General features: G+C 52.5%; 8 protein-coding genes and 2 long non-coding RNA genes across 21 annotated transcripts; 6 read left to right on the plus strand and 4 right to left on the minus strand.

Moving 5' to 3' along the window:
• The first annotated feature begins 2,405 nt into the window (after positions 1–2,405).
• On the plus strand, positions 2,406–10,402 carry AMN (amnion associated transmembrane protein). Its single transcript, NM_001002960.1, is given in 12 exon segments — positions 2,406–2,463; positions 3,024–3,142; positions 3,235–3,279; positions 8,218–8,305; positions 8,467–8,684; positions 8,794–8,931; positions 9,028–9,136; positions 9,242–9,318; positions 9,491–9,644; positions 9,717–9,906; positions 9,981–10,074; positions 10,152–10,402. Coding segments are annotated over 12 exon segments (1,377 nt in total). The 5' UTR covers positions 2,406–2,420; the 3' UTR covers positions 10,254–10,402.
• A 2,115-nt stretch (positions 10,403–12,517) lies between these two features.
• CDC42BPB (CDC42 binding protein kinase beta) lies at positions 12,518–117,873 on the minus strand. 3 transcript variants are annotated; one of them, XM_038545798.1, is made up of 38 exons: positions 117,626–117,869; positions 75,744–75,835; positions 69,437–69,520; positions 65,746–65,841; positions 61,042–61,190; positions 56,624–56,717; positions 54,505–54,705; positions 52,492–52,740; positions 50,614–50,693; positions 48,669–48,835; positions 48,464–48,583; positions 47,899–47,943; positions 47,502–47,635; positions 45,757–45,999; positions 43,831–43,941; positions 42,291–42,535; positions 42,091–42,196; positions 41,112–41,236; positions 40,624–40,729; positions 38,760–38,908; positions 37,294–37,388; positions 35,610–35,689; positions 31,821–31,910; positions 31,397–31,474; positions 29,843–29,948; positions 28,774–28,910; positions 28,416–28,555; positions 27,163–27,244; positions 25,894–26,110; positions 25,648–25,710; positions 24,020–24,616; positions 21,278–21,375; positions 21,103–21,187; positions 20,874–20,991; positions 20,647–20,764; positions 20,047–20,152; positions 19,871–19,941; positions 12,518–13,936 (listed from the first exon to the last, which is right to left on the minus strand). In XM_038545798.1, exons 1-38 carry the CDS (start codon positions 117,798–117,800, stop codon positions 13,805–13,807), a joined length of 5,184 nt encoding a protein of 1,727 aa, XP_038401726.1. In that variant the 5' UTR covers positions 117,801–117,869; the 3' UTR covers positions 12,518–13,804. The 3 variants fall into 3 exon arrangements, 2 of the variants coding, with proteins under 2 accessions (XP_038401726.1, XP_038401727.1); XM_038545799.1 differs by lacking the exon at positions 47,899–47,943; XR_005363808.1 differs by lacking the exons at positions 12,518–13,936; positions 19,871–19,941; positions 20,047–20,152; positions 20,647–20,764 and having other exon boundaries at positions 20,934–20,991; positions 24,204–24,616; positions 117,626–117,873.
• A 12,645-nt stretch (positions 117,874–130,518) lies between these two features.
• LOC100686502 (creatine kinase B-type-like) lies at positions 130,519–131,770 on the plus strand. The gene is made up of 4 exons (XM_038544062.1): positions 130,519–130,707; positions 130,902–130,905; positions 131,114–131,299; positions 131,378–131,770. Exons 1-4 carry the CDS (start codon positions 130,534–130,536, stop codon positions 131,554–131,556), a joined length of 543 nt encoding a protein of 180 aa, XP_038399990.1. The 5' UTR covers positions 130,519–130,533; the 3' UTR covers positions 131,557–131,770.
• Positions 131,771–137,413: 5,643 nt separating this feature from the next.
• Positions 137,414–141,128, plus strand: LBHD2 (LBH domain containing 2). The gene is made up of 3 exons (XM_038544063.1): positions 137,414–138,107; positions 139,653–139,806; positions 140,795–141,128. Exons 1-3 carry the CDS (start codon positions 137,907–137,909, stop codon positions 140,893–140,895), a joined length of 456 nt encoding a protein of 151 aa, XP_038399991.1. The 5' UTR covers positions 137,414–137,906; the 3' UTR covers positions 140,896–141,128.
• Positions 141,129–145,452: 4,324 nt separating this feature from the next.
• On the plus strand, positions 145,453–158,209 carry EXOC3L4 (exocyst complex component 3 like 4). 3 transcript variants are annotated; one of them, XM_038545802.1, is made up of 13 exons: positions 145,453–145,615; positions 146,092–146,215; positions 149,088–149,521; positions 150,404–151,052; positions 151,744–151,855; positions 152,125–152,247; positions 152,608–152,708; positions 152,969–153,049; positions 154,742–154,856; positions 155,404–155,523; positions 155,618–155,770; positions 156,340–156,461; positions 157,664–158,209. In XM_038545802.1, exons 3-13 carry the CDS (start codon positions 149,104–149,106, stop codon positions 157,863–157,865), a joined length of 2,196 nt encoding a protein of 731 aa, XP_038401730.1. In that variant the 5' UTR covers positions 145,453–145,615; positions 146,092–146,215; positions 149,088–149,103; the 3' UTR covers positions 157,866–158,209. The 3 variants fall into 3 exon arrangements, with proteins under 3 accessions (XP_038401730.1, XP_038401729.1, XP_038401728.1); XM_038545801.1 differs by lacking the exon at positions 146,092–146,215 and having other exon boundaries at positions 149,036–149,521; XM_038545800.1 differs by lacking the exon at positions 146,092–146,215.
• On the minus strand, positions 158,157–166,329 carry LOC102154321. Its single transcript, XR_005363809.1, has 7 exons — positions 166,159–166,329; positions 164,030–164,170; positions 163,508–163,698; positions 163,196–163,294; positions 162,810–162,934; positions 160,682–160,731; positions 158,157–158,375 (listed from the first exon to the last, which is right to left on the minus strand). It is a non-coding gene; the product is annotated as an uncharacterized LOC102154321 (long non-coding RNA).
• A 497-nt stretch (positions 166,330–166,826) lies between these two features.
• Positions 166,827–180,008, plus strand: TNFAIP2 (TNF alpha induced protein 2). Of its 5 annotated transcripts, none has more exons than XM_038545806.1 (13): positions 166,856–166,926; positions 167,973–168,032; positions 169,971–170,336; positions 170,506–171,142; positions 173,115–173,229; positions 173,388–173,510; positions 173,716–173,816; positions 174,452–174,550; positions 175,065–175,188; positions 176,043–176,165; positions 176,410–176,565; positions 176,709–176,830; positions 178,399–180,008. In XM_038545806.1, the coding sequence occupies exons 3-13, from the start codon at positions 169,985–169,987 to the stop codon at positions 178,538–178,540; spliced, it is 2,094 nt and encodes a 697-aa protein (XP_038401734.1). In that variant the 5' UTR covers positions 166,856–166,926; positions 167,973–168,032; positions 169,971–169,984; the 3' UTR covers positions 178,541–180,008. The 5 variants fall into 5 exon arrangements, with proteins under 5 accessions (XP_038401731.1, XP_038401734.1, XP_038401735.1 ...); XM_038545805.1 differs by lacking the exon at positions 166,856–166,926 and adding an exon at positions 167,050–167,128; XM_038545804.1 differs by lacking the exon at positions 166,856–166,926 and adding an exon at positions 169,435–169,478 and having other exon boundaries at positions 167,988–168,032.
• A 54,331-nt stretch (positions 180,009–234,339) lies between these two features.
• On the minus strand, positions 234,340–235,631 carry LOC480441 (ras-related protein Rap-2a-like). The gene has a single exon (XM_038545809.1). The coding sequence runs from the start codon at positions 235,575–235,577 to the stop codon at positions 234,975–234,977; it is 603 nt and encodes a 200-aa protein (XP_038401737.1). The 5' UTR covers positions 235,578–235,631; the 3' UTR covers positions 234,340–234,974.
• A 139-nt stretch (positions 235,632–235,770) lies between these two features.
• LOC102154532 lies at positions 235,771–239,227 on the plus strand. Its single transcript, XR_005363810.1, has 2 exons — positions 235,771–235,911; positions 238,792–239,227. It is a non-coding gene; the product is annotated as an uncharacterized LOC102154532 (long non-coding RNA).
• A 17,190-nt stretch (positions 239,228–256,417) lies between these two features.
• On the minus strand, positions 256,418–275,799 carry LOC102154610. Of its 4 annotated transcripts, none has more exons than XM_038545812.1 (14): positions 274,842–275,632; positions 270,927–271,518; positions 270,315–270,435; positions 268,549–268,641; positions 267,544–267,644; positions 266,087–266,179; positions 264,888–265,020; positions 263,282–263,395; positions 262,893–263,048; positions 262,453–262,577; positions 261,778–261,864; positions 258,535–259,307; positions 257,721–257,801; positions 256,418–257,353 (listed from the first exon to the last, which is right to left on the minus strand). In XM_038545812.1, the coding sequence occupies exons 1-11, from the start codon at positions 275,068–275,070 to the stop codon at positions 261,789–261,791; spliced, it is 1,833 nt and encodes a 610-aa protein (XP_038401740.1). In that variant the 5' UTR covers positions 275,071–275,632; the 3' UTR covers positions 256,418–257,353; positions 257,721–257,801; positions 258,535–259,307; positions 261,778–261,788. The 4 variants fall into 4 exon arrangements, with proteins under 4 accessions (XP_038401740.1, XP_038401739.1, XP_038401738.1 ...); XM_038545811.1 differs by having other exon boundaries at positions 261,734–261,864; XM_038545810.1 differs by having other exon boundaries at positions 261,772–261,864; positions 274,842–275,630.
• Between the last annotated feature and the right edge of the window lie 5,329 nt (positions 275,800–281,128).

The following is a 281,128-nucleotide window of genomic DNA, read 5'->3' on the forward strand; positions in this document are numbered from 1 at the left end:
TGATCTGTGCAGAGTTGGAAACAGAAAGGAAGCCTAGTCAGGCGTGGGGTCCGGGTCCCCCCAGACCATCGTTCCCGGCCCCTGGAGAAGGTTGTGCACAGAGGGACGCCCACACAGCGAGGGCAGCCAAGGAGGAGTGAGACAGGCACACAGGAGTCCAAGAGCTTGGCTGGCGCCTGGATCCAACCTCGCCTGAAGCAGCTGTGTCGTGGAAGAAACTCACTGTGGGACTCTGCGTTTCTCCTACCTCCAGTGGAGTCCTGGCCACTTCCAAAATGCGTGCCCACGTGAGTACCTGGGCTCCCCGGGCTCTGTGTGTGCAGCCTGGGGCCTTCTGGGAACACAGGGCACCTGTCTGCGGTCTAGCCGTGCCCTGCACCATGTCTGTGCTCCCGGTGTCCCAGGGGCTCTCGGCAGCTGTGGGCCAGAGCCAGGGCCTGTCTCCTGCCTCAGCCTAGGCTCCAGCCGGGTCCCCCTCGGATAGCTGGACACGTGGGGGCCGCGTCCGGCCGCTGCTCAGGACTACCCCCTTCGGGGTGGGGGGACGGATGCCGATAGCAGCCCCCTCTCCTCCTGTTGTGCCCCCTTCGTTCTACCCTCCACGCTGCGGCTGCAGCTCTGACTCCTCCTGTGTGTCCGCTGTAAGGCCACCTCCTCCAGGAAGATTTCTCGGACTGCCCTCTTCAGACAGTACAGTCCCCCCGGGAGCCGCCTGCCAGGTAGGGGCGCAGTGGCCAGAAAGGCGTCTCCCCGAGGCCCGACCCCCACCCTCCGGAGCCTCTCCCGGCCTCGTCCCAGGGCACCACCTGCCCACTCGGAGGAAGGAGCCGCCAGCCTTGGGAAGACCTGCCGGGCCTTTCAGGCTTGGCGACCGGGCTCTGGGCCCGGGGGGTGAAGGTCACTGAGCCTGGAGAAGGTATCCGCCTGGAGAGCCGCAGCGGGGGGTGGAGGAGGGGAGGGGAGCAGAGCCAGAGCCCCTGGTGGGGTCCCGAGAGGCCCGGGCCCCAGAACTGCCTACTTCCCAGCAAGAAGCAAGACAAGGGGGCAAAACAGATGTGACCCCCATGTCGCCCCTGTTCCTGGTCCAGGGAGCTTTTCTCAGCCCAGCAGGCCGGCAAGGCTGAGCTCCAGGGCCAGGGAGACCCCCTCCCCATCGCAGGCTGGGCGGGGCGGCACCACTGCACCCCGGAGAGCGGGTGCCTGGATCCCACCGGGACGACGGTGGCACAAGCCGGGTGAAGAGGCCAGAGGGCCCCCAGGGGCGGGTGCCATCCCCCTCGGATGAAATACCGGGTCACCGAGACCAGTAGGGTGGCGGGCGGAGTTCCGGGGCCTGCAGGGGCAGGAGGGAGCTGCAGGCGGTCATGCCCTGGGGGGGCGACCCCAGTCCTCATCTCCACCCCCATGTCCATCCCCTGCTCCCCACCCCCCCACCCCGTTTCCCCCCCTTGTCACGCTCCCCTCAGCAGCTGTCCTGGACCCAGTGGCCCGCCCACCACTCCTCCCGTGCCATCAGCCATAACCAGGAAGGTGCCATCTGCCCACTCCTGTCATGCTCGGGCCCCCTGTCCCCTGGTAATCGGTTCCCACCTGTCCCTCCTGTAAGGCGCTGTCCATCATCGGTTACTTAGTGACCAGTGTGTCCACCAGGCCCACCCCTCCGCCGTCCCCTCCCCCCAGCCCATCCCCGCGACACCCGCCGCAGCCACCCCCTCCCCTCCTGCGGCTCAGCCCGGCCTGTTGGCCCTCGGCCACCCTCAGTCCCACCCTCAGTCCCACGCCAGCCGCCGTCAGCCACCATCGTCCCGACAAACTCCGGCGGCTACAGTCTCTCACCCACCAACCACCCGTTTTTCCAAGCACCGGGTTATTCCCCCCCCCCCCCCCCCCCCCCCCCGCTTTCCATCATTCTTCCCCACCCAAGCACCAGCCACCCGGCCTCTTGCACCGCGGGGTCTCCTCGACCCGCCCCCGCCCCCGTGGCCGCCCCCATCACTTCGCGGGGCCCCCCAACACCCACTCGTGCTCCGCCACCAGCTCCGTGTGCAGCCCGGGGGGCCTCGCCCCCTCCGCCCCCCACCGCCACAGGCCCACTGCCGGCGCCCGCAGGGCATCCAGGCGGGGGGGGGTGAGGGGGGCTTGGAAGGAAGGCCCCCAACCCAGGGGGGGCAGAGCAGGTGCAGCCCCCGGGCACAGGGCACGGGAGCAGGGAGCCCAGGGGGTCCCTCCCGCCCCCAGCTCGCCCCGCCTTGGAGCGGGTGGGCGGGCCCCAGGGCTGAGTGTGGGGGCAGGAGCCGCCGCGGCGCCCCGGGGCCGGGGGAGGTGGTAACGCCCCGCCCCGCCCCGCCCCGCCCCGCCCCGCCCGGTCAGGTGGGCCCCGCGGGGCAAAGTCCCGGTGGCGGCGACGGGCGCGCGGCGGGATGGGCGCGCTGGGCCGGGCCCTGCTGTGGCTGCAGCTGTGCGGTAAGGGGGCCCCGGGGCGCGGCGGGGGCTTCGGAGGCTCCCCGCCTTGGGGCCCGGACCCCTCGGGCGCCGGGGGGGCCTGCGAGCCGCGCACCGCCCCCAGTTCCCGCTCCCTGCGGGGCGCGGCCGCAGCCTGACTCAGTTTCCCCTCCGCCTTGGCGCCCGGCCGGCGCGGTCCCCCGGGCCCGGGAGCTTGGAAACTGCAGCCCCGCCCCCGCCCCGCCCCCGAGCCCCCGCGGTCCCGCGGACACGAGTCCCCAGGGGCCGCCCTCCCGCGCCCCCGCCCCGCGACCCCCTTGTGCCGTCGGTCCCTCGGTTGTCGCGGCCTTGCCCCGCCGGGCCCTCTGCTCCCTCTGCTCCAGCGGCCCGCAAGCCCGGGGCGAGGCGACGAGCGATCTTGGCGGGCGGCCTGGAGGGGGCACGGGGGGGCGGGCTCCGCAGACCTCGTAGGAGTTCGCGGCCCCGCGGCGGGGCTCCCGCGGGCTCTGGGCCCCCGGCTGCGGCCGCCTTCCTTCCGGGGGGGGGGGGCGGCGGGGAGCACTCAGTCGTGCCCTCCCCAGCGCTGGCCCGGGCCGCCTACAAGCTCTGGGTCCCCACCACGGACTTCGAGGCCGCCGCCAACTGGAGCCAGAACCGGACGCCGTGCGCGGGCGCCGTGGTCCAGTTCCCCGCGGACAAGGTGCCCCCCGCGGGCTCGGGAGGCGGACTGGGGGGGCTCCGGGGGAGGCTGGGGGGCTCGGGGGGGCCCGGCCAACCCGCTCCTTCCTGCAGGCGGTGTCGGTGGTGGTGCGGGCCAGCCACGGCTTCTCGGACATGGTGAGGCGGGGCTGCGGGGGGTGGCCCCCCGGAACCCCCTCTGGGCCTGGGGCGGGCTCCTGGGAGGCTGGGGAAAGGGTATGGGGGCGGGGGGGGGGGCTGGAAAGGGCTCGCAGGGCGCACGGCCCTGCCCTCCGCCTGCGGCCTCCACCCCCCACCCCGTGTCCTCTCTTCGCTTCGCTCCAGCAAACACCCCCCGGTCCCCAAAGCCTCTCCCTGTCCCCTTACCTAAAACCCCCATCAGAAATTCGGGGGTCTTTCTCCCAAACTGCGGCCCAGGACATAGTGTTGCAGAGAGTGGGGGCCTTGGGAGGGTGAAAGGGTTCCGTGGCGGTAAATTCGGGAGGTGGCGCGTCCTGCACTTGCCTGGAGTTTTCGGGGTGTGTTTAGGGCCAGACCCTGGCTGGTAAAGGCGGGGTCAGCAGCCCCCCTATTACTGGCCAAATGCGGCTGCGAGGCTGGAGCTAAGAGTGGTTTTGAAATTTTTAAATGGTGGGGGGAAAAGCCAAAAAATGAACACTTTTGTGGCTCGTGAAACAGAACCCCAGCTTCAGGCCCCTGAATAAAGCCTCATCGGGGCGTCCCCCGCCGCAGTCATTTACTGGGCAGAGGCAGGGGCCATGCGGGAGCCCCGGGGCCCTCAACACTCAACGTATCTACTGTCCAGCCCTTTACAGAAAAGGGTCACTGTTCCCTGATTTGAAGTGTCATTTCCCAGGCCCCAGGTCACTCCTGGTTAAGCGCCTCCACACATCCGCTGCTCTCTGGGTTGGGTCACTGTCCTATCAACTGGGGACCTGCCAGCAAGGTGACTGATGTGAGGGTTGCTGGCTCCGAGCAAAGGTGGAGTTGGGGGGGCACCTCTGGGTGTGGGTGCCAGGGTTGGGGTCCTCATGTAGAGGCCACCGGGTGGGTGGGCGAGTTGGAGGGGGACATCTGGTGGCCACGGCCCCACCCAATCTCTTGCCCAGATCTGGGGACGTCAGGCCTTATTTCCTCTCCCTGAAGGTCTTGCTTAATTGATGGTTTCCACAAGAAACATTAACTGTGGGACCCAGCCACTTGTGGGGGAGGGCACATCAGGGCAAGGGGACACCTACTCCTACCTGTGAGCCAGAGCCGTCCCTCCCTGCCTGGGGCGGCGGGCATCGGGCAGAGGCTGGGGGTTCCTGGTCCCGGCACATCCAGAGTCTGGATGCCCTTTCACATCTGTCCCACCCGAAGACTAGGGTACGGAAGGGGTCAGCAGTGGGGTGAAGGAGGAAGCAGGGGCATGGGTGGGGGCAGCTGGACCCCGCGCCCGTTCCCCAGCTGGTGCAACTGTGCCAACCAGGCAGGCAGCAGCCTAGAGCAAGTAGAGGGGGGCATCCGGAATAAGGGGGACCCTCGGTGGGGGAAGTTAGTCGGGGGTGGGGGCCTGGGGCCCTTCTCTGCCAACTGACTTTAATGAGGACCTTTGATAGAGCTTGAGGATCTCAGACATTCATCCATTCATCGCCTGACAGGTCCCCCCATCTGGCCCCTCTTTCCATCCCCAGCTGCCCAAATGGGAATTCCTCCGCCTCTCCTGGGGGCCCGAGAGGTACCCCCTCACCTCCCCAGCCTCTCCTCCTGCACCAGGGAGGGGGGCTCCCCCCCCCCCCCGCCTCCGTGGGAAGACCCAGGTGGGAACTGTCCAGGGCCCAGGCACAGGTTCAACGCACGGAGAGCTGCCCCGACAGCCTCCCACCCCCGGTGCACAGGGGTCCCCTGCCCCCCAGCCCCCTCCCCGCTCCCCCCAGTGCTCAGCAGGACCTGGCTGCCAGGGTGCAGGTGCAGCCCTAGGAACAGGTGCAGCCACAGCAGCATTTCAGTCTGTGCACCCCAGGCTTGGAGCTTCCCTCCCCGGGATATTCCCCTTCCGGAGCCCCCTCCCCGCTTCCCATTTCTAGTCACCCCATTTTCTGGGCCGGAGGAATCTCACGTCTTCTGTCCATCAAGCCCTCGTTGCTTGGGGACCCTGCACGTGTCTCGCCTGTGGTGCCCTTTGCAGAACGGAGGCCCCGTGGTGCCAACTCTGCGGCCTTATCCTGGTGCTGGCGGTGCCGAGGACCTTCCCCGCTGCTGAGCCACAGCCCTAGTGACACTTTGGCCACCAGGGGCACTAGCTAGGTTCGGGACCAGCTTTACTTTCCCCCCCTGAAGAGCAAGTCCAATTTCTGACGTCTTGCTCCAAGCCACCAGCCTTGCCCCCCGCCCCCCGCCCCGGCTTTGTGGCGCTGCTGCCACCGTTCCCCAGGTGACCTGCATACAGGGGCCTCCCCCAGAGCTCCCGCTCTGCTCCCCTCTGCTCTGTGTGCCGCTCCTGCTTGGCTCCTGGGTTGTCTTGATTCGCACCTGGGGCAGCTGTCCCCTCCCTCCCCTCTTCGGCTCCAAGGCCAGTTGCTTCTCTGTGGGTCCGATGGTTACAGAGAACCTGTAGGGGCAGGTTTACCAGGTGACAACATCCATGACAAAACCCTGGAAGTTTTCTTACACCATCAGGCATGAGCTGCTCCTGAGTGTTACGATGTTCCCTCTCATCCACCCTAAAACTCACTAGTTTTCGCGTGGTCCCCACAGGGTCTTGTATAGCATCGGTTCACTCAGAAACGCTTTGTAGTGTGGTTTCTATTGTGGACAGGACTCTATTTTAAAAATTTTACATAGTCTAGTTGATTATTCTTTTAAATAAATGGCAATAGTTGTTCCTCTTTCCTTCCAGTCCTAACTCCTTTTATTTCTTTTTGTTTCCAAATGACATTGTGCAAGGGGCGCCTGGGTGGCTCAGCTGGTGAAGTGTGGATTCTTGGGTTCGGCTCAGGTCATGATCTCAGGGTCCTGGGATCGAGCCCCTTGTCGGGCTCCATGCTCAGTGGGGAGTTGGCTTGAGATTCTCTCTCCTTCTCCCTCTGCCCCTCCCACCTCACTGTCTATAATATAAGTAAATAAATTTCCCTAAAAAAAAAAAAAAGACAAAACATTGTCCAGGACCCCCTACCCCTAGTTAGTGTCTTGTTCCAATGTGAAAGACAAGGCATGTCGTGTTTGTCCATCGAGTGTAATGCTTGCTGTAGGGTTTGGTACAGAACCTTTATTAAATTGTGGAAATTCTCTTACTAGCTTGCTAGCAGCTTCTTAAAAAAATCATAAATAGGTTTGTTGGACTTCTCTGGTATTTTGTTGTTGTTGTTTTACATCGGGTGAGATACTATTGCCCCCTCCCTCCTTTTAGCCAGTTAATGAGGTTGTCTGAGGTTGAACTGTCATTACAAGACTGATGTGCATCTGGCACCTTCCTGTGAGTGCAGGTCAGAGCTTGACCCTTCTGCAAGACACCTGACTTCCTCTGTCCTAATACCCTGATTTTGTTGGGCCAAGACTCCTCGATGCCATCTGCTGGGCTACCATTGCACACACCGCGGGGAAGGGGGGACGGGGGCAGTCCTGGGAAGGAGCCCCATGATCACCATGTATTTTTAAAAGAAACTACTGAGGGAGTCTGGGTGGCGCAGTCAGTTAAACCACTGTTGGCTTTGGCTCAGGCCTGATCTCAGGGTCACGAGTTTAAGCCCCAGGTCAGGCTCTGCACTCAGTGCAATCTGCTTGAGAGTCTCTCTCTCTCCTAAATAAATAAATAATAAATAAATAAACACTACCGGCTCTAGTCAACTAATATGTATTTTTTAAGGACTGACTTATTTATTTTACAGAGTGCATGAGTGATCTGTTCTTTTTCTCCGAAGCTTTTATTTTTTGTTTATTTTTAAAAGTATTTTATTTATTTATTTTTGAGAGAGAGAACAAGCCGGGGGGAAATGCTAGCAGGGAGTCCAATGCAGGGCTGGATCCCAGGACCCTGAGATCCTGACCTGATCCGAAGACTAATGCTTAACCAGCTGAGCCAGCCAGGCGCCGCTCTCTGAAGCTTTCAGAATGTTCTCTGTGTCGATGACATTCCTAAACACACTGACCTGTGTCTGGGTAGGACTTTGCTTGTTCCCATTCCTCACTCCGTGATGCCTTTCCATCTTGTACGAATCTGGAAAATTCATCCTTGGTTCTTCAAACATCACCCCGCCCCCACCGCCTTTGTATCTGTATTTTGTTGCTGTGGGGTCAGTCCTCCCTGTCCTCCTGGAGGCTCCACCGTTCCCGGCTCCGCCCGCTGGGTCCCTCGGCAGGACAGCCCCTTCGCGGGGTCTTCTCCAGCGGGCCCAGCCCCTCTGCTTATCTCACCTAGTGTGCTCTTCCTTTCCATTATTCTGTGTTCTGTAATTTATTAATATTTCCCCTTTGGTTCTTTTCTTAAAAATTAGTTTTAATTTTAATCTCAGCATAGTTAACACAGGGTACAGTATGGTGCTTCAACCCCTTCTGGTTCTTTCCAAAAACACGTTCTTGTTCAGACTGTGCACTGCGACCTCCTCCCCTGTTCCGAGGCCGCGGGTCTCCGGGGCTCACTCCCGCACCTGTCAGTGCCGCACCCTCAGGTGTGGAGGTGGTTGGCCTGTGACCTCGTGTCCCCCCGTAGGCCCCGTGGTCAGGGCCGGTGCTCAGGTGCGGGACCAGCACGATGGGCCTCGAGGCTGGGGCCTGGGTGGACTGCCCGTGACGACCCGAGCCCCTCAGGGTCCCCGCACTGCACAGCCCCCCTCCACCCCCGCCCAGCCCTCCTCTCCAAACCCAGCTCTGAGGGTCATAAGGAGGAGGTCGGTCCGGGGGCTCGGCGGGGACGGCAGGCAGAGGGCAGCGCGCGCTCGGCGCTCAGGTCCTGCTCCCGGGCCTGCAGTCCTGCTCCCTCGGCTTCTCTGACCCTCGGCCAGGGCCCCTGACCTCACCTGCCCGGTCCGCGGGAACGCGGCGGCGGGGGCGGGACCGTGGGGCACCCGGGCCACCGTGTGCCTGTGCTGCCCGCAGCTCCTGCCGCGGGACGGGGAGTTCGTCCTGGCCTCGGGAGCCGGCTTCGGGGCCGCGGACGCCGGCAGGGACCCGGACTGCGGCGCAGGTGAGGGGCGGGGCGGGGCGGGGCGGGAGGCGGGGCCCGGGCCGGAGGGGGCGGGGCCTGGGCGGGCGGGGGCGGGGCCTGAGCGGGGGGCGGGGCCTGAGCGGGGGCGGGGGGCGGGGCCCGGGCCCGGGGGCGGAGCTCAGGGACGCGCGCCCCCGCAGGCGCCCCCGCGCTCTTCCTCGACCCCGACCGCTTCTCGTGGCACGACCCGCGCCTGTGGCGCTCCGGGGACGCGGCGCGCGGCCTCTTCTCCGTGGACGCCGAGCGCGTGCCCTGCCGCCACGACGACGTCGTCTTCCCGCCCGACGCCTCCTTCCGAGTGGGGCTCGGGCCCGGCGCCCGCCCCGCGCGCGTCCGCAGCGTCCAGGTTCTGGGCCAGGTGAGCGGCGCTCGGGCCCCCTCCCCGACCTGCCCACGCGCGGCTGCCGGGCGCTCAGGGGCTGTCCCCTCCTCGGGCGGCGCCGCTCGTGCCGCCCCTCCCCCCGCAGACGTTCACGCGCGACGAGGACCTGGCTGCCTTCCTGGCGTCCCGCGCCGGCCGCCTGCGCTTCCACGGGCCGGGCGCTCTGCGCGTGGGCCCCGGGGCCTGCGCCGACCCGTCGGGCTGCGTCTGCGGCGACGCGGAGGTGAGGGCGGCCGGCGGGGGGGCGGGGGGGGCGGGGGGGGCGGGGGGGGCGGGGCGCCTGCCCCCACTGTCCGCGCTCACCCCGCTTCCTCCGCAGGTGCAGCCCTGGATCTGCGCGGCCCTGCTCCAGCCCCTGGGCGGTCGCTGCCCGCCGGCCGCCTGCCCCGACGCCCTCCGGCCCGAGGGGCAGTGCTGCGACCTCTGCGGTGAGCGCCCCCTCCCGGCCCGGAGAGCTGCCCTGGCTCGCCCCCAGCCTCAGTTTCCCTGACGGCCCTGGGCTCGCGGCGCCGACCCCTTCCCGTCTGTCGCAGGAGCCATCGTGTCGCTGACCCACGGCCCCACCTTTGACATCGAGCGGTACCGGGCGCGGCTGCTGCGAGCCTTCCTGGTAACGGGGCCGCGTCCCCGCCCCCGCCCTGCCCCCCCCCGCGGGGCCCGCCTCTTCCGCGGCGGCGCCCGGGACCCCACTGCCCCCCCACGCAGTCACTGACCGCGCACCTCCCGTCACCCGCCCGCCGGCCGAGGGCCAGGTCCCGGGACGACCCCGTCTCCCTCCCCAGCCCCAGTACCCGGGGCTGCAGGCGGCCGTGTCCAAGGTGCGGCGGCGGCCGGGGCCGCACACGGAGGTTCAGGTGGTGCTGGCGGAGACCGGGCCCCAGCCGGGCGGCGCGGGGCGGCTGGCCCGGGCCCTCCTGGCGGACGTCGCGGAGCACGGTAACCGCGGGTGCCCCTCCCCGGCCGGCCCGGCCCCGCGTGCGGGAGCCTGAGCCCGCCCCTCCGTTGCAGGCGAAGCCCTCGGGGTCCTGTCGGCGACAGCCCGGGAGTCGGGCGCGCCCGTCGGGGACGGCTCGGCGGCGGGGCCGCTCGGCTCGGGTTCGCGCGCGGGGCTGGCGGGCGGCGTGGCGGCCGGGCTGCTGCTGCTGCTGCTGGCGCTGGCGGCGGGCCTGCTGCTGCTGCGCCGCGCTCCGAGGCTCAGGTCCGCGGGGCGGGGGCGGGGGCGGGGGCGGGGGCGGGGCCGCGTGGGGGCTCACGGGCGTCCTTGTTCCCCAGGTGGACTAAGCGCGAGCGATTGGTCGCCACGCCCGTCGAGGCGCCCCTGGGCTTCTCCAACCCGGTGTTCGACGTGGCGGGCTCCGTGGGGCCGGTGAGGGGGCGCGCGGGGGACCTGCCCTCCCGGCCTGCGGCCGCCGACGCCCCTTGACTCCGCGCCCCCGCCCCTAGGTTCCACGCACCCCGCAGGCTCCCCCAGCGCAGCAGGCGGGAAGCAGCAGCACCAGCCGCAGCTACTTCGTTAACCCGCTGTTCGCCGAGGCCGAGGCCTGAGCAACCGCGGGGCTGGCCAGCCCCTACCTGCGCCCGCCGCCGCCCCCGCGAGATGGCCCCGGCCTTGCGAGGTCCCCGCCCCCTGCCACGCACGCCTTGTCCCCCCAGCCCAAGGATAGGGTGGCTTTGCCCAATAAAGCGTTTCCTGCACCCGGAGTCCGTTGCCCCCAGTGGCCCTCCTGTGCCTGGGCTTGAGCGTGGGGAGCCGGCCAGTGTGCCCGTCAGGCTGCCCACTGGTGAGCGTGCTCCTCAGAATCCTGCCCTCTGGCCACCAGCAAAGGGCAGCTCCAGGCACTACCCGAAAATTGCAGTCTGCAGAGCTGCACCCAGAATGTGGGGAAGGCTGCCCCTGGAGCAGGGGAGCGAGGCGGCGGGTGAGGCTGGCTGTCCAGCACCCCCAGCAGCCAGTAGAACAGCCAGTCCCTTCCCCAGAGGAACAGGATTATTCTGGAATGCAGAGGAATGACACTGCTGCAGGATATGCGGGCTGCGGCGGAACCACAGGCAGGGCAGCCTGGAGACCCAGGGAGAGGAAGAGGAGGACAAGGGGAAGGGGGGAGCTGGGAGGGGCGGTTGTGGATAAAAGTCCTTGCTGGGAAAGGGAGAATTCGGGGCGGGGCTGGCTTCTCTCGGCTGCTTCCAGACCAGACAGAAGAAACTCCTCGTGGACCTGCTGCTGGTCTAGCACAGGCTTCTCCCCCTTCCCCCTGGGCTGGGAGGCGGGGTGGGGGGTGGGGGCTCCTGCTGGTGGGCCCGGCTGCTGTGCTGAGGGCCAGGGTGGGGCCCACGCCCGGGGGTGGAGCTCCGTGCCCACGGGTGTCAGGCGGGAGGGTGTCTGCTGTCCACCACGGCGGGCCCGGGCCCCTTCTGCGGGGGCTCTGGTTGGGGAGCGGGCAGCAGCGAGGAGGCTCACACGGCTGCGTGACGCGAACGGGCGGGTGCTCTGCTGAACCGTCGGAGCGATCCTGCTGCGTCAGGTGCACCCGGGCCTGGAGGCGTCGCCGGCGCCCCGGGGTCAGTCCTCCGGGGGCTCCTGCCGGGTGGATGTGTTTGGTGGCTTTCCAGTTCCCGGCACCAGGAGCTGGGCTCCTGCCGGCTGGCGTCCCGTCGGCGATGCCCACCGTGGTGTGTGGCGGGGTCACGCTGGTGGTGCCGTGCAGCGTCCCGCTGTGAACGCCACGCTTCTGCTACGACAGCTCTTCCACTTTAGGACAGCCGACACCCGCGCGTCTGTCGTTCAGCCTAGCGACAGGCACCGACAGGCACCGGGTTCGACAGCCCGGCCCAGATCCCAGCTCCGCGCCCCAGCCAGCCGCTCACTGGGCACGGGCCGTGCTCCTTTATGGGTTTTCCCAGCTGATGCGACTGAACTTGGGTTCTGAAGGGCTCCAGCCGTGCCCTGCGTGGTCACTGCTGCCGACACCCCGGTCCCCTTTCAGCAGGTGGGAGGAGTGCCATCTGTCCCCCATGCCGGGGGTGGTGTGACTTGTCAAGGCAAGGGGAGCAGATGGGGTGTGGGATGTGCACCAGGAGCGGGGCCGCGGGGCATCCCTGCCCAGTGCTGGGCTGGCTGCTCTCCAGGCCCTACCGCATCTTCACACCATTGCCCTTGTTCCACCAGGAACTTGCCTGAGGGAGGGAGGGTCATCGCAGGGTGAATACAGCTGCCCCCAGGGCCCCCAGCGCAGTGTCGTCCCCCCCCACCCCTGCTCCTGGAGACTCTGGCCCGCCCCACCGTGGCCTCCCCTGCTGCTCCAGGCGGTCCTCTGGCTGGGAGCCTCTCCGGTCACAGCTTCTCTGGGGGGGTGGGGGTGGGGCTCTTGCTCCGCCCTGCGGGGGGGGGGGTCTCCTGGGTGCCCACTGCCCGGCCCTGCCCGTGGCCCCAGAGGCTCCTACTCCTCTCAGGTTGGAACCCTAAGCCTCCTGCTGTGGCTGGCTGGCGGAGGCCTGGCAGGAGCCCGTGGCCGGCCGGCCCCTCTCTCCACCCAATGGCCCAAGCCCACCTCTGCCTACCATGTCAGGGTGAACCCCCAGGCGGATCCCCATTGTAGCCTGGGGGGGGGGGGCAGAATCCTACTCTGGGAACCAGCTCCTGCCATGTGAAGGAACCCCCTCCCCATCCGTGAGCAAATGACAAAGAGCAGCTGCAGCCGGTACAGCATCTTCCTCATTGCCTTTTGGGGAGGGGTTTCCAGCACCAGTGCTACCGGGAGACCCAGACACATGTAGGGTGACAAGTCATCACATTCAGACGAACCACTGAGAACTTTAAAACTGCTGTCTTCTGCTTTATTGGCAGGTAAATTGTTCAAAAATGTTCTCACGATTCAATAATTACAAAGACTCAGACTTACATTAAAAAAGTAAAAACCAGAACCCCCAGCAGGTGCCGGCCCCAGCAGAAGGCCCGGGGGGGCGGGAGGGCAGCAGGTGCCGGGTGTGTGACACGCACAGGCAGACCGCGGTGCCCACGTCACTCAGTGCCGACTCAAGGTAAGTGCACGTCTTCTACAGCGTCGCCAACGACGTTGACCAGCGGGAGGGCAGGGAAGAGCCTGTCCGGGGCCGAAGACAAGTGGTGTTTGCCGGCCAGTTAATCCTAAGCCTTTCCCGGGACAGGCCCCAAACCTGATTACTCACACAGCAGCAAGGAGAGGAGAGTAAATCCACGGGCAGAGCCAATGTGCAGGAGTGTGTCGGGCGAGTCTATATGATGCATTCGGGCACTAATCACAGGGCTCCATGCAGGGGCGGGGCGGCGGGGGCGGCGCTCGCAGCGGGGCTCCAGGGGCGCTGGCCGCCTCCGCCCGGCAGGCCTCGGGACCCGGCTGCAGCTCGACACGTCCCGCCTTCACGGTGAGGCAGAAGCTGTGGGAGCGCGTGGACTTCACAGTAGTAGATACAGGTGACACTTGATGGCTGTGACCGGGAACGGCCTAACGCACACACGGGACCAGGGCAGGTGTCGCTCACCGGGGGCCTCCGTCCATGGCTACGCGGTCGGCAGAGGGTCTTCCGCAGCTGACTGTAATGGCTACGTGAATAAAAGGCCACCAACTAACCTCCGCTTTCCTGTCTTGAAAATTCTAGTGACACTGGGACTGAAACACAACTTCCTACTATTCTAAGGTCCTAGGAAACAGTTTCAGGAAACAGGGAACAGGCTTGTCCGTGAGGCTGCGTCCGAGCTGTCTGCTTCTGTAGCGGCACCGGGCCTCCTGGGTTTCCGCGGGGCAGACCGGCCTCCGCAGGGCCCCACGCGCCCCAGCAGCTCGTTTCGGGAGGGGGGGTGGTATGTGCTGGTCCTTCATGTGCAAACGGAACAGTGCTGTCCCACAGCTGTGCAGATGAGTGGGTCTGGCCTACCACCACAGACCATGCGGCAGAAAACTGATCATTATTATAATAAAGATTTGCTTTATCTCCATATCTACAAATTGAGTCTACATTTGCTTGGACAACACTGGCGGGTCAGCTCGGTCTTGGCACTGACAATCGAGGCCACCCCCGGCTCCCTGGCCCCACAGCGGTGAGGCGGGAGGCTGGCGGCTTCAGGCGTCGTAGGCTGGCTGTTCCAGGCCTTCAAGGGGGAGCTGGCTCCTATGCGGCGAGTTGGGGCTTGGGGGGCCACTGGGGTTGGAGCTGTTCGACGGAGTCGAGTGTTTGGTCGAATCCGAGTCCGGCTGTTAACACAGAGGAGGGGGACAGCGTAAGAACCCGTCGCCCCGGGCCGGGGGGAGGCCGTGAGACGTGGGCATTTGCGGGGGAAAGCCTGGGCAGCTGCTGTCTCCTTTCCTGTCACGACAGCACTCCCTACAAGCATTCCACAGGCTCCTGAAGCTCGCCGGTGAAGAGCTCATAAACTGAAGCCCAACCCCGAACCCACAAATAACTCAGTAATTATAGTTACAAAGAGGAACGAGCGAGTCTGCAGTGAAGAGACCAGACCGTCTGAGGTCCCTCATGGCCCCCTTTCATGAGCTCTCTTAACGTGATGAAGTGTGTCTGCGGAAAACCCAGAACTCACTTCAGCCTCAACGGTGCAGTCACAACCTTCCCCCTAGGATGGGGCCCAAACAAGGGTGCCCGCTTTCACCCCTGCTGGAGCTCAACACAGGAATAAACGTCACCAAGGAGCTGAAGCATGTGTCCACTGAACTACAGAGCACTGCTGACAGAAATTAAAGATGGCCTAAGTAAGCGGACCGACACCTCAGCTTCCCGGATCAGGACGGCAACGCTCCCCCTGAAGCAATCCACAGACTCCATGCCATCACTGCCGAAATTCCCCTGGAGCTCTCTTCTTCCAGAAATGGAAAAAGCAGTCCTTGAATTCATATAAAATTGTAAAGGGCCCAGAGTAGTCAGTACAATACTACGGAAAAAACTGGAAGGAATCACACTTCCCAAACATACTCCTTCAAAATGTACGCAACAGTACTCCAAACAGGGAGGCTGGTATTAGCATAGACCAGTGGAACAGAGCTGAGAGTCTAGAAATAAATCTACACAACCATGGTCACTGGTCTTTGACACGGCTGCCAAGACTACCCAACGAGGGAAAGGAGTGCTAGACATCCACCCTTACAACATGTGAAAAGTAACTCAAGGTGGATCAATGACCTAAATATAAGGCTAAAACCATAAAATTCATAGAAGAAAACGATAAATTTTCATGAGTTTGGGTTCAGCAATGAATTCTTAGATATGACCTCAAAAGCACAGGCAGGAGGGTGTGAAATAAAATTGGGTATCACCCAAATTAGAGGCATCAAAGGACATGAAGAAGAATGTGAAAACACAACCCATAGCACGGGAGAAAGTATCTGCACATCACATAAGGGTCAAGTATCCAGATGACATAACACTCTTCAACCCAGTAACAGACAACTCAATTTAAAATAACGGGCAGGGGATCCCTGGGTGGCGCAGCGGTTTGGCGCCTGTCTTTGGTTTTTTTTTTTTTTTTTTTTTTTTTTATGTATTTATGATAGTCACAGAGAGAGAGAGAGAGAGGCAGAGACACAGGCAGAGGGAGAAGCAGGCTCCATGCACCGGGAGCCTGACGTGGGATTCGATCCCGGGTCTCCAGGATCTTGCCCTGGGCCAAAGGCAGGCACTAAACCGCTGCGCCACCCAGGGATCCCTGGCGCCTGTCTTTGGCCCAGGGCGCGATCCTGGAGACCCGGCATCGAATCCCACATCGGGCTCCCGGTGCATGGAGCCTGCTTCTCCCTCTGACTGTGTCTCTGCCTCTCTCTCTCTCTCTCTCTCTCTGTGACTATCATAAATAAATAAAAATTTTAAAAAATAAAATAAAATAAAATAACGGGCAAAAGACTAGACATTTCTCCAAAGGTACAGACGTAGCCAACAAGTACATGAAAACGATACTTGGCATCAGCGGTCATTAGAGAAATGTACATCGAAACCACAGTGACATATGGTAATGTCACCCACTAGGATGGGTCAAAACAAAACAAAACAACAGGGGAAAGTAAGAGTAAGTGTTGACAAGGATGTGGAGAGAAGCTTCACCTTCACACCTTGCTGGCGGGAGTGGGAAACGGTACAGATGTCGTGGAAAACAACTTGATGGTTTCTCAAAAAGTTAAACATATTCCACCGCGAGGCACACAGGAAGTGAAGACGGGTGATTGCTCGAATGCCCGAACACACATGTTCACATCAGCACGACCCCTGGCAGCCAGAGGTAGAGACAGCTCCTTGTCCACCAGGGTGCTAATGCGCACACAAAATGCGGTACGTCTACACAGGGGAACGTGTGGCAACAAACAGGAAGCACCGATGACACCTGAAGACCTTACGCTAAGTGAACAGAACAGGCCAGACACAAAAGTCCGTGTAGTATACGCTTCTGTCCACACGGACATCCACGGCGGATAAGTCCACAGAGACAGCGCAAAGATCTGTGGTTGCCATGGGCTGGGGAAAGGGGAGTGGGAGATGCTTGGGGAGGGCGGTGTGGTGGTGGAGGCTGGGGGGTGATGGATTTACTTTCATCTTTAGCTCGTGGTTGCACTACTCTGAATTGTTCACTTTAGAATGGCTGCTTTATGTGATGTGAACCCCAGTTACGTAAATCCAGAGCGAGCACACACAAGATCAGTGCAAGACAAACAGGCACTCTGTGGAATCCCCCGAGGACACCGTGTCCTCTGCTCAGTATTCCAGGCTGAGACGAGGGAATGTTGGATGAAGATGGAGGACGTGCTCCAGGGTCAGGGGGACTAAAGAGATGCGGTGAGTGGAGACACAGAGAGAAGTAGCCCACGCACACCGTGGACCACGGCCGGGTCCCTGCTCTCAGGAAAAGGGGCCTGGTCTGTCCTACCTACTGCACATGCACATGCTCACACGCACTCATTTGCTGGCCCTGGGGAGAAGTGGGTGGCAGGGAGGGCGCTATGGGGACCTTTCAGTGTTTTCCAATTCAAAATATCAGATAAGCCTTGACCGAGGGACATTCTGAAAGAGAACGGTACTTTTCCTAAACAAACTCAATGTCATGAAAGATAAAAGTCTAGAGACAGCACTATGGAACGCAATGCATGATCCCTAGCTGGCTTCTGGGTTTAAGAACAGCCGGGACCTGAGAGCCAGCAGTCCCTGGGGCGGACATCAAAGTGCGACAGGAGCCCCGCGATCAGGGAAGAGGTGCCTGTGCCCTCAGGAGATGCACACAGAACTGGATTAGGGTGCTGTGATGTTGCAAATTCCTTTCTGCTGGGTCTTCCCCCAAAACCAGGGAGAAGTAGGTTAGGTAAAGCTCACATGGGATGTTCATGCAGTGTTCTTGCAACTTTTCTGGAGGTTTGAGATTTTCAAAATGTGTGGTTGAAGAGAAAAAAGTAAAATAAGAGAAAAAACCAAGACCTGCCTCTGGAGCCATCAATCTTAGACAGTTCTAAGGGCATTCTATGAATCCTTCCAGGAAAGAAAATCGATATATCACGGCTACTACAAGATGCAGACCTCCTCAGAGTTGAGGCTAGCCCAGCTCTGAGGACAAAGGTGGCCGCGCAGAGCACAGAGCACACGATCACCACCACCATCCCAAGCCGAATCTATCAGTGTGCTCAAGTGGTGAAATAGCACATCACAACCGAGGGAGATTTACTCTCAGGAGGTTGAGGACGTCCACTCCAACATGAAGAGGCTGGGGAGAAAACCCACGAAGGTGGTCACTGTGGAAACCGTAGATGGAAGCATCTGATTAACATAACATCCATCACTCCGTTACTTGAAAAAGCTCTTCCTGAACAAGGAGGGGAAAACCACTTCCCAGCCAGGGGAGAGGTGCTCGCCAGGAAGCACAGGTGGCGTGAGTCTTAGTGGAGCTGGGTGGACACAGAGCCCATGCCGTTGGTGACCGAAACCTCCGCTCTCAGGAGCCCCAGCCAGTGTGCTGAGCGAGGCAACACCCACCTCTGCACCCGTACCCCCACCCCTTCCCAGGCTCAGAGACACAGAACTCTAAGGCCATCAACCAAATATGAGTGTCAATCAGAATTCAGCAAGGTAGGGGATCCCTCGGTGGCTCAGCGGTTTGGCGCCTGCCTTTGGCCCAGGGCACAATCCTGGAGTCCTGGGATCGAGTCCTGCGTCAGGCTTCTGGCATGGAGCCTGCTTCTCCCTCCTCCTGTGTCTCTGCCTCTATCATAAATAAATAAATAAATCTTAAAAAAAAAAAAAAAAAAGAATTCAGCAAGGTAGCTAGACACCGAACAGTCCAAAGTCACCCACTTGTAGAGACACCAGCAATGACCCCCAGGGATGTAATGAAAGATCACAGTCTAGTCACAACGGCAACAAAACCCTTCAAATTCTTAAGAATAACTTACCACAAACATGCACTCCCTGTAGGAGGGAAACCATCAACTGGAGAGACACCCAATGTTCCCATAAAGGAAAAGTCAAGATGATATCCCTGAAATTAATCTGTGAACTTAATGTAATCCCAATGAGAGGCTCAACACAATTTCTACTTTTTTACTGTGAAGCCAACAAGCCAGTTTAAAAATTTATTTGTAGAGGGGCACCTGGCTAGCTTAGTTGCATGAGCATGTGACTCTTGATCCCAGGGTCATGGGTTTGAGTCCCACACTGGATGCAGCTGTTATTTAATAAATATACTTAAAAGAAACAAAGTTCATTACAGAAAATAAAAACAGCTAAGAAACCGTTATTAAAGAGAGAACAAAGAGATATGCTTTGCCCAATCTGCCCCAGGCGGCACGGATGCTGACGAAGGAAAAGAATCCATCCACTGGTGGATGGGCTGTCTAGAAGTAGAAACAGGTGAACAAAGGAGTTGAACATATATAATAAAGACAACATTTCAAGTTGGAGAGACATAAATGGCACAGGGCCAGGGCGCCATCCACTTCCAAAAGAAATAAACTCAGGTGCTTGCCTACAAACATACACTTGGTCAGGACACTCTCTCACTGACCAACGTCATGATGGCACAACGACACACCAATGAACCCTGCCAAACTCCCAAGGAGACCATAAGAGAACGTTTACTCAGCTGAGAAAGACCGGACTGCGTGAGAATTAGCACCTGCAACGGATTGTGTTCACAGTGAGAAGAGAGCTCCTATGCACCACGGAGCAGGGTGAGGGTGTGCAGCGGGCCCTGGAGGAAGAAATGGCCGGCCCCATGCTGGGAATGAGCATGGATCTCTGAGAGCCAGGAACACGTGAGGGAAGACCTTCTGTGTTTCCCATTCATTCAGCCCCACACATGTGCATGCAGGCCTAGCCCCGGGCGGGGTCCCAGGGACAACAGGGCAGGCGAGCAAGCCCCCGAGGGCACGAAGACTGGTGAGCACGGGCTCCTGCACTGCCCTCACTACCGTCTCGCAGAGGCGTGCTTCAGTGTGCACAAAGATGCTGCCCGCCACGGCAGAGCCCGGAACACCCTAAGAACCCCCCGAGCCACACTGGCCCCACACACTGATCCTGAACGGCCATCAGAGCAACAGGGGAGAGAGACTGACGTGGAAGGCTCTTCAAGATGCACAAGGCCATCTGAACATATAGAACTACACGGAGAAGTCTAGAAGAGAGAAGCTTGCTGGGCTTTTGTTGGAAAGGCTTTCATTTCTCAGTCACACAGCAGGGGGGCCCCCACCCGTCAACACCCAGGGGTCTTGTGCCCGCCATCCCTGCTCAGGGCAGCCACCTGTGCCTGGAGGGGCCCAGGAATCGGGAGCAAAGCCCAGAAAGAGGCCTGGCTGCAGAGGCCTAGGTCTGATGGAAGAGCCTGCTGCTCAGGCCATTACCCAGAAATGGGAATCCACACCTTTCTCCCAGCAGACTCATGGTCACAGAGCCCATGCTATCCTACTGCTCCTTCAGCACAGCCCGCAAAGTCACGAGTCGGGAACCCCAGAAGCGGTGGTGATAAGCACTCAGGCCCGCCCATCACCAGGCTGCTCTTCTTTTTGCAGTGGTGGCGAAATTGCACCCCAGTTCCCCCTTTCCCGAGCCTGCTGTGCCCCATGTGGCTGTTTCATCACCACTGATTCTCCTCCACGTGAAGAGCTGCAGACACTCAGGTGGCGTCCCTGTAAGGAGGCAAGTCTTACCTCTTTGTCAAAGTCCTGGTCGGGGTCGGACATACTCCTCAGAGGCACAGCCACCCCAGGCTCTGGCCCACCTATGGAATGAGAACAGCCATAATCTTAGGGAAAAGAGTCCAGAGCTGAACTGGAATCCCAGAGTCCCAGCAGGCCAGGTCCCCACCCCTGGACATCCTTGGTACCTGATGAGGGCCACGAGATGTAGGGCTTGTTCCTGGGCACAGGCTGCCGGGACAGACTGGGGGGAGCAGGGCCAGGCCTTTCCTCCTGAGAGGGGGGCACGGCGCTCTGGGTGGAGAGAAGGGTGGTGAGCACACTCGGGGTGCCCGGGCTGGGAATACAGGCTGACCCGGGGCAGAACCACGTTGAGTCCCAGCCCAGCAGGTAGGCCAACTGCAAAGTGGGCGCCACAGAACAGAGCCAAGGGCCTGGAACCTTGCTCCCTGGACAGTGAGCCAGGCCAATTTTGAGCTAAGAATTGGGAATTAACAATTTTAGGCCAAATAAAATTCTATTTCGTATTTTGACAGCTAGTTTCCTTACAAAATACTAAGAGCCTGAAATGGTGACATACACCAAAGAAGTATAAATGCACAAATGTATTTGTGTTTACAAATACACAAATAAATACCGAGCCCCTGGGAGTGGCTGTGGGGCCCGCTAAGGCAGTAAGGAGCCGCGGGTGAAGGAGGTGCCACGGAGACAGGCTCATGCAGCAGGTGCTGCGGGTCTGCTCAGCTCTGCCCCCACCCGCCCTCCCCTGTCTTGTCCCAGGAGCTCACCAGAGGCAAGTCCATGAGCACCTGCATCCCATCACCTGGGCCCATGTGGGCCACGTGGTTGAAGTTGGTTGGGTTGGATATCATTTTGGATCTCAGTTCCGGGTCTCTAAGCATCTCTCTGAGGGAAAGAAAAGTATTTTTGAGATTCACAAATATGTCAAAATTTTTCCAGCTCTCACACATCCCTCCTGAGCGAGGCCAAGCCGGGCCAGGGATTTCACTCTTACCGCCGCTGCTGCAGCCTCTCCTCCTCTGGCACCTTGAAGACAAAGCGCCTCTTGCTTCTGGTCCTAAGCATCTGCTTCTTGCTGTTATCAGACGTGTCGGGCACATTGAGGACCGTTCCTGTAGGCGTGCAGAATGGTGCCAGTGGTTTCACGTGGCCCTCGTGTTGGGTGACACCCAGGCCCTGCCTCCCCTCCCCCCCTTCACTGCCACCTGCTGAGAAAGTCTTACCGGAGAACTTGCTCTTGAAGTAGATGAGGCGGGGAGGCTCGCAGTTGAGGAGGTTGAGGGTGCCCTCAGAGTTCAGCGGTCTTATCTGTGTAGGACAGCAGAGAGGGAAGGAGGGTAGCCACATGGCTGGTGGCAGGGTGGGAGGGGGCCAGCCACATCACCCTGGGGGCCTTACCCTCCGCAGGCCGATGGTCTGGACCCACTCCATGGTGCGCACGTCAAAAACGTCCACGCCATACTCGCTGTACACAGTGACGTGAGAGGGGCTGCAACCTAGTGCAGACGGAGCGAAGCCAGGTGAGAGACTGATGCCCCCCGTCCCAGACCACCCTGGAGGGTGGTGGTGAGGCCCCAATACCTGGGAATGTGAGAAAGTGCAAGGGGGACCACGCACCCTCAGCTTAGGGGTTACAACCATTCAAGGGGGGGAGATACTCTCACACTGGTGCTCTAGGAAAGAAATCTTTGCTTTAAATTTCATTCAAACCTACCACGTTTAAATGCTTTACTGTCCCCTCTAACTCAACAGCATTTTAAACACCACGCTACAGATGCCAAGGAGGGTCTGTTTAAAAAGTTAGCTTTTTCATTTAGTTTTCTTATATAATTGCTGCAAAAACAACTGCCTCAGGCTCAATGCATCCGAAATTTAGGTAAGGGCCGGGCGTTGTTTTGAGGCAAATTCCTTTAAAACCTGACCAGAAAGTCAGGTTCCTGAGTCAGTATTTTAAATCTCCAAACAGAATTGCCGTGTAGCTCTGGGACAACAATCTTGCCTGTCTACACCCCCACCTACTAGGTGAACCCACCAGCTTTCTATGAAATCGGTCCTTCGGGGTGTTTGCAGGCAGCCCTTCGGTGGTCTGAACACACCTGGGATGGTAACCAGCTTCCTGCGATGAGCCCCGCAGCGGGGCCATTCCTCCTGGTCCTGAGTGATGGGACACACCCAGGACTGCCGGCCCAGCTGGCATTTGAAGTTTCAGGGTACAGTCCCCACCTTTAGAACTGCAGTAAAACTATCTGAACTGTGGGAAAGAAAGCAGGCCACAGAAGAGGGTCTGCTGGGGATGGCGAGGCAGGCTCGAGGTGCACTGTGGCATCCCCAGTGCCATCCTGCAGCCGTGCAGAGCCACGCAGATGGCACGGCTCAGTCTCTGCTCCGGGTCCTTCTGCCATCCAGGGTTCACTTAAAACTTCGTGTCACGCGTCACTAACCGAAGATGAACTTTTGACGTGTTGCTGTCAAATTCCCAATGGGCTGTGTGGCCAGCCCTTCTCTTTTAAATCCAAAAAGAAAATAAAACAGGGTTTAGGAAGTGGCCGAGATGCTGCAACTAGCCAGCAGGCCATCACAGAAGTGACACACCAGAAAAACTTTCTCAAGTGACATTCAGAGGCTCCTGGGGCAGCTCCTCTTACTTGGGAATATGTGGGGCTTCCTTTGCAAGGAGCCAAGGAGAGAGCTGGGTGTGTGGCTTGCTAATAAAGTGATAAACTGAAGTGTCCAGTCTAAAGAAAAATGTGAACTAAAACATCAGTGCCAGTGGCGAGAGGATGGGCTGGCGAGCCTGGCAGATCCGTGGTTGAGCCCGGCTCTGCCGTGTCCTCTGCACAGCCCTCTGTCCCTGGCACAGCAGCCTCCCTCCGTGACCAGGGACAGGTAACACACACAAATGCTCAGCACGGGCATGGGACAAGGAGGCAACAGTTTTAGTTCTGCAGCCTGAACGTTAGTTACTTATTTTTCGCCAGCTCTAAAGCTGATTTGGTGTCTGTACTGTGCACAAGGGAGCAAAACGGCCACGAAGGTGGAGCGAGAACTGGAAAGGGCACACACGGGAGCATCAGGTATCCATGCCAGTCACACAGCCAGGATGCTGAAATATCACGCTCAGTGACCTTTCCACAATCAACTTTTCAAAAACCTAGGTTTCAGGAGGAAAAGAGCCCGACAGACAGGCATCTGCCCGTGCGGAGGATAGGGCGCGCAGAGGCACGTCAGGGAGCGTCCCGGCAGTAGGCCCTGGCCCGCCGCCACCGCCTGCCTCTGCTGCAGGCTGACCCAGCCAGGCAATGTGCAGTGAGGCCCTGCGTCCTGGACCCAACACACTCTGCCAACTCGGCGTGGCCAGCAACGAGGCACCCACAACATGGTCCTTTAAGGTAATTAAGGAAAATATGACCCCCACCTGCCACCCCGTCCCCATCCCCCATCAGCTCAAAATCAGCATGTCCCTATGACCCTTCTAATTCCTCTCTGCTCTGTCTGCCCTGCCACCTCACCGGCTCGAGATACATCAAGCAGGTGGACTCTGAGGTGTAGAGTCTGCTCAGAGCGACCAGACAGCAGGCTGGGTGGGAAGCGCCCCCACAGAGCCGAGTCCGGGCCCTGACGCTCCAGGCTCAGGTCTTAACGACTCCTGTCCGGGGACCCCCGTGCCACAGAAAGCCACTGAAACTAGGTGAACAAAAGGACACACCTCCTGGCACTTCCAGGGACAAGGTTGGTCCCAGCAGGAACTTTACCCTGCACACTGGAGCATAATTTTCTGGCTACCAAAACCTACTTTAGTTTGTTTGGGTTACCGTATGAGCTTATAAATTATGCCCACTGGGGTTCTTCAGGTGAGGGGCCCCTGCAAAGCCCTTGTGCTCTGGGAGAGAAAGGCACCGCGGGCAGGAGGCTGGCGCGAGAGGGAAGCCCACCTTAGCTCCCCTTCTTGTGGTTGGACCGAGATGTGGTGTTGGGACCACATCTCCTCTTCAAGAAATGCTCGAAGCCCAACTCTCTGGTGCCTCTCTAACTGCTCTGCTATGGGAACTGAGAGACAAACCAAAGCAAACTAGAACGCATGCTGACTGTCGAGGTGAAGAGCAGCAACAGGGATATGGCAACAGAAAAACATATACATACTACAGGCAACAGGCGCCGCAGGCCACATGAGCTCCTGCATGCGTGACCTCCGACCTTGTGGGTCCACGTACAGTCCCATGTGGCTGAAGCAAAGCAGGTACTCCTCGCTTTTGAGCTCCACAGCACAAAGGGCATCAAAAGACTGCTGTGAGAGGAACGTAAGCGAGGGGTCATTGGGATTTACCAGGGTTAGAGCCTGCCCGTCCCCCTGGGGGCTCAGCAGAGAGAACCCAGAAGGGTAGCCAACACAGAGCTTGTCCTTGAGTGCGGCCATCCACTGCACAGTGCCAGGGGCCACGATTTCATTGACCTTCCTGTGGAAAGGCCTAGTTCTCTGGACCTCATAGCAGAGGACCAGCCGTTTCACAGCCGCAAACAGGCAGGTGGAAGAGCTCTTCCTCAGTGTCGCAGTCGCTATGAGCTGGCAGCCTTTTGTTTCTGGAAGCTTGATGTCAACGTTGCTTTCCGCCCCATCGAAGGCAGACCACGGACAGAGATGGACATGGTGGTTCCGGCCGCAGAGGAGGACGGCGACTTTCTCTTTGGGAGCAAGCTCAATCTGGTAGACTTTCTTGTAGTCAGCAACACGGACAATCACTGCAGAAATGGAACACCAGGATCTCACAGCGGCTCACAAGCATCTGCCCAAGTGTCCCAGGAATCTCCCCCAACGGCTCCCTTCCCACGAACAGGCTCTAGAACGCTCCTCCACCCCTGCCAACATGTCCTGCAGACACCAGGGCAGTGCCCTCCTTCAGAAGCCCCCATTCTCACATTCCTGCCCCCGCCTCCGCGGTACCAGGGCCACCCGGCTGGGAGAAGCCAAGCACATTGTGGCCCAGGGGGTGGATCTGGACCTCATTCCAGCTCATCCCTGAAAACAAGAACCCTAGGCTGCATTTGGGGAACAAAGGCCTGGCTCCAACCTCACTGGACCCTCAGATAAACTCTCTGAAAGCATGTGACCACCTCACTGAGCCCCCAAATTAACCCAATTATCCCCAATACCCTAACTGCATTAAGGACTCTCTGAGCAAAGCCCTTGGTCTGGAACCTGTGGGACCAATGGCCCCGAGTGGGCTGGCAGTGGCCACCCCTGGAAGGGACACGCATGCACACCGGGCTCAGAGAGGGAAAGCTGCCCAGCATGGAGCAGCTCCTTCTTTGCATTTTCTTGCTGGGGAGAATGAAATGTCAAACTTGGAAGCAAAGGAAGAGAAGTTTCAGGAAGACCCCAGGACATTGAGGAATGTAAACAATCCTCCTTTTAGGAAGCTCTTCCGGCCCCTGACTCCCTAACTCAACCCTCCTGGAGACGGGATCAGCAAGCGCAGTAGGCAGCGTGGCATCCCCACCCGCAGTACGGGTCTCTGTGCTCTGTTGAGCCCGTGAGTAAGGCCCTGCCCCAGTGTGGAGGCACCGTGGCCACCCCACACACATATGCTGAACGTTTGCCCCTTATCTGGGGCAAATCATGTTCCTCAGCTGTTTGCCTTTCCCCTTACTGACATACTTTACACATCACCGACTGTGTCCTAGCCCTTGCAGGCTGGCAGGCTCCTACTATGCATCCTGCACCCATCTGGGTGAACAGGGAGGTTCATGAACCCGCACCCCTGTGCACTCACCATCCCGGGTCAACTCTATGACATAAAGCCCTTCTTCTAGGCCGACTGCAATCCTGTCCCCATCTGTCAAGGCAGAGGAGTAAGAACAACATGACGTCAGTACCGGCGGCACACACCGTTTGCTTCTCATGGCAGATGCAGGAACTAAAGTCAAGGGACACCACCACCGCGGCCTTGGTCTGCGTTCAGTTCAGCCACCACAGGCACACGGCACCCTCTGACACCCTCTGCGTTGAGAGCACGCACCCACGACGGCGGCGCTCAGGACGGCCTTGATGAGAGGCAGCGTGCTGTCGTAAGCTTCTTGTGGAATGTGCACCACCTGGTTCCTCAAGCGGTTCTTGTGAAGGATCGACTGCAGTCCTTCTAGAATCCCAACCCACTTCCTCTTTTCGTTCTCATTTTCTGTCAGAATGAGCAGTGAGCTGGTCTTAGAAGGTGTCCCTAAGAGAGAGGCTGTCACCTTCATGACAGACAAAGAGAAGAACCATAAGACAACCAAACCACAGCAAACAGGCCCACAGCCCAGCCCTGGAGGTGGAGGACAGGAGGACATGCCTCCTGCACTGTGGTGATTCTGGGGTGCCCGCAGAGGCTGTGAGGGGCTCTGCTGCCATAAACAGGTGGGGGCACAGTTATAAAGAGATACCCTGCACCCCCTGTCAGATTTTAGTCAATTCTGTTCTTGGCAACCCTGTGATGTGGTTATCCCATTTTAATCCTGATTTCTTGAATGTTTTTACTAGAATTAAAAACAGATTTTCAGAATATGTGTAGTAAAAATTGGATCTCCCACAAAAACGCTCTGCCCAAACATGCTTCCCTGTGAGTGTCACGTGAGCAGGGAAGCAGGAAGCCTGGATGGCGTTAGCTGCTACGGAACGCTCATCTTTTAGGCACACAATGTTGGCAACTTTCTGTATCGTACATAAGAGGCACTTTCTGTACAGATAGGTCAGTTAAGGAAAGAGCATTCCTGGATTTCACTTTGTGGTCAGTGAAAATTCTACTGTGTTTATAAAAATTCCCAATGGAGGGGTAGGGGGTGATCCTTTCCCTAATCCATGATTGCTCAGAGGATTCCTAATGCCATACCATCTAATATGAACTTGGGGACACAATTCCCTATCTTGGCAACAAAACTGCTGCTGGGAAACATCTACTGGTTCCTTCCTGTTTTGCTCCAGTTGAGGACCAGAAGTCCTAGGGAAGGCACATTCCATCTGTAAATGACGACGAGGCACTTGCAACATCAGGTGCGCTGCGACTGGACATACGGAGCAGGTGGGACACAGGATGGAAGGCAGTGCCGGTAAGGCGGGGGAGACAAGGTCCTGGGGAGGAGGGACCTCAACATGAGGGAAGGCAACTGGAGCAAGACAGGAGGTGTGGGGACAGGAGGTCCACTCTGGGTCTGCTAGCACACTGAAATGCTCCAAAGAACTGCTCTATTCTAACCATGAGATTTCTTTTTTAGGATTAACAAAACCTCTCTAAGAAACAAAAAAAGCATACCCTGAATATACACGGGATATCTCGGCGTGAAGCATGTATGACGTCTGAGGCCAGGACCGAGCTCACCGAGAACTCCTCGTCTCTGGTAAGAAACAGAACACCTGGAACATCAGAAAGGAATGTGCACACAGGCCTGTCCCCCACCCCTCTGTGTTATGGATCTCATGAGAAAGGACACTTTCACGGCTCTACGTTCCAGAATATAAGATAGGCCCCTAGCCTCCCCCTGGATAAGAGTGCCTTATGCTGACAAAGCCAACAGACTCGACCCTGCAGGTGTAGTGATGAGGGATGTGAGAGCAAAAGCCTCTTCCCTGAGCCACACTATTCTGGCCCGTGCCAGACGCTTCCAGCTACGAACATATTGCTGATTAGGCCCATATTTGGCTACGATCAAGTGGCTGCTTGTTAATGGCTTCTAAAGAAGGGGACACAACCTGGGCAAACAGCTGTGCAAGGCCCATATCTGACACCCTGAATCCTGAGCTCCACCTGACACCACACCCCAGGGCAGCCTGCTGGGGGGCTCTTTGCTACCAGGCCAGGGCCCACCTGTGCCCAGTGACCAATAAGAGGGATCACCTGAGGGATCTGGAAGTGCAGGTGACTCAGCTACATGTCTGTCCCTGACACCATCATCAGGAGCACCCGCTGCAGCCTGCTGTCCTTAGCCCGGGGCAGGTGCCAATGGGCAGACAGGACATCAGGCCCTGTGCTCAGCGTGTGCCTTCTATTAACTGCTTTGATCTTCACAACTAACCTCCGACCTAATGACGAAATCATGCCCATTTTACCAACGGGAAAACACAGAGCTGGACGCTAACCATAGGGTAGCCAGGAGGGAGGGAAGACACTGTGCCATCTCCATATGTCGGATACTGCGAAGGCACGTGATGACAGGTGAAGTGGTGAGGGAGGGCATCATGCGGCAAAGCCCAGGGCTCTAGATTTCTGTTTCACACAGGACGTTCAGGTGCTGACTCCTTGGGCTTGGCAGTGTGTTTCTGGGATATCTCCTACCTGTTCTTGGGGCAGGCAATCATCTTAAAATGCCTGTGCCAAATTGCTGAGTGCAAAAATACCCACGCAGGGAAGTTTCTAGTGCACACATCAAGCATCTGTTTTTAAAACTCTGTTGACTAAGGAAGTGAAGGTATAAATGAGGTTAAGGATTACCCAGCAACAAACTCACATTTTGGCTAAAGAGAAGTCACTCAGAACTCACAGAACAGGACAGAACACACAGGACAGACCTGAGGTCCAGGACCTGGCTGGCGACGACACCAGGCTGGGTGGATTTTCCTTCAGGCAGGTCGTACAGAAAGAGCTTGCAGTCACAGACCACCGCGTAAGCCCGCTGCCATCCTTTCTTCACCCCAGTAGGCTTTGGGACCTACAGTTAACAGTGACCACGTTCCACTGGGCCAGAAAGGCCAGCCGCGGCCTTACTGCCCAGGAGGGGAGGCTCCTGGGACCAGCACAAACTTCACAAAGCCACAAAGGTCACTGTCAAGAACAGTGTGGAGTGACTGTAGGTTATCAGTCCCGAGACAGGGAGAGCAGAACTGAGGCAAAAGTGTCTGTCCCCACCCAGATCTTTACACATCCTACCTTGACATAGCCCTTGTAGGCTGTTCCTATGCCTCTCTGCACGTCGACACCGAGCGGCCGCTTGGACTGCTCAGGAGGGATGGGGCACACCTGGGGAGCACTCTCTTTGCAGGACACATGGCAAGCAAATGAGCACACTGGGAAAGTGAAGAAGCACCATAATCAGAACCTGCTTCCTCCAGAGCAGAAGCCGCCAGAGAGCGTTTACCACAGAGGAGGCCTCTCGGTCATGCCCACGTGTCATGGGAATGGTCCCAACATCCTGTTTCTGGAACAGTTCCCACAAAGCCCTGGGACTCTGGCACCGAGTTGCTCTGGAGCCTGTCTGTGGGGGCCTTACTGGGGGTGTGGCCTCAGAGCTGCTGCTCCCCCAGGAGCCGTGCCTCACTCCCCATAGCTAAGTCCCCAAATTGCCTGCAGAGCAAACCACCTGCAGGCGTGTAACAGGGCAGACATACAGGGGGTCCTAGCAGACGCTTGGAAGGCCTGCCAGCAAACAAGGAAAAAGGGTTCTACCAGATAGAAACACGCAAAGCTGCTTTTGCAGAGCAATTTCCCGTGACTAGTGGCTGTCACTTGTCATTGTGTGTGAATTCAGCTGGCTGCTCACTGGTGAGGTGGATAATCACATCACACCGAGGTGGTCACGGTGGCCCATGTGAGTGCAGCACCCAGCACAGGGCAGCAGCACAGCATAGAGGTGGTTACGAGGCCAACAATGACATGAGGAGACAAAATTCTGGTGCTCACCCTCAAATAATGTAACAGTGGAAGAGCATAAAGTTCTATTTACTCTCTGCTCTTCCCGATTTTACAGAAGAACTGGGGGTGTTTCATTCTATAGTAACAACAACCCACAGATAGCCTGGGCCGCCCCCCCGCACTGGGCTCTCCCGCTGCGGCAAGGATTCTGGACCGTGTCTCCCTAACCTCTAAACCTCTACGGAGCGTTTATAAAACTAAAGACAGAGAACCTGCCCTCGGCTAGCTCACCATTAGGCTTCCTGCTTCAGCCTCATCTGACTTTGGAATAATGCTCCCCTTGAGATGGCATGCGGCTAACACTCACCCTCGCAGGCGTAGCCCTGCCGGATCAGCCCCACCATCAGGGACGTGCAGTGGCTACACTGTGTGGGGCTGGAGAAGGATTTGATGCTGAACTGGTGAGCTTTCGGCTGGAGGAGGAAAACCAAGAAGGTGAGATCCAGGCTCTGGGCAGAGACGATCAATCTGCTCGTGATCAAGTTTATAAACTTGGGCATGACCTTGAGAAGCTGCAAATGCGCAATTTCACTCTAAGGTGTATATGCTCCTTCCTGGTGTTAACCAAAGAGTAGAGCTTAACACCCACCTATCGAGCTTGAGCCAGAAAATCAATCAACATGTTTTCTCTGGTGAGTGGTCATGCTACCAAAAACAGCAAGGAGGGCTGGGCAGGGGAACTGTGCCTCCTGGAGGCTCCTGGGCACTGGCCTGGGCCCTCATTTTGGGGTAGGCTGGCACCCAGAGCCGCACTTGCATGTGAGACCAAGAGACACACAAGAAATGAACTGCAGCCCTGTTCCTAAGTGGAAGGGCCTCTCTGCCCCTTGTTGGAAGGGCAGAAGTATCACAACACGATCAACAAGGAAACGAAACGTGAGGCTGAAGAGAGGAGCAGGCTGGAGATGCAGGACACGGAGTGTATAAAGCTCTGACATAGCAAAAGGAAGGATTATTACTCAGGGATACAGATACTACAGGACTATTTGTAAAAAGCAACACAAAATCCAGAGGGCCGTCTACTCTGCAAGAATCCAAGCCCAAAGCCTAACAACGTCAAGTGTCTTGTCTCTAGCTAGGCCACTGTCTATGGCTGAGGCCATGCCTTGTTAAAGGAAAATGAAGCATCTAAGTGCATCAAGCCAAATGCCTTCTAAGCTTGAAACTTTGGGCCTCCTCATCACTAGAACTGTGGGGCTAGCACTCGGCTCTCCAGACACACTCGTGGGAAAGATGAGTTACACAACTGCACGCTGCTGGGTGCAGTTCCACTTACTCTGGGGAATAACACCCTCCCATGAACCATATGCTTCTCTACCATTCTAAGTGCAGACAGACAAGTGGAAGTCAGCTGGAAGGAGGAGCATGGTGGACATGTGACACAGAGTGGTCACTGCGTGAGAAGGGATCAGGGTCTGGGAGATGAAGAAGAGGAGACCACAGTCAGAAATTTCCCAATTAACATGTGACCATGTGTCATTCACGGACTTCATTAAGGAGACACAGGGTCAGGGGTGCCTGGGTGGCTCAGCCGGTTAAGTGTCTTCCTTTGGCTCGGGTCATGATCTCTGGGTCCTGGGACTGAGCCCTGCATCGGGCTCCCTGTTTAGTGGGGAGTCTGCTTCTCCCTCTTCCTCTGCTCCTCCCCCTGCTCGTGCTCTCTTCTCAAATAAATTCTTAAAAAAAAAAAAAAAGAAGAGAAGAAGCAGTGTCCTGACACTTCACAGACCACACTGCTCACAGCAAACCATTACTAGGACACCAGGATCTTACTGTGTATACAAAAATACTTCTATCTTATTTATACAAAGTTACCTCCTAAAACTGAGAAGGTAGCACAAGTGCAAAGCCAGGCTCCTACCTTTGGTCCAGCCAGAGTGAGGGGCTGCGTGGTAGGCAACGGCACGGTGGGTGGCCTCTGCGGGGCCCGAGCCATGTCCTGGGGACAAGCAGGGACAGGTGAGCATCCTCTGAGCTCGGTACTGCTCTTATGCGTCAGACCCTGCCTGGGGTTCATTTCTCTCTAGAACCAATTAATAATGAATGGCATTTTAAATTCCCTACATTGTTGAGACATCTGTCAGGGCAGCCATCGACCAGCTGATGCATTGACAATAACTCGAAGACATAAGTTGTGCCCACCAGTGGGCAGAGGATCTTGCTACAGGGTGCGAGGCAGGACCAGGGGGGCTACATTGGCATGAACGTAGCCTCTGCCCATTAAGGACATGGATGGGGAGGGGACCCAAGTGCTCGTAGGGGAGCAACACGGCAACATTGCTTACTTCCTGCTGTTCTGTGCTGGCAGCCACAGAAACCGATGGGGATGCTTCTGGCTTCGGAGCCTGTGTTTCCTGCTCCGCAGCTGAGCCACTCTGTGAAAACAAAGGCAGAGACGCAGTGGGAAGGAGAGAACTGCTGCAGAAGTCAGATTCTGATTCCACGGGTCCTCCCCCCGGGGACCCCCCAGCCCTGCCCAGCCCCTCACTCCCGTCATGTCCCCTCATGGCCCACTTCACTCACAGCTGTGGTGCCTCCCCTGAGGACCACCGTCTCTGGCATTCTGAGACCACAGTGGTGACTGCATGGTCTGACCAGTCATGGTCATTGCCAAAGGCCAGAGGCCACCTGCCTCATCCTCCCCGCACAGCCCTTACCACCCATTCTCCTGACCACCCGACCCACTGGTCTCATTCAGAAGTGGTTTTACCTGTACTTGGTATCATTAAAATAACGGAGTTAAATGATTTTTAACTTCATTTCAGGGGTCAAGAAGAAATTCTGACATCAACAGGGGTCTGAGGACCCATGCCCAGAACTAAGAATTTCCCTGAAAGTTTTAGGACACAGGGAAGCAATGTTTTGTTCTCAGAACTCAAGATTCTCAAATTAATTTCACAATCTGAAACGGAAGCTAAAGCCTTGAATCTAATTTGAAGCTCATTCTAAAACCACTTAAAAAGGACCTCATTTTGAGTGTTCCTGAAATTATTTCCTCACGAAAGGCTCTATTTGCAGACACACACAGACTACATCCGTATGCTCAGTAAGTGCTATCACCGGGACACAGAGGTGGCTGGGAGGTTCCTACGGGAGTTTACAGCTTTATCTGGTGTTCCACATTGAAATCCCAATGAAGCAAATCAGAGAAACACTTTCTAAAAGTTGTAATTAATGAGGTTCCTGTCCAAGGAGCCAAATTCAGATGGGAAGGTAGCGCGCTTGCACATGAACTACACATGCCACATACAACTGTGTACTGCAGTCTCTGAATTCGTTAACAAATGCACAAGGGAGCTGCTACATCAATTAGCTAATCATCAAAGCTACAAACTAAGCAAATTTCTCCCATGAATAAAGTATGTTACACGTGTTAGAGTTCCATCTCCAGATAAATGAAGAGTAAAGGAATACTAAGTAACTTTGTTTCAGCCACGTAATAGCCTGGCTGGTTTCTATCACTTGGTGGGTTCAAGGATGGGAATTAAAGACGAGAAGCTGTCCACACCTGAGGGCTGCTAGGGACACAGGGAGGGCAGTGGAGGGCCAGCATGGGCAGCACTTAATGCATTTACAGAGATGTGGGGACAAGGGGGAGTCCTCAACTGCAACCTCCCACCCAATGAAACTCTGCACAAAAATACACTGATTCCACCCCTGTGGCCAAGCACTCTAGTATTTATACCATGAAAGCAGGGCGGCAGCTTCTAAAAGACAATCCTCAGGTCTGGAAAGACCTCTTGACAAACCTAGACTCTGACCAAGGATTTTTTTCTTCGTGAACGAATGTCCTTCCTATTCAAACCACAGAGGTCAGGAAGGACTGAGACTGACGAGAGGCTGCAGGAGTGCTGGCTGCCCTGGACATGGTGGCACAGAGATCACGGCCTAGCCTAGCCCTGGGGGGAAGCTGCTTGCTGGCCACCAACTGCGGTGGAACAATTGAGTGAGACCCCACCCCAGGGGCTGCTACTCTTGTACTAATTCTGTAGAAATGATGCTGCTGTCCTGGCCACCTCCATCCTGTTTGCGATGGCAGCCCTGGGTCCACAGTGACCCACCTAGTGTTCCCGCCTTGGGAGAGGCTTGGGACCTATGAGACAACAGGTTTATCTTTCTTTTTTTTTTTTTTTTTAAGATTTTATTTATTTATTCATAGAGACAGAGAGAGAGAGGCAGAGGGAGAAGCAGGCATCATACAGAGAGCCTGATGTGGGACTCGATCCAGGGTCTCCAGGATCACGCCCCGGGCTGCAGGCGGCACTAAACCGCTGCGCCACCGGGGCTGCCCGACAACAGGTTTCTGAAGGAACTGGCTTCTGGGGACCAAGGAAAAATTTTTGCTTCTTAAAACTGAGGACTTCAAGGAAAAGACAAGGATCAGTAATTTGGTAAGAAACCATTTTGACAGGTGAACACAAGCCAGTACGAGCCAGAGTGGTGGGGGCTAGAGCCGGCTTGATTTTATAGTAACTGATCCCAGGCAGGGACTGCCAACAGACAGCAGCCCGCTGCCGTAAGGCTGCTGCCAGACAGATACCCAGCAGCCATCCCAAAGACCCAGCACTTACAGAGGAGTGGGGTAGGGCCTGGCAGATACCACCTCACCCTAATGATGAAACCTAGCACTCCAAACTACACACGTGGGAAGTATACATCACCCCCCGTGCAGCATCCATACCAGCATTCAACCTGCTTCTAATCACGAGGAGCTCTCATGCAAATCCAGAGCACAGGGCACCCTACAAGACGGTCGGGCTGGCCACTACAGAAATGCCAACATCAGAAAAAGTGGGGGTCGGGAGAAGTGGAGGCGCTGTTCCAGATGGAAGACTGAACACGACCTATGAGCTCTGGTTGGATCCTGACAAGGGGAAGCCAACCAGCAGTAAAGGACGTTGGGCAGCCTGGGTGGCTCAACAGTTTAGCGCTGCCATCAGCCCAGGGCCTGATCCTGGGGACCCAGGATCAAGTCCCATGTCGGGCTCCCTGCATGGAGCCTGCTTCTCCCTCTGCCTGTGTCTCTGCCTCTCTCTCTCTCTCTCTCTCTGTCTTTCATGAACAAATAAAATCTTAAAAAAAAAAAAAAGGACTTTGTTGGGATGACAAGGAAAATGCAAAGGTGTGCTTTGCTACAGCATCGGTGTGAAACATCCTCTGCCTGGTGACAACAGCATGGTGACGTGAGGAGAATACCCCTGCTCTCAAGACGATGGACCCTGGAGTGTTAGGGGACACGTCTGTGCACTAATGGGGAGAGACAAAGCAAATGCAGCAAAATGCCAGTAAGACACCTGTATGTTTACTGTATTAGTCTTTCAACCTTCCTGCAGGTTTAAAGTTTTCTAAATAAAAAGTTGAAAATCAATAAAAACAATGACACTTTGCCAGAATTCCCATTAATGAAATTTGCTTTCATTATTTTTACTTTCTGGCTTGTTTTAAGGATCACCAGTGAAGGTCCGTCCCTATCATTTTAGAAAAAGAGGGACAGACTGCCCTGGGTCCATGTGCAGCACATGAAGGATGAAGTGGGGCTCTTGCAGCACCAACAGCCCCCCTTCCTCAAGTGGCTCTGACCTACACCCACGCAGGCCACCCTCAGAGTGGAGGCGTACCCCAGACCTATGACACCAGGAGGGCCACAGGGCACTCATCACTGTACTATTCTTAATAAGTCACCTTTTCCAACCATCCTTAAGGCCAAACCGTAGAGCCATACAGAAGTCACTGAAAGGGTAGTGAGACTCGTTTATTCTTCATTTGCTGCAATGTAAGAATTTGTATTTTCAAAATTGCCTGTAATACATAGCACATGGCCCGAGGCCAGGGTGGATTTCTCCCTGGAAGATGCTGAACACTTTAATTAATAAACTTCCACTTGGTCTGAGGAGACCTCTCTGGGAGCATTTCGAATACCTTACATGTGTCTAACCTCATACACTGAATACCCTGGTCCACATGAGAGAGAAAGCCATTAGATGTTGCTGGCAGCTCCGCACGGGGTCAGAGCAGGTCATACTAGTTCTAACTTAACAATAATTGATTTGTCTCTTTTTAAAATAACTACTTACTCTAAATGTTAGATCATGTGCAAGAGGTGCAGTGTTGAAATACTCAAATATTGAATCCTGAAAATCTGGAAGTTTGAGTCCTGTAAGAAAGAAACAAAAATCAGTCAAAGCAGGTTTAAAAGATGGAGTCTTGTGCTTAGATGGGAAGATGCAACATCATCAAGATGTCAATCCTCCATAAGCTAACTGGTGAATGTGATGTGATTCCAGTTACAATCATGTGGGAGAGTCACCAAGAAGAAGGTATCAGAAATCTTTATAAAAGAGGGGTGGGGGAGGAACTCTACCAGATATTAAAATAGATTCCCCAAAGCCTCTTTAATCACAATCAAGTGAACAATGAACAGGATGGAAAATCCAGAGACAGACTCAGGTACTCAGGGGAATCTCATGTGTTAAGAGTCACATATAAAATCAGTACGAGAGGAATTTTTCAATAACTGGTATTAGATAAATAGCCACAGGAAAAAGATAAAACTAGATCCATTCCACAAAATTTACATCAGAGTAAATTCTAATTCAATCAGTAATCCAAATTTAACAAATGAAACCATACCAGTATTGGAAAACATGAATTAATTACTTGAATACCTGGGGATTGGGAATATTTTCCTATGACTTAAGAAAAGGAAGACTGATAAATTTGATGCACAAAAATTAAAACAAAAAAAGCACTAAAACACATTATACTTGGTAAAAACCAAAACCAACCCCCTAAAAATAAAACAAAAACAAAAAAACCACCTGAATATGTATGTATGTATGTATATATACATATATACATATATATATAAATACATATATATATATAAAAAGACAAACCGGGAAAACTACAACTTCTATCACAAACAAAAGGTTCTAATCCTCAATATACAAAAAAGCTTCTAGAAGAAAAAGCTTAACTTTAATTTTTAAAAATGGGCAAAAGATACAAATATATAAAAATCACAGAATCAGAAATACGAATAGCCCTTAAACACATAAAAAGGCACTCAATCTTGCTCACGAAAAGAGGAATCCAAGTGAACTCGGTGTTCCAATGCTACTTCTTACCTATTCAGCATGCAGACCCGCTCTGGGCGTGAGGCTGTGGGGTGGGAGCCCCAGCCTGCCATGCCTGCAGGGAGGCATAGACACAAGCCTCCGGGGCAGAGTCTGGCAATGTCTAGTGTAAGTGGATGCATGCTTACTCTTTAACTAGCAATCCCACTTTCAAAAATACCCCCAGAGGAATAGGAAGTGTTGTACACATATGGCTACTGCTTGCGGCACTTTCTGTGACAGCAAGAGAATAGTCCAGCAGCCGTCCACAGCCCCCGGTGCAGCAAGCTGTGAGGGGACAGGGACCTGGGACCATCTCACACACTGTGGCCCTCCCCACACACAGAATGGAGCCCAGAGTAGGCTGCCTTGTGTAACCAGGGGGGTACGGATGCATACCTTTACACACACACATTTGCTGTGTATTTCAAGATGCAAGGGGAAGGATAAACCAAAGCCCATGCTTAACCTTTGGGGAAGGTATCTTTGGACACACCTTATTTCAGAATTTTGGTTTTAAAGTTGTGTTAAGTGCTTTCTTTATGTAAGTAAAAACTATTAAATCTAAACCAAAATCACATTGCTAAAAAATAAAAAAAAAGCTTGCGTTTAAATAATTCAGAAGCTTATAATTTTAATTTACCAGTATCTGCTCTGAATTTTTCTTCCATTTTTTTCTTCAAAATTTCCATTTCTTCTAATAACTCTCTATTTTTGGCTTCGGAATCCTTCAGTTTACTAAGATAAAAAATAAAGAAAAATGGCTTTAAGCACCCTGAGAATAGGTCATCCACACACACTGACTCAGTAAGTGTCAGAATGTGAGGGCAAGGGCTACTCTCCAGTGTCTAGGAAAGTGCTGGAACATGGCAGGCTCTCCACCGTTGAACAGAAACACAGATCTACTGTTTGCCTGAGTGAGCCTACTGAGCGTGTTATGGAGAATATGGATACTACTGCTGAATTATAAACAGGTGTAGATCTTAAAAATCATGGTCAAAACAAGTGTATCTCTTAAAGCCTTCATGGAGTTTGACATTCCTAGTCTCTTTCCAGAGGAGTCCTTTGTCCTCTGGGGACACATGACTCAGCCACCAGACCTCTAAACCTTCTTTCCTTAGCTGGCAAGAGGGTGGGCCGCACCTGAGACCATGAGCACTGCCTGAATACCAGGGGTCTTGGGGTTCCTACAGATTATTGCAGGAACAATCAGGCTGAGGTGCCTAACGTTTGGCCAGGAGGCGCATGGTACAGTCCAGCAGCTGAGCGGGTGACGCTGGCCGACCCACTGCACCTCTGCCATCTCTGTCTCATCAGCTGTAAAATGAAGTTATAAGACTGCTGGCCTCCTGGGAACCCTGTAGGGGTCATATCATTAGCAGAATAAAGTTTTTACAGGGAGCATATTTAAACGGAAGCTATTATTACTCTTTTAGCCCCCCAAACTAACAAAATGTGTGACTCTATAATCCTATCAGTGACATCCCTGGTGATATACAGGTCCCCAGCCCCTTCATGGAGGAGCTTGCCCCACCTTCCATATCAGCAGCAACTACTGCAAGTAGGAAGGCCTGGCCTTTATGAAACAGCGAGTCACTGCTGTATCTGGGCACATAACAGTGTCTGCTGGTGGTGGCCTCTCATCAAACATTTGCTGAATTTACTATTATGGATAAATGGTGTTCCTATGACTGTCTGAGGCTGGAAAAGTTTTCAAATAGGCATACCCCCTCCAAGCTGTATTTTAAAGTAAGTTTCAGGTTAAAAGGAAAAATTTGAACTTGATGAACTGAACAGCACTCAGGTGAACAAGAAGCCCAGAGAGGGGCCATCAGACATCCCATTGCCCAGCATGGGGAGGACAAGCATCCACCTTTCAGAGACAGGGACACCAGCCTTTCAGAGCTAAGGACCCATACCAGTCTCATTATTTCTTGGAAACACTAAGCATAACCCACCAGTAGATGAAGGGCATCTGCACATTCATCCAACCGATTCTTACTGAGCATCTAGTAGGTGCCCGAAACGTCCCACTGCTCAAAGTTCCTTCTGATCAACGGAGGAAACTGCACAGGTGTGTGCCCAAGGTCAGACCATGGTACCAGGTACCTTTCAAAGGAGAGATTCGTGTCTTTGACTTTCCTCAGCTCCTCTTGAACAAGCTGTTTGGCCCGGATCTCTGCCTCAAGAGCAGATTGCAATTCTAGCCGTGCAGACATGTCGAGCTTCTGACTACGGCGAACTTTCCAAAGGGGATCCTGCAGACATTGGTTCAAATATTACAGACATGTATTTAAGCTCTTTAACAAAATGCTGGCAAATAATTCATCTTTTTTCTAAAATTAAACTTGTATTATCACATTTAAAGATCAATTCAAATATTAGTTTGATACCATTAGATATGATATCAAAGTCTGTCAGACCCAATGTTAGTTTGGGCATTTTATGACTTTTATTCTTAGAGATCTTCTAATGAATGAAATGTACCTTTCTTTATTTTTTAAAAGAATACAACTGAAGTTTAACTTTAATTTCAATTTGAGCCCACTGGACTCTTACAAACCTAAGCTACACTGAAGGGTCTCAGTTGTCTTACTTTTCCTTTATCTTGAGACATTCTGCTGTTTCAACATCTTAGAAATTATCTCAGTGCTCATCGTTATGCCTACCTAGGACGAGAAGACTGAAATAGCAAAGGGAAGGAGAAAGGATGGAGTGACTGTGATTGAAATCAGCCTGACAACAGCGTCCTCCCCTATTCCTGCCAAGCCCTGTGCAGTCCTATCCACTTTCAGGAGGGACAGAAGAAGTCTGCAGATACCACTCTGGTAGATCTTTTTAAAGCTTTCACTAAAACAGGATTTTTCACTTCCCGTCTACAGAGTTACGAGAAGGAAGGTAACCCACTGCAGGTGCGCAGGGACAGAGAGAGGGGTACATCATCCAGATGCTGACGACTGTATGAAATCCAGCAAATGAGAGAAAACTCCCTTTAGATTACTGTGTCCTACATGAACTTCCTCAGTCAACAGGTGGACGATACACTTCTAAGGACAGAAAGGAAATACACTTTCATCCAGGAAGCCTTTCAATGGGAATACTCTGCAATAAGAATCTCAACCCATTTTGCTAAAAGGACCTAAGACTATATATTCATCTTTTATAAGTTTTGTGCACTAAATTTATTCAATGTGATTCATAAGTACGAGATTACACGTAAACATGATTGGAAAAAAAGAAAATGTAGAAATGAAAAAATATTTATTGATCATTTGAATTGGTATTTGTAAATCTAAAATCTAAAAATGACAAAGTCTTTCAATTATAGAGCAAAGAACACGGCTGTGTTCTTTGACAAGACGAATGTGCTGGGTGCCTGGGTGACTGGATGAGTGGTTAATGACACTCAAAGGTGCTGCCCCTTTTCAGTAAACACACTTTCACATCAGCAAAACATGCGATAAAAATTAGGGTTTATAGTTGTAGATAAAATTCTAATAAAGTAGTTTCACTGTACCTTAATGTTACTCGTATATGTTATCAACAGAATAACTTCTACACACCGACTGTAAAAATGGCTGTGCCCAGAAGTGAGCCTGGGTGGACACGCAGCTCTGCTGCATTCAGAGCTCCACCCACCCACCCACCCACCCACCGTGGGCATTCAAAACGCATGGACCCTGACCAGGTGGGTGACAGAATGAACAAGACCAATCTCCCTGAGGGCAGAAACCCATCCTGCTAACTGAGGATCCCTCCACAGAGCCCGGCCCTCAGTGATCGCTTGCTGTTGTGAGTTTGTGGATCGCCCAATAACTCACAGAGCTCCTCAAACTGGGCAGCTTTCACTAGTCACATGCGAGTCTCACATCACCAGTGTTACCTGTTTGGCACTCAGCTGCACTCATGCTCAAGAGAAAGCCAGTAATGAATTCCATTGCCATAGAAATGCAGAGTTCAGAACAAAGCCTACCAGCGCTCTTGAGCCCAGACTGGAGCTCCTCAGGGTCTCGAGCTCTTCTGTCATCTTGGAAGCAAGAGCCTGAAGATAACCTCGTGCATCTTTCTCATCACTGACCCTAGAGGAGGACCATACCCCGTGAGTGAGAGGAGCTAAAAATGAGAATAGGTTCCTGCCTCCCATGGGACAGAATGACACTGTGTCCTATCAACGAGAATAATCGCCCACCACCAATGACTGCCTCTGCTAGCAAGGGCTGCCCCCCTGCTCACCGGAACATGGGGGCATGCCAGCCTGACTGACACCTTCAGTGACTCGGTGGGGTTTCTCCACCTCTACTGCAATGTGATGACCTGGGCAGAGCTGCTGCCCCTGCACATTAGCGATTAGGGGAAAGAGCAGCAAGGTCTGCGCTGAGGCCTCAGAGGAACCGTGTGGTGAATAGTGTGACAGGCTGGGCTGGGCTGGGCTGGGGACACTGCGGGTGGGCACGCACATACCACTGAATGATCTCTGCAATCTGAGCTTCCCAGTGTGCAACTGATTCCTTCTTGGCTGCCAGATCTTGCAGCTCATCCTCCAGTTGTCTGTTTTGAGCTGTGAGTTTATCCACAAAGGAACAAAGCTGAAATTAAACAATTGTACCACACAACTCGTTATTTGGTGCCCTTTAGAGTTTTCATTTTAATTTTTTTAGATTTTAAACTCTTGTATGCTCTAGGAAGCTCTGTGGGAAGCTAGAAGCTCATATGGTGCCCTTTAAATTACGACATTAGCAGGATTATAGCACAAGTTCTTCTGAAGAGCCTGAAAGCTTTAATCATTAGGAGATATTGTTCTATTTATTTTTTATTTTTTTAAATTTTTATTTATGAGAGAGAGAGAGAGGGCGGGGGGGCAGAGACATAGGCAGAGGGAGAAGCAGGCTCCATGCACTGGGAGCCCGACGCGGGATTCGATCCCGGGTCTCCAGGATCACGCCCTGGGCCAAAGGCAGGCGTTAAACCGCTGCGCCACCCAGGGATCCCCGGAGATACTGTTCTAAACCTAGTTTTCAATGTAGACTTTTTGACTGTACCTAACTTCCCTCATGTTTCAATATAAATTTGAACACATAGATGCCTGAGTGGCACAATGGTTGAGCATCTGCCTTTGGCTCAGGTAGTGATCCTGGGGTCCTAGGATCAAGTGCCACATCGGCCTCCCCGCAGGAAGCCTTCTTCTCTCTCTGCATATGCCTCTGCCTCTGTGTATCTCTCGTAAATAAAAAAATAAAATCTTAAAAATAAAAGATAAATCTGAACACATAAGAGGTAAGAGCTGTGGTTTTGGCTAATTAGCAGCTTTGAACCTGATGGGAAACAGCCCATTCAGAAGATCAAACCAGTGACTTTACATAAGCAATAAACTGTGCAAACAACCACTAGGCAGAGTGGACTCGTGAGCATGGACATTAGGGCTGTGAGCGGGGGCGATTACCCTCTCGTTCTCGGCCGTGAGCTTCTTGTTTTCTTCCAGCAGCATGCCTCTCTCCCGCTCATACTTCTCCCTTACTGTGCCCACTGCCTCCTCCATTTCAGTGTGCCTGGGAAGGTACGAGAGAGAGGGGAGTCAGAAGCCTGCAGGGGGCAGGGACACAAGTCTACACTCACAACACAGAGGAGAGTGTGGACACTTACCGCTCTCGCTTTGACTTTTCCAATTTGTCTTTTAACATGAGAACTTCCTTCTGCAGGGCCAGCTGGTGGCTCTCTGAATCGTGCACCTCCTTTTTCACATTTTTTACTTCCAGCACATGGGAGGCCTCCCGCCTGACCAATTCTTCTTCATAAAATAGGACTTTCTTCTCAAGCTCAGATTTGATTTTGGAAATCTCCTGCTGATGTTCTAAGGTGGCACCTGGTCCTCGGCCTCCTTGCTTCATCTGAAGATAAAGGGTAAGTAAAGTCAACCACAGAGCTCTGTGTCCTCCCTCAAGAGCCACGCGGCCTGTCATCCCTACCACATGCAGGCACCCCTTCCCTGCCAGTGACAGGCACTGCAAAGGATTTATCTGGCCTCAGTCATGAAGTCCTTCTCACAACAGTCAGGCTGGTTCTAGGGGTAGACAGTATCTGCCTTGCTGAAGGGATGTGCCCAGATCTGCCCAGCACTGCAGAAGCTCTGTGTCTACACCCTCACACAAATGGTCTCCAAACCTCCTCACAGTTTGTTCATCATGCAACAATATTCTTTTGAAGGCTATGTGTCGAGCACCTCTGTGGTAACAGGGTAACACTGAGGTCGCTGCTTCTGTGGGGCAGAAGGGAGAGCCTGATAACAACCCAGCAACGAAGCAACAAGATGCTAACACAAAGCAATGCAACAAAGACTGGGGGATGGCACAAAGTTGACAGTTAGAGAAGGCAACGTTGAGGTGGTAACACATGAAGCGCTGTGTCAGGCAATGAGCAGCAAGGCAAAGGCACCGAACTGGAGCTGTGGACACAGCAAGAGGGCATCGGGGTGGTTGGGGCAGGCAGAAAAGGGAAGTGCGGAGAGGGAGCTGTCAGGGGGAGGAGTCATTCCAGAGCTGCAGGAAGCTACTGGGGACACCAAAGGTGGGATGTGTCCCAACTGTGATAAGCTCGCTGTAGCAACCGCACGGGGAGCAGCATGGCAACAAGCACTCGGGCACTAGGGAGAAGTCCAAGCCCATGGGGGGCTGCCACCAGCTGGACCAGAGGGCAGCAAGGACGATGGAGAGAAACTGGCACCTCCAAGATAAGTACTGAGGGAGAGGTGACAGATTCAGCTGGTGAAGCGTCTGCCTTTGGCTCAGGTCATCCCAGGGTTCTGGGATCAAGTCCTATGTCGGGCTCCCCGCTCAGTGGGGAGTCTGCTTCTCCCTCTCCCTCTGCCCCTCCTACCCCGCCACTGCATGTGCTCTCTCTCTCTCAAATAATAAAATCTTAAAAAAAAAAAAAAGAAAGAAACCCAAGACAAATGGCAGGTACTGGGTATTAGTTTACAAGGGCTTCCTATAAATTGCCTGAGGCTTTTTATATATAAGAAAAAAAAATGAAGCAACTTGGGCTTTTAAAGCGAAAAGCTGTCCTAAAGGCATGGTCGTGAGCTGCCACCTCTCCACATCCCACGTCTCATCTGCAGCCACCGGTCTCTGATGAGCCCACCACGACAGTTAGCAAGGGTGACCGTCTAGCCTCTGGCAGACACTACCTTGAGAGCCTCAAGCTCACTTTCCACTTGCTTGGAGAAGTTCTCACTGTGCTCACGAAGCTTGCGCTCCCTGGAGGCCTCGGCAACGGCGTCCTCCAGTCGAGCTTCCAGCTGCAAGAAGAACGCCACTGCTTACTGGCCTGATGCCGGCCCTCCCAAGGCCCTGGGCCAGCGCAGTCCTGAGGCCCTTCATAATTCTTCCCTCCTCACAGATTTCAGCCCCCATCATATAATGGCTGAGAAACACACTTCAAGGCTTATCTCGAAAGGCTAGTTAGTAATAAAACAAGTTTAAATTCTAATTTAAATCAATAATTTGGCATTAAATTTCTAGGAAGGATGCAGATTGGTGAAACAAATACTTTGGACATCTGGAGAACACAAATTCTTCTATGAAACGACAAACGTCACATGAGAGTGGGGGGACAGCGGAAGAATCGCATGTTCCCATTACTTTAAAGCAGATCCCAGGCCCCACAGCGACTCATCCAGAGTGCGAATGGTAATGCTTAGTTACGGGTTCCGCTGACCAGAGTTACTGCTGGCTACAACTACAAATATATCTGGGTTTTAAGACAAATGGAGAGGAAAACAAATAGGCATTTTGAGACCAAGTGACAATGAGCACATAAGTTTCAGGCCTTCTGATTCAATGTGCCGAGCAATTTCTAACAGAATCCAAACTAAGGGCTGCTTAAAATCTGCCCCTCATTAATGGAAGAGCATCTAGAGTATCTTGACAGCCAGTTCTCAAAGTAGTGTCTTGAGACCCTTTCGGGGGGTATCAAAGGGTCTTCTTTTTCTAATTACCTGGGTTTTCTTTAAATACTTTATGCAAAACATGGCAGACTGAATGCAGAAATAGGCATACCAACCTACGTGTTTATTAAGCCAGTTATTAAAGAAAAGAACAAAAACACAAAAATGCCACTCCCCTCACTACATAGGGGAGGCAGTCACTTTTCATAGAAAATGCTACTTACGTTAACATGTAACGTAATGCTATTATTCAGGTTATTGCTAAACTGAAGAGAGTATCTTAATATCTAACATGGTAAACATGAGAAGCCGTAACCTACACAAACAAAAGCTCTTTCAGGGTCTCGGGTCTTTAAGAGCATAAAGCCATCCTGAAAGCAGGTCCAGAGCCTCTGGGCTGACCTGAAGGCACACCTGGCTGAGCCTGGTCTTCCCACTGCTCCCACCTGCTATGGACCTGGGGCTCACCTCACTTACGCTGTGCTGTATCGATCGCATCATGACACGTTTACATTACATTTGTTAGGCATGAATACCTTCTCTTTGCTTTAAAAGGTTATTTTTAAAAATCAGGACCCTAGAACATCTCTTAATAATTTCACAAATAGATACTGAGGGCTGAGAAATACAAAATAAATACTTGGCAGGTCAACTTACTTGGTTTCTCATAAAATTTAAGATTTTAAAGTAATTTATAGTATTCAAGCTAAATTCTCCAAGATGTTTTATTAAGATCATACAAAGGTCCAGGGCACCTGGGTGGCTCAGGCGGTTAAGTGCCTACCTTCAGCTCAGGTAGGTCATGACCTGAGAGTGCTGGGATGGAGCCCCATATCAGGCTCCCCGCTCAATGGGGAGTCTACTTCTCCTTCTCCCTCTGCCTCCTCCCCCAGCTCATGCATTCTCTCAAATAAATAAACTATTAGGGATCCCTGGGTGGCGCAGCGGTTTGGTGCCTGCCTTTGGCCCAGGGCGCGATCCTGGAGACCCGGGATCGAATCCCCCATCAGGCTCCCGGTGCATGGAGCCTGCTTCTCCCTCTGCCTGTGTCTCTGCCTCTCTCTCTCTCTGTGACTATCATAAATAAATAAAAATTAAAAAAAAAAAAAAAAAAAAGATCTTATAAAAGTCCAAATAGCACAATCCCTGAAACAGCTAAAAAGCTACCTCCTTCCTGAACTTCTCAGACTTGCGGATTTCCTGGCGCATGGAGTCAATCTTCTGCATGGCCACCTCCACTTCCTCCTCTTTGTCCCGGAGCTGCCGAGACACCTTCTGCTTCTGGGAGCGGAGCTCTGCCATGCGCTCATTGAGCTCTGAGAACTCCTGTAGGGCCAACTTTCGTTGCTGGTGGGCATCTTTGAGTTCTCTGGCCTGGGATTTCAATCGCTCTGAAGCTTCAACCAATTGCTGAATAGAAAGAATGACAGATGTTTTATATTTGCTTAACAAAGACATGGGAGGCTGGAAGCTCACTCTTCCCCAGCAAACGCTGGTTACGGACCATGGCCAAGATCCAAAACCTCTCCTCTTTGGAAAAAGCCCTTTGCTCAGCCCCAGCACAGCTATGAGCAGCCTGGAAAAAGCACACCTGAGCTGAGGTACTAAGCATCAACCTCACTCCAGGGAAGACTCAGCAACCACATGGCAACCGGAAGCTCAAGCTCCCCCAGCCAGCTTGGAGGCTTGCTCACAGTGGCAAGTCTGGCTCACCAGTTTCAACACCCCCTTCCCTAATCCATCCATACAATCACAAAGGTGGATGAAGCATGAATGTGGTCATCAATCCAGTTATTTAAATAGCAGTATCAGGAAAGTACATGTTACGTATGAAAAGCCTAAGATTTCCACCAAAATAAGGAATCACACAAAAACGATCATTGAACACCTAACCCCTCACCAGAGAGAGATTTGGAAGTGGTTGTCTCTCTGGCTGCATGGGTGACATGGCCTCACCACCGGCTGTCCTAGGAGCCTCACCTCCCTGCAGCTGATTCCTCAACAACTGGGTGGCACAGTCACTGTGGCACCTGTTGGTCTGGTACTGGAAGTAGCGGATCTGAACAGATTAGCATGGTGGTTCCCACCACGAGGAGGGGATTGCCTCCACCACGCTGTTCTGGGCCAGGCTAGCTAGAGTAATGCGGGGCCTCCTGTCCCACGCTGCGCTTCCAGACAAGGCGCCGTGGTAGGATACCGTGGTGAACTGAACAATCTGGGTTTGAAACCCTGCACATTTTAGAAAACAGATCATAAACTATAGATTTAACGACTTAAGTGTATAAGTGAATATATTTTAGAAAATAGGATCGTGTTGTATGAACACACTGGTATCTAAACATACGGTTTGATGTATTTTACTGAAAATCAAATTTATAAAAGACATTTAAAGGGAACTGCACAAATTTCAACAAATGATCTGTCTTGCAATGCCCTGTCATAAGGAACAGCTCACTTCTGAAAGAAGAGGGGGTTGGGGAGAGGCCACTGCAGGTGGCCTGATGGAGTGGGAAGGGTGAGGACTCTGGCACCAGAGTCAAGCAGGTGACCTTAGCTGGGTTGGTTGCTGTGGACCCTGAGAGAGACCCTCCATGGGGAGCCTCAAGGCCTCCACACCATCATGTCCTTACTTTCACATAGGGGGTATAGCACCCAGGGCAGGGTGGTCAGGAGCTAGGACGAGCACTGCAAAGTGTGTGCTGGCTGTAGCAGGGTACCTCACAGCCAGCCAGGAGGCGGAGTGGCCAGCAGGATCCTTGGGCAATCTTGCCTCTCAGGGGCTGCAGGCAGCACAGGCCAGGACACACACAAACAAGGGTCCTGGAAGAGGCCCTCAGACCTCTGCACAACTTCAACCTCACAACCTCGAAATCATTTAAATCTTTCTCACGTTAAACCACATCCTGAACTACCTTGTGAAAATCCTCCTTCTCCTGTCGCACCACGCGGTACTGCTTTTCCAGGCCTTTCAGCCGATGTGTGGAGTCCTCGTGTTCTTGGCGAAGGGTCACCGTGTCCTCAAGCTGCCGCTCAAGCCTGTTTGAATCTGAGCGATAGGGAAAATAGACCATGTGACTTCCTGAGAGTGAATTATTTAATCATTCCTCATGCTCTCTATCATTTAGCAGCTTTCTCACTTCCTCACACAGGTAACCTGCTGTGTCAAGTGTCATGTGCTCAGCCACCCACATGAGCTGACCATAGGTAGGTGACGGCTCTGCCCCAAGGGCTGGGGGTCCTCCTGTCTCAGTGCAAGCAAGCACGGGGCAGCTGAGGGGCGCAGGAAGCCTCAGTGTGTAACTGACTCACCTGGGCCCTTTTCAGCATCAGGACGGGGTGGGAGGGGGGCGGTTTCTAAGGCAGGAAAAGGAGAGAAAGAATAGGGTGAGACAAGAGTCAACTGCCAGGCTGACACATGTGTCAGGCTAAGACTAAAGAGTGATCGGAGTAGGAAGCTTTGATAATCTAGGAACCACAGAAGATGGATGGAAGGACAGATCCACACCTACAACACTGAGGAAAGTGGGCCAGGTCACCAAGGAAAGCCTTGGGAAGAAGTAAGCTGTGGCAATTCTGTCTCAGGGCTACAAGGAGAGGAATCAAGACAGAGAAATGTAAAATGTTGTGAAGGTTTGTGGATGAGATACTAGAAACAGATTCTAGCTGCAACTATAAAATCCTATTATGTGGGCTAAGCAAGGTGCAGAAATCACCTCAAGTGAACGGACAAAACAGGAGACCTCTAAGTAGGTGCACTGAAGCCAAAGCTTTTTTTTTTTCCCCCTTTTTCACCTTACGAAAAGGACTGAAAATTTTCCCCAAAGGGATGAATGCCCAAGAACAGAGACCAGGCAGTTATCATTAAAACACCTACCTGCTATTTTATTCTTTAGACGCTCGATCTCTTCGTTTAGCTTTTTGATTTCCTTATCCCGGGCCGAGCTGCCCAGGGCGCGGGTGGAGCCGTGCAGGGACTGCACGGTCTGGGTGGACTCTAGGGGAGGGAGACAGGGCGTGAGGGCAGGCCAGCGCCGAGGGCAAGTGGGCCGAGGTCGCGGGAGGCTGGGCGCTGCCCTCACCTTGCAGCTTCCTGCTCAGCTCCAGCTTCTCCTGCTCCAGCCTCCGGATCCGCCTTTCATAAGCTTCCACCTGTAGGCTGTTCTCCAGGTCCCGCTGCACACCCTCGTCTTTGGTTAATGTGCTGGACTGCATTATGCTCTTCAGAGAGCCTCGGTCAGAAAAACAGCTGCAATAAAGCAATAGGGTTTTCTGATCTACTGAGAATTCAGTGAGTTCATCAGCATTTTAAAACTTCCTGGGGCAAAAGACAAGTCTTCCAAACAGGCAAACAAAATACCTGTGAAAAAGACTATTATTTATCGAGCCAGAATTCAGAGTCTCCCTTATGGCTAATTAGTGGATGACAGGGTGATTAACAAGAACGTGCCCTCTAAGGTGGTCAAAGAAAACCCCTCTGCAAAGGAGGGAATGTAATCTCTACGTCACCACTTATGCTCAACCAGAAATGTAACAGGAGATGGTATCCTGTGGGTAGCTGGGTGCGGGGGCCCGGCAGAGGGCCCAGGGGATGGCCCTGGACACTGAGGCCACCAAGGGCTTCCTGCTTCTGCCACTGACTGGCTGAGAATTTCAGGGAATGGGCCCCTCAATCCTCTGGGGCTCATCCTCCCCTGCAGACTGAACAACCTGTCTGGTTCTCTCAACTCCAGCACTGTGCGTGGCACAGCTACTGACCAGTGACCACCAAGTGCATACCACACACACAGTTATGAAAGCCCAAGGTGATTCTCTCACTCAGAGCTTAGTTCTTGAGCAGGTCCACAAATTATTTAGTTCTTGTTTTTAATGTGACAGTGATGCCAGGGAGACTCCTGAGTACTGCTACACTCAGAAGTCCAGCAAAGGCACCCAGCACACACACGTTTATGGAAGGGCCTGGCCACTGATTCTCAAAAGTGGCTCAAGAATGCTGTGCTACGCCAGCACCATGGGTTCTGTTCCAGAAGGAGAGACCTGGGCTTGACCTGTCATACTAGAGCCTTGGTAGGTGGGCCTGGAACCTGAAGGTTTAACAAGTACCTACTGAGCTAGAATGGCCCAGAAAAATCAAGAACCTCTGTAAGCAAGATTAATAGGTCATTATGCCTACTGCATTTTGGACCGCTTCCTGTGGACTACAAAGCATCAACTATCACTTTGGCTCTAGTGCTGCTTAACCCTGGCACCTCACACCAAGGGAGCTCCTATGAGCTCAAGCAGAAACAACCTCCTCCTGAAGGAACTCTCATCAATGCACGTAGGAGCTGCTAGAAGGTACCTGGAGTCAAGTGTGTGGCCCTCCTTCAGGCACTGAGTGATTCCATCTGTTTCATTTTGTCTGCCTTTCCTCCTGGCTCAGGTTCTTTAAAAGCCAGCGACAGCTCGGCAAAGAGGCCCATTCAAGAGAGAGGCTGACAGGTACAAATAGTCACCATGGTCCTCAGGTGCTGGAGCTACACCTGGGGCTTCTGCTCTCGCCTCTTCCATTAAGCCTGGGACTGTGCTCCAGCTCCATGGTGGAAGCTACAGAGCTGTGGCTAAAATCCTTATGAAAGTAGGGCATGAGCAGGGAACAGGGCTGCTAGCTTCGGCCACTGACATTCTCTCAGAATAAATCTTGCCAACACTCATGGTCTGTAAGTCAGAAGTCAGCAAACTACCTCCCATGAGCCAAGGATGGGTTTCATATTTTCACAGCGTTGTTAAAAAAGCAGTAGACTATATAACAGAGATAGGAGAAGAGTCTCCTGTTTGTAGAAGTCGTCGCCTGACCCTGCTACATGTCACTGTGTAGTCATCAGGTGTCCCATTTAAAGGACAAATCTGTCCACAGCTCCCTTGATCATGACCCCCCAACACCGATGCAGGCACACACCCGCACAGGAACATCCCCCCTCCCCAACTCAGACTGCCCATCTAGCCCAAGGGAAGGCTCTGCCTGGGGAATGATAAATCCAGACCTACCTTTCTGTTGTAAATGTAAAACCGATGAACGGCAAATGTAACCCGGAGAAGCCCGTATGAGAACCAGGAGGTAATATATCCTGCATAAGAACACATACAACAAAATGAAATCCGTGTTCAAACAAAAGGAAAGAATGTTACAAATCAGTGAAGTCAGGGGTCAGAGCAGAGAATCCTGGAGTACACAGTGTTCCCGCCAGGGAGCGAGCGCAGCACTGGCAGGTTTACAGTTCTTGGGCCTGGCAGTGCCTGCTGCATGCACAATGCAGTTAAGAGAACACACACACTGCTTCAGATGATGATACTGTCACAGGCCCAACTTGCATCACACCTGTGACGCCAAACCTGCTGAAGCCACAGGAGCCACTGCTTGACACGGCCCTGCACAGAGGCGAGCAGACGGGGCAGGAGCACAACCACCTGGAGGCATGGGGGCAGAGGCTGAGGGTTCCCAGGCTCTCGACAGAGACAGAGGCCAAAGGCAGAAGGTAGAATATCTTAGGTAAATGTATTGTGAACTCTTCTCTTTCAGTTTTAGGATCCTTCATCAAACACGAAGCCAAAGTTATAATTCATCTGGGAAATGTCAGCATGTAAATAGTTTCTTTAGAGTCTAGGAAAACCCCTTCCACAGCGACACTACTTTGTGCGGTCTATGGCTTGGCTCTTATTTGACTAATTCTCTAGGGAGCAATCAAGACCTTTCTTCTACTTGGATGAACCTCAGGTCCTCTACCCGCAAACCAGGTCACAACAACCTTACAGCCTCTGAGCAAAACTCTCTGGAGCTAAAAGTACCAACTGGTACAGCAGAGGCCCCGTTGGACCAGCCAAACACTGGGCAGCCCCAGAACCAGGACCCCACCTGGAGGACCCAAGACATCAGTGGGAGGACTCGGAACCCACACATGGTCACTGCTGCTCCTAAACCCCTGCTGTACAAAGAAACACACATGAGAACAGAACAGAGAGAACACATGACAGCAGGAAGCCTGTGCACTCATGCCTGGGGACTGGGGCCCCAGGGGCTTGCAAGTCCACTATGGGGGCACAGGCCAGGCCCCTCGCAGTCTGGAAGTGGTGACAGGGCTGAGGTGAAGCTTTAAGTGGAGCATTGGTGACACTGCCAAATGCCATGAAACTACAGCACAAGTATGTCTGATGAGGTCTGGAAAGGAGCTGTTCAACTCAGTTTTACTTCAGCTGAGGTCATGTGTACCTCGGAGACATTTCGGGTCCGGTTCCCGACCACCATGATAAAGTGACTATCTCAACAAAGCAAGTCAAGTGCATTGTTTACTTTCCCAGCCCACGTAAAAATCGAGTTCACACTACACTACAATCTATTACGTGTGCAACAGCACCGTCAGAACAAATAAAGTATGTACCTTAATTTAAAAATATTTTACTGCTAAAAACTGCTAACCATCACCTGAGCTTTCAGTAAGTCCTAAGCACCGATCATGGATCACTGTAACAAACACATTAATACTGAAAAAATCTGAAACACGGTGAGAATCACCAACATGGGATGCAGAAGTGAGCAGATGTGGTTAGAAAAACTGCCCACAGATATGCTGGAGGCAAGGTTGCCACAAACCTTCAGTCTGTAAAAAAAAAAAAAACAAAAAAAAAACAGTATCTGCAAAGCACATTAAAATGAGGTGTGCCTGTAACCCTTATTCTTTAGAAGGGACATTAAGGACCAAGCTGAAGGCTGGAATAAAAGGTGTATTTTCTTGAAAACAATTGCCAGATCTTTTAAAGTTGGAACCAACACAGTCCTAAGACCGATCACACTGGGAACAACACCGTCCACAGAACACTCTCCATATTCAGACCTACGAGGATACAGCACGAGAGACGGTTTACACTTACAATATTTCTCAGCACGTCGTCATCCACATCAAAGTTAGAGGTGTCAGAAGGGCTGCTCACATCAGGAATGTAAGGTGCCTCCAGGTTCCGTATGTTCTCCCAGTTCAGACCTTCAAAGAACGCATGCTTTTTGAAGTCCTCTATGCCATTCTGGCCCAGCCGCCGCTCTCTGCTGCAGATGAGTCTCTGAATGAGGTCTTTGGCTTCTTCAGACACGTCGGTGACGTGGGATGGAAACTGAAATCGCTCCTGGGGGGTGGGAGGTCGGTGGACACGGGATGAAAACTTACTCAGAAAGATGGAAGATTTATAGATGTTACAGGAAACAAGACAGAGGCAACCACTCCAAAGCAACAGTCATTCCTAATTTCACAGTAACTAAATGCAAGCCATAGCCAGTGAACTGAATTCCAGAAAGGCAAATGAGAAAATCCTTAGTTTTGCTGGTTTCATTCATGGCAGACTTGTTGCCACCTTACACATAAATTAGAACGATAGACTGTCACCCATCGAAGTGGCAAAGGACGCAGACTACACACTGCAGTGGAACAGGCTGGCTCAGCTCCTTGAGAGTGCGTATGCCAGTACCCACAGCAATTCCACTCTGAAAATTTTATTCTACAGAAACCGTCACAAAAAGAACACCTGACATGTTCACAACAGCATTATATTCTGACCAAGTAAACCGCAAATTGCCTAAATGCTCATCAAAAAGAAATCTGTTAAAAAGAGACACGGTGCGTGCACGCATATACACTCCACACACACCACACCCACACCCACACACACCCAACACACACACAAACACCCCACACCCAAACACCCGCCCCCCACACGCACACCCAAGAGAATGGTGTGTTTTTGTGTACTGGGTAGACAGAGCACAAAAAGCCAGACAAAACCCCCTAGTTATATGTGATGTGATGCCATCCAACCAAACATTCCCCCCCACACACCATCCTGCCCCACAAACGCCCAGCACAGCAGCAAGCTTGGGTGCCAAGGCCCAGCTCCACCTCTGTGATCTAGAAACAAGGACGGCAGGAGCACCATGTCACAGGGCTGCATGACAATCAAGTAAGTAGGCACAAAGAAAGCACCAGACCAGGCCCCACAGGGAGCTCAAGCTCAGCACCCACAGCAATTTATAGTTCACTGAGGCCCGTTCTGTACTTTGATAGGGTTTATCACTAAGAAGTGGAGGCAGTGATTTCCACCACCTACCCTCTGCACCTTTGTGTTGTCTGACCATTTTATGGGAAGTGTATATTCATTTACAAGTGAAAACATTTATTTCTACTTTGGGAAAAGTATTTTTTACAAACATGGCCTGCTCTGATTTGAGTTAAATGGAAAATCCCCCCACCATTTCAGGGTTAATCTGCTCCCCACTCAAATAGTTAGTGGGGGACAGGGCTGAGGACAGGTCAGTGGAGAGGGCCATCCTTGGGAGGTGTGGAAGGATGCTGAGAGCATGCTGGCAGAGGGAGGAGGCGGTGTGAGGAAGAAACACGTGACCAAGAGAAACAGATGAGAGAAACATGAGGTGGAAGAGCAAATGGTATGAGGAATAGAGGGGAGGCGGTGGGAGCGGGGGGAAGGTCAGAGTGAAAACCGCACAGCTGGAAAGGGAAATGGAACAGGATCTGGGAGGCGGAGGGACGCTGCCACAGAGGGGCGTGTGGCCCAGTCCTGACAACTGAGGAATCCAGAGCCATAGGTGGAACTGCCCAACTGCTCCTCACCCCCTGTTGCCCCAAGGCCATGCAGTCAGCACGGATGCCTGCTTCTCCTGGGCCCTGACCCCACCATGCAGCTCTCCTCCCCTTACACCTGCACCTCCTATGTCGGCAGCCTGTGTGGACTCCACCCCCTAACTCCCTCTGCTCCTGTCTGGTGGTCAGCAGCCCCCTCCAGCCCTATCATCTCTTCCCCGAAGATGCTAACAGCTTCCTAGAGGCCCTCCCACCTCCAGGCCTCGAACCAACAGGACATGGAAATGCGGCGTCTTACTTCATGGTTCATGATCTTTCCATAGGTCTCCACAAGCGACTCTGCGTAGAACGGCGTTTCTCCGTACAGCATCTCATACATGCAGACGCCCAGAGACCACCAGTCACACTCGGGGCCATACTTGCCCATGCCGTCCTCCATCGCCTGTAGAATCTCTGGCGAGATGTAGTCAGGAGTGCCCACGGCCACGGAGGATTGAACCTTAGGGGAGAGGGCAGTGTTGGAGGGAAACCCTGGGGGTAGCGCTAATGCCAAATTCCTAACTACTTTCTCTAAAATCAGAACAAATAAGGAAATAATCACGAAATAAAACTGATACATGATCACAATTAAAAAACCTAGTCAAAATTTAATGCAAATAATTGTTCTCCTGTAGCACCAAACATTGGGCAGTTTCCAGAACACATGAGAATTGTCTCGCATGCCTGGTCTCTCCACGCCCAAATGCCCACCTCAGCCCCCTAATGGCACTGCAATCCCCAAAGGGTGGCATTTCCCACATGCTCTGTCATTATTGCCCAAAGTGTGGTCCAGGGGCCACGTGGTGTTCAGACCGGTCCTTCTCAACCTACGTGTGCACATAGGCCACTGGGGCTCTCATTAAACAAATTCTAGCTCCCAGGGATGCTAATAAGGCTGCTCACTCAGAGCCTACCCTTAATCTCCCAGATGGGAACATTTGGAAGTAGGTCCAGGCACTAGCTGGGTGCTGAGGAATTCCCCAGATGGGGAACCAGAAGGCTAAGACTCCCCCCAAAGGGAAAGAATAGTCCCTCAGCTACTGATGTTAGCAGGAACAGGCCTCAACACAGTGACATGTCTACAGAAAGCTATGGCCAGAGAGGGCAGCGATCACCACAGAGAAACCAAGAGGGAGTAGGTCATCTGAAAAATCAGACTGGTCTTGAAGCACATGGAGAACAGAGTCCAAAAGACTGAGGGTCTGTCCCATGAAGGCCAGACTCTCCCTTGGGTCGTGACAGAGGACAGGGCCATGCGGCATAAGCAGCACCCCAAGTCAGGCTGAGTCACATGACCAAAGTCACTTCTCTGCAGCTCGGCTGTAGGATTTTGTAGTGGGCAGTGGGCAGATTGGAACATGAGGTGGTAACACAGGAGGAGTTTCCTCACGTGCAAGTGAGAAAGGTAACCAACATTCTAGAGCTCAGTCCAAGGCCACTGGTCTTGTCATCAAAGACTGGATTTGAGGATAGCACCAATATATCAACTCATCAATAGGTGGATAAATAGGGCAGCCCGGGTGGCTCAGCAGTTTAGCTCTACCTTCAGCCTAGGGTGTGATCCTGGAGACCCAGGATCAAGTCCCACATTGGGCTCCACATCGGGCTCCCTGCATGGAGCCTGCTTCTCTCTCTGCCTGTGTCTCTGTCTCTGTCTCTCTCCCTCTCCCTCTCTCTCTCTCTCTCTCATGAATAAATAAAATCTTAAAAAAAAAAATAGATGGAGAAATAAGAGACCAGCTTGGTGGAAAGAGAGTAAAGCCTTGCATCAAGGACCTCTGCTTCTAGATCTAACACACCCACGGAGAGAAAACCCTGACAAGAAGTTACTTGCCTGCAGACAGAAATGGGGGGGTGAGGGGGCAGTCACAGTGAACCTGACCAGCCTGCACCGGAGTTTTGAGCAGTGATGTGATTTTAGCTGCCTAGCCATGCAAGGAACCCTGACAGCCCCCTAGCTGAAAAGGTATATACATTACTTTTATAAACACAGAAAGCAAAAAAGATGTTTTAGACTTAAGTAGAACATTTCAACTCTCTCTTAAATCGATTTATCTTTTTTTTTTTTTTTAAAGATTTATTTATTTATTTATGATAGAGAGAGAAAGAGAGAGAGAGAGGCAGAGACACAGGAGGAGGGAGAAGCAGGCTCCATGCCGGGAGCCCGACGTGGGATTCGATCCCGGGTCTCCAGGATCGTGCCCTGGGCCAAAGGCAGGCGCTAAACCGCTGAGCCACCCAGGGATCCCTCGATTTATCTTTTTAAATTCACATTCAAACCTTGGTTTCTTAACTGGATCTCAAGGTGAAATTTTAAGTCCTTTCTAATTACAAGCAATACCCCAAATCAAACAGAAAATCTCCAACAAAATACCTACAGTTCCATCGTCATTCATCTTCAAACATGATCCAAAGTCAGCCAGACGGATATGACCATTCACGTCCAAAAGGACATTGTCAGGCTTGATGTCTCTGTTAGTAAAATAAAAAAATCAATTAACCATTTCCACGCTACACATTAGGGAGGTCAAAGCCCTTAACTAGCAGTATACCAGCTGAGCAAATGCAATGTCATTTCAGGATAGCCATGACAATCTCAGGAAAATGTCTCCCCGTAATGCTTTGCTTGGGTATGAATGGTGGTCAGCACCACTACCACTCACTCCTAGCATGAGCTAATTCCCAATCGGGTGACACGCCACTCTTGTTCCCACCACATTGCTGACAAGGTTTCCTGAGTGTCTCCTTTGTGCCAGGGGCTACACTCGACCCCAGGCCTACGACAGTAACCAGCACGCCAAACTGAAATAAACAGAAACAGGAGAGAAAAAAAAAAACAAAACAAACCCTCAATGAGTCAGGAAAATACAAACTAACAACAGAACCAGACAAAAACAGGAAGAAACAAAGAGTTGACTTAACTCTGGAAGAAACAGAAAAAAAAATCAAAATCTTACCAGATATCATGACTAAATTATAAGGTGCCCAAAGGAAAACAAGTTCAAATAAAGATGTGATGAAAGGCATTAAAGAAAGAGAGGGAAAGATCTAGAAGAATAAAAGGGAGACAAAGCAGTGTAAAGAGTCAGATGGAGGGCAGTTGGAGTGAAGTGGAAGACAGGCTAAGAAGACCCAAAATATAATTAACCGGAGTTCCCAAAGAAATTGAAACAATAAAACATAACTAATACTTGGAACTACAATCTGAGAGAACTTCACAGAAGTAAAAAAAAGGGCCTGTATTTACAGACTGATGGGCCCATCACATGAAAAATTTCCCAATGTCCTATTTTTTTTTGGAACCAGACAGGTTGATACAGAAGGCCACATGGATCAGTTACTGCATAAGGACAACCAGGAAAACCCTAAGCAGAAAGCAGGGGTCTGATGGGGCAACTAGGCCTCCACGGGCTCAGCATCCATGATTAAAGCAGCATGGCTCTGGTGCAGACAGACAACAGGACAGAACAGAATGTCCAAAACCAGACCAACTGTACAAGGAGTGAGTACACGATGAGGATGTTCTCAATCCACTGGGGCAGAGAGACACATGAATAAGTAAGCAGCTCTTGGGAGCACAGGAAGGCCTCTTCAGGACCGAATCAGAGCCCTTCCTCAGGAGGTGCTGCAGAACTGCCCCAACCACCTGCTCCCCACCCTGGCTCTCCATCTTGGTCAGGTTTCCTCTGCGCTATCCTGCATCTCTTCCACGCAGCTCCTTGTTCTAGTTTTTCCTCTGCCAAGACCGTTTTTGTTCTCTGAATATTCCTTTTCATAAAACCACAGCACTCTTCTTTCATTCGGAAGCCATGCTGTCTGTTCTCTCCAACGACCTGCCTTTCTACATCTGTGACTCTTCGTTCCTGCCTTTGCTGGGATCCAGGGCTGACCTCTCAGGAAGCCTGGGTGCCAAGCTCCCTGCTCCTGGTTGCCCACTGCTTCCCCTGCCACAAAGCTGGGCCGCAGCTGTTCTGCTGCAGCAGAAGCCCAGCCAGGGGGGTGGGGGGTGGGGTGCACAGCCTGAGGTCACCACAGCCCATGTGCAAGCACAGAAGAGGGCCCAGGGCTATGGCACAGGGCCCGGATCATGTCTGTTAAATGCAGCAGAGCTGGGACGCCTGGGTGGCTCAGTGGTTGAGTGTCTGCCTTCGGCTCAGGGCGTGATCCCGGAGTCCCAGGATCGAGTCCCACATCGGGTTCCCTGCAGGGAGCCTGCTTCTCCCTCTGCCTATGTCTCTGCCTTTCTGTGTCTCTCATGAATAAAAAAATAAATAAAATTCTTTAAAAATATAAATAAATGCAGCCGTGCTATCACTCGTGTGGACAGAGCCCACTTATTTCTGGCCCTACCAAAAGCAGTTCCAACCCCCTTACACCATGTCCACGCCTGGGGTGGGGTGGGACTGACTTTCTACACAACCTGACTTTGAACTTTCTACCAAAAATGCAAAGCCTTCTGGTTTCAGCCTGGGTCATTCAAGCGCTAAGTCTGAATTCTGAGTATTGGATGGGGGTGGTGCTAGCTACGTATTTAATTCTCCTACTATGCCTGGAGGCCAAACAACAGAGTGAAGCTTCTACATAGCCAATTAAGAAAATAAAGAGAAAGCTTTCTAATTAGGGAAAACAGGGAAAGAATAAACTGTTAATAAGTTGGTCAGATTAATTTCCCTGGAGATCAGTGACAAATGCAAAGACATTTATCTCTGGTAGGAGTTGGGCACAGTCTGTCAGAAAGGTAGAACATAAAATCACAGGTTGAAAACAACTACAATGATCGGTTTAGCAGGCACAACGATACTCAGGGATCCATGGAAAAAAAGAGAAAATCCCTTGTCCCAAACCCCATCGCCCTAAAAAAAGCAACAGTGATTTGGGGGCAGCTCCCTCTGCTTACTCTGTGACACATGGGACCTGCAGCTTGATGCCTGGGGAGGACTTGTGGCTGAAGGCAAGCTGTCCCACACCCCTGCACCTTGGCTTCCCTGCCGAACAGTGAGGTAACACTCATGGCAAGACTGGAAGGGCTGTTCTCCTCAAACTGGGTCCATGGCTACTACTCCTGGAGCAGGAGCTGCGTCTGCTGAGGAAAATCTCCTGACAGGGGCAGAGGCCGGGCCCCAGGCAGGACAGCAGCCGAGCATGCTGCAACGCCACAGGAGTATGGTGGCCTGAGCCTCCCAAAGAGGGAGAGTCACACCCTCCCAGTCCTGAGAGAAGGTGATTTCCAATCTAAAATTCCATACCAGCGCATCCATCAGTCACACATGTGGATGGGATTAAGACACCAATCTCAAAAAAATGATCTCAGGAGCCTCCTTTTCCAGAAACTACAGAGAATATCTGCTACTGAATCGAAAGAATGAACCAAGAAAGGAAGATGTGTGACTCAAAACAAGGGATCTGACCCCAGGGAGATGGGAAGGGAACCTGCCCAGGGGCAAGAGCTCTCAGAATGAGGGCAGAGCACTAGACTCAGGAGCACCCAGGGCCGAAGGGAACAGGAAAAAAGGCAGAGGCAGCTCCAAGAAAAATAGGACTGGGGCTACCTGCTATGTCTGTGTATGCACAGCTTTATAATTTGGTCACGGTGTTTGGAGATCATTAGCTGGCTGCCACTGAAAAGTATGCTTATGAAAAACCAGGTCTGGGGATCCCTAGGTGGCTCAGCGGTTTGGCACCTGCCTTTGGCCTAGGGCGTGATCCTGGAGTCCCAGGATGGAGTCCCACGTCGGGCTCCCTGCATGGAGCCTGCTTCAACCTCTGCCTATGTCTCTGTCTCTCTCTCTGTCTCTCATGAATAAATAAATAAAATCTTAAAGAAAAAACAAACAAACTGGGCTGCTATTAACGCTGGAAGAGATAGTTTATGCAGGTGTAAATACTGTAACTGCAAGGCTCATCTGTAATATTTACACAGGCACTGTAACATGAACAGCAAACGCCAATTTAACCAAAAGTTACCGATTATGGACTGGGATGACATGGGAGGAGAGGAAGGAGAGCGTGTGTGGGAGAGAGGGCTGGGAGAGAGACTGCTGTAAAGAGGAAATCCCCATTTTAATAGATGTGATCTAATCTCCCTCCTCTGCAAAAAAGAACAGCAAGAGAGACCTGTTATTTAGAAATATAAGGTCAATACCAGAAGGAACAGTTTAAAAAGTTGACAAGCTACTGGTGGCCAGTGGAATCCGGGCAAAAGGCAGGAGACTTGTGTACAACTATCTGACTTTGCTAAAAATGAAACAAAACAACAACCCCCTGCCAGACTGATTTCGTGGCCTTAAACAACAGGAAGAGGCAGACGCAGCACCCTCACAGGGGAGCAAGAGACCCAGACCACAGGAGGCACCCAGCCACACTGACCCCTCCCTGAGAGCCAGTCACATTCGTGTGCAGGCTCCCGTGGTGTGAGCCCACCTCCTCTGCTTCATTTTCCTCTGTGTTTTGTTGGGGGGCCATGGAATAGGGAAGGCGTTCTGAGAAAGCAGAAATAGGGAATCATGAGCTAGAGGGTGGGTGGGCATCCCAGGGAGAAGGAACAGCAAGGGAGAGGGTCAGCCAATGTCAGGTAAATAGCAAAGGTGGCTTCAGGTGGCTGACACTCGAGCATCATAATTGTCACAGTAAGGCCAAGATCTCCTGGTGCCAGGCACTGGGGCAGCTCAAAGTGAGGACCTGCTAACTGCACAATCTCTCTGGGTGGCCTGCAACCTGGGGTCTGTGACACAGAAAACTCTGAAAGGGTGTTTTAACACATTAAATGCAGTTTCTGTAAAATGTTAGAGGTGATTACCTGTGTACGTAGTGAAGCTGATGGATGGAATCAATGGCCAACACCATTTCACCAATGTAGAATCTTGCCATATCTTCTGGAAGCTTGTCTTCAAATTTACTGAGCAGGGTCAGTAAATCACCACCCACGTAGTAATCCATGACTAAGTACTACAAATTGGGAAGAGATGGGAGAAAACAGAGTATTTAGTCAGCACTAAGCCTGAAAACTAAAGGCCAAACTTCCACCATGGAAGTTTCTGGCTCTTTACGTCTAATCCATGGCTTGCTCCTATGTCATCCAAGATTTCCCTTTGATGTATCATAATACTGCTGTACTTTCAAGTTAGGCATTTGGCAGAGAACAAATTTCAATAGATGGTATGTTTAATCAACGGAAAAAGTGACCAAACGGTCTGGTGCTGGAGAAGGCACAATAAAAACTAGAGACTGAGGGATGCCTGGGTAACTCAGTGGTTAAGCCATCTGCCTTTGGCTCAGGGCGTGATCCTGGGGTCCTGGGATGGAGTCCTGCATCGGGCCCCCACTGGGGGCCTGCTTCTCCCTCTGCTTATGTCTCTGTCTCTCTCTGTGTGTCTCTCATGAAGAAATAAATAAAATCTTTAAAAAAAAAAAAAAGCTAGAGACCCAAAGAAGAGACACGTTTAGTGATCTATCAAGTTCTACTGGGTTTAAAATAATTCTCCAGGCCCTTACATCACAGGAAGAAGACACCAGACCAGAGGAGGAAGGTGAGTTATCTAAAACCACATGAAACTAGCAGCTCTTATTAGAAAGGCAATCCCATGAACAAGCTGAAAGGGTGCTATTTTTGAGTACATTCCCACGAAAAATCAGAACATCTACTGCTTATGTAGCAATTAAAGTACAAAAGAAAAAGGCCCAGGTGCCAGGTGTCCCTCCGTTGGGAGCCAGCTCGTCCCAGGGCTGGAGGTACAGGGTGGCCTTCTGTCAGAGGACAGCCTCTTGGTGTAGCACCCTGAATGCTCTGATGCCTGATGGGAGTGTCTAGGTCAGGGAGGTCCAGGATGGGTAAGGCCATCACAGCTAGAGTCAGGGTGGCAGCTGCCCCACACACTGCTGGGGCTACCAAGTCCCTGGGACTGCTGGAGAAGCAGGCAGGCCTAACCTCAGAGGAATCATTTCCCTGAAGCCACTTTCCTTCGAGGAGAGAGATGCTCTGGTCTGAGTAGTTAACTAACCAACAGAGGGGAAATACTACTTCCTTGTTTATTGACCCAGAGAAACAATCACTTCATATTTACTAAGAACCTACCAAAAATACAAGCTTCCACTCAGTGAGCAACTACTATGTTCTGTGCTTTCAGGCTCTGATTTACGCCTGTAATCTCTGTGAATGTCCACTGCAGTCCTGCACAATCCCATTTTACAGGTGAAGTGAGGCCTGAGGATACACCCAAAGTCACCCAGCCAGCAAGTGACACAGCTAGGATCTGAACACAGGCAAGTGGATCTTTAGACCCACAATGCTAAAGACAGCCCTCAGTGCCTCATAAGAGAGGAGAGTAGGCACCATGCTGTTGGGCTCATCTGACAGAGGAGCCTTCACTCTAGGCCCTGCTCTCAAAAGCACTTGTACTGACAACCCTCCCATCCCGCCTCACAAACAGCTCTCAGGACTCACCCCCCGCCCGATCTCACAGCACTGTAGCACTGTTGCCTACCTGTCCAAGGGTAGGAGTTCTGTGTAATTACATCCCCCCTCACTCACACCTGCAACAGCTCCTGTTTCACGGAAGACCCTGGATAGCACTCACAGAGCTAGTGCTTTCCCCTGTTCACTCACTCATTTGCTCATTCACTCTCAGCCATGAGCCCTCTAAGGCAAGGGGTGCTCCTCCACAGAGCTGACATCAAGGGGATAAACAGAGACTATAAGTAAGCATGCGTATAGTCACAATAATTTCAGAGACCACTAACCACAGAAGAAGCAAGGAGTGGGGGTGAGGCCAGGCCCCACTCTAAGGGCTAGGAAGCTGCAATCTGATTTACTTTACAAGTCTTCACTGATTGCCCAGGAAGAGGAGACTAGAGAATGAAGGCCAAGAGCAGAAGAGGGGCTGGGAGGCCTGGGGGTCCAGGCAGGAGGTGAGGCTGACAGGCACTGTGGAGGGCAGAGAGGATGGAGTAGATATCATAGATACATGGAGGCAAAGACCAGAGCACCTGCTGACAGACACGCACGGGGTGAGGGGAGACTAGGTGAATGAACAGCCAAACTCTGCAGCCTCTAAAGAAAGCAGGAGGAATAAGTCAAGCACCACCTCTAGCTGAATCTCAACGGTTTCCAGGTCTACCTAGAAATCTAAAAAGAAAAAGAAAAATATAGTACAGTAGCCTATGTGATTGATAGGCTCCTGGAAAACGAATCTGTAAGAAAAGTAAACTGTAAGAGCTTCTAAAGCAGACACGTAGACATTTGTTTTTGGAATAAGAACTAAACCAATTCTTTCCTCTGCCATGTAACACAGGATTCTAAGTAAGCCAATGCCCTTCTAGTTACGGGTGAAACAGGTTTAATGTTTATGACAGGCCAAGTTTGGATACCTACTATAGAAATTATAACACGACCTGGCACTGCAAGGGAGCCCAACGAATCCACATGACGAGGGACACCTAGCACAGCTTGCCTGGCCTGCTTCACAAGCCCCACAAAAGTGCTAACTGCCACCATCCCAGAGAGGAGGAACTTGCTCAAACGCACCATTTGGGGGCAGCAGAGACAGCAGCCAGATCCTGGTTGACCAACCTCAGTATGAGGACCCAAAAAGCCCCAAAACCCTGCCCTCCTTTCTCCTTAGTTTCTACTGCACATCCATTTGTGCAACTCCACACACTCCAGAAGATGGCTTCTCAGCTGGAATTCCTAACTGACTGTCTTCGGTCAGAATAAGCCTGGCAATATCTAACATTTCAGACTGCAACATGCTATGCTGATCTCAGGAAGGCATGTTGCTTTCCTTCTGTACAGACCCACATAGCCTAGACTGCTCGGAAGCTTCATTCAAATCGGAAATGAGCTGGAGCCAGTCCCCTCTGGGGGGGGGGGGGGGGGGCTATGTGGAGAGGGCCCCAGGGCATCAGGACTCTGCGGTCTGTGGGGAAGGACACCGAGCACCACTTCCTGCCACAGCCCCAGGCTGCGGTCCTTGCTCAGCCCCTGCATCTGTGTGACAACCCTGGGCAAATGACTTCATCCCTTCTGCTCCAGATGTCTCATTTAAAAGGTAGTGACAACCATGAAGGTCTAAGCTAGGGGGCCCTGGGAGGACGTACTGAGGTGACCCACGTGCCTTTGCTCAGTAAACATGACGGCACCCTCTCTAGAAACAAGTATATATATTAAAAAAAATTTTTTTTTAATTTTAGAGAGAGAGACAGTGAAGACACACACATGCCTGGGGGATGGGAGGGGTGGAGAGCAGAGGAAGAGGGAGAACATCCCAAGCAGACTCTACACCGAGCGCAGAGGCTGACCCGGAGATCAGGACTGAGTGAAAGCAAGAGTCAGCCGTTCAACCAAATGAGCCACTCAGATGTCCCTATTTTAAATTCTAAATAAAGAGTATAACAAATCTAAAGGACTTTTCTGATGTTTGAAATAGATTGTTCTTAAGATGACTAAGAGAGACCCTTCGTTGCTTGTAAGGTTTGCTGTAGGAAATGGATCACTTTAGTGAAGATAAGCTCAGGGAGACAGGGGTCCCTGCCCTGAGGCTGTGCTGACCCTTGAAGCCCCTGTGGCCACTGCTGGAGCCGAGCGGGTGTGGGCCGGAGGAGTGAGGCAGAGACCAACTTCTCAGAGGTCTGGGCTTGCCCTGACACCCAGAGATCCATGTAAGGATATTTTTAGTTTTAGGCAAAACTAGAGCCACTCTTGGAATTCAAAGTGCCCGAGACCAAATGTTTAGTTTCCCTTCACTTGTGAGCTCTTGTCTCATGTCTGCTTTAACAGGTCTCTACACTCATATCCAGTATACCTGTGAATCACACGATGGGCTGGGTCAAGAGTAAAAGTAAGGCCAGCTCAAGTCAGAAGAAATGGATGACAAGAGTCCCCCAAACACCCACACCAGCAGGCCCCAGGAAGCCCAGCTCATTCACCCGGGCAGACTGCAAACCAGTGCAGTATACTAGGCCTGCTGTCAAGCAGCAGAGGTGGACCACTTGCTTGGCATTAAAAGCTGAGCCACTGTAATAAGCCCCACAGCACCCTCTTGTTCCTATATATAACTCAAGGTGGAAAATGTTTTACAGCTCCAGCTTTTTTTTTTTTTTTAAGATTTTTTTTTTATTTATCTATTCATGAGAAACAGAGAGGCAGAGACACAGGCAGAGGGAGAAGCAGGCTCCCTGCGGGGAGCCCAATGTGGGACTCCATCCCAGGACCCTGGGATCACACCCTGAGCCAAAGGGAGACGCTCAACCACTGAGCCACCCAGGCGTCCCTACTCCCAGCTTATTTAAGTGTAATGAATCCAGTGACCAAAATAATCAGGTTATCTAGTGATTAGAAAAAAAAAGTATACAATCTCACTAGTCTTTTTTTTTTTTTTTTTTTTCACTAGTCTTTTTTTTTTAATTCCAAATGTCTTACTCATTTTTTAGGAAGAGCACAAGGGAATCAACAACTTCAGCCACCCGCCATCGGATAGAGCCTCAGTTCCTGGAGACCCAAACATACCAGGTAATTTTCATCTTGAAAGGCGTAGTGCAGTGTAGTGATCCACTGGCAGTCACCATTCACCAGCACATCACGTTCTTCTCGGAAACAGGCGGTCTGTAAAGAATGAGGGGGAGGGTCAGTCTGTGTCCATCTAAGGAGTACAGTCCTGAATAGCGGGGACCCTGTTGTGTGACAGAGGCTCTGGAGACAGTGTCCCCTGCCTTCCAGGCCATAGGAAATCCGGCCTCCCTCCCCCTTCATCTCCCCTAAGGCGGCTCTCACCTGTTCCTCAGTCTTCATCTACACCAGCTGAGTGGCCACGCGCTTCCCTGTTCTTTCCCAGTCCTGCCCACATGGGTGCCAAACTCCAGAAAACTCCTGCCTAGTGATGGGCCTCACCCCCCTGCCCTCCTGCACAAGTCCGCTGCTGCAGCCAGCATGGGACATTCCTCCCGGCTCAAGGGGGCCTCCAATCCCTCCCAACCAGCACTGTCTGACCTCTCTTGATGGCCTGTGGCATGGCCACCCTGTGTCTGCCCCTCTCTGCCACAGACCTACGGTTTAGCAACCATGTGGCTGGCAGGAAAGGGCACATGTGTGCTTACTGAATATCTGAGCAGTGAGATGGGATTACTTGAAGCATACGGATGCCAAGAAGACCTACCGCCAGTCTCACGTGAGGAAAAAGGCTATCTTTTAGGCTGTCATGGTTGATTTAAGAGCTGTATGACACAAGTGGCCCTGTATTTAAAATGCCTGGGTGCTCTGGCATAATTTATAATAAAACATTCTCCTTATTGAGCACCTAATATTTTAACTCCTTATATTTGAAACTTGCAAAACTTAACAAAAATAAGAGTGGCGCTGCTCTGCAGGGCACTGGAGAATCCTACCTGTTCTTTCAGGAAACTCACAGTGACCTTTAGAATTTTTTTTCCTGTAAGTTTTCTGTTCTAGACCTGTTTTTTAAAGTTTTTCTTTCAAAAAGAAATGACTGAAGTAGATGTGCCCTGATTCTACTAATTAAAAGCAGATAAAATAACTTGAACGGCCAGCAATCAGCCTACGATGTCCAGATGTGCAGAGACCAGTGGTTCTGAAGCCCCTGTGGCCCCTCAGCCAGCAGCCACCCAGACCACAGGGCCTGGAGCAGGGATGCTCCATCTTCTCAAGCATCTATCTATCCACATTTAGAATGAAAGCCATTCTTAAACAGGATCACCAGCATAGTGACCCACAGACAGGAAATATATGTATCATTCAGCAGTTTTGTTTTGTTTTGAGAGCAAACTTTCAGTACTTTATTTATGAGCAAAACAGATGAGCTTTAAAAAGCTCAGCATGATCCACAAGTTACGAATTCACATGGCTTTGCCAACTTCTTTACTGCCTCCTTTTGACTTCATGCTTTTTAAAGATTTTTAGAAATTAATATAAAATTTAACGTTCAAAATAACCTTACTCAGGGGGATCCCTGGGTGGCTCAGTGGTTTAGCACCAGCCTTTGGCCCAGGGCGTGATCCTGGGGTCCCGGGATCAAGTCCCACATCGGGCTCCCTGCATGGAGCCTGCTTCTCCCTCTGCCTATGTCTCTGCCTCTCTCTCTCTCTCTCTGTCTTTCATGAATAAATAAATAAATAAAATCTTTTAAAAAAATAACCTTACTCAATAATAAAAAGATAAATTACTTTAACCAGCTTTTTATATCAATATTGTTTTTATACATATCACATACACATCTATCCTATTACATATATTCTGAGATAATCATAGTAATTAGAAGATATTCTTGGGCTTTTCTGAGTCTGTCGATTAGGATGTCTGTAACCAGATTTAAATTTCATAATTCTATAATTTTTAAATGTACATAGCATGACATCTGGGCAAATACTAACTTTTTTTTTTTTTAAGATTTTATGTATTTATTCATGAGAGACACAGAGAGAAAGAGAGGCAGAGAGGCAGAAATACAAGCATAGGGAGAAGCAGGCCCCATGCAGGGAGCCTGACGTGGGACTCGATCCCAGGGCTCCAGGATCAGGCCCTGGGCTGAAGGCGGCGCTAAACCGCTGAGCCTCCCGGGCTGCCCACTAATTTGTATGATAAGGTGAGAGTCTCCTCTCTTCTTAATCTTGGGACTTTTATAAATTAAAAAATTTAAACAGACACACACATCCCCACCCCAGCTCCGGAGGTTAACATTATAACAAGTCATATTAAATATGCTCAGCTATCTTCTTTCATAAATCAATCACTCCTATAAAAATATAAACTTGAATGAATTTGCATATATTCCCCCAAACACTTTTTCTTTCCCCAAACTTTTATGTAACACCAGCTACTTTGTTCCCCACAAAGAGTCACTTGGACAACGTTCCTGTGATGACCAGAGCACCACTGGTGCCACGAAGAAGGGCTGCGGGGATGGAGGCAGGTTGAAGCGCCAGATGAGGAAGACAAGGTGAGGGACGGGACAGAGACCAGCGGGGCCAAGGCACGACCACTGTGCTGTCACCTGAGGCAGAATCATGGGCCACCAGCATCTGGAGCCCAGGTGACTGCAAAAATGGTGATGGCAACCCACCAATGTGCATTCCCAGAGCAATACAGATGTGAGGCCTTGTGCTGGGTGCATGGCAGGCAGGAGGAGGGGAGGAGGTTACATACAGGGAAGCAGAACAAGCTGCAAATGACAGACATTATGAACTTGGGATGCTGAGTGAGAATGCCCACCCACCAAGTTAATGACAACCTGAGCTCAGGAGAATAATCTGACCAGAAGAAACATCAGTAGCGTTATCTGCCTAAGGTGGCGGCATCAGCCCAGGGAAGAATCACAGAACACAGGAGGAAGGGCCACCTAAACTTACAAGGAGGGTTCAGAGCAACAGGATAAGAGAGGCCAGAAGCCAGGGAAGGAGTTTCCAGAGGTGGCCAATCCTAGGGGCGTGCAATCCCAGGGTCAGCTTGCTTCACAGCTGGGGCGCAGCAGAGGTGATGCCAAGGAGGGGGGACAGGTGAGGGTGAACCCCTGCCAGACACACCAAGGGCACTCGGCCTAGGGCAGTCCAGCAAGGGGACACAGGGTGAGTGATGGAGCCCGGGAAAGGAAGAATGCTTATCTCCCTGACCTGAGGTAGAGGAACACAGGATGGCTAGTGAAGGCAAGCTGGAGGGCGAGTCTGGGCAGCAACGGAGGAAAAGCCTGGGCTTGCTCCACAGCCCCACCTGTCTCAGCCAGGGGCCGGGAGCGTGAAAGAGGCACCACAGACAAGGACACAGAACTAAGGAAAAACGCATCTGAAACTGCCAAGCGGTCACCATCTACTTTCACTTATGATCTTCGTCCTCCCTCTAGGAGGGAGCATAAAGACATTTCTGTACTTAAGTCAGCTCCAAATTCAATAATGCCTTTTGTGCAGGAAGCAGAACTGAGATAAATGCCTAAAATTTCCGTGAGGGCTTTAATTTGCCCTGACAGTAAACAGCCCTCAAGGGGGAGGAGCCTGCTAGCACAGTGGGCAGCAGTGCAAAACGGAGCACGCCAGGACAGGGCTGAGGTCATGGTGACACAAAGCAGCCCACTCTTATCAGGGAAGGAGCCCCAGATCTGCGGGGGGCTGTGGTCCGGACCCAGCGGGAATTTGTGGCCACGCTCCTTGCACACAAAGCCCCATTCACCTGTTTGTCAGTCACACTCCAGGCTTACCTCTGCTCTTTTAAGCATTTCCCACTTGTTGAGGATTTTCATTGCGTAAATTCGTTCAGTGTTCTTCATTTTAACAACGGCAACCTGGAATATGAATAGGAGATTAACAAAAATGTAGTTACTGGAACAAAAAGCCAGCACATTTTCATCTAACTACAGTGAGATCTTTACTGCCTGGGGAAATGAAACTGGAAAATGAGCTGCTGAGGAAAGAAGAGTTTTTTACATAAATAAAGATTTGCACTGTTAAGCATCAAAACCGGATGTCAATCATGCTGCAACTTTCACCTCACTTGCTTTTAGTTCAAGAACCTTCCACAGTGAGGGATGGGTGCACGGTGGAGGGTTCACCTTCCTCTTCCTTGGCACATGCCCAGGATTTCCATCAGAAAAGCTTTCCCAAGCCTTCCTTCCTGTGTGCTAGGGCTCCATCCCCACACTCTTCCCTACCCACCCCACTGGTGCTCACATCTATCTCTCACTCCCACGGCCAGCCTTAGCATGTGCCGGCTTTTACCCCTGAGATCTTCAAGACATGGTGAGTACCCGCATGGGCTCTGGAGTGTGACTTGGGCAAATTCTTCTCTTTGGGTTTCTACAACTAGGAAAGTACTGGCCTAAAATTGCTATGAGGATAAAATGAGCCAATGCAATACTTATATGTGCCTAGAATGGTGTTAGGCACATAGCTGGCACACAGCATGTCAGCTCAGCCACATTTTTCAAGGTACAACTCAAATGCCACCTCTTTCAAGAAGTCCTATTGGATTTCCTGATCCCCACCAAATCTCAGATGAGCTCTTGCATCACTACCAATACCAGATGTGATGTTTGTGCCATTGTATGGTACATGCTATCCTGTAAAAATCATTCACTGGCCTAAGTCCCCATCACAAATCCATAAGTTACTTACCTAATGGCTGTACCTTTTTGCTGCCGATGGTAGGCAGCCACATAGTTTATATCAACTGAATTATTTACTTCCTGGCTTTCTAAACTACATACATCACACAATATCATCATCAAAGTAATCACACAAGCTAACATGCCCTGGGCAATAGTTCACCTGCACCCTGCCAGGTAACCCTCACCACAATCCTCCATGGTGGCTGTGTTTATTGCCGTATTTCCAGATATGGAATTTGAGGCTGGGAGGTTTAAACAACATGCTAAGAAGTGACAGAAGCTCACCCTCAAGTGCGTGCATGTGACGGTCACAATTACCTGTTGTCTCCCACGGGTCTGATGGCTGGGGGCACGGGGGATCCACAACACACAATCCCTGATGGATCCCCAGAGCCTGCTGAGGGTCGCAGGTACCTCCTACACAATGTGGCTTGTAGCCAGTCTCCGGCTGCCCACTATGTGGACTGTGTGGGACGAAATCGCCCTCTGGTCACCTCCCTTGGTCATCCCTCTCAATGCCAGCCTGGTGCTCACTGTGGTGGCCCTGCTCAGCACACCACACCTGTTCAAACTGCTGTGTATTAGCTACAGTCTTTGAACCACTGACCAAGCTTGCTAAAATTCTGAATGTCGGACTGAGAGTGCCTAAATAAATGGTCTGAGAATTCCTCAAATGTCTAAGAACAACACTGGGCACACGTTTTGTCATCACGTCACAAGTATGTCAATTTCTTCAATAGGTGAAATATTAGTGTAAAAACAAAAGCTACTATAATGCAATCCCCATCAAAATACCAGTGGCATTTTTCACATAATTAGAACAAATAATCCTAAAATTTGTATGGAACTCCAAAGATCCCTAAGAGCCAAAGCCATCTTGAGAAAGAGCAAAGCTGGAGGCATCACATGCCCTGATCTCACACTACCCTACAAAGTTGTAGTGGTCAAAACACTCCGGTACTGGCACAAAAACAGATGGACCAATGGAGCAAAACAGTCCAGAAATAAACTCAGCTTATATAGTTAATTAGCTTTTGACAAAGGAGGGAAGAATAAGCAATGGGGAAAAGACAGTTTCTTCAACAAGTGGTGCTGGGAAAACTGGAGAGCTACACGCAAAACAATGAAACTGGACCATTTTCTTACACCACACACAACACAAAAATAAATTCAAAATGGATTAAAGACTTAAATACAACATCTGAAACCATAAAAATCCTAGAAGAAAACATAGGCAGTAATCTCTTGGACATCAGTCTTAGCACTATTTTTCTGGCTCTCTCTCCCAAGGCAAGGGAAACAAAAGCAAAAATAAACAAAAAATTAAGACTATGTCAAACCAAAAAGCTTCTGCACAGTGAAGGAGACCATCAATAAAACAAAAAGGCAGCCTATTGAGTGGGAGAAGATATTTGCAAACGACATATCCCATAAGGGATTAATGTCTAAAATATATAATGAACACACAATTAAAAAAAAAAAACAACTTAAAAAATAGGCAGAAAACTTAAGCAGCCATTTCTACAAGGAAGACATCCAGATGGCCAACAGACACATGAAAAGATGCTCAACATCAGTCGTCATCAGGGAAATGCAAATCAAAACCACAATGAGCTATCACCTCATGCCTATTATCAAAAGACAGAGAAAAAGAAGTATTAGCAAGGATGTGGAGAAAGGGGAACCCTCGTGCACTGCTAGTGGGAATGCAAACTGATGCAGCCACTCTGGAAGAGTACGAGATTCCTCAAAAAAAAAAAAAAAAAAAAAAGAGAGAACTATAACTACCATTTGATCCAGCAATTCCACTTCTGGGTATTTATCTAAAGAAAATAAAAACACTAATTCTAAGAGACAGATGCACTCCTATAACACTGGTTACAATAGCCAAGATATGGAAATAACCAAAGTGTCCATCAACAGATGAGCAGATGAAGAGGGGATGGTCTATATACAAAATGGAGTATTATTCAGCCATAAGTAAAACTTAAAAAAAAAAAAAAAAGAAAGAAAAACTTATCATTTGCAAAAACATGGATGGAGCTAGGGAGCACTATGCTAAGTGAAATAAGTCAATCAGAGACAAATACCATACAATTTCACTCTTATGTAGAATCTAAAAAACAGAACAGGGATCCCTGAGTGGTTCAGCAGTTTAGCACCTGCCTTTGGCCCAGGGTGTGATCCTGGAGTCCCGGGATCGAGTGCCACGTTGGGCTCCCTGCATGGAGCCTGCTTCTCCCTCTGCCTGTGTCTCTGCCTCTGTCTCTCTCATTAATAAATAAAATCTTAAAAAATAACAATAATAATAACAGAACAAAACAGAAACAGACTCACAGATGCAGAGAACAATCTGGTGGTTGCCAGATGAATGAAACAGGGAGAAAAAAATGCTGCACAGTATTTACTATAGAAGTGGTCTAACTGGGAAGAAATGTTAAGAGTTGATAACTTTATATATATATATATATATTTATTCATTCATTCATTCATGAGAGAGAGAGGCAGAGACACAGGCAGAGGGAGAAGCAGGCTCCATGCAGGGGGCCCGATGTGGGACTCGATCCCGGGACCCCAGGATCACACCCTGGGCTGCATGCGGCGCTAAACTGCTGCGCCACCGGGGCTGCCCAGAGTTGATAACTTTTGAGGAAAGTAATGAAATTCTGAAGATTACAAGCTCCACGAACAATACAGATCTTGCTGAAAATGAGATGTAGAACACTTTAAACTCTTACTAGAATCTTACTTCCTTAGATCATTAGGACACAGACTATGTCCAGGAAAGACACCAATGCCTCTGATAAAAACCCAAAAGATAAAAGAATGTATCTGTCCACAGAAAACACCTGTCAAATCAAGAACATGTAGAAGTGAAATGTAGGAGTAAAATTTAATGTAAAAACAAACAAAAAGTCCCGTATATTAAACAAGCTTCCTCTATCACATAACTTATAAAATAAACAATTTATGAAAATCTTGTTTAGTTTACTGGAAATTTCTTCTTGGCCCAAAACTCAGTCTTAACTGCATCAATGAGATGATGATGATACTGTAAGAATCTCCAAGATTAGATGTTTCCATGAGAAAATGCAAACTGAAATAATTTTATAAAACATTAAAAAATGATTGGGGGACATGACAACCAAGTATAATACCGGATGCCAGCCCAGCCCTAGTGCTGGAGGGACCCAAAAGAAAGCCATGAAGAACATCACTGGGTCAACCGACAGAACTGCAATAAGACAGTCGATTAGACAAAATGTATTCTAACTTAAAACTCAAATTCATGAACTGTGATGATCTAATAGATTGTCTCCATGAGGAAATATACTCTGAGGTATTTGGGCGGGGGTGGGGGTGGGGAAGAGTCCCTTCCCTGACACAGGCAACTTACCCTCAGTCGTTCAGAAAAAATCAAACACTGACATACATGTTGGGGGGGCGGGGGGGGGGAAGGGGACACTTCCTAGACCATCTGTCCCCAAGATACTGGAAGTGTTTTCAAAGCCACTGTACTCGAGGTAAAGGGCAGTACCCCAAATATTCCCAATCTTGTTTCTATAATCATCTAGATGTGTTTCTCTAAACTCCACCTGAGTGGTGGTGGGGGTTGGGGGAGACTGCACTTCTGAGCTAAGAGTTTCACATTCTTGCCACAGGATTGTATGAAGTGCTGCCCATCAAGTTCTGGACTGTCCACACTCTCTCTGGGATGGGGCTCCTGAGCAGCACATCCCCTGCTCTCAGGCCACAGGTTCCCATACCCACGTTCGCTGCAGACACTCACAATGCTTACCCTCCCCTGGCATGTCATGAGGAAAAAATAATTCAGTTAGAACCACACATGTTCTTCATATAGACGGTCCCAACCCTGACAGCCCTAATCTCTGCAATCCACTCAGTGTCATCACTGAAACTGGGCACCCTTCAGGTACACGACTGCTGGAATATCTCAGGGAGACAATGGCAGTAAAGCCACTCTTACTATATGGTGCCATGTAATGGTAGTACTATTAAGAATCCAAAATTCTAGTTCTGACAAGGGAGGGTCGGCAAGCATGTGATGGAAGCCCAGGTGGGATGCAGAATGGCTGGCTGGCTAGAGGAGCTGGGTGAGGGGGCCGGCATTGGGAGCCCAGGCCACGGAGCCTGGGAAGGGTTAGGGGACGCAGGGGTAGGGGGTGGGACTCACACAGGCTGCTACAGCTGGAGACGGAACAGAGGGAAGGCAAAGAATCCAAGGGCTTTTGCAAAGGCCTGGGCAAGGACGGATTTTGCTTAGTTTAGGAGGAACTTGAAAGGTGATACAGGTCATCTTCTCTGAAACTCAGAAAACTGAGTTTTGCATTAAGTTCTCTGGCAGAGAAAAGCACTAAAAAATAACTACAACCTATTTGGGCACAGCACTGTTGTCTCTGGTTCTTTTAGTTTTCCTCTCCTGCCCCTTTGGAACCCTCCTCTATGGCTGTGGCCCATACCTTAGATCTCTCTGAGGGCCTGGGCCTTGCTGGTGTCTGCGCCCAGAGCAGCCCAGGTCCTGCTACAAGGCAGATGGTCAGCAAACATCTATGCTGCCCTGAATCAGGTTTCAATTTCCAAAGGCCTTCTCTTTCTCCTCACATAACAAAATCAGACCTTACACCATCACATAACCTACTGAAGCTCAGAGATGGGTTATTTCTGAGCAGAACTCACTTTTTTCTTTGTGATGCTGCTGCCCCTCCACCCTCCCCTTAACGAGACACACTCCTAGGGATAGGCCAGGAAGGAGCCCCATACTTCCCCAGCCCAGGAAAACTAGAGGGAAAGCCTAAACAGAGGGGTCAATGCATTACCAAGTTTAAGCCTAAACAGAGGGGTCAATGTGCAGTACTAACTGTAAAAGCACCTGGTCGAGAGCTGCTGTGAGCCTCAGCCTCCGGGGGGCGGGGGGGGGGGGGGGGGGGCACGTCTGTCCAGCCCACAGCAGCAAGTCCAGTGCACCGACCCCCTCCCTAGTGCAGGCAGCTGGACTCATAACTGGCCCCAGCACCGGCAGCAGGCGAGCTGCCCATGATGAGAACAGCTACTGTCTTGCCCTCCTTGCACTCTGTGGAAAAGGACCACCAAGATGATTTTTTTTTTTTTTCCAAGATGTTTTTCAATTAACACATGGATTTTTAATAGACTTCTTTGCCTCTAAGAAACAATATTCAGGGCAACTCATCTGTCACAAGCTTCTGCTTTTCTTTTTCTCTTAATTGTATCTTTCAAACTCTGCCCACCAAGAACTACTCTCCCAATGATCCCAGTAACGACCCCCTCCACAGATCAGTACAAGGGGTCCTAAAAATGCTGGGTGGGAGCTATTGCTGTTTGGGCCACCGAGGCAAAGTCAGTATAAGGGAGTTTATCTTACCTCTCCAAAAGCCCCTCTTCCGATCACTTTAATTATTTCGAAGTCTTCTCGATGAAGCTGCATCTCCTTCACCAGTTGTGTAAATGGTTTAGCTACAAATTTAAAAAAGTGAAATCAATAATTTACTCTCATGAGTTGATACTACATAAAAAATTAATCAATTGGGGCATTCTATTAAATTACATAGCTTTTTTAGGAAAAAAAGTTTACTTTTCAAATGTTTACTATCTGGCAAGTTTTGGAAAGTCTGTGTTTAGGCCGAATTCACATAGATGTTTATCATCAGCACCTACACCTCACAGTCTGCTGTAAGAAATAGCACCACTACAAAGATCCCCTGGTGAAAATCACTAAAGCCAGGATCTACCTGACCAGGCAAGCACCTGGTGGGCACATCTCCACCCACCCCACAGGGACAGCGCACTACAGCAGCGTGTGATGCACATAAGCACTAGCTATCCTCAAGGTGAGAGGGTGCCAGGCCCCTGTGGGCTCAGTGGAGCCACAGGGCAGCCTGAGGAACACAAAACATTCTCTAAGAATGGTGCTGACCTTTCAAGCACAGGGCATGTTCCTGGACATCGTAACCATCCCTGCTAATCTCATGGAACCTCTAACAGCCACGATTTAGGGAGGAGGAAACCAAGCCAGGTCTCTGTAGATGGTGTCCTGGGTTGAACAGGGTCATGTCTCCCCCTGCCCCCCAACCCCCTCCCATAGTGTCCACAGAACCTGGGAATGGGGCCTTATCTGGAAGTGGGGTCTTTGCAAATCAAGGTGAAGTTATAAACAGGAATGAGATGGGCCCTAAATCCGACAAATTAAATGAGGGAATCTGGACACAGAGGGGGAAAAAGCCATGTGAAAATGGAGGTACAGAAGGAGAGATTCAGTAACAAGCCAAGGAAGGCCGCCTCCGCCAGGAGCTAGAAGAGACTGGGAGTCTTCCCTCCCTGGAGCCTCCTGCAGGAGCACAGCCCTGCTCACACCTTGATGCTGGGCCTGGGCCTCCAGAACTGTGTGAGGAAAATGTCTCAGTTGTGTTAAGCCCCCCAGTTCATGGCAATGTGTTACAGTAGCCCAGGAAGCCACTACAGAGACCATGGGTAATTTCTTTCCAGGAACAGAGCAAGTGGCAGCGCCAGGATAGAAGGCATGCAGTTCAACTCCAGAGGCAGCATGCTCCTCACCACCATCCATCCTGCCCCTGGTCTGACCTCCATTTAATCACATCTCTTTCAGCTGTTCTTATTTTCACCTCCAGACCTAAATCCACATTTTATGCTAACCTGTATTCTACATAGTTCTTTTTCAAATTCTCCCCTACTAGTTTTGCAAAAACATTTCTACTAGGGGAAAGCAGGCAAAGTGTACAAGGGCTCTTTCTGTATTATTTCTTGCATCTACCATTATCTTCAAAAGAAGCGAAAACAAAATCTACAATCTGACATTTTCTGACCTTCTAACTGAGATCCATATTATTAATCTTAATTCTATAGCTTTGCTCTCTAAAAAGATGCTCAAGAAATACCACTAAGGTTTGATCACCATGGTTCACTGATCACGGTAACAAGAGCCAGAGCACCAAAAGGTTCTTGGTGCCTACGGAGAGTGAACTGTTACAACTATCAGTGTAAATGTCCATCAGCACAGAGATTAGGGAACACAACACAGGGCTTGATTTAAAAAATAAATAAGGGCAGCCCCGATGGCCCAGCGGTTCGGTACCACCTTCAGCCCGGGGTATGATCCTGGAGACCCGGGATCAAGTCCCATGTCGGGCTCCCTGCATGGAGCCTGCTTCTCCCTCTGCCTGTGTCTCTGCCTCTCTCTGTCATGAATAAATAATAAAATCTTAAAAAATAAAACAAAATAAAAAATAAATAAATAAGGGCACCTGGGTGTCTTAGTGGTTGAGTGTCTGCCTTCTGTTCAGGTTGTGATTCCAAGGTCTGGGGATCAAGTCCCACATCAGGCTCCCTCCCTGTGGGGAGCCTGCTTCTCTTCTGCCTATGTCTCTGCCTCTCTTGAATAAATAAAAAATATATTTTTAAAAATAATAAAAAATAAATAAGTAAAGGCCAGGCTAATGAAAACCCTGAGCTACAACTTGAAAGGTCATTTATGGCTTATCTTCTTTCAAGTATCACTCAAAATAACCATTCCCAGAACTCCTAATGGAAAGATGCACTCCAAACAGTCACTGAAAACCTCAACCTCTCTTGTTATCTTCCAGGGGAACCACACGGTACTGTTCCTTCTATAATGTAGAAAAATAATCCCAACAAACCTGATGTGTTCTATTTTACCACCAGAAGAGACAGCTTAAGAAAGGAGAGCATGCTGACCAGCTGCAAACAAACTATGAGGCTAGGAGTACATGCTGTAGAAATGCAACATTTTGGATTCTTCCAGGAATACTGAGGACTCACAGAAGGTTGCAAATGTACAAACCAAACAAGTATTCATGAATATCAAAGAAAATTCCACTCAGAATTGTGCCATGAGTCACTTTAACTTGTCCATGTTCCCATTCCATCTTGCTTGTAAGACACGGTGTTTCATATCTTCTGTATTCTTTTATTTTCTTAGACATTTCATGTCTCTATACTCAATTATCCTTTTAACAGATGCATACTATTTCACTAGGTTGACACACCAACAACTGTAAATGATGTGTCTATTGAACAGATAGGTTAAACTTTTTTTTAAGATTTCTTTATTTGAGAGTGAGCAAGCAAGCACACGAGCTGGATGGGCAGAGGGAGAGGGAGAAAGAATCTGAAGCCAACTCTACACTGAGCATGGAGCCCAATGTGCTCGATCCCACAATCCTGAGATCACGACCTGAGATGAAACCAAGAGCTTGACACTTAACTGAATGTGTCACTCAGGCACCCCTCATTTTTTTTTTTAAGATTTTATTTATTTATTCATGAGAGATACAGAGAGAAAGAGAGAAGCAGAGACACAGGCAGAGGGAGAAGCAGGCTCCATGCAGGGAGCCCGACGTGGGACTCAATCCTGGGTCTCCAGGATCATGCCCTGGGCCGAAGGCAGGCGCTAAACTGCTGGGCCACCCAGGGATCCCCCGGGTGCCCCTCATTTCAAAAAAAAAGATTTTATTTATTTGAGAGAGGGAGCAACCGTGTGCATGAGCAGGGGGCAGGGAAGAAGGAGAGGGAGAAGCAGACTGCCCGGGATAGAGCTTAATCCCAGAATCCTGAGATCATGACCTGAGCCAAAGTTAGACATTTAACTAACTGTGCTGCCACCCAGGCGCTCCTAAACATTTTTTAAAACTTTTATCTTCTTGCAATGTAACTTTACAGTAAACATTTTCATGCATGCAAGCTTTCTATTTTAAAATAATTTTTAAGATGAAATTCCAGGACTCTCCAAAGGGCACTATCGTTTCCTGCAGTTCCTAAGCTGCTCTCCAAACTATCTCCTGAGTCACCACTCCCTGCCCCAATACTGTACATGGATGGTTCACCAGCCTTTGAAACTGGCAGTTCTGAGGCCCCGTGAACCCGGCTGTATGCCCTATTACATGGATTATCCACTCACCCCAGTGGTGATTGCTCACCAATCAGGTCTTAATCTTGTTTAACCCACTGCATAAGTACCCTGTTCTAACTTTGTCAGACACCATACCTGTAAACACCATGCCTCCATTATGCTCCTGCTTTTCATCTTCCTTGTGATTTTTACAGAAATAATTACTTTTAATAAAAGTATTTTTAATAAAATTGAATTCATTCTTCATCATTTCACTAATAAAGCTCAGAAAGTTATCAACTCTTTCAAGATCTGATATTCAATCCTATTTTTTTGCTAAATGGCTTTTAAAAATAGTTAACCCATCATTCATCTGTTGTTGACAGCATGTATTTGGAGCATGAAGTGTTTATCTTAATCTCCAGTTGTAAAAGAACAGTGGTCTAGTTTTGCTGGGGGTGTGGAGAGACCCCCAGCTTCCAATTAGGAGACCTGGGTCCAAAGTGTACCCTACCTGGTAGCTGGCCATCTTAGGGAAGTCATTTTACCCTCTGCGGCTAACTTTCCTCACCCATAAGATGGGCAAAACATCTTCCCTGCCCACCTCAGGAGCCCACTAACCATGACACCAAGGCAGGTAAAAGTGCCTTGTGGCAAAGCTGCCAGGTACCCAAAAGCTGTAATCACTCCATCTCTGCTCTTTCCATGCTAATCATCTTACTTACCTTCCTCATCATTTCCTTTAAAAAGAATTTTTTTTTTTTAATTTATTTGAGAGAGAGCAAGCAAGGATTAGAGAGCACAAATAGGGGAAAAGGCAGAGGGAGAAGCAGGCTCCTGCTGAGCAGGGAGCCCAATGAAGGGCTCGATCCCAGGACCCAGAGATCAAGTGAGCAAAAGGCAGACACTTCACCGACTGAGCCACCCAGGCGCCCCTCTCCTAGTTTTTGACAGAAGCAATTTTGTTATTTCTGCCTTCTACACAGTTCTGCACAAACTTTCCTGAAACCGATGGATATGGGTTCATCAGGACCAGTCAGATAAACGGGGAAAAAACCATGGGAACAGAGATGAACACTTGAAACGATGTCCAACAGTTCTGAGGACAGAAAATATGACACTGGTGTGTAAACATTCTTAGGATCACATTAGCTAAAACCAGAACAGAGAACCACACCCTGCTAACCACGCAGGTGGTAAGGGGCCATGAAATCATGCTGATTGGACAGGACTTAACAGGTGAAAAGCAGAAAGAGTGACATTTCAAATGGGCTGTCAATCAGTATCAATATAAAATTAGGGAGACCCTGCCATCCAGATTGGGTACAGTCAAGGGACAGAAACACACCAGTTATATGAATAAGAAAATCTAACATCAAGAAGTGTTAACAAGGTTAACTAAAAAGCAGGAAGGGAACACTAACTTATCATGGAGACAGCAGACACAGGAAGCAGCTCTACTACCTGTACGATCAGGGGAACCAAAGGAAGACGCTGGAGTTTCTGAAACCGAGGCAAAGGGCTCCCTATGGCCAGCGGGGTAAAGGATGGGGGCTGCTGCTGCTGGTACTGGGGTCTTCAAGCTCAAAGGTAGATCCCACAGGCTGGGGACCTAGGGAGCTGTGCTGGGGTCTCTGCACATGTGGGACAACACCCACCTGGGACCAGCTACCTGCTGCGGGCAGGCGGCCAGGAGGAGGAAGGGTTACCAGGGCATCACTCAAGGGAAGAGGAGCAGGCAGGAAGTCCCCAGTCTCTTCTCCCTTCTCCGCCTCTCCAGTCTCCTACACCTTTAGGCAGAGCCCACACAGGGAGAAGCTGGGGGCAGAGGATGTCACTGCAGGGAAACGGAACAGGGATGGGAGAGCTGTTATATCCGGGAGGATGGGTCAAATGAGTAAACAGTTTCAGGGTAAGGGGAGCCAGGTTCCTCACCGTCAGAGAAGGGAGTTATGAATAAGGGAGAATAAACCCTCCAGGACTGGATTTAGAGTCTGAGGCTCTAAATGTGACGTCACAATTTTCGATGTAGAGATATCAAAAAACACAGACATGAATGGCTGTGTCCACAAACACAGTCCTCACTCTGCCCACGGAGAAGGCCTGGGGGCAGCAACATCCCAACAACAAGCACATCTAGTGCCTGGTCTCCGGTTCTCAATATCGTCCTCCAGCAGAGGAAGCAGGGCTCCTCAGGCCATTCCAGAGCCTGGGCTGGGCTATTTTGTGCAAGAAAGGAAAGAAGTGCTCACAGAATAATTAATGGTCAATCAAAATAAATACTGATAGTTACAGATTACATGAATTAAATATAATAGGAAACCAGGAATCCATACTGATACTTATCAATTTAAGAAATCTGATGAGAAATGAGCTATTTTATATAGTTTGAAAGCACATCCAAAAGAAATAGTTCTCAAGGACAAGGGGAAGCAAGTGCCTGTATAGTGATGGCCGGCAGACACTTCTACCTAAATCAAGTGATCAGAGTGAACACGATCACCAGTTATGTGGCAAAATGAAATTGTGCTGTCACCCAGCCGGACACAATGAGGAAGTACAGTGTCGCTTCTGGGATCTTTCTGCCAAAGTTCTATAACCTGAATTTAATCAGGAGGAAACAGGAGGCAAATCTAAATGGAAGGAACGTTCTGCAAAGTAACTAGCCTGCTATGTTAAAAAATTTCAAGGTCATGAAGGCCAGGATGAGACTGAGGAACCGCTGACACAGAAGAGAACTGGACAGCCAGGACAGAGAAGTGCAGCGTGTGGTTCCGCGCAGGCCCTGGTGCCACAGCGTGGAATGTTAGTGTGCTGGTGGCCCTTCCATGCACTGAAAGAGCAACTCCCTCTCAAATAGTTGGGGGCAGTTCTATGTACTGTTTGTTATTTGCAACTTTTCTCTGAGTTTGAATCTGTTTCCAAAAAAATTTTTTTTATTTATTTTAGGTTTTATTTACTCATGAGAGAGAGAGGGGAAGGGGGGGAAAAACACAGGCAGAGGGAGAAGCAGGCTCCATGCAGGGAGCCCAAAGTGGGAATCGATCCTGGGACTCCAGGACCACGCCCTGGGCCAAAAGGCAGGCACTAAACCGCTGAGCCACCCAAGGATCCCTCAAAAAAAATTTTAAACATCTTTTTAAAGATTCTTTGTCACTGGGACACCTGGGTAGCTCAGTGTCTGCCTTCGGTTCAGGGCGTGATCCTGGGGTCCTGGAATGAGTCCCACATTGGGCTCCTTGCAGGGAGCTTCTCCCTCTACCTATGTCTCTGCCTCTCTCTCGGTGTCTCTCATGAATAAAAAAAAAAAATCTTAAAAAAAAGAAAAGATTCTATTTGGAAAACAGGCTGTAGGTGGCAAAAGCAGAAGTAGAGAGCACAGAGGGTGCTGCCTCCCAAGAGACAGCAGCAGCGGCTTCGAGGCCCACCGTGACTGTGACAATGATGCGGGTCCTGGAGATGAGGAAGAGGCCACACCCCAGTTAGGCTTTGGAAGTGCAGTGGCCTGCGATGTGGGGTGACGCAAAGGAGATGGGTGTCACCCACTCACGTGGGCCAGACCCATGGATGAGTGGGTTTGAGTGGGGGAGGGAGCAACGGGAGTGGTGAGTCCAAGTATTCAGCGGTCTCTGCTGCAGAGCGTAAGATAGTGAAGAGACCAATCCTGTAAAATCCTACTGCTGTTTCATACTTTCAAAAAAGCATCACTTCAGAAGCACCAGCTGCCATGGGGGTGGAGGGCACTGAGGCTGGGAGGAGAGAGTCTACTAAGAGGAAACTGAAGACGGAGCTCCCTGGGAGGAAGGGGGCACCAGCATCTCTTTAAACCTTTCTCAGTCTGCCAGTGTTACTTACTGACTTAACCTCGAGCTTGCAATGCTCTTCAGAATACAGACTGGTACAAGCAGGATTTCATGAATTATATCCACTGGGGTGTGACACAACTCGTCACGCGCTCTCAAAATATACAGAATGCAAAGCAAAACCACAGCAATGAAAACACCATGAGGGACTCATTTTAAATATCATTTATATTAAGGTTCTTCTAGAAGACAGACATCTTACATAACTTGAAGGAAGCAGATCAGCTGTTAATACTTAAAATGTTTGGTTTTCATGGTGATAATGAACTTGTAGATTTTGAAGACAAACATAACTGTTATAAATTTGGAAAGGGTGCAGTTACCTCTCCCTCGCATTCCACGAACAAACACTAGGAGGTGCCAGCTCAGGAAACACTCACTGGGCGCCTCCAACGTGCCAGCACCAGGACCCTGCGCTGAGGACAAATAGGCGCCACTACCCGTGCGGCAGAGAAGGGGGCCCCGGCTGCTGGCTGGCCGCTGTGGGAGTCGTGTACCACACACACCTTTCCCTGCAGCCGTGCCTGCACACCGTCTCAGGCCACTGCCCGCTACCCCTGACCCTTCCGTCAGTCACCAAGTCGCCTTTTCCTGTCCCTCCTGTCCCTGTGCACTTGCCTGCCAGCCTCTCCGGTGCTTCGGTCCCATGTGGCCACGACACATCTCTGTCAAAGCCAACACAATCCCATCGCTTCCCAGCTTAAAATTCCTCAGAAGTTTTCCGTGGCTCTTGGCTAGAACGAGGGTGCTCACAGCCTGGTGCACGTGCAGCCCTCCGCTTGCCCCCCTCCAGCCTCGCCCCGCTTCACCTACGTCCCCCCTCAACCCTCAGCCCAGGACATCCCTCTCACTCCCACCGGCTCCTGCTGACCGACCAGGTCTGGAGCCCGTTAGTCCCCTAAGAAGCAGGCCTCAGAGCTATACCTGCTCACTATGACCTTCCCCACTGGACTAGAAGGCCCAGGAAGGCAGGGCAGCCTCCGCCCTGTTACCTCCCGCTCCCCAGGCCCCTAGCGCCACGACGGGAACACACCGGACGCGGCTGAGTGAGTGACCACCTTCCGACGCGCGATCAGGAAAGGTTACTTCCTCTATGGGGTGGGCTGGCACAGGTCCTGAGGTAAAAATATTTTATAACCTGGGATATTTCCCCCCAAAAAAGACTGAATAAAGCTTTAGCCCTTAGAGAGCTAAATGTTCATTAGGAGATTCCGCACCCCCTCCCCATGTCTTCATTCATCCACAACCCAAGGTTGTCCTGCAATTAGGCAATGAATTCATCAATCAATCGAGGGCAACCACTGGCTAACAGGAGATGCCAACCGTAAGGAAAAACTGGAGTCCACTGTTCCCTTTAAGCAGGAAAACCCTTGGCGGGAGGAACTGGGGGCAGAGGGAGGGTCCTTGGCTGAAACTGACAGAAAGTCGCTGTGAACGGAGACAGTGACACCCCCTCCCTCCTCTCTGGTGTGTTTACCCAGAGAGGAAATAGGATCGCACTGGCTGGAAGGAGTGCCCCGGGAGGGACAGGCAGAGGAAAGAGGACTGTGTCACAGGGCAGCAGCCTGCAGGAAGGCAGACGGGAAGTCCCACTCTGTCCCCGTCTAGCACGCGCCGTGGCCTCCCTCTGGACTTGCCCTGCACTGCACCCCCGTCACCCGCTCTGCTCTTTCAGCCTCAGCCACTCGCTGGCCGTATATATGGAACTGGAAACGCTCTTAAAGCTTATCCAGCCCAAATAATATTTGCTACTGAAGAAACCAGGCAGCCCCGCTCCGTGGTGCATGCGGTGCCCCGCTCCTAGGAGTCCTCCCCGGGCAACTGCCAGCTGCTGCTGTGCTGCCACCCGCGGGCCACAGGACAGAGCAGCAGCCCCCACGGCCCTGGAAGTCCCGAGGCTGAAGGCTAGGAACACGCTGGCGTACTAGGGACCTGACCTCCCAGAACCAGCCAGGACAATAACGCGGGCAGGCCGCGACTTTGACCCCGACCAGCACACCGAGAACCGGAGACGAGGCAGGTTGTCATCTGCGAACGGCGGGAAAAGCAGACACTTGCCCACAGATACCACCTTAGCGTTACAAGTTATTCTCACACTTCAGATGACTGATACACCTACTGAAGATTAACACCTATCATCAAGTTTTGGAGAAATGTGTTTCACTTACATCAAATGGGACTTAATAACTAACTTTATTAAATGACAGAACACTTTTCCTTTATAGGGAGTCAGTCACAAATCCGTCTTGTTATAAAATCACCAGTTCTGAATCTTCCAAGAAGCCCTCTTAACTCCCAAATAAAGTCCTCTAAATTTGGACTCTCCCACATTGGCGGATCATCAGGAACTATGATGTAAAGTGAACAAACATTAAATTTTAACGCAATTGCAGACTTTAGGGAACTAAAAGGGAAGCCCTTTCACATCGCTCTGACTCAGAAGGCAAGTAAGGTACAGACTGAGTCAGGGAAAATCAAAGAAGCTGGGGTGGGGGAAAGGGTGGGGAGGCTGCACTGAGTCAATAATAAACCAGGAAGGATCTCATTCCGAGGCCTGCTGTCACACGAAGACTGGCTTGCCCCACCTTGGCTAACCTTGCTCACACCTGGTTTCAGGATGCACTCCGGGGGTCAGCACGCATTACTTCCTCTTTGCATCCACTCAATTATTGACTGATTGCTTTTCTCAAGTCATTGTCATTTGGTCTATCTTTCTCGGCAAATTACTGAAATAAAATCCTATTGCCTCACTGCAGTGTATCACTGAGAAGTGTCTGTCTTTTCTACCTGAAAGCCATACATCCTACTTGAAGCACCAGTGACGGAGGCCACGACCCCGAGAAAGCAGGTCTCCCCCACAAACTGCTGGGAGCACTGTCCTTGGGATTCCTTTGTCAAAGCAAAGAGCCTGTGCAAAGTGATCTTCACAACACACATCTGTCTTCTAAAGCCAACTTCCCTGCTGAGGTGAATACAAATATACGTTCAAAGTGGAAAAAAAAATCCATGTACAATGGAACGATATGAAACACAGAGCCAACTGAGACATATACACAAGTCACACAAATGCACCAAAGGTGCAAAGAGAAGACTATATGACATTCTGCTGCTTACGCCAGTGAGAAAGCCAGCTTCAGGCCACTTCTCCCATGAGTCACTGGAAGCATGTTGTATGTATACATTCTAAATTTAAGAACAGGAAAATCTGAAGTACAGAATGTGTGCTAGTTATCAGGTGGCAGAGGACAGGGGTGGGAGAGACTCTCCCCTCAGATCACCATTCCATTACTAAACAGAAGGCACATCCTCACGGCTGGCCCGGCGTTAAACCCAAACACCACTGGGCCACTGCGTGAACCTAGCAAATTTCTTGGCTTTTCTAAGGTTATCTCCTCACCTGCTGAGAATAACAGCGCTCACCCAAAAAGTAACTGGGAGTGTTGCATTCTATCCACCCCACCCTCCACAGGCACTGAGCTCACTGTAGAGCACACAGTACATCCTCATTCAACAGCAGCTCCAGCTACTGGGTGGCAGTGTTCTCCAACATTAGTGTTACTTAGATGTCAATTTTAACAATAAGAGCAAACTCTATCCCCAATATTATCCTAAAATCCAGCTGAACGACTAGCTGGGAGGGTGTACCTGTTATGAACACGTTTTACCAGGCAGATCACACACCAGTAACACCTGGGTGGCACTCAGTAATCACCACTAAGTAGCCCTTGTAAACCAAGTGCCAAAAAAGAGTCTACACAGCCCTGGAGGGTCTTCCGTTTTGGGGAGGGCATAAGGAAGCCCACACTCATACCTTAGACGCCAGGGCTGCCACCTGGCAGAGGCTCCTGGACCTGCTCATTAGGGAGACAAGGAGAATTTCACCTGCAAAGTCCAAACCAGCCTGCTGGTCTCCCTTCTCTCCCCTGCCCCAGGGAACAAGCCATCTCTGATCCCAAACTTAAGCAAGCATTTCTACAGACTCCTCGTCACGCCTCAGGACTTGTGGGAGCAGTTGGAACAGTACTTTGATCATTTCAGTGACCTTCACATTTCAACCTGACCTCGTGGCTACTTTTCTTCAGTGACATCCAGTTTAAGAATTTCTTTATAAATGTTAAACATGAAGGGATAACCAAAGTGAAGTCTGTGCCTCAGGCAGAGACCGGGACAGACACCCACCAGGTGGGACTAAGCTGCTCGCAAACTGGTTCCAAGGCTCTTCATGACCTTCAGAGCAGTGGCAGGCAAAGCACAGGAGCCGAAGACGTGCCTGAAAGGGCACCTCAGGTGTGCTGTAACCCTACTGCTGTGGGGAAAAAAACGGGACAAAAACCTTTTTGAAAGATCTGTATTTTTTTCTGTAGTAACTAGAATGTTTAAATGAACTCTAGTTCTCTATTTTGTTTAGCTTCATTTTAATAAAACAGGTACAGAGCACAGTCTATGCACGTGAAATAGTCACCTATTAGTTTAGAACATTTCCTGGTTCGTCTGCTACGAATCCACCTATAGCTTCCGAGTGGCCACAAAATGGCAGGCTATGAGCTCGTATTATTGCTGCAAACGCGTTATTGCTGCCCAGCTACCCCTAGCAATCCTGCAAGCTCAGTAGCATCCTCCCCATTCAACAAGTAAAGAAACTCTGGATCTGTGCTCCTGACTGTAGAGCTTCTTGAACCCAAGGCTAAGTCATGTCCACAGTCTGTCCTCCCAGGGCACTGGGGTCAGGTTTCTGAGTCCTGGTGGGGTGGCTGTCTCGCCTTTCTTGGCAGTCTAAGATGACTGAGCCGAGCCCCTCCCCGAGAGGCTAAGTGACCTCCTCCTCACTGTGTTTCAGGTTTCTGTTACCCTCTGACATATCCCACCCTAAAATTTAAGTCAGAAAAATCATAATTTAATGCAGCAACTTGTCTGTTTCTTTCACTGAAGTGTCTGCTGATAAAGACGAACCCAATCATGGAGTGAAAAAATTTGGTGTAAACTGCTTCTCCTCGCCAGGAACAAGCACAGCTCCTCACTCTCTGGCACTGTTCAACCCCCTAGAACCTTTCAACCATCTCTATAGTTCTTCTTCAAACTGGAAGTCCGCCACACCCTTCCTTTACCTGCATCACTCTTCCAATGCCACAGATATAAAGATATTTTGTTTCAATATCTGGAATTATTCACCAGGAGGGTGAATTCAAAAAGGCCCAACTATGTGAGGAGACAGAAGTTGAGACTGGCTGCCAGTCCTCCACTATACCCATCTGGACTGCTCACAGGCACCTGCCAGCTGGCCATGCACCTTTGTTGCAAACAGCATCATCTCATGGTGACCCTCTGGTTTCGTCCTGGAGTGCTCCATCCCAGGGAAGGGTCTGCTTCTTATCCATCTTGGACATGTCCTGCCAGATGTGAGGAACACATGTCCCCAGGCCAAATTCCATTCAGACCCGATTTACTAAGGGAAGCCTGGCTGGGAAGCCCTACGGGAGACCACCCTGACATTCAGAGTCCTCTTGGCTTAGCAGAGAGCAGGGTCAGGAACACCGAACATAACACATGGGCAAGCAAGGTGAGTGCTACAAAGGATTTTCAGGAATAAGCTGTATGGCTGAAAGGAAAGAAACCAGCTGTGAGGGTACAAGGGAGGAAACATTACAATATATTTTTTTAAGATTTTATTTATTTATTCATGAGAGGAACAGAGAGAGGCAGAGACACAGGCAGAGGAAAAAGCAGGCTCCCTACAGGAAGCCTGATGTAGGACTCGATCCCAGGACTCCAGGATCATGCCCTGAGCCAAAGGAAGACGTGCTTAACCGCTGAGCCACCCAGGCATCCCTACAATATTGTTTTTGAAGGGGGATTCAGAGGAGAAAGGTAGAAGGGAAAACGAGTTAAGAGCTAAATCAGCCTTGGAGTCCCGCTTCTGTGTCAGACGCAAGACCGTCTGTGCATGTGCGCACACACCTGTAAGCAGGAGCAGCATGAGCAAAGAGGAGGGGACAATCTCTCTCCATCTGAAAGGGCAGATGCAGGGCACTGGGCCGACATGAACACAGACCTACCTAGCACTTTGTCTCACCTGCAAGGCCACAAGGACCCCAAGATTCTGTATGGGGTAGGATATGCAGACTAAAGTTTGTGTTGACTGAGAAAATGATTACATGAGCAATACACGAAGAAAGCATTTCAAGGGGTACCGGGGGGGGGGGGGGGGGGGGCTCAGTCGCTTAAGCATCCACCTTTAACTCAGGTCATGATCCTGGGATTCTGGGATCAAGCCCCGTATCAGGCTCCCTGCTCAGCAGGGAGTCTGCTTCTCCCTCTCCTTCCTCACTCATGCTGTCTCTCTCTCTAATAAATAAATAAAATCTTAAAAGAAAAAAAGAGCATTTCATAAACTACAACACGTACAAAAATGCTTGCTGTCCCTGAGAGTGACTACTATCTCACTAATAAATACCCAAAAGGTTTTATGTACAGGTTCTAAAATCTATCAGAATCAATTAAACAAATACTTATTAAGCATCTGCTGTTTGCCAGGAACTATCCTAGGCAGAACAAAAATCCCTACCTTCCTCATACATGTGAGGAACAAGTAGGTTATACAGAAGATAGTCAATCCTTCGAATAAAAGGAAAAAAAGCAGGGAAACTGGGAACGTTGTAGAGTCCGGGAGGAGAGTTGTTTATTCAGTGCCAGTGGTCTGGACAGAAGCTGTGAAAGTGGTGGAGTCAGATTCTGACTATATTTTGAAGGTGGAGCCCACAGGATTTCCTGTAGGACTGGACGTGCTATGTGAGAATTATCCAAGGTGTTGGCCTAAGCAGCTGGGAGGACGGAGCTGTCAGTGCCTGCCTGAGCGCAAGCGCTGAACGTGGGTACTCAGTATACAGCTGGCATCAGAGTCACAGGCGTGGATGACATCCCCAGGGGCCAGCAGAGAGAGCAGGGGACCCAGGACTGACCCTTTCCATATCAGGAGGCTGAGGGGAAGAGGAAGAGGGCCCAGCCAGGAACCTGGAGGTGCACCCAGAAGGATGCGCGAGAACCAAGAGACTCTGTCCTGAAAGCAGCTGGGTGCTTTGCCATGTGGAGACCACAGGCAGCCCTGACAGAGCAGCAGCTTTCAGGGAGTAGTGAGGAGCTGAAGTCTGAGACTGAGAACACAGGGAGAACATATCGCTCGGAAGAGTTTTGCTGCTAAACAAAAAAATGCACAGATTAGATGCTTAAAGTCATTTTCACCAAATATTTTGTAAACAAACAAACAAAAAAAAACAAAAAATAAAACCATTCATCTTGGAATAGAGGTTAAAGGTGATCCACTCCAAAACCATGCTCACATCACACTCGATAACTAACCTAATCCAGCTCAGAGATGGGGATGGGAAGGAGTCTGTATAACTGACATCACAGATGTTATAAACAAAAAGTTCACTTTCGCTGCTTTAGAGGCTAACAGTAAACCATAATTCTAGGGTTACAAATTAAATGTCCCAAGCCTCAATAAGCAATCCACAGAACACAGCCATTTCCTTACAATGAATATGAGGACACTCGTGTATTCCTATGGTTATGCCCCGTAACTCAGTGGTGTTCCCTGGATGGGCCTGCTCCCCGCACCAGGCTGTCACATGTATCTGCATCAGCTCTTTGCATTTTCTTTTGGGTTTTTTGGAGGAAGTTAATGATTTTACTCATTGGTTTTTATTCCAATTTTTATCTTACTCTACTGAATTTTGAGTAAAGAACTTTAATTTTGAAAAAATGTATTGAAAACACATACTGCTTTATGGAATCAACTGCTGGGACTATATTTATATATATATATGTGTGTGTGTGTGTATACACACACACACACACATATATATATTTTTTAATAATACAGATTCCACAGTGTGCCAAACCGAGGTATCTAAGAGCAACTGCAATCACAGAGTGTGGCCTTTTCATTTAGTAATACAGCATCCCAGCCACCCTAGAGATGATTTTGTAATTCCAAGTCTTCCTGTGTTAACTAGATATCCATGAATCTTAGTGACAAAGTTTACCTTTAGCATTCTATGGCTACAGACGGTGCCCCCAGGTCAGCTGGGTAAGAGTCTGCGCACCCAGCACCAAGACAGGGCCACCCCAGGAGTGCTCGGCCCTCTCTAGGAGGAGGACTTCGGGAAATGATCTCTTGCAGCAGGATGGAAAATCGAGAATGGCCTCCTCCCCCCTGCCCAGCACAAAGCCAGAGCCATCCTGAACAGACACGAAACACTTCCTGTGACCAGTGGGGCAGGAAGCAGGGCATGACAACGGCAAGGCCGGGAACTGTCTGCCTCTCTTCCTCCCAGAACGGGGCGTGTTTACAACGCCTGTGTGTGACTGAGGCTGAGCTCCAGCCACTGGAGTCCTGGGGCAGAGTGAGTCCTAACCTGCTCCGCTGGTTCAGACTCTGTGTCCAGACTCTGTGTTCGAGCCTGGCTAACACACATCTCCAAGACAGGAGTCACACGCCTTGTAACCAAGGACACTGCTAACGTGGTATCTAGGGAGGACTGCACCTGGGGAGGGCAGAGGGAGAGTAAAATCGGAAGGTGGGGAAGTCTGCAAAGCATCTATCAACAAATCAACACATTGGGGAAAAAAGATGACTGGATTTTAGTAATTAGTCATTTGGGGGAACTTTTAGCAACCAAGTAAGACCCACCAACCTTCAGTTACAATTCAAACATATCACGGTCCCATTTAAGAGGCATGAGAAGGTAGGAACCTGGCTGAATACTTTGTCTTTTTTCTCTCTTCCACTCAGAATATTTGACAAAATATTAAATCCATCCCACCGCTAACGGCAGCCAGACTTTCCAAACATCTACACATGGGGTCAAGGATATCACAAAACAATCTCTAAAACATCCAAGACAGAGATTATGACCTGCTTTTGACAGATAAGTAAACTATGAAAACATAAAGCCCACGTTCATATAAATGGTTAGTATTTTATCATCTTTTTATGTTTATTTCTCACATATAATTATTCATATTTCTTATACTAAAATTTTCCAATTTTAAAAGGGGAGGAAAAAATTAACCACACCTATTTTTCTTATTGTTCAATCATCCAGTGGCTGTGTGTGATCAGATTTTCTGTGGGTGCCCTTGCTGCAAATTCAGAGCAGTCTGGCTTTCGTTCTGCTCAATGAAATAATAGCTGCTTTCGTGATTAGTACACCTTCTATTGGGGCTAATAGTCAATGGGAGCCAGTATCATTTGGGTTAAAGGAAGTGTATCACTCAAATTCTTTAAATCTGGAACTAGAGCAAACAATTCCTTCATGCTCCTCTAAACAGGTTATCACCCTTCCAGTCCCCCATTGGTGTTCCTACCTCCTAAACTGACATGTATGTACCCTATGACCCAGCTCTATCAAAAAGATACAAGAGTGTTCCAGCAGCTTTATGCAAACCATCATAAACCAGAAACAAACCAAATGCACAGCACACTAATAGGAGAATGGATAATCTGCAGCATTTGTGCAATGGAATACCACACAACAACAACAAAAAAGAATGAACTGTGGCTACACACAACACTGATTAATCTCAAGGATACAGTGAACCTAAAGAGAACAGATGCATAAACCTACATGAGTCCACTGTGAAGCTCAGAATCAGACAGGACTCCACAATAAGCAATTAGGAAGAAACAAATAGTGCTGTGCTAAGTGGATAAAAGAATAAATATGAGCCTCTACCTCACAGCAAACACAAACTCATATGGATACATGCTGCAGCATGAAGCTAACACACATTGTGCTCAATAAAAGGAGTCAGTCACAGAGGACCACATATTGTACAATACCATTTATGTGAAATATCCAGAACAGGCAAATCCTCAGAGACAGAGCAGGATGCCAGGGGTTGAGGGAGGGGGAATGGTGACTAATGGGCATGGGGTTTCTGTCAGGGGTGGTGAAAATGTCCTAGACCTAGACAGTGGTAATGGTTGTACATGCCTGTGATGTTAAAAATCACTTCATTGTACACTTGAAAAATAATAAACTTGAAAAACAGACATAACTAATCTGTGATATGGGTCACAGCAATGCTTACTGGAGGAAGGAGTTACATACTGGGCAGGGGCAGGGGATGTCACAATGGAGCCTGCAAGGTTACGTGATTCATTCTCATTTATTCAAAAGGTATTAATATTTAAAGAAATCACTGAAAGAAAGCAGCAGACACAGGGGCAGCCCCTGAGTTGGACTCAGCCACCCCACTGGTATTACAAGCTACTTCCTCTGAGCTCGTCTCCTCTTCAGTAAGTTAGGGATAACTCGGATTGAGGGTTACTGGGAGGGTTAAGTGAGACTGTGGACATAAACCATGAGCAAGCACAATGCTCACTGTTACCAATACATGGAGCCATGAGAATCGAGTTGTGATCACCTGCTTGGCACAGGAAGACTCACCACTCCCCTCTTCACCCTGATTTTTCTTCTCACAGAAATAGAGTCACAGGGGCATACACCTGTCTGCAGGGCCAGCAGGCTCTGGTGTTGGCCTGTGCTCAGCTGGTGCACAGAGCACCTGGTCCCTCACCCCACATCTCTGGCCCTTCCCTGGGACACAAGCCTTCCCACAAGACTTCCTTGTCGCTGTGAGCCAGAAATCACCACTACCGCACTGTCTGCTCCAGTCCTCTCGCCATTTGTGTCATTCCCTTCTTTCCCCAGCACCTAGCAAAGGGCCACTTCCTGCCTGGTCCCAAGGATACTCATTAAGTAAAAGCTCCCCTACACTCCCCTCCCAACCTCATGGCTCTTTCAAAGTCATCCAAACCCTTCATTATATTGCATGCTCATGACCTTTACATAAGGAGCATCCTCTTTACTCGGAATAGAAGTACATGGAATTCTTGTTTAAAAGCAGTGTTATTTAAATTTACTCAACTGGAAAATAATACAAAAACAAATTAATGCTGGGGATATGAAAAAATTCTAGCACACATCCTGAGATCCACAGAGTCCTACTTAAACCTTCCATATAAAAACCATTTTCACCAATGTTTAGAATAATAATTACCCAGAGCAAAATATTCAAGGATCTGAGTCCAATCTAGCAACTTCTCTGAACTGGATAGTCAATACACTAGGAATACTATGGTGTGAAAGAAAACAAAGGTTAAAAGTAAACCTTTTTAGGGGTAATGCTTCTTTTATCTAAAATCCATTCCAGCTTTTACTTTATTTAGTGACTAGTTCTATGCTTCTGCATGAGGAATACACATCTCTAGAAGGAACAAAACAGCTTCTACAAAAACTGTATGAATCTTCTAGAACCTAGTTTTATGCCAGACACCTGAGGCTACAAAGGAATGCTAGACTGCAGGCTCCAGTGGCCAGAAGTGAAAACAAGCAGGAAAGGAAGATTTAACTGGGCAGCCCTTGCAGTAGGTGGTAGACTTTAAGGCTACTGCTCCTGAACCACAGGAAAGAACCCACCAAACAGGCTGCCCTCAGACTGATACACTCACTTTCTGCCCAAAAAGGAGAAAGTAGCCACAGCCAGCTTCTCTGCCTGGCCTCACCCCCTAATAGGAGGGCCAGCTGCCACCTCCACCAGCTGTCTCCCACTTTACTCTCAAAGAGGCTCCTTTTTCTGGATGTGCTGGGCCAACAGGGCTAAGGTGGAGGCAGTGCCTTATCAAGAGGCTTCTAAATGTGTAAGAATCTAGTTTTCTTTTTCCTAAAAGGAGGTTTATAAAAATTGTTTAAGGAGCAATAATATTTTAGATGTGATAAAAACAGGGGCACTTGGGTGGCTCAGTGGTTGAGCGTCTGCCTTTGGCTCAGGTCTGGATTCTGGATCCTGGGATCAAGTCCCACCTACATCAGGCTCCCTGCAGGGAACCTACTTCTCCCTCTACCTGTGTCTCTGTGTGTCTCTCATGAATAAACAAACAAAATCTTAAAAAAAAAAAAAAAAAGGTGTGATAAAACAGCTTCACTCATTTGAAATGCTAATCTATTCAACATCAACAATTTGTCCACCATCCACATTAAATGGTACGTCATATTATCCAACTGAACCTATGCATTTCTGAGGTCCATTTTTAAATAAGAAAATAAACCACTGTGCTTGGTAATATAAAAATGACAGCATTAAAGAAAAAAAAAAAACAGGAAAATAATCAAGACACTTAGGAGAGAAAAGGGTAGATGCGCCCAAAACATCTTTATCTTACTATCTTTAACTCACTGTTTCCAAAATAAATTAACAAATAGGGATTAAGGAAGCCACTTTTATCTAATAAGACTTTTTAAAGTATTACTCTGGTTTCATCTAGCTATTGGCAAGCTGGTCCTCTTCTCCCTAGCTGGCTAGAAATGAGACACACTAAAGATAGCTAGTAACAAGAGCTTTTTGTAAATCAATAAAATTTTATTGGAAGGTTGGCAAATGTTTAACACTTCAAAAAAGGACATCTACTTTGTGCAGTCTGCATTTGCATGCTAAAAGATCTGTCAAAACTGCATTTTCCTTAAAACCAGTCCTTCAGTAAAAATGAATTATTTTACAACATTTGATCTCTCTCTCTCTCTCTGTCTCTCTCTCTCTCACACACACACACACAAAATCACACTTTTCCAGAATCTCTGGTGCTTCTGAGTGAACTAAATATTTACACACAGCCATCCTCAGCTCTCTGACCTATTGCTCACAGCGGCCCCTACCTTCTTTCCCTAAGCCTTCAAAAGCACAGCCTTGCCCTGGCCTCCCTGGCAGGACTGTCCACCCTGCCCCAAGCATTCAGAGCTGGGTTAAAGAAACAAAGGAAGAGCTGGAAGTACGAGAGCACAGCATCACTCACAGACATGGACAAGGATGACCTAACTGTTCTTAAGTTCGATTCCAGAACCAAAAGGCTTAATTAAAATGATGGTTCAGACTCCTCACTCTCTCCAGCCACACACCCCCACCATATCTACAGAGGCCTCCTCACACGTGTCCTGCACGATTCCCATGCACTGCCCTCAGTCACCCAGGCTGAACCTCTGGCTTCTCCCTACACCCTTGGACCTCACTCCCCCACCCCGCCCCCTCAACGACACCTGCCAACCTAGTGATGGAGGGAGGCCTCATACTCCTGTGACTTCTCATACAGCCAGACACAACAAAAGCCAAAGGCCCTGCTTCGCAATCCCAGGCCACATAACATTTTCTGTCTCTGTGGCTGTCGGTTGCTGGTGATAGAGACTACTCCATCCACCATCCAAGATGGAGGGAGTGGGGGGAACATGCAGCACAGGAAAGGGGAGGGAGAGACATCTAGCACAAGAAGGGGGGAGGACATCCAGCACAGGAAGTGAGGGGATACTCAGCACAGGAAGAGGGAGGACATCCAGCTAGAAAGGAGGACAACACTTGAGAGCTCAGGCCTCAGCACCCTACACTTCAACTTGTAGTCATAAACTTAGAACAAAATACCAGCAAGTGCTGACAAAAGGCAAAGAAAAATATATGAAAAAGGGGTTAACTTCCCTAATATAAAGAGTTCTAAGAAACTGATAGGAAAAAGTTGAACAAGCCAATGTAAAGTATGGGGAAAGAAAAGGGTTTTTAGCTAAACATTAATCAACTCTTTGAATGTTCACAGTGTTCATTAAGATGTCCTCAGGGAAACCATGGGGGCGGTGAATCAGACGTGTGGGCTGCGGGGGGGGGGGGGTCCCCACAGCCACGCTCAGGAGAAGGGAGGTAAGAAATGATGCGCCCCCCGCATCCCTACTCAGAACATTAACCACCAACCCAACAACACCCAGCCCACACTTGGGATCTTAAACCAAGTTAGCCTCTAATGAAAAACATACCTCACAACAGTAAACACACACACACACACACACACCCTAAAACATTTCAAATAAAGAAACATCTCATTTTTTACAACTGATAACCCCCAAATAACTCTATTTCCCACAAAATATACTAGACACACAGTATAATAATGATTTGTCACCAGCCGTATTTGTCCAGTCTGGAAAACACTAAAAAGAAGTTAAAATGGTGTGAACAGGATGGGGCAAAGGGCCTGGGTCCTTCAAAGAAAGAACTGAAGGCTGGGGAGGGGGGTGGGGCAGGCAGGGGGTGAGCCTGGAGGTTAAGAGATTTAGGAGGTGCACCATCCAAATGCCACATGCAGACTTTGTTTGGATTCCTAGAAAACTGACTGAAAATACCAACAAAAAGAGGAAATTTAAACCCTGACTGAATATTTGACAACACTGAGAAACTTGCTATATTGGCTTTTCAATGTCCTAATGTCACAATGGTTATGTTTTTAAAGAAAGCCCTTGTCTTCTTAAAGTATATACTGAAATATTTCAAATGAGACCACGAATGTCTTGGATTTGCCTCAAAAGAATCCTTTTTGCAGGAAGGGGTGGATAAAAATGTAGCAGACTGAGCACGATCTGACAACAGTTGAAGCTGGGTGATAGAAATAGGGGTTCATCATTCCACTCCCTACTTTTTAATGTTTGACATTTCCTATAATAAAAGAGATCTAAATTTGTAGTAGGAAATACTTCCAACTGCTACCACTTTTATTAACAGTATTTATGAAAATGAAGATTATCCAAACATGAAAAATTCAAGCCACTCCAAAAAAGGAATGACATCTTTTGAGGGGGTGGGAGGGGTCACCTGCTGTCTCATGACATCTAAATAGAGGACACTTGAAGGCTTACCATGGGATGCTAGGCTAGACAGTTCTGAAAAATTAGTCTCCGCGTACACACACTCAAACCAGAATAATTGATTCCTAATCACTACCAGCTCTTACTGCAAACAACACAGGAGTTTTCCTCACTGGAAGCATATCCGGACATGAAAACCAGCTACATGCCCAGTTTATTTGTTATGACTTCGTTTGTTTTATTGCTGGCATTCCTTGTGGTCATAAAACAGTTTTATGAGCTGGTAAAAATTCTGTACAAACTCTGCAGAGCTGATGTGACTAATGGTTTCAGTATTCAGTATAATAGATATATATCCTGAACCTGATTAATACTCGTACAGCAGTACTTTGGACTCTGCTTTCAAAAGGCCTATTGAGATACTCCTATTGCTCAATATTTACCCAAAGACTCCCTTTCAACTGTGGTGCTGGGGAACACTTTGTGAAAAATTTAAAAAGTTGTATGTCTCTAAACTAATCTTTTAAAAATATTTAAAGTTCATTACTGGAAAATATTTTTCTCAGATAATAAATGTAGTATTTTAAGCAACATTAAATTTGCAATACAATCAACAAGAATTACTATGGCAGGGAAAAAATAAACCATAAGAAAACAGATATGAGTGGTGGTATGAAATGATATTTACTGAGAACGGCAGATATTTTAAAGTTTTTAGTCTTAGTAGTAAATGGAGTTTTATTTATATTACAAACCAATTGTGATGAAAATGCTACTGAAGAAGAAAAAATATAAAATCTGGCAGTACTTAAAAAAAATCACCATTCAATATGAACTAGTAATTCTATATTATTTTTAGGGAAATTTCCTAAATAATCCAGGACAAGCAGCTATCCAAGGACTACCTGCATTTGAATCCAGAATCACTGGAAAAAAAGTTCCAAGGTGAACAAAGAACTGATCCCAAAAGAAACAGATAAATTGGAAAAGAAAACGTAAAAACATTCTAATTAATATCCTCAAAAAGAGAGGAAATTGTGGCCAACCACCACCTCATCATGATCACAAAGCAGAATCTTCTTCAAGAGGGAGACACTGTGAACCTTGAAGTCCATACTTAGTCAAGCAAACTATTAATAAAATGAGGGGACAATGAGGCATCTTAAGACATTCAACACCCTGGAAAGATTACCACTCTTGATCTCTGTATGGGGGAAAATGTTATAGACACATACACATATATATGTATTTATGTAACATATTTATCCTCTCCTCCCCAGAAAAGACTCTAGCAAATCACCAAAAAAAGAGAATCCAATGAAGAGTGCTGTGAAGATAAGAAACAGTGGCAGCTGAGTATGACCCAGAAACAGCAAAGGAAGTTAGAAAGAAAGTACAGGGAACTCTTCAGTGCTGAAATCTGGGTGATTCTCCTGATCAAGGTGCAAGATAGGCACATTCTCTCTGGGTCCAGTCATGCAGCCCGGTTTCAGAGTGAATAAAAGTTACATAACCATAATTACAGGTGTACCTTGGAGACATTGCAAGTTTGGTTCCAGATCACCAAAATAAATTGAGTATCACAAAAAAGCGAGTCAAATGAACTTTCTGGTTTCCCAGTGCATGCAAAAGTTATGTTTATACTATACTGTTGTCTATTGCATGTACAATAGCATTGTATCTAAAAAGTCAATTTCATACTTTAATTAAAAAATACTTCATTGTGGGGTACCTGGGTGGCTCAGTCAGCTAAAGCATCTGCCTTTGGCTCAGGTCATGATTCCAGGGTCCTGGAATCAGAGGCCCACATCTGGCTCCCTGCTTAGCACAGAGTGTGCCTCCCTCCCTGAATCCTCTCCCTCTGCCCCTCCACTTGCTTGTGTTCTCTCTCACTTTCTCTCAAATAAATAAAATCTTAAAAAAAAAAAAAAAAAAAAAAAAACTCTCATTGCTAAAAATGCTCACCATCATCTGAGCTCTCAGCCAGTCATATCTCTTTGCTGGAGGAGGGTGGGGTCTCCGCGGTGCTGGCTGCCCACTGGTTGGTGATGCTGGAGGCGGGGGTGCCCGGACAATTTCTTAAAACAAGACAAGTATGTTTGCCGCACTGATGGGCTCTTTCCTTCATGAACAATTTCTCTGCAGCAGGTGATGCTGCTTGATAGCATTTTTTACCCACAGGAGAACGTCTTTCAAAATGAGGGTCAGTCCTCTCAAACCCTGCTGCTGCTGCTTCATCAACTCAGTTCACATGACAATCTAGGTCTTTTGTTATTTCCCAACAATCTTCACAGCATCTGGACCAGAAGTAGTTTCCATCTCAAGAATGTATGTTTTTTGCTCACCCCTAAGAAGCTCCTCATTCTTTCAAGTTTTATCATGAGATTGCAGTAACTCAAATATAATAATAATGAAAAAGTTTGAAATACTGCAAGAATTAGCAAAATGTGACAAAGACACAAAGTGAGCAAATGCTGTAAGAAAAATGGTGCTGTAAGAAAAATCCATGCGTGGTGCAGGACTGCAACAGACCTTCGATTTGTAAAAAATGCACTATCTGTGGAGCACAATAAAGTACAATAAAACAAGGTCTGCCTATATTATAAATGCTATGTATTGGGATCCCTGGGTGGCGCAGCGGTTTAGCGCCTGCCTTTGGCCCAGGGTGCGATCCTGGAGACCCAGGATCGAGTCCCACATCGGGCTCCTTGCATGGAGCCTGCTTCTCCCTCTGCCTGTGTCTCTGCCTCTCTCTCTCTCTCTGTGACTATCATAAATAAATAAATTTAAAAAATAAAAAAATAAAAATAAATGCTATGTATTAGTTTCCAATTCTTACAATCAACTTAGACAAAACAACGAAGACTTAATTATAATCACAGAAAACAACATAAATGCTCTAAGTTTTGACAACATAACCCTGACCATTCTAACTTTTCTTAATTTAAAAGATTTTATTTAGAGAGAGATAGTGCACAGTCGCAAGAGAGTTGGAGGAAGAGACAGAGACAGAATCTCAAGCTGACTCCATGCTAATCACGGAGCCTGAAGCAGGGGTCAGTCTCAGAACCCTAAGATCATGATCTGAGCTGAAACCAAGAATTGGACACTTAACCGACTGAGCCACCCAGGTGCCTCTTAATTACCTCTTCAGTGAAAATGATGTCAGATAAAAGGGAATTAAAGTAATTATTTTTAAAGTAATTATTTTATATATAAGTCCACTAACTACAAAATCCCCCCCAGAATATAAATTAAAAAGTAATAAACAAAACATGAACACAAAAGGCTCAACTGTGCAGAGAAAAAACTCAATGGCTAAGTGTGCTTCATCCTATTATATACATAATTAATATACATACAAAAAGTTAATAGTCTATCAAAGGCAAAAATCACAGCCCTATTGATACACGAAATAATATTTCAACATTAACTCAGGAAAATTTTAAAATTATGAACAGAAATATATTTCAATATTAAAAAGCTTTTCAAATCAATACTCAATTTTAATGGGGAGTCTAGAATATGCTCTAAAAATTAAAGAAATAAAAAGTTATATACAATTAGGGGGAAAAAGACTTTTACTTTCTATGGCATACCCTTCTGCACGGTTTCAATTTATTCAATCATAAACACATGTTATTTTTATAACTTTAAAACTAAAATAAAAATAACAAAGGCCTAATGTAAGTTTTGTGATTTATGTTCTTATATTTTTAATACTTGGTACAAGGGGCAATCCTAAATCACAGAGAACTGTAACTTGGACCATCCATAACCATCCTCCACAAACTATTACAGAATCCTAAGTTATGGGAGAGTAACTCAAGAAATGTTTGGAAAGGGACACCTGGGTGGCTCAGCGGTTGAGTGTCTCTACCTTTGGCTCAGGGCATGATCTGAGTCCCGGGATCAAGTCCCACACATCGGGCTCCCTGCACGGAGCCTGCTTCTCCCTCTGCCTGTGTCTCTGCCTCTCTGTGTGTGTCTCTCATGAATAAATAAGATAAGAAAGAAAAGAAAGAAAAGAAAGGTCTGGAAAGAAGTTTTTAAAGAAAAACTGACCAATGACATGGTAGATGAACTGCAGTCAAAGAAACTTTCTCTGGAGAATTTAAAAACCAAAGCAATTTACAGTAGAACTCTTCATTAACAGCCCAAAAAGTGGCCACCCCAGAAGTCCATCCAGCATAAATACACAAATGGTGATAAATGAATACAGTACAATACTGTACAGTAAGCAGAAAAAATGAACAGCAGTTACAGTCAACAGAATAGATGGATCTCAATTACTTTTACTTGTAGTTACTTTTTCACTGTGGCAAAACGTAAACCTGGACATTGTAACCATTTTTAAGGTTGGCTGGAAGAAAAAAAGAGGAGACTCAAATTGCTAAAAGTGAAGTGAAAGAGGAGAGACATCCCCCTACAGATCTTACAGATTAAGAAATACTATGAACAGACTCTATGCCAACAAATTAATCTAGAGGAAATGTGCAAATTCCTAAAAAGATAAAAACGAACAAACTGACTAAAGAAGAAAGAGAAAATGTGAATAGATGTACAATAAGCACAGAGGTTGAATTAGTAATCAAAAAACTAACCACAAAGAAAAACCCAAAGAAGGGGACGCCTGGGTGGCTCAGCGGATAAATGTCCGCCTTTGGCTCAAGGTGTGATCCCAGAGTCCGGGGTCTGGGAATCGAGTCCCATATCGGGCTCCCTGCCTGTGTCTCTGCCTCTCTCTGTGTCTCTCATGAATAAATAAATAAAATATTTTTTAAAAAGAAAGAAAAAGAAAAACCCAGAGAGCTTCCCAGGTGAACTGGGAATCTGGCAGTTCCTCAAAATCAAACATTTTAATTTTATTCGATTTTTTTTAAAGATTTTATTTATTTGAGAGAGACAGTACGTGAGCAAGGAAAGAGGGAGGAGGAGAGGGGCAAGAGGGCAAAGAGAAGCAGACTTCCCACTGGGCAGGGAGCCTGTTACAGAGCTCAATCCTAGGACCCTGGGATCATGACCTGAGCCAAAGGCAGACACTTAACCAACTGAGCCACAAGGGGCCCCAAAATCAAACATTAAAAGAACACAAAATTTTCACAAACTCTCAAAAAAAAAAAAAAAAAAAATGGAAGAGAGAAAGAACACCTCCTAACTCATTCTGTAAGGCCAGTATCACCCTGATGCCAAAACCAAGACACTCCAGGAAAGAAAAAACTACAAACCAGTATCTCTTATGAATATCAATGTAAAAATCCACAACAAAGTACTAGCAAACCAAATCCAAACCATAGAAAAAGAACTGTACACATGACAAAGTGGGGTTTATCCCAGGATATAAGGCTGGTTCAACATATAATAATCAATTAATGTATGGGCAGCCCCGGTGGCGCAGCGGGTTTAGTGCCGCCTGTGGCCCGGGGTGTGATCCTGGAGACCCGGGATCAAATCTCATGTTGGACTTCCTGCATGGAGCCTGCTTCTCCCTCTGCCTGTGTCTCTGCCTCTCTCTCGCTCTCTCTGAATGAATGAATGAATGAATGATAAATAAATAAATAAATATTTGAAAAAATATAATTGATTAATGTAATGCATATTTTCAACAGAATTAAAAACAAAAACGTGATTATCTCAATGGATCCAGAAAAAGTTAACAAAACTCAACATCCTTTTATGATAAAACACTCAACAAACTAGGAATAGAAGTAAACTTCCTCAACCTCATAAAGAGCATCAATGAAAACTCACAACTAAAAGTACACTTAATAGTGAAAGACTTAGATGCTTTGTACCTAAGATCAGGAATAAGACAAGGATGTGTACTCCTGCTGCTTCTATCCTACACTGTGCTGGAGGTTCTAGCCAGGGTAATTAGGTTACAAAGAAAGAACATCCGGCCTGGAAAGGAAAAAGCAAACTACCTCTATTCACAGGTGACATGATCTTATATATAAAAATCCTAAAGAAGCCACTAAAAACTATGAGAACTAATAAATGAGTTCAGTAATTTTGCAGAATACAAGATCAATATTAAAAAACAATTATTTCCGGGGATCCCTGGGTGGCTCAGCGGTATGGCGCCTGCCTTTGGCCCAGGGAGCGATCCTGGAGTCTCAGGATCGAGTCCCGTGTTGGGCTCCTGGCATGGAGCCTGCTTCTCCCTCTGCCTGTGTCTCTGCCTCTCTCTCTCTCTCTATCATAAATAAATAAATAAATAAACCTTAAAAAAAAAAAAAAAACAATTATTTCCTTAAAAAAATTAAAAAAATAAATAAAAAACAATTATTTGTATACATTTGCAATGAACAACCTAAAACTAAAATTAAGAAAACTCCATTTACTATAGAAATTTTAAAACCTTAGGAATAATTTAACAAAATAATTGAAAATTTTATACTGTTTTGTAAATGTAATATAACCGAATAAACACTTATAAAGTTAAAATGGCAAGTTTTATATGTATTTTATCACAATAAAAAGAGACACGTTAAACTCTGAAAACTACAAAATATTTTTGAAAAAACTTAAAAGATCTAAATAAATGGAAAGATATTATATTCATAGACAGAAGACTTAATGTTGTTAAAACACCAATACTCCCCAAGTTCATCTACAGATTTGATGCAATCCCTATCAGAATCCCAGATGGCTTCTTTAAAGAAATTGGCAAGCTGATCCTAAAATTCATATGGAAATTCAAGGAACTCAAAATAGCCAAAACAATCTTGAAAAAGAACAAAGTTGGACAACTCACACTTCTTGAATTCAAAACTTATTACAAAGCAACAGTAACCAAGATAGTGTTGGTACTGACATAAGGATAGGCATAAATACCAATAGAACACAACTGAGAGCCCAGAAATTAAACCCATACATTAATCAACTGATTTTGACAAGGATGCAAGACTATTTAATGGGGGAAAGAACAGTCTCTTCAACTAATGGTACTGGGACAACAGGATATCCACATGCAAGAGAAAGAAAAAAGAGGATGTGGTTCCCCATCTCCTACTATACACAAAAACTGACTCAAGTGGATCAAAGTCCTACATGTAAGATCTGAAACTATAAAACCCTTAGAAGAAAACACCGATATAAATCTTTGTGACCTTGGACTTGGCAACAGATTCTTAAATATGACACCAAAATCAACAAAAGTTAAATTAAACTTCATCAAAATTAAAAACTTTTGTGCTTTGAAGTATCAAGAATATGAAATAAAAATCCACAGTATAGAAGAAAATATGCAAATATACTGTATAGTATATTTGATCTTGGGATCATAAGTTCAAGCCCCACATTGGGTGTGGAGTCTATTTAAAAAAAAATTAAACTAAAAAATAAATTTGCATATCATACATTTGGTAAAGGTTTAATATCCAGGATATATAAAGAACTCTTACAACTCAACAACAGAAAGACAACACAAATTTAAAATGGGCAAAAGAACAGACATTTCTCCAAAGAAGATATTCAAATGGTCAATAAACACAAGAAAGGATGCTTAACACTGTTAACTTTTAGAGAAAAGTAAATCAAAACTAAAATGAGACACCCACTAAGACTAGAATATGAGACAATAACAAGTGTTGGTGAGGATATGGAGAAATTGGAAGTCTTATATGCTGCTGGTGGAAATGTATACTGATACACCTGCTATGGAAAACCACCTAGCAGTTTCCCAAAATGCTAAGCATAAAGTTACTGAATGACCCAGCATTCTACTCCCGGGTATACAGCCAAGAGAAATGAAAACATATGTCCACTCAAAAACTGGTACATTAATGTTCACAGAAGCATTCTTCATAATAGCCGAAAGGTAGAAACAACCCAAATGTTCATCAACTGATGAACAATGTGGACTATGTAATGGAATGTTATTTGGAACTGAAAGGGATGAAATACAAGATATCCTTGAAAACATTATGCTAAATGAAAAAGACCCAGTCACAAAAGACCACATATTATAAGACTCCATGAAAGGTCCAAAATAGGCAAATACAAAATGAGGTGAGATCAGTGGTTGCTTAGAGGGAAAGCAGGGAGCTGGGGGGTGACAGCTAAAGGGTACAGGGTTTCTTTCAGAGGTGATGAAAATGTTTGTGATTCAATGGTACAGATGGTTGCATAACTCTATGAACATAGTAAAGCTACTGAATTGTAATTTGAACAGGTAAATTGTATGTGAATTATATCTCAATAACTGCGTTATCAAAAAAAGAAAAAAAAAGTAAATAAACCAGCTAGTAACTGCAAATGCCAGAGAAAGCTTTCTTTCCCACTAAAATGAACTTAAATCAGCTGTGCAATTTAAGTTTCTCTCACGTTGCTGATAGACATCAGCTTTTGTTCCAGTAATCCTCTTCACATATTATTTCACAAGGATTATCAAACTTCATAAACGCTTACCTTGCTTTTTAAAAAAATAATTATATATTTGTAGAAAGAAATATATCCAGGCTTATCACTTTGCTTACATAAAACCATAATACTGATGTTTTCATAAACATTTCTTGTCCTGATACAGTCTAATATAAACGCCATCCCTGACACCTTAATTAACTGGTGAAATTGGGAATAAAACACTCACAGTAACTTCCCAATTTGCTGCAAAACAATATATTCCACATATCCAAAAACCGGGTTTTATTGACATTTTCCCAGATTAATTTTAAAGGTACATCAGAAGGGTGACTTGTTAATCCACTTAAAAGACTTTTTGACAATCTGATCTCAAATACTTGCAGTTAAAAAACAAGCAAGTCCATCTGTGGCAGAGCTGCACAATCATTTTTAAAGGATTGCTGAATACCCATTTATTATGAAATCAACATCTTCTCAATAGTGAAGAATAAAAATGCTATTTCCGGGGTGTGTGTGGCTGGCTCAATGCACAGAGCATGTGACTCTTGATCTTGGGATCATGAGTTCAAGCCCCACACTGGGTGTGGAGTCTACTTTAAAAAAAAAAAAAAAAAATTAAACTAAAAAATAAATTTAAAATACTATTTCCAATTAGAAATAGTATATAAGTTAAAAAAATAAATTTAGGGATCCCTGGGTGGCGCAGCGGTTTGGCGCCTGCCTTTGGCCCAGGGCGCGATCCTGGAGACCTGGGATCGAATCCCACGTCGGGCTTCCGGTGCATGGAGCCTGCTTCTCCCTCTGCCTATGTCTCTGCCTCTCTCTCTCTCTCTCTCTCTGTGACTATCATAAATAAATAAAAATTAGAAAAAAATAAAATAAATTTAGCTCCTTGATTTTAATTTTTTTAAACAAAATGAGAGAAATTCTATGATTTCAGTTCAGTTCTGTCACATGAAAAAGGTAAAGTACAACAGAGCAACAGCCTTAAAATGCAATTTGGGTGTCATGGTAAGGGAGGTCTATTTACCTTTGGATTTAATTTATTTATTTGGTACCTGGGTGGCTCAGTTGGTTGAGCATCTCCCTTTGGCTCAGGTCATGATCTCAGGGTCCTGGGATCGAGCCCCCCCATCGGACTCCGTGGTGGTCTGTTTCTCCCTCTCCCTCTATACTCACTCATGCTCTCTCTCAAGAAAATAAATAATCTTTTTAAAAAAGTAATTGTTTTTTGTTTTTGGAAAATTATAAGTGGCAAGAACATTTCTTCTGCTGCTCTCAATTCTAAATTGGTGATACCTGGGGCTCCTGGGTGGCTCAGTGGTTGAGCGTCTGCCTTCGGCTCAAGGTGTGGTCCCACAGTTCCGGATCTGATAGAGTCTTGCATCGGGACTCTATCATGGAGGGAGGTTGCTTTCCCTGTGCCTATGTCTCTCTCTCTCTCTCTCTCTCTCTCTCTGTGTCTCTCAAGAATAAATAAAATCTTAAAAAAGAGAAAAGAGAAAAGAGAAAAGAGAAAAGAGGAAAGGAAAGGAAAGGAAAGGAAAGGAAAGGAAAGGAAAGGAAAGGAAAGGAAAGGAAAGGAAAGGAAAGGAAAGGAAAGGAAAGGAAAGGAAAGGAAAGAAAAAAAGAATCTGCCTTCAGCTCAGGCTATGATCTCGGGGGTCCTACTCAGCGGGGAGTCTGTTTCTCCCTCCACCCCTCTGCCCATCTTGTGACTCACAGGCACAAGTACGCTCCTCTCTCTGCCTCAAATAAATAGTTGGTGATACCTTCCTACATACTAAGAGCTTAAACAGAATCAGCTCCACATCAGTTCAAGAAAGATCAAAGCTTATGCACATGGTCCCTAGGTCACCAACACCCGACTGCAAACATGTCCACACTGTGGGTCTCCAGAGGTCCCTCCCTGCTTCATCCCTGTATCCACCCTAGAGTAGCCACTCCCCAGCCATCTGAAGAAGTACTTTCCAGGAACCCCTTGTCCTGTTTTCAGTGCACCCATCCTGTAATTCCCCTTTCTTCACATCCTTTGCCCCTCTTTCTCTCCTCCCTCCCACTGGGATGCAGTTTCTAGAGAAAAACTTGCCCTCCCTTATTCCCACATCTTCCTTCTACTTATGGGGGAAGCTTTCTAATAAATGAGTAAGCATAGGAATAGAAATGCCAATACATCCAAGTCAAAGAAAATAGAAACTATTCCCTCTGACTTCACATAGCGATGAAAACTAGGGTACCTTTCAGAACACCTGCCTTAGCTTTACACCATCTGGAAACCCTACTAAAATATGATAGCTTATGATTACCAAGGGACACAGCCTCAAGGATAACATGAATCCCAGGAGAACAGGGATTTTGTTCACCACTGCAGTGCCTAGTACTTTTCAAGTCCTTAAAAAATACTTGTTGAATGAGTATTCAACAGGAGATGACAGCAGCCTAGAAATGTTAGCATAATTGTGCACAGTGGGAAAAGACAATCGACAAGTGATGACTAATTTAGCAAAGCTAGAAAACCAAAAGTTAATGTGTGTGAGGTAGGGGTAAGGCGGCTTGGGAATGATCAGAAGTACAGAGATCTCAGAATCTCGGAGGGTCTAAATGGGGCTTCAAATCTATAAAAGCAGCAGCTACACCCTAGAAATTCTTCTGTCCCCACCCACCACCAACTTTCTACCTTATCCGACCTTCCTAAAAAGCCAGCATATCCCATGCTACTCCCCATTGCCCAGGCAGGACACCAGAAACCCCTCTCTGGGGAAACTGATAGCCCCAAAGAAAGAATTACTTTGCTCCTCAAATTGGCAAGTCCCCATCCTATTTCCTAATGGTGAGACTCAACACTCAAAAGTTTGTCCATGCACATGGGGAGTGTCCAATCAGCCCACTCACAATTATGGAGAGACAGCCAATAATCAGCAGGTACTTGGAGAAAAGCTTCTGATAACAAAGACCCAAGCAAGAAAGAGGAGAACAAGGACTCAGAAGAGCGATGACACAGGAAATAAAAGAAAATGTCTACATAACATAAATGTGTACACATAAATCAATTAAAAATAATCTCTTATAAAGTGCATTGCTGGTTTAAAAAAAAGGGGGGGGGGGGGAATCCCTGGGTGGCTCAGCAGTTTGGCGCCTGCCTTTGGCCCAGGGCACAATCCTGGAGTCCTGGGATCAAGTCCCACGTCAGGCTCCTGGCATGGAGCCTGCTTCTCCCTCCTCCTGTGTCTCTGCCTCTTTCTCTCTATGTCTATCATAAGTAAATAAACCTTAAAAAAAAAAGAAAAAGTGCATTGCCAGGGTGCTTGGGTGGTTCAGTCGGCGGTGATCTTGGGGTCCTGAGATCGAGCCCCACATGGGGCTCCCTGCTCAGCAGAGAGTTTGCTTCTCCCTCTGCCCCTCCCCTCAGCTTGTGTGCACGTTCATTCTCTTTCAAATAAAATCTTTTTTTAAAAAAGTATATTGTCGGGATCCCTGGGTGGCGCAGCGGTTTGGCGCCTGCCTTTGGCCCAGGGCGCGATCCTGGAGACCCGGGATCGAGTCCCACGTCGGGCTCCCTGCGTGGAGCCTGCTTCTCCCTCTGCCTGTGTCTCTGCCTCTCTCTCTCTCTCTCTCTCTCTCTGTGTGACTATCATGAATAAATAAATAAAATCTTTAAAAAAAAAGTATATTGTCTTCATGAAACCAATATGTTATAAAAATGAATGCTGAGAATAAAAACACCTAGTAATGAAAGATGTAACAGCAGAAATAATAATGCAATGTAAGGACCAGAAGACACAGTTGAGGACTTCTTCCAGAAAAGTCAGAAGAAGCAGATAAAGAATAAGAAAAAGTAGGAAAAGGAAATTAGCAGAACACTCCAGAAGGTCCAACATCTGAAGAATAGGAGATCAATAAGGCTACAATGGAGAAACCAGGGAAGAGATAAGAGACAATATGGAAAGGTTCCAGAGGGATGCCTGGGTGGCTCAGCGGTTGGGTGTCTGCCTTTTCTCAGGGCATGATCCCAGGGTCCTAGGATCGAGTCCCACATCGGGCTCCCTGCATGGAGCCTGCTTCTCCGTCTGCCTGTGTCTCTGCCTCTCTGTCTCTGTCTCTCATGAATAAATAAAAATCTTAAAAAAAAAAAAAGTTCCAGAACTGAAGGACCCAGTGTCCCCAACAGAAAAACCTGCCAAAGAATGCTGGAGGTAGACAGAAGACCCTGAGAGTTCCCAGGGAAGACAAGTCACACAAAGTCTTGTCCGACTGCTCATTACCAACAATGGAAAGTGGACAGTAATGGAATAATGCTGTCAAACTTCTGAGGAAAAATTACTTCTAACCTATAATTCAGGACCCAGGCAGACTGTCACTCAAGATTTATCTCCAATGAACCCTTTTTCAGGAAGCCACTAGAAGATACACTACCAAAAGGAGAAAGACATGAAATCCAGAAAGGGGAATTCAACAGAGAAACACTAAAAAAATTCCCACAAGGAATGGAGAGATATTCTAGGAATACTGCTAAGCACTAGATCTAGAGCACAAATAGCTTCAATGGAAATAGGAAAACAAAAGGCTTCAAGGCGTGGAAGCTGACAAGCTGGGCAGTGTGTGTGGCAAGGCACATTACAGTGCTGACCTGTTCTAGCTACAACCCTGGAACTGTACTTAGCACTGTACGCTGGCATCCAAGCTAGAGGGAAGAAACATAACTCATTCTAATAAACACAGAAATAATTCCCTATCTCAATAAAGACAAGAACTAACTGCATCCTATGTGGCTTAAGATATTTACCTACTGATAACAGAAACACTACCAATATAAACAAAACTTATTATATAACCATATTTGGAAAAAGGGAGAGAGCGTACAGGTGCGCAGAGAAGATTCTATAACTTTCTATAACCTTCTCTTCCACAGGACGAAGTCAACAGATAAAGTCTAAAGCAGAAAAATCAGAAATCAGCAGTACTACATACTGCTTTATAGAAACATGGAATTCGAGTCAAGAAGTGCTAAAATAACCACAACATCCCAGATTCTTCCCTTCTTCCACGGTAATACAACACCTTCACCCTGCTGCCTGGAATGCAGCGGGGACAGCCACCATCAAGATGCTGGACTGAGCAGGAAAGGGCCCAGGTCCCTGAAGACTTCTTGGAATGAGCTGTTTACGAGCCCTGCCCTGCCCACATCCCAATTCCACGTGACAGAAATCACCCTGATTTTGGGTAAGTTGCTATTAGTTGGTTCTGTTACTGGCAGCTGAATGCGATCCTGAGACAGATGATTATCAAAAGAAACAGAGGGGTTAGATGTGGCTGCTTATGAAAGTTAAAACTCAGAGTTATCGGGATGCCTGTGTGGCTCAGCAGTTTAGCGCCTGCCTTCAGCTCCTGGAGTCCCGGGACTGAGTCCCTCGTCGGGCTCCCTGCATGGAGCCTGCTTCTCCCTCTGTCTCTCTCTCTCTCATTATGTGTCTCTCATGAATAAATAAATAAAATCTTTAAAAAAAGAAACTCAGTTATCAAGTAGATGCATTATTTTAATAAAGGTAAGATATTACTTGAGAAAAATCACAGGATATGGGAAGAAGTGTGGTTAATTTCAACTCCTAAAACTAAGATGACATGGGTCTTTTAGGTCAGTTTGACCTGATTTATTAAAGGCAATAGAATATAAAGTATTTGAAAGAGAGAGAGATAAAAAGAACAGCAGTGTTTAAGGGTGACTGGCAGAGGCATTTAAATCTTAAAGTGAGAAAAGCATTCATTCAGGTCTGCCAGCTTGAGAGCTTCAGCTAGGCCAGCGATGATGGGAATGGAAGGAAAAGGCTACAGTGAAACAGATATTTCAAAGCTAGCACCTGCCAGGTAGTCCCAGGCTGACTCCCTAAAAGGCTGCTGATTCCAAAATGATCAGGAAAATGTCCCGAGCCCAGTTTCCCCAAGGGAGAGCAGGGATGGGGTAGGAGGGCAGAGCACGTGGCCGCTCCAATTCCTAACAGTGGTCCAACCTATGCCTCTGTGATTGTGGAGGCTAGAGAAATCAATGCCACCCCAGTAACATTAGGAGGCACCTTCAAATTCCATTATGTCTCCAAAGTAGCTCTAATAAAAGGACAGAACAGGACTGACATACGATCCAATTCAAATTTCTCTCTAAATTTCTAATTCTTTCCCAAAGACAGCAAAACCCAAGGTTCTATTATATAACTGACCCTTTTTGCAAAGTTTTAATCTAAAACCAATTTTGTTGCCAGTTACCTACCAATGAAAATGACCAAAAACCTAATGTACAACACAGATAGTGTAAAGTATGACCTTTATTTCATAGTTAGTATCTATTTGTCTTTAAAAAATAGTTGCCTCTGGAGGCACCTGGGTTGGTTGAGCATCTGCCTTTGGCTCACTCAGGTCATGTTCCCAGGGTCCTGGGATCGAGCCCTGCGTCAGGCTCCCTGCTCAGCGGGGAGTCTGCTTCTCCCTCTCCCTTTGCTGCTCCCCCTGCTTGTGCTCTCTCACTCTCTCAAATAATAAAATCTTAAAATATATATATATAGTTGCCTCTGGTATATTTTTAAGTCCATATGCATGCAGGTAGTTCAGATTGTCAAAACACTTCTGATTTTAAATCTAAGGAAAGTGTTCTTTTCCTCTCATCTGTTTTCCTTAGTAAAAGAACATTTGTGTGAGCTTTTCACACAAATTTAAGGTAACCCTAATACACTGTCATTCTGGATCATTCTAAGAAGCTAAGAACCAAACTTAAACTTGGGACAGGGACTAAAAGGTGTTATCTTAATGGGGACCAGTTAGGGTGATGTGATTACAGGGTTTTCATGGGTTTTCTCAAGAACTCCTTTAAAATCTCCCTTAATTTTATCTCCTTTTTGATTAAAGAAAAATGGTAAAAAAAAAAAAAAAAAAAAATCTCTTATTTGGTTCCTTCCAGAAAGATCCTCCTACTTTATTAGTCTCAAAAAAATACTTTTTGTCTCTTTACCAAGAAAAGCACTCAATAGTTTCACCGTACTTAATATAGTTTGGAATTAACAGTCCTGTTTGCTCATGTGTTTATCCAGCATCACAGACGTCAGCACAGACAGGAGATTTCTAAGGGCACAAGGCTCTGCAACAAGAGGCAGGGCAAAGGCAAGAGGAGGCACCTCTATCAATCCTGTCATATTTTGATTATTTTACCTCAGGCGCACATGAGTAGCGTGCCTGGAGAGTAATCTGCTGCACATCATAAACCTTCTCAAGTGGCTCACACAGTGGTATCTCATCTGAGGACAATTCACTCCAATTCCAACTCTAGTTATTTAAAATCGAGATTTAACACACTAAGTGTGTCACACACGAAGTGACTCTGATGTTCACTTCAAAACCCAATTGTCAATAGACGAGGTTTTAGGAGAGAAAAGGTAAGGCTGGCTTGTTAAGGTTTAGTGGTTTCAACCGTCCCATCACATGCCATGTAGTCATTATCACCATGCATTCTGAAGAGCTACTTACAAGTCTAAATTACATTAACTTAACTTTTATTATTCATTCCCCATATTACTCTCAAATTTAGGTGTTATTCAAAATACCTGTTGAAGGCATTCCCGTGTTACATAAACATTCTATCTGGAGGACCCATTAAGGACAAAATGTATCTTGAGATGTTAAACACCACCAGTTAAGCCCCAACATATTACATTGGGTAGATTCATCCCACTCATGCCTTGGGGCTGAGGATCTCCCTGCTAACCGCTACAGGAATTCACATGGATGAATGTGGTACTGCTGCATTCACAAGAAAAATCACAAAGGAGAAGAGTAAAGAGGGCTAGAGAGAATTAATTCCGTTCCTTATAGAAGTAGTACAGTGGCAAGGTAAAGGAAGGTGCCCTTGTCTGCAAATTGGGAAACCCACACTGGGGTCCACATCCCACAAGGCGAGCCTACACCAGCTGCAAGCTCTAAGCTTCCCACCTGGTCTGCAGGCCATGCAGGGGCCAGAGCACAGAGCCACTGTGGTCTACCCAATGCCAATAGGCTAGGACTTCAAACAACAGCTACATCCAACTTTAATACAAGCCATTATATTTAAGCCATGAAAAAAGATATTTAACACATGAGAAGTATTTTTATGTAACACAGAGATAGCAAATTCATCTCATTTACTTGTATTTGTTTCTATTGTAGAAATTTCAAAGTGCTTCATATGTTCTACTTCAAATAGGATCAAATTCGCATTAAAATACAGCTTAAGGAAACAGATGCAAAACAGGGTATTTTCAACTTTTAATTAAAGTCCAAGATCTCACAGAGGAAACTAATGAAACTATAAACATAACCAAGGGAAAATTAAAGACCTACAGTGAAGGCTATGATGACTCTTGTCCCATGAAACCACTGTGGCAATAAGGAATTAAGAGCCAGAAAGTCTTCTTTTAAAACTTAAAAATTTGGGGAGCTTGGGGAGCCTGGGAGGTCCAGTCAGTTAAGCATCTGACTCTTGATTTCAGCTCATGTCATGATCTCAGGGTCGTGAGATCGAGCCCCTGTTGGGGTCCACACTGGATGTGGAGCTTTGCTTGAGGTTCTCTCTCCCTCTCCACCCACACCCACCCTGCATACTCTCTCTAAAAAACTGAAGTTAAAATAAAACTTCAGAGAAAGACAAATACCATATGATTTAACTCATATGTGGAATTTAAGAACCAAAGTAGATGAACACAGGGGAAGGGAGGGACAAATAAGATGAAGGCAACAAAGAAGGAGGCAAACCATGAGAGTCTCAATCATAGGAAACAAACTGAGGGTTGCTGGAAGGGTAGGGAGTAGAGGGAAGGGGTAAGAGGGTGATGGGCATGAAGGTCATATGATGTGATGAGTACTGGGTATTATATGCAACTGCTGAATCACGAAATTCTACCTCTGAAAATAATTTTAAAATTAATTATCATGTTGTTATAATAAATTTTAAAAAGTAAAAAAAAAACTTAAAAACTTTATTACCTATACTTTCCAAATTGTCTCAAAGATTCCTCAGTAAGTCTCAAAATCTGAACCGAATAGGTTATATTTCTCCATCAAGCTTCAAGATTTCTACCTAATTGTCATTAGACACCTAGTGTCTAATGGAAAGTGGGGAGAAGTTGGCCCTCTGTAAGACAGAACTCCACATTTTGGAGGTTTCAAACACCATGCAGAGTGTGAATCCAAAATTCAGCAACCCCTAGGCTGATAGCTTGTATCTTCTTTTCCAGAGCAGAAGTAATTCCACATGGAAGTCAGGGCACCTGACAATGCTCCACAATTCCACTTGACAGACCACTCTTCACCTTCTGGTTGTAACATGTAGCCATTCTAAGTAATAATAAATAATGACTGTACACATATCTTCATTAGTAACACACCCCTTGCAGAGTTATAATGGTATACATTAAATACTACTTCATATTTTATTAGTAGTATTTAGAAGTAGCATTAATATTTCATTAAAATGCCACTTTAAATCTTGATCCATTTTTCTTCCCTGCAATTTAAGGTTTACATGTCTATGCATATTGAATTGTTAGGCCAATGTAATTCATCTGTGATAATTTTCAAAAAAACAGAATACAATTTCAAAAGTATTTCTAAATTATAGCACACAGCTTCTGTTTCAATTTGGAAAGGTCAAATCTCATACAATAAGAACTCCGCACATGCTGAGAAGAGCTGGCTCCAGTGAAGCCAGCCAGTTCACAGCGTGGCTGGTCCGGTCGGGTGGTTAAGGGGCTACATAAGAACCACCCATGTACAAGGTGTCCAGCTCTGACTTCACCCCAGAGGCCAGCCAGTTGGAGCACACCTCGCCACTCCAACAACCCTCCCTCCACTTCACCTTTCCATCACACTGCTATGCACGCACATAGCGTGCACCAAGTTGAACCTGATTGTGGAACTGTCTGGATTTCGACAGCAACTGCTAAGAAGAGGCAAATACAATATTCAGAAGGTTCAGATGCAACAAGCACCAAAGACCTCATTTTCAAAGCAACTATGAAAATGAGTTATTTGGCTGAAAATCACATCACTGATAAAAGATCCCAGAAAGTGAACACTCGTTTTACTGATATTGTTTATATATAGCCAAGAGCAGTGGTCTCCATTGAAATAAAGCATGATGGGGCTGTCCTGGGGCTCTGGGACTCCTTTCTACTGCGGTTCTCACAAAACATCATTTCGCTAAAAAGCAAAAACAAACCCTGTAAAGAATACCTCAACTTAAATTTTAATTAGTAAACAAATCCTCAAATTCCAGTTACCATTTTGGCAGAGTAAGAGGCCTCACTTCAGAATACATTTGTTTCTTCATTGTAAATATCACCTTTATCAGCCCCAAAGAGCAGAAATTACTGGTTCAAACTGCACAGTCCCAGCCCAATGACGCAAGTGACTCAAGGATAGGTTTGGCCTGAACAGAAGACTCCATGTGCCTACTAGGTCCTTACAGGTGAGCCTGAGGATCTTGACAGGATGCCCATGTTAGTTAGAGATGAAGCGAAAGGCTTTCACTTTGCACCTGTAGCGTCTTCGAGACTCTAAGGATCATAAAATGGCTTAATCAAACTTTTGTCCTAATAAAGCAAAATAGGTTGGCTGATCAATGATTACAGCGCTACGGATCCTTGGACAAACTAGGGAAGGCATGCAAAGATCAGATGAACGAAGTTTTTCAACGATTCCTGTATACTGTCAGTTCCAGCTGCCCCCAAACGTATTCCAAGTCTAGTGCGATTACAATGAAAAGAATCGATCTGCTCTTGCAAAATAAGGCTGTTAACCTGAAAACTCCCTTGGAGCTGCTACGGTAAAGGGTGTTCAAGCCCTGGACATTAACGGGATGGAGCAGGCTGTCACCTAGGAAGGGCCGATAGAACTGGGCTCCCCGGAAACGCACACGCAGATGGGGGGGCCCCACGGGGAGGTGGACACGCGGATGTAAAAATCGCACGCGGCTGCCTCCACCCGCCAGCAAGGCGTGTGCGGGGGCGTGGGGGGGGGGGCTCGACGCTGACTCTGGACCCCAGAGCCGGGGCGGGGGTGGGGGCGGATTTCCCGGGGAGTGCTGCAGGAAATGATATCCAGACTCGGAGGGTGGATCTAGGAAGCGGCCCGGGCGCTGGCCGGCGGCGGGGAGCGAGTGGGGGTGGGAACGGAGGATGTGGCTCCCAGGGGCAGGATGAGGGGGCGGGCCGGCCGAGCGCGGATGCGCCAGGGCCAAGGAGGAGGGCAGGGAGGGACCCCGAGCCTCCAAGGGACGAGGGCGCGAGGAGCGGCCCGGCGGGGCGCGGAGGGGCGGGGAGGGGCGGGGAGGGGAGGGGGCGGCGGTGTGGGGTGCCGGCGAGGCAGGAGGCGCGGAAGGCGGAGAGCGGGCCGGGGAGAGGGCCGAGGGCCGAGGGCGGAGGGCCGGGGGCCGGGGGGCAGGCGGGCCGCGCGCACTTACCCCACTCGAGGAACTCGGCCACATACTTGTCGCGCCGCAGGGCCGAGTGGCTGCACTCGGTGTACAGGCAGACGAGCACGTCGAGCAGCGTCTCCACGCTCAGGGCGCTCTCGTTGCGCCAGGGCCCGTCCAGGAGCAGCTGCTCCAGCTTCTTGAGCCGCACCTTGGCCGACATGGTGCCGCGCGGCCCGCTCCCAACGCGCCGGACTCTCGCCGCCCGCTCGGCCAGGCCGTCAGGGCGAGCCCTCGGGGGCCCGGCGGCCGCGAGCCCCAGCAGCTGCGGCGCCTCGTCGCCGCCCCGTCCGCGTCGTCGCGCCCCGGCCTAGGCCGACATCTTGGGCTCGGTCCCGGCGGCGCAGCGTCTGGGGCGCCGGGCCCCGCGGGTCCATGGGCCGGTCTCCTCCCCTCGGCGCCGCCGCCCGCCCCGCCCGGCGCAGCCCGCCCTCGCCTCGCCTCGCCTCGCCTCGCCTCGCGCCGCCGCCCGCCGCGCGCCCTTCAGCCCCGCCCGCGGCCGCGCCCTCCCCGCCTTCACCGCCCGCCGCGGACCTGGAGCGGCGCGGAGCCGAGCGCAGCGCAAGCCCGGCCGGCGCCCGAGCCCCGACCCCAGCCCCGACCCGGCGGCCCAGCCCCGCGGCCCGCAGCCAACCAGGGCGCGGCCAGCGCGGGCGCAGCCAACCACGGCGGGGCCGGCCGCCGTCGCGCTGACCTCAGCGCGGCGCCCCGCCCCCTGCGCTCCCGGCTCCCGGCTCCCGGCGGGACGGGACCTCGCCGCTTGCCGTAGGGCGTCCGGGATGCTGGGAAGGCCAGGAGAAGGGGGCGGGGCGAGCGCGCGGCCAGTGCGCCGCCGAGATTGCGCGCCCGCGCCTGCGCAAAGGACGCCCGGGCGGCGTGCGCCCGCGCTGCGCGGACAAGCCCCGGGGGTGCGGGCCCCGCGTGGGCGCACGCGCACCCGCGGGGGAGCCCGAGGGACCCGCGGCGGCTCGCGGTGGGGGGCTTCGGCGGCGTGACCCGCTGGCCTAAACGCAGGGCGCGTCCGAGCTCGTAGCAGCCTTGGGAAGCGGAGGCCGACTGGGCGCAGCCCGCTGCAGAGCGGCGACCCACGGGCCGCCCGGCCCCTCGTGAATTCGAGGTGCCCCCCCACCCCCGCGGCTTCTTCAGGTTCCGCTGTGGGTGGGCCTTTGGTAGGCTGTGTCCAGGCCGGGTCTGCCTGGAGATCCCACTGCTTCAGGGAGATTGTTGGTTTATGGGGGGCGGGGGGAGGATGGAGAGCACCCTCACCCAAACAGACCCTCGGAGAGCAGGGCCCGCCCGCACCTCGTGGGTGTCACTGAGCCCACGGGGGTGGCTGGGAGCTGGGAGGGAGGGTGCAGGGCCGTGGGAAGCCTGACCCCGGGGAGGGGCGGGGGCAGAGCAGGTAGACGGTGGAAGACGGGCTCCCTGGCTGCTGCAAGTGTTGTATCATTTTATCAGGTGGTAGCTTTGCAGGAGTGCGTGTAAGCAGCGTTCTTCAAACTACTCCCCTAGGAACATTGTGTATGTTGACCAGACCCGTCTGCAACACGGATCTCTACATCTGTATTTTAATCAAGCTGAACTCTGAATGTTTGTGCACTTTGTATGTAGGATGCCTCAGCTTTAAAAGAGAAGAGGTGGCACTGAGCAGCCCACCTGGCTCAAAACCTGAGATTTCTCACTTGTTTTAGGATAAAGGCCTAGTTCTTTTATCTTGGCTTTTGAGTAGGGTGAGGAGGTGCCGGAATTTGCCTGGGATGGTCCTCGTTCTTCGTCCCAGTTGGAATTTTGCAATGCCCACTTCCCGCAGTGCCCCCACTTGGACCAGACCCAGCAGGCCCCGCAGGCCCCACTCCACCCTGCAGCCCTGATCTTACTCAAGTCTCAGTGATGTTCTTGCTGCCCCTCAACTGTTTCTGCTCCCTCCTGCCTCTGCCTTAGCACTTGCCAAGACCACCTTGGCTGCCCCTCCCTGACCACCTTCATTTTGTCTGTTCAACCCAGAGTTGTTAGAGCGTTGCCCTTCGGGGCAGCCTTACCTAACTCCCTGTGCTGAGTCAGGTCCCAGTTTACCCTATAGTCTTCCCTCAGTACTTGGCACCATAGGTACTGACGGGTCTTGCCCACTACTCTTTTAATCTTTCTGTGTCTCAGCCTTAGGGGTAAAGAGAGAATAACTGTAAGCCCTACTCTGTATTTCAGTGAGTTTCTGAAAGGACTAGATGAGGGAGCACCCACTGATCAATTTAAACAGTGCCTGGCTCCTAGTAAATGTTTACACGTTGGTAGCTGGTGTGCATTACTATTTCAGAAATTAGGGACTCTGAATAGCAGATAGATTGAGTGGTCTTGGGTCCCCCAGACCAGGAAATCCCAGTCTCTTCAGGCACCCATGATGTTCCTCTGTATATGTCTTTTTTTTAAGATTTTATTTATTTATTCATTCATGACAGAGAGAGAGGCAGAGACACAGGCAGAGGGAGAAGGAGGCTCCGTGCAGGGAGCCCAATGTGGGACTCGATCCTGGGACTCCAGGATCATGCCCTGGGCCGAAGGAAGGTGCTAAACCACTGAGCCACCCAGGGATCCCCTCCTCTGTTATGTCTTAATCACTCAGGCTGCTATAACAAAACTCTATAGACAGAGTGGCTTATAAACAAATTTATTTCTCATTGTTCTGGAGGCTAGAAGTCCAAGATCAGGGTGCCAGCACAGTCATGCTCTGAATGGAGTGCCCTAATCCTGTTTATAGAGGGCTGTCTTGCTGCATTCTCATGTGGTGGAAAGAGGTCGTTCTTTGCCATTCTACAGGTAATGCTGCTCAACCCTCAGGACCTAATCGCCTCCCTAAGGCCCCACCTCCTAATATATCACATTGGGAGTTAGAATGTCAGCATATGAGTTTTGGAGACACAAACGTTCAATCCATAGTGATATCCTTACAATAAACTCCTACTTGGGCTCCAGTGGGCTTCTGGTCTGGGCAGCAGAGCATTATGCCCAATGCTCTAGAATGCACAGCTTACAGTAATTCAAGCTGAAGTGTCTTGGTTCAGAAATCAGAATGCCCAGGCCTGCAGAGTGACACCTTGGAACTTGATTTAACACCTCCCCCTAGCACCCAGCTCGGGGGGCATGAGATAAGCACCGGGGACAGGCTGTACTTGGCTCCTTCATTGCTCCTTCCTGAGCCTCTGCTAGTCTGGCCCTGCTTCCACCCCACCTGGGGCTACTACCAGGTAGGAAGGAGGCTACAGTCTCCCCTCTGGTCTGGCAGAGTGTGAGCTGACCCCCTTACACCCCAAGGATATTCACAGGCTCCTGCTGCTCCCTCTCCTGAGCAATATGTCACTTTTCTGGGTGCGTGTTTACCTGTTGGCTGCAGGGGACCCTCTGCCCCTCTATGGAGACCACTATACAGGACCTGAGATGACCCATCCCTGTTTCATCTGTCCAGAGGAAACACTCTTGTATCTCTTGCTCTGACAGATGCTCAGGAACAGGCAGGTCCCAACATGGCAGCACACTCCCCGCTCTACCTCCAAAGCAGCTTATGAGCCCTCCTTTCCCAGCTGGGAGTCCAGCCCCAGTCCATGCCCCCAAATGGATGCCACCTCTTTTTTTTTTTTTTTTTTTGAGAGAGAGAGAGAGAAAGAGCCCAAGCATGCTGGGTGGCAGGTGAGTAGGGATGGAGGGGAGGACAGAGGGGCAGAGAGAGAGGAAGAGAATCCCAAGCAAGCTCCATGCCCAGTGCAGAGCCCAACGTGAGGCTCAATCTCAGGACCCTGAGATCATGATCTGAGCCAAAATCAAGAGTTGGATGCTTAACTGACAACCACCCAGGCGCCCCTGGAGAGCCACATCTAAAGTTCTCTGAGGAATTTCTGGGAAGCCACCCCGTCTAGGTTTCAGGTAAAGGAAGGTGTGCGCCATGCTCCATGCCCCAGTGGGACCACATTTCTCAAATACTCCCACCTTTTATACCAGGGTGTAGGACAGGTTTCCATGCATTTCCGCTGACCTCATATGGTCATCTTACACCTCACTTGGGAATTCTACATTTGCTGTCTCTTGATGCCCCTCAAAATTTCAGTTTACTGTTCTGATAAGTTTATTACATAAACATATTGCACCAGACAGGTCATTGTTCCTTTGGTGGACAGCTTTTGTGTTTCTCTGCCTGTCACCCCATCTAAACCTGAACCTTTCACAGAGAAAGAACCCTGAAGATTGCAGAGGGCCCCCCTTTGAGTGAGTATCCAGCAGCGTAGCAACAACACTTGTGTGGGGGGAGAATTTCCTAAGGCTAAGGAAAGAACCATTCAAGATTAGAGAAAACCGTGCCTAGTACTCACACAGGTTGAGAATAATGTTTTCCACCAGCCAGACTAGAAAACCTCATAATTCACCAGCATTGGGTAAAATTCTTGAGAAGATTGTACCTTGGAAATGGAAATTAGTTCTAGATTGAGTGCTGCTCCAGATCTGCCTAACATCATAAAAACAAAACCCCAAAATGTCAAAGTGCTTTGATGTGGTTTTAACCACATCCCAGAACAAAGCTCAAGAAATTCTGTGGAAACACAAAAATATCCAGCACCCAAATAGATAAAATCACACTGTCTGGCATCTAATCAAAGATGACCAGGCATTCAAACAGTCAGGAAAATACATCCCATAGTGAGGAGAATAATCAGTTAAAGAAACGAACCCAGAACTTACACAGATGTTAGGATTAGCAGAGGAGGATATTAAAATGTAACCATATTCCATATATTTAAAAAGTTAGTAGAATTTTTAAGATTTTTTTAAAACCTTAATGGAACTTCTAGGAATGAAAGCTACAATTTCTTGAAAACATACATTATGGGATTAATGGCAGACTAGACATTACATAGGAAAAGATTTTGGAGTTTGAAGGTATAGCAATAGAACTTATTTAAAATAAAACAGAAAAAAAGAACCCAGAAAAACAAACAGCATGAGTGAAACTGTGAGACAGTATCAAGTGGCCCAATATATGGATAATTGGAGTCCTGAAGGGGAAGAACAAGTAGGAGGAGGGACAGAAAAAATATTTCAAAAAAATAACAGCTTAAAATAACAACTTGAAAACTATAAACCCACAAATCCAAGAATTTCAGTGAACTCCAAGCACAAGGAACAGGAGGAAAAAACTAAGGCTACATCATAATTGAATTCCTCAAAACCAGTTATTTTCAAAAAGGGAGGGAAGGCACATCAGAGCAGAACAAAATAAAGATGACATCATATATCCTTTTTTATTTTTTAGATTTATTTATTTATGAGAGAGACATTGAGAGAGGAGAGGGAGAGAGAAAGTCAAGCAGACTCCATGCTTAGGGCAGAGCCTGAATCCGGACTTGATCTCTGGACCCTGAGATCACAACCCAAGCTGAAACCAAGACTTAGATGCCCAATCAACTGCACGACCCTGGTGCTCCAGATACATCAAGTTTCTTATAGGAAATTATGTAAATGAGAACACCTTGGAACAACATCTTTAAAAGTGCTGAAAGAAAAAATAACTGCCAGCCTAGAATTCTATACCCAGCAGAGATAACTGGGTCTAGCCAGAGAAGGATGGCTGCTGCTTTACAGACACACTCAGGAGAAGCCCTGAAAGGCAGTGGTGAAGACATGCTCCCAGAAGGCAAAACTTCTATGCTGACCCACAGGCAGTGGCTAATGGGTTGGCCTGCCAATCAGACTTGGAAAATATATACTTTTTCTAGGAGATATAGGGGAAATGCAAGTGGATGGATCTCTCAGGATGGGCACAGAATGCTCACCAAAGAGCATCGACTGTGGAGGAGGCTCTCGTGGGTCAAGTGGACAAGGTAACCTGAGGATATCAGCCTCTTTCCTCCCCCATCCCAGGGCTTTCTCCACCAACTCATGTACAACTGACCACGGAGGCAAGGATGGAGGCTATGCAGGGGCTCAGCCACACGGACTCCCCTCACCAAGGCTGACTTGGCTTCCATCATAGCTGAGTGATGTCAACATTAGGGCCTTGTCAACATTAGGGCCCCACAGTCAGTGAGCTCCTAATATGGTGCCACTCCACAGGGGGACTGGGCAGTTGCCTAGAAGACAGGTTGATGACATTGGACCCCTTCCATCAAGAAAAGGGCAGTGGTTTGCCCTTGAATATTTCAGGTCAAGACTTGCCTTTCCAGCCACATAACTTCTTCTGGAGCCACCATTTGTAGACTTGGAGAATATTTTATTTATCTATCACCATGACAACTCAAGCAACATCACCTTAGACTGAAGGCTTCATTTTATGGTGAAGGAAGTAGGGCAGACAGACCGCCCATGTCCATGAAATTCCCTGGACTTACCATGTGCCCCCAACACCCCAAAGGAGCTGGCTTTGGAGAACGATAGAATGGTCTGCAGAAGACTAGCCATGGTGCTGGATGACAGCCAACACCCTGCAAGGTTAAACTGCTGTCCAGACTGTGGTGTGTGCTTCGCCCCACAAGGCAATATATAGTGCCATCCCTCCCCAGCCCAAATGCATGGGTCCAGGAACCACGCAGTGGAGGTGGAAGTGTCCCTCTCACTCTAACACCAAATAACACACTGGAGGAATTTTTGCTTTCCTTCCTGTGACCTTGGGCTGGTGTCCAAGAGAGGAATGCCCTCATCAGGAAAGTCATGCTTCCAGTGAATTAAGGCTGGGCTGCCCCCTCCCCCCACCGGCTGTGTCTGGTTCCTAACACCACAGAACCAGCAGGCAGGGGAGCGGTCACTGTCAGCCTGGGATAGTGAACCCAAGCCGGGTTCATGTGGGGATGTGAATTGGTTCTATGCACTGTACCAGGGTCCGGAGCGCAGAGGTTTCACTGAACTGATGCAGGGCTCTTACTGGGATAGGGAAGGGGGGTCATTCATGACAGGCCCATAAAGGACTTGGGTCCTGAAGGAACAAAAGTTTGGGGCACCCCACCAGTACTAAAAAACAGTGCTGCTGAGGAGCGCTCAGAGAGGGCAGGACATGGGTGGATGGTTGGAGAGCGTGCTTGGAAGCAGGTGCTGCTGCAAGCCGGCCTCATGCTTGCCCATCTTCACCCTCACCCCTTCTAGGAAAGCATCTCAGGCTCAGGATGGCACATCACCCAGGATGATCAATGGAGGACACATTTCCCCCATAGGATCAGGGTGGATGCTGAAGGGCATGGGTATGGGTGGTGTGACTCTGCTTCTCCGGAGGTGCTCTGCCCTGCTCTGCCTGCTTTTGTGCCCCAAAGGGGCTGCACCTGTAGGATGGGGACTCAGGACAGAGTCAGAGGGTGATCTGTTCCCCTTCCCCCTTCCCTGTTGCCACAGTCACAGCCTGCCTGGGGCCCCCCTCCTGTCCCCAAGTTCCAGCCAGCCCTCCTTCATGCTGCCTCTAGAGAACCCAGAGGTACTATCAGCTCCCTACCACTGCCAGCCCTGGGAGCTTGCCCACACTTCCCGAGTGGCCCCAGCCCCTGCCCACACCTTGACAAATAGGCCACTTTTTATGCTCCTTTATTTCCCTGCTTTCATGTGCCCCTGCTGGGACTCTGACAGATGCAGTCACAGGTACAGTAATAGTCATTATCACTTTCCTGCAATTAAATAATGAAAACTTGAACTTCCCACCCTAGAAAAATCCATAAATAATGTCTGTGTGATCAGTTAAAAAAATTATGGAGATCCATTCATTCAACCAACCCAAAGCTGCTGAATGCCTGCTATGTACCAGCAGTGCTCTGGGTACCGAGGGTACAGCAGTGAGCCCGAGATGGACACCTGAGCACCCACTCTAGTCCGGGGACAGACCACAGACCAGGGCACAGAGGAGTAGAGAGAATTTTGAAGAGTGGGAAGGGCTTTGAGGAAAGCAGACCCAGCAATGTGATGGGCGGGATGGGGGGAGGCTGCGGCCGAGACATGAGCGGGAAGGAAGCAGCTATGGGACCCCCTCCAGGCAGAGAAAACCCCGGGCACAGGATGGGAATAGAAGGTGGCCAGCGCGGGGTGGCAGGGTGGGGGGCAGGCCCCAACATGCATGGGTGGGCCTCGACCGACTTTCTGCAGCCAGTCCACTTTCCCTGCCTGCTGCTGCCTGGGTCCTGTGGTCGCTGTAACCCTGGTGGTGGTTCCTGAGGTTTCCTGCCACCCAAGTCGCTAGGCCACGGCTCTTCCTGAAGGGTGTTTGTCTTCCTCCTTCTCAACCTCTCAGCTGACAACGTGGAGGACTCTGAAGGTCGGCGGTATGAGCCAGCACCCTGCCAGGATCGGACACATAGAAAGTGCCCGCAGAGACGTGCATGCACGACGGAAGGAGGCTGGGAGCCCAGGGAGGGTGGCGGGCAGGAGGGAGGGGAGGCCAGATGGTCCTCTAGCGAGGGGGCTGCTTCTTGCCTCCTTGGCCTCCTGACACAGGCCTAACTGCAAGTTTGCAAGCCCGGCCCTTCTGACCGCCCCATGCATGTCCTTGCCAGAGACGCCCCATTGCCTCCAGGAATGTTCCCGGCCTCCCAAAGCTCTGAACCGGCAGTGCCCAGCAGCTGCCCATGCGGGATGTTCTGCAGGCTGGGTGAGAGGACCAGACTAGAGGCAGCAGACCGACTGTGACCCCCCAGGTCCTCTAGGGCTGAAAGCGACACAGAGACTCTGCATTGCAGAGGCCGCGAGACATCAGTGAGGTCAGGGGCGTAGCCTGCAGGCGCACTGGGCACGTTCTGCAAGTGGTACTTAGAGATAGTAGCCGCGGACAGTGACGCTGGTGGGAGGTGAGACAAGGGGGCGACCCACACAGCCCGCACCGCCTCCTCCCTGCCCTGCTGGCTCCCTACTGGCAGTCCCACAGGCCCTCAACCATGGCCAGAGGCATCTTCCCAAAGGCTGGCTCTGACCACATCTCTCCCGCTCCAGAGCCTTCCATGGCTCCCCACTGCCTCAGGCATAAATGGGGCCCTCTGGAGCCTCTGGTCTAGGATTTCTGCTCCAGAGCCTACAGCAATACTGAGGGAACTCCTCACTGCCTGGAAGGAGCAGGTGTGCAGGCTGGGCCAAGCAGTCAGGGAGGAGGCGTCCAGAGTCCATGGCGGGGGCAGGGGGGCACCTTGAGGGAGGAGACCAAGGCTTCACAGCAAACACTGGAAACACTCTAAGGGCCCTGTGCATGGCGTTTTGCAGACCGACCCGCTGAGACCTCGGTGAGGCAGGGCCGGGGTGGCCCCCTGTTTCAGGAGAGCCAACTGAGGCTCGGGGAAGTGACGCAGCTGCTGGTAAAAGGCAGAGCCTGCTTCTGGTCGCAGTCACCCTGGCCCACCACGCTGCGTTGCCTTTCCTCCTTCTAAACCAGGCTGGGGTCCCCTCCTGGGAAAAAAGAATAACCCCGGACACTTCTATCCGTCGAGCACTTTCCACGTAGCCTCTTGCTTGTCTGCGCTCAGTCTTGTTCTCCCTACTGAGTGTGTAAGGACACAGAGGCTCCAAGCCACCAAGAGACCCAGCCAGGGTCACCCAGCAAGTCAGTGGCTTTGTCTAAGTCTGTGTGGCCAGTGGAGGCCTGTGGCCAGTGGAGGCCTGAGCAGAGACATCCCCAGGCTGCCAGGCTGACATGTCCTGCCTGGAGTGTGGACCATGAAGAGGCCTAGAAGGGTCAGACTGAGGACACTCCTGTCCCTCTGGCCCCCCCTTCCGCCTTGTGGTTCTCAAAGTGTGGTGCCCCGACCCCACTAGCAGCATCAGTCCCTGGGAACTTGTTCGAAAAGCACGTCAGACTCACTGACCCAGAACCAGTGGAGCAGGGGCCTCCCTATAATTCTGCAGACTCTAGACTGACTCCCAGTTTGCGACCAGGGCCTCTGTTCTGGGCCATCTTGCCCACTAACTGACCCCCACCCCGAAACAGAGGGAGGGAATCCAGGGTGTGGTCATCTTTAGGATGACACCTACTTTGGACACGGCCACAGCTTCACCTGATTGAGTCCAGGGGAAGACCGAACTCATTATCAAATTACCCCTTACCTGCCGAGTGGGTGAAATGCCCCCCACCTCGAGCAGATTAAGGGGTGATTCGCAGAGGGGGCGGACACCGCACTTTACCCCTTTACCATCAGTAGGATCCCTGGTAGCCCAGATCCCGCCCGCTGATTTCAGAGGGTCACCTCCCTAAATCGGATTTGGAGACCCTGAGCGGGTCAGGAAGCCAGATGTCAGGCCCCTCCCTGCAAAGCCGCAACCTGGTCCTTGCTGCCTGTACCCCGCTCCCACGCCATCCTGGCGCCCGCAGAGCGCACCCTCGGGGCACAGGGTTTGGGGGCCTCTGCTCCCACTCAGAGGCGCGCCCCGTGTGGCTGCTGTCGCAGAACACGTTTGGTGAATGTCAAGGGAGAAAACGGTGGCCCAGCCACTAGAGGACCCACGGGGGGTGGGGTGCAGGGGGCAGGACGGACTGGGCGCGGGCCGGATTCGGGGAGTGCCCAGGTCCTACCCGCCCCCCCCCCCCGCCCTCCGCCGATCCCCATGCAGTCCGGGAGCGGGATCCGGGCTGCCAGGCGCCCCCACCTCTCAGCCTGCTCAGCCTCCAGTCTGTTCTCTCCCCCGCACCCCCCGCGCGGAGAGAAGGACTCCAGGGCGGCCTGGGGGCCTGGAAGGCAGGAGGGCGGGAACCCCGAGTCCCCCGCTCAGTTGGGCGCTGTGAGCCCTGGCGCCAGCCGCTTCCCTCTCTGAGCCGGTGCCCGAGCCGGTGCCCATGCCCAGGGCTGCGGTGAGGGCTGGAGGACCCAGTGGCCTGTGGCCGCGGACCCCGGGGTGTGGCCCCTGTGAAGTGGAGGTGCCCCAGAGGGGTGCTCCCCACCTGCTCAGCGCGTACCCAAGTGGCCGCCCGGCCCAGTGAGCAGCAGGTGCGCCCCCTCCGAACCCCAGTGTCACCTCTCGCTCAGCTCTGTGGCCCTGAGCAGGTTCCTGAGCCCTTCTGTGCCTCTGTGTCCTCCACAGGGTGGGATAATAAAGGACCATCCTTCCAGGGTCTCCAGATTAGAGAGCTCGGTGAAGCCCCCAGACAGTGCCTCGTACGCAGGAATGACGGTCCTGCGCTCCAGAACATTGCTGTGTGCGGTTAAGGGGCATCTATTTTAAACCTCACATGTGTTACACAAAGGGGGTCACGGCAGGCACCGCTCATTCACCAGCACTTCCCGGAGAAGGATCTGTCACCACCTCTGTGAACAGGCGCTGTGGCTTAGTGGGGTGGGGATGCGTGGCCATGTGTGGTGAGACCTGGGATCTCCGAGGACAGCCAGCTGGGTCCTGCCCTTTGCTCCCAGCAGTGGGTAGTCCTCTGACGGCTCTAGATGTTAAAACTCTGACACCCAAAAAAATAATAATAAAATAAAATAAAATACTCTGACACCCCACCCTCACCCCACCGCCAGGTGTCCTGCCTACCCTCAGCTTCAGGGAATGGGCTGGGGTGAAGAAGCAGGAAGGGGTGGTGACCACAGTGTCCCCAGGGGTGGGCAGGCGCCGGGTGGGGTGGGCCCAGGCTCTGCTAGCACGAAGCAGGCGGGGTGACGTCTGCGCAGTGACCTCTGCGGGCAGCGTGCCCTGGGACGGCTCTCTTCCTCCCCTGCTGCCCAGGTCAGTTCTGCAGTGGGACCAGCCTCAGGTCCCAGAGCAGCGCCCCCGTCGTCTGCCCCAGCCATGGTCCCCACACTTGGGCTGCCTCTCTCTTCCATCCCCACCTGTCCACCAAAGTCACCTGTCCTTCAGGCCTGAAATCAGGCACCATCACCTCTCAGATCACCCAGCTACAGACCTCAGATGGGCGCGCAGAGTCCCCCAGAACCTGGCGGGCTGAACCCGAGCCCCCGTGCTCCCCTCGCCTGCCCAGTGGAGCTCCTTGAGCGGGGGACCAGTGAGCGCCCCCGGCCTGTGAATTGGGGAGCAAGCCCCTCCCTCTGCCAGTGCACGGAGTGTGGGGCGTGGCCCAGAGCCCAGAGGGCTCCACCTCCTCTTCTCCCTCTCACCCACTCTCTTGAGCCCGGGTAGAGGCTGCAGGTGGCGGCGCTGCGCAGAGAAGGACCGTCACCCATCCCCTCGGCTCCCGGGGGACTGGGAGTCTGCGCCTCCCCCACAGATTCCAGCTGGAGAAACTGACACCAGGAGACAGACTCCAAGCCACCCGAGCGGGCATCGGGCAGTGCCAGCCGAGGGGAGCGAGGCCCCCAGGCGGGTGGTCTGTAGCCTGCCTTTCCCTCATCCATGGGGAGCGGGACGTGGGGAATGGGCGTAGGGATGGATGGGTGTCCCTAGGTCCTTGGGTCGTGTGTGGCCGCCACCTTGCCCGCCATCACGGAGTCCCTGGACCCTAGTGGCCTTAGTCTGTGGGGCTGGGAGGGGTGCTCGAACACCTCTGTGAACACCAAACTCTGACCCCTGCAGCCCAGAAGCGGTGGGCCTGACATCCCTAGTGACACCCTGCCTCTGGTCCCCATTCACGTTGACTCCCTCACACGCTCCCCACCCCTACCCCCCCAGTTCTGCACAGCACAAGTAACCCCCCCCATAATCCCCCCCACACCGCCTTGTCCCAGGGCACACTGCAGGCCACAGGCATGCTGTGGTGGTGGCTGATGGTAATGCTGGTGGCTCATACTACAGACTCTGGGAAGGGTGCTTTGCACTGTGCCTGGCTCCCAGGGACAGCCTCTGTTGGTGTGATTCTCTCATTACAGCATTTTAAAAACTGAAATCGGACTATTTGCTTTAGAGAGAAACATCCTGAAACTTTATGCAGTCAACCAATTTTGAGGGGCCGGAGATTTAGCATTGATGCAAGACAGGTGTAAATCTTATCGAGATGAGACAGTCAGTAGAAGGGGATGGAGGTTTTCTCTAGCAGACTTTTCATCTTAACCATCTCGAGCATCTGGCACAATGACAATAAGACCTTCCTGGTGTGGATCAACGAGGAAGACCACCTGCGGGTCATCTCCATGCAGAAAGGGGGCAACATGAAGGAGGTGTTCACTCGGTTCTGCAACGGCCTCACCCAGGTCAGGCCTGACTGCCCCAAGCTGGGCTGGCACAAGTGGGCTTTGGTGCCAGGGAGGGGGCAGGGCAAGCTCCAGCGCTCCAGAGCTCAGGCAGGGATGTGGGTGTCCCCACCAATTTCCCTCGCTCCAAGGGTCCCAGCTGGTCCCCCCAGCGGGCCTCTCAACCAGGTCTCTCCTCTCTTGTCAACCTCCAGATTGAAACACTTTTCTAATTTTTTTTTAATTTTTTTTTTTTATGATAGTCACAGAGAGAGACAGAGAGAGAGAGAGAGAGGCAGAGACATAGGCAGAGGGAGAAGCAGGCTCCATGCACCGGGAGCCCGACGTGGGATTCGATCCCGGGTATCCAGGATCGCACCCTGGGCCAAAGGCAGCCGCCAAACCGCTGCGCCACCCAGGGATCCCCAAACACTTTTCAAGTCAAAGAATTACGAATTCATGTGGAACCCTCACCTGGGCTACATCCTCACCTGCCCATCCAACCTGGGCACAGGCCTGCGGGCAGGTGTGCACATCAAGCTGCCCCACCTGGGCAAGCACGAGAAGTTCCCGGAGGTGCTCAAGCGGCTGCGGCTTCAGAAACGAGGCACAGGTGAGTGGGACGGGCTGTAGGCAGTCTTCTGTCCGGAGCAGGCCCCCACCCGCCTTGCTGACCTGGTTGTCTCCCCAGGTGGTGTGGACACAGCTGCGGTGGGTGGCGTCTTTGATGTCTCCAACGCAGACCGCCTGGGCTTCTCAGAGGTGGAGCTGGTACAGATGGTGGTGGATGGCGTGAAGCTGCTCATCGAGATGGAGCAGCGGCTGGAGCAGGGCCAGGCCATCGATGACCTTGTGCCTGCCCAGAAGTGAGGCCCCAGCCCGCACCTGCCACCACCACCAGCCCCGCTGCTTCCTAACTTATTGCCCGGGCAGTGCCCGCCATGCACCCCTCTGATGTTCGCCACTTGGCGGCTGAGCCCTTAGCCTCGCTGTAGAGACTTCTGTCGCCCTTGGTAGAGTTTATTTTTGTGATGGCTAAGATGTTGCTGATGCTGAAATAAACTAGGGGTTCGGCCTGCTACCAGTCTCCGAAGAAAAACAAAACAAAACAAAGCATCTGGAGCATTTCAGCCCTTCGCCGGTCCTCTTCTCACCCAGGGAGATCTAGTTAGGCTCCCTAGGACCCAGCGCACAGGGGCTCAGTCCTGGACCTGCCTCTCACAGAGGATCAGCACGTGAGGACAGAGCGCAGGCCGATGGTGCTCTTGTCGCACTTCAGAATATTACATGTTTCAAACTAACACCCAAATGCTGCTGTGTCGCTGCCCTGTCCCGGCGTCCGGGGGTCTGCGGTGTTTTGCCCGAGAAAGGCCGCAAGAGGGCGCGCAGAGCAAACCTTCCTGGACCAGACCCGGGGTTCCATCCCCACTGAGTACCCCCAACCCAGGCAGGCTGTCCTCACCCCGGGAAGCTTTGGAGAGTGTGTGCGCTAAGGAGGTGGTTAAGGGGATAATTCTTGTGTCGCCGCGGCCATCACCGTGGGAGCGTCAGAGACGGTTGGTCCTGACTGCACCGAGTCCGCTCTGTCCTACTACATGGGTCAGGTCCAGGGCCAGAAGGGGGCAAGGCCTCCCAAGGATACCCAGCAAAGGCTGAGCCAGGCCACGTAGCTCCTGCCTCCAGCTCTGTGTGTCTCCTGTGGGGTAGGGCCTGGGGTGGAGGCTGGGGAGGAGGAGGAAAGCAGAGGCTGAAGGTGAAGGCGGGCCCCAAGGCTGACTCTGCAGGCTCACATGTGGGCCTCCAGGCCTGTCTTTAAAGACACTCCCTTGGGGATCCCTGGGTGGCTCAGCTCCAGCGTGATTCTGGAGTCCCCAGATCGCTCCCTGCAGGGAGCCTGGTTCTCCCTCTGCCTGTGTCTCTGCGTCCCACCCCCCCACCATGAATAAATAAAATCCTTAAAAATAAATACATTTACTAAGTTGAATTTTGTTTAAAGAAATAAAAATAGAGGGCAGCCCCGGTGGCGCAGCAGTTTGGTGCCACCTGCAGCCCAGGGCGTGATCCTGGAGACCCTGGATCGAGTCCCGTGTCGGGCTCCCTGCATGGAGCCTGCTTCTCCCTCTGCCTCTCTCTCTCTCTCTCTCTCTCTCTCTATGAATAAATAAAATCTTTAAAAAATAAAAATAAAAATAGAGACACCCCCTGTCCCCAGCCTGCTGCTCCACCACCACCAGAGCTTTTGCCTCAAGGGCCTTCAGCACTTCCTGAGAACCCTGTTAGCAGCAATCCCCAGGAGCTGTGAGGCCCTTGTCAGCTAACACCTTGGATGACAGCTTGCACCCTCATTAACAAGTAGGAAGAGCGATCCCTATCCAAGTGGAAAGTGGCCTTTTGGGAGTTGGGGTGGCATCCCGGGAGCATGCCAGTGCACATTTTCCTGACACAAGGGTGTCTGGGTGGAAGGGTGGTGCAGTTGAAGCCACAGGCGCCACTGTGGCATTGCTGTGTGACTCTAAGGCAAACTCTTGTCCTTCTGGTTCAGGGAGTCTTCAGTGGAGAAGAGTATGAATGAGGGTGTCCTTTCACAGAACTTAGCTGACTGGAATACTTACTTGCCTAAAACCCTCCCAGACCTCCTTCCTGTTATCATCAGGGACTCCTCATCAGGGACCCATCCCTTAGCCAGTATCCCTAATCTTGCATGACCTCTGCCAACCCTCTTTACACCCACATCATCAGGTCTCCCAAACTGCAGCCTCTAAGGCCAGATCAGGCCCCTGTCAATCCTGCTGTGATGTCCCCTCCTGGGCCTTCTCCTGGGAAATTTATGCACAGAGCTCTGCACAGAGCTTATGCACATGGCCAACAGAGGCACCAAGATTTAGACACAACAAACATTTTTTTCAGTGACACTTCACTGTGTAACTTGTTTCTTCTTTTTGGATCATCAGACTGTGAATTCATCAGACTATGAAATTGGATGAGATCTTATTCATCTGGATGATCCTAGAAGCTAGCACTAACGCTGAGTAATACATGTTCAATATTAATATTTATTTAAGATTTTATTTATTCATTCATGAGAGACAGAGAGAGAGGCAGAAACGCGGGCAGAGGGAGAAGCAGGCTTCATGCAGGGAACCCAGTGCGGGACTCGATCCCAGAACTCTGATATCGCGACCCAAGGTAAAGGCAGATGCTCAATTACTGAGCCACCTAGGTGCCCTAATATTAGTATTTATAACAAATGTTTAATTTATGAGTGAGTGGGTGAAAGAATGGTGAGAAGATGAGTGGGTGAGTGAATGATGGAAATGGGTGGTAGAGAGAAGTAAGAAAGGTTAACTATGTGTATGGATAACATAAGGATATAAGGATAATGGATGAATGCATAGCAGAATGATGGATGGATGGAATACTAGATGAATGTGTGGTAGGGGACGAATGACTGGATGGAGAGGTGAATCATGGATGAAAGATGGATGCAATGTGTGTGTGTGTGACATGGATGAATGTATAAATAATGGTTGGATAAGCATGGTAGGCGCTAGATGGTGGATGGATGGAAGATGGTGAATGGTGGATGCCTTTACATAATAGTAATTGGTTAAGGAATGAGCAGATTAGACTATAGGTTGTTGTTGAATGGATGGATGTGGATGCTAAACTGATAGAGTATTGGATCCTGAGAGAATCAATAGATAGAGGATGAATTGCAGGTGGTAGACAATGGATGTTTGGTGGGTGGATGAATCATGGAAGCAAAGAAGGATGGTGGATAAATAAAGTGGATGACTGTGACGGATCTATCCATAGAGAATGGATGGATCAATGGCAGATAAACACGAATGGATATATGATTGATGGATAGATCATGATGGTGTAGAGGGGGCTGAATGGTGTGTGAATGGAAGGAGAGATGACAAATAAATGAATAGTTGCTGGGTCAATGGATAGTGGTTTGTGTACTGTGAAAGTGTAGATGGGAGGTGAGTGGTGAATAAATAATGAATGGGTGGATCCTGGAGAGCTAGATGATGATTAGGGGATGGATGGATGATAATTAAATGACAGATGGCTATATCTTGGGAAATGGATGCATGAAAGGTGATTGGTGAAGCGGAAGATGGTGGAGAGATAGTGGATGAATGGTATATGGTGAGTGGTGTATGGTAAATGCATGGTTTAATGTGTAGGTGGAGGAAGATCGACACATGGCAAGGGGATGGTGAATGGATAATGAATGAATATGGATATTAAACAGGTAGTGAGTAATGGGTGGGAGTTGATGCAGAGATGATAAACGGATGGATCATGGATGTATTGTAATGGTGGATATTTATCGTGGATGAATGCTTGTTGCTATCTCTCTACTCTATCTCCAGCATCCAGCTCCTAGAACAATAGTTGGCTCATAGAAGGCGCTCAATAAATTTTCTAGAATGGATAAATACGGATGGGTGGTAGATGATAACTGAATGGGTTTTGGATGAGTAGCAAATTATGGCTGGATGATGGATAGGTGGATAGAGGATATTGTGAGATAGACGATGAAGATATGTGATGGGTAGGGATAAGAGTAGGGTGGATGGTAGATGGTTAGTGAGTGGATGGGTGGCAGGTTGTAGTTCATAGAAGTATGAATGGAGGAGTGATGGTGAGTGATTGATACTGAATTGTAGATGGAAGAATTGTGGCTGATTGGAGAGATGGAGGCTAGTGGATAAGTCCACATAAGTGGGCAGTAGATAAATGATAGATTGGTTAATGACAACCAGACATATGATGGATGGATAAATGAATGATGGATGGTTGTTAAATATTGATGGAAAATGGTTAGATAGTGAACGGGGGGTGGATAGGTGGTAGATGGATGAATGGTGAATTAATGTTGGACTGATGGGTATTTTCGTAGTGTACAGTTGCCTGGTAAACGGTGTGGGTGGTGAATGGATGGATGCATGACTGATGGATGGAGGTTGGATCGTGGGTAATGGCTGGGGTTGGATGGTAAATGACTGTGGGGTGGTGGTTGGATAGTGACTGGTTGGTAGAAGATACATGAATAGGGGGTGCATGGTAGGTGACGGTTGGATGAGTGGATGCTGAATGGTGGACCGTGGATGTTGGCTGGAAGCTGGTTGTTAGATAACCGATGGTGGGTGTTAGATGCTGGATGGTGGAAGGGTGGGGAATTACGTGGATCAGAGGCTATGCAACCCGGCCTCAGGTGCCAGGTTTGGACACTAGACTGAAAGAAACTGCCCCAGGACTCTTTTGTTCCTTTTTGGGAATGGGATTGGGGATGAAGATGGGAGGAAGTGGTGCAGTCACACACACACACACACACACACACACACACACACACACACACACACATGCCCTCACCACATTGGCCATCCCACTTGGGTCTTTTCCTTCTCTTCACTCCTTCAAATTGGAGGGTGTCCTTTTTCCACGTATCTGGCCACACCGAATTCTGACACTTCCCCCCAATTCCTGAACCTCCAACCTGAGGCCTGGAGTCTCTAGGGACCGAGATCATGAGGTTTGGTCACAGGGAGGCTACTGGTGGCAGGGAAGTGCGCGCGCGGGTGGAGGGGGGGGAGCGGGGCGGGGGCAGGGGGCGGGGGGAACCCAGGCTGGCAGCTCCCAGCAGCTCGGTGACCCAGCGAGCAGCCAGCACGGGAGGGTGAGTGTGAGCGAGGCGCCCCCTCCCCACCCTGGTCCCAGCCGCGGCCCCCACCCCGTGCGCCCTGGCAGCCGGTGCCCCGTGGCTGGAGCGCAGGAAGGCGGAGGTTTGGGGGGCTTGACCCCAGCTCTCAGGGGAAAGAGGAGTGCGTGGGCGCCGCGCTTTGGGCGAGAACTGGGGGGGGGGCTGTACGCCGCGCACCTGGCCTGCACACCTGGGCGCCTTTGAAGGTGTGGGTGGTGGGAGCCCCTGATGGGCGAATGGACTCGGGCGGGCGCCGGGCAGCGGGAGGCAGCCCTTAGAGACCTGCTGCTGCCTGCCTGGCTCTGTCTCTCTCTTCTCTTTCTCTATCCCTCTGCCCCTCGTCTCCCTCCCTCCATCTGATCCCTCTGGGTCTGTTTCCCCCTTCTCTCTCCAGTCCTGTCACCTCTGGTTTGTCTCTGTGGCTGGTTTTTCTGCCTTCCCTCTGGGCTCTTTCTGGAATCTGTGTGGGTCTCTGGGTCCGGTCTCCTGGTCTCTGTCCTGGCCGCTCCGGCTCTGGCTGAGGTTCTGTGTCCTGGGAGGAGATTGGGGCGGGGGTGGGGGAATGGGGGGCTCCTATGGAAGGTCTGAGGAGGGAGCATCCAATCCGAGAGGGAGGGTAGGGCTGGCTTTCTCCAGCTCTGGGATTGGGTGGAGGCATCTGGCCCCCTCCCGGCCTTCCCTGGGTCTCAGCAGGACCTGAACCAAACTGAGCTGGGTTTGGGTGAAAGAAAGCTGGGATCCCAGAATAGCAACCCTCCCCCTTTGCTGGGTGCCCACAGGACCCCCACCCCCACTACCCACAAGGCCTCCCAGGCATCCTGTCCTCCAGGTTGGTGCTGTCCCTCTGCCTGGCTCCTTCCCAGCGCTCCCTGCGGCCTCCCAGCCAGCGCCAAAGTTAGACATCGGCCTCCAGACCCCACCCCCACTCCTGCCTCTGGCCAAGTGCAGGTGGAGAGTTCAAGGCCGGGGCTTCCGAGACCCGCCAGGGCCTCTCTTCCCAGAGCTCTTGCCCGGCTGTCCGGCTGGCTCCCTTGCCCTTGCGCTGGCCTGGGCGGACATGGCCAAGTGCAGGCGGGATGCTGGTTTCCACTTGGCTGTGGGTAGAGAGGGCCCCGTCTCGAGTGTGTGGGGGGTGTCTGCTCTCGGAGACGACCTGGCCATCTTTGCCTCTGGCTGACTTGAACCTGACTCACGCTGCCCCCAGCCTCCTGGCTCAGAAACCTTTTCCCTGATCCCGGTCCCTGATCTCTGTGCCCTCCCGTAGCCGTTCCCTGTCCCAGAAGATCCTCTCCTCCCCCCTGGCCTGGCTGCCTCCTGCTCAGCCCTGGGCCTCAGATCAGCAGGAAGCCTTCACAGGTCTTAAGGCTGAGTGGGCTTCTCCGATCCGCCTCTGCCCTTCTGCAACCCTGGGCATGTTGTGCGGTGCCCATCTAGTGCCCCCCGCCCCGATGGTGGGTTTGGGCAGGGAGCCGTGGTGAGAGAAGTCCAGCTGAAGCAGTGGGCAATGGGCCCAGGGTCGGGTTGGTACAGGCTGGAGCAGTCTGAAGCTTCCAGAAGGAGAGTGGACTCTAACATCTGTCCCACGGCAGACACCTTGTTTCTCCCCGTCTTCATGCACCCCAACAGCGGCAACAGCATGACTACCCCCCAGCCTGCCATGCCAGAGATAAGCCCAGCTGAGGAGGCTGGAGGCCCAGCAGGAAAGGTATGTAGTTGGGGCCCTGGGGTCTGCCAGCCATGGGGACAGGGGAAAGACAGCCTCAAGCCGTGGCCCATGAGTTGAGGCATGCCTCAGTTTACCCATCTGTGTGAGAGAGGTGGTCGCTCCTCTATAGAAGTCTGGTGCATAAAGCAATTGAAGGCCGAGCCTCCCTGGCTTTCTCAGCACCCCTTCTGGACCTCCAGGACTCCAGGGTTCACGCCCCAAAGCAGTTGGCTCTCTGCTGGCTGAGGCAGTGCCACAGCCCCCTGGCCTAGGCCCCTAGTTTTTTGGGGGCGGTGTTGATACTGCCAAAAATAAGGCCTCTACACGAGGGGTGCAGTCTTGATGCTGTGAGTTCTAGAGCTGGGACATTGTCATTGTTGGCCGTGCTGGAGGGCAGTGGGGCTGGAGGGGGGAAGCAGCCCAGAGTCACAGAGAGGGGTCAGCCTCCCTGGCAAGACAGATGGATGGCAAGCCCTGCTGGCCTGGACCTCCCCCAACCCAACCCCGTGGCACACTCTGGGCAGAGGAGCATCTCTGGCTGGGGGTCAGCAGGCCTTCGAGGAGGAGGACAGGAAGGAGAGTGGCCGGGGGGTGGAGTTCCAGGAGAAAGGAGCCCCTGGGCTGGCAGTGTGCGCAGGAGGAGCCAGGATGGTCCAGGGGTTGGGAGCATGGCGAGGTCCCTGCTCTGCTGTTCCTCTGATTCCACAGGAGTCACAGCCCCATGAGGTCAACTGCTGTACTTGGTCAAAATGCTGATTCCTGGGCCCCCCATCCAGGAATGTGCATTTAAACACATGTCCAGATGTTTCTGCGGCCGCGTTCAGGGCCGTGTAGCACAATCCCGCAGCTGAGTGCCTCCTCAGGGAGCCAGGCAGCAGGCAACTCTCCTACATCAAGGAGTTGCGAGGCGGGGGGCAAAGTCAGGGACCTGGGGCAGGGCAGGCGTCAGTGCTGCCGTGACATTAGGGCCAGCAGGCTGTGTGGCGACAGTGGCAGCTTGGGCCTCTACCTCGGAAGGCCTTGAATGGGAGGTGGAGACACTGAGGGCACCCGGCTGGCTTGGGGAGGCAGCCCCCGCACACTCCTGTGGGCACCGAACAATGAGCCCAGAGCAAGCCCAGAGAGCCTGGGGTTGCCATGGTAACAGCTTCCCAGCTCTTTGGAGCTGGGGAGGAGACCAAGGGCCCAGCAAAGGCGACCCCAGGAAGGGGCTGCGCAGGATCTGGGGGACAGTGGTGGTGCACAGGAGCGCGGGGCTCACTCACAGTGTCGCCTCTTGGGCCTCAGGCTCCTGTCTGTGAAATGGGCCTAAGGGCTGAGCCCAGATGGGTCCTTTGGTGCTCCAGGTGCTGAGTGCTCCAGCCCCAGTGGTGGGATGGGGAGGGGGCACCTGCACCCCTTTACCCCCTCCACATGTTCTCTCCTGCCCTGAAGCTTGGGCAGGGAGGGCCCCAATCCTCCCAGTGAACAGAGTGCAGGACGGGTGTGGGGGGAGCAGGGAGCCCAGGGCTTGGCGCCGCCCTGACCCCTGCCCACCCCCTGCAGGCTGCGGTAGGTGCCCGGGAGAAGGGCCCTCGGCTGGGCCAGCGGCTGCCCTCCATTGTGGTGGAGTCCAGCGAGGTGGGCTCTGTGGAGAGTGGGGAGCTGCGTTGGCCCCCTGAGGGCGCCCTGAGGGGGCCAGCCCAGAGCCAGGCTGCTGGTGAGTGAGGGGCTGCCTATGGGGGTGCAGAAGCAGGGGCTCCTCCCGCCCACTCCTGCAAGCAGGGCCCTCCACCCCTGCAGCCCGGGCACACATCACCCCCATTTGCTCACCCTCTGAGCCTCTGCTTGGGCACTGGGAGCCTCTTGGCCTCCACCCTCCTCTGTCCCATGCCCCCTCCCCTCGGCACGTGAGGACCCCATCCACCGAGGGGCCTGCGAGGTGCCCACTAAGGGTGCTGGACACAGGATTACCCGCTCCCGCTCAGTTCCTCATCCTCTTCTTTCCCTCCCCATTCATTGCCTTGGGAGCAAGTGTATGTTCAAAGGGCCTAAGAAAGTTGAGGGGGGCTGGCGAGCAGGCCCGGCCCAGGTGCCCATGAGATGAGGAGATGGGCCAGCCTGGTGGCAGGCTCCTGTGCTGCCCAAGGAAGCTTCTGGGAGCAGGAGGATGTGTGGGCAGGAGAGGGGTCTCCCAGAGGCCAGGCGTGGGGCATGGGACAGGCAGCAGGCTGGGCAACAGGGACCTCCGTGGGGGGCACATGAGGAGTGAGCTGTGCCCTGGGAAGCTTCGTCCCCTGGGAAGTGTGTCTCCTGAAGAGGCAATGAACTTGGCCTCCACTGGGGCCCCTAGCACCCTGCCTGCCCTCTGCCCCTCCTCAGATGTCAGCCCCCCGGCAGCTTGGGCACAGAAGCGGCCTGTCCGGGCCATAGCCCTTACCTTTTCCCAAAGCCTCCTCAACACCTCCCTTCCATCCGGGCACCGGCCCTTGGGCAGCACTGGAACTCAGGCTCTGGGGAGGGTCTCTGGGTCTGCCCTGGTCTTCTCGCCAACCTGCCACCTCCTTGCTCTAATAGACATGCCAGGGGAGGGGGTACTCCCACCCCTGGACCCCACATGCCTGGCTGAAGCACCCCCCCACCCCATTTCCTTGCAAGCCTGTCAGAAATGCAGCCCCACTGACATGGAGGTCTTTGTGTCTCTGCAGCCTCCTCACCGAGTGGGCCGGGGGTACCAGGGAAGGCTCCGGATGATGCTGGCAGTCAGCATGCCAGCAGCAAGGCGCAGGCCCGCCAGACCCCCCAGTGAGAGGACAGAGCCGTGGTCGGATTCTGCTGGGGGTGGGGAAGGTCCTGCCAACCCTGCCCCTGCTCGCTGACAGCTGAGAGGGCCTCAGCCCCAGGGAGCAAGGAGAGCCGGGCTACTGCCTCCTGCTCACGGGGCCTGGCAGGGACCACAGGCCTGCCCTCTCCCACCTGCAGCCCAGGGTCTGGATCACACCTCCCTTGTCCTGTGATTTGAAGCAGAAATAAAGGCTCTTCCTGGTGGTTGGTGGGTTGCTAGGGACTCAAGGGGCTGGGGGTAATTTCGGTTTGGCCATGGCTTTCCAGACAAGGCCCTTGACTTGGAGCCCAGGCTGAGCAGGCCAGAGTGCCAAGTGAGCGCCCACTCAGGTGTTGTACACTGGGGGCAGGGGCGGGGGTAGCTGGTGGGGCTGCTCAGGGGCCAGCAGCTCTGTCTGGGGCCTTCTGCTCTGCTCTGCTTGCCTCAACCAGGACCGCCCAAGGCAGGAGCAGCTTCCTCCGGGTGGCCTCCTACCTCTCCTTGGGGCCTCCAGCTCTGGCTCTGTCACGCCCCTCCTCCCTGGGTGCATAGGGCCCAGGAATGGCCCATGGGATGGGGAGTCCCCACTTCACAGATGAGCACACTGAAGTGTGAAGAGGTGCTCAAGGCTAGTTCTGGCCCCAGCTGGGACGGGCTCCCTGGGGCTGGGTGGGGAGGCGCCTCTTCCTGTCCACTTGAGGATCCTGTCCCTCCATGGGGGCCCAGCGACATTGTCTCTTGGTTCTGTCTCACTGCACAAGGGGAGCCCTACTGGCTGTTTGGGGCTAGCACGGGGCTGGGGGTGTGGTCGGAGGGGGGCAGAAACCTGTTCACTGCCTGGGCCCAGGTGCACAGCCCTCCCTCCCGTCCTCCCTCTCTGGTTCCTGCCCTTGGCTAGCCTGACCCAGGCCAGGGCAAGCTCGGGACCTGGCAGGAGGCTGCCCTGCACAAATGTTAGCTCAACAAAGTCCTCGGGTCCAGGCAGGGTGGGACAGAGCCCTGGTGAGCTTGGAAGGACAGGCAGGAGACACAGGCCCCTCTGTTCTTTCCCGGAGGCCTTGCTAACCTCAAGGATGAATAAGGCGCTTTCTCCAGCACGCCTTCCTTCTAAAAATAACCCACCCCCCAAACGCAGGAGAAGTGGGAGGCAGGGGTGCTGCAGCTTGCCTGGCAGCCTGTTTAATTTTAACGCTGTGGCCCCATGGGCCACGTCCACAGTCCCAGGTGCCTCCCCTGGTCTCTAGCTTAGAGATTTCTGTGTTTCCCCCCGGGCATGGGAAGGGGGCAGACATTTCACAGGAAGCCCTGCCAGGACCCACTGACACACGGGACGTGGTGCAAGGGACGTGGCACAGGGGATGTGGGCAAACAGGAGTGATTTCTGTATTCCTGGTGCAGACTGTGGTGGGGGGTAGGGTGTCATTTACTGAGTGTCATCGGAGCCCCTCCCAGTGTGACACCCATTTATACACCACTTTCCCAAGGTCCCACAGCTGACGAATAGCTGAGCTGGGACAGAATCCAGGGTCCCCTGAGACCCGGTCCAGAGCGGTCCCCACATGGAGCCCACCACCTACAAGGGCAAGTCTTGCATGGAGATGACCCATAACTGGAGGTCCCAGGACCTGGCTGTGCCCAGTGAGCCTGGGGGCGGGGGAACCACATCCACGGAGGCAGCTCAGTGGGGCAGGGCAGAGAATGCGGGGCCCCAACCTGCAGGACCCAGTCCCTTGAAGACAGGCCCCCAGCCCACTCACCCTTACTCGCAAAGGCTGATGTCTGAGGGAACTGTGATAACGGCAGGAGACAGGGTGGCAGTGCCAGAACTGGGTGCCCTGCCGTGTCCCCTGAGGCCCCGCCCCCAGCAGGTGGGTTGACCTGGGGAAGGGCCCTGGGAATCATCCTGCAGCTCCCATCTCTGTGGCAGGGGTTGGGGTCACTGCCTACCGCAGGTCGGAGATGGGCCCCCTAAACGGCAGTGTTCCCTCGGAGAGAGGCGCTGTCCCCCGGCCCGACCCAAAGCCAGTTAGGGGCAGAGGATGGAGCCAGGCTTCCTCTCCGACTGTCTGTGCCTTGGTCCCGGCCGCGTGTGGGTGAAATTTCCAGCTCTGGCATCTGCATTCGGGGTGTGACAGCCTGGCTCCCCAGGAGCCCCTGGGACAGGCAAGCATGTGAGAGTCCCCCGCCCCGGCTCTTCCCCACCTGGGAGCCAGGTCCTCTGCTGCGGGCCCCGTTCGACGCCAACAACAGCTCCACTCTATGGAGGAGTAAACTGAGGCTCCGAGTCACGCACGGGCCTCTCCGAGGTTGTGCGGCCCCGGGGGCGGGGGCACCTGGACTGTGCTCTGCCTGGGATCCCCAGCGGGGCCTCCCCCTCCCAGCTGCCCCCTGCTCTGCCTCTCCTGACCCCGACCCCACCAGCCCTGTGGACTTTTCCAACGGGGTTTTACTGAGACAGTCGGGGAATAGCAATGTGCAGACAGGATGAAGGAAACAGCACAGTCTTGTGCCGAAAAGTGGGCACAGGGCAGGGTGGGTGTGGAGGAGAGGCCCGGGAGCAACCCCCAGGCCCTGGGCACCACCAGCGTCTCAGCGTCCCATCTCTGGAGAGGAGGCGACCCATAATCAGGGCACCCTGATATGCCCAGTGACCTGGAGACCAGGAAGGTCAGACTGAGGAACCCCGGTGTCCAGCAGGGCCTGACCCGGTGGAAAGATCCAATCCTCAGAGGCAGAAACTGGAGCTGGAGGCCTGGCGTCTGGCTCGCCAGCTGCCGGCCAGGAGCAGGTTTCCGTGCCTCTGGGTCGGTGTTCCAGTGCAGTGAGGGGGGATGCTTACTCCCACTGAGGAGCCCCGGGCAGTCATCCGGGGGTATCCCCTCCCCTCCCTCAGTTCTGACTGCTGGAGACACGTGGGACAGCAGGCCAGGGGGCAGACCAGCCCGAGCTGGGGGAAAGGCCCATCCAGCCCGCTGGGCTTGAGCTGGGACTCTTAACGACCGTATTTCACGGAGGGGTACCCAGGGATCAGGGGACTAATCACTCGAGTGGTAAGTCAGAGGACTTCCTGGAGGAGGTGTTGGCCTCTCTGGGTCCAATCTGACCTGTCTGCAGCATCTCTGGTGCCTTCCAGTCTGTTCTGGGCTGAGTTTTATTCTCAAAAACTTCTTACATTGAAGTCAAAACCCCCAGTAGTACCTCAGAAGGTGACTATATTTGGAGACAGTTTCATTATAGGGTGATTAAGGTACAAGGAGGCCATTGGGATGAGTCCTAATCCTATATGACTGGTGTCCTTATAAGAATAGGAGACAGGGACTCTTGGGTGGCTCTGCGGTTGAGCATCTGCCTTTGGCTCAGGACATGATCCCAGAGTCCCAGGATCAAGTCCCCCATCGGGCTCCCTGCGTGGAGCCTGCGTCTCCCTCTGCCTGTGTCTCTGCCTCTCTGTCTCTCTGTGTCTCTCATGAATAAATAAATAGAATCTTAAAAAAAAAAAAAAAAAAAAAGAACAGGAGACACACACACACATGCACAGGATGACCGTGTGAGGACACGGGAAGAAGACAGCGTCTACACGCCCAGGAGAGCGGCCTCGGGAGACACCAGCCCTCCTGACACCAGGATCTCGGATTTCCAGCCTCCCGAACTTTGCAGCCAGTGGTACCGTGTCCTGGCAGCCGTCGAACACTAACGCACAAGCCTGTCTCCACCTGCCCCGCTCGGCCCCATGCCCCGCTCGGCCCCATGCCCGGTGGGACAGGCCTGGATCAGCCCTCCTTGGATTTTCCCTAAGTTTTTTCCAAGGATGCTAGCAACGGAATCCCCCCTCATGAAGACGGGTGGCCTGCCTCTTCTGGGAAGTCTTGGTGACCCTCTCCACAAAACATCTCCAACCTGATCCACTTGGAGGAGCAGGGCCTGTGCTGTTGATTCATGAGGCATGGGTCCCGACACCTTTGCTGACCCCTGCCCAGGACGCCATCCCTCCTCACCCCTGAGGCTAATCCTCCTCTCCTGTAGCCTCCTCCTCCAGCTCCTGAAGCCCTCTGGAGTGACCTGTGGCTTGTGACATTCCCTTTGCCGTCACTGTGACATCCTCCTCAGGCCCCGCATCCCCACTGCACCCCTTGGCCCACATTTCTGTGCTTCTGGCTGTCGGTGGCAGGCGACACGTCTCAGGATGAGCTTGGCACCCAGGCCTGGTGCCAGCGTCTCTGCCCTGGAGAAGGTTGGTTCTTCTGGGCTTGGGTGCTGTGGGCCGTGTGTCCCCCTCCCGTGCTCAGTGCACCCCGGCAGGCCAGCCCCTCTGGCATCTGGGCTCCGGCCTTGGCGTGACCACAGAGGTGGCGGTTACAACAGTCTCCGCAGTGTCCCCTCCCCACTGCCCGGCGCTGTTAAGTGCTGCCCCTCCCTTCCCACACCGTGGACTGCCCCAATCAAAGGTTGGAGTTGTAGTCGCTGGAATGGGAAGGGGGTGGGAGCACTTGTGAAAGTGAAACTGGGGCCTGGGGTGGAGGGTGGGGCCGGGGGTGGGGCTGGTGGGCCCTGCAGCGGGGCTGGGAAGTCCCAGCTGTGGTCACTCACTCTGGCTGCTCCGGGGGCCTCACCACCTCGGCCGGCTCGGCTCCGGCTCCGAGGGCCCGGCTCGGCTGGCTTCCCCGGCCCTGCCCCGCCTGGGCTCCGGAGTGCACTCACGCTGCAGGTACGTGCGGCACAGGTAGGGCAGGAGGGCCGTAGGGATGCTGTGAGCGGTGAGTGGGGACCCAAGAGGCTGAGGACTTAGCTCTGCTCGTGGCTTCCGGGGCCAAGGCCTGAGCTCGGAGCCCAGGCCGCCGTGCCAGCCCACGTCACCGCAGACATACACAGACACGCAGGACGCAGATACGCGGACAGAAAGACATGCATGTGGGCACAGCCAGACCCACACAGACTCACGGGGAAAGCCGCTCACAGGCTCTGAGGCCCACAGACGGGGAGACACACTCGGGTCCACACACAAAGCCCATCCACAAAAGTGGTGACACACCCCAGGCTTACACTCACGTGAGATTGCTTATCTCTTTTCCTTGGGTCCGTGCCCTGTGCTGGCTCTGGCCGGGAACTGAGTCAAGCCCGCTCCCTGCCCTGGGGGGGCTCGTGGCCAAGGTGCAGATGCCCGGACCACGCAACTGTCCCTAGGTCACAGGAGAAAGTGTGCCCAGGGCTTGACCAGGCCCAGAGTGGGAGGCGCTGACTGTGGTCACGAGAGGCTGCTTGGTGCCCACTCGCAGGAGCTGGCTGCTGGCGAACGGCCTGAGTGCAGGTGTGGCAGAGAGGGGAGCTGGGGAGCGGGTGGGGGGGGAGCGGGAGCCGAGGGGCAGGCTAGAACACACACCCATCCTGAGCCCCAGGCGCGGCAGCCAGAGCTTCTGAACATTCAGGGTAATGGGGTCAGAGGTCCAGAGTGATAAAGAGCCAGAGAGTCTTCACAGGTATGAGGAGGCAGGTACGGGGCAGGGGCCAAGGTAGAGTCAGCAGGGCATCCAGTCCAGCAGATACTAGTGTGATACCTGGCCAAGACAACCTGGGCAAGGGCCAGCCCTGACCCTGAAGGTTCACTCCTCCTCCAGGCTGGCTCTGGGCTGATGGGGAGGGAGCAGATGGCTAGAGGATCTTGGGCCAGTAAGGAAGGCCCCATTGCCGCAGGGACAGTGGTGCAGCACAGCCCAAGGACACCTTGGAGGTGAGGGCACCCATAGCCCTGCGCCCTGAAATCCAGGTCAGATCTGGAGAGCAAAGATGGGGAGCTGGGAGAGGGAGCAGCCTGCAAGGAAGCTGGGAGGCTGGACATTTGGGGGACAGAGAGGCACCTGGGAGGCTGGATGGGTGCAGGTCAAGGAGGCCCAGAGGCTTGAGGTTGGAGGAAGTTCTGTCTGGGATTGGGAGGCTTAGAGCGCCAGGCCAAGGGAAGCCATGGATGACTTTAAAGTAAGGGAGTGACCTGGTTGACTTGTGCTGTAAGAAGGTCAATAATGGCTTGGGAATTGCAGGAGCAAGGTCAAAGGGGACAGGGAAACCAGCGAGGGCCTCGATGGGCCCTCAGGACAGGCCCAGCTCTGGGTGCAGGTGCTTGAGCAGGTTGGGGGCACGTATCTGCTCATGCAGTCTCACATAAGACCCAAACTGCCAGCCACCCCTCCTTCCCCCAGAATCAGCCTCTAGGGCCTACTCTTGGCATCTGGGAGCTGCCCCCACCATGGCCCCTTGGCCCTGGCTCACTGGAGCTGGGAGATGCAGGATCCCAGCCTCTACTCCCGGGTCCACATGGGCTGGGATGGTCGAGGCTCCCTGACCCCGACCTGTGTGGCTGGAGGCAAGACCTGCCTCTTTTCTGAGCCTGTTTCCTCATCTATGAGATGAAGTGACACCCTACAACTTTGATGTTATGGGGATCTGATGGGTGCCAGGTGTTAGGCTGGGCACACAGTAGGTGCTTACTAAGTATGAGCTCTCCCCAACCAAGACAGGGCCCACTTGACCTTCCCCACATGCCTGGTGACAGAGCTTGAAGCACATCCAGGTGGGCCCAGGCCACTCAGGCTCAGACCCTGCCAGATGCTGAGGGGCAACAGGGAGAGGGGAGTTTGGGGGCGGGGAGGGCAGACAGCCCTTGGGACAATGTTCCCTACATGTGTGGGTCAGTCTGATCCGGGGCAGGGTCCCTGAGTCCTGGCGCCAGGAGAGGACAACGACCAGTGACCTGGGCAGGGCTGATAAGGACCATCAATCACCAGGGCCTGCCCTCCCACAGGGGGCCTCTCTCCAGCTGTTAGGGCGTTGGAAGGATGAAGGGAGGCCTTGGCTGACCACCTGCATGTCTGACCCCAGAGGGCATGGGGGGTAGATGAGGGTCTGGCCCTGCCCATCCACTGTCATTCCACCCAAGGTAAATGGGGGGCCTGGGGAGAGGTGTTCCTGCCCTGTGTCACCTGAGGGTCAGGTGACAGCCTGACCTTTGTCCGAGGGGTGGGGCGAGGGGAGCCTGGGGATGGGCTGGGGGCTCTGGCCTCTGGTTGGACAGTGACTTCAGTAGGTCCAGCCCTCCTTCTGGCCGGTTTCCCCCAGGCTAAATGAAGTAAGACCTTGCTGGTCTAAGACGACCCCCGACCCCGACCCCCCACCCCGACACAACACCCTCACAGAGGGGTGGGCCGGAGGCCCCACAGCCTGAGGAGTCTCTCTCCCCTCTCCCACCTCAGCTTCACGTAAAGCCAGGAAATCAAACACAGGCCAGACTGAGCTGGAAGGGAGTGTGTGTGCAGCCTGGGGAGGGCCTGGAGCCCAGGCGGGGCAGGGGCAGGGGCAGCCCCTGCTTTGTACCTCCATGCCCTAAGGACCCCCTGGGCCCCTTCTAGGGGAGCACAGCAGGGGTGGGTGGGGAGGAGATGCAATGGATGAGTCCTGCCTTGGGGACCTTCCCCCCAGTTAAATATAGACCTGTGGCCCCTCCCACCACTCCCCCTACAGTGCTGCAAGGGCGGATAAGCAGATAAGCCTTGGGGGCAGCCGGGGGTGGCCAGAGACCTCAAGCCTGACCCAGAGGGGAAGGGCATAGCCTTTTACGGGGCCCACTTTGAGCAGAGGCAGTTAGGCCTGATGGGCAGAATGGGGGTGAGCTGAGGGCTTTGTGGGGGCTGGGGGGGAGTGCAGTGAATGCCAGGGGAGGGGAGAATAGGCATTGTAGGCCACAGGACCCAACGTCCAGGAAGTCCTGGATGTGGTTGCTGGGCCCGCCCCCCGGGGCCTGTGGGCTGCGGCTTGGGCTGTGCCCCAGAATCTGCATGTTCAACTCTCCTCCCCAGCTCGGGGAGGGTCTGGCCTGGCAGAGCCAGTGAGGGTGGGCGCCTGGAGGACACCCTTTAGACGGCGGTGTCACGGAAGCTTTCCAGAAGGAAGTAGCTGCCTGCATCTCACTGCCAGCTGCAGCCTGGCACAAACACAGCTCTGGCCATGAGAGCGGCCTGGTGCCAGCCTGGGGGTCATCTCCCGGGAGAAGCTTCCCTCACCAAGTGCAGCCACTGGGCTCCATCAGGCCTCACAGGGTCTCTCAGGGTTTCTGTGCCCATTTGCTATTCTGCGCCAGGAGCCAACCCCCGCGCCCCGCTCCAGGCCTCCTGAACCTCCTTTCTGTCTAGCTTTCCTGCTACCAGGATGTTGTCGCCGCGGACAGCGACCTCTGGGCTGGAGCTGCAGAGCCCCGAGGAGCCCGCGAAACTGCAGACCCCAGCGCGGGGCACTCGGAAGGCAAGCAGCGGGGACGCACCCGGCTCGCACCCGAGTGAGGACGCTCGGCCCGGCCTGGGCAGCCTTCGGCGGGTCTTCTCCCGCACAAGCCAGCAGGCTTCAGGCCAGGGCCCCGAGGAGGACAGGGGCCTGTTTCAGCGCAGTTCCCGCTTCCTGTTCCGGTCCCTGCGACGTTCCCGAGATGATGGCGCCACTACTGACCAGTCCCAGGCTGCTGCTGTGCCAGGGGTGGCCCGTGGCCCAGAGGTGCCCTCTAGGATCGTAGATGGTGGCAGCCGGCGGTCCTCCACTGGGGTGGGGTCTGAGAAACTGGAATCTGAGACAGGTGAGAGCATCACAAGCAATACTGAGCATGGAGGGGTAAACTGAGGCCAGAGGGTGAGCAAGCAGGGTCAGGCTTCCTGACAGGCTGTCCTCCCCAGCTCTCCCAGATACTGCTTGCACGATTGCATTTTCAGCATTTCAGCCAGGGGAGCATCCACTGGGCAGCTCAGAGAGGTGAGAGTGAGCAAAGTGCGACTCAGAGAGGTTCAGTGACTGGCCTCAAGTCTCATAGCCAGGAAGTGGAGAAATGGGATTTGAACCCAGATCTGCACGACTCCGAAACCCTCACCTCTCCACGGCCTGGCTCCTGGCCAAACTCCAGGGATGGACAAGGCCCTGCCCCCTCAGGTCCCAGGGTCTCTGAGGGTGCCTGGCAGCCAAGGGCCAGGAGGGGAGGCCATGAGGGCTGCCAGGGCAGGACAGGCTGGAGCTGGGCCCCAAAGCAGGGAGGTGGTGCAGAGGGAGGAGGGGGCTCCCAGGCCTGGGGGCTGGCCCAGAGCAGGAACAGCAAGAACTGCTGGAGCTGGTGCAGCCCAGCCCAGCCTGAGCTCTGACCCCAGCAGACCCACAGTGAAGACAGCACCTGAGGCGGCAAGTGCAGCTCAGCAGGGCCCTGGGTGGGGTCAGAGCAGGAGAGGAGGGCCGGACTGAACGTGGGGAAGGCAGGGGCTCCTCCCATCTGCTGTTTTCAGCCAGGTTTGGGGCTGGGGGTTTTGCCTCTTGGAAGGGGATTCCGAGGGATTTGGGGCGGTGGGTCCGGAGCAGGCCTTCAGCGGGCTCTGGGGCCGAGCAGCAGCTCCGAGGGGCGAGGACCGGGTGGGGGCACGCCAAGGCTCTGACGGGGCACCCCCTCCCGCCCCTCTGCTGGGGGGGGTCCTTGCAGAAGGCAAATCCGTGGCCGACCTCATCACCGAGCGGCAGCTGCTGGCGGCCTTCGAACAGCTGCGGCAGCTGGAGACGCGGCTGGTGGCCGAGAAGGCCTCGCACACCTTCGAGCAGGACCCCACGGGCTTCGCGCGGCGCGCCATGGACGTGTGTCTGCACTACGACGGGCTGGCGGCCGAGATCCGCGCCATCGTGCGCGAGACGCTGGGCCCGGCCCGCGTGGACGCGGCGGCGCTCGGGGAGCTGGCCCGGGTGGTGCGCGCCGAGGAGGCTGCGCACCCCGCGCCCCCCGCCGACGGCGACTTCCTGCTCACCCCGCGCCGCTGGCGCCAGCACTGGGAGGACGCGGTGCGGACCAGCGCGCAGGAGCGCGTGCGGGCGGCCGCTGCGGAGGCCCCGGGGCCCGAGGGCGCGGCCGGCCTGGCCCGGCTCCTGGCCCAGCTCGGCGGCGCGGTGCGCAGCGACCTGCACAAGGTGCGGCGGGAGGTGCAGCCCGCCTACTCGGCCGCCGGCTTCCCGGCCTGGGAGGCCTACCTGCGCGCCTTCCACGGCGCCGTGGCCCAGCGCCTCCAGGAGCTCGCGCAGGACGCCCGCGGCTGCGAGCAGCTCTACGTCCTGCTGGACTGGGCCGCCAATGTGTACGGCAGGTGAGGCTCCCACCCGGCGCCGCCCGCCCGGAGGAGCACGGCCCCTTTCTGCTTTCCTCCCTGGGAGAGGGCGGGAGGCCCCGCAGCCGAGATCCCGGGGACTTGGACATTCTTTTCCCTCTGCTCTGGGCCACCTACTGTCCTGTCCCAGGGTTCCCTAAGGGGCCAGCCATGCACCTGTTGGGCAAGGCAGGAAAGCGTCTCAGGGGAGGTTGTTCTCCCAGCGCAGAGTCCGGGTAGAGGGTCCACGCTGGTCCACAGGGTGCCCTTGAGCACTTACAAACGGGCACCCCTCCAGGCAGGACACAACTGCGGCTCACAGACACTGGGCACGGGTTGGATCTCACCCTCACTCTTCCCTGAGGACGGGCACCTAGGTACAGGGCACAGCGTGTTGACAGCTCCCACCTCCAGCTCTGCGCTGTGCCGGGGTGGGTTACCTTTGCCTGTGAGCACTCCTCAGTTCTGAGGGCCAGAGAGCAGGTGGGAAGAGGGTGTCTAAACTCCTGGGCTCATTAATTTGCCGTGTGGCCTCGAGCAGGGACCCATCACTCTCTGGACCTCCCTGGTGTGGGCTGGATAGTGTCAGATCCCTGAGCTGCGGGGGGCTAGGTGATGGTGTTAGGCTTTGGCCAGGGGGGAGTTGGGGCAGCCCCTAGCCCAGGCCCTCAGCTTCCACCCTGCCTTCCAGCCCTGACTTCCTGGGTACCCCGGACCTGACTCTGTCCACAGAGCCACTACCCCCACTCCTGGCACCCGCCGTGTGGGCCCGCCTGGAGAGCGACTACATCAGCTTCCTAGAGGTGAGGTGGAGGCAGGGCCGGGCCGGAGGGGCACGATCAAGGCTGACTGTGCTTGCCTCACCGTGGGGAGGTGTGGTGCCCAGAATCACCCTGGGCATCGGGCCTGGTTCTGGCCAGAGCCCCTTCTCACCCTGTGGCCTCCAGCATGGACCTATGCCCCAGCAGGGTGGTTCTTTCCTCCGAGGGTACAAGACAGAGCCAGGAGATAGGGGAACTCAGACCTCCTTCTTGGGAGGGTCTCACTGTACCCCTCTCCCCACCTTGCACAGACCAAGATCACGAGCTGCTTCGATAGCATCCTGCAGCTAGAGCAGAGTCGGTGGGCGGGCGCCGAGGCCCCTGACGTGCTACAGGGCCTCTACCACACGCCGCTGTCCATCGATGTCCACATGGTGAGCCTTGGGAGGAGGGATATATGTCTGGGCCTCCGGCAGTGTCTGGTCCCCCTCGAGGTAGGGACACCCAGAACTATACAGTCCAGTCCCAACCTCCTTTCCCCATTAGATGAGAGCCTGAGACCCACCTGGGGTGGAATCAGGCACTGTGGGTCACGTGGCCAGCCTGGGAGCACCAGGGCACAGCTTAGTAGGTGGCCTGTGGATGTGGGGAGCTGGGGGGAGCTGCTGGAAGCTGGAGCCGAGATGATGAGACAGCACAGGGCAGGCTGAAGATGTTGCTGGGCCACAGGTGCGGGACGGGGGGCATCGGGATCTGGCCTCTGATGTGGGTTCAGCAGGTGGGATGTCTTGCAGCTCGTGGCAGAGCACGTGAAGGCGGCCGGTGCCATCTCTGCGGAACTGGAGGCCACCACCCTGCGCATCTGCACACGAGCCCTTGGCCTCTTTCTGCCCAGGTGCAGGCACATCCTCTGCCCAGGGTAGGGTGGGTGGAGAGGCCAGGGCACGGACGGCCATCGTCCCTGGGGGAGGACCCAACCTGTTTGCTCAGACTCTGAGATTCTGGGACAGGTGAGAGGGAGGAGCATAATTATAAGGGGGGGGAGAGGGGGAGGTGGGGGTCTGGGGTCTGGGTGGGGACCTGAGGGGAGGGCGGACCCCAAGTCATAGCGCCGCCAGTGAGGGTCCCTAAGGCCTCTGCATACTTTGCCCCCAGGTTTGAAAAGGCTTTTCTAGAGTCGAAGGCGGTGAGCGAACCTCATCTGGGCGCCAATATCAACGCCTGCGAGGAGCTCAGGTGGGCCTCTTGCTCCTCCGCCGGGGTGGGGGGGCAGCCGCCAGCAGGGGGCGCGCGAGCTCTGGGAACCCGCTGCCAGCTGGGGACAGTGGCTTTGGGTGACTTCCCGGAAGGCCTCCTTGGATGCTCCCCTCCGCTCCCGCCCCGTAGGGTGCCCCCTCCTCCCTTCAGAGCTGAGGCCCTGGAAGGGATGCAGGGAGTTTCCACGCTGAGCAGAGGCTGAGAAGCTCCAGCCATTCGTCCTGGCCGGTTGCCGGCCCAGTGTGTCCCCTGCCACCTCGGGCTCCTTTCTTTCCTCCCTTCATCCAAGTCAGCCATCTTCCTTTGTAGCGACACTCCCTTCTCGGGGAGCCCTCCCTGACAGTCTGTCCCCCCTCCCCACTACCCTGGGAGTGGCACCTGGGTCCCTCTGCCCCCAGAAGGCAGAGGGCCTCCCTTTCTGCTGGCAGTGGCTGCGCCCTTTCTGTGCCTTCAACACAGGACAAGTTCAATGTCCCCACGTCGTGTATGCTGTGCACCAGCTGCCACAGGGCAGCTAGCAGCTGTGGGCATGGACTTAGGTCCCCCGCCCCCACCCCCCTGGGTTCCTGTCCCCGCTCTGCCACCCGCTGTCTGTGAACCTTGAGTGTCGAATGGGGACTGGAGCACCTGCTCCCTAGGGCTGTGGTGGGGGGACTCAGAGCCTTAGAGGGGTCGTTCCGTGAAGGCTTGTGATGTGCTGGGCTCTGGGCTAGTACTTTACCTGCATGATGCCTGTCATCCCAAGTGCAGTGTCCCCGGGTTCTGAACAGAAAGTGGAGGGGGGATCCCTGGGTGGCGCAGTGGTTTGGTGCCTGCCTTTGGCCTAGGGCGCGATCCTGGAGTCCTGGGATCGAGTCCCACGTCGGGCTTGCTGCACGGAGCCTGCTTCTCCCTCTGCCTGTGTCTCTGCCTCTCTCTCTCTCTGTGTGACTATCATAAATAAATAAAGAAAAAAATATTAAAAAAAAAAAAGAAAGTGGAGGCTCAGAAAGGAAATGCCATGTGCCCACCATCATGCGCTGTCCAGTATGTGCTGGACCTGGGACTTGAACCGGGCTTGTCTGAATCCAAGGCATGACCATGATGAGGGCCACTTCTCTAACACCCTCTCATCCCTAATCTGAGCCAGGGTGGCCCGTTCCATTCAGCCCAGGGAACAGTCCCTGCCACTTGGTAGGCAGCCACTGGCCCAGCCCCTGATGCAACTTTAGCCTGCCTCTTTGTGTCCCTGTTCTGGGGCCTGGGCTTAGCTTGGCCCTCAGTTTCCTCAAAAGTGAAATGGGGACATTGCCAGCTTCAGAGAGGCAGTTATGAGGCTCAAAGGAGGGCCTCTGTGCCAGTCATGGCCAGGCTGCCCTGTCTCATCAACAAGATGGACAGAAGTTTGGTCAAGAGCTGCCACAGGGGAGCCCTGCTATGCAGTGGGGCCCCCGCCACCACCCTACTCACCTACCCTCTGTGATCAGCTCCTGGGGCTTTGGTGCTGGCTTCTCACCTGACTCTGCCTTCAGGATAGCTTGGAGCTGCCCTTCACATTATAGTCTAAGTGAATGCAGTTGGTGTGGTACTAGCCTCCGTAGCCTACCTAGCATATACCTCCGTAGGTATATGCTATAACTTTTCCACGGCTTACTTCTGCCCACCTCCTCACCTGTCCTGGCCCCTCCCCAGGACCAGTCTTCTGGCAAGGTTCCCAGGAACCTTTGAAGAGCTGGAGAAACCTCTGGTGGCTGCCACCTGTACCTTCCAGAAGCGGCTGCTGCAGGGCTTGCAGGATGATGTGCAAGTGAGTGGGACTCCTCACCCCACTTTCCACACCCAGCAGGTGCCTTCCTGTGCCCTGGAGCCTGGGGGGCCAAGTCATAGCATTCACGCACCCCAGGGGCAGTTTCAGGGGTGGTACTTTGGAGGGTGGGCAAGGGACCCAGGTAAATTCACAGTGGGGCAGTGAGGTCAGGAGACACCTATTTGCTTCAGTCTCTGCCTCTCAGAGAAAGTGAGTTCAGGGAACCAGACCCCTTGCCCAGCCCCCCAAGGCCTCCCTAGGCAACCCCAAGCAAGGGCTGCATAGAGCCTCAGACTTTAATCTTGCTCACTGGAGCTCGGGGCCTGGAGGAGGCATTCCTGCCAAAGGCCTAGTGACACTGGTGGCTGAGAGAGAAGTCACCAGGGAGACATTAGAAGGGAGTCAGACAGGCCCTCCAAAATTTCTTCCTGGTGACACGTTGTCCCTTGGCCTGAAACCCCCTGTTAGGAGCCACATTCTGGGCTCCGAGCAGAGGGTCTGAGGGGGAGGATATGCCTGGAAGACTCCTGTCCCCCTCTGCTCCCAGCCGCTTTTCAGGGTCCTGTGTACCAAGGCCTGGCTGACACATGACGTGCTGCAGCCCCTCATGAACAAGGTGGTGACTTTCGCCCACCATCTGGAGCACGTGGCCCCACTGCGCGCACAGGTATCTGAGGGGAGAGGGTGCTTGTGGGGTTGTGTTGTGCCCTGGGTGCGGGCTGTTAGCTCTGACTCTGACCCCCAATTCCCGGGCCTCCCAGGAGACTCTGCAGGAGGTGCATCGGTACGTGGTTCGTGAATACCTGGCACAGGTGCTGAGGCCGCGTGAGCGGTTCCGGGGTGAGGAGCGCATGACTAGCTCCCAGAAGATGGGCTTGGACGCCCAGGCCATTGGCGACACCTTCCAGGGCTTGGTAGGAGCATAGCCTGACTGCCCCGAGTCTGGCCTCCTGTAGGGCCTCTGGCCTGTGGACCCTCCACTGGCTCCCCCCATTCTCATTTTAGTGTCCTCTGCAAGAGCCACGGCCAGTGGGCTTTGGCGGAAGTGGCTCTCTGTACTCTCCAGGACACTCCGGGCACAACTGAGGCAGGGCCAGGGGGGGTCATCTCCATATATTTGCATACGGTTGGTGGGGTGAGTAGGGAAGGGGCAGCCTGTGGGAGGCTCTTCCAGCACCCCTGACCCAGCCTTTGGAGCTGAGGCATTTTCTCCATACACACCCACCCCTTATCTGCACTGAAGGTCCCCCCCACACTGTAGGATTCCGAGCAGGACTTCCAGGCCAGGGCCTCAGTTTACCCATCTGAGCAAAGACAGAAGACATCTCCGCATTGTATGGTGGGAAGGGGAGCTGAGGACCCTCCGGCCAGGCGTGCAGGAGGCAGTCACAGCGGGGACGCGGTGGATGGGTTGCAAGCATGGGTGGCAAGGAGGCTCCCAGGGGAGGTGGCCCGTCTGGCATTTGTCTCCTTGTCTCTGCAGGGCTCTGAGGCCACGTGGCTGGACCAGGCGATCCCGTGCGTGGCTGACATACTGGGCGAGACTTACAAAGATGACATCCAGCGGCACCTGGAGACGCTCATCGGGAGCTACCCTGACATCAGGTCGGTTACCCACCTGCTCCCTCCCTGGGCTCCAACGGGGCGCCACCAGGGGGGCAGTGTCGGGTCCCTGCAGAAGGGTCCCTGTGGCTCTGGGTGGACGGGTGAGGGACCACAAGGGGGTCAGAGTGTTCTGGTGGGGAGCGGGGCCCCCGTGCAGGCGGGGTAGGCGCTGGGGGGGGGGGGGTTAGTGTGCGCAGATGCAGGTGCCTAGATCGCGGCCCTGATCTTCAGGCCCGGGGTGGGGGCAGGGCAGGGAGCCCGACTGCCCCTCCTTCAGAAACTATTCTCGGCCATTCTCGAGGCCATTCTCCATCAGTGCTGTGGGGTCAGGACGTCCCAGGAGCCCGACGGGGTTGGGTTGGGGTCAGGGCCCCTCCTTGGGCATCAGGCGGTGATGACAAGGACCCATCCGCCAGTCTGAAGGGGAGGCATGGCCCCCTCTGTGAGAAAACCCTATTGGGAGTCCGGAGACTCCTGAGACTGGGCCAAGAGGAAAGAGGCTTTTATCCTGGGGTGTGTGTTTTGGGGGGGCAGAGATGAGTCATCGAGCCCATGGAAATTCCAGCCTGAATCTCTCCATAGCTTTGGAGATGCCAGGATGGGGAGGCCACACAAAGCCGGGGGGCAGAGCCCTTTCCCCAGCCCATACTGGCTCCGCCTTTGGCTGGGAGTGTCTACCCCCCTCACAGTGCCGCGGGGTTTCCCCTAGTCCCTGGGGTTCCCCTGCCCTGGGTGGGGGGGCCCCATCCTGGAGGCGGCACTTCTAGTACTGGGGTTGGGATGAGGGCGACTCCCAATGCTGCTGTGCCACAGCCTCCCCCACCTCCGTGCTCCCTCTCCCCCTGCTGCCTGTGGCTCCCAGCACAGTGCTCACAGGAAGAGGCCTGGGACATCCCCTGGCCTGGACCCGCTCCCCCTGAGGTCATATCGCTCCCCTCTACTCCTCCACTGCTTCTCGAACCTCTGCTTAGACTGTTTTCACTGATGGGCTTGCTCCTCCCCTCCCCACCGGCTCAGCACCTTGGAGCCCCAGACGCCCTGACCCGGGGCACTGCTCCTCCGCCTCGGTCATTCTTGGCCTTTCTTAGGCCAGGCTCCAGGGATGCTGGGTGCACCTGTACCTGAGCCCAGGGGTCCCCTCACTCGAGGTTGGGACTGCCACAGGAGATGTTGGGCCTACCGATGGGGGCGTGTCTTTGCAGGCGGGACCACGTCCTGGCCATTCTGGCGCTGCGCAGACTGGGCCGCCGTCGGAACCAGCGCCTCCTGCAGCATGCCCAGAGCCTGCTGAGGGCTGCGGGCAAGGCCGGGGGCTCCGGGGGCTCCGGGGCTGCTGGGGGCCACGTGCTCTTCGAAGAGATCGAGGTGCCTGCCTCCGTGGACCTGCTGATCACCTGCATCTAGTGCTCCCGGGTCTGGAGGGGGCGGGCCTCAGGTGGAGGGCTGCATATGCTAGCGGGTCGGGTGGGCGCCTTCACCCAGACACTGAGCCCCAAGCCGGACGCCCGGGGAGGCACCCTCAAGGAATCCCCATCCTCAGCCATCCACGGCTTGCCAGAAGGAAGGGCCAGAAGATTGGCATTTCAGGCATTTGCGGGGGAGTGTTTGGGGTAGCAGAGGTTCCTTTCAATATTGCCCATCAGGGAAGGGCTCCCTGCCTAGCTGTCCGGCACCACCCCCAGGCTGAAAGTGTAAAACAGAGTATTTATTTTTAAAATAAAGGTGAATTAAAATAGTGCCTCCCTAAAGAGAGTCAGGGCCAAGTTGGCTGGGAGCAGGCGTGGGTTCCCACATACAGAGGGGTCAGGATGGAAAGTTCTGTGGTGACTCCATTTGGTGAATGGCCCTTTCCTGCCCATTGTACAAATGGGGAGACTGAAGCTGGTCCAGAGCTGGGAAGGCCTGTGCCTGTGGCTGTAGAGAAAACAGTCTTTAACCCTGGGATCCTGGGTTCACTGGCCTCATGTGCCAAGTGAACCTCACCCAGCAGGGGTGGCCACTGCTCTGTCCTGTTCTAAACAGGCCTGGGCTCCTGGGAGACAAGAAGGCCAAGGCTTGTCCTGCAGCCTGGGGTATTTGGGTTAGACGTCAGAGGGACTTCCCAGGAGTGAAAGTTGTAGGACTGCTGCAGGACAAGTGTCACCCGTGGAGTATGTGTGTGGGAAGTGCTGATCCTGTAAGTCTCAGCTCTGCAGGTGGGGCTGCAAGGAGATTGCTCCAGTGTGCACCTGTTACCCCTCCCCGCCCCCCTTCTCTCCCAGAAGGCTGGCACTGAAATTTGACTCAAGCCTCCTGGCAAGGCTGTGGGGAAGCTCGTTGGCATGGGCAGCCTCCAGCTTGCCGAGTGCGGAGATGGTGGGGAAGACACTGAGGCAGCCGTGGGTGCCTTCCCACCACCGCTCTGCAGTAGAACACCAGCGCCTCTCTGAGCCTGACCTTGACCACGGCCGCGGGGCTAGATCAGGGGCAAGGTTCTAGGAACCAAATGAAGTTGAACCTCCCGAGGACAAGGCAAGCGTTCTGAAAGGTTGCGGGGCCAGGCAGGAGGGAGACAGGACTCTCCTGCCTTCCCCTGGGCCTGCCTCCTCCACCGGGGATGGCCAGGGGACCTGGGCAGGGCTGCCACAGTCCCCACACCAAGCCTGGAGAACAGAGCCACACCTGGGTGTTGTTGGGGTCCTGAAGAGAGTGTAGCAGGCACCGGGGGCAGCCCCCTTCATGAATACACAGGGCTGGGGGTCAGAGGTGGGGCAGGCAGGAGGCTGAGGAGTGTCTAGTCTCCCTAGACAGGGAACCCAGTCGGGGGTGGGGGGTGGGGCAGACATGAGGATGAGGAGAGGCTGCGGTTTGGTTCACAAGCTCCAGGCTAGGGGGTAGGGGGCAGAGCGTGTTCTAGTGTTGCCGCTGACAAGCAGTCGTGGTGTCTCTCCGCTGTGGGGAAACTGAGGCCCGAGAGGGTAGAGGTTTGTTCACAGTAGGCCCCAGCACAGGTAGCCTGAGGCTCTCACAGCCAGGGGAAGGGCAGTGTCAGAGGAGCACCTCTTTCCCCAAGAAGAGGCAGCCTGCCTGGGTGGTGGTGGGGGGGTGTAGGAGGGCTGGATCTGACCCTGGCCAGGTTCTCCCTAGGGAGCCCGCACCCTGTGTTTGAGTCCCAGTGCCCTCGTGGGAGTGTCCTCCTGCAGCCCCTGGCCTGCCCGAGCCCCTGGGCTGGAGGCTGAGGGTCCCGGGGCTGGGTTTCCAAGACAGGCTACAGAGGTGTGGAGGAGTTCCATCCCAGCTCTGTGCCTCAGTTTCCCTAGCTGTGAAATGGGGGTGCTGTCCGTGCCTCCCAGGCTGAAGTAAAGCCAGCCTGAAAGCCGATCCCTGGCCCTCCCGTAAGCCCGCGTCCCCAGGGCCAGGCCCTGGTCTGCACCGCACGCAGCTGCTAAAAGGGCCCCGGTGCAGGAGCCTGAGGTCAGTGGGGTCCGTGAGGGGGGAAGGCGCCCAGGAGGAGGCTAGGAAGAGGTGCTGAAACAGAGTAGCCGCCCTCTGACAGGGGCTTCCTGTGGTAGTGGAAAGGGTTCAGGCTGAGACCCAGGCCATCTTCCTGAGCATGTCTGGGCCTGGAGACAGGAAGTCAGGTTTTCCTGGCAGGAACCTTCATGCCCAGGCGGCTATGTGTGCCTCGCGTGTGTTCCTGTGGGCCTAGCAGTGTCTGGAGACGGGGGCTGGCTTCCCGAGGGCACGTTGGGATGAGCAGGGAGCTAGACAGCAGCTTCCCTCGGAGGGAAGGCGGGGGCCCAGAGGTGGGCCAGGCCTAGGGAGCCGGACTCTGGACCATCCCAGCCCCGACCCACCCGTTCCCCCTGTCCACCAGGTCCTGGGAGGCCTTGCAGAGTCTAGAGCACTTCCTTGGCCATCCTGTTGTCCAGGCCAAGCATGGGGGAGGGGCTGGGCCTCGGAGGGCAGCTTCCGGACTTGTGGGCCAGCTTGTCTGGCTGATAAGGAAGCATGTGTGCATGTGTGTTCCTGGAATGTGCCTGGGGATGGAGGGCCCTTGCCCAGTGTCTGCATTCCCCTAGTGGAGCAGGACATCCTATTTGCCCCTAGGCCCTGGGCCCTACCAGCTGATCCTGGTGCCATCCTGCCTGCCGGCCACCCTCGTCCTCCCACATGGCTCCCTGCTCTTTCGTCTCAGCTTGTGGGGAGCTCAGCTTGGCTGCCTTCAATGCCCACGCTACCTGGGGCTCCTTCGTGGATTGGGGGTTGCATCTGGTCTCTGGCACCGAGCCTGTGGAAAAAGACAAGGCCCGCTTTGAGCAGTTTTTGGGACCCCAGCCCACCCTGGAGAGGACAGTGACAAAGCACAGAGGGGCACCCTGCCCAAGGCAGAGTGCTCAGGTCCAAGGACACGATGAGCCACAGCTTGCTAGTCCTTCTGCCAACCCAAGGACAATCCTGGGGTAACATGAGGGGACTTGAGGGTCACCCAGGAACCTAGTCCCAGCTCAGCCTGGGACTTGCACCTTCTGTGGGCACCTCTCCTTGCAGGTCCCCTGGTGCCCGGGCCCAGCTCCCCTGGGGAGTGTCGTGCTGTACAAGCCCACGGGCCACACCAGGGAGGAGGGTGTTCTGGTCTCAGCCCTGCCCTCCTCTCACTGAAGACCCAGGGACCTTTCCACTCAGAGGCCCCGTCTCCGCCTCTGCAGCATCTGAGACCGTCCCTGATCCTGGCGCGGGGCTACGCTGTGAGTGAATCAGCTTGTCATCTCCCTGCCTGCGCCATCTCTCCCTCTTCCTTCCTTCCTGGGCCCCCACCTCATGGGGCCCCTGGACACGGGGGCAGCACTCTCATCGGCCAGGAAGTGGTCCTTGCAGGCTCCCACCACTGCAGGGGTGAGGCAGAGAGGAGAGGGGAGAGGAGGCCACAGTGGGACCAGGGTCCCCCTCCATCCCCAGATCGTCACTGCCTGCCTTTGCCACCACAAGGTCCCTTTAGGAACTCAGTAGGCTGGAGGAGCCCTTCCCCAGCCAGGCCATGTGAAGCAGAGGTCTGGGGGGCCAAGGACGCTGCTGACAGGGGCCAGCCCCACAGAGCCCCAGGGCTCAGATTGAGAGAACCCTCAAGTAATGAAATCTCAGGATCTTGGAAAAGAGGAATGTCCTGAAAAGTCCTGCCATTTCTGGAGCACCCCCCACCACCAGCCCCCGTGTGCCTGGCTGTGCTCAGTGATTTAAGGCTTTCCTCCTTCCCGTGGATTCTGTGCAGGGGTTTAAAAATCAGCGTCTAGATTCAGACACCTCTGGGCTGGGACCCCAGCTCTGCACCTTCTTCCTAGCTGTGTGACTTTGGTCAAGTTACTCCACCTCTCTGGGCTCTATCTCTAGGTGTAAAATTAGGAGCATTACGTGAGAAAATACAAATGTGGCGCTGGATGAGGGCCTGGTCTGCAGTTCCGCACTCCCCCGAGAGGAGCATTATTCTTATTTACATGGACCATGTCCTGCGATCCTTTCCTGGCAACCTCCCGAGCACGTGTCACCTCCATTTCCAGGAGGGAAGACCGAGGCCCGAGGCATAGAGCCGGGTGTCTAAAGACACAGATGTTGGTGACGGAGCTCCCCGGGGGTCAGATGGTCTTCATGCCTAAGCCCCCACCATCATGCCTCCCTTCTCCAAAGTCCAGAAGCCCAGAGCTCCTGGGTGTCCTCCCTGGCTTTGTTGGAGGAGGAGGAGTTCCCAACACCCAGGCCCTGAGGGGGCTTGGGGGTTTGGGGCAGCCCTCCACTGCTCCTGGCCTGGTGGGGCTCCAGCAATGCTGGGATTCCCAGGAAGCTCCTGCCGGTGACTCATCTATGTCATTGGGTGGGTGCTGATGGGGAGCAAGGCCCCTTGGCTGTTTTCCTGGAAATCAAGCGAGCTAAGAGAAAGGCCCGGGCCTGAAGAGACAGGAACTGAACCTAGCCGCCTTGCATCACCACCTGCACTGCAGTTACTGGAAGGACGCCAGGACACCTGCAAAAGCCACATACCCTCACCTCAGTTTCTCCATCTGCCAGACGCAAAAAGAACTCTTGGGCCTGGCTTCCTCTTTAGGGGAAAGGGAGGAACTTCCTGGGTGATGGGAGGGGCACAATCTGTTGGTATACACTTGGTCTGGTGAGCACCCTTGTGGGCGGGGATGCCCTGTAAGGGAGGTTCCAGGTCAGCTGTCCTGGCCATCCCGTGGTCCCTGGGGCGGTCACCAGACCCCAGCTGAGGTCCAGCACAGCTTCAAATGCACCTGAGCAATTGACTTCCCCTATTGGGGAAGGCTGGGTGGCATCAGGGACCACAGCCTCAAGACCTCAAACTTTGTGTCCACTTACCACTCTGAGACTCAGTTTCCTCATCGTCAACAGGGGATACAATGGCTCTGCCTAGTGTTGTTGGTGAGTGGGGCATCCCCAGGAAATAAAGAGGCCCTAGGAGGGATCCCAGGTCAGGTGACAGCCTGGGAAGTAAAGGACGAAGCAGGCTGGGGTTAGGGCAGTGGGAAGTGCAAGTCATCTCTGAGAGGGAAGTGCGCCTATGCCATGGGGGAAGGGCTCAGTGACATCCTGGAATGCCCTCATCTCCCAGCCCTGGGGACCCTCCACCATGGTCAACACTGCCCTTTTGACCCAGGCACCCTGGCCAGGTCCTCCTGGGGTAGCCGGGCCCAGTGTCCCACAGCCCTTTCATCCTTGTCCAATCTGCCCGTGGGCCTTTGCACCTGCTGACCCCTGCACCAAACGGCATCTTCCTCCTGCCTGCAGTGTCCTGCTTCTTTCGGGGACCTTTTTTCCAGCAAGGCTCTCAGGCAGCTCAGAGGCTGAGGAGAGGGAGGACCACCAGTCACACACACACACACACACACACACACACACACACACACACACTGCCCAACCTGGCTGGGCCATCAAGGTCGACTTGGCCCCACCTACTTCCCAGGTGAAGGTGAAGATTCAATTGACCCAACAAGGTCATGGAAGAGATGGGGAATTTTTTTTCTGAAAGATGAAAAACAAGTGGAGGGCAGTAAAACCTTCCATTTTTGCATCTGTGCTGGCTGGCTGGCGGTCTTCACCCGTGTCTGACTTAAACACATCAAGCTGCATCTCACACACTGATCAACCCTGGGGGAGAAGCGATACCGCGCAATGCTTGCTGCTGGTGCCCTGAGCTCCACTGCGGACTGGCACGTGACTGGACCTGTCTGTGCCTTGGTTTCCTCATCTGTGAAGAGAGGTATCCATTTCCTGAAATTGCCTGATGAAATCAGTTAACGCATGCAAAGCACTTAGAACAGAGGGTGGCACCTGCGGAGGTGAATGAAAGTCAACTGTCTACCCCCAAGATCGAAAGTATGGTCATAAAAGAGATTATTTGATCGGGACCCCCGGGTGGCCCAGTGGTTGGGTGTCTGCCTTCGGCTCAGGGCATGATCCTGGGTCCCAGGATCGAGTCCCGCATCGGGTTCCCTGCAGGGAGCCTGCTTCTCCCTCTGCCTGTGTCTCTGCATCTCTCGTGAATAAAAAATAAAAATTTTTAAAAAATATTTGCTCACCTGGGTTCAAAGCGGCATTATTCACAATAGCCAAGGGGTGGCTGCAACCCAAGGATCCACTGACAAATGAGCGGATAAAGGATGAAATATTGAAGAGAGCCTGACACATGCTGTAACACGGATGAACCTAGGGGCATCGTGCTGAGGGAAACAAGCCAGTCACAAAAGGACTAAGACTGTTATGATTCCAGTTCTATGAGCTGCTTAGTCAAATTTATACAGAGAAAGTAGAACAGTGATTGGCGGCGCTCGGGGAAGAAGGAAAGGGAAATCAGCATTTCATATGTTCGGAGTTTCATTCTTGCAAGATGAGAAATGTCTGGAGATGGATGGTGGGGACGGTTGTATAATAACGTAAACATCACTGAATCGTATGCTTAAAATGGCCAATATGGTAAATTAGGTTCTGTGTATTTTATCACAATTAAAAAGCCAGCCAGCTGTCATTCCTGAGCAGAGGGAAGGGAGGCCAGCTCACACGTGTCCTGGGCTTCTGCGGCCCCGGGTCACAGTGGGGAGCTGGCCACTGCTCCCGGCACCCGGCCGGCACACTTGACTTCTGGGCTGGCCTGGGGAGGTCGATTGCCAGTGGGCTTCTGCCTCCTGTCCTCTCTTCCAGGTGGAGCTGGCCTGCTCTCCCCTGCCCATCCCCTGGGGAGGCAGCAAATGGGACAGCAGCTGGCCAGGAACACTCCCAACAGGCATCTGATACTCATTTCCTGTTGGGGGTGGAATTCTTGGCTGGCCTTTGGCTCCCTCTGCAAGGGTCTGGCCTCTTGGGGACAGTTTTCTCATCTATCACTAGGGGGAAAGGATAGGGCCTGCCCCACTGACCATCATCCCTTGGCCCTGTATGCAGCCCTGTTTTCAGAGGGTTTCCCTTGTGTTGGGGTCTCCACGTAGATGACCCTTGAGTCTCCTATTTTAATTCAGGGAAAGGGAAGTGACCGGTACAACCACAAAGGAGAAGGCAGCTTTTCCCAACTCCTGGCAGCTGCTCAGGGTAAGGCCATGGAGACGGAGCTTAGGCAGCTTGGGCATCGGGGGTCAAGGTTGGCTGCCCAGCATTTGCCCTGTCGAAGTGTCCTTCCTGCCTCTGCTATCAGGATCCCGGGCTCCGAGGGGATGGTGGGATCTGCAGCCCTGACAACCACACACCCCGGCCCCATGACTCAGAAAGCTTCAGATTCTCCAGAGATTTCCCAATCTGTTTGGGGTTAGACAAGGCGGCCTGGCAGCAAAGTGTGGGGATTGCACAATGAGGCCACTGCAGGCAGCCACAGAGGCAATGAGCCAGGAGCCCTTGCTTCCCATCCTCATGGCCCCTATGTGACTGGATGAACTTGGGGATCTGGCCTTTAGTCTCCCCATCTGTTCACCAGGGAGTAAATGGAATAACCCTCCCAGCCCTGGGGCACTGTGGCTCTGTTAGTTCATCTGAAACTGTCACCTGGCAACCCCTCCCCCAAGGACTCAGGGAAATTCAGTGTGAGTCCCCGTTACAGCCACTTTGTGAAGTCTGTCTCCTTCTCCTCACAAGCAGCGCCCCCACAACCCCTAGGACAGGATCTGTGGCTGAAGCCAAAGCTGGCACTTGACCACCACTCGCAAGGAGGAAGAGGAAGTTCTCAGTCCCAGGGGGGCACCCCTAGCTTTGCCTGCCCCACTCCCAGGCCTCAGAGATCTGTGCCCAGCTGGATAGGGAGAGCAGGGAATCCACAGGGAGGGAGAGAACAGGGTAGGGGCGAACAAAGGGGTGGGAGGAGCAGGGGCTCTAGCAATAAATAAAAGGGAAGCTGGTGCCCAGCTGGGAAATTCCTTAATGACAGGGTTTTTTCCAGAGGGCAAGAATTCCTAAAATGAGAAATAGTGCAGGAGGTGAGTCCCTAATGGTTGCTCTTCACCAGCAATAGCACCCCTACCCCAGAGAAACAGGACCCCCTGAGGAAGGCCGAGGCCCCTGGTCTGATGACCAAGCCTGAGCTGTTGGGGTCTGAGCCTGGTGCCCAGAAGCCTGTCCCAGCCCAGCCCCAGTCCCAGAAAGGGAAAGTGCTCCAGTGGGAGGGGCGCAACAGGAGGTTGGACCTCGGGCCACCTGTAGGTCCCTTCGCCTTTCTGAATCATTTTACCCTTTCAAGCAAGGCTTGCTAATGAGAGCGAGTGCTGGGCACCCAGCAGACTGCTCCTGGTGGATGGCTGGATCCCTGCGGCACCGTGCGCCCAGGGTGCGGCCTCGGGCAGGGCTGCTTCCCTGGCTCCTGTGGCCACCCCGGCGTCCAGGGAGGGAGCGAGCGCTCTGCCCCGGGGGCCACCCCGATGTCCAGGGAGGGAGCGCTCTGCCCCGGGGGCCACCCCGGCGTCCAGGGAGGGAGCGCTCTGCCCCAGGGGCCACCCCGGCGTCCAGGGAGGGAGCGCTCTGCCCCGGGGGCCACCCCGGCGTCCAGGGGGGGAGCGCTCTGCCCCTGGGGGCCACCCCGATGTCCAGGGGGGGGAGCGCTCTGCCCCGGGGGCCACCCCGGCGTCCAGGGAGGGAGCGCTCTGCCCCGGGGGCCACCCCGGCGTCCAGGGGGGGAGCGCTCTGCCCCTGGGGGCCACCCCGATGTCCAGGGAGGGAGCGCTCTGCCCCGGAGGCCGCCGGTGTCCTCTGCCCCGAGGGAGCGGCGCGGCCCAGGGCGCTGGGGTGCATCCCCCGGGACCCCCGGGACCCCCGGGCTGGGCGGGTGCCGCGCCGAGCCGCGGGGTTGGGGTCGGGGGCGCGGGGCCCCGCGGCCAGCCAATCAGAAGCCGGCGTCGCACAATGGGCCCGCGGCAGGCTGAGCCCAAGGGCCGAGCTCCCCGGCGCCCCAGGGACCGCGGCGACGCCGGGCCAGCCTGGCCGCCCCGCCCCCGCTGGGAAGGTGTGACGCCGCCCCCCGCCCCCCTCGCTCCGGGTTCGGGGCCACCGGCAGCCCCCGCCGCGGCCTTGGCCTGGGCCCGCGGGTTTTCCAGGGCTGCGGCGGGGCGGGGCGGGAGGCGGGAGGCGGGAGGCGGGGCCGAGGGCTATTTAAGGCGGCGCCGGGCTCTGCGGGGACAGCGGCGCCCCGGCCCGGCCCGGACACAGTAAGTGACCTCCGCCCGCACAGCGTCTGGCCCCGCCGCTCCGCCGCCGGCTCGCCCGCCTGCGCCCGAGTCCCGGCCCGCTCCCCCGACGGAGCCGCCGCCGCCCGACCCGGGAGCGACCCCTCCGAGGGCCCCAGGCCTCTGGCAGCCCCACTTGTAGGGAAACTGAGGCTCCTGCGCTGGCTGGGGGACTCGGATTTGGTTCTGCCAGCAAAAGGCTGGGTCCTGCGAAGGGCAGGGAGGGAGGGGTGTGGGGAAAGGCTCAGGGGCCTCTGCTCCTTTTGCAGAAGGCTGGCTGCGGGGGGCGGTGGGGGGGGGGGACGTTGGCTGGCTGCTGTGACCTAGGCCTTGTGACTTCGCCTGCATGGAGGGATGGCTATGCCCTCCCTTTCTTGCTGGGACGCAGAGCCAGGCGCAGAGACCATGGGAGGCTTTGTGAACCTTAGCCCTGACCCAGGAAGGAGTGGAAGGGGTGTGCGGTGCCCGAGGAGAGGGTGCCACCGTGGGGCCACAGGCTGTGGTCACACAATATTGCTGAGCAGGCCCCTTGAGTCAGTGTGTCCAGCCTGGAGCCCAGCCTAGAGGAATCCCTTTCCTTTCCTCTTTTGCTCTACCACAATGCTGAGGTTGGCCTGACAGACACATGGACTCAGGATATGTGTCCTTACGAAGGCTGGCTTGGGGCCAGCATGTGGCTTTGGGGTTTTGCCGCTTCCTGTCAGCAGCAGGCGGGGTGGGGGTCCTTATGCCCGTTTCACAGATTGAGGTAGGAGCTATTGTCCACACTCCAGTGAGTGGTCCAGCTGACCCTCGCCCCCTGCCACTTCTCTTTCCACTGCACCAGCTACCTCTGAAAATCAAGGACTGGGATGGAGCCAAGGGGGCCTCTGCAGGACCTGAAAGGGTGAGGAGGATTTTGTACCAGGGAGGCAAGGAGACAGCGATGTTATGTGGGGACCTGCAAGAGGTCAGATAGAGCCTAGCACATGTAAGGAGCAAGGAGGTGTGGGACAGTGAGGGCAGAGGTGAGGCTGGTGGGTCAGGGTGGCCCTCTCCCTCACCCTGGCTGGAGGATGGAGGTGGAGGGGGGGCCCTGGTCAGTCAGGGTGGTGCTGAGTAGCCCCAGCCAGCTGGCCAGACCAGCTCCTGTGGGTGCGTGGTTCAACAACACGATGGGTAAAGAGTGGGAGCTGGGGCAGAGAGCCTAGAAGCCTTGCACTTTGGCTTTGGGGCTCCCCAGAGCACCCGTGACTTGGTCCTAGAGTGGAACTCAGCCCAAACGACATGAGAGAGGTGACTGAGTTCCAGTGTTGGACTCTGCAGAGGGCACGTGGTGAAGCCGTTTAGGAGAAACTTCAGGCTTCCTGCCCCCAAGTGGCTCTGGCCAAACTCAGGGATTGTGATGAGGCCCAGGACAGTTGGACTGGGGGCAGGGGTAGGTAGTAGGGGCTGTGGAAAATGTCTGACAGTCCTAATCCACGCCTGCTTTGTGTTTGGGGCAAGCACCTCCCAGCCGTCCTCTCCGCCTCAATTTCTCCTGGATGATGGGTCATTCCATGTGCCTCGCAAGGCTGTTGCAGAAGTGAATCAAAGTCATTGTGTTGCATGAGTCACAACTCAACTGTATTTACTCTTGGATGGTGGAGGAGGGCAGGCACTATGGTCGTGGATGGCCCCAGACATCAGGGAGGCCTGGCCCTATATGCTCCCCTCTGCTGGGCTCAGCCATGTTCCCCTTCACTGGTCCTGGCCTTGCTTTGATAATGGCCATGGTGCTGGGGAGGGTGCTGCTGGGCACAAGGTGGTCCCACCTCTCTGAATGCAGCCTATGAGGTGGGGGGGGGGGGGGCGGGACATGCAGGCTGGAGGACCCAGCACCGGGTGGGTCTGAGTTTCAAGCCTAAACTGTCACCATAGGGACATTTCCCTGGGGCAGTTTTGCATAATGAGGATAATAATACTCTTCCTTAAAGGAAATAAGAGAGAGATGGGAGGGATGGGCACCCGGGGAGGGCTGGGAAAGTGGAAGCCTTTGTAATGATGATGTCACCCCATTTGGGAGCAGCAGGGTGAAGTGGGAGCCAGGAAGCCTGGTCCCGGTCTGAGTTGCCCCCTCTGAGTTGCCCCGTGACCTCAGGCAGCTGGGTGCCTCACTGGGCCCCTTGCCCCTGCTGACATGTGAAAGTCTCTTCAGGGTCCTTTCTCAGCCCTTGAACTTTGAGAGGGCACTATGATTTCTAGACCTGAGCCCCAAGGCCAGGGTAGGGAGCTGGTCCCAGCAGGAGCACCCATGTTTCTGCTCACAGCATCCCTCTCTGGCTCCACGGAGACAAGACAAGAGATGAACCAGGCAAGATAGAGGATGAGGGCGGGGAGGACGGAGGAGCCTCGGGTGCTGTGACCTTCCTGAACCTCAATTCTTGCTCTGTGCCGGGGGCCTGTCTCTGCCACTTCTGCCGGGGTCTAATGGGTGCTCTCCAGTCCTTTCTCCTTGCCCAGAGGGTGGGCTGCCGAGGATGGATTTGCCACAATGAAGTGAAGACCCCCTCCATCTGGGAGACTTGGCATCTCCAGATTCTGCCCTGCTTCTGGCGATTTGAGGAAGGGGCTGGGGGGTATTGGAAGAGGAATTGTGGGCGCTGAGAAACTGGTGTCCGGGGAAGCAGCCGCATTGTCGGTGCCCCTCTGGGCCAGGGGATGGCCAGACCCTGAGGGCGGTGGTGAGACTAGATCGAGCGAGCTCATTGCTGCTGCCACCGCCGCGCTTGGGCCTGGGAGCTGCGGTGAGCGCCTGCGTGCAGCGAGCGCTCTTTCATGCCCCCTCCGCCCTGCCCATCTGCAGGCCTGAGCCGGGTGATGCTGAAGATGATGACTTTCTTCCAAGGCCTTCCAGGCCAGCACACTGCGTCAGGGGGTCCTGACCTGCGGGGAAGCTCCCAGAAGTTGCCCTCCACCTCCGAGTTGGAGTCCGAGGCCTCCATGTCGGAGGCGTCTTCGGAAGACCTGGTGCCACCCCTGGAGGCCGCGGGAGCCCCAGACAGGGACAAGGAAGAGGCTCTGAAGAAGAAGAAGAAGAAGAAGTCCAAAGGCCTGGCCAGCATGCTCAGCGTGTTCACCAAAGGGAGGAAGAAGAAGGGTCAGCCCGGCTCGGCGGAGCCAGAGGGCCACCCCGGGGCCCAGCCTGAGCCCAGCGGCCCGCTGCCCACAGGTAGGCTGACCCCCCCCCCCCCCGCCCGACGGGGTGGGGACCCGGGATCCGGGCTGGCGGGGCCTGCGGGGCTCCCAGGGCCCAGGGAAGGCGGGAGGAGGGGCTGGGGGCGGGGCGGGGGGCGCCCTGCGGCGGGCGGCGGCGCTCACCGGTCCGGCCCGGCCCGCAGCGGAGGAGCTCAAGGCGGAGCTGGAGCGCGGGCGGCTGGAGGCGGCGCGGCCGCTGCTGGCGCTGGAGCGGGAGCTGGCGGCGGCGGCGGCGGCGGGCGGCGAGAGCGCGGAGGAGCTGGTGCGGCGCCAGAGCAAGGTGGAGGCGCTGTACGTGCTGCTGCGCGAGCAGGTGCTCGGCGTGCTGCGGCGGCCGCTCGACGTGGCGCCCGAGCGGCTGCGCCAGGCGCTGCAGGTGCTGGCGGAGCAGGAGCGCGAGGACCGGCGGGCGGCGGCGGCGGGGGCGCCCGGGGGCTCGGCGCTGGTGGCCGCGCGGCCTCGGCGCTGGCTGCAGCTGTGGCGGCGCGCGGTGGCGCAGGCGGCGCAGGAGCGTCTGGGCGCGCGGCCGGCCGCGGACGCCGAGGGCCGCTCGGAGGCCGAGCGCGCCTTCCTGCACATGGGCCGCACCATGAAGGAGGACCTGGAGGCCGTGGTGGAGCGGCTGAAGCCGCTGTCCCCCGCCGACCTGGACGTGGTGGCCGCCTACGCCGAGAGCTACCACGAGCACTTCGCGGCCCAGCTGGCCGCCGTGGCGCAGTTCGAGCTGTGCGAGCGCGACACCTACATGCTGCTGCTCTGGGTGCAGAACCTGTACCCCAAGTGAGTGCGCGCGGCGGCAGCGGGCCTCGGGTCGGTGCCCCCGAGTCTCCAACCCCGGCCCCAGGGCCTCCGAGGAGCCAGGGTGCGGGGGGCGGGCGCGTGGAGCCCCGGACACACTGGCTTGTGCCACGTGCCACGTGCCCCAGCCGGGGAAACCGAGGCAGAGAGACTTCATTGCTCATACCTGAGCGGTGACCGGCGGAGCCGGAAGGGCGCTGGCAGAGGAGACGGGCAGTGGCTCCCACTTCACCCTGCTGCTCCCAAATGGGGTGACACCAGCAGGCCCTGACCGGCCCCAGTCCCTTGGGGAAGCCGTTGCTGAGGTGGCGGAGGAGGAGGAAGGACAGGAGGAGGAACCGAATTCTGCCGGCTGCTGGAAGAGTCGGGAGGGGAGGGGAGAGGGCAGGCCCCCAAGAAGGTGGAGGGAGGGTGGTGATCTCCACCCAGGGAGTCCTCTTCCATGGCCCTCCTGGGAGTTGTGCCGCGCTGGCCAGTGTTTGGATCTACCTGGCAGGCTCCGGGTCACCCCCAGGCAGCACAGACAACAGAGGCCGAGCCCGGCCATATGGCCATTGTGTAGGGTCACCCGGCGAGGCCACCGCAGAGCTGGATTCTGGCCCCCGGGGCCCAGAGCTCCTTGGGTGGGAGGCTGGCTCTGCACACAGAGTGCCTCCCGTTCCCTCCGATTTACCCAGACTCCCTGGGGCCCGGAGCACATCTGTCACTATACGAGCTGGGTGAGGACAGACGGCAGTGCTGGGTGGAAATGGCCAGGGCCCCGGGGGCCTGGGTTCCTATAAGGCATCCTGGCCCCCCGGTGTAAAGCCTGCAGGAAGCCTGGAGGTACAGATGTGTGAGCAGTGCCTGAGGGTCTCGGGGGCACGTCTGGGTGGCCAGTGGTGTCAGCTGCTGCTGGTGTGTCAGCCTCCAGCGGGGGGCCAGAGGGAGGGCCCTGTTGGGGTGGTGGGTGAGTCAGCGGGGTGTAGGGAAACCAGCAGAGGGCAGGGGCTGCGGGCTAGGCAGCCAGTCGTGACCCAGTTTCTCCTGACTCACCAGGAAATACTAGGCACTTGCACCCCAGCCTTCCTGTCCCAGTGACCTCCGGGCTTTTGGCCTGGGGCCCACTGGGGTCGGCACAGCAGGGAACTGAGGCTGGCACGGGAGGTCTCTGCGGGGAGCGAGTCCGGGGTGGTGCTGTGGAGGCTGTGTGGCCAGAGTGGCCAGAGTACAGGGAGCGAAGGGACAGCCACATCCAGGCTGGGAGATGGTGAGAGGGCCATTCCTGAGTGTCCAGGAAGACAAAGGCCCCTGAGGAAGTGCCAGGGCCAGTCGGTCCCTGGGGCTCCAGGATCCCGCAGAGGCGCCATGGGAGTGAGTGGAGTGGCTGGGGTGGGGCAGCCCTTCCTGCCTGGACTGGCCCATCCTCGGGGGGGCAGCCGGGCGGCCTGGGGTGGTGGGGCGGGCTGGCAGGGTGCCCGGTCTGGCAGGCTGGGAGTGCAGAGAGGGAGTCAGGGAGGGAGGGGTCTCACGGCTGCTGCCAGAGGAGCAGGCTTTTATCTGCGAGGGATCAATCGAGGCCCTGTGGCAGGGAGGGGCGGAGGAGGCATTGCTGGGGACAAGGAGGTTGCACGGCAGGCCCCTGCAATGAGCCAGGCTCGAGGTGTCGTGGCTGGGGCATCGAGCGGGGTGGCTGGAGGCTGATCTGCTCAGGGGGATCTATTCCGGAGCAGAAGTGGATGGGGAGGAGGGAGAGGGAGGAGAGAGTCCGCAGGCAGGAAGATTCCACAGTTTCTGACCTGAACCAGTCTGAGCGGGTAGGGGACCCATCATCTGAGTTGAAGAGGCAGGGGTGGGAGTGGGGGGATTGAGCTCGAGACCGGCCAGAGGCTGAGGCTGACACTGAGAAGCTCAGCATGAGCCATGGTGCTAAGTGGGTGCAGTCTTCCTCATGCAGGCCCCCCTCTGCCCACAGTGACATCATCAACAGCCCCAAGCTGGCAGGAGACCTGCAGAGAGTGCAGCTTGGGAGCCTTCTGCCCCCCAGGCAGATCCGGCTGCTGGAGGCCACGTTCCTGTCCAACGAGGTGGTGAGTCCAGCGCCTGGGCCAGGGCAAGGGAGGGGCAGGAAGGAAACTAGGGGAGGCGCGAAGACAGGACAGGACGCAGGCAAAGAGCTTGACAGGGACTTCCACGTGGGCAGGGTGACGGGCTCTGTGCTACCCTGCCCTGCCTCTCCTCCCCCCAGGCCAGCGTGAAGGAGCTGATGGCCCGTGCCCTGGAACTGGAGTCACAGCGCTGGGCCCGGGATGTGGCTCCCCAGAGGCTGGACAGCCACTACCACAGCGAGCTGGCCATCGACATCATCCAGGTGACACAGCCCGCCCCTCGTGCTCTCCTACAAGCTGTGTGGCATGCTGTGTGGCACGCAGAGCCCACTCCTGTCCGGTCCCTGTGTGTGTGCAAACACGTGCCCTCTCCGAGCACTACCCACCCCTTGTGCCAGCATGTCACCTTCCCCCTCTGCCATCTTAGTCTGGGTGGTCTCTTGCTCAGCTCAGCCCTCACCCCTGCAGATCATCTCCCAGGGCCAGGCCAAGGCTGAGAGCATCACCCTTGACCTGGGTGTGCAGATAAAGAACGTGCTGCTGCTGGAGCTAGCTGCGTTCCTGAGGAGGTGGGTGTGCTCCTGCTTGTGTATGGGGCTGGGGGTGGAAGCCACTTCTCTCAGGGCCCCCTCCCCTGCCTGTGTCCCACATGGGTATCCAAGCTAGATCAGGGTCCCCTTCCTGCCTCTGGTGTGTCCCATTAATAGCAGGAGTTCTTTCCTCCGAACCTCCCACCTGAGCCCTGAGAGCCTCAGGTGAACTGACCACTCGTCAAGAAACTCTTAGCACTGCAGCCTCCAGCTGCAAAGAGGATGCCCCATGAGGGACTGAGGCCTTGGCTTCCCTTCTGCTGGTACCCTGGGCCTCCAGCCCCGCATCTCTCTTGGCTGCCTCCCTCCCCATCTCTGAGGACTCCTTCATCTACCAGTTTGCCTCCCCATCCCCTCAACACCAATGCCCCCCCCCCACACTGCCCTCCAGCTACAAAAGGACCTGGGAAGGAGTGGGGGCAGCAGGAGCTCTGCAGAGGCCTTGGCCTCACTGGCCTTAGGGTGGGAAGCCAGTTACATGATGCTTAGAGGCTAGCAGGGAGCCTGTCGAAGGAAAAGCACTCTGTCAACCCAGGAGGGCCTGTGGGCAGGCCGGAGGCTGCTATTGTGCCTGTTTGTGCTGGTCCTGCAAGTGCCCTTTCCGGTTTCACCAGCTACCAGCGAGCCTTTGATGAATTTCTGGAGAGATGCAAACAGTTGAGAAATTACAGGGCCAATGTCATGGCCAACATCAACAACTGCTTATCCTTCCGGTAAGGGCCCAAGGAGGGGTCTGTGGGAATCACGGGGCCTGCCAGTCTGTTGGAGGAAGCGGACCACTGGAGAGGAGCGGAAGGGAAGGGCGGGGAGGGGCAGCACGGGGTGCAGAGGGAGGTGGGAGGCATAAGCAAAGATGTGGAATTACAAGGAGCATGGCCAGGGAGGAGATTGCCCAGGCGGCAGCAGCAAACCTCAGGTGCCGGTGGGTCAAGCGTTCGCGTAAAGGATTTATTCCTTATCTTCTTCTCATAATGCCCGTATGTAGTGGGTGTGGTGTCTAGATGTGGATTAAGAGCAGGTGGTGCAGGCGTTCTCTGGGGTGAGATGGCTCGGTGCTGCCTAGGGAGCAGGTATGGGGTGATCTGGACTTGCTTCTGCAGGGGATGGGGAGTCCTAGGGGGTTCTAGGTTTAGGAAGTGGGCCTAGGGCCCATGGGCTCTCTGGGTAGGGCGCTGTAGTCTGGACAGGGCTGGGGTGACCTCCCTACCTCCTTCCGTGTCCTTCTAGCACCGCCATGGAGCAGAAGTGGCAGATACTGCAAGACCTCCCAGGCCACCTGATGGGCCCCCTGAGTGATCTCAAGAGTCACGGCTTTGACACCCTGCTCCAGAGCCTGTTTGGGGACCTGAAGGTAGCTGGAGCCTGCCTCCCGGGGTGCATGCTGAGCTTAGCCCTGGGGGGGAAAGGGATGGGAGGGAGGAATGGCCGAAGCATGGGTGTGTGTCGCCCCAGGGATCAAGGCCCTGGAGGCTTTTTGACCGACCGGCAACTTCGGCCTGGACTTGGCCTCAGAGGGGTCCCCAGGCTGCAACACACAGGGAAGCTTTAGTGCCCCCCTCCCACCCGAGACTCAGCCCTGTCGTGAGGCCGTTTTTACTCCGGCGGCCCCAGACCCTCCTGCCTGTGCCCTGCCCCCATGCCTCACGCCCAGCTGGGCGCTCAGAGCCCTTGGCAGCACCGCCACCTCTGCTGTGGCCACGAAGTCCACGGAAACCCCTTGGCTCCCTGGGCAGAGGGTGAGGCAGGGGCCCTGGGAAGAAAGAGCAGGGGTTCCCTGCCTGCCGCCACGGGAACCTACCGTGGCCCTCCTGCCCAAGGCGGAAGGCGGTGGGTAGCCAGCCGGGGGTGAAGGCCGGGCGGTGACCCTGGACAACTTGGCACAGGTCCTCACAGCCCCAGCCAAGCACAAGTCTTTGTTTATGCAGGAATTTATTTATTTCGGAGGGAGCGGTGGAAAAGGCCTGGAGGCAGGCAGATGGCCCGCCCAGCTTTAGAGCTGCAGCTGCTTGACCTTGGAGAAGGGTTCATGGCCCTTGTCTCCTCTTCCTGTCTGCGAACAGGACCCGAGTTCTGCCCGGGTGCCCTGGGGGTCCTGGAGGCCCCGCCTGGCCCTGCGCTGTGCCGTGCGTGCGAGTGTGCGTGCGTCGGGGGCTGGCCGGCCTTCCTCTGCAGGTGTGACCACATCCCGCTTCTCTGCCGTCACAGCCGCTGTTCAAGAGGTTCACACAGACCCGCTGGGCAGCCCCGGCGCAGACCCTGGGGGACATCATCTCCACCGTGGGCGAAAGGCTGCCTGAGTTCTCCGAGCTCCACGACTGTTTCCAGAAGGTGAGGAGGTGCTGGGCTGGTGGCTGGGCCTGGTGGGCAGCGGGGAGGGTGGGCACGGTCCGGACACACACCTTAACAAGTGTGCATGCACATACCTGTAAACACACGCGCATGTACCCACACAAGCACACGCATGCGCTTGTTTGCTTGGCATCCGCCCCTCCCTGGACTCCTGGCTTCGAGGGAAGGTGGTGAGCTCCCCGTTAGCGACGGCCCCCATACCCCTGCCTGCTCGCCCTCACAGGAGCTCATGGAGGTGGTGCACCTGCACCTGGTGAAGGAGTACATCATCCGCCTCAGCAAGCGGAGCCTGGTCCTCAAGGTGGTGGAGCAGCAGCGGCAGCTGGCCGAGCACATCCTGGCCAACGCCGAGGTCATCCAGCGCTTCTGCACTCAGAACGTAAGCTCCTGCCTCCCCCTCCCAAGCCCCACGGGCGCCAGGGCCACCTCTGGGCCTCTCCAAACCCAATGGGTTCTGATCTGAACTTCTCGGGGCCCTCCGGGGAAGGGGCGGCCTGCCTCCAACCAGACCTGTGCCTGCAGGGCTCGTCAGCGACCTGGCTGCACCACGCCCTCCCCACGCTCGCTGAGATCATTCGCCTGCAAGACCCCAGTGCCATCAAGATTGAGGTGGCCACTTACGCCACCCGGTACCCCGACTTCAGGTGAGAATGATGGCACCGCAGAACTGGGCAGTCTGTCCGCATGGCCCCGCTGGAGCTGGCCAGAGCCTGATGGGGCTGGACCCAGGGCTTCGGGACTAGTAGAGCTCAGTTACTGACCACGATGATGCAGGCCCAGCAGGTAACCTTTGCTGAGTGCTGACCACATGCCGAGCACTGTGCTAAGGTTTTTACAGTGGCTCGTGCCATTGAACCTCACTACAACCTTATAAAGCTGATGCTTTTCACCCCCATTTTGCAGATGAGGCCTTGAGAACTTAAGGGACTTGTCTAAGGTGACCCAGCTAGCCAGTGGTAAAGCCAAGATGGCAAAGCCAGGTAGCCTGTCCCCACAGGCCACACTTTTAGCCTTATATGATACTGCCCCTTAGAGAGGAAGCTAAGACCAGAGAGATAGGGACCTGCTAGAAGCCGTGGAGGCTTAGCCCCCAGCTGTCTGAGGATCTGATGAGCTAGGGCAATTGTTTCTCTAAGCTGAGTCTTCTGACATGGTAGGGAAAGTGTGAACAGTCTGGAATCGGGTTGCTTAGCCTAGTCTAGCCCAGTCTAGCCTGTGGCTGATCCACTCCATCAGTCTACCTGCCTTTCTCCTTGTCTACACACTCACCCATTCATCCATCCACCCGTACAAACACCTGTCTACTCATCTACTCATCTCATCTCTCCATCCATGTAGCTAGCCATCCATCTGCTCACACACCCTTCCACCTATCTATTCAAATATCTATCTGCCCATCTACCCATTCATTCCTCCATCTATTCACCTACCTATTCATCCACCCGTCTACCCATCCATTCATTCATCTATCCACCCATCCATCTACCCACCCACCAATCTATCCATCCATTCATCCACCTACCCATCCGTCCACCCACCCATATAAATACCCATCTACTCACCTACCCATCCACCCACTCATTCATCCATTCACCCACCTATTCATCCATCCATCTATCTACCCATTCATCCATTCATCCATCTACCCATCCACCCACCTACTCACTTCCCATCCACTCATCCATCTACCCATCCATCTTCCATCCACTCATCCTACCAATTATTGAGTGGTTTCCTGCTAAGTGCCAGGCTTTGTCCAAGGTACTGGGATGCAATGAAGTTCAAGACAGACCAGGTCTAGTCCTCCCTCGCGTAGCTTACACCTAATGAAGGTTAGTAATAATGAGGTAGTCAGATAAAGAAATAAACTTATGAACTGTAAAGATTGTTTAACCAAGGTTGTTGAATGATAGGAGGTGCTGACCTGAGAGATGGGAAATCTTGGGAGAGGTGACATTTTAGCTAGGCCCTGAAGAGTGTGGAGTATAAAGACCTGAGGTGGGCAGGGGTTTGGTGCACTCTAGGGAAGGACAGGTGTCTGGTGCTGCTGGGGCACAGTGGGCAAAGGGGAATGAGACCTCCCCTTATGGGCAGGGCTTGGCTGCAAGGCCCTGTGGATGGGGCCAGGAGTCTGGGGAACTGGGGAGAGGCGTGAGCAGGGCTGTGGGTGATGAGGCTAGAGGCTGAACTGACAGGATGCTCTCCCTGCCAGCAAAGGCCACCTGAGTGCCATCTTGGCCATCAAGGGAAACCTGTCGAGCAACGAGGTCAAGAGCATCCGGAGCATCCTGGACGTCAGCGAGGGGATGCAGCAGTCCTCCAAGCCCCTATTTTCACTTATAAAGGTCGGTTAGCTTTTCCTGCGGCCTGGCCTCCTTGTGAGCACCCATCAAGCATTGGACGCAACCCCATGGGTGGGCAACCACCCGACTTCATGGCCCTCAGCAGGCTTCCTGCCTACTGCTGCTGCTGCTGCTACCCAGCCTCAGCCAAGGCACTTGCCCGTGGGAGACTGGAATTGGACTGACCCAGGTTACTTAGCTGTCCCAGGGGGTGGGAGGGCCCATCCTGCGGAGGCAATGAGGCAATCCCCGAGAAACTCTGTAAGTGACTGTTGATCTACATGTACTGGAGGAGGGGGCCAAGAGGGAGACTGGCCGAGTAGAGCCCCCCAGGGTTACCTCCTGTCCGTGGGGCCCGCCACGGTCTATCCTAACTGCCCTCCCCGTGGCTGGGTCTGAGCGCCTTCCCAGCTGCCGGGGGACAGGGGCTCGCCCATCCCGCCGCCTCTGACCCAGGCAGTGAGTGGGGCTCAACGTGTTCATGGAATCGAAGGCAGAACTAGGAAGGAATGAAGAAAGCAACAACGAACTCTTATTTGGAATCTGCACACCCTGGGTCTTCCACCTGGAAGTCATCCTGAGGTCTAGACAGGGCAAGCTTGACCTCTGATCCCTTGGCTTCTGTGTCAGTGTCCCATTGCTGCTAACACGTTTCCACAAATGTGGTAGTTGAAACCGGAACTTCTCTTCCCGCTCTGGAGGGAGAAGTCCGACACAGGTCTCCTGGGCTAAAACCAAGGTGTCCGTGGGGCTGGTTCCTTCTGGAGGCTCTGCGGGGAGGTTCCTTACTTCTCCCAGGTTTTGGAAGCTGCCTGGATTCCCTGGCCCATGGCTCCCTCCATCATCAAAGCCAGCAGTGGCCAGATGAATCCTTTTCACATCACAGACCTCAGACCTCCCCTCTGGCCCCCCTCTTCCACTTTTAAAGACCCTTTTGATTACCTTTGGCCCACCCAGGGCATCTGGGATCAGCCCCGACTTTAAGGTTAGCTGATGAGTAGCCTTCATCCACCTGCAACCTCAGGCTCTTTCGCCCTGGACCCTGATGTAATCACAGGTTCCAGGTGTGAGGACGTGGGCTTCCTAGGGTGGGGGGCCTGAGGTTCCCCCCGCAAGGCCTCCATCCACCCCCGGCCCTGGAGTGTGCGTCATCCTACCCCAGGAAAACGCGGCTTCAGGAACGCTCCTAGGCCTCTGAGCTTGAGAGGGCGCCCGGCAGGCTCCTGCGGGACTCAGCCCCGTGCATCTGAGCGCACTGCGGTGGGGTCGGGGGCCAGGGCTCTTGGGTTTGTCCCCTCTTTCCAGGTACTGTGGCCAGCAACTGGCCTGTGTAAGTGGTATACAAGGGACTTTGTATGTCTGTAGGAGTTAGTATATTTGATGTTGTTAATATTATTTTTGATAGTACTGCTTTTGTATGTATGTACTCAGGACAGGGTCTGAGTTTTTATAGCTTAATATAAAACTGATTTTTAAAATGGCTTGGAGTGATTTATTTTGGGAGCAGGAATGGGGCAGTGGTGGCTTCCTCAGCCTCCCGGTCTCTTGCAAATCCTGTCTCCCCAGGCTCTGTGTCAAACCCTCTGTGAGTCCAGCCCTACGTCACCTCCTCCCCCTTCTCACCAATGAGCATGAGCTTTGAAGGGGAGTCGGCCTATGGGGACGACCGGTCACTTTGCTCTTTCATGCCTCAGTTTCCTTAGCTGGTTTGGTCTCTCCCACATTTCTTCTGAGGATGGGGGTGGGTAGGGGGTGGAATCCCAGCAATCTTTTCAACTCCAGCTATGGGGCCCAGTGGGAACTGACCTTATATTTCTGGAACTGACCTCACAGCTGCGGTCAAAGGAGCCCCACAGTCTGTCTGCAGAGATGGCCCTAGCTCACCTGGACACCTGTTCACCTGGCCCAGGTGATTTGGGGAAGGGCAGAGTCCCTAAGGACCAGAGTCCTCTCCATTCCATATAACTGAGGGGGGACCCTAAGGAACCCACACGTGGAGTCTGGGGGTCTGGGGCCCCTTTCAGCCAGTTCCAGTGCAAGGGAGATGAGACAATGGGACTGGGCTGGAAGCTAAGACCAAAGAGATAGGGAGCAGTGGGGAGCAAGGAGGGAGGGGCCTGGAGGAAACCCCCCTCCCCTTGAGCTGAGCTGGGCCTACAGGTCCATGTGGCTCCCAGTGCCTGGTCCCAGGCCAGCAGCCTCAAAGGGCAGGTCTGTGGGGCAGGGGCTGGGGCGGGGGAGCGGGGGGAGACAAGGGCCAACGTGCCTCTCCCCCTCAGTACCACCCACAGGGAGTGAATGCACCCAGAGCCAGGTGGAAGCTTCAGATCTCTCGGGTCAGGCTGACCTGCTGGACCTAAAGGCCTGAAAGCCTGGGGTGCCGGGACCCCAGCCTGACTGCAGCCATGACAGGTGGGGGTCCTCAGAGCACAGTGGTGGCGGTGAGGACCCCAGAGCCACCCCCCCATCCCACCCCCTTGGGCCGGTGGAGCTCCAAGAGGAATGAGGAAGAGGACGGGAAGGGGCATGAGGTCACGGGCCCTGCCACCACTAAGAGTTCCACTTCGGGAACTTCCCTGTACCCCCCACCTCCTCCCCTCCACCCCCTCCCTTGCACCCTCTCCCCCCTCCAGGGAAATCCCCTTGGGGAAAGATTTGACCCTAGTGGAGGAGTCACCAGGCTCAGGGGACAGAGGGGGCAGCAGGGGTGGCCACCTGTTCTCAGTTTGTATGGGGGGGCCCCCGTGTGAACAGGAAGGGAGTTCATAGCCGTGGCACTAGCATGGGGGGGGGGGGCCTCCAGCCCTTCCCCATCCCTGCCCCGCCCAGAAGGGCTGACATTCCCGGAGGCCCACAAGAAGCACAGAGCAAGTAAACAGTTCAGGTCCAAGTGCAGTGGGGTGCTGGGTGGGAGTGACTCAGTGGAGATGAAGGCAGATTAGGGTGAGGCAGCCCCAGCCGCGGCCAGGCAGAGGTGCAGAGTGCTCACGCAAGAGGAGACCTGGTTGGGGACCTCAGACTTGACAAGGCCGCTTAATCAGACCCGGCCAGAGCAGTGCAGGGGGGACAGCGTGGGTGGTGCTGGAAAGGTTCCAGTTCTTGGGAAGGAGCTCCAGGGGTGAGTGGTGCAGGGGGGAAGCAGAGCCAGATCCAACCAAAGAGGCAGCCAGGAGTCTGAGAACCGCAGCCGAGGCTGGGAGTTGGGGTTCACTCCAGCTGTAAAAGGAAAGCATTGAGGATTCCGAAGAGGCAGTTGGGACTGATGTGATGTATGACCTGGAAAGGCCCCTCTGGCAGCTGTGTGGAGAATGGAGGTGTCGGGGCGGGCCAGGGGGCCCTTCGAGGGGTGCTCGTGTTGCCTGGGGGAGAGATGATGTTGTCAGCGAGCGCTGCGATGTGGAGGGACATGGGGTTGGCTCTGGAGTGGGGTGCAGAGAAAAGTAGTCCCTGAACCATCAAAACGACCCAGGCAGGGGGGACAGTGGTGCCACCTCCCAGATGAGGAAGACCTGAGTGCAGATGAAGGAGGCCCCAGGGAGAGATGTGTTGGGGGTGAAGTTTGAGAGGCTTGCAGAAATAGTGTGTCTCATTAGATTGTCCAAAACTCAAGTGGGTGACAACACCGGATGGCGGGGCTCACAGCCATCAAGTACTCTCACTCAGTACACGGGGAGGGTAATTTTACTCAGTCCCCGTGGAGGGCCATTTGGCAACATGAGTCAAGTCAACAGAAACTGAACCATTGCCCTTCCAGGAATGTATCTTATCCACACTCTAATATCCACGCAAAGTGATGCGGGTACCAGGCTAGTCACCGTGGAGTAGCCAAGTGTTGGAAACTCCCTACGCGTCCAGCAGGAGCTCGGGGGAAGTAATTGAGTGCCCCAGACAATGGAGCACTATACAGCTGTACACAAGCATGAGGAAGTTCTCTCTGTCCTCATGCTGAAATTGTTCCAATAGGTAATGTCAAGGAGAAAAAAAGCACAACGTGGAACAGTTTGTGGTGTGTTGCGTTCCAATAGATAACAGTGGGAACAGAGGGGCGCCAGGGTGGCTCAGTCGGTTAGGCGTCTGCCTTCAGCTCAGGTCATGGTCCCGGGGTCCTGGGATGGAGCCCTGCATTGCACTCCCTGCTCCTTAGGGAGCCTGCTTCTCCCTCTGCCTCTTCCTCTGCTTGTGCTCTCTCTCTCTCTCTCAAATGCATTTTTAAAAATCTTTTTAAAAAGTGGGAAAAGGGCAGCCTGGGTAGCTCAGCGGTTTAGTGCTGCCTTCAGCCTAGGGCCTGACCCTGGAGACCTAGGATCGAGTTCCGCGTCGGGCTCCCTGCATGGAGCCTGCTTCTCTCTCTCTCTCTCTCTCTCTCTCTCTGTGTGTGCCTCTTGTGAATAAATGGATAAAATCTTTTAAAAATAAATAAATAAAAAGTGGGAAAAGATCTAGAGAGAATCTTGTTTCTTACAAGTCATATATATTCATTTGTATCACTCTATGTGTGCATTAAGGCAGCCTAGAACAAAGCAGGAACTAATAAGAGTGGTTACTTGTGAGTGTGCGGGCACACAGGTGGCTGTGTACACACCAGAAGTAGAGGGAGAGAGAGGAGGAGGTAGGTGGGTGATGGGGAGGGAGACAGAGATTGAGAAGGAGAGATTTTTTTTCCTTTTAAATTTTTATTTATCTTTTTGATAAAGATTTTATTTATTTATTCAACAGAGAGCATGTGCAAGTGAGCATGCACAAGCAGGGGAGCAGCAGGCAGAGGGAGAAGCAGGTTTCTAGCTGAGCAGGGAGCCTGATTTGGGGCTCAATCCCAGGACCCTGAGATCATGACCCGAGCCAAAGGCAGACACTTCACCAACAGCCACCAAGGAGCCCTGAGGAGGAAATATTTCACTGTATATCTTGTTTTAAATTTTAAAAATTTTTATTATTGGGTAGCCCCAGTGGTGCAGCGGTTTAGCACCACCTTCAGCCCGGGGTATGATCCTGGAGTCTTGGGATCAAGTCCCACGTCGGGCTCCCTGCATGGAGCCTGCTTCTCCCTCTGCCTGTGTCTCTGCCTCTCTCTCTCTCTCTCTCTCTCTTTCTGTGTCTCCATGAATAAATAAATTTTTAAAAATCTAAAATAAATAAATAATTTTTTATTACTGAACCACATGAAAGTGTTATACATCAACATTTTATAATCTGACATTTAATTGAGAAATGGAAGCTAGTGCAGCTGGAGGTTCCAGGGGAGAGGAGACAAGGCCCAGGGTCCCGTGTGTGGGATTGTCCAGCAGATCAAGTGCCCTTTGAAGTGGGTTCATCAGCAGCCTGAGTTTTTCTCCAGCCAAGTTTAGTACTCAGGGGTCCCCCCAAGTCCCAGCGTTGTTTGTCTGTCTGTTTGTTTAAGATTCTATGTATTTATCCATGAGAGACAGAGAGAGGGGCAGAGACACAGGCAGAGGGAGAAGCTGGCTCCATGCAGGGAGCCCGACATGGGACCCGATCCCAGGACCTCGGGGTCACGCCCTGAGCCCAAGGCAGACGCTCAACCCCTGAGCCACCCAGGCGCCCCCGCCCGGTGTTGGGTTTAACTGAGACCAGGGCTGTGGTCCAGCGGTCTCAGGGGGGCGAGGGCTCCCCGGGAAAGGTCACTGCCAAACGCCTGCGGGCCGGGCGCCCAGGAGCGGGTGGAGGGTGCGACCCCGCAGAACCAGGCGGCTCAATGGGAGGTGGCGGCTGTGGAGGACTGCTGGGTAGAGTCACAGGGGGCAGCGAGTGCTGGGACAGAAGCTCTGGTCACTGGGAAGGACCCTTAGAGTTGAGGTCACGGAAGGATGCGGGTCCTGGTGAGCACACGGTGGGCCTGACCTTGCGAGGTGCTCACGCTGGGCGCCGAGGGCTCGAGGAGGCAGGCAGCCGGCGGGGGGGAAGCCCTCGTGGGTGCTGACAGAATCGTGGGAGGGACGGCGGGCAGGGGCCCAGGTCCCCAAGGATGCCAGGGAGAGCCCAGCGACAGCAGAGGACGGCGGCGGCGAGAAGCAAGCACTGCCCGCGTCAGGCCCTGGCTTCTGTCCCTCACCTTAGAGCCGCAGACGGTCCTTGGACTTGGTGGACGGCTCGGGCTTGTGATGCACCTGCCAGGGCTCAGGTGGGAAGGCTGTGTCGGGGCGGCCCCAGGAGGGAGTGGCGCCCTGGTTCTAGGAGCTTCCAGGCGGTGGCGCATTAAGGACTGCGGTGAGCCAGGGGGTCGGTGCTCCCATAGGAACAGTGACCGTCCCTGCAGAGACACCCTGAGGCCCGGGGGGTTGTCAGGGTCAAGGCGGATGGCTGGAACAGCTGGGGCCGCTCCTCTCCAGGAGGCTGGCCTGGGCTCGTTCACACGATGGCCAGAAGGTTCCGGCAGCAAGCAGAGGCCAGCCCGGTGCACAAGTGCTTTTCCACGAATGCTTCTGCTTGGATCGCATTGGCTGAGGTCCCAGTGGTCAAAGCCAGTCACAGGACCAGCTCCAGATTCAAGGGCTGGCGAGATAGGTTCCCCTCTGATGGGAGAAACTGGAGAGCCCTGTGGCCCTTCCCCCAAGCTGCCTTGTGACTGTGAGGACTTACACGCTTCCCCGGGAAACACAGGTGCGCCCGCTCCCAGGTCCCAGGGTCTCGTCCCCTCATAGATCAAGTGGGCCATGCGTGACCTCTGACCTTTTAGCAGGACTGAATGAGGTGCCTCTCAGGCGGAGCTCCGTGGGCCAGTGACCCCAGACCCACACGCCATGACCTAACAAAACAAGTCAGTTGCCTGACACGCTCAACACAGACTGTGGTGCAGGGACAGGACAGCTGCCAGCGTTGGCAACATCATTTAAAAGGGGGCTGGGGCGACGGGGCGCCTGGGTGGTTCAGTTGGTTGAGTGTCTGACTCTTGATTTTGGCTCAGGTCATGATCTCAGGGTCGTGAGATCGAGCCCTGGGTCAAGCTCTGTGCTGGGGGCAGGTGGTATCTATTTGAGATTCTTTCCCTCTCCCTCTGCCCCATCGACCCCCCAAAATAAAAAAATCTTTTAAAAAGAAGGGGAGGGATGAGCAGCCCGGGTGGCTCTGCAGTTTAGCGCCACCTTCGGCCCAGGGGGTGATCCTGGAGACCCGGGATCGAGTCCCACGTTGGGCTCCCTGCATGGAGCTTGCTTCTCCCTCTGCTTCTCTCTTCTCTCTCTCTCACACACACACATAAATAAATAAAATCTTAAAAAAAAAAAAGAAGGGGAGGGGAGAAATGGGTGGTGGCTCAGAAGACGGGCCACTGTGTGAGGTCTCTTGGCCAGCCCTAGACTCCACCACCCTGTGTCTGCACCGGAGCTCTGCCCTCCGGGAGGCCTCCTTTACCATAACCAACGGTCCATGTTGGTAGCTGAGCAACTTCCTAGTCTTTCCATCATTCAGGGCACAATCAAGAGCCCCACCCCCCTCCCAGGAATTGGAACAGGGGATGTTTAAAGGACGGTAGCAGGGGGTTGGGGTAACAAGGGGTTGGCTCCCGAGGATGAGAGCTCTAAGCACAGCAGATATGCAGCCACCACCTGAGGGCTGAGGCAGAGCTCCAAGGAAGGGGGAAAATCTAGAAGTCTCCTCACCCCCCAGTCCAGCACCGAGATTCAGTCAGGCCTCATTGGAGAGGGCGCAGCCTTGGCGAGGTTCCCTGAGGTGCTCTGCCTGCATAACTTGGTGGAGAGTCGCTCCCTGGGATCCAGGTAAGCCATGCACAGGCAAGTGCTGTGCTCAAACTTGCTGCAAAGTCACCTGAGGACGCGGTGGAGGACGCTGCCCTTGGGGAGAAGTGCCCGGTGGGCATTAGAACTCCCTTCTTTACTTTCTTTACTGTCTCTCCAGCGCCCTCTACTGACAAAGTTCAGGGGGCAAGGGAGAGAAGTTCCAGAACACCCAAGCCGGCCAATGAAATAGGAGTTTGGGGCAGGGAGGCCCATAGCTTCCACACACACTCTTCTACACACATCAAACCTTTATGAAACTCCCCGCCAAACACGTCTATCCTTCCCACGAGAAAAGACACTTCTCCCCCATGAGGAGACGCAGCACCGAGAGTAGCTGTGTCCCTCCCTGTATGTAGTAATAACCCCAAGTGGATCGGGTGAGGCACAGCCCCATCCTTCCTGGATGTCGTCTCCCAGCTGGCACCATAACTGGATCTCCAGCAGGTCACTCAGCCCTTCAATCAGGCCAGCCACTTTGGGGTGACAAGGTATGTGGTAAGCCCAGTGAATTCCATGGCCGGGAGCCCACCCTGCTGCATTTCCCTGGTGGTGAAATGAATTCCTTGGTCAGAAGCAATGCTGTGTGGATACCATGATGGTAGATGAGGCATTCCGTGAGTCTGTGAGTGGAGGTGCCAGCAGCATTACAGGCAAGGAGGCCAAGTCCATGTCCAGGATGCATCTATCCCAGAGGATGAATCATTGCCCCTCCCTGCTGGAAGAGATCCGGTGCAATCGACCTGCCACCAGGTGGTTGGCGGCTTTCCCCAGGGAACAGTGCTGTCAAGGGCTAAGTACTGGTCTGCACTGTTGTCAGATAAGGCGTTGGGCAGTGGCCACAGTGCCTGGCTGGGAAGAGGAAGCCTGTGTCACTGAGCCCACGAATAGCCCCGTACCTGTCACCATAGCTACTTTGTGGGTCGGTTGAGAAAGCACTGGAGTGGCTGGGAAGGAGGCTGTGATGGGCTGAATTGTGACCCCTAAAATTCATATCGAAGTCCCTGAGAATATGACACTACTTGGAGATAGGATCTTTACAGAGGTGAGGTGAGTCATCTCCAGAAGAGATGACTATTTTCCTTTAGAGAAACTGTTTCTGACTTTCATCTGGGATTCCATGGAGACTGCATGTCTGACCATGGGACGCTGGGGACCATTTAGCCTGAGTTTCCTGTCATGAGCCAAGAGTTGGTAGACTCCCCTCACCATAAGGTTTTGCGTGGGCAGCATTCTATCATCATATGGAAATAGTACGTGAGCGTCTGAGCTCAGTCATCTCCAGAAGACAGCATAGACTTGCTCCAAAATTTTAGAGATCTGGCTGTGATTTATGCAACTCATGGATATTTTGAGGACTGTTGGATCTGCTGGATCATACGGCCTGGATGGTAGAGTGGCTTGTCTGTGGAGAACAGCCTTAATCTCCAGAGCCTTCTTTTGTTCTGGTCTCCTCCTGAAACTGGCTACATGGATAATAGGACAGCACATAAAATGTGTTGCTTCCAAATCCTGGGACACCTGGGTGACTTAGTGGTTGAGCATCTGCCTTTGCTCAAGGCATGATCCTGGGGTCCTGGGATCGAGTCCCGCATCGGGCCCCCACAGGGAGCCTGCTTCCCCCTCTGCCCGTGTTTCTGCCTCTGTCTCTCTCTCTCTCTCTCTCTCTCTTCCCCTTCCCCGTCTCTCTCTCTCATGAATAAATAAAATCTTTTTTTAAAAGTCCAAAAAGGAACAAAAATCCAAAAAAGCCTATGTAGCATTTTCCCTCTTATCATGGTAGATAGTAAGAGTCCCAACAATTTGTCTTTTACCTTAGAGGGGGTATTCAAAAATCCTCCAGACCAAATAACTCCCAGAAACTTAGAAATCATAGGTTCCTAAGTTTTTCAGGGAAGGGGCAGCTCCCACGCTCAGGTTCATGCATGTCTTTTTTTTTTTTTTTAAGATTTTATTCATTTATTCATGAGAGAGACACACACAGACACAGAGAGAGACAGAGAGAGAGAGAGGCAGAGACACAGGCAGAGGGAGAAGCAGGCTCCATGCACCGGGAGCCCGACGTGGGATTCGATCCCGGATCTCCAGGATCGCGCCCTGGGCCGAAGGCAGGCGCCAAACCGCTGAGCCACCTGGGGATCCCCCCATGCATGTCTTAAGACATCTCACATACTTGCTATTTCTTATTTATCACATCCAAGCAGTATAATGTGGTAGCCAGTGTGAAATTCTGTGGAAAGTTAAGATAAAGAAAAGATTAATTCATGGAGATGGAAAGTAGATTGATGTTTGCCAGGGCTGGCAGGAGCAGAAAATAGGGAGTTGTTACTTAATGGGTACAGAGTTTTGGTCTCACAAGATGAAAAAAATTCTGGAGATGGATGGTGGGGATGGTTGCACAACAATGTGAATGTACTCAATGCCACTGCGTTGTATGCTTTAAGTTGGCTTACATGGGGAGTTTTAGGTTACATATATTTTATCACAATTTTAAAAAGAAAGAGAAAAGTAAATTAAGCAAAAGTAAATTAAAAGACAAAATTTTTTGGTGTTTTTATTTGACTACATTTAAATACATCAGTGTAATAAGACCTCGATACTAATAGAGGGCAAAAGATTATCAACATTGGCATATGCCGGAAGATCTTTAGAAATGCAGAATGCCTGCCTTGGGCCCTAGTGGATCAGAATCTGGACTTGAACAATCCCCAGGTGACTCATATGCAAATTAAATATTTTTCTCTGCTTTTCTGGAAGCGTAAGTTACGGACAATGAAAAGACATAATAGAGATCTCTGGACTGTATTGCAGCAGAGAGCAGGAGACTTTACATAGTGAGGAGGCAACACTGTGAAAGTGTACTGTTGACCCTGCCAGGTGAAAGAAAGCAGACTGCTTCTGGTGGTCCCTTAAAAATTAGCAAGGAGGAAAGGCATTAGCTGGGCCCCTAGCTACATGCCGAGGGCCAGGGGCCTTGCTGATCTGCTCCAGTAAACTTACTACACGTAGGACAGCAGGTGCGGGTGGGGGCCACTGCCTGATCATGCCTATAGTTCACTCACACTCCTACGATGCATCCAAAGTCTGCACAGGCTAAGCTGGAGAGTTAGATGTATTGAGATGTGATAGATATGCCTATCCCCACTTCTTGCAAGTAGTCAGTGGTGGCATTGATCTCTGCAATCACCCAGGAACACAATCAGGGCCAGACCCACGACAAAGCGAGCCACAAGGACACAGCATTTCAGGAGATGCTCACTCTCAGGATTCTGTAAATGTTGAGCCTGCCTTTAAATGTTGTTTCCGAGGTGCCTCACTCTGAACACGCACTCCTAGGGCTGTGCAAGTGAAGCGCTGGAAGTTAATACAGGCGTCTGACAGGGTACCTGGGTGACTCAGTGGTTGAACATCTATCTGCCTTCAGCTCAGATTGTGATCCCAAGGTCCTGGGATCAAGTCCTGCATTGGGCCCCCCGCAAGAAGCCTGCGTCTCCCTCTGCCTATGTCTCTGCCTCTCTCTCTGACTCTCAAGAATAAATAAAGTCTTTTAAAAATACATACATATGCCATTGGTGGGGCTATCACTTAGCACAAAATCCCTGGAGGGCTTTTGAATCTTTTATTAACAAGCTGTAATTCCAGGGTTCTGGAATCATCTTGTCACTTCTTACACATTTGTTCTGTCTTGTGAATTTTTAAATTTTCGATTTAAATTTTTACCAGACTAACATGTAAACATAGTTTAAAAAGTCCAATAGCAGTCTCAAGCTTATAATGAAAAAGTCAGTTCTCTGCCTCCTGCCACCACCATACCAGGCAGCCCCTTTTGCCTCAATCCACTACTTCTGGTCCTCCTTCCTGATTCTTTAGTTTTAGATATTCTCCATGGAGCTGTTGTCATAAGGTCTTGAGCAGTTCTTTTCATAGTTTTAGCCAATACTGTGAATCAGACCATTTCCCATAAAAATTATCTTAGTAGGTACTAGGCATAAAATGTTAGCCTAGTGAGCTTTGTACATTTATCTTGTAATCAGTGATCTTATCAGATTGTATTTTTTGTTCTAAAAGGCTTTTAGTTTAGTCGCTTTTATTTTTTGGATGAACAATCTTATCATTTGGGGGAGATTATGTATGCATGTATGCATTGTGTAATGTCTATAAAATACACATATCTTGGAGAAGATTCTGGGAAGACAGCAGAGTAGGAAGCATCAGGAATCTGCCTTCCCACTTAGACAATTGGGCCAGCAAAATCTGTCTGATTTAACTATTTTGGAGCTCTGGAGTCTGTTGAAGTCTTGTCATTTCTAGGGGAAAGACTTGGACAACAAATTGTGGTTAATTTGGGTCAGTCTCAGCTCTTAACACAGTAGCGGCTACCTATACCCCAGCCCCATGCCTGCAACGGGGGAGGCAGCTGTGTACATGTTCTTGGAGCAGTCTGCACACAATGGGTGGGAACCAAGGTAGGCAAAAAAGACCTTGTCCTCCAAATACTGAGGATCTGTGTTCTGATCACTGATTGCTGCATCTGATCACAGAGTGCAGAGAAGAAGCAAGGGGCCACTGCAGTGAGGTCCTCCACATTGTTCCAAAACTCTCTCCCTCTGGCTAAAGTGACTTACAGGGAATGTAAGGAGTTAGTGCCCTTCTAACCCTTCATTTTTTACTTTCTTCCCCTCTGGAAGCCAGACGGTAAACAGTAAGGTATTCAGAAATGACTGCATGTATGGGGGAAATCAGCAAGTGATCATGAAATCTCAGAAAAGACCCCCCAGAAAAACATTATGGCTACACTTCAGACTGATCCTCAGCACAAAGAGAGCCTACAATGATCAAAATAAAAACAAGAAAAAAAATCTGTAACAATAGAGAGCAAACCCTGGGGAAGGGGAAGAATCCGATTTCCAGAGTTACCACATTATTACATTTAAATGTCCATGGTTTAACAAAAAGTTACAAGACATATGATAAAACAGGAAGTATGGTCCAAAGAAAAAAGAAATCAACAGAAACTATCCCTGAAAAAGACAGATGACAGACCTACTAGGTTAAGACTTTAAAACAATGATCTTAAAGATATTCAAAGATCTAAAGGAAGATGTGGAGAAAGGTAACAGAGTGATGTGTGAACAAGATGGAGATACAAAAAAAAGAGATAGAAACCTAAGTAGAAGAAAAAAAAAAAGAAACCTAAGTAGAAATTAAAATGAAATTCTGTAACTGAGAAGTGCAGTGACTGAAATGAAACATTTGCTAGAGGGATTCAAAGGCAGATCTGAGCAAGAAGAAGTATCAGTGAAGGTAGGACAACAGAAGTGATCAAGAGTGAGGAAGAGAAAGAAAACAGGTGGGAGAAAAGTGAACAGACCCTAAGGGACCTGTATGCAGAGGACCAACATACACATCATGGGAGTAGCAGAGGGAAAAGGAAGAAAGTGGGGTAGAGAGAATATTTGACTACTTAATGGCTGAAAACCTCCCACATTTGATGGAAAACATGAGTATAAACATGCAAGAAGTTCAACAAACTTTAAGTAAGATGAACTCAAAGAGATCAACACCATGACACGTTATAATCAAACTTTCAAAAGAAAAAGAATCTTGAAGGCAACAAGAGAAGTGAATTACATCTAAGTGAGATGACCAACAGATTTCTCTTCAGAAACTTTGGAAGCCAGAGACACCTGGGTGGTTCAGTTGGTTAAGTGTCTGACTCGATTTCAGCTCAAGTCTTGACCTCAGGGTCATGAGATCAAGCCCCATGTGAGGCTTTGTGCTCAGAGGGGAGTCTGATTGAGATTATCTCCTGCCTCTCTCCCTGCTTAGGGTCTCTCTCTCTCTCAAAATAAATAAATAAATGTTTGTTTTAAAAAAAAAATGAATCTTTGAGGCCAGAAAGCAGGGATTGATATATGCGAAGAGCTAAAAGAAACCTCAATCAAGAATCCCGTACCTGACAAAAGTGAGAGAAAAGAACACATTACCAGATCAACAAAAATTGAGAGACTTTGTGACCACTAGACCTGCCCTGCAATACTCAGTCCTACAAGATGAGATGAAAAGACATCAGACAGTAACTTGAAGACATATAGAGAAATAAATATCTCAATAAAGTCAGACACATAGGCAATTATAAAAGCTAGTATTGGGGCACCTGAGTGTCTGCCTTTGGCTCAGGTCATGACCCTGGGGTTTGGGGATCGAGCCCACATTGGGCTCCCCACAGGGAGCCTGCTTCTCCCTCTGCCTGTCTGCCTGTGTCTCCCATGAATAAATAAATAAAATCTTTAAAAAAATTTTTTTAATAAAAAAATAAAAGCTAGTATTATTGTAACAATGGTTTGTAACTGTATGCTAATTTTCTACATGATTACAAGTCTAATAACTTTTTTAAAAATTACTAGTGTAAAAGCTGGTATTACTATAACTTGGTTTGCAACTCCAAATCTTGTTTTCTACATAATCTAGTAGACTACTGTCTTTAAAAGAATTACTGGTTTATGTTTTTGAGAACACAGGTGGAAGTACCTGACATTAACCTTTTGATTGAGGCCTCATTTCAAAAGACACCCATTTGTGGGCACCTGGGTAGCTCAGTGGTCGAGTATCTGCCTTTGGCTCAGGTCATGATCCCAGGATCCTGGGATCAAGTCCTGCATGGGGCTCCCCGCAGGGAACCTGCTTCTCCCTCTGCCTGTGTCTGCCTCTCTTTCTGTGCCTCTCATGAATAAATAAATTTAAAAAAAAGACACCCATTTTGAATAAACCGTATCAGCAGCTGTAAGGCACAGCAAAACAACCAGATGAGGAATGAAGCTGACCACACCCAGGAAGTTCCCCTTACAGAAAACTGTGGGCAATCTAGATAACTGACCACTTGACTAATCTCCACCCTCCCACACCCTAATTCCCGTTCATATGCTTCAAATTAGCCAATAATGAGAGACAACAAAACTCCAGAATCCCCACCCTTGGGCCCTAATGGAGGCAGAGCCCCATATTCACATTCCTTCTCCCGCTCCCTTTCTCATTCTCCCTCCATGACCTCACTTTGTGGTCCTCAGGTGTGCTGTGGACCCTCCAAAACCTGTGAGTCATATAGCTTATTCCTCAAAGCTCCTTGATTGTTTTTTTTTTTCCTGAAGTGCATCCTGCAATTACAATAAGAAATGAAGGAACAGCCCAGCTATAATTGGCCCCAGAGGCGGTGAAGTCTGTGCAGCTGTCCACGAGCAATGCCAGCCTGAGCCAGTGCCTCAGACTTTCCTAGCTGAGGGCATTATCATCAACAGGCTGGGGCTGACACTGTGACAATGGATAAGGATGTAATTTTGTGACATCAGTAACCCAAAGGGGTGGGGACAGAACTGTAAAGACAGAGCAGAGTTTTGTCCCATATCGAAGTTAAGCTGGTATAAATTCAAATTATGGTTTTATAACCGTAGAATGTTAAATGTAATCCGTACAGCAACTACAAGGAAAATAGCTACAGAATATACACAAAAGAAATTTAAACATTTCACTACAAAAAATCAACAAATCACAAAAGAAGATAGTAATGCTGAAAATGAAGGACAAGGAAGCTATATGGCATATAGAAAATAAATAGCGCATTATCAGTGATTACCTTAAATGTAAATGGTTAACCTGTCTAATCAAAAGACAGAGGTTGGCAGAATGGATAAAAACACTGCCTACATACTGCCTTCTCAGCCTCCAGAGAGATCCAAAGACACAGGTTGATGAAAGAATAAAGAAAGATAGGCCACGCAAATAGCCCCCCAAACAGAGCAGGTGTCTATACCAACACCAGACAAAACAGACTATAATCAATAAAGTTCACAAGAGACTAAGAAAGACTAATTTATATGTTAATAAGAGGTTCATGTATGAAATTGTCAGATTGCTAAATTGTACATCTGAAACTAATGTAACATTGCAAGTCAACTACACTTAAATAAAAAATTTTGATTAAAATCAAAATTAAATAAATAAAAGGTTTGATGTGACTGGAAGATATAACAATTATAACTATTTACACACTTAATGACAGACCATCAAAATACATGAAGCAAAAATTGACAGAATTGAAGAACCGATGGTAATAGAGGCTTCAATCCCCCACTCCCAATGGATAGAACAACCAGACAGAAGGTAAGTAAGGAAACAGGACTTGAACAACACAATAAACTGACCAGATCTGACCTACCACACAGAGCAACCCACCCAACAACAACACACATCTTCTTCTCAAGTGCACATGGGGCATTCTCCAGGATGGAGAATTAGGTCACAAATTGAGTCCCAATAGATTTAAGAAGACAAATATCACACAAGATTGTCTCTGACCAAAATGGGATGAAGTTAGAAATCAATGACAAGTGTAAAACTAGAAAATTCACAAAATTGTGTAAATTAAACAACACACTGTTAAACAACTAAGAGATCAAAAAAGAAATCACAAGGGAAATTAGAAAATACTTAGAGATGAATGAAATTGAAAGCATAACATACCAAAACTTATGGGGTTCAGTAAATGTTGTGCAAAAGGGAAATTGTATAACTATCCATGCTTACATTGAAAAACCAGAAAGATCTCAAATCAACAAGCTAACTTTAAAACTAAAGAAACTAGAAAAAGAACAAACAGAGCCCAGTTATCAGAGGGAGGAAACAATAAAGATTGGAGCAGAGATAAATGAGAGAGGAAATAGAAAGGCAATAGAGGAAAATCAATGAAACTAAAAGTTGGTCCTTTTAAAAAGTCAACAAAATTGGGATCCCTGGGTGGCGTAGCGGTTTGGCGCCTGCCTTTGGCCCAAGGCACGATCCTGGAAACCCGGGATCGAATCTCACATCAGGCTCCCAGTGCATGGAGCCTGCTTCTCCCTCTGCCTATGTCTCTGCCTCTCTCTCTGTGTGACTATCATAAATAAATAAAAATTTTTAAAAAGTCAACAAAATTGTTAGCTGGATGGACTAAGGAATGAAGATTCAAATTACTGAAATCAGAAATGAAATTACTACTGATTCCTACAGAAACAAAAAAAAAAGATTATAAGAGAGTAATGAACAACTGCACAGGAAAAAATTGGATAACCTAGATGAAATGGACAAATTTCTAGAAAAATAAGACTGACCAAGACCAACTCATGAAGAAATAGAAAATCTGAATAGACCTGTAACTAGTAAGGCATTGTATCAGTTATCAAAAATCCCCCAACAGCGGAGCACCTGGATGGCTCAGCCAGTTAAGCATCCAACTCTTGATCTCAGTTCAGGTCTTGATATCAGGGTTGTAAGTTCAAGCTCCACATTGGGCCCCACACTGGGCATGGAGCCTACTTAAAAAAAAAAAAAAAAAAACCCAACAGATAAAAGTCTTGGACCTGAAGATTTCACTGGCAAATTCTACTGAAAATTTAAAGAAGAGCTAATACTCTTCCAAACTTTTCCAAAAAATTGAAGAGGGAACACTTCCTAACTCATTCAGTGAGGCTAGCATAACCCTGATGCCAAAGCCAGACAGACATCACAGGAAAGAATTACAGACCAGCCTGAGTGGCTCGGCGGTTGAGCATCTGCCTTTGGCTCAGGGCATGATCTCGTGGTCCCGAGGTCGAGTCCCACATTGGGCTCCCTGCATGGAGCCTGCTTCTCTCTCTGCCTCTGTCTCTGCCTCTCTCTGTGTCTCTCATGAATAAATAAAGAAAATATTTTTAAAAAGAAATTCCAGACCAGTATTCTTTATGAGCATTGATGTAAAAATCCTCAACATAATATTCCAAACCAAATTCAGCAGAACATTAAAAGCATCATGCACCATCACCAAATAGGATTCATTCCTGGAATGCAAGGATGGTTTGACATACAAGACTCAATCGATGTAGGAGCACCATAGCAGCAAAATGGAGTTAAGAAACTACATATCATCTCAATTGATGCAGAAAAAGCATTGTACAAAATTCACCATCCTTTATAATAAAACAACAAATAGGAATAGAAGGAAAATATCTCAACATAATAAAAGCCACATATAAAAAACCCCACAGTAAACATCATATTCAATGGTGAAATATTTCCTTCAAGATCAGGAACAAGATAAGGATGCTCATTTTCACTACCTTTCTTCAACACAGTATTAGAAGTTCTAACCATATCAATTAGGCAAGCAAAATCAATAAAAGGCACCCTACTTGGAAAAGAAGTAAATTATCTGTTTGCAGATGACATGATTTTATATGTAGAAAACCACAAAGAATCCACAAAAAAGCCATCGGAGCTAATCAATAAATTCAGCGAAGCAAGACACAAAGTCAAAACACAAAGTATCAGTTGCATTTCTATATACAATCTGAACAATCTGAGGCAGACTGTGTGGCTCAGCTGTTTAGTGCCTGCCTTCAGCCCAGGGCATGATCCTGAAGACCCAGGATCAAGTCCCATGTCGGGCTCCCTGCATGGAACTTGCTTCTCCCTCTGCCTGTGTCTCTGCCTCTCTCTCTCTCTCTCTCTCTTTCTCTCTCTCTCATGAGTAAATAAATAGAATCTTTAAAAAACAATCTGAAAAAAAATAAAAAAAAACAATCTGAACATTCTGAAAAGGAAAATACAAAAACAGAAAAATTTACAGTAGCTTCAAAAAGAATAAAATACTTAAGAATTAACTGGGGATGGAGGTGGTGAAAGACTCACACAATCTAAACTACAAGACACTGCTAAAATAAATTAAAGAAGACATAAATAAATGGACACATGTTGATGTTCATGGATTGGAAGACTTAATATCATCGAAATGTCAATACTACCCAAGTAATCTACAGATCTGATGCAATGCCTATCAAAATCCCAATGAGATTATTTGCAGAAACAGACAAACCCATTCTAAAATTCACATGGAATCTCAAGGGACCTTGAATAATCAAAACAATCTTGAAAAAGAAGTACAAAACTGGAAGGCTCACATTTATTGATCTCAAAACTACTACAAATCGACAGTAATCAAAATAGTGTGGGTTTGGCATAAAGTTAGGCATAGACCAATGGAATAGGACGAAGAGCTCAGATATAAACTTTCACATATACCTTCAAATTATTTTTTAAGTTTCCTTTTTTTATTAATACCCACACCCATTGTGGGGCTTGAACTCATGACCCTGAGATCAAGAGTCACTTGTTCTTCCAACTGAGCCATCCAGGCACCCCTTATCAAATTATTTTTAATAAGGATTCCAAGATCATACAGAGGGGGAAAGGACAGTCTTTTCAATAGCTGGTGCTGGGAAACTGGAGATCTACATGCAAAAAAACTGAATTTGTACCCTTATCTCATACCATATACAAAAATTAACTTCCATGAATCAAGGACCTAAATGATAGACCTAAAAGCATCAAACTCTTAGACAAAAACACAGATCAAAAGCTTTACCACATTGGAATTGGCAGTGATTTCTTGGCTGTGACACTAAAGGCACAGGTGACAAAATAAAAAAAATCAACAAATTGGACTTCATTAAAAAAACTTTAAAAATGTGTACACCAAAAGACACAATTCACAGACGAAAATGCAGCCCACGGTATGGGAGAAAATATTTGCAGACCATAGATCTGATAAGGGATTAATATGCAGATTATGTGGAGAATTCCTAAAACTCAAGAATAATAGTAATAATAATAAAACACAACTTCTCAGTTCAATAATGGGCAAAAGACTTGGACAGACATTTCTCCGAAGAAGATACATGAATGACCAATAAGCACATGAAAAGATGTGCTTATGCACAGCAAACCACAACAACAAGGAGACACCATCTCATGTCCAGTAGGTTGACTGCCATCAAAGGAAAAAAGAGACAGAAAACAAGAGTTGGCAAGGATGTGGGGAAACAGGAATCCTTGTGCACTGTTGGTGGGAATGTAAAAAGGTGCAGCCACTGTGGAAGACAGAACAGATGTTCCTCAAAAATGAACACCTAAATATGATCCAGCAATTCCACTTCTGGGTATATACCCCAAAGAAGTGAAAGGAAGGTCTCAAGGAGATATTTGCACACTCAAGTTCCGAGCAGCATTATTCACAATAGCTAAAAGATGGGAACAGCCAACGTGTCCATTGATGGATGAATGGAGAAGCAAAGTGTGGTAAATACATACAATGGAATTAAAATGGAATTAAATGGAATTTCATTGAATTAAAATGGAATTAATTATTCAGACTTTTAAAAGTCTAAACATGGATTTAATTATTAAGTCTTAATTATTCTGCAATATGCTACCACATGGGCGAAACTTGAGGACATTATACTGAGTGAAATAAGTCAGTCACAGAAAGAGAAAAACAACATGATTCCACTTGGATGAAGCATTTAGAGTAGCCCAAATCGTAAAAACAGAAAGTGTAATGTTATTGAGTGCTTCCTCCTCCTGAGGTGAGGGGTAGGGGGAGAATAAAAGAGGCAAGGTCAGGGTCATAGCTTTCACGGATGCCTCCCAAACAGGAAAGAGGCACTCATACCACCCACTTCTCACACCCACTTCCCCTTTACCTCCTACCTTGAGCAATTTCGGCACCGGGACAGAGAGAGCTTCTCCTTTTTACAGCTGTATAGTACTCCATTGTTTGGTGCACCGCAATTATTTCCCTGGGTTTTACTGATGGACTTTTAGGGAGTTTCCAATATTTTGCTACTACAATTGAAGTAACAAGTACTGAACTGGTTCTGCACCATTCTGGATGGATGTTAGAGTATCATTATGAAGAATTCCTAGAAGGGGATGGCTGGTTCACAGGAGGCTTTGTCAGTTGGAATGCTATTGCCAAATCACCCTCCACGGGGGACGTGCAAAAGTACGCTCCCAGAGCAGTGAGTGAGAGCTCTGGTGGCTGTCAGCCTCACTGTTGGAAAATGTTAAGGGATCCAGCTAAGAAACCCAATCAGTCTGTACCTGTGCATGGGTGAGCAGGAAGGGTTAGGGGCATGAGTACAACAGGCCACGGCAAAACTTTTGGTAATGATGGACATGTTAATTATCTTTATCGTTGTGAGAGTTTCATGAGACTATGCACACCTAAAAAACATATTAACATACTTTAAATATGTGCAGTTTATCACATGCCAATTATGACTCGGTAAAGCTGTAAAAAAAAACTTGGTAAAGCTGTTTCTTAAAAAAACATGAACATATGATAGTTTTTTGGTCTTATTAGATTGTCAAAAAACAAACAAGATAATTGCCTCCAGATCTGGCAAATCTGTGAGGAAACTGGCTTCCCTATTCGTGGAAGAATGAATTGACATAAGCCTGTTTGGAATTAATTTTTGCAATTCTATTCTTTGGGGAAAATATTATAAGCTGTTATAAGATCCTATTCATTCACTTCTTTGTCTCAGTGAAATTAAGCTCCACAGTTTCTATGGCCAACTAATGAATTTCCACAGCCTGGCTTCAAAAATGAAAGTCTAAAAAAAAAAAAAAAAGAAAGTCTACATAATTAACAAAAGGAACCTAAGAAAGAGTTAAAGAGGTCTCTCGTCCTCTGAAATCATGGAGGGAAGGATATCATTCTGAATCATAAAACTCAAAAGAATTTGATCTGGTAAGTTGTTGAGTCAGCTCATTTACAAGTGTACAAGTCTTGTTTTTCTCTGCAAAAATGGGACTTGTCTGCAAATTCATAACTGTTACCACCATGTTCATTTCTTGGTTTCAGTGAATCTGTTACTGAAAGAGAAGAGTCTTAACAATATTTCTAAGAAGATAACTTCATGTTATCTGGATCATGAATCATGAATCATGCTTCTGGATTCCTACACAGTACAAGAACCTGGCAGATTTCTCAAGCAGAAGACAGTTTACATCTCTGCTGGATTTATTATTGCAATGAAGACATTGAGTCTTGGTTTCCCTTAAGTGAGATCTTTAAGGTAATAATTTTAGTTCTAGGGAATATATGCTTCAAAACAAGAGGACAAACATTATATACACACACACATACACAGACAGACAAGATTTTCATTGTAGGGAAAAGTGGAAAATCCCCAAATATCCAGCAAGAGGGAAACAATTGAACTACATACGACAGTGTGACCATTCAGACAAGCTGGCTCCATAAACACTGGTGAGGAAATGTCCATGACACAGCATTAAGTGAAAATGCAAAATTTCAGAACGATATCTATAGCAGGATCCCTAGGTAAATATAGATGTGTTTGGACCAAATGGCCCTCGTGGGGGCGGGGACATGAGAGTATTGCACAGCCTGAGGGGAAGGATGGCATCCAGGCTGTACCTCACAGAATTCCTGTTATTTCTGAGGCACACATTCCCTACAAGGAGAATTGTTACCTCAAAGATCTTGCTTACGATGAACCAAGACTTTGGACCTATGAGACCCTTCTTTGTTCAGGTTTCTGAGAACAGGATTTTGTACAGAGTGGGGAAGCATTTGAGACCTATGTCTAGGGCTTGAGTCTATTGGGATTTGTGAGCAATTTTTCAATTCCTTTTTTTTTTTTTAAGATTTTATTTATTTATTTATTTATTTATTTATTTATTTATTTATTTATTTATTCATGAGAGACACAGAGAGGCAGAGACGCAGGCAGAGGGAGAAGCAGGCTCCATGCAGGGCGCCCCATGCAGGACTCGATCCTGGGCCCCCAGGATCAGGCCCTGGGCCGAAGGCAGACGCTCAACCACTGAGCCACCCAGGTGCCCCAATTCCTTATTTTGATATTGTATTTAGTCTGGACACTTCCTCCAGTGAAGGGTTTGTGAAGCTAGAAAAAAAAATGTGATTTTGGTTTGGTTTGGTGTTTTAGATTTTATTTATTTATTTGACAGAGAGAGAGCACAAGCAGGGGGAGCAGCCGACCGAGCGAGAGGGAGAAGAGGCTCCCCACGGAGCAGGGACCCTAGACCATGACCCCAGCCGAGAGCAGACGCCCAACCTACCGAGCCACACGGTACCCCCAAAAAAGGTTTTTAACACATGTCTATATAACAGAGGAAACGACGCCTAGGGGTTTGCTTAAAACTGGAGCCCTGGTCACCTTGCGCCCGGGGCAGGAGAGCGGCCCCGCCTCTGGGGGCGGGGCTGGGGCTTCTCCCACCCGATTGGCCAATCCTCCTGCCAGTTACTCGGTGGAGCGCCCGCTGGGCGGGGCCGGGGGCGGGACCTGGGCGGGGGAGGCAGGAGGGAGGGCATCTTCCCTCCCAGAAGGGGCCGACTGCGGGCCTGCAGCTTGTCAGAGCACAGCCAGGGGGGGAAGGGGGGACCAGCCGTGGACCCCCAGGAGTGTGTGGGTTTGGGGCAGAGCCACAGGAAGGTGGAGCCCACGCGGTGCCGCCAAGGACCCGGGGGTGGGGGCGAGGGCATTCTTGCCATCGGGTCACATCGGCCCCACAGAGGGGCCCTGGGGCAGGCGTGGCCAGTACATGGGCTCCTGGGCCAGGGGGGGCGGCTGCTTCTCAGGGTGGGCAAGGTCTGGGCCTTGAAAGGCAGGATCTGCCTGGCAGGACCAGCCCCAGCAGCCCAGCCATGCCCTCCCGTGGCCCTGGTGGTTGTCCTGCGCCCTGAGAGGTAGACGCCCAGCCCTACCGTGCGCAGGAGCCCTCAGTTCCACCCGGGCTGCAAGAGCCCCACTTGAGCCAAGAGGGCTTCTGCCTCGGGTTCCCCGACCCCCCATGCAGGAGGGTGCCTGAGTGCAGTGAGTCGAGCAATCCTGATGGAATCTGGAAGAACGGAGGGGGGGGGAGGGGGACTCGTTTGTTCCAAAGTATCCGTGGATTGTTTCAGAATTGTTCAGCAAGGACTGGGCTGCCTTGTGAACTTCTAGACTGACTTGAGGGAGCAGCAGCGTTGGCATTCCCAAGGAAACAGGGCACTGTGGATGGAACAAAGCCAGGCAGGCTGAGGCCACATGAGCCCCAGAAAGAGGAGGCCACTAGAGCACCTTTGCACAGGTGGGGAGGGGTCCCTGGGCCCACGGACAAGGAAAAGAATGGGACACCCATGGGGACACCCATGAATAGTGGATGCTGGGCTGGGAGCCCCATTGGTTGTTTCTGTAAGATGCAAATATTTAAGACTCCCTCCCCAAGAGGCTTTGGAGAGGATGGGATGGTCCAGCACCACCCCCCCCACCCCCCCCCACCCCCGCTGGCCAGAGCTAAGGTTCCCCTTCTGGGTGTTGTCCTAATGACATATGTTCCACACACACTCTGTTCCTGTCACTCGGCCCTTGGTCCCTGGCCCTGGAGATCAAGGCACAAGACCCACACAGCCCACCTGTGCACCCAGGTGCTGCTGGAGGCAGATGGCAGCCAGAGTCCAGCCTGGGGCAGGCAGCTCCTGGGGAGGGTATGACCCTCAGAAAGAGCATCAGTCAGGCAGTGGCCCCACGGACTGCCCCGGACTGTGGGACACTCAGCTTCGAGCAAGTGCCTCTGGACACCGAGGAGACCGTAGCTGTAGAAAAAGCAGGAGGTGGTGGTGAGGGGATTTCCAGGAGCCCCTCCGCCCAGGGGAGCCTCAGAGAGCAGGGTTCCCTGGGGGAGAGACAACCCGCCATCTAGGCTTTGCAGGAAGCTCTCTGGATTGCAGGCCCTGGTTTAGACCCTGATCTGGAAGCCAGGGAAGCGCAGAGCTTCTCTTCCACCGTGCTGGTTCTGCCCCCTAGTGGTGGCATCTAGGTGCATGCCCAGGAGAGGAGCCCCTTCCCCCAGGGCCTTGGTTACTCCCCTTAAGGGTTTATGATCCAGGTCTCACCATAAGGTAAAGGCAGCTCATTAGCACTCAATGGCACAGAAAATCAATCCAGGGAAAAGCATGGAGTAGACTGTGACACTTGTTGCTAAAATAAGTCGTTTGTTCCACCTGCTGGTCCGTTAGGATAGTCTAAAGTGACCAGACAGTGGTCATAGCTTCCCCCAGATGATAATAGAACATAAGTTTTCAGTGAGTGGAGGCCCAGATTTGTCATGTGGGTTCTGCGACTGGTGTTGAGAGCGATCACCCCAATTCCATCCAGTGTCTTCTAGCTGTTTGGATATAGCACCGTATATGGGCCATTGGTCCAGTGCTTATTCTGCATCCCGGTGGACAGAACCCCAACCCCACAGGGCGGTGACCCCAATCTAATGCCTTAGCCCAAAATTCCAGTCTTGTATCTGGCCAGCTGCTTCAGGCTATGATCTGTGTTAGGAATAGAGGGTCACAGCCGTAACCCATTGTCACAGCACTTTTGCTGTAACATGCGGCCCTTGCTCCAAGGGGATGTTGTGCAAGATCTAGCGGGCATCTGGTAAGCCTTTGAAAAGCAGAGCTGGCGGGGATGCTGTAGGCACAGGGAAAACATCTATATCCAGGGTAGGTGTTGATTCAATTGCGGGAGAATCTCTTCCCGTCTTGGTTGGAAGAGGTCTGATGTAATAAACCGGTCAGGTGGGTGGTTGGTCACCTCTAGGGACAGTACCACACCGAGCACTGTCACAGGTGCCATCTCTTCCTCTGACAGGTCAGCATTTGGCAGCTTCGCGCTCAGATACATCTCAGCGAGAGGGAATCCACGCACGGGCTTCATCTCCACCAGCGCCGCTCTTTGGGCACCGTTGTATTGTGCAGGCGTCAGGGCGTGAGGGTTGGGGAGATGGGGCCTGAGGGTTGGGGAGATGGGGCCTGAGGGCTGGGGAGATGGGAGGCGGCCACTCCTGCGGAGAGGCACCTTGTCCACCGGGTTGCCAGCACCTACTTAGGGAGGGGGCTCTCGGGCAGGCTCTGGTGAAACACAAAGTCCTGCTTCCTTTCTGCCCAGCTTCCCCACATTCACGTACCTCTTCCCCAGAACTTCTTGTCTCCAGCCTTCCTCTTTTCTCATCCCTAACCAAGCAGCCCCCCACTCGCACTCCCCAGAAATAGCCTTACCTTAGGTCTCTCCCCGTACCCTAGATCAGATGGCTGTATTTCTCGTAGCTCCGTCTATGGGGGTGCGGGGGGGTGGGGTGGGTGGAGGGGGTTCACTTCACCACTGTCCCATAGGGACAATCCTGAGTGAGGAAGCAATCTGTTTTCAGTTTACACCCAAATATCAAGTGGTTCTGTCTGTGAATCGGGCCAAGTTTTGTCCTCTTCTATCAGCCAATCTTAGGGAACCTCTCATGTAGGCGTAGGTGTGTGTTGAAGGAGAAGTGTTAGTGCCGCAGAGCTAGGTAACCTGTGGGTCCGCGCCACCTGCTTTCATAACTTATTTGTGCTCTTTGGGTATGATCGTGCGTTTACGTTTTCCACAGTCTGATGAATTAATTGCTGCTGGGTCCACCTGACTCTAAGATGTGGTGGATTTATAATGTCCAAGCCAGAACAGGCAGGTACGGCCACACAGTCCACACATAATGTCCTATGGCCAGATGCTCAGACTCTGCTAGGATCCAGTGGCCTGCCGGAAGCTCTTCTTCAAATTGCAAGTGGCTCTCTGCCCTGTATTTCACAGCTTCACCTCAGAACCCTGTGACTCCCCCATTAGGCTTGCCTGAGATCTCCCACAGCATCTTTACCTAGTACAGATATTTTGAGTATCATTGGATCCATTATAAAAGGGCAGCTCCGGGCCTGCTCGTGGTGCAGGGACAATGTACAATACCCTTTATCTCAGAGGGAACGTCCTGACATACTGTGGACCATGGACCCCTATAAACATCATCAGTGTGCAGGACCCAGAATTTATTTAGGGTCTATGCCCCACTCTCTGGCAGACATATGACTTCACAATGTACCCAGGGTACTTGCTACTTTCTGTTCAATGCAGTAGTGTAATTTATAAAAACAGTGGACTTCCGGGACACCTGGGTGGCTCAGTGGTTGAGCGTCTGCCTTTGGCTCAGGGCATGATCCCGGATCGAGTCCCACATCGGGGTCCCTGCTGGGAGCCTACTTCTCCCTCTGCCTATGTCTCTGCCTCTGTGTGTGTGTGTGTGTGTGTCTCATGAATAAATAAATAAATAATCTTAAAAAAAAAGAAAACAGTGGACTTGCATACTATTCTGCTCACTGCAAGGCCTGTTGTGGAGTCAGAGAGGAGAATTAAGAGCCCTAGCGACAGTAAATGTGCTCTGCTATCTTTTCCACAACATTGCAAATTATTTGATCATCTTTACTGATGGGGATTTTTTTTTTTAATGTATTTGCCAAACCAATCACTGAAATGCAGTGCCAGAGGCCAGGCTGCTCTGTTTGGGTAAAGATAATATATCTGGCACAGGTGCAACAGCCTAGGCTACCACTTGGTTCAGGTAATAGTAATCCACTCATCATCATTGTGGATCATCTGGATATTTCAGGGACTCTACAGATCAGTGAAACAGGGAGACATCTTACAGTGCTACAAAATCAAAAGAGTACCCAGTGCTTAAGGCGGGATGTGTCAGAGGACATGTAATCTAACTGAATAAGGCTCTTACTAGTAAACTATAGGATTTTTTTAGCTTCGAAAGAAATCATAGTTGTAATTAATTGTAAACCATTCAATAAATCAAACCCACGACTTAATAATTATGCTAAAAAGTCAAAAGGAATGCAAGGAATGTTCATTCTTTTAGAAGAATGCCAGTTAGAATGCGCAGAACTAGTGCACGAATTAGGAAACTGCACTTTCTGCGACCTCCCGTGAAATACTTGCCTTGGTAAGGAGTGTGCACCGCTCAGTTTCCCAAGCGATAGTGCGACAGAGCAAACAACCCTGCCCCCAAACAAGAAACATCTGTTTCTTATTCACAGGTTTGCAATTCTCAAGAATGCTTGTTTGCTGGGTTCATTCCCAGCCAGTAGATTAGGTTCAGTTTTGTCTCTTTATTCTCCGTGGACCAGGCTCCACCCGGGACATGTCCATTTCGTGGCAAATTGCAGTAGGACAAGAGCCCAACCCAAGCTCACAAGCATAGTTAGTGCTTCTGCCGGTGTCGTGTCTGCTAACATTGCATTAGCTAAAATAAGTCACATGGCCAAGCCCAGGGTCAATGGGAAGGGGAAATATATTTCCTGTGCTCTAGTGGGAGATACTGTAAAGTCACATGGCAAAGGATATGGAGGTGTGATTCTAAAACCGGGAAGGAGTAAAGACTTGAGAACAATGATCTACCAAAGATGTGAAGGATGCTGAAACCATTTGGTAAAATTGTTGAGAAACAGCATATTTGCAAGACACAAAAAAATGTTAACCCATAGATACAAGCGAATTTCAAAAAGAAAAAAAAATGCAGTACATGATAGAATATCGCTCAGTTATAAAAAGAACAAAATCGGGGGAAGCCAGGGTGGCTCAGCGGTTTGGCATTGCCTTCAGCCTAGAGTGTGATCCTGGAGACCCGGGATCGGGTCCCGCGTCGGGGTCCCTGCGTGGAGCCTGCTTCTCCCTCTGCCTGGGTCTCTGCCCCACCCCCCACCTCCCACCCCCCGTGTATCTAATGAATAAATAAATAAAATCTTTAAAAAAATAAAATAAAAAGAACAAAATCTTGCCATTTGTGACAATGAGGATGGACCCAGAGGGTACTGTGCTAGGTGAAAGAAGTCAGGGGAAAACAAATACCATATGATTTTATTTGTATGTAGAATCTAAAAAACAAGTGCAGAGAGAAAATAACACAGAAAAAAGACTCATAAATACAGAGAACAAAGTTGGGGTTGCCGGAGGGATGTGGGCAGGCGTGTGGTTGAAGTAGGTGTAGGGGATTGAGGGGTTCAATCTTCCAGCTACAAAATGAATCAGGCACAGAGATGAAAAGCACAGTATAGGGAATATAGTCGATGATATCGTAACGACTTTGTGTGGTGACAGATGGTAACTAGGCTTATTGTGGCGACCATTTCTTAATGTAGATAAATGTTGAATCACATAATACGGTATGTCAACTATACTTTGATTTTTAAAAGACAATTAAAGAAGGAAACTTTTAAGTTTCCATTTAGAGTCTTTCTTTGACCTGACGGTTACTTAGAAGTGTGTTTTTCATTTCTAAATATTTGAGGATTTCTTTCAGAGAGCTTTCTTGTCATTGTTGGAGAATTTACTTCTGGCTAGAACGCATACTTTGTACGACTTGAATCCTCGTCTGACTTTTAAATTTACCGAGACTTGTTTTATGGCCCAGAATATGGTTTGTCTTGGCAAATGTTTTTTTTTTTTAAGATTTTATTTATTTATCCATGAGAGACACACAGAGAGAGAGAGAGGCAGAGACACAGGCAGAGGGAGAAGCAGGCCCCATGCCAGAGCCCGACGTGGGACTCGATCCCGGGCCTCCAGGATCACGCCCTGAGCCGAAGGCAGGTGCCAAACCTCTGAGCCACCCAGGGGTCCCAGGGCAAATGTTTTGTGTGCACTTGCGAATACTTGTGTTCCCGGCTGTTGTCGGTGGAGTGTTCTATAAATGTCAATTAGGTCAAGTTTGTTGATAGCGCTGCGTCTCCTTCCTGAATTCCTGCCCACTTGCACTGAGAGGGGTGCAGCCCCGCCAGCTGCGCCTATTTGTGGATGTGTCTGTGTCTCCTGCCTGGAGAAGGTCAGATCTGGTTCGGTTTATTTTAAAGCTCTCCTATTAGGTGCATACACATTTAGATATGGGGTTTTTGTTTTTTGTTTTTTGTATTTTTACATTTAGATGTGTTATGTTCTCTGGATTGGCTGACCCCTTTGCTCTGTTTATCGCTACAGTTCTTCCTCCTGAAATCTATCTGGTCTGATGTTATCAGAGCTACTCCGGCTTTCTTTGATTTAACGTGGCATCTCTTCCCGCCATCGCCCCCCATCCTTTTGCTTTTAAGCTACTGTCTTTATATTTGGAAGAGGTTTCATTGCAAGACAAGGTGACAATTTCTGGCTTTTCATGGAGGAGCTGAGACCATATGTGTGTTCTGTGACTGCGGATATGGTTGACCTTAAGCCTTTCATCTTACTGTTTGTTTTCTGTTTGTCCTATCTGTTTGGGTTGGGTTTTTGGTTTTTTTGTTGTTGTTTTGTTTTGTTTTGTTTTGTTTTGTTTATCCCTTTGTCCTCTTTTTCTGTATCTTTCTGGAATAATTTTATTACTTCATTTCATCAGCTTTGTTGGCTAATGAACCACAACAGGTTGTCTTAGTATTTTAGTAGTTGCTTTAGGGTTTATAGTTTAACCACAATCTGCCTTCCAGAGCCCTTAGGCCACTGCACGTATCGTAGGCAACTGAACCACAGTTTGCTTACCTACTGCCTGGCCTTTTTGCTACTGCCATCCTGCGTCTAACTGCGTGCATTACAGCCCCAATTTACTATTATTTTTTGCCCTGTTCTTCTGGGTAGACTCAGGGCTCTCCCTGGCATTCTTTGCGTTAAGCTTGCAGGACTTTCTCAAACACTTCTCGTACCATGAGCCTACTGGGGATTTCTCCTTTTAGCTTTTGTATGTTGGAAAAAGCCCTGTTGTGCCTTAGTTTCTGAAGGATATTTCCACTGAGTGATGAATTTTATGTCAACTGTGCTCTTTTCCCCCTTTTCTTTCAATTCTATAAAATGCTGCTCCACCATCTTCTGACTGCATTATTTCTGACATTAGTTCAATCTTTCTTCTATCTTCTTAAATATGAGGACCTCAGTTACGCAGTGTCCTAGCTCCTAATGCTTTCATCTGTGCCATTTATGGGTTCATTTCAGTTGACTGATTTTTCTCCTGGTTATAGGTTCTACTTTCCTTTTTCCTGCATACCTGGTACTTCTAATGGGAAATCAAGACAATGTGAAGATTACCTTTTTGGTGCTGGGTATTTTTATATTCTGTGAATATTCTCCATCTTTGCATCTTTGGGATGCAGTTCAGTTACTTGGTGGGACCCAGGCAGCATTTAGTCTAGGGTTAATTTTCCTTACTCCTGCACTATGACCTTGTTGGTCCCCTTACCAGTGTTGTGTTCCACTCTGGCTGATGGCAATAGACAGCTGTTCCCCGCTGTGTGTGGGCACCAGGCACTGCTACTTCCAGGCCTTTCTGGTAGCTCCCTTGCCACCCTCAGGGAGACTCCCTCCTACCCGTCACCAGGTTACATCCCAGCTGGGGCTGTGCCAGTCTACCCAGTGGACGGTGCTTGTAGCACACTCCCAGCATGCACCAGCCTGTTCTCAGCTGGACACCACAGGGAGACCCTCTGCAGGGCTCTAGAACTCTCTGTGCGCTCTCCTCTTCTGCGCTCTGCCCCATGGGCTCTAGACCATGTGGCTTCCCTGGGCTGCGCTCAGGACATGCTGGGTCCTCCCCCTGGATCAGCTCCAGGCACTTCGCAGAGAAGAACATGGGGCTCAACTTGATTGATCCCACTACCAGAATTGGGATCCTTTTGTATGTTTTTATTTTTTTATCTTTCTAAAATATTTTAAAGATTTATTTATTTTGAGAGAGGAGAGAGAGAGCACATGTGCATGGGGCGGTGGGTGCAGGGGCAGAGGGAGAGGGAATCCCAACCAGACTCCCTGCTGAGTGCAGAGATCATGACCTGAGCTGAAACCAAGAGTAGGATGCTTAATGGACTGAGCCACCCAGCCACCCTCTTCTGCATGTTTTTAAACAGAGTCTGGGAGCCTGATTTTAAAATCTGAATTGATTCCGCCCACCTCTGAATTGGCACAAATCACTGGTGATTCCGGCAGCAATGGTGAGAAGTTTACTTGGGCCCATTTCTTCGGGTTTGATGGCTCTGAGAACAGTCACAGGGAGCTGAACCTCCCTAGATTGTGGCCACCTGAACTCCCACACCTGCCACATGGCGGGAGGTATGCGCCGTTCTGGGGAGATTTGCAAAGTCAAGCTCTATCTAAAGCAACATCTGTTCCTTCCCTGGGGGCCGGGAGTTTGGGAGACCTAAAGTGACCAGTTAGGGCACAATTCCATCTACTTTTGCTTCACTCCTAACCCCTGGAAGGCACCCAGCAGCCTGCCCGCTGACACAAGCATCCTCATGCTGAGTTGTGTCCAGACCCCCACCCCCAGAGGGCTCATCTAGAGCCCAGCCCCTGGGCCCAGCCCTGCTGGGAATGCAGGACCTTATTTTCACATCCTGGCCCTGCCCGTGGTGATTCTGTGATCCACCAGGCAGGAAGCCCAGAGACCTAAAAGGATATGTCACTGATCCCGGACCATGACAGATGTCCCCTCACACCTGCACCCTGCTCACCTGCCAGTCTCCACTCCAACTACAGCCTTCACTAAAGACTTCTCTAGCTGGTGAGTTCTCTGGTGCATTCCTTAGGGCCACACCTAGGGTCCCAGCAGTTGGGGAACCACAGGGGGACGTCACCAGGTTACATCCCAGCTGGGGCTGTGCTAGTCTACCCAGCAGACGGGGCTTGTAGCACACTCCCAAAATTCTTCCAACAAAATTCTCCGCCAGAGGAGAAGGAACAATGGTGAGAGTGAGCTGCTGACGTCTGCAGAAAGTGCAGGCAGCTGGGGTCCTTGGTGACCACAAGCCATGGGGTTGCCATGCCCATGCAGATGCACCCTGTCCCCTGCAAAACAGATGCCAGTGAGAAGCCAAAGAGCAAATGTAAAGGCGTGTCACTGACAGAAAATAATCTGGGGCGCCTGGGGGGCTCAGCCGGTTCAGCGTCCTCCTTCGGCTCAGGTCACGATCCTGGGGTCCCTGGATTGAGCCCCACTTCCAGGTCCCTTCTCAGCAGGGAGTCTGCTTCTCCCTCTCTGGCCCTCTCTCAGCTCCATCTCTCTCTTGCTCATTCTCTCTAATAAATAGAATCTTTTTTAAAAGGATTTTATTTATTTATTCATGAGAGACACAGAGAAAGAGGCAGAGACACAGGCAGAGGGAGAAGCTCCCTGCGGGGAGCCCGATGTGGGACTCGATCCTGGGATCACACCCTGAGCCAAAGACAGACACTCAAGCGCTGAACCACCCAGCCATCCCTAAATAAATAAAATCTTTAAATAGAGAGAGAGACTGTAACTCGGAAACCAGGGAGGAAACCAGGGATGCTTCATGTTGGGTTGTGGTTCAACCTTCAGCCACATGCTCCGTCTCAGAATTGCAAGCTGGAGTACACCGCTGGGGAGACTTAATAACCAGGTTTTCTAGATTCTGCATTTGATGCTTCAACATCTAGGGTCCTTGCTGACCTTAGAGGGACGGCCTCTCCAGGGTCAGCCAATTCCTAAGGACAGTAAAGGAGTCCCCTGGGAGCACATCTTATGTATGCAAATCCACACGGTGGAACTGGGTACAGCAGTGAGGATAAAATGACAACCTACCCCCAGTGACATGAAGAATCCCACAAGCAAACTGTTGAACAGAACACCAGACGCAAACCGGACACACACTTGGATTCTACTTATAAAAGCTTCAAAAAGGCTGGTCACTAATAACCAATCTTGTAAGTGGAATTTCTGGGTAAAAACAGTGATTTTTACAGTTCTGTCTCCTCTGCAGATACAACCGTTTACCTTATTTCTTTCATGCACAAGAGAGAACAGACTGTGTCTGAAGCCTGGCAGGTCTGTTCTGTTGTCCGTGGGTCTTCTGTCCCGACCTCTGTCACAGGGCTTGGTGGCCTTTGTGACCTTGAGAAGAATTTCTGGCAATGTGTTGAGGCCCCCAGGACAGGCACCTTCCAGAAGAGGATTTGCATGTGCTTCTTCCAGGCCCTGACCGGGTCCTTCTGATTAAACTGACCACTGAGGGCCACCTGGGTGGCTCAGTCGGGTAAGTGTCCAACTCTTGATTTCTGCTCAGGTCATGATCTGAGGGTCCTGGGATCCAGCCCTGCATTGCATCAGGCTCCCTGCTTAGCAGGAAATCTGGTTCTCCCTCTCCCTCTGCGCCTTTTCCAGAAAGTCATAGAGTTGGAGTCTAGTATGTAGCGTTTCCAGTCTGGCCTCTGTGGCCTAGTAATAATATACATTTAAGGATCCTCCATGTCTTTTCAGGGCTTGAGGGCTCATTGCTCTGTAGGGCCGTCTGGGTGGACCATAGTGTATCTACCCATTCACTTACTGAAGGACATCTTGGTGACTTTCAAGTTTTGGCAGTTATGAACAAAACTACTATAAACGTCCATGTTTTGGGTGGACATAGGTTCTCATTTCACTTGAGTAAATGCCAAGAAGTGTGATTCCTGGATCCTACAGTGTGATGTTTAGTTTTATAAGAAATTGCCCAAGTCTCTTCCCCAGTGGCTGCACCCTTTCCCCTGCCCCCAGCAACGGATGAGAGTCTCACTGGCTCCACATCCTCACCAGCATTCGGTGTTGTCAGTGTTGTCACTGTTTTGGATTTTGACCATTTTACTAGGCACATAGTGGTTATGTCATTGTGGTTTTATTTATTTATTTATTTATTTATTTATTTATTTATTTATTTATTTATTTTGTCATTGTGGTTTTAATTTGTATTTGACTAGTGACAGAGAATGTGGTGCAACTTTTCGTGTGTATATTTACCATCCTTGTATCTTCCCTGGTAAGGGTCTTTGCAAGTCTTTGGTCCATTTTTTTGTTAAATATTTTATTTATTTATTCATGAGACACAGAGACAGAGACAGATACAGGCAGAGGGAGAAGCAGGCTCCCCACAGGGACTCTGATGTGGGATTTGATTCCAAACTCCAGGGGACACGACCTGAGCAGATGCTCAACCACTGAGCCACCCAGGCATCCCTGTTCATTCATTTTTTTATGAAATCCAGAAAAAGAATGTAGGACATGGATATAAATCTATAAATGTGCTTTAGAACCACTCAAAGGGGCAGTCCCGGTGGCACAGCGGTTTGGTGCCGCCTGCAGCCCAGGGCATGATCCTGGACCCTGGATCGAGTCCCATGTCAGGCTCTCTGCATGGAGCCTGCTTCTCCCTCTGCCTGTGTCTCTGCCTCTCTCTCTTTCTCTCTCTCTTTCTCTCTCTGTCTCTATGAATAAATAAATAAAATCTTAAAAAAAAAAAAAACACACTCAAAGCCACAGGAAGTGCTCTCAGGCCCGGGGCTGCCTGGGGAAGGCGATAGGACCATCTGAGGAATTCCCTAAGTGAGAAGATCCAAGGGGAGGTGACCGCAGTGGCAGAGGCCTTCAGGTCCTGCGGAGTCCTGGCAGGGGGTGAGTAGGGACCTTGCCCAGATGGCCCAGTCCGATGGGTACTTCTGAGATGTGAAGGGCTCACGATCCTCTAGAGCAACACCGACCATTGTGATGGAAACCTCCGGCTCCTGTGTCTGCGTGGTCCCACGGCCACCCAAACCTGAGTGACTGGTAGGCTCCTTACAAAGCTGGGGAGATTTTTGTTCTAATGCTCTGAATCGTCGGAGCTTCTTCCAAGGAAAAGAGAGACGCGTGTGTGGCTCCTCCGGGTTTCCTCTCTGTCTGGAGAACACGGAACCACGTCCTGGCCTCGGGCTCTCAGCTGAGCTTGCATCTCAGCCCCCCACTGCCCGGAGCTTGCTTGTCCCAAAGTCAAGGAAGAGAGCCCTGCAAAGGTTGCCTCAGCAGGATCTCTCCCTGGGATTTCCTAGGGGGCCGCTGGGCTACGTGGGAGCCTCAACCTCTCCGTGTTGGAAAGCGAGTGGGCTTGGAAGGCCCCTGACGGGTTTTGCATTCACCGGCCTCCAGCTGAGCTCAGCGCCCTCGGGCACTGCCCTGTCCACCAGGAGGCCCAGGGCACGCCTCGGGGGTCACGGGTTCCACACCCTCAGTCCCTTTAGCAACTGTTGAGGACAATGGTCTGCAGGTGTGTCCTCCTGAGGCCAATGCGCCGGGTGGGGGGCTGCCCTGCCCACACCTTTAGGGACTTGCTCGCTCTGAAATACTGGTCTGTGGCCCAATCAAGCGTGTGCTTCACGCGTCGTGGGGTAAATTAAAACCTCCTGGCAGTTCTTCCAATGTCCTCTCCCAGGACTGCTGCTGATTGAATGCCTGAATGGATCCTGTTGTCCAGAAGATTCCATCCTCCTCCATTCTGACATTATGCGCTGTGGGAGGAGCTAAGGACACTGGGTCACTGTCGTCCACAGGGGGTTTCTGGTTCTCCCTCCCGGGTGAGTGTCTGTGCTTCAAACCCCAGATCCCACATGGAATCTCGTGGAAGGAAATACTTGATGAGCCTCCAATGCCTGCACCAGTCGCCCAACCATGGTTTCCAGGGTCCTCCGTCAGTGCCACCAGCAGACCCAGGGGACTGAGCCAGGACTCCCTGGGTGGAGTCCAGAGACCCCCTGCTCTGCTCAAAGACCCTGAACTAGGGAGGCCTGAAGGACCAAACATGCTGAGCTGTGTTTGTTTTGTTGCTTGGTCAGGTGACTGGCCTCTCTGGCTGTCTGATGGGTGGTTGAACTGCTCCCACTTGTGGAAACTGCAATAAAAGCTCTCGGGATGGCTTCCTGTTCCTCCCCTGGGCTCTCCTCCTGTTTGGAGGAGGCTGTTCCCGGATCTCTGTCTCAGCCCCTTGTGTCTGGGGGGTCAGCGGGGATGCCCTCACTCTCACATCTCCTGTTTTTGTTTTTTTTTTTAAGATTTTAATTTATTTATTCATGAGAGACACAGACAGAGAAGTAGAGACACAGCAGAGGGAGAAGCAGGCTCCCTGAGGGGAGCCCAATATGGGATTCCATCCCAGAACCCTGGGATCACGCCCTGAGCCAAAGGCAGACAGATGCTCAACCACTGAGCCACCCGGGGGCCCTCCAGTCTCCTGTTCTAATTCCAGTTCCTTTATCTGAGTCCATGGAGCCCAATGTCCGTCAGATTTGTTGTTCTTTCCAGGAATCAACTATAGGTTCAATAATGATATTTTCCCTATGATATCTTTTTAAAAAAATATTTTATTCATTTATTCATGAGAGACACAGAGGCAGACACACGGGCAGAGGGAGAAGCAGGCTGCACGCAGAGAGCCTGAGATGGGAGTCGATCCCGGGTCGCCAGGATCACGCCCTGGGCTGAAGGCAGGCACCAAACCCCTGAGCCACCCGGCTGCCCTTCCCTATTATTTCTAGGCTCTGTCAGCTCCCCTCTGTATTTCCTTCCTTCTCTGGGCCTTGAATCTGTGTTTCTAGCTCCTGGAGTGGGTCAGGGAGCTGAGTCAGGGCTCCTGAGTGCTCACCCAGGGCTCTCAGCTCCTTCCTCTGCCCCTGGCCCTGCCTTCCCTGCACCCACACCCTCCTTCCTCTCTGCTGTGTTCTCATTGTCACTGGTCTAGAGTTACTTTCTAGCTTTCCCTGAGCAGCGGTGGGAGGGGCTAGAATCTTCCATGAGGGAGGGAACTAGGAGGTCTGGGGGACCCAGGAGCCCAGCCCCTGAAGACTATGGTGGGGTCTCTCCCAGGCCCTGCAGGGTCAGCTGATGGGAAGGCCTAGGTGTGCAAAGAGGGGCGGGCTCTGGAACAGATCCTGGGTTGAGAGGGGCTGCTGGGGTGGGGGGGATGGCAGGGGATGTGATCAGGAAAGGAGGAGGGGTGTTGGGACACAGAAGGGCCCTCCCTCTGGTCCTGGTGAGAGGACTTTATCAAAGGACAAAGGGAGTGACCTGTCATGATTCCTATTTGGAAAGCTCCCATGAGGAAAGGGGGCTGGAGGGGCTCAGAGTGGAGGTGGGGTTCCAGGATCCCGGCTCAGGAGAGAGCACGAGACACTGGAGCCTCAGCCTGAAGCTCCCTGGCAGGTGGCCCCTTCATCTGCCCTTGAGATTTGGGTCCCCCCGGCGGGGATGGGGGTGGGCAGGCTTCAAGTGTGCTGCTCAGACAAGCCTGACTTTGAGCAAGGCCAGCCTGGTTCTAGCCACACGAGTGCATCCAGAATGGCCAAGGAATCCCTACATTTCCTGGGAGCATTCTTGGGAGCAGGGACCCGATCAACTCCTGTGCCACAGCCAGAAGGGCCTCTCCTTGGAAGGGGGAGAGCCAGGGAGTCCTTGAGGGACCCCGGGTGGGGTGGGGTTTGGGCAGAGGCCCGTGAGAGAGGCTCAGCCCAGCAGTGGCCAGCTCTCCCCAGTGTGTGCTGGGGTGGGGAGGAAGAGCCCTCCCGGCAGAGATCTCCAGGGACCCGGGAGAGGAGGTACACACAGGGTCAGCCCAGCAGGTGGGCCGGGAGCCCCGGTGGGTATTAGGGCCCAGCCTCTCTCGCTGCAGAGATGGGGGCACACCCCGGGGGGCACGTGCCCCTGGAGCCTGAGGCATTCCGGACTGGGACCTGCTTGTCAAGGCCTGGAGGGGGCACTGGGCAGGGAGTCTTCCTGACAGCATTCCCAGCACTGCAGAGCCCCAGGCCCCCTGCTCTGTCCCTGCTCCTGCAGGTGCAGAGGGACCCGGGCACCCGTGTTCCTAGGACCCAGTGCCACACTGTGGCATGGAGGGGGTGATGCCTGTCTCCACATGCTGCCTAGAGTCCTCGACACAGGCCCAGACACTAATGGGGCCAGGAGTGATGTCTTGTAGCCCAGAGGACTAGCCCAGCGTTTACCCGCCCACTCCAGAGCCAGGAGGGCTCTGCTGCCATGACAGGGTCAGGGCCCATAGGGCTGATAGAGGCTTCCAGAAGTTCATTCCCCACTGAGTCCCCACTGCCTAACCTGGAGACCTATGGGAGTTCGGTGTGTGATTCAGGTTGTCTCTGTAGGAACTGGGGAAGAGGCTGATGGGGTGGGGGTGATACCACCCAGGGAGGTCCCTGAAGAGGGAAAGGTCAGGGCTAATCCAGGCTGGGTGGGGAGTGGGGACTCTTGTTTCAGGCTTTGAGATCAGTCCCCTGTGGCTGTGGGGGAGGATCCTGAAGGCCAGGCCAGCCCCTGCTTACCTTGGGCACTGAGGTCTTACGGAGTCAGTATTCAAGTCCCTGGGCTGTTTACCTGCGGGGATTGATTGTGTTTGTCAGGGTGACGGCCATCATCTGTGTACAGAACCTGTCACGTTTTGATAACCATCACCAGCATTTCGTCCTAACAAAGCGATTTAGCTATGAACGTGACAATACTCCTTTTTGAGTTGTTCCGGTGATATATTTAGGAGCATTTCCCAATGAGCTTGCGTTGCAGCCATCCAAATCCTTGGTAGGTAGTAACCTGCATGTAATGAGCTTCTGCAGATAAAACAGGTACAGCGGGCACCCGAACCCAAGTCAGCAAGACTTTCAGTATTTTAGAAGCATGTCTTTCAAATTTGCTTCATCAGCACTGGGCCGACCTGTTTTTTATGGCTTTTTCTGTCCCACACCTGGGCACTGTTACAGGTGTGAAGAGCTTCCTTACCAAAGTGCTCCTCTCTCTCCCCGAGAAAACAAAGGCCACACTTGGAGAAAGATGTGCAGAAAGTGCCGCACTTGAGCTCGAGAATGTGCTTCCCAGGAAAGAACCCACGAGCAAAGGGGGCTTTGCAAGGAAACCTGCGGGGAGAGCTGCCGCGGAATAATTTTCACAAAGGGAAACGTTAGGAAAAGAAAATGAAAATCGGTTGATTGGCACTGCTTTCTCCTGTGGGGAATGGCCCCGGGGGCAAGGTCCTGCGGGTAAACAAGCAGAAGTAAAGCCTCAGTGCGGGAATTCTTGCTGTGAAGGAGGTTAAGTCTGTGGCCAACCCCGGGACCCACCGCTCAACCATTCAGGCCAAGGCTCTGTAGTCTGTGATCCCAAAGCAGCAGCATCACAACGCCCCGCCCTGAGGACACGGTTCTCCACTTCTGGGCAGCGGCGGCCTGCGGGGCCCTGGGGCGCCGGGGTTGCTCCGTGGGTTGGGCGTCTGCCTACATCTCAGGTCATGATCCTGGGGTCCTGGGATGGAGACCCTGGGGGGGGGGGTCCCCCTGCTCGGTGGGGCGGCTGCTTCTCCCTCTCCCTCTGCTGCTTCCCCTGCTTGTGCTCCCTGTCAAATAAATAAATAAAAAGCGTGCGGGGCCGTGGAGCTCCCCCATGACTCACATACTCTCCCCCCACGTGTTCTGCGCCCCATCTCTTCCTGAAGGCACTTGGGAGACGTCGGCGACGCTGCGCCTCAGTGGTTAGTAGACTGGAGCCCGGAAACTGGTAAGAAACCCGGGGTAGGAATTGTCCTGGCGCAGCCACCTGGGAGCTTAAACCCGCGCCTCCGGGCCAAGCCCGCCCACCTCCAGGCCCCCGAGGCCCCAGGGCGCTCCCGCGGGACACGGGGACACGCCCCCCCCCCCCCGGGTCTCCGCGCCCCCTCCAGGCCCGGCCCGGGGGACGGCGAGGACCGCGGCTGTCCAGGCGCAGGGCGCTCGGGCTGGGTCAGGGCCGCGCAGTGACCCGTGTCCCCCCACCTCGCGCGGGGGACGTGGCGGCGCCTCCCTTCCGGAGGGCGGACGGGGACACGCTCCACGGGCTGCAGGATCGCGGTGCCCAGGGGACCCGGGGCCGCCTCCGCGCCCGGCTGCGCCCCCGCCCCCCCCCCCCCGTACCCCGAGCCTCCCCCCATCCCCGCCCCGCCCGGGAGCGCGGGCAGCTCGGCGGCGGGGGGGAGCCGGGGCGGGCGCTGTCCCGGGCAGGCGGGGCGCGGCTCCGGTCCCCTCCGCCCTCCAGGCCGCAGGTCGCGGCCCATCCGAGGACCCAGGCCCCGGGGCCCCGGCGTCTGCCTTCCGCGCCGCGTCTGCCCGGGCGGGGGCGCCTCATCCGCGGGGCGCGGCGCGGGCTGCAGGGGGCCCCGCGGGAGGGCTGGGGACCCCGGGGCCCGCACCCAGGGCCCGCTCGGCCCCCGCCCCCGCGGCCTCGCCCGGGCTCCCCCTGCAGTGCTCCCTCCGAGGGCTGGCAGGTGCCCGCGGCTCTGGGGAATCCGCGTGCGGGGTGCCCCCCCCCACCTTCCCGGACCCCTGAAGGCCCCTGGGCCCGGGTCCTGCGGGCTCGCCGCCCTCCCCCCTGCGGGCTCTCCCCTCGGAGCGGGCCCGCCGGGCTCCCCGGGAGCAGTGGGGGGAGCCCCCGGGGCCACCGAGGGGACCGCGGGCGGGGGTCCGGAGAGCAAGCCGCCCCGCGCGGTCACTGCTCCCAGGGGCGCCGCCGGGCCCTCTGCGTCCCGGGGTGGCTCCGCAGCACGCTTGCTGGGGGCTGGCTGCAGTGACCCGAGCTGACAGGCTGTGGGTCCGTGCGGGGTGGCCGCGACCACAGCCTTGCCGCCCGACCCCGCCCGGGTGCCCAGATGCCAGGGCCCCTGAGGGAGCGCAGGGAACCCCGCCTTCCAGCCGGGCTCCCCGGAGGCCGCAGCTGCTCGCCCACGCCCTCTGTTAGAATCGAGTCCCCGGAGACGGCCAAGGGGGACCCGTGGGGAGGGTGCAGGTGTGCAGCTGGAGCCTGATGTCCGGGCGGCCGTCAGGAGGGCGGCTTGGTGAGCGGCCTCAGCGCCCAGCGGCCGGCAGCTGCCACCCCAGGGCCACCGGCTGAAGCCAGGTCAGTGGTTGTCCTCTGCCAGCTTGGTGTGAAAGTGTCCTGCAGAAGCTGGGGAGCTTCCTCCATGAGAGCTGAGCGCTCTCCAGCTCCAGGGGTGAGGGGCTGCAGGAGGATCTAGGGAAGCTTGCGCAGTGCAGGCCCAGCCACAGCCTCTCCAGAGGGCGACCAGCCTCTGCAATCAGGCCTGTGAGCTGCAGAGACTGCTTCTCTCAGCCTTCCAAATCCGTGTCTAGTTGACTTTGTCCACCATGGAGAGGGTGCACCCAGCTTCCAAATTCTATTCACACTACATGTAAATTAGCATTGCTCGCTTCAACCCATGTGCACCATTACATTTTTTTTTTTCCAGAGGGAGAGAGAGAGAGTGGGAGAGTGGAAAGGAGGGGCAGAGGGGGAGAGAGAGGATTTTAAGCAGACTTCATGCCCAGTGGAGAGCCTGAAGAGGGGCTCCATCCCATGACCCAGAGATCAGGACCAAAGCTGAGAGTCTCCACTCAGGGATCCGTGGATGGCTCAGCAGTTAAGCATCTGCCTTTGGATGCACATCAGGATGTGATCCTGGGGTCCCGGGATCCAGTCCCACATCGGGCTCCCTGCATGGGGCCTGCTTCTTCCTCTGCCTATGTCTCTGCCTCTATGTGTGTCTCTCATGAATAAATAAATAAAATTTTTAAAAAAAAGTCTATTTAACAGATCATACTATTTAGCCTGAATGTTTGAATACTTTAAAAGTAGCATCAGCACTGGAGTGGAAAGGTGGCCTATAAAACGTAAGAACTTTTTTATATCATTTTTTGTTAGTAGCTTATGGGAACTCTTTCCTGAAAGCTTTTACCTTTTGTAACTTTAGGATGGATTTCATTTAGCTCCTTTTAGAAAGTTTCAGCGTGGGCTGATGTGCACTTCCTCTATGGCACCAGCTGTAGGAGCTCTGTGCTTCCAAATAAAACAAAACCCAGCAAACCCCACACCCGCGTTTTGTTCTGGAACAACTAAACAAGTTTGTCAAGGAAACCTCTGTTAATATTTTACATCTCATTTAAGTAAGGTGATAGCTTTTACCTTTCTACTTTCTAGAACAGAAAAACAAACCCAAAGGCCTCCAGGCTGAGTCTTCCCTCACTGTTGCCTCCCTCTCAGGGGTTGGACTAATTTTTGAAGCCTTGGAAACCAAAGACTCTCTTCCCTCCTCCCACGCTGGGTGGGTCCTGGACAGTTGGCTACAGAGGCCTGCCCTCCCCCCATGGTGTCACCTTACACTCTGAGCAAGGACCTCCTTCTGTGTCAGAGGGGGATGGGGAGACACCCCTCCCTCCAAGTCACCCTAGTGGCACCAAAGTTTACTGCTATTAGGGTAGCTAGTGGAGATTGCTTTGCTGCCTCCCTGGTGAGTCTGTCCCAGAGCTGTCAGAGGACAGACACCACGAGGGGACCAGTGTCCTGGGCTTTTCCTGGCCCTGGCCCTGCCCCTCCCTCCACCCTGGGAAGGACGGGGGCTGTGACCCACCCATCCACAGCTGCCCTGTGTTCCAGATCCAGGCCTCTCTAAATAGCAGACTGAGATCCAGGAAAATGCATGCTCTCTCCAAATAAGCCATTCCTCCTGGCCTGGCCTGTGGGATGTGCCTCCCCAGCAGTCCTCCGTTCTCTCTGGAATGGGGTTGGGCCTAAATTGCTGGCTAAGAGGGACTTTACAAGGTGCCAGTATGACAGGTGTTTGGGAGGCCAGGCTCAGTGGTCCCCTTCCAGAAGCCCTTGACCTCCTAAGCTGAGGTTCTAGGAGGGCCTGGGAGGCTGATCTGGGAGGCCCAGGTCAGGGCCCCAGGCGTTCACTCCCTACAGGATGGATCTCCGAAGGGAACCATTGGGCACCCGGGTTCCTTCCCTCATTCAGATGCTTTCAGGCAGCCCAGGGGCCTCTGTTCCTTGTGGACTGAATATCTGCCCCCATTTCACCTAAAACCACCCAGTGTCCCCCACACTGCTCACCCAGGCCCCGCCCCGGGCCCCACTCCCCAACAGGTTTGTCGATTACAGGTTTGTCAAATTCTGTCACAATTTGATGGTGGGGTTTGTCCCTTAGCCCTGGACTTGGGCCCCACGGGAGCTGGTAAGCCCTGTGGTGGAGGCAACAGGACAGCTTTGTTCAGCGGGGCCCCAGTGAGGATGAAGCCCCCCACCTCCCCGCAGACTCCCTGCTGGGCTCCTGTCAGGGCAGCCTGCTCCTGGTGGACCCTGGCTGGGGGCGTGGGGGGTGCTGGGGCTGGAAGGACTCAGAGAGGAAACTGCAGGGAAAGGAAGCAACCAAGGTTTGGCCCCTCCCAAGGTCAAGGGAAGGAGCAAGCTGGAACAGGTCACATGGCTGCCAGTCAGAAGTTCAGGCCCAGTGGGGTTAAATTTTAAATTTTGTTTTCTTTAAAAATAAAAAAGGAAAAGAAGGAAAGAACAGATTCTAGAGGTGGGTAGGCAGCTGCTCCGGGAAGCCTCAGGGGTGGCTAACCACCGTCCAGTCCCTGCTCCCGGCGTCCCAGGTTGGGATGGGCTGTGCTTCTGCCTACCGCATGCCCTCCCAGCAGGTCCAGAAGTGGGAAAGGGGTGGAGGCTGTGCCCTTTGCCTCTGCTGACAGGCAGGTCACGAAGTGGGGAGGACTTTCTGAGCAGGCTCCAGTGTCTGCTCCCAGCTGCATATATGCTGGGAGGCCTGGATGGCAGTGGGCAGTGATGTTAGGGGCAGAAGCAGCTCTGTTTGGGGGCCGGAGCCTGGGATGGCCACTCTGGCTGTTCAGTAACCCCCTGACTCCAGTGGCAGGTGCAGGCTCTGACACTTCCCCTCCCCCAAACTCCCCCCAGAGCCCGTTCCTCCAACTTTTCCAGAAGTTTCGTAAACACCTATGTCTAATAAGTCAACCCCTGCTTAGATTACCCATAGTGGTTCTGTTGCCTGCATCCTGCTGCCCCAGGATTTGCTGTCAGAAGTGATGTGGCCTTACTACCACACACGAGGCGTGGGCAGCATCAATGTCCTCTGGCTAAAGACCACAGGAACATACCTGTTGTTGAACAATTGAGGGGGGCACACACCATGGGGAGCCATAGGGTGTCTCAGTGAGAAGGTACTAGAAAGCACTTGAATTCAGGCTTGTAGGAGGTGATTTAGTGAAAGTTCCAGAAAGTAGGGTTTCTCTCTGGAATGGATGCCAGCAGGAAGTGGGGACACTACATGACTGAATATCACAATACATCTTATCTAGAAGGAGGAATGTACAGTTGACCCTTGAACAACACGGGTTTGAACTGCACAGGTCCACTTATACACGGATATTTTCGATAGATACAGTCCAGCGCTGTGAACATGTTTTCTCTTCTTTATGATTTTCTTCATAACACCTTTCCTCTGGCTTACTTTATTGTAAGGATACAGTGTGTGCTACAGGCTACATACCAAATATGCGTTGTTTCTGTCATCAGTAAGCCTTCCGGTCAGCAGTGGGCTATTAGCAGTTAGGTTGTTGGTTTGGGGTCCAAAGTTATACGTGGATTTTCAGCCTCATGGTGGGGTGTCAGCACCCCTCTACCTTGCTTGGTACCAGGGTCAGCTGTAGCTGGTGAAAAAGCCGTCATCGCTCATAGAAACCATGAGAGGGGGTGTGTTTGGTCATTTCTATGGTTTTGAAATGATTCATATTTCTGTCTGTATCCGGACATGATTACAGAGTGCTCGTTTGTCTTATCTACCCGTCGCAGGGTGGCCTTGTCTCACTGCTGTTGGTGTTCTCTGAGATGGTTTATGTTCAACAGGAGAATGCCATGATCTCACTGTGAGGCCCAGGCTGGCTCCCACATGTCAGGGGCGGTTTTTCTCTCCCGCAACGGCAAGGAGGCCTATCTGCAGGCTGGAAAGCTGAGGAACCCTGAGCTACCGTGGCAAGATATTTGGTAAAACTCTTTTCACTGCCATGGATCTAAAGGGGCTGCTAAAATGCGCTGAGGGGCTGTGTCTCTCTCCTACTCCTTCTGCACTGTCTCCTTACCCACAATCCAAACCTATGACCTCATAGGGGGTCTTTGTGACTAGTGGATCGAGAAGGAAAAACCTTGATCCTGGTCTATAGATGGTGCAGAAGTGGGTGGCTCAAGCATCTAAGTGGTGGCCAGAAAGGACAGAGATGAAGGAAAATCCTGTGTTCATTACTTCAAGCTCTGAGTTTGGCTGTTGTCCACTTCGCCTGGTCTGAAAGATGACAAGAAATATGGCTCGAGATTGATTCACAGAGAGTTGCTAGTGGCTTGGCTTGATCATCAGAGACTTAGAAAAAACCCCATTGCAAGATTGGCAGTGAGGTGATCTGGGGATGACATATGAGAACGGACGTCTCTGGGTAGACATAGACTGTGAAGATACTTTGTCACATATGAATACTTGTCGAAAGGCATCTGCTACAGAGGAGGCTCTCGGGAACCAGATGGATGGGACAGTCCATTCCGCGCATAGCAGCCAGCCAGCCTCTTGAGCCGGCCATCCAAGGGCTTGTTCAACGGGCCCATGTACAAAGTGGCCAAGGAGGCAGGGCTGTAGGCTATGCCTGGGCTCAGTGTCACGGATTTTGCTTCACCAGGTCTGACCTGGACATCATCACAATCGAGAATCTAACCCACCAAGAGCAAAGACTAATGTTGAGCCCCTGGTATGGTGCCATCTCCTGGAGGAACACCTTGTCACTTGGTGGAAGATGGATTATATTAGGTCTCTTCCATCAGGGAAGGAGCAGTAATCTGTCCTCACTGAATAGACATTTACTCTGGATATGAATTTGCCTTTCCCTGTCTGTAATACTTCTGCCAGCACTACTGTCCACAGATTTACAGTATGCCTTGTGGACCTTTATGGTATCCCACATAACATTCTTTTATAAATAGATTAATTAAAAAAAGAGATTAATTTTACAGCAAAAGAAGTGAAGCAGTAAGCTATGCACATGGAATTCAATGTTCTTACTTTTATGTACTTATCCAGAAGGGCACGATAGAAAGCTTGATGGTCTACTGAAGATTCATGTGAGCACTAATGGGAGACAATACTCTGAGAAGATGGAGCTGCATCTTACAGGTTGCGACATGATCTAAAGTATAGTCATAATACAGTTACTTGTATAAATGGTGCTGTTTTTTCCAAAACCAGAATACAGGAGTTTGGGAGTCAAGAGATGGTAGAGGAGCAGGCTCCTCTCACTATTTTTCCCAGTACAAAGTCGGTTCTTGGAGGCGTCTCTTGGTATTTTCTTGTTTTTTTTTTAAAGATTTATTTATTTATTTATGATAGGCATAGAGAGAAAGAGAGGCAGAGATTTAGGAGGAGGGAGAAGCAGGCTCCATGCCGGGAGCCTGACGCGGGACTCGATCCTGGGACTCCAGGATTGCGCCCTGGGCCAAAGGCAGGCGCCAAACCACTGAACCACCCAGGGATCCCCTCTCTTGGTATTTCCATTCCAATTATAAAAGGTTATCAGAAAACAATATCTACCAAAAACTACCAGAAACCTGCTGAGGATTCAGATCCTTTGTATGTGTTTAGGTCATACTACTAGATGAAAAACCCCAACCAGCCAAGGACCTGGCTAAGGGGAGAAAAAACATGGAATGGGTAATGGAAGAAGAAAATTAGAAAAATCATACTTGAAAGTTGCTAAGAGAGTAAATCTTAAATGTTCCCCATCACAACAACAGCAAAAAATGGTAATTATGTGAGGTGAAGGATATGTTGACTAACCTTATTGTGACAATCACTTTATAATATATACGTGTATCGCACGATCACATTGTATACCTTAAACTTATCCAGTGTTACATGGCAATTATATCTTTTTTTTTAAATATATTTTTTTAAATTTTTTTATTTATTTATGATAGTCACAGAGAGAGAAAGAGAGGCAGAGACACAGGCAGAGGGAGAAGCAGGCTCCATCCACCGGGAGCCCGACGTGGGAATCGATCCTGGGTCTCCAGGATCGCGCCCTAGGCCAAAGGCAGGTGCCAAACCGCTGCACCACCCAGGGATCCCAGCAATTATATCTCAATAAAGGTGGGGGAAATATCACCTGTGCTCTCAAGAAAACAGTAGCAAATAGAATTAAACAATACTTTAAAGCGCTTATATGGTATGACCAAGTGAGATTTATTCCTGGAAGCAAGAGGGGTTCATCATACAGAAATCGATCAGTGTAATACATCATGCCAACAGAATGAAGGGGAAAAAAACCTACATGATCACCTCACTTGATGCAAAAATAACTACTTGACAAATTCAATATCATTTCATGATAAAAACACTCAACAAACTAGGAATAGAAGGAAACTAAATATAATAGAAGTGACATATGAAGAGCCCACAGTGAACATCATTGTCAATGATGAAAGACAGAGCTTTTCCTGAGAGGAAGAAGCTAAGAATACAAGATTTCACCACTTCTATTCATGATAGTCCTGGAAGCCCTAGCCAGAACAATTAGGCAAGAAAAAAAAATCCTAATCGGAAAAGAAGAAATAAAATTATCTTTATCCTCAGGTGACATGATCTTAAATGCAGAAAGCCCGAAGATTTCATTAAAAAACCTTGTTAGGGGGGATCCCTGGGTGGCTCAGCGGTTTCGCACCTGCCTTTGGCCCAGGGCGTGATCCTGGAGTCCCGGGATCGAGTCCCTCGTCGGGCTCCCGGCATGGAGCCTGCTTCTCCCTCTGCCTGTGTCTCTGCCTCTCTCTCTCTCTCTCTGTGTCTCTCGTGAACAAATAAATAAAATCTTAAAAAAAAAAAAAAACCTTGTTAGTAGCAATAAATTCAGAACATTGCAGGATAAAAAATCAATGAAAAAAATAAATTACATTTCTATACACTAATAATGAACAATCCAAAAAGGAAATTAGGAAAACAATCCCATTTGCAATAGCATCAAAAAGAAGAAAATACTGGGAATAAACTTAACAAAGGAGGTGAAAGACTTGTGTAATGAAGAGTAAAACCATTGCTGAAAGAAAGAAGACAAAATAAATGGAAGTACATTCAATGTTCATGGATGGGAAGATTTAAAATTGTAAAGATGTCAATACTACCCAAAGCTATCTGCAAAACTCAAAACAATTCCCATCAAAATCTCAATGGCATTTTTTGCAGAAATAGAAAAACCCATCCTAAAATATGTATGAAATCTCAAGGGATCCCAAATATCCAAAGCAATCTTTAAAAAGTATGACCAAAGCTGGAAGACACACTTCCTGATTTCAAACACATGTGTTAGTGGCATAAAGACAAGCATAGTCCATGGAATAGAATATAACGAAACATATGTTTTCATAGGTCAAAACCTTTACAACTGTGGATTTGGTAATGATTTGGATATGATGCCATAGGCACAGGCAACAAAAAAAAGACTGGATAATGGACTTCATCATAATGTTAAGATTTTCTATTCATATCAAAAGACATGGTTAAATTTTTTTGAATATCGTTATTTATATATAGAGTGTATATGTATCATAAGGCAACCTACTGAGTGGGAAATATTTGCAAATCATAGATCTGCTAAGAAATTAATATCCTGAATATATAGAGAACTCCTAAAACTTAACAACAAAAAAAAAGTATCTGATTTAAAAATGGACAATGAACTTGAATAGTCATTTCTCCAAAGGAGAGATATAAGTTGCTAATGAGCATGTGAAAAGATGCTCAACATCATTCATCATCATGGAAAACAAAAATCACAATGGGATGTCGTCTCACACCTACTAGAATGGCTATTATGAGAAAACAAACAGAAAGTTAGCAAGTGGTGGTGAGGATGTGGAAAAATCAGAATACTTGTGCACTGCTAGTGTTGATGGAAATGTGCCGCTGTGGAAAACTGTATGGTGATTCTTTAAAAATTAAAAATAGAATTAGCATATGATTCAGTGACTCCACTACGAGGTATATATCCAAGGTAGGGTCTTGAAGAGATACTTGCACACCCGTGTCCAAAGCAGCATTATTCACAGTAGTCAGAAAGTGGAACCAACCCAAGTGTTCATGGAGACGTGAATGGATAAGCCTAATGTGGTTTATTCATACAGTGGGATATATTCAGCCTTAAAAAGAAGGAAAATTTTGACATATGCTACAATGTGCATGAAACGTGAGGGCATTATGCTGAGTGAAATAAGCCAGTCGCAAAAAGACCAACACTGTGCGATTCCACTTATGTGAGGTTCCTAGGGTAGTCAGATTCAGGGAGACAGAAGCGGGAGTGGTGGGTGCCAAGGCTGAGGGAGGCTCCTGTTTAATGCATATAGGGGTTCAGTTTTATAAATGAAAAAGTTCTGGGGATACGTTGTACAATAATGTAAATATACCGAATATTACTGAACTATACACTGAAAATGGTTAAGATGGTAAACTTTGTGTTATGTGCACTTTATCACAATTTAAAAATCAACTATGGACTCATGATTGTAACAGCCATGGATATTTTCTTGCTTGCCTCTTTTGTGGCATGAGGAAGCTAGACTGCAAGCAGACCAGGGGAAATAAAGATGTGATGCACTTACTCCACCAATGCCATGCTGGACTGTAGCCCAGACTCTCCCTCAACCAGCTGCTGGGAGGGCTACTGGTTGACAAGACTTCAGCTGTCAGCCCCTTTAGGGACCACCTCAGCTGTAGAGAGCAGCCTTGCTCAATACAACGCCCTTCCCTGGGAACTTCCCATATATGATGAGTGATCTGAGGGAGGAGTTTTGACCCAACTCAGAGCAGGCAAAGAGCCATTCTAGTCTTAGACATCCTCATGAGGTTGGTTGAGGCCATCCTTAGGGCTACACTGCAACTCAGCTTCTCCTCCTGCCTTTCTGCTGCCCTGTCCTTCCTCCATCGGTCTTGCTCCCGGAGGCATTTCTTCATGAGCATCCTGAACACTACACTCCTCTTTGGGTCTATTTCTGAGACTCCATCAAGGTCTCTTTCTGTGAATTGTGGAGTGAGTCAGAGGTGGAGGTAGAGAAAGGGCAGAAATAATATTAAGAAAAAGCAGAGAATGTAATCAGAGATGCTACAGTTATCAAAAATCTTATTTAAGAGGTTGTCATAGGGCAGCCCGGCTGGCTTAGTGGCTTAGCATGGCCTTCGGCCCAGGGCCTGATCTTGGAGACCCGGGATCGAGTCCCACGTTGAGCTCCCTGGATGGAGCCTGCTTCTCCCTGTGCCTGTGTCTCTGCCTCTGTGTGTGTGTGTGTGTGTGTGTGTGTGTCATGAATAAATAAATAAAATCTTAAAAAAAAAAAAAGAGGTTGTCATGGAGAAGCTAATGCCAATTTGTTTGGAAAGACAGGATGTGTGGATCCCCAGAAAAATACAAACTAGGAAACTAAATTAAGAAAATAAAAAACTGGGCATCCCTGGGTAGCTCAATGGTTTAGCACCTGCCTTCGGCCCAGGGCATGATCCTGGAGACCCGAGATCGAGTCCCACGTCGGGCTCCCTGCAGAGAGCCTGCTTCTCGCTCTGCCTGTCTTTGCCTCTGTGTGTGTGTGTGTGTGTGTCTCTCATGAATAAATAAATAAAATCTTTAAAAAAAAAAGAAAATTAAAAACTAGGGCACCTGGGTGACTCAGTGGTTGAGCGTCTCCCTTTGACTCAGGTCATGATCCCGGAGTCCTGAGATCAAGGTCCACATTGGGCTCCCCACAGGGAGCCTGCTTCTCCCTCTGCCTATGTCTCTGCTTCTCTCTGTATGTCTCTCATGAATGAATAAGTAAAATCTTTTTTAAAATTCTTTTTAAAAAAGAAAATTAAAAACCTATAATTAAAAAAACCTATAATTATTAAAGACATTAAATTTTGTTTCAAAATGATACCTTTACAAGCAATATCTACCAAATGTGGAAAGAGCAGATAATTCCAATATTACACTGAATCTCCCAGAGAATATAAAGAATACTCCCCCTCCACTAGACTTATGTGTGTGTGTGTGTGTGTTAGCCTAATATTGATACCAGATGCAAAAAAGGGCTGTATAAGAAAAAGTGTATAGGCAAGTCTCATTGATGAACACATAGGCAAAAATATGGAATAAAATCTTAGCAAAGCCAACTCATCAAATGTATAAATATTTATATATATCAAATAACAGCCAATTGGAATTTATCTCAGGAATGCAAGTTTAGTTTAATATTATAAAATGGAGGAATATAATCTTCCATGTTTAATCATCTTAAAGTTCACAATCTTGCCATCTAAATCAAGTCCAGGTGAGGATAAGGCTCCTCTAGTGCAGATCCTCAAATATAATTTCTCTGAGTCTGCAGATCCAGGTTAGCTGCCTCTGATGCCACGTGTCCCACCATGTACATTGGTAGAACTGGCACGGGGTAACTGCTCTAGACATTCCTGGCCAGAAAGGGCGGCAATGGGAAACATAAAGGAGTCACTGGTCCATAGCAATTCTGAAACCAGGCCAAGAAATTCTTTGATTAGGTCGTAAGTCCTGGAACGGATCCTCCATTGCTTTGGGCTCTGTCTCCTGACCTCTTTATTCTGCCCTCTGAGCCATCCCTTTAAAAAAAAAAAAAAAAAAAAAAAAAAAAAAAAAAAAAAGTTGATTTATTTATTTTAGAGAAAGAGCATGAGCAGGAGAGGCAGAAGGGGAGGGAGAGAGAGTCTTAAGCAGACTTCGCACTGAGTGCGGAGCCCAATGCTGGGCTCAATCCCAGGACCTTGAGATCAAGAGTTGGATGCTTAACTGACTGTGCCACTCAGTGCCACCCCCTTTTTATTAAATGAAAACACATGTTTGCAACCAAGCAGTTTTCTCAGCCTACTTCCTTCCAGTAAAATTGTGTGGGGTGGGGAATGGAGGTATCCAAAGTCTTTCTTCATTTTGAATGATTCTGTCCTCTTCTTAGCCCAAGTAGGTAGTGTTTTTGCTGATTTATTTTTTTTCAAAAACTTTGCAGATCTCCTGTGATTTGGGGTTAACTACGTAAGAGAAAAGATACTCCCATGAATCTGGTTGAGAGTTGGGTTCACTCTGTTAGTGAAAGGGCACAACTGGGCAGCCCCAATGGCGCAGCGGTTTAGCACCGCCTGCAGCCCAGGGCATGATCCTGGAGACCCTGGATCGGGTCCCGCGTCGGGCTCTCTGCGTGGAGCCTGCTTCTCCCTCTGCCTGTGTCTCTGCCTCTCTCTCTCTCTCTCTCTCTCTCTCTCTCTCTCTCCCTCTGTCTCTGTCTCTATGAATAAATAAAAAAAAAATAGAAAGGGCACAACCACGAAGGTCTTTGAGATGAATCCCACTCCAGCTGGGGCTCCTGGGAGGGCTGAGGGGTGACGTAGGGGCCTCCTGGAGGCCCCGTTTCTGGGGAAGATGATTTTTAGGGTGCACCTTCATCTATGTAATGGGGTCATCATGCTACCGAATAGCGCTCTGAGTATCACCTTTGCTCTTTCTGAGGCTTCGATAAAAAACTTTACAGTCACAGCCTTGGATTCATTTCCAATTCCAATCCAATTCTGCTGGCTTTGACAGCCCCTGGGAAGTCATTTCTTAATTTTAGCATCTTTTGCCACTTGGAGAAACTGTGAATTTTTAAAACTACCAAGCACAGGTTCATTTTTGTTTCCCAGCTCCCTCAATCTGCCTGTCTTCTCCCACCACACTGCAGGCCGCAGGCAGAGGCCAGCGGCGCCTTCTGCACTTTGCCTGCAAACCTCCTGGTGGGCTCACGGGTGTCAGCGGGGACACTGCTTGCTCCCCCTGCAACTGCAGGTGACAAGGTGGCCACGCTTCTGCCCCCTGTTCCTCACTTCCTGTGCACTCTCCCTGGCGGTGTCCTCAAAGCCCCGACGTCCACTAATGGCCTGTCCAGGATGCTTCAGTGCTCACCTAACACTCCCCCGAAGCCCACCCGGCTCTGCCCACAGTCCGATCTAAAGCCACTCTGGCATTTTTCGTATTTGCCTGTCAGTGCCCCACCCCAGGCACCAGGACGCTGTAGTAGTATCTGTTGCTGCATAACAAATTACCTTAAAACTTATTGGTGTAAAACAATAAATGTTCTCCGTCTCCTAGTGTCTGTAGGTCAGGCAACTCGGGGGCTCAGTTGGGGCCTCTGCTCAGGTATCCTCACGGGCTTTGGTGAGGGTGGGTAGGGGCTGCCCTCATCTCAAGGCTCATCAGGGAAAGGATCCCCCTTCCACCCTGGAGTTGGCAGTATGTCTCAGGTCCCCGCCAGCTGCTGGGTGGGACCCAGCTGGCCTTTCACAGAACAAGGGCTCTGAGAGAGACTGATCAGGACAGGGGGCTTAGTGATTAACCTCAGAAGTGACATCCAGGCTGTTGTCCTGTTATATTCCATAGAAGAGAATCACTAGGTCCTGTCCACCCTCCAGAGGAGGGAGCTCCCAGGGCAGGAGTGCCAGGAGGGGTGTCATTGGACGCATCTCAGAGGCTGTCCACCACACATATTGAGTAAAACCTCCAAGAACCGAGAAGAAAAGGATAGATCACCCAATTTTAAAAGCTGACAAAAGAACCAGGCATCTCACTGAAGAGGAAATCAAACACCATGAAACCCTCCGAAAGAATTCTCAACATCACCAGCAGTCTGAAAAATACAAATGGAAACCACAACACCTTGGCAAGAAAAGAATCTGCGCATACTCTGAGCTGCGGAGCATTTGGAGCATCAGAAGCATGTGGGTTTGTGATGGTTACAACCACTTTGGAAACCGGCTCACATTCCCTGGCGATGCTAAGCGCGCACAGAGCCCAGCGCCCAGCCACGAATGGCTTGAGCCCGTAATGCCACCCGTAATGCCATCTGCAAGCTCACGAGGTAGCCCACAGTGTGCTGGGTCCCCCTGGGCACAGTACTTCCAGGCACCGCAGCACCCTGACCCAACGAACAGAGACATTTGCTGCTTATAAATCCACTTTAGTTATCTAGGCTGCTCTTGACTCAGAGGAACTACAGGCAACTGGTGTGTAACATACCTAAGTTAGAAGATCTGTAGGAAGAAGAAGAAAATTTAGTGTGTAGGTCTTGAATTTTACATATGTGTGTGCGCGTGTGTGTGCATGCATACACACCCAGAGAACTGCTTCAAGTATATCCGTGAGGTCACGGAGCTGATCACGTGAGCCTGACCATTTGTCACGTTGACAGGTCAGCCAGGAACACCCTGGCTCTGAACCAAATCATAGATCCGAGTGGAAAGACTTGAGGTGGCCCGAAGAATCTAAAGGAAGCAATGTCTACTTGTGATTTTTTTCCTGGACTGAACCTATTATTGAAAGGTACAGGAATCCAGGGACACAAGACATCCCAGGAGGCCTCAGTGTGGGTAGGTGGAGCGTTAGAAAGGCAAGCCAGGCAGGGCCAGGGGAGTCCCTCAACTTGCAGTCCTCGGGCCCCAGCTTCATGGCTGAGAACGGGATGCTGCTCACGCCCTGCGTGCTTTCTCTGCACAGCCCAAAGCCTCATCCAGGAACAGTCTTGGGTTTTTGCCTGTTCCAGCAGACAAAGGCAGCTGAGGCCAGGAAGGTCCTCCCTACCCCCAACCGCCGGCAGGCCCCCCTCCCCTCCTCCATGTGTTGGAAATGTCCCCTTAGAGATGGTCCTGGAAGGGGGTGTGAGGAAACACTGCTGGGAGGAGTGACCGCAGAACACAGAGGGTCAGAGGAGGGAGGGAGTGAGATGGACTTCAAGGCTCCAGAGGTAAGTTCCCAACACCCCCTCCCCGCAAAGTCCCAGGGAGAGAGGAAAAGAGAAAAGACAGGTGACCCCCAGCCTAGCCCTCTCCCCTGGTGAACTGGCCCAGGTCAGGCACTGTCAGGTTCTAAAATACATATATACTTTTTATGTTAAAATAAAATCCACCTTCTGTTCACACATCATGTACAGTATAGACTCCCAGAGCCACATAATCGTCACTTTAGATATAATTTTCCTGTAACAAAATGAATTTTCCTGATCATGGGCATAGTTTGGAGTGTTCTTATTTATTTATTTATTTATTTATATATTTATTTTTAAAAATTTTTAAGATTTTATTTATTCATGAGAAACACACACGGGGGGGGGCGGGGGCAGAGACACAGGCAGAGGGAGAAGCAGGCTCCATGCAGGGAGCCCGATGTGGGACTTGATCTCGGGTCTCCAGGATCAGGCCCTGGGCTAAAGGCAGGCGCTAATCCGCTGAACCACCCGGGCTGCCCTCTTGTTTATTTCTTTAAATTTTTTCCTTGCTTAATTCTTGCAGAAGGTATTTAAGCGGCAAGGCTACATTCCTAAATTTGAAAGATTTGTTGTAGCGGGTGAGACAGAATCGTTTACTGGTGAAAATAGGCCCGCGCAACTCCTATCGGAGACATTTCTTAAAATCATGAAACAATGGTGATCTGAAGTTTCTGGCCTTGTTATGTGAAAACTGTGCCAAGAGCTTCTCCCACGGTTGGCTTCTACTTCGGTCCCCATGTCCCTGCGAACCACGCAGGTATCAGCAAAATATCCTACTCTGGGAACCAGAAATACACACGAGACGCGGCCCTTTCCCCTCGGGTCAAGTAACTAGAGAGCAGAGACGGCGCCTGCAGCCCTACGCAGCAGAAAGACGAGCATGTCAAACCATCACCTTTTCAAATCACTTTATTTTCACTCAATTTACAGATGCATAGTCGCCTGGATGTCAGTTAGAGAGGGGAGGCCGGGCTGGGCGACCTCTGCGGGAGCAGTCGGGGCCTCCCTCCCAGGGTATACAATATCCCTTTCAAACCAACGCTGCGTGTGTCATAACTATATTTAGAAATACGCAGAGGGGAAAATATGACTGCTCACTTCGAGGCTGCAAAGCACAGGGAAACACACCAAAACCTCATGGAATCCGAAGCTTAGAGTCTTTAGTTCGGGGTCCCCAACCCCCTTCAGAGGCCGGATGACATCTGCAGGAAAGCATTCCTTATCACACGGGGGAGCAGGGGATCCCGGGACAGGTCCCATTTGGAGAAAAGGGTGGTGCGGTCTCCACGCGGGGATTAGATCTCGCCTGGGGGCGTCCTGTAGCGCCGTACGGGGGAAGCCAAGTGGCCAGGTTTTCGCCAAACACGTTAAGAGGCTCTGCAAACAGTCCGAAGCGCTGGCCGGAGCTGCGACGCGGAAGCAGCCACGCGTCTTCGGCCGCAGAACTTTCTTCACGAAGCGGGGCAGGCAGGCTGAGCGTCAGAAACCAGAAGGGCGCGGACGTGCCGACCAGGAGCCGCGGCGCCTTAGCCGATGAACCTTTCGGACGGCCACGTATCCTGGGCGTTGGGGGGGGCGGCCGGGGCCTCCTCCTCGGGCGGGGCCAGGGCCTCCATCTCGCGCACCACCTGCGTGAACACCTGGTCCACCATCAGTTTGCTCTTGGCCGTGACCTCCAGGAACGGGCACCGCCACTCGCGGGCCAGCGCGCGGCCCCGCGCCGTCAGCACCTGGCGCTCGGCGTCCAGGTCGGCCTTGGTGCCCACCAGCACGAGCGGCACGGCCTTGGGGCCCCGCAGGCGGCCCATGCGCTCCCGCAGCGGCCGCACCGCCTCGAACGAGGCCTCGCTGCACACGCTGTAGAGCACCACGAAGCCGTCGCTGTTCTTGATGTACAGGTCCTTGAGCGTGACCAGGTGCTCGGCGCCCACCGTGTCCACGATCTCCAGCAGCGCGGGCGCCGCGTTCACCTCGATCACCTTGCTGAACAGCTCCTCCACCGACGGCTCGCACTGCTCGGGGAAGCTGCCGCACGCGAACTGCGTGGCCAGCGCCGTCTTGCCCACGGCCACGCTCCCGAGCAGCACCACCCGGTAGCCCTTGGCGGGTCGCGGCCCCGGGCCCGCCATGGCCGAGACGCGGCTGGCGGGGCGCGCGGCCGGAGGACGCCGAGGAATGGCGCGCGGAGGCGGGGGCCGGGGAGGGGCGCGGGGGAAGGGGCGGGAGGAGGGGAGGGGCGCGCGGGGCGGGCGGCCCCGGGCGTGCAGGCGCCGCCCCCCGCAGCCGCTCCCCGGCCCGGGCCTCCCCCTTCCCCGGCCGTCGCTCCCGGAGGGTCCCCCGGCAGCCGGGCCCCGCGCGGCCTCCCCCCCGCCCCACGGGCGACCCGCCGGGGCCCCTCCGACAGCCCCTGCCCTCTGCGCCCCCCCTTCCAAGAAGAGCCCCTTCTCTCCGCGAGACCAGAAGGTAACCTGATCCCTTCCACGTCTACCCGGGAACTGCAGGGATTTCTCCACCATCCCACAGGCGGCCTCGCGGCCGGAAGCCAGGCTGGCCTCGGTTTGGGTCAGGCCCGGCGCAGGCGGGGGCCCCTCTCCAGACAGGGAGGACCCCAGAGAAGGAGGGGCTTGCGAGCGAGCTCCAGACCGAGGGCCCCAGTGACTCCTGGCCCGCGTCTGTGCCTGGGGTGCCGCGCGGCCCCCCTTTACGCTGCCCCCCGCCCCAGGCCCCTTGGTCGTTGAGCAAGGCCCAGATGAACTTCGTAAAATGTAAATCACACTTTACTCCCTGGCTCCGACCTTCCCTGGCTTTCCATCATGCCCTCCAGACCTAAGAGTAGAACACAACTCACCACCCCAAACGGGACATTTTTCAAAATGAAAGTGTGAACCCCTCCACCCACCAGTAAGTCCCTGGCAACAGGGCTTTGGGGTCACCCTAGTTATAGAGGACTCTCCGGATCTGACCCACTGCCACCACTCTCTCTCTCTCTCTCTGCCTTCTACTCTACAGCTACACAAGCTTCTGGCTATTTCTTGATCTCAGAGGAGAAGGCTGGGTGTGGGGCAGCGGGGGCTGAGTAGAAAGTCCTGGGATCTACAGAGTCAACTCCACCCACCTTATGCCTGAGGCACAGCTGAGCCTTAGGACTTCAGGGGCCCTTCAGGCGGGGCTGAAAGTGGAGGTTCTACACTTTCCCTCTGTGGGGGCGCCACTGACCGGTCATTCTGGTGCAGCCCTGCTGGGGGACAGGGCCCCAGCACTGACTGAGCTTGAAGTTTAAGTGACAACAGGATTCGTCTTTCACGTTGGTGTTTGTGGTCACAGAACATGCTTTTCTATAAACAGTGCACAGAGCATCCTTAACCTGTATTAGTTATACATGGAACACAACAGACAACTCTAATTTTTTTAAAGATTTTTATTCATTTGAGAGGCCGAACATGTGAGAGAGAGCAAGAGCAGAGGGAGAAGCAGGCTCCCTGCTGACCAGGGAGCCCAATGTGGGGTTCAATCCCAGGACCCCAGGATCATGACCTGAGCTGAACGCTTCACCGACTGAGCCATCCAGGTACCCCGTGATTTCTAATTTCGAAATAGAGAAATCTCATGAGACATTCTCTGACTGCAAAGTAACAAAAGTGAAAATGCATTTTTAAAAAGGATAACTGAAAAAAATAAAAATAAAAAAATAAAAAGGATAACTGCAAATATTCCCTGGGGGAATGTGAGTTCCAGCCACATTTCTTTCTTTTTTTTTTTTTTTAAGATTTTATTTATTTACTCATGAGAGACACAGAGAGAGAGAGTCCAGCCACATTTCAACAATATCCCACAGATAACTGTTGAGGGAATATAGGCAATTCATTGCTGAAAAGTTGCAAAAAGTTGAGAGGTAAAAAACACTCTGAGTTGAGAGGTGTTGGAAACACAGGCAATAAAACCATGTCCAGAAAACAGCAGGCAATGGCATTATCAGATGTATAATTATGTTTCACGTTTTTCAGGAAATAAAAAAGAAGCTTAAAATTTCGAGCGAGGAATAAGAGACTATAGAGTATGGTTAAGTAATTTGAAAGAGTTTCTCCAAAAGAAAAAAAAAACCTTCTGGAAATAGAAAATATGATAATTTACTATTTTAATTCGCATAAAACATTCATTGATAGGTTAAACAGTAGATTAAACATGACTGGAGAGAGAAGGAACAACATCTGGCTTGGTTTTCACCATCAGATCCCCTGTGCCTGCAGGAGATGGGGGGCTCCAGTGTCACCAGCAAGTGTCAGACTTCCATAGAATATCTTAAATTGGGGCTCCTGAGTGGCTCAGTGGTTGAGTGTCTGCCTTTTGCTCAGCTCATGATCCCGGGGTCCTGGGATCGTGTCCCTCATCGGGGTCCCCACAGGGAGCCTGCTTCTCCCTCTGCGTGTCTCTGCCTCTCTCTCTCTCTCTGTCTCATGAATAAATAAATAAAATCTGTTTTAAAGAATAAAAAGAATATCTTACATTGATAGTTGGCTAATCTGAGTCTATCATTCGTATTTTTAAAGCCATTAACAAAAGTCAGCTCATCCCCCTGTAGCACATGAACCCATGTTTCCCCTTCCACCTGTACCACATCGCAAGCTGGCCCCTGGTGAGCCACCGTGCCACAGGCAAGGGTCACCACCAGCTGGCTCACCACCAGCAATAAGGTCCTTACAATGGGGTCTGAAGGGCATGTGATCCACCTTAGAACCCCACCCTGAAGGTCTGCTTCTTGGGGTCACTTCTCTTAATTCAGGTTCTTTCCAAAAGCAGAATCCATAACATGGGACATGGTCTTGTGGGCAAATGGTTTATTTTTGGAAGTGTTCTCGGAGGAATGGGGACCCTGGAAGGGAAAAACAGGGAAGCGGGGAGATCCAAGCCAGGGTGCATCTTTGTCTTATCACTGCTGTAGGCGACCTCTCAGGAACAGTGTGCCACGCACCTCAGCGTCGTCCACTGGTTCATGGTAGCGAGGGGCGCGGGTGCCCCCTGGCACCCATTCCTCACTGCTCCAGGGTTGCCTGCAAACTCCCTCTCCTAGGCATACTCACGTGCCAGCTAGGTTGAGCTCCAGAAGCATCGCAAGCAGCAGCAGAGAGCCGCGAGTGGAGGGCAGGGGGTGCACAGAGCAGCTGAGGCCAGGGGTGGCCTGCGCAGCCAGCAAGCCGGTGGACCCAGAGCAGACCAGGACAGGGCATAAAGGACTGCCAACTCCATTCTAATAGTTTGGAAATGCCTCATTTGGGAAGGGCGGCTTAGGAGCCTATTATCTGCAGTGATGAGTACATCGCTTATTTCCTTTTCTTATTGCTTTAGCTAGACTCCAGAAACATCGACGTTGAACCACGGAGGTAACAGCTGGTATCCCTCTGCATTGCTGATGAACAGAAAAGCCTTTGCACCCCTAATAGGATGTGTCTTTTTGTTCTCAAACTGGTATCCTTCACCGTAATAGAAAATTTTTATCTATTTCTACCTTAGAGTTTGTATTGGGAATGTCTGCTGGGATTTCTTGGTCTCCAATACATTTATAGGTTTTTTTTTTTCTCCTTTAATTCTGATCCTGAGTGCTTCTTCAACATGCCAGCCTGTGTTTCATCATGCAACCTTCACATTTGCTGTGAAGCACTCCTCCTGGAATGTTGTTCCCCTGACGTCCACGTGGCTCACTCCCTTGTTTTATTTAGGTCTTTTGCTCAAATGTCACTTAAAAGTGTTTCCTTACCAACCATTAAAGGTGGAATTATATTCATTTGTTGAACTTCTAGCCCTCTACCTCGGAATGGGACCTTATTTGGAAATAGGCTTGTTGCAGATATAATTGGTTACACTGAGGTTCCACCGGAGGAGGGTAGCCCCTAATCCAATATAACTTGTGTCCTTATAAAAGTGGTAATTTGGGGGCACCTGGGTGGCCCAGTCAGTGAAGCTTCTGGCACTTGATTTCGGCTCAGGTCATGATCTCAGGGCCGTGGTTTGGAGCCCTGTGTCAGATCTCCTGTGATTTGGGGTTAACTACGTAAGAGAAAAGATACTCCCATGAATCTGGTTGAGAGTTGGGTTCACTCTGTTAGTGAAAGGGCACAACTGGGCAGCCCCGATGGCGCAGCGGTTTAGCACCGCCTGCAGCCCAGGGCATGATCCTGGAGACCCTGGATCGGGTCCCGCGTCGGGCTCTCTGCGTGGAGCCTGCTTCTCCCTCTGCCTGTGTCTCTGCCTCTCTCTCTCTCTCTCTCTCTCTCTCTCTCTCCCTCTGTCTCTGTCTCTATGAATAAATAAAAAAAAAATAGAAAGGGCACAACCACGAAGGTCTTTGAGATGAGTCCCACTCCAGCTGGGGCTCCTGGGTGGGTCTGCCGAAAATTCTCCCTCTCCCTCTTCCTCTGCCCCTCCCCTACTCATGCTGCCTCTAAATAAATAAAATATATATTTTTTAAATAAAGGGGGTTATTTGGACACAGGCATACACAGAGAGAGAATGCCATGTGAAGATGAAGTCAGAGATCAGTCTGGTGTTTCCACAAGCCAGACAGTGACAAAGATGTTGGCAACCCAGAAGCCAAGGCTGAGGGTCCTAGAACAGGTGCTCCAGCCCACAGAAGGACCCAACCTGCTGACACTTTGATCTGGGACTTGTGGCCTCCAGAACTGTGACACAGTAGAGTCCCAGTTACGCCCCTAGGCTGTGGGACTCTGCTAGCAGCCCCCAGGAAGCTACGCCGTGCCACCCACCGCAAATCCATCTCTTACTGTCCTGCTGCCTCATAGACCGGGGAGTTTAAACCAAATACATTATCTCTGTTCTGGAAGCTAGGAAGTCCAAGGTCAAGGTGCTGGCAGATTCAGAGCTTGGTGAGGGCCTGCTTCCTGGTTCACAGACAACTATTGTTTCGCTGTGTCCTCACATGGCAGAAAGGGCACAGGAGCTCTCGGAGTGTCCTTCCTAAAGACGCGGTTCGCCTTATCACTCCCAAAGGCCCCACCTGATACCATCATTCTGGGGGTGAGTTTGCAATATGTGAACGAGGGGCACCTATGGAACTATATGAAATTGTTTGCTCATCGTCTCCCTCTGTACAGCGTAACTCCCAGGAGGGCAGAGACAGGCTCAGGGCTGGGCCTCCGTGTGCCTGGCGCACCGCAACTACAGCTCTGCTGGAATGCTCCGTTGGGAACCTGAATTTTTTTCCAGCACAACTGAAGAATAATGGAACCATTTGAGCATAGTGTACATTTTGCATTTTGTGTGACTTTCTTTGCAAGGTAAACACAGAGAACCGCATCAGCTGGACTGAAGTGTGTGGGGATGTGCACACACACACACACACACACGCGCGCGCGCGCGCCCCAGGCACCTCATGACTGCTGCACTGCGGGCTCTCTCCCATCACCTCACAGTGTCTCACAAGCTGTGACCCCCACCCCCTGTGTTTGTGCTGTAAGCAAGCTTCAGGCCTTTTAGATAAAGGGCCGCATTTATTACGGTATTAATGTATTTTTTAAAACTATCACCTATAGAAGTGTGCTACCCTTTGTCTTAGGTTCCTATTTTTATTTTTTTTTAATTTTTTTTTAATTTTTATTTATTTATGATAGTCACAGAGAGAGAGAGAGAGGCAGAGACACAGGCAGAGGGAGAAGCAGGCTCCATGCACCGGGAGCCTGATGTGGGATTCGATCCCGGGTCTCCAGGATCGCGCCCTGGGCCAAAGGCAGGCGCCAAACCGCTGCGACACCCAGGGATCCTCAGGTTCCTATTTTTAGTATGTCTCTGATGAAATATTTTGAGTGTCCTGCCCCAGCTCCGTTTGCCCTATGAGAGAGGTGGTTTTTATTGTGCAACTTTGCAAGCACCCTGAATTTTATGAAACAGTATGATGCATCCTAGCAGAACTAATCATATTTGTTGACTTTCTGAATTAGACCTTAAGTTATCCCAGTATATTCCTTTTTCAATATAGTGACGAATAAATTTGCTAGTTGCTCGTTGAGCCTGGCTGTCTCCAAAAGGCTGCATAGCATAGTATAGAATAGTGGTTAATGTAGGGGTGTGAGAGAGCCCAGTCGATGACACCAGCAGTAGTCCTACCCAAGACCCGAACAATTGAGGGATCTGGCAAAGGGATTCAAGAACATGTAAATACAATTATTACCTTATCACAGTTGCCTGTGTTGGAGCAGATGGCTTTAGAGGGCGGCACTACAGAACCTCCTAATCCTCAATCCTCCATTTGGACTCACCTGCCCAGTGGTAGGCAAACCAGTATATCCACTGTCCATCTCCAGTGGGAGCCTCAGCCCTTGAGGTTTCTGGCAAGGAACTGCAGGAGCATACCTCACACCATATTCACTGTGTCCCCCACCCCCCAGTCTCCTGGCCTGTCTCATTATCTCAGCCTGTAGTGCTAAGGAGACTTTTACCCTCTGAGCCTTCAGCCCTAGGCCAAAGAGACTCTCTCTGACCTCCAGGTCTCTTCTCAATTGGGAGGAACTGGGATCCCAGTACCTCTAGGCACAGAGGAGGAACAGCATTCCTGGGGAAGAAGCAGCTGCCACTGGCATCTGCAGAGAACAACTGTGCAAACCTCCTGGGGGGGCAGGAGGGGGGGTGGCAAACAATGGACCCTCTGAAAACTAATGGAAATGCTGCAACCATGCAGGCGGTCTCTGCCAGCCAGTATGAATGTGGACAAATGGGGATGCGGTCATCGCAAAGCCCAGGGATCCCTCCCTTTCTGCCATCAGGTAGGTTAGATAACTGGGAAAAATGAAGACTAGAAATTCTGAATGAATCATCACGAAACGATTTCTGGCATTACTACAGTGTTGGAAAAAAGGGAAAGCCCCAAACAGAGAAGCTGCTTTCTGAAAACCAAATTGCCAGCTGAGGCCAAGGCAGGCAGCCACCCTGGAGAGTCACAGTCTTGGTCATCAAAGCTTTGGGGTGTCATGGACATAGAAGACAAGACTAGGAGCCTGTATAATTTCCCAGTTAGGCCTAGGACCCCCACATGAACTGCGCATACCGGAAGGGCCATATCCTCAGTGAATGAGTGATTTTGAGAGTTTTCCAACTGTTAGCAAAAGGAGATGAGAAAGAAATTGTCCCACCCAGTACCTGAGCTAGGACAAAAAGAAAAGATCTTCCCTAAGATTAGTACTAGGGTCTGGTCCTTAGGGAGGTTTGGATTCAAAGTGAGGGATCCCTGGGTGGCGCAGCGGTTTAGCGCCTGCCTTTGGCCCAGGGCACGATCCTGGAGACCCGGGATCGAATCCCACATCGGGCTCCCAGTGCATGGAGCCTGCTTCTCCCTCTGCCTGTGTCTCTGCCTCTCTCTCTCTGTGTGTGACTATCATAAATAAATAAAAATTTTTTAAAAAATGGATTTAAAGTGAACATCCTCTTGGGGTCCTGGAAAGAGCAACCTGAAAAATGAACATTAAATGGCCTGATTGGTAGTTCCTTGAAGATGCCACCAGCAGTAAATGGCAGTTTCTCTAGAAGGATCCACTCAGGCTTCCTGTCCTCCTCTCAGATCAAACTCATGGTCCAAAGGTACTGAAAAGATGAGGAATAAACCATGATGAGCAGAACTGATAAACCCTCTCATTTTCAGGCAGCAGGATTAGCAGATAAAACGCATAAAAGAACTAATATTAAAACACAAAAAATAGATGAATGTCATGAGAAAAAATGTGATATAAATAAAAAATACTAAAAATAAATAAATAAATAAATAAATAAATAAATAAATAAATAAATAAAAAATACTGGCTTTTGCAGAATCCTGAAGGTACCAGGGTGAGGGCAACATACTGCTGTGGCTTCAGCCGGTGGCCCTGGGGTGGCAGCTGCCGGCCGCTGGGCGCTGAGGCCGCTCACCAAGCCGCCCTCCTGACGGCCGCCCGGACATCAGGCTCCAGCTGCACACCTGCACCCTCCCCACGGGTCCCCCTTGGCCGTCTCCGGGGACTCGATTCTAACAGAGGGCGTGGGCGAGCAGCTGCGGCCTCCGGGGAGCCCGGCTGGAAGGCGGGGTTCCCTGCGCTCCCTCAGGGGCCCTGGCATCTGGGCACCCGGGCGGGGTCGGGCGGCAAGGCTGTGGTCGCGGCCACCCCGCACGGACCCACAGCCTGTCAGCTCGGGTCACTGCAGCCAGCCCCCAGCAAGCGTGCTGCGGAGCCACCCCGGGACGCAGAGGGCCCGGCGGCGCCCCTGGGAGCAGTGACCGCGCGGGGCGGCTTGCTCTCCGGACCCCCGCCCGCGGTCCCCTCGGTGGCCCCGGGGGCTCCCCCCACTGCTCCCGGGGAGCCCGGCGGGCCCGCTCCGAGGGGAGAGCCCGCAGGGGGGAGGGCGGCGAGCCCGCAGGACCCGGGCCCAGGGGCCTTCAGGGGTCCGGGAAGGTGGGGGGGCGGCACCCCGCACGCGGATTCCCCAGAGCCGCGGGCACCTGCCAGCCCTCGGAGGGAGCACTGCAGGGGGAGCCCGGGCGAGGCCGCGGGGGCGGGGGCCGAGCGGGCCCTGGGTGCGGGCCCCGGGGTCCCCCAGCCCTCCCGCGGGGCCCCCTGCAGCCCGCGCCGCGCCCCGCGGATGTGGCGCCCCCGCCCGGGCAGACGCGGCGCGGAAGGCAGACGCCGGGGCCCCGGGGCCTGGGTCCTCGGATGGGCCGCGACCTGCGGCCTGGAGGGCGGAGGGGACCGGAGCCGCGCCCCGCCTGCCCGGGACAGCGCCCGCCCCGGCTCCCCCCGCCGCCGAGCTGCCCGCGCTCCCGGGCCGGGCGGGGATGGTGGGGGGCCCGGGGTACGGGGGGGGGGGGGGGGCGGGGGCGCAGCCGGGCGCGGAGGCGGCCCCGGGTCTCCTGGGCCGCGATCCTGCAGCCCGTGGAGCGTGTCCCCGGGAGGCGCCGCCACGTCCCCCGCGCGAGGTGGCGGGACACAGGTCACTGCGCGGCCCTGACCCAGCCCGAGCGCCCTGCGTCTGGACACGCGAGTCCCGCTGGGCGGACGTGGACACAGGCATCACCCCCTCCATGCTCCAGTGTGGCACTGGGTCCTAGGAACACGGGTGCCCGGGTCCCTCTGCACCCGCAGGAGCAGGGACAGAGCAGGGGGCCTGGGGCTCTGCAGTGCTGGGAATGCTGTCAGGAAGACTCCCTTGCCCAGTGCCCCCTCCAGGCCTTGACAAGCAGGTCCCAGTCCGGAATGCCTCAGGCTCCAGGGGCATGTGCCCCCCGGGGTGTGCCCCCATCTCTGCAGCAAGGGAGGCTGGGCCCTAATACCCACCGGGGCTCCCGGCCCACCTGCTGGGCTGACCCTGTGTGTACCTCCTCTCCCGGGTCCCTGGAGATCTCTGCCGGGAGGGCTCTTCCTCCCCACCCCAGCACACACTGGGGAGAGCTGGCCGCTGCTGGGCTGAGCCTCTCTCACGGGCCTCTGCCCAAACCCCACCCCACCCGGGGTCCCTCAAGGACTCCCTGGCTCTCCCCCTTCCAAGGAGAGGCCCTTCTGGCTGTGGCACAGGAGTTGATCGGGTCCCTGCTCCCAAGAATGCTCCCAGGAAATGTAGGGATTCCTTGGCCATTCTGGATGCACTCGTGTGGCTAGAACCAGGCTGGCCTTGCTCAAAGTCAGGCTTGTCTGAGCAGCACACTTGAGCTTGCCCACCCCCATCCCTGCCGGGGGGGGGGGGGGGGGGGGGGGGGGGGGGGGACCCAAATCTCAAGGGCAGATGAAGGGGCCACCTGCCAGGGAGCTTCAGACTGAGGCTCCAGTGTCTCGTGCTCTCTCCTGAGCCAGGATCCTGAAACCCCACCTCCACTCTGAGCCCCTCCAGCCCCCTTTCCTCGTGGGAGCTTTCCAAATAGGAATCATGACAGGTCACTCCCTTTGTCCTTTGATAAAGTCCTCTCACCAGGACCAGAGGGAAGGCCCTTCTGTGTCCCAACACCCCTCCTCCTTTCCTGATCACATCCCCTGCCATCCCCCCCACCCCAGCAGCCCCTCTCAACCCAGGATCTGTTCCAGAGCCCGCCCCTCTTTGCACACCTAGGCCTTCCCATCAGCTGACCCTGCAGGGCCTGGGAGAGACCCCACCATAGTCTTCAGGGGCTGGGCTCCTGGGTCCCCCAGACCTCCTAGTTCCCTCCCTCATGGAAGATTCTAGCCCCTCCCACCGCTGCTCAGGGAAAGCTAGAAAGTAACTCTAGACCAGTGACAATGAGAACACAGCAGAGAGGAAGGAGGGTGTGGGTGCAGGGAAGGCAGGGCCAGGGGCAGAGGAAGGAGCTGAGAGCCCTGGGTGAGCACTCAGGAGCCCTGACTCAGCTCCCTGACTGACTCCAGGAGCTAGAAACACAGATTCAAGGCCCGGAGAAGGAAGGAAATACAGAGGGGAGCTGATAGAGCATAGAAATAATAGGGAAGGGCAGCCGGGTGGCTCAGGGGTTTGGTGCATGCCTTCAGCCCAGAGCGTGATCCTGGTGACCCGGGATCGACTCCCATCTCAGGCTCTCTGCGTGCAGCCTGCTTCTCCCTCTGCCCGTGTCTCTGCCTCTCTCTGTGTCTCTCATGAATAAATGAATAAAATATTTTTTAAAAAGATATCATAGGGAAAATATCATTATTGAACCTATAGTTGATTCCTGGAAAGAACAACAAATCTGACCGACATTGGGCTCCATGGACTCAGATGAAGGAACTGGAATTAGAACAGGAGACTGGAGGGCCCCCGGGTGGCTCAGTGGTTGAGCATCTGTCTGCCTTTGGCTCAGGGCGTGATCCCAGGGTTCTGGGATGGAATCCCATATTGGGCTCCCCTCAGGGAGCCTGCTTCTCCCTCTGCTGTGTCTCTACTTCTCTGTGTCTCTCATGAATAAATAAATTAAAATCTTAAAAAAAAAAACAAAAACAGGAGATGTGAGAGTGAGGGCATCCCCGCTGACCCCCCAGACACAAGGGACTGAGACAGAGATCCGGGAACAGCCTCCTCCAAACAGGAGGAGAGCCCAGGGGAGGAACAGGAAGCCATCCCGAGAGCTTTTATTGCAGTTTCCACAAGTGGGAGCAGTTCAACCACCCATCAGACAGCCAGAGAGGCCAGTCACCTGACCAAGCAACAAAACAAACACAGCTCAGCATGTTTGGTCCTTCAGGCCTCCCTAGTTCAGGGTCTTTGAGCAGAGCAGGGGGTCTCTGGACTCCACCCAGGGAGTCCTGGCTCAGTCCCCTGGGTCTGCTGGTGGCGCTGACGGAGGACCCTGGAAACCATGGTTGGGCGACTGGTGCAGGCATTGGAGGCTCATCAAGTATTTCCTTCCACGAGATTCCATGTGGGATCTGGGGTTTGAAGCACAGACACTCACCCGGGAGGGAGAACCAGAAACCCCCTGTGGACGACAGTGACCCAGTGTCCTTAGCTCCTCCCACAGCGCATAATGTCAGAATGGAGGAGGATGGAATCTTCTGGACAACAGGATCCATTCAGGCATTCAATCAGCGGCAGTCCTGGGAGAGGACATTGGAAGAACTGCCAGGAGGTTTTAATTTACCCCATGACGCGTGAAGCACACGCTTGATTGGGCCACAGACCAGTATTTCAGAGCGAGCAAGTCCCTAAAGGTGTGGGCAGGGCAGCCCCCCACCCGGCGCATTGGCCTCAGGAGGACACACCTGCAGACCATTGTCCTCAACAGTTGCTAAAGGGACTGAGGGTGTGGAACCCGTGACCCCCGAGGCGTGCCCTGGGCCTCCTGGTGGACAGGGCAGTGCCCGAGGGCGCTGAGCTCAGCTGGAGGCCGGTGAATGCAAAACCCGACAGGGGCCTTCCAAGCCCACTCGCTTTTCCAACACGGAGAGGTTGAGGCTCCCACGTAGCCCAGCGGCCCCCTAGGAAATCCCAGGGAGAGATCCTGCTGAGGCAACCTTTGCAGGGCTCTCTTCCTTGACTTTGGGACAAGCAAGCTCCGGGCAGTGGGGGGCTGAGATGCAAGCACAGCTGAGAGCCCGAGGCCAGGACGTGGTTCCGTGTTCTCCAGACAGAGAGGAAACCCGGAGGAGCCACACACGCGTCTCTCTTTTCTTGGAAGAAGCTCCGACGATTCAGAGCATTAGAACAAAAATCTCCCCAGCTTTGTAAGGAGCCTACCAGTCACTCAGGTTTGGGTGGCCGTGGGACCACGCAGACACAGGAGCCGGAGGTTTCCATCACAATGGTCGGTGTTGCTCTAGAGGATCGTGAGCCCTTCACATCTCAGAAGCACCCATCGGACTGGGCCATCTGGGCAAGGTCCCTACTCACCCCCTGCCAGGACTCCGCAGGACCTGAAGGCCTCTGCCACTGGGGTCACCTCCCCTTGGATCTTCTCACTTAGGGAATTCCTCAGATGGTCCTATCGCCTTCCCCAGGCAGCCCCGGGCCTGAGAGCACTTCCTGTGGCTTTGAGTGGTTTTAAGGCACATTTATAGATTTATATCCATCTTCTACACTCTTTCTCTTGATTTCGCCAAAAATGGATAACATATTGACAAGACAAAGGCAGTCACACATCCTTAGAGTCCTGAACACCACAGCCGCTGTGACCCATGAAGACAGAGCAGGAGTGTCCTCCCCGGGGGAACCTCTTTCTGGTTCTTATTCTGCAGCCTGGGACCTAAGGGTTCGTCTCAAAGTGTTAAGTATCAGCACGAAGACCTGCAGATAATAAGGCTTCCTGAGCTTACACCGAAGCTCACTGCCCGGTGGCCTTTCTTTGGGTCACCAGGAGAGTCTGGCTCTGCCTGCAGGCACCAGGCAGTGGAGACCCACACCTGGGAGCTGGCACTCACCTGCGGGCCTAAGCTCTACCAGGGGCTGCCCTCACCCTCAGCCTCCGAGCCTCCCTTGTGGGGTGCTGGTCTCCACCTCGGTGCCGGCCTATCATTCAGCAGAGCTGGGGACCTGGTGAGACCGTGCACGGGTGCTTCTACCTGACAGCAAGTGTTTGGGGCCTCCTGGGTGCTCAGAGCGGGCAAGTGTCAGATGGAACTCACCCCACCCCCCTCCCCCAGTTGGGGTCCCAGAGGCCTGGCCTCAAGCCCTCAGGGCTGGGGTCTCAGTTCAGGAGGCCTCTGGAGGGTCTCTCCTGCCCCCTGGCTGCACCACCTCTGCCCATGCCTGCCTACCCCAGCGCTGACCCGACCAGCATCCACAGTGGGCCCCTGGCATCTGGAGCCTGGAAGCGTCCCCTCCAGGCAGGGGTCCACAGGGTGCTGAGTGGGTGGGGGCAGGACTCAGCACCGGCCCTCCTGATGCCAGGGACCACTTGCGAGCTGGGGGTATTGGGGGGGAAACCTGATGCCAAGGCCTGCCTGTGCCGTGGAGGAGAGTCAGAGCCACTGCCCACACCCCTGCCTCACACATGTGGCTTTTCAGGGAAGAGGGGGGGTGCAGTGACAGGCAGCACCTTGCAGAGCAGCAGGTGCAGAGACCTGAGCACAAGCACTGTAGTCAGGGACTCTGGGTGGCCTAGCAAGAGGCAGAAGGAGATGAAGGCCAGGAACAGGAGAGGGACGGGGTGGCACTTAGTTCGAGCAGAGAGAGGCTGGTGCAGGGTGGGAGGGAGAGGCAAAGCAGAGGGCTTCCTGGAGGAGGCGGTGCTCATCACAGCCAGGCTTGAGAGGCTGAGGGAGCAGAGGGCAGACGGGGTGGCAGGAAAGCACCCATGAGGTAAGGAGCCACAGGCAGTTTCCAGGATGGACAAGAGCTGGTTTGCTCTGAAGAGAGGGGCTGCTCTGCTGGCCACACCCGAGGCCACAGGGGTGGGCAGTCAGGGAGAGGACAGGAGTGGACAGGTGAGCGGAGAGGCCTGCACTGGGACAGGGCCCGAGATGTGGGGGGTGAAAGGGAGAGGGGCAGGAAAGAGCCAGGGGGTGGCAGTGGCCAGATGGGACAAGGACTAGCACAGGCCTAGGGAGGCCCCTTCTCTCCCAGACATGGGCCCCAGGGCCTCAGGCCAGGAGCCACCCCCACGGGAAGTTCAGACTGAACTCCCAGCCAGACTCAGCGGGAGAGTGAGAAGGGGAACAGGCCAGGTCACTGCCTGCGTCTCCCAGGCCAGGCTGCCTGGGCCCAGACAAGCGGCCTCTATGCCCCCAGATGCAAAGGTGGGCAGTCAGGGAGGAGCGGGAGGCCATCCAGCCTGGGTAAAACAGTTGTTCCCCTGATGCCTCATCCTCCTGAGCCTCCCAAACAGCCAGGAAAAAGCACGAGGTTAGTCGGGGTGGAGGTGGGAGGTAGAGGGCCCAGCAGTGTCCTGGGATGGGCCTGTGAGCAGGACACCAGGCGCCTGGGCCTCAGTGTCCCCATCTTGGGCCAGGATGGGCTATGTGGACCTTGGGTCAAGCCTAACTCTGACTTGCTGGGGCCAGCTCCAGCACCGACCCAGCTCTTCCCTAGGTGAGGGAATCCCTCACTTGGGGTCACCCACAACCTCCAGGACCCGTGTCTACATGCCACACGGGCCCCTTAGCTCATCTGCCATGGTGGCTGGCCCCTACTCCCCAAGGACACACCTGTCTGCCCGAAAGCACCTAAGGCCCTCAGCACAACCAGCCCTGGCCCTTGACACCTCCCCACAGGCCTGGCCTGGGCACAAGTGTTCAAAGGCTGGCCCCAGGATTCTCCCCAGAAGAGTCTAGGTGGGGACCTCTGCCTCCAGGCTCCAGAGGGAACCATGGGGGACCCCACCTCACCCCCAACAGCACCTGGCAGGGGATGCTAGACCAGGCCCCAAGGTCAGGTCTCAGGTCACTTCACCCCGGGTCCAAACAGAGCATTGAGGTACAAAGCACACCGCTACACCCGGGTCGCCCCTGCTGGGCCTCACCACCACCCCAGCAACCAGAGCCTATGCCCTCTACCTCAGCCTCAGTGGGCAGATCCAGAAGCTGTGGAGGCAGGCCTGGGGCTCTAGGGAAGGCAGGAAGGGGTCAGGTGAGGGCTTGGAGTAGCCATCAGGGGCCCAGTGCCCAATGTTAGTGGGAGGCAGGATCCGGCTGGGGCCCTGCAGGGGGGAGGGGAGACCGGGACTTCTGCAGGTCGCAGGGGTGAAGGGACCCAGTGGCCCATGGGCAGGGACAGGGACATAGTGGCAGCCTTCAGTGAGCTGTGGGCTGAGAACTCTGCATATGCTGCCGGCCCAGGGAGGCCTTCAGTCAGGGAGAGTGGTGGCCTCCTTCAGGTGGAGGGGTGCCACAGAGGGGAGCCCTACCCGCGGAGCAGGCAGGGGGCAGGTCAGAGGGCAGAGGGGCGATCTTAGGGCACCTGGGCACCGGCTGGGCAGCAAGGGGAGGCCGAGGCTCGTCTGACCCCACTACGGGTGATCCTCCAGCTGCTCCTGGGAGAGGAGAGCTCCTGGGTTCTCTGCCCAGCCCACCCTGTGACTTCAGATGGGGAGACTGAGGCTCGGTGGAGGTGGTCACTCGGGGTCACAGATAGGAGGAAGGGGCAGGAGCCAGGAAGACCCAGCAGGGAGGGGCAGAGACCTCAGAATTCAGGGGAGCCCTCACCCCACTATCCTTGCAGCTCGGTGCCCGCATGCCACTCCTCCCCACGTGCATGAGCACCTGCCCCAGGTGAGCACCTGCCCCTTGGGGAGCAGGCCCAGGAACAGGGGGCTAGACAGACGTTCAGAGCCCCTCCCGTCGGAGCTAGAGGCTCACAACCATCCTTCTCCAAGAACAGGGAGGTGCCCCCAGCCAGGAGGGGCCGGGGCTGGGAGTCTGGGGGTCCGTGGGGAGGTGCCGGGCTGGCTGGGGTCCACCCTGGTGGCTGGGTCCAGGGATAGCTTGAGCCTCTCAGAGTGCCCACAGAGTGACAACACCTCACAGGACTGGTCTCTGGAGGGTGTGCCTGGGGAAGAAGCAGCTCAGGGCCCCGGGCACGGAGCACAGAGTCTCTGGGCAGACACCCAGGTGAGGACTCGTGAGGGGTGCCCCAGAGCAGGGCCAGGAGGGGCAGGGTGCGGGCGAAGGAGAGGAGGCACATGTAGGGACAGCTTCCTAGGCAGGACCGCCGGCGACCAGAAAGGGGCTCCAGAGAGAGCCCCTGAGACCAGTGGACATCCCGGTCCGAATGCCAGAGAAGAAGAGGCCGGAGGAACCCCGGGGGGGCGGGGCATGGCTCCAGCCTGGCCCCGATGACAGAGGCAGGGCCAAGATCCCACCTTTCCAGACCGGGGGCCCCTGCAAGGCCAGCCCCCCAGTGAATGAGCACTGCCCACGGAGAGGAACGCACACTGACCCAGACTTCATAGCTGAACCCCAAAATGCAGGGGTCAAGCAGGAAACCACCCAGTCAATGCCTCAGCCTCAGGAAAGTCAGAGGAGAGAGCTCTGCAGTTGGGGTGTGAACGGGAGGGACTGGCGGCTCCTCGGGGCTGGAGGGAGGGGAAGAGATGAGCACGGCCGCCCAGGAACAGCCCCCCGGTGTCCCCCCCACCCACAGAGCCCACAGGTAAGAGCAGGGCTTTAGTCCTTGTCCCCTGTGACGATCATGGTGGAGGATTGTGTGTCCTCAACCACAAAAATCCCCAATTATTGGCTCAGGCCATAGGAGACAGAGCAGCTGGTTCCGGAGCTGCCCAGGTGACTCCATGTGTGGCCAGAATGAGGTCCCTGGGGTCCTGGCGGCATGGGGTCCCGAGCTGCGGGGTGAGGGGCCTCCTAGCACGAGGCCAGTGGCTCAGCCCAGCAAGGACGCCTTCATGGATCGGCTCTGGAAAGTCAACTCAACTCACCTGTTTGGCAGGTTACAGAACCTGGAGATACAAGATTCGCAGGAGGTTCTCGGTAAAACCGGGCAGGCCCTCCCAGCCCCCAGAGCACGTGGAAGACTAAGAAGTCCAAGACTCTGCCCCCAGCGCAGTGGGACGGAGCCTCCCAGCCACCTCCACCCGCCCCGTGCTGCCATTCGGGCAGCAGATAGCTCCTGAGCCCGCTCTACCCTCCTCTGCCCCCGACGGGGCCTGGCCCGCCCTCCGTGGGCCTCGGGGGGCCCAGGGATGGGAGAGAGCAGGCAGGTCCCTGGGGACTCCCCACCTGGGCCGCACAGTGGCTCCTCTGGAGGACAGGACAGGGTCCCACTGGGAGGCCCGGGGGAGAGTCAGAAGTGGGGCTGGGAGGGCATCGCAGGCTCGACCGGGCTCACACATCGCTGGAGGGGGGATGGGGCTCCAGACACCCCGCCCTGGAAGCTGCAGCCCAGGCTTCGTGGAACGTGAGTGAAGAGACCCCAGGAGGAGACTCACCCACAGAGCATGGACCAGAGCTGGGCCCACCCAGGTGAGGTCAGGGGGCCCAGCCATCCCTGGAGAGCCCTGAGCTCCCCGACTGAGCTCCTCAAACCCCTCGGCAGGCCAGGCCGGGGCAGGGCTCACCACTGGCTGAGGGAGACCAGCTGGGAGGCCCAGGGGGCCGGCCGACCTGGAGAGCTGCCTGCACCTGCCACCCTCCCCCGTCCCAGATTCGGGCTTGAATGGTGCTGTCTCCTGACTCAGTGGACCCTGAGATCCTGCCAGGGAGGGCTCTCTCTATCCGCTTAGAGTGTTCACTGCTCCCCAGCGGGGTTGGAGATGTGGGTGCCTGTGGTTCTCCATCGCGCTCTGCATGTCCAGGCCCCACCATTTCCAGGGGTTAGTGACCCAGATTCCGTCCTGGCAAATCCTGTTCTAATAGGGGAATAGAGTAGGCATCTCAGATGAGCCTAGGATGCGGCAGAACCCCCCAGAACACCTCCTTCCCTCCGATTATACAGATCCCAATAAAAGGCTCCCTTGCTTCCCGTTGTGTCTCTGCGTCCCAGTATGTTTGTGAAATGAAGTGACCTTCGTACGTGACCTTGTGTTTCATTGATCTTTGTCTCCTCTTTGGGGAGTGCAAGTCCATGTCTCTTTTCCGTTGTCCTTGTCCTCACTGGCAGTCACAGAAAGGGCCACAGGAGCGTGCTGGGGGCGGCAAGACAATGGCTAAGTGAGAACTCAAGCTTGTTTGCCAGGAATTTGCTCCAGAGAATGTCCTGGGTGGGTTGTTAGGTTTGAGGGGGGCAGCTGACCCCAGGGGGGGAGGTAGGGTGGGCGGGGGCTTTTAGAGGAAGAAGCCCAGGTGCTGGGGTGTCTTTGCTGTGACTTCCCCATTGCCAGAGGCAAGTACTCAGCCAACCTTGCCGGGCAGGGTCTTACACCCCCTGGGCTGTGCCACAGGCCATCAGGGTCAAAGTCAGAGCTGTGGCCTGTGCCTCGGGCCCCTGACAGCCTCCAGGGATGGGGCAATTTCTCCAGGGATACAGTCCGTAAAAATGTGTGAGTAGACATTTATAAGTGAAGTGTCACGTACTTGTAGAAATATGTGCAGATTATGGACGGGCAGCTTGCAAACACGTGCACAGCATGAACAGCCATGTGTCAGTACCCCCAGAAGCCAGCTTCGTCCGCCCTCCCCGTCCTCCCCACGGGGAAGCACCCCGTTGCTTCTTACCCCAGAATTAGCTTCACCTGTGTACCCCCTGCGTGTGGCTTCTCGCAGGAGGCGCTGGTGGGCTTCTCCCCAGCAGCCCTGCAGCTAAGGCGGGTTGCTTCTGTTTGCAGGATCGGGTTCCCTCTGACGAGTGTGGCTGACTTCTTGTCCATCCTACTGTGGTTGTCTCCAGGGTGATCCAGCCTGGGTCTCCTCCGAGGGTGCTGGCTGGGTGGACCTGTGCTCTCCTCCATGTCCTGTTCTAGGAGTGGATGCATAGGGTGCAGAAACCTAACCCTAGTCTAAATGCTGCTTGGATCCCACCTCAGAAAACATACATGCAAGTCCCCCAGAAGATATGTTTGCAGATAATGTGACTAGCAGCCTCCTAGAGCAAAGACCAAGAATATTTACAAAATATAAAAATATCCAGGACCAGGACGCCTGAGCGACTCAGCGGTTGAGTGTCTGCCTTAGGCTCAGGACGTGATCCCGGAGTTCCGGGATCGAGTCCCACATCAGGCTCCCTACATGGAGCCTGCTTCTCCCTCTGCCTCTCTCTGTGTGTCTCTCATGAATAAAGAAAGAAAATTAAAAAAAAAAATCTAGGACCAAAAGGTAAGCTTCATATCATCTGATATCCCAGAACTCCTAAGGATAAGAACAGTCAACTAGTTAGAACAATAAATGATGCAGATGACAGAGGAGAAAAGGACATAATTGCATAAGTGCAAATGGTCTAAACTCCTCTATAAAATGGCAGAAATTTTTGGGGTTGGCCAAAAAAAAAAAAAAAAAGATCGGGATCTGTTCCCTATAAGAAATGCACTTTAAATATGAAGACAAAATAGCTTAAAAGCAAGCAGATGGAAAAAGTGCCATGTCAAATCACAGTGATTTGGCTCTAATAACATCAAATAAAATAGATTTCAGACAAAGGATTTTTTTTTAAAGATTCTATTTATTTATTTATTTATTTTAGAGAGCGAGCAGGAGGGTCGGGGGAGGAGTGGAAGGGGAAGGTATTACAAGCAGTCTCCCAGCTGAGCACGGGGCCCAGCGCCATGCAGGGCTCAATCTCATGACGCTGAGCCAAAACCAAGAGTCGGACACTTAACCCACTGCAGCACCCGGGAGCCCCCAGAGAAAGGATTAGTACCAGAGAAAAAAAGAGTAAAGGGATCAATTCAGCAAGAGAACCAAACAAACCTGTTTATGCATCTGTAAGAGCTTCAAAATACAGGAAGGAAAACCAAGCCACAGAGAGAACCAAACCAATCCCTGCTCCCCTCATTTCTACGCACCTTGTCACCCTCCACCCCCTCCCCAGCCGGTTTGAAGCTGCATCCACTGGCGCCTTCTGCAACCAGGCAGCAGATCTCAACCAGGTGCCTCAGGGCTTCGGTGAAGAAGCAACCCCCACCGCACCCCACCTCCCCAGAGCAGAGACTGTATTTCCTTGCTGGGCTATTTTCAATGCCGACCCTGTTTATCAGCTGGGATGCAATGAGGCCTGGTAGGGACAGGCCCAAAGAGACAGCAGCGACATGTTGCTAGGCCCCTGCCTCAGCCTAAGGCTCTGTAGACCCTCTGGAAAGGGGGAGCCTCGCTCCTGCAGGCTCACAGGGCTCACAGGGAAGGGGTGTCGAAGATTCTCAGGCTCATCCTTCCAAACATCCTCATCTGTGTCTGAAGGTCGCTCTGTTCCTGTCAGCGCCCCATCTTTGATGTAAAAGACGTAACATTTTCAGCTCTGCTACCCTTAAGATCAGATCCTAGTGCGACTTCCAGCACCCATTCAAAGTGCACTGGTAAGTGGGTTCTCATGTTGGCAACTAAGGCTCGTCCCACCGGGAGCCCTCGGAATCAGCATGTGGAATGTTCCAGGGAAACTAGGCTGCTTGCCAACTGACCCTCCTTGCCTACTTGTTGAGGATTTGGGGGTGAAAGTCTGCCCCCCACCTCTGGGTCTGTCTCAGGACATCACACCCGATCTCTCCAGAACGGTCCCCCCACCAACCCTCGGGCCGGCAGACCAACAACCAAGGTCAGGACCATGCACACCCGAGCAGAGACGAACCATGTCTACTCCGAGGGGACCAGCTTATCGGTGCGCCCGCAGGGACCAGGGGAAGCCAGCTGGGCAGGGACGGAACGTCAGAGGGTAAGGGGCATTCATTGCTGCAGGAGCATCCTCATGTGACAGGTGACTGGTGTCCAGGCAAGGCCACCCGAGATGGGTCCTAATGCATTTCTGGAAGCTTGGCTGCATCAGTGGCCTGCTGTGAACGAGGTGGAGAGGCAGGAACTGGCCTGACATCATACAGGAGGCTCAGGGAAGGGAAAGTGTTAGAATGGAGTTTTTTTCGTGACCCTGTTCCCCAAAGGGTCCCAAAGGATCCTCTCTAAGGCCACAAGAAATCCCCCATGAAGGGAGTCAGCATCTGCCCCTATAGATATTTTCAAGCTTGTGTTTTATTTCTTTAGACACAATCTGTCCACACTCCACACTATGTGTCTGGTACAGTCAGTGTCTGTGGCAGATATTGTCGCTGTCTGATACAGTCGGTGTCGGGTACAGTCACTGTCTGGTACAGTTGGTGTCTGATACAGTCAATATCTGATACACTCAGTGTCTAATACAGTCAACGTCTGATATACCATATGTCTGGTACAGTTGGTGTCTGATATGCTATGTTCCTGATACACCGTGTGCCTGATACAGTCGGTATCTGATATAGTCACTGTCTGATATAGTTGCTGTCTGATACCCTGTGTGTCTGATACAGTCACCATCTAATGCAGTTATTGTCTGATACAGTCAGTGTCTGAGACAGTCGCTGTCTGATACAGTGTCTGATACTCTGTGTCTGATACAGTCAGTGTCTAATACAGCCAGTGTCTGGTACAATCCATGTCTGATACAGTCAGTGTTTGATACAGTCGGTGTCTGGTACAGTTGGTGTCTGATATGCCATGTGTCTGATACACCATGTGCCTGATACAGTCGGTATCTGGTACGGTCAGTACAGTCGCTGTCTGATACCTTGTGCATCTGTTACAGTCAGTGTCTAATACAGTGTCTGATACAGTGTCTGATACACCGTGTACCTGATACAGTCGGTGTCTGGTACACTCAGTGTCTGATATGCCATGTGTCTGCTACACCGTGTGACAAGAGCCGGTCTTTGCAGGCCTGTCTGCTGTCTGCAGGTCCTACTGGGTCTCACTCATGGTTCCTCTGCCCTTGTGTGCTTGCTTATTTTTATACAGAGCTCATTGTCCTTTCCTTCAGAAACTACTTGTAGGAGCGATTTGACGCCCAGAATGAAGGCACTTTCCTCGGGAGACGATCAGTGTTTGCTGCTGCCCAGCCTCAGTCCAGGACAGTCTGAAATAAAACGTACGGCTTGAGTTTTTTCTTTTGTCTTTTTTTGGGGGGAGGGGGTGGAATTGCTTGCTTATATAACGTGATTGGGATGGAAAACCCACATTCAGTGACCCTCCCCACCCAGCCCCATGCCTAGGGCCCTCTCCCCTGGGTCCCAAGGGGTGGGAGATGTGGCTGGTCCCTCGGCTGTCCCTGGGACTCTGCTGCACGCAGGCCTCGGCCGGGCATGCTGGGGCTTCCTGCTCCCTGCCAGCATGGTCCTGCGCTGCTGGGTCAGAAATGACCCCAGGAACATGGTCCTGGGCCTGAGTCAGAGAAGAGAGTGTTCCTCAGGTGTGAGAGAGGGAGAGGAAGGGCTGAGACCCACCAGGATGGCAGCTCAGGAAGGAAGCAGCCTGTCTGTTCTCTCTAGCAGGTGGTGACCCATGGGATGGAGGGTCACATGGACCTGTGGGAAGTCAGAGAAGGACGGAATGAACAAGCCACTTCTTTCTTCAAACATGAGGAATGTGAGACCCTCTAAGGACTCCAGGCCAAAAAGTGTGTCCACCGCAATGAGGGACCAAGCTGTGGCCTGTGGACAAGGCCCACTGGGGTCAGGGCCAGTGGTGATCGGGGCTGTAGGCCAAATCAGTCCCAAAAGACAGAGACCACACAGGCAGCATTGTGCAATAAAATCAGGCCTTGAAAAAAAAAATCTGGGGGCACCTGGGTGGCTCAGTGGTTGAGTGTCTGCCTTTGGCTCAGATCGTGATCCTGGGGTCCTGGGATCAAGTCCCATATCAGGCTCCCCATGGGGAACCTGCTGCTCCCTCTGCCTGTGTCTCTGCCTCTCTCTGTCTCTCTCATGAATAAATAAATAAAATCTTTTTTAAAAAAGACTCTTCCAACTGGAAATCTTTTTTTAAGATTTTATTTATTTGAGAGAGACAGAGAGATAGAACAGAGGGACAGGGAGAGGGAGAAGCGGGCTCTCCACTGAGCAGAGAGCCTGATACAGGGCTCAATCCCAGGACCCTGAGATCATGACCTGAGGCTGAAGGCAGATCTTAACCAACTAAGCCACTCAAGTGCCCCTGACCTGGAAATTTAAGTTTCTTAAATTCTTTTCAACATCTCCAAGGACAAAAGAAATACAGATGCAAATTGCCTCTATTACACTATGTTAAAGTGCTACGTACCTGAGCCTAGGGAATCTGCTAAAACAGCGTTGAAGCAAGGTCTGGGTCGCAGCCTCTCTTAAATACTGATGTACAGGAACTACTCTTTCATTTTCCAGAAAAGAGAATAACGTGAAGGAGGACAAAGGGAAGGAAAAGGAGAAACGACTTGACAGCTTCTGACTCAGATTAGGCAGAGGCCTGTTCATTGAAGCATTTTCATGCAGTTTGGGGGTGGCAGCAAGCAAGTGTCCCCCCACCTCCATGGGGAGGCGTGGGTGACCAAGGTGACTCCAGCAAAACTGTCCCTCTGCTCACAACTCTTTTGATACCAACTGTGGGAACTTCCACACCAGGCGAGGGTCCAACTGTTCAGTCACCAATCACCAATAGGCTATGTTCGCCTTTAATTCTGATGCTACATCAGACAGTGGTTGGGGCTGCAGGAATCTTGAGGTTCTTCTGGGGTTCATGCCAGCTTTTGGCTGGGTCCTCAGTAGGGTTTCTGGCTAGAACATGAGCATGTGGCCTCCCACAAGGCCTGGCCTGCCTTATTGCTTGGTGGCTGGGGTCAGGGTATTCCTTCTGACAGACGAGTCCAGAACTGAGAAGGATTGGGTTCCTCCTGGATGTCAGGCCACCATTTATGAAGTGGCCACCTGGTGGCCAGGGGCACCCAGATCCTTCTCCATAGGTGGGTGTCGGAGCCACACAACTTCCACAGCCCGAGGCTTCCTGAAGCTCGAGCTCACCTCCACCTCCATTAAGGGCAGTCAGGGAGCTGCCGCCAGATCCTGTGAAGACAAAGACAAACATGTGGGTCCTCTGCTATCAAGACACGTGCCAGTGAGCAGACAAGACAGCTCTTGGCTGAAGGGAGACTGTGATGTGCATTTCAGGGAAGAAAGTAAGCAACAGACATGGAGGTCTAGGAGCCAGACCTTGGAGGAGGGGAATTTCAACAGATGGGAACGGCCCTCCAGGGAGGTGGAATAGAACAGCAAAGACTAGAGACAGTCTGTTTAAACCATATGAATGCATCATTTTTATGTGGGGAAAATGATCAAATATCAACACTTTCAGAGAAGTCCACCTACAGTCCACCTACAGGCAAAGAAGAGCACAGTGCAGCTAAACCAGTGGTTCTCAAAATACGTTCCATGGAATTCTAGGGCCCTGAGCCCCTTCGGGAGACCTGTGAGATCAAAACTCTTTTCATTATACTAAACCACTGTTTTTGCTTTTCACTGGGCAGACATTTATATCCATGGCCCAAAAGCCATGGTGGATAAAGCTGCTGGAAACTTAGCCTGCGCCAAGATAGTGACAGCAAATTCTACTAGTACCTTTCACCATCATGCACTCACAAAAATAATCCAGTTTCAATTTAAAATGTACTGATAAAAGAGTAAAAACAGTTACTTTTATTAAATCTCAACCGTGAGTACCCAGATGTTTAATATTCCACAGGAAGGAATGCACAGTTCATAGTTAGCCCTTCTACCACACAGAGAAAGACAGTAGCTGCCCTGCGGAAAAGCACCTGTGCAACTGTTTGAGTTACAAGCTGAACTAGCCACTTGCTCTACGGCATACCACTTTTACTTGAAAGAATGACCAATGGACAGACTATTCAGTTGTTGACAGCGATTTCTTGAGAGTGAATGGTGTGAGCTGGCGGCTTCAAAGCAAACAACAGACAGTATTTGTTACCAACAATAAAAATTTGAGCCCTCCAGCGAAAATCAGGATTTTGGAAAACTTGTGTCTTCTACTATGACCCTGGGATTCCCAACAGCTACGGACTCTCCTGATAGGTTCAATGGCAGTTTTAACAATGGTGCTTTTTGGATAAGGTGTGATAAAACGTGCCAACACCTGGATCTGCATCACTGTGGACTGGTATTTGCAATGTTACAAAATCACATATTGGGTAGAAGAGCCACTCAAATGCAAGACAGACCGGCAGATTTTACTACAATGGAACATGCAGATTTCATAAAATTCATCAGGTTGGTTTCAGAATCCATGTCCTAATCATTAATAAACTACCACCTCTCCAGTTTAGTTCTGTTATCAAAAAGTAATAACAACAAATACCTAAAAGAGGCATTAAAATATACTGCCTTGTGGCGCCTGGGGGCTTAGTTGATTAGGCATCTGCCTTTGGCTCAAGTCATGATCCCAAGGTCCTGGGACTGAGCCCCATATCAGGCTCTCTGCTCAGTGTGGAGCCTGCTTCTCCCTCCATCCCTCTCCACTGCTTATGATTTCTCTTTCTCAAATAAATAAATAAAATATTTTTTAAAATGATAAAATAAAATACCCTCCCTTTCTCCAACACACTAACTAGTCTATAAGAGGCTGGATCTGCCTTACATGCTTCAGCCAAAGCATGTCCAACAAGTTGAACACAGCAGCAGATACGAGGATGTACCTGTCTCCTAGTAAGCCAAAGATACTTGTAAAAATATAAAACAATGACACCCATATTATTAAGTTTGTTCTTATTATTACAAGAAACACTTAATTTTTTTCAATTAAAAATCATTATTTGCCATAATGTTAATATGTTATACATTTATTATTTTAAAATAAATTAATATTTCTAAATTAGTGTTATTTTTATATAAATACCAGTTTATTTCCAAATCTATGTATTCACATATAAATAGCATATGTTATCATTTACTTTGTTTACAGTTATTTGATAAATACTAATTTTCTATCTTTATGGATTACTACTATTTTTTTTAAAGATTTTATCTATTTATTCATGAGAGACACAGAGCAAGAGGGAGAAGCAGACTCCCTGCAGGGAGCCCGATGCAGGACTTGATCCCAGGACCCCAAGATCATGACTGGAGTAAAGGCAGATGCTCAACCACTGAGCCACCCAGGTGCCCCGGATTACTACTTATTTTAACAAATACTGTAAATGAATTGTTACTAGATATTACTTGGATTTAATTTCTAATGTAGTAACTCTTAGATGCAATCCCATAAGCCACAGTTCTTTAGTTGAGTAATTGTTCAGAGTAAAGGGATCCTGAGACCAAAACGTTTGAGAACTGCTGGCCGAGAGCACACAGTGAAGTAATGTTCTCTGAAAGCAATGGGACCATGCTCTGGCTGTGTCCCTCGACCTCGTTCCCTCAGCATCCCCCAAGTTCCTGCCCTGGCCACCCAGCCCAGGGCTGGACCCTGCCTTATCGCCTACCCTGGAGGAGCGCTCTGGAGCCTTGCAGCCTCGGTTACCTTTACCAGAGCTGGGGTCAACAGCAGCAGCAGCAGCTTCCCTTGTCCTCGGTCTCCTCCAAGAGCACAGAGCAGCATGGCTGGGCCTGGGTGCTAGGGGGTGGGGAGAGAGCTCTTGTGCACCCGTGACCACCTGGCCTGTGCACCCATGAGTGTGCACAAATGAAGTCTCAACCAGTGTTTTCCAGGATACCTGGGACACTAGCAGATTCCCCAAGTCCCCACCCACCCTTCCCTCCAAGGACCCCTAGACAGCCTACCAGGGAGCCCTGGGAATTCTGGGAACGGGTCAGGACAGGAGGGTCCTGACTCTAAGGATCCTGCCCAGTGAAGCCTGGGAGCAAGAGGCAGGGAGACCAGTCTTCCTTAAGACCCCGGGTGGGTGATGGTCCTACACCACCTGCAGTGTTTTGCTGGGGACTCTGGCCAAGGCCTTGCCATGACTCTTGCTGTTTCCCTCTCTGGGAAAGGGGATCACTGAGCTATGAGACCTGTTTCCCTCTCTGGGAAAGGGGATCACTGAGCTATGAGACTCCAACCTAGGGTTCCCGATACCTGGCAGCGACTGACCCTCCCTGCTGGGGGCCCCTCCTCTCCCCGACCTGGGCCCCTGGCAGTACCCCACCTCCGTGGCTCCCCTCCCCCCTCTACCCACCTCCTACCCCTTATTCTCCCTCATACCTTAAATAATCTGGGAATCTGTCCCTGAAGGACGCCAGCCAGTCATCCACAGTCTCCCTGCCCTTGTTCCCTCTGAGCTGGAAGATCCCCATGATGGGTTCCTGTAGGTTGGCCAAGCCAACGTCCTGCAGGGAGCAGCCAGTGGGTGAGCCCAGGCCCTGTGTTCCCAGCCTCCTCTCTCAGGAGGACCCGTTCGCCTCACCCACCTACAGGCCCACACCCCAGGTCTACCTCAGGCCCCTCACCCGGCCTGTACTGCTGGTCAGAGCGTGAGACATCCCTGCCCCCACCTCACAGCCTTGCCGTGAGAGCAGGTAGCCCAGCGCTGGTGGGCCTGTGTGTGGCTGGGGTGAGGAGAGCACACCTGCCCAGACGGGGGGCCAGGACACAGAACTGGAAGGCCCCCAGCACCCGGCCTTCCCCAAGAGGTCCACACTCACCCTGTGCTTCGTGAAGATGTTGTGCAACTTCGTGGTGTCAGTGTTCACCTGAACCAAGATGTCCTCCCACTTCTTGGGCGCCAGCTTCTTGAGGTGGGTGGCCAGGGCCTGGATGTACTCCCCAAAGACCACCACATGCAAACTTCGCATGATGTCCTGCTCCCCAAAACACAAGGAGACAGAGAGGCCTGAGTGGAAGCTGTCCCAGGACATGGTCTGGCTGGCCCTCGGGGGTGGGGGTGGCGGGCTGTTACACGGACTTCTCTGGCACAGGCCTGTGGGGGGCTTGTCTCCCCACCACGAGGCAGATTGAAGCCCTAACTGCCAGGTTTCAGGGGTTCCTGCCTCAGCTTCTGGTCAAGGCAGTCGCCCCCAAGTGGGCCTCCTACCTCATACGTGAGAGTGGAGTACATTTTGGGACGGCCCTCCAGACTCTGCCACAAGGCCTCCAGAGCTCCAACCAGATCCTTGTCCTTCCTCACGAAGTAACCCAGGAGCAGACTCTGCAGACAGGAAGGCCAGACGTCATGGAGGCCCCCGGGCTGCCTGGTCTGGCTGTGCTCTCTGCCCCCTAGACTATTCTGCCCCAGCCTTGAGGGCCCCTCCCCTCCCCACCAGGCGCACACTTCTGGACCAGCAGGGCCCACACCGAGGGAGCCAGAGGCTTACCTGGCTATCTGTCCCAAAGCTCTGTCCACCCTCCTCCTGCTGACTCCTAGGAGTACCCCAGATTCAAACTGCGGCCCTTGACTTGAGCTCCTCCCTGGAGCCCTCCAGAGTCCTCCCGGGTCTCCCCCTCTCTCTGGGTCCCCACAGGACCGTTGCCTGGCTCCAGATCTCGATGATGCCTTCACCCTCCGGATCAGACTCCCAAGACTCAGTTCTCAATGGACGCCAGAGGGGACAGGCAGAGGGGGCAAAGCCAGCCTACTCGGCATTTAACCAGGGGACCTAAGCAAGTCCCAGGCCCACTACACCCCAGTGTCCCATCTGCATGATGAGCCTCATCGGCATCATCTATAAAACAGGGTGCCAAGTTCGGTCCATGTGCTGTGGCTGCTGGGAGTTCTTTTTAGAGGACCCTGGGGCTCTAGATGGGCCAGAACAGAACAGAACAGAACAGAATGCTGGGACGGGGGTGAGGCAAGGCAGTATGCCGGCCATCCTGGAGGAACCTCCCTGTGTCTTCCTAGGTGCTCAAATCTCTGTGGAAAATCCAATGGCAAGTGTCTCCAGAGCTGGTCCTCACCGCGAAAAATGAATCACTGGATAGACCTGCAGGAATGGAGACCCACCCACCAGGACCTCCCATCTTCCACCCAGGAAGCCCATTAGCCCATTAGAACAGGGCCCTGAACCCCAGATTTGAAGGGAAAACTCTCTCCTGTGGCTTCCACATCCTAGGAGGCCACCTTGCACACTCAAGACTTGACCTGGGGCCAAGCCAGCCCCTGGGTATCCTCAGGGACCTCATCCTCCAGTGTGACAGCTGCAGTGCCAGAGGGGCAGGGACGGAGGCTCTAGGACACACTGAAGGGACCTTGCCTGCCTGGGACGCAGCAGGCTCAAAGCCGGGATCTGGGGGAGGGGGAGCAGATGTCAGGCCTCTGCTGGTCTGGCAGGAGAGCTGTTTCACAGGTGGAGAAAGGAAGAGGGGATAAAGGGAGGTGCCCTCAGCGGGGAGGGAGCCAGGCCTCAGAACAGGAGGAGAGGCCAAGTCCAGCTGCACCCACCCACCCTCCGCACCCACCCACCCTAGTCCCAGCTGGCCCAGCCTGCTGCTCCAGACAAAGAACTCCGGCCTGAGGAAGGCAGAAGGCCTGACCAGGAACCTCTCCAACCAAGTCCGCCACTGGGGCCCTGCCGTGTCCCACCCCAGCAAAGGCTCTGCTGGGCTGGGCAGAAGTCCAGGGAGACACAGGCAGGCGCCTCCTGCCTTGGTTCTCTGGGAACAGAGAAGACCCCACACAGGGCTGGGGCACTGGGGGACGGCACCTTGCACAGGGCTCTGCCCTTAAACAGGAAGTGGTCCCGGCTGTGGCTCTCGATGTCGTGGATGGTGTCTTGCACGACAGCGTCCAGATGTGCCGGCAGAATGTGTGCCCAGCTCAGCTCCTGCCACGTTTCCCTTTTGGGGCAACCAAAGTGATCCATAGGGGTGGCCCAGCGCCTTCCACAGCCCCAGGCTGCACACCAGCCACACCGGTGCCCCTCCGCGCCCGTCGGGCGGCCCTCATCTCTGCTGCTGTTGCTGTCTATCTATCCGGTCCCACTGTTTACCAGTATTTACAGACTGTTGTCTCCACGTGGTTTAAAATGCAAAAGGTACAGTGGAAAACTCGCCCAGAGGCGGCCAGTGCTACCGGTGTTTCCCTAGGAAATGGGGTCATACTGTACAACACATGGGTGTCCTCTCCCCTTGTCTCATGGGTGGTCAGTAGGGACCGGCCACCCAACCCGCAGCCTTCCACTGGCCTCGCCCAGAACCTGGACCACACCAGGGGGCCGTGCCTCACACACCCTCTGGCCCCGCCCACGCCCCGCCCCGCCACCCTCTGGCCCCGCCCACGCCGCGTCTCACCGCCCTCTGGCCCCGCCCCACCGCGCCTCACACCCTCTGGCCCCGCCCACACCGCGCCTCACACCCTCTGGCCCCGCCCACACCGCGCCTCACCGCCCTCTGGCCCCGCCCACACCGCGTCTCACCGCCCTCTGGTCCCCGCCCACGCCGCGTCTCACCGCCCTCTGGTCCCCGCCCACGCCGCGTCTCACCGCCCTCTGGCCCCGCCCACACCGCGCCTCACCGCCCTCTGGCCCCGCCCCACCGCGCCTCACACCCTCTGGCCCCGCCCACACCGCGCCTCACACCCTCTGGCCCCGCCCACACCGCGCCTCACCGCCCTCCGGCCCCGCCCACACCGCGTATCACCGCCCTCCGGCCCCGCCCACACCACGTATCACCGCCCTCTGGCCCCGCCCACGCCGCGTCTCACCGCCCTCTGGCCCCGCCCACGCCGCGTCTCACCGCCCTCTGGCCCCGCCCACACCGCGCCTCACCGCCCTCTGGCCCCGCCCACACCGCGCCTCACCGCCCTCTGGCCCCGCCCACACCGCCTCTCACCGCCCTCTGGCCCCGCCCACGCCGCGTCTCACCGCCCTCCGGCCCCGCCCACGCCCGGCCGCACCCCACGCACCTGAGGATGCAGCAGTTTGCCAGCACGTGCACCTCGGGGAGGGGCCCAGCAGTGGCGTTCTGGTGGAGGAAGTGGGCGGCCTCGGCCTCGTACCTGCAGTGCGAGGGCGGAGATAGAGCCCCTCCCGCCAGCCCCGCCCCCAGGCCCGCCGGACCCAGCCAGGCCCTCAGGACCCGCTCCCCTCCCCACTTCGCTGCTGCTCTCTTCACAGAGTCACAAATGTGGGTGACAGTGACCGAGAGGTTCACACGGCAGAGTTTACTTGGGCCGGCTCTGTGCCAGGCCCTGCAGCCAGATGCTTCCTAACGACCTTTTCATTTACTGCGCTCCGGGATCGTTTGTGATAAATGCTTTCAGAACCGGATGGGAGTGGTTTTTTCCCTTTGGCTAATGCAGTATTTGAGAGGCCCGCCCTCCCAGCCCGGCCGGCCCCCTGGGAGAGTCGGAGTGAGGCCTAGAGGAAGGGGGGGCTGGCACCCCGAGCCTGGGCTGGGCCCCTGAAGCGGCCCTAGAGCAGGGAGAGGATCAGGGACAGCACGCTGCTTCCCAAAGGCAGGAGAGAAGGCGCGTCCTCACTTAAGTCCCAAGAACAAGGATCAAACTGGCTACCCAACCACATTTTCTTTTCTTTCAAAGATTTTATTTATTTATTAATGAGAGACACACAGAAAGAGAGAGAGAGAGGCAGAGACACAGGCAGAGGGAGAAGCAGGCTCCATGCAGGGAGCCCCACGTGGGACCCCATCCCGGGTCTCCAGGATCAGGCCCTGGGCCGAAGGCAGGTGCTAACCCGCTGAGCCACCCAGGGATCCCCCAACCACATTTTCATAAGTATTTAAAACCTGGCTGATTTCACCTAAAAATCCACATCTCTGGTCTCTGTTAAGTAACCTGCTTAGTGTTTGCCCCATTAAGGAGCCCATCCTAGGTGAACACAGCCACTCTGAAGGCCCCAGAGAAAAGAGCCTCGTGATGTGGTCTACACAGTGCTTCGTCCGAGACATGCTTGGGGCCTGAGGCACCCACACACTGACCCTGAACCCAGCCCTAGCCAGTCAGAAAGAGGCGGGGTCCCCACCCAAATCCTAGACTGGGGCAGAGCTGGGTGTGTTCCATCCTGCTGTCCAGTAGGGGAGCCACAGCCCCGCGTGGTGTTTAAAGGTCAATTAATTAAAATTAAATAAAATTTAACTGTAGTCCCTCCATGGAACTAGCTCGACAGCCACAGGAGGCTAGAGCCACCATGTCACATGGGATATTTCCAGAGGGAAGGTAGGAGGTGAAACAGGCCAAACTGGGAGCACCCAAAGCCAATGCCAGAAGCTTCCCCTGCTTCGGGAACTGGCCAAACACCCGCTGGCCCATGGTTAGAAGCTTGGTTAGCACTCCCAACTGGGGTTTGATCGACCCAGTCACCCACGCCTCCTTCTCTGGGCAAGGACCACCTTTTCACTTACCTTTTCAGAAACTTTGAAAATGTTTCCAGAACCATGGATTGCACCTGGCTAGTGATAGGTAGTCCAATGGGTTGTACTGCATTAATGTTTTCTTCCAGCAGCTGTCAATCAAAATAAATGGGCTCTCAGGGGGACCCAGGGACCAGTCACAAAGCCAGTGGACCCTAGGAGAATATGTCCCCCCCCAACTTTGTACCTGACACACCTGTCCTTGCAGGAAGGGCTGGAGTGCACAGGCCACCCCCCCACACCTCCCTGCCAGGCTGCCTGCTGCAGATGGCAAAGAGTAGACACCTCCCACCAGGCCCTCACTGCCCCTCCCAAGCCCACCTGTCTTGCCAGGCCTCTCTCCCTTGAACCCTCCACTGTATCCTGCCATCAGCCAGACTGAACAACTTCCTCATCTCCACACAGGGCTAGGCTTCTCCTGTGGGTCCCGGAAGCTGCCCCAGCCCCACCTGACACTGAACAGCGCTGCTTGGGATAAAGGCATTAAGAATGCTTAAGAGCACCTCCTCTTCTCCCTCTAACCCTGAGCGGTCAAGAGAAGAAACAGAAACCCCCTGCACCGGATCCTCTAAAAGAAGAGCACCAGCCCCAACACACACCCACTGGTGGCCTCTCCACCCCCAATGGGCTGCTCAACCCTCTCCCCGAGGTGTCCCCAGACACGGGTCTCTCTCTATGCAAGTCCTCCCTGAGGTTGGAACGGGCTTCATGAGCAAAGACATTCCAGGAGGAGGCCTCTCCCCAGAAGAGATGCCCCCCAGCCCTGTGCTAGGACCTCATCTGCCTCTGCCCACCGCCCTCAGACACTGACACTTTGATGCCCGGAGCCCCAACCTCCAGTGTGCCACTCATCCTTGCTGCACATGGGCCCCACCACCCATCAGCCCGTCACCCCCCCACCCCAGTCCTTCCAGGGCCCCTCCCTTCCAAGCCGGGTGCTCAGGAAGGGCCAGGAACCCTGCATGGTGGGCTGGAAAAGTGCCGATGGGCATGTACCTGGAAGATTTCGATAAACGTCGGGCAGGAAGCCTGGGCCCATGTTTTCCAATCACAGATCAGGACATTTTCTAGTTGTTCCTCCAAGCTTTCCTGCCCAGAAAACAGTGAAAGCAACTTCTATCCCCATGCTCCTCTCTGGGGCACACCAGGCCCAGCTCCAACGGAAGACAGGAGCGAGGGTGAGAACCAGAGCCAGCAAGGGGGACCATTGACCAGCGGCCTGAAATCCCCCCACCCTGATGGTCCCATAACCGAGTCAAACTCCTCTTTCACGGCCTCCAGCCCTCCATCCATCATGGATGGCCTGTGAAGCACCTTCTAGATACACTGTCCTCCTCGATCCTGGCAGGGTGATTGCGCCCATGCCCCACACACTCATTCACCCGTAGGCACCGAGCAGCTGCCATTCCTGGGCAGCCAGAGCCCTTTCATGAGGGTACCTGAGAGGGGCTCCCAGAGACCCACAGCCCCGGGGCACACAGGGGCGGTGGACTGCTGGGGACCAGGCGGCTCCAGAGAGACCCGGGGCACTGAGGACCAACTCCTGGCCAAGAACCCAAGTGTGACCTCCCCACCCGACCACGGCAGTGATAAAGGGGAAGGTTCCCTGAGGAAGCTGTCCTCCTCATCTGGACTTGCACACGGCCAGTGCAGTGCAGTCTTGGGGGGGCTCACACTGGCTGCCCATGCTCCCACCCAAGTTTCACTCTTAGCCCAGGAGGCCTGCTGGGTCCTCGGCAGGCCTAGGCCTTCTTATCTGGAGAAGGGGATCGCCTAGAAGTGAATTCTCTCTGGCTCAGCCCTCAGCACTTTCCCACTCCTACCCCACCCCAGCCACACCCTGCCCTCCTCCTGGGTCTGGTCCAGAGAGGATCCCAACCCCACGTCCAGCTGATGCCAGCCCTCGCCTGGCACAGGTGCCCGGGGATGTAACGGCATCACTCCCACTTGGCCTCTTGACAGCACCACCACAGTAAGGCGTGTTGTCACGTTCGTCCTGGCTGCGTGTCTGAATGGACCACTGGACACTACCACGTGGCCCTTGACAGGTGCAGAGTGGGAGAGCAGGGAATAAGCCCTGTCTTCCTTAATTCAGCTCAGACTGCAACGCCACAGTTTCGGGGAGGACCATGAAGGAAAGAGGGCCTCAAACCCATGTGATCCAAGGAACCCAAAAAAGGCTCGGCATTTATATACCAGTTACTGGAAAAATCTCAGCTAAATCGATACGGATTCTTTACCTTACTGTCATAAAGCTTAGTTTCTCAGTCTGTTAGCTAAGAATGGCCGAGAGCCTCCCTGCAATCCCCAAACATCTCTTCCACAAGTCCCTAGGACGCGCGACACATCTGTGCCAAGACCAGGGGTGCCCTTATAGGAAATCACGTTTCAACCCCAGTAGGAGACTGTGATGTCCCCTTGAGTCCTCACTGTGTCTGCGTGGATTAACCGCAGGCGCCCACCTGAGGCCCGCTGGCCCTGCTCCGTAGCCCCCGGTGTGGAAGGTGCCGGACTGCACTCACCAGTCAAGGCAGAGACCTGTGGCCTGGTGCTCTCCCTACAGGCCCACTAGGCAGGGTTCCTCCCACCGTAGAGCCTCGGCACACTCTCACTTCCCATGTGACAGTGCTCAGGGCACAGAATCAGCACACCACCCCTCAGCCCCCCACCCAGGACCCACCCTAGCCCATTCCCTTGCCTGCTGTTCCCCAGATGCAGGACGGGGAGGCCTCTGGGTGAGGGATACTCCTGGATCCATTTACCTGTATTAGTCCCACCAGCTTCTTCTGCATTCGGGACATCCAGGGAACAAACGTCACAGAATCTAAGAGGTGCCTGACCGCGGGCTCCTGGGAAGTGGGAGGTGCACTCACAAGTGTCTTCCTGATGGGTCGGAAGGAGCCATGGGGCAAAGAGCTGAGCTGGGGCTAGGGTGTGGAGGTCAGCTCGGCGCTGAGGGCAGCGGACTCTAAGCTGGGTCCTGCCTCCTGCCGGCCTGTGCTGCCCTCTCCCCACCCCTGCACAGGACCCAGTGACTGCAGAGGGCAGCTGGGCTGAGAAAGGGAGCCAGAGGCTCTATTGGTGTAGACAAGTCTCCGTGTTCTCTCTCTCTCTCTCACACACACACACATGCACAAAACATGCTAACACATCCACACATGCTATACAACAAACACACCAACATACACACACACACATGTGCGTACACGCTGTCCCCAGGACCAACTGCATCCTCCCTTCTCCGGCCACCAGTCCCACCCCAGTGGCCCCTCCAAAGGTTCTTTGTTGACCACAGTCCTACAGTCCTGGCCTGAGGGTCCTCACTCAGAGTGGTGGCCTCACCCAACACTGCAAGGTCCCCCAGGAGGACTCACCCTGGCTCCCCAAACAACGTTATCTTGGCCCAGGAGTACAGCATGTGACAGCTTTCCCTGTTGGTGCCAAAGGAGTGCATGAGCTCCCAGAGGCGGTTGAGGAGGACCTCCTGGAAGTGTGTCCTGTAGACCTTCCAGAGCTGGGGCCCCAACAGGCTGGCCCGCGGGGACCTCAGGCCCTGTGTCACAGCCTCTTCTAGCTTCTCCAGGTACAGGTCCACCTGGTCGCCAGGGCCCAGGGCAGGCACTCTGGCCTCCACATCACTTCTCAGCAGCTTCTCCAGCTGATTGCCCCAGGCGGCAACTCCGCCATCCTGGAGGTCACCATCCTGGAGGTCACCATCCTGGAGGTCACCATCCTCCCAGCTCTGGTGCTTCTCCTGTGTCCACTCTATGGTGCCCAGCACAGCCTGGATCTTTAGCTCCAGCTCTGGGCAGTACTCAGTGCCCTCCAGAGCCTGCTGGACCACCTGCCACATGCTCTGGGCCACAACCTGGTACAGGGATTTGCAGTCTTGCCCTTGCTTTACCAATGTCGGGATGCTCAGGTAGGCCTCCAGGAACTGCCCATCCTGGACCAACTCGGAGAAACCTGGAAGAAAGGAACCCAAAAAGATGGGTTTTCGAAGAAAAGAAGCACTCCCTTCACAGAGAAGGAGGTCCAGCAGAGGTAGCTGAGAATGTTCTAGAAAGAGGTTCTCCAAAGAAATGTGCATCAGGACCACCCAGAGGGCTCACCCAAGCCCAGGCTAGAATGTGTGTTTCCAATGGGTTATGGAGTCCAGGAGATGCTAACAGTGCTGGTCCTGAAACAACCTGCTATGCCCAGAGGGAGAGATTGGAAGGGAAGGATTCCGCTTTGGATCCCAGAGGAGCCTCTGCAAGATACCCCAGCCTCTAGCTGCAAGAGACAGGCTCTAGTGACACTCAAAACCAAAAGGGGGGGGGGAGGCACTTGAGTGGCTCAGTTGGTTAAGTATCTGCCTTCAGCTCAGGTCGTGATCCTGGAGTCCTGGGATCCAGTCTGCATCAGGCTCCCTGCTCAGTGGGGAGCCTGCTTCTCCCTCTCCTTCTGCCCCTCACCCTGTTTGTGTTCTCTCTCTCTCACAAATAAATAAAATATTTAAAATAAAAATAAACTGAAAGAGGAATTGGTGGGCAGGGTTGTCCACAGCAATTGAACACCTGGATGCCAATTCTTATGGACTTCTACTTGAAAGGGCATTTTTGAACTTTAGGTTCTCCCTGAAATTTTCAAAATAAGAGGGCATTTATACTTCAAACTGGGACTCAGAGTGCCTTTCTATTGTCAAGGGTGAATGCATGTTCTCCCCTTTCCTATTCCTCCTTCCTGACAGCTGGGATGCACATGTGATGCCAGAAGCTGGGCAGCCATCTGGGGCCATGAGACAAGAACCCCATGTGGAGGATAGTGGAGGAGTACGATGGAGAGCTTCTGGGTCTCTGAGCACTGAGGAGCCCTGGACCACCTACCCAAATCTTCCATGAGAGAAGCAAATTTTATCTTGCTTAATCTTAAGCCAGTAGTTCTTTGGTCTCTCAGTGAAAGCAGCTGAACTTATAATAATAAGAATTGAAGAGGAGTGCAGTAGGGGATGGAAATTACTTTGAACCAGAGCAGGACAGCCTTCCATGGCATGCAACTATTTAGGGATGAGAATTCCCTACCTAGTTCTCCTAGATAGCTCCTCGTGGATAGTAATTAATCAGATTAGACTTAAACTCAGAACTGTAGCCCCTGGAACTTAGATGGTTTTACCAGATGCAGGGCTTTTCGACATCATTGTCCTTCTGTCCGGAGCTGCACTGTCCAGCACACCAGCCCCGAGCCACACACGGCTACTTGGGCACTTGAAATGCCAAAACTGAGCTGTGCTGTCAGTGTAAACCACACACCAGATTGCAAAGACTTATCAGGGGGAAACCAAAAAAAAAAGGTAAAATGTCTTAATTCTAACATCAATTGAATGTTGAAACATGTTGAAATACTACATCAGCTATATTGGGCTAAATGAAATATATCACTAAAATTAGTTTCATCTTTTTCTTTTTATATTTCTACTGTGACCCCTGAAAACTTTAAATTACTGAACGGCTCCCACTCTGTTTCTACTACTCTGGAGCACTCTCACCCCTCCCCCTGTAACACGGAGCTCCTGTTTATTCTACACCGACCTGGCTGTTTTCTGGCTATGATCCCCCTACCCCAAAACAGAAGAGCTGCCCTTACAAAGCTGGGGTCTCCCGGGCTTCTTACAAACACCGCTGTGTTGGTACTATTTGTGTAGCACAGACACTGGTGGGGATGGACGTGGCAGGCAAAGGCAGACACGGGGTGTCCACTGTCACGTCATCCACACGCCCCAGCAGGCCCATCAGGCTATGCACAGCTTGGCTGCTCCAGGCCAACTGACCATCTCCCGGCATCCCAGGCCAGCAACACATAGGGCCAGCAGAAAAAAAAAGTGAAATGACCCTGAAAAGTGACCATCCTGGCAAGGATGCCCCCATGCCACCAGGCACAGGGTTAGTGAGGACGTAGGAGGCCCTCAAAGATCCCATCACCTGTGAATCAACTGCTAAATACTTGTTCCCTCTTCGGAACCATGTCAGTCACCATCCAGATGCCAGAGATAGAAAGGCAGTGGTGACACCTCGTCCCTCCGTGACCCCATGCTCCCATTGCAATTCTGCAACTTCCCACTGACCTCAGAAACTCTGAAGCATTTTCTCTTCAGGAAAACACTCCCTTGATTACAAAGGTACCAGCTTCTCGCAGAAAACCAGCCCCCTCCCACAAGCCCACTAGGGACCAGAGCCTTAATAAACAGCCCCGGCCAGCCCTGCTGTTGCACTCAGGGTCACTTAGCAAGCTTTCCTGGGCACAGACACAGGCTGAGTCATGGAGACACAGACATGGCTTGGACACAGACACTCCACACACGGCTCCCTTCCCACCCCAGGCCTCTCTTCTCTCACTCCGGTAGCCCCAAAGCCTGGGCACAATCTAGCAGCCAGCTCTGCTGGCCTGCATTTTATTTTATTTTTTTAAAGAATTTATTTATTTGAGAGAGAGCACACAAGCAGGGAGAGGGGCAGAGGGAGAGGGAGCAGCAGGCTCCCCCAACTACAACTCCAGGGCTCCATCCCAGGACCCTGGGATCATGACCTGAGCTGAAGGCAGATGCTTCACCGACTGAGCCACCCTACCCCGGCGCCCCTGCCAGCCTGGATTTGAAACTTGACCTTCTCACTTGCTGTGGGTCCCTGGGCAAATGACTCTACCCTCCGAACCTTGGTTTCATCAGCTTTGAGATGAGCTTTGTGTAGGAGCCCACGGTGAGTCTCACAGATGTGATGACTCCTGGCTGGTTCACTCTGCTTTGGTACTTCTCTTGCTCCCCCAGCCTGTGTGAGAGACCCCCTGGGCTCAGCAGCCCACCCCAGCCCTGTGACAGCCCTCTGCATGGCAGGTGGTGGTCAACAAGCCAGTCCCATTCACTCCATGTTGGACACTCCGGCCATGGGAAGGAGGTATCTCATCACTGTGCCCGGTCACCTCCAGGCACCCAGAGCAACATCCAGGAGGGTGGCAGACAGTAAATACCGAATGAAAGGATGAATATATGAGCAAAAAAAATGAAGAAACAGGACAAAGACTCCTATCAGATATAAAGGCAAGAACCAGGGGCGCCTGGGTGGCTCAGTCGGTGAAGCGTCTGCCTTCAACTCAGGTCATGATCTCGGGGATTGAGATCCTAGGATTGAGGACCACATGGGGGGCTCCATGCTCAGTGGGGAGTCTGCTTCTCTGCCCCTCCCCCAGCCCATAAATAAATAAATAAATCTTTAAAAATAAATATAAAAAATAAATAAATATGGCAAGATCCATACCTTTGGAAGTTTCTGGTGGATCAGTGACATTTTTGTCTCCTTTATTTCTGCGCAGTACTCTCAGAAACCCTGCAATCTTGCTCAGCTTCGAAGAATGGCCTTTGGGCTCTTGTCTCTGGTGCCCCTGAGCCTCACTGGGCAGGAATTGTTGGAGCTCGAAGCCTGCTTCTCTTCCTTCCAGCCTGGCTTTCTTCTTGCCCCAGTGGATCTTCATTTGGACACAGGCCATCTTCCTGCCTTTGTGCCTGACAGCAACCTGGCCCTACACACACACTCTGGCTCTGGCAGACTTGCAAATCATGGACTTTCTTTCTTTCTCCACCCAAGAAAAGAAACAAACAAATGAGAGGAAGCTTAAAAAAAAAAAAAAAAAGGTGTGGGGACGCTTGGGTGGCTCAGAGGTTGAGCATTTGCCTTCAGCTCAGGGCTCAGGGTGTGATCCTGGGATCCAGGATGGAGTCCCTTGTCCGGCTCCCTGGTGGGAGCCTGCTCCACCCTCTGCCTATGTCTCTGCCTCTCTCTGTGTGTCTCTCATGAATAAATAAATCTTAAAAAAAAAAAAATGAGAGGAAGCTGATGACTGCGTCTAAAAATATAATATTAACACTTCTCAATTTTTCCCCAAATTTCACAGACCAGGACTTTTGGTCTGAGCAAAGATGGAAGTGGCAATCTCATTGTTCAGTCCAGGAACGTTTCCCTGACCTTTGGTCAACCTCAGGTTAGAGCCAAGGCCGTAAAGTTAGGCACATCATGCGAACGAAGCCTGTGGTCACAGTGGACCACCATCACCACCACCACCACCACACTCCCACCCACCATTGATTGCTGTCAAAAAGTAAGAATACACTCCTGTTCAGGTTTTTATAAAAATCTATCATTGGGATGGGGATCCCTGGGTGGCTCAGCAGTTTCGCGCCTGCCTTTGGCCCAGGGCGCGATCCTGGAGTCGCAGAATCGAGTCCCACGTCAGGCTCCCGGCATGGAGCCTGCTTCTCCCTCTGCCTGTGTCTCTGCCTCTCTCTCTCTCTCTCTCTCTCTCTCTATGTCTATCATAAATAAATTAAAATTAAAATTAAAAAAAATTTGAACACCCTCTTTTAAAAAAAAAATCTATCATTGGGGATCCCTGGGTGGCTCAGCGGTTTAGTGCTGCCTTCAGCTCAGGTCGTGATCCTGGGGTCCCGGGATCGAGTCCTGCGTCGGGCTCCCTGCATGGAGCCTGCTTCTCCCTCTGCCTGTGTCTCTGCCTCTCTCTCTGTGTCTCTCATGAATAAATAAATAAAATAAAATCTTTAAAAAAAAAAAAAAAAAAAGGAAGGTGCAAACAGCTGGCTCAGGCCAGAACCCCTTCAGGGGCGGGGCCCAGTGGAGGTGAGGGGGCATTAGGAGCAAGCCTGCCCCTCCTGCCAGGGAGCCGAGGGGGTGTCAGGGGCGGGGAGGACTCGAGTTCAACAGGGTGTGTGCAACCGGCCAGGCAGCCCTTGAACTAGAAGAGAGGGAGGGAAGGGGAATCCACCCAGGCCGTAGCTGTAGGCTGCGAGGAGACCCCGGGCAGTCTTCTAAGAGCCTGTTTTATTATCAGGCTTCCGTGCACACAGAACAAAACTTTGGGTTTTTTCTCCTGTGGATCTGTCTTGTGTTATTTAATTATCTGTCCCGCTGCAAACCTTGAGGGTAGAGAAGGATTTTTTCTTCCCCTACAACACTCATCCCTCCAAATCCCCACCCCTACCCAGCTGCGTGAATCCCATCTTTCTTCAAACCAGGCTCCTCTGCACAATCTCACAGGCCTTGTCGTGAGGGACTCCATTCAGCATTCTAGAACAGTGCCTCATTTCCGAGGACTACTTTGGCTTATTTGCCATTCCCTGGGTTCATTACTTCTTGCTCACAGAGACAGAAACACACACAGAGCCACACTTTACTAAGGGGCACACAGTTTACAGACACACCAAGTTCTCGGGGATTTGGGCACTGCCGTAAACACACAATACAATATCCTCCCCCATGTGCTGCAAAATGGGGCTCCTGTCCTGAGCTGGGTGTTTTCATGGGGCACCTCCTTCACTCCTTGACAGCCCTATGAGGCAGGCCCTAAGTGAGATGCATGGGACAAGGAGATGCCCTGAGGCCTGGAGCTAGAAGGTAATGGAACCGGGATACATGCCCCATAGGGAGCCTCCATAGCCGCTCCTCCTAGAAATGCTGTTGAGGAGGGGAAGGCTCCCAGGGTATCCCTGTTTTCCTGACTCAAAGGCTTTGGGGCTATGAATGTATCCAAAATCTGGAACCAGAAAGATGCTCCACGTCTGGACTGATGTGCTTCCCCTGGTCACACACCTAGATGAGAGTACTCACAACATGTTCAGACGTAAGGGACCAACCTTGGGCGGTCACAGCTAAGTGGCCGCGGGACATGTGTCCAGCAGGATGGCTTGTGAATGCTGGCACCCCGCACACAGTTCTCTAGGAGTCCGAGATGAGCTTTGGAACAGGGCTGTCTCTAATGGGCATGGGTGGCAAGACTTTGGTGCCCTGCCTGGGTCTGGAAGCTTGGGCATGAGGCACACCTCAATTCTGGGGTGCCCCTCACCCCGCTCATCTGCAGCACAAAACAAGCAACCCCAGAAGCTGCAAAGCTTCGTGAGTCTCAGGTCCAAGTGAAGGCGGGGGTCCAAGAACAAAACAATCCCCTCAGTCGAGCTTGGGGCCAACAAGAGGAGCCACCGTCTCTATCACTAGATGCCTTGCACCGTGAACTCAAGAACTCCAGGCTGACCAGCTTCTAGGAGTGAGAAGGTGGGTCTGGCAGCCTGGAGAGAAACAGCCCCGGGGATTTCCAGAGGCGCCTTCCATCCAGGGAGGGGCAGGTTTTACTTTCAGTTTTGTTAGCTCTTACTGGTTTTCTGCAGTTTCTCAGAAACCTCCAGGAAATTCTCATTTATTTTGCTCAAAACACAAATTGGGTGGGCTCACATGACACAAAAAAAAACCCCTCCTCCCTGTGGGGTTTCCAGGCTCTTAGAAGACTGCCCGGGGTCTCTTCGCAGCCTACAGCTACGTCCCCTTCCCTCCCTCTCTTCTAGTTCAAGGGCTGCCTGGCCGGTTGCACACACCCTGTTGAACTCGAGTCCTCCCCGCCCCCAACACCCCCTCCTTGGCAGGAGGGGCAGGCTTGCTCCTAATGCCCCCTCACCTCCACTGGGCCCCGCCCCTGAAGGGGTCCCGGCCTGAGCCAGCTGCTTGCACCTTCCTTTTTTTTTTTTTAAAGATTTTATTTTATTTATTTATTCATGAGAGACACAGAGAGAGAGGCAGAGACACAGGCAGAGGGAGAAGCAGGCTCCATGCGGGGAGCCCGACGCAGGACTCGATCCCGGGACCCCAGGATCACAACCTGAGCTGAAGGCAGCACTAAACCGCTGAGCCACCGGGGCTGCCACCCTGCTTACACCTTCCTACAGCACAAGTGAGCTCCAGACAGACTCTGCAGTGGCCACTGCTACAACCCCAGCTTGTCACCGGTCCCACCACTCTAAGGCACCCCCCAATCCTCCAGTGCCCCTTCTCTCCCTTGGAACCTAAATCCCAAAGCTTTCCAACTAGGTTCACCAAGCACCTCCTCCTTTTCTCGCATCAGATGGACGGAACTAGGACCTTGGCCGTCCATCCTGTGGGGCCCATGCCTGGGAAAGGGGCCCCTCCGCCCTGGGGGAGAGGCAATGTGCCAAATCCATCAAGGTTTTATTTATTTATTTTTTAAAGATTTTATTTATTTATTCATGAGAGACACAGAGAGAGAGACAGAGACACAGGCAGAGGGAGAAGCAGGCTCCGTGCAGGTAACCTGATGTGGGACTCCATCCCGGGACTCTAAGATCACGCCCTGGGCTGAAGGCAGGCGCCAAACCGCTGAGCCATCCAGGGATCCCCCCCATCAAGGTTTTAAATGGACGTACACTCGGACCGAGCAATTTCACGATGAAAACATCCGATGTCCCAACAGAAAGGTACGAATTCACTCCACAAAGAGGACCACGTGTCTTCATAAAAGCTGAAGCCACCTGTGGGCTGAAATGCGCCAGGAAGGAAGGGGTCCGACAAACCGTCCACAGCACCAGAACAATCAGGACTCCCACAGCCACAGACAGAAATGAGGCTCACCTCTGAGACGCACAACACAAGGAAGAGCCCGGGGGGTGGGGTGCACACAGCTTCTAGAAGTCACCTCTGCTCCCTGCTCAGAGCACACCTTCCTTGTCTTCAAAGCCGGCAAGATCCCATCTCTGACCGACCGACCAGTCATCAGCTCTCTCCCTCTGGCCACACCCGGGAAACGCTGTCCACCTCTAAGGACTCATGTGATGCCATTGGGACATCCTAAGTCACATCCACTCCGTCCCTTTCTCTACACGTCCCAGGGATTAGAGTGGGAACATCTTCACACCTTTGCCATTACTCTGCCAACCTCAGTAGTACAGGCTAGAGACTGCTCCTGGTCATACCCAGAGAAAGTCTCACTCCTTTATTTATTTTTTTTTAATTTTTATTTATTTATGATAGTCACAGAGAGAGAGGCAGAGACACAGGCAGAGGGAGAAGCAGACTCCATGCACCAGGAGCCCGACGTGGGATTCGATCCCGGGTCTCTAGGATCACGCCCTGGGCCAAAGGGAGGCGCCAAACCGCTGCGCCACCCAGGGATCCCCCTCACTCCTTTAAAAAAAAAAAATATTTATTCATGAGAGACACAGAGAGAGAGAGAGGCAGAGACACAGGCAGAGGGAGCAGCCGGCTCCCTTCTCGATCCCAGGACCCTAGATGACTCCCTGAGCCGAGGGCAGATGCTCAACCGCTGAACCCCCCAGGTGCCCCGTCCTCAGTCCCTTCTATGGTTGCATCCTGCATCCCCTGTGAGGACAGACCACGGTCTACTCAACCATTCCCTTCCATTGGAAAATAAATAGAATTTTCTCTCAAGTCCACTTTAAGATAAGCCCAGTGGGGGGATCCCTGGGTGGCGCAGCAGTTTGGCGCCTGCCTTTGGCCCAGGGCGCGATCCTGGAGACCCGGGATCAAATCCCACATCAGGCTCCCGGTGCATGGGGCCTGCTTCTCCCTCTGCCTGTGTCTCTGCCTCTCTCTCTCTCTGTGACTATCATAAATAAATAAATAAAAATAATTATTAAAAAAAAAAAGATAAGCCCAGGGGAATCCCAAACACACATTTTAACATTTACCAGTTACTGATTATATAGCTGAAATAAAGATTTTTAGCAAGCAGCAAATTCTACACTGGCTCCCTGACCCACGGAATAAAGGTGTTCTGGATAGGAAAGAGCTAAGTAGAGGCCAATCAAAAATAAAACAAGTGCTCAGGGGAATCCTAGAGATGAGGATGCCGTCAAAGACAGAAACACACTCGCATCTAACTCGGGACAGAGATAACCCTGCCGTCCAGCCCCAGCCCTGCCAGTCCCACCCCTTGATGCTAAACCCTCCCTCCCAAAGCATTTGAAATGTGCTTGCTCGCTTCTGTTCCCGCCACTGCCCCACCCAAGCATCCCCACCTCAGACCCGAGACAGCAAGAGTGTCCTGCAGGATCTCGGGGCTCCCCTTCCAGGGCTGATCTTGGTGTTCAAATGCAGATCTGGTCAACTCACCTCTACCCAGCCAGTTTCCTGTTGCCCAAGGACTCAGTCACCATTATGAGGGGACCTTGAAGTCCCAAATAACTTTGGCCCATCCCACCTCCCCACCTACCAGTGCCCTCGCGGCCTGCTCCTGTCCTCTTGCCCACCCGCTCCCCTCACTCTCCTGCTCCTCCTGCAGGAGGCCTGCCAGCCCCGCAACAAGAGCTAAACAGCCTGATGTAGGCCCCATGGCCCCGACCTTATCTACCTCCTGACCTCTACTGCATCACCATGCAGCAGCAGCGCACTTCTGGAAAGCTGGTCAGCAGCGTGAGCTCGGGCCTCGGTTCACCACTGCATCCTGGTGCCAGGCAGGGCCTGGTGCACCCAAGGTTTGGTCAAGAGTCGCTGAATGAGTGAATGAGCATGTGGATGAAGGCGCCTCTAGGGCCCCTCCACCAGCACCCCTCCTGCCGGAGTGGGGGCTGGGCCAGGGCCCTTCAAAGCCCTCTGACTCTGAGGCTGGGCGACTCCCCAGGTTTTGCCCCCATCTCAGGAGCCTTGGGCCTGACATCAGCCCCACCCCCCCGCCCCCATCGCCTCCACGAGCAATCATATTTCCATGAAGAAAGGCCTGAAGCTCCGAGGTG

The sequence above is a fragment of the Canis lupus genome, chromosome 8, assembly GCF_011100685.1.
Source record: "Canis lupus familiaris isolate Mischka breed German Shepherd chromosome 8, alternate assembly UU_Cfam_GSD_1.0, whole genome shotgun sequence".
NCBI classification, from domain to species: Eukaryota; Metazoa; Chordata; class Mammalia; order Carnivora; family Canidae; genus Canis; species Canis lupus.

Coding starts and splice junctions, on each gene's coding strand:
- CDC42BPB (XM_038545798.1), bottom strand. CDS start 117,800: ATGTCGGCCAAGGTGCGGCTCAAGAAGCTGGAGCAGCTGCTCCTGGAC. Junction 37,389..38,759: donor ACGAATCTCTCCTTTGAAAG/GTACCTGGTACC, acceptor TTTTTATCTTAG/TAAACTGAAGGATTCCGAAG. Junction 21,376..24,019: donor TGCGGCGCCTGTTGCCTGTA/GTATGTATATGT, acceptor CGTCTGCACTAG/GTTGCAGCCCCTCTCACGTC.
- LOC100686502 (XM_038544062.1), top strand. CDS start 130,534: ATGGAGGTTTTCTCTAGCAGACTTTTCATCTTAACCATCTCGAGCATC. Junction 131,300..131,377: donor GCTTCAGAAACGAGGCACAG/GTGAGTGGGACG, acceptor TTGTCTCCCCAG/GTGGTGTGGACACAGCTGCG.
- LBHD2 (XM_038544063.1), top strand. CDS start 137,907: ATGGGCCCAGGGTCGGGTTGGTACAGGCTGGAGCAGTCTGAAGCTTCC. Junction 138,108..139,652: donor CTGGAGGCCCAGCAGGAAAG/GTATGTAGTTGG, acceptor CACCCCCTGCAG/GCTGCGGTAGGTGCCCGGGA. Junction 139,807..140,794: donor AGCCCAGAGCCAGGCTGCTG/GTGAGTGAGGGG, acceptor GTGTCTCTGCAG/CCTCCTCACCGAGTGGGCCG.
- EXOC3L4 (XM_038545802.1), top strand. CDS start 149,104: ATGTTGTCGCCGCGGACAGCGACCTCTGGGCTGGAGCTGCAGAGCCCC. Junction 153,050..154,741: donor AACGCCTGCGAGGAGCTCAG/GTGGGCCTCTTG, acceptor GCCCCTCCCCAG/GACCAGTCTTCTGGCAAGGT. Junction 155,524..155,617: donor TGGCCCCACTGCGCGCACAG/GTATCTGAGGGG, acceptor CGGGCCTCCCAG/GAGACTCTGCAGGAGGTGCA.
- TNFAIP2 (XM_038545803.1), top strand. CDS start 166,827: ATGGGCCCGCGGCAGGCTGAGCCCAAGGGCCGAGCTCCCCGGCGCCCC. Junction 170,337..170,505: donor CAGCGGCCCGCTGCCCACAG/GTAGGCTGACCC, acceptor CCCGGCCCGCAG/CGGAGGAGCTCAAGGCGGAG. Junction 176,831..178,398: donor ACCCGGTACCCCGACTTCAG/GTGAGAATGATG, acceptor TCTCCCTGCCAG/CAAAGGCCACCTGAGTGCCA.
- LOC480441 (XM_038545809.1), bottom strand. CDS start 235,577: ATGGCGGGCCCGGGGCCGCGACCCGCCAAGGGCTACCGGGTGGTGCTG.
- LOC102154610 (XM_038545812.1), bottom strand. CDS start 275,070: ATGGCCTGTGTCCAAATGAAGATCCACTGGGGCAAGAAGAAAGCCAGG. Junction 268,642..270,314: donor AGCTGGTGGGACTAATACAG/GTAAATGGATCC, acceptor TTTTCTGGGCAG/GAAAGCTTGGAGGAACAACT. Junction 266,180..267,543: donor TTTTCAAAGTTTCTGAAAAG/GTAAGTGAAAAG, acceptor CTCGCACTGCAG/GTACGAGGCCGAGGCCGCCC.